Here is a 288,358-nt window from a genome sequence, read left to right on the forward strand (position 1 = left end):
CCGTCAAAGCGTGGAAGAACGCATTGTGACACCGTTGACCCAAACTGGAGGAGCGGGGAGAGGTTATTGGTGCAGAGAAATTAAATGCCACCAACTGTAAATATAATGACTTAACTGAAATGTGACTGGGTTTGAGTGACACTGACTCTGAGCTATGTTTTTTTGCTTAGGCTTACACTGGCCAATTAAAATGTCCTGATACAACTAATTGTTATGCTTTGCAGGTTTGGACCATCAGCTGGGGGCTAGGTGGACTTCGCACAGTAGTCCTCTTTAAATTAAATTCTGGGTCACTTGTTCAAGGACATAAAACTCAACAGAGGTAGTCTTATCTCTTTTGCTGCACTGTCCCATAGTTTATTTTTCTTTTAGTCAACTCCAAGTTTGAGAGACCCAACATGCTATGGTTAGCTGTTAGTTGCCCTGTAGCTCTTTTTGGTTTTGTTGTTTTCAAGCATAAGTTTAGGGGATTGTCTTGGTGATTTCCCTGGCGACTGCTCCTACTTTCTGTTCAAATGCAGGTGGCTCTGGAACTGGACAGTAAACAAGCAACGGACCTTTTTGAAGATGTGCCAATAACAGCCTTTAATTTGTAAAATGGGTCTCTCAAATATTCTTCTTCTACCATTCAGAATATAACATCTTTTATATTTTTATTTGTTACCTGCCATATTTGTTTTAACACAAATGGACATAGATTTCTCTAATTGGCTAAACCACCTGTCAGTCAGTTTCCTATCGGAAAGTGGGGTTACAGGTGGGTGTGTACATCCATGTGAGGTGTCTGCTGTTGAGTTGGGGAGCTATTCACCAATAATTTGAATCTCACTCGTAATAGATTATCAGCCATTTATCGGCTTCAGAGGCAAAGTACACTGTAAAAGTAATTTAACTTTAAGATGGTCAATGTAACTTTTCTGGTGGACGATCTGCCACCTGCTTGTCCCAATGGAGATTTTATTAAGTTGCCTAGAATGTTCCACAGCATGGCATTAAACTGATTTCCGTGGAACCAAGCAGATGATAGGTCAGATTTATAGATAGGTGAGCCCGCTCACAATAAGAGTGCATGTTTTTCAATGTGTTTTCTTTACAATAAAACACTTGTAATCTAATAAATGTGAGAAATAATTTAATACCACATGAAATATTGTGAAATATTCCAGGCAGAAGCAAGCATGTCACGAACCCTCCACCAGAGAAGTTACATAGTGCACTTTGAAGGTTTTGTAAGCATTGCTTGCATAAGGCTGTCAGTGTCTGTGTACTTTTTTTTTTTTTTTTTTTTATAAATGAAGATTGTCTTGTTAAGGGCATCTGGCATGAACAGCAATATGCTATAACTGCAAATCACAGAGAATACTAGAAGACAGAGCCATCTTGGACTGCAGGATTTATTGGACAACACTGTAAACAGTCTGAAATTAAGATGAAGAGTGGGGAGAGACATTTAGCAATTACCAGTCAGCATAGAACGTAGTGCATGCAGTGACTACATCCACTGTCCATAGTACAGCACAGGACATCTATCTTTCACCTTGATTTGTACTAATGTTATGTGTCAACTCACTTTTTTCTGTTCATCCTCATCTCTCGTGTTCAATCTAAGCTTGTCTTTCAGCCTCAGAGGGAAAAAGCACCAGCTCTATCTCATAATATTGTGGGTTTCTCCTTTTCTCCATGTTTGCTGTCATTCTTTGTTTCTCACAATTAGCCGCAGGCCTGAGCTCTTCTTTGGCACATCCTCCTGCTATTTCTCTCTCTTTTGCACCTTTTGGGAAATTAATTCATTTTTCGCTAAAGTGTCTTAATAATTACACTGACATAGAGGTTAATTGCCTAATCTCTATTGCCACAGAGGTGTACCGGCTCCAATCCCCACACAATCTGTTCCACATGCAGCAGCCAGAAGATCCCATGTTACCGGAGGGGACACTCTGACCCAAAAACGTGCCTCCTTCTTTTTCTTTTATTTATTTATTTTTATTTTTTTTACTAACATCCAGCAGCAGACTACTTTGATTTAAACTTGTTCTGGAGTGAAGGAAGTAGTAGTCTGCTAAGAATGCACTGCTAGTTAAAATATAGAGTGTTGTTATGTTAAATGATGTCAAAGATCCCATATTGTGCATTTACGGGCATGCAATTAAAGGACATATTCAATGGAGGAGTGTGGTAATCATATTTTTTGTGTAATTTGGTGTGCTGATCTTATGGGAGATGTGATTTTGTTCCACAGTATAGCATTAAACATATCCATCTTTAAGAACATATACTCTCATGTGCTGCTCCACAGACCTGGTCTATAACTAGGTCTGGAGTGCTTTTGTACATGCAAGTTTAATTCTATAAAATAAAACATTCCATTCAAAGCAATAGCATTTCTATGGAGATAAACAGGTGAGAGGCCGTTAAGTCCCTGACAATGTAATTTCTTTCAGTTATGTTTTTTTCGGACATGGTCTTTAGCAGTGCATCTATAGGCCTAGGAGAAAACTTATCCTATAGGCAAAATAACTAGAATATCGTGCCTATAGTTGACTTGCTCCTCCTCCCTTACCCCTATAGTTGGAGTTCAAAAGTTCTGTGTGAATTTTAATATCACAGAAATCCAGCGTAAGCTTTATGTGTGCTCATAATTAGCATTGGTTAAGTAGAGCTAGCCTCTCATTAGCACTGCAGCAGTTAATGAGCTGTGCTAATCACCCGCATAAACAAGGCCAGTCCTGCATGTGCTTTATGTAAACATGATTTATTTTACTGTGCCTGTTACATTTGGCAACAAGTAATACTAGCCAATATCTAACTTCCAGCTACAGTTTTGAAAGGATTTGTGGATTTGTGGTGCTTGATGAAATAAAACTGTCGAAGTGTTTTGGCCCACTATATTTCCTTATAGTCCAGGTGCATTAAAGTCCAGAACAGTAGTTTGCTCGATCTTTAGAGGCTTTTGAGTAAAATAAGACACCTTTTCACTTTTGTTATGTATCTCAAATAATGTAGAAATAACTATTCAGTGGGGAATTTAACAAATAGTAATGTTTAGCTACTATATATATATTTTTTTTTGCTTTATTTTGTAATTTTAGTTTTAAAATAGCACAGAAAGCTTCCAAAAAAAAAAAAAAAAGGAAAAATAAGCAAACTATACATGAATTTTGAATTTGTTGAAGTGTAATCGTAAGTAGCTAGAACCTTTAAATTTAATACACAATGTTTTTTGTCAGATTTGCTTGACCCCCGTCTTAAGATGAGATCTGCAGATGCTGAAAAAAAACTTTAACAAAAATGACAAGCTGCTTTTGTTTCGTATTGGTCTACAATGCCTGGATCATTGGTGACAGCTACCGCCAGTGTGAGGCAGAAACAGCTGTATGAGAAACCCTGGCCTCAACAACACCACCATCTCCTGGTTTGGTTGGGGCGGTCTGAAGTGGAGGAGATTGATGCCCTTTTTCCATCATGAAGAGCAGCCCCGGCTGGCCTCCTTGTGGGAGAGGAGAAAACACTCAACCTTGTTGATGCTATAAAGAAGTACCCGCATTGCCTCCACCAGCAGCATCCTACTCTAAAGATCATCTTCTCTGGATTGACATAGAGGTGCCTGTTGGCAGCTGGTGCAAATCCGGGGAAGTTGAACAGGGTCAGAAAATTTGTGAACGCTGTTATATTTACATTTATGAAGGACCACCATCCTCACATTCCTCACATTAGATATCTATGGTTGAATCGTACCATTTTTAAAATAAAATCAACTCCTAATGTGCAGATAGTGAAGTGGGTAGGCGCGCAGTCAGTTTAGCAATATGAAGTTGTGTCGGTCAAAGTATAAGGTGACTTTGAAAAGAAGAGTGAGATAGAAAGTATTTCTTATTTGAGAAACGTTAGCAAGTTAGAAGTATAGTGTTTTCATTGAATATAGTTGCATATCACATTTAATGTAGAATCAACTATTTGCATTTTAGAAGTTTAGCAGTGAGTTGTTTTCATTTCAGTTCAGTGTTTAATTTATTTATTGGTTATGACTCCTATAAAACCAAGCTGCCTTTTCACATTTTAACTATAGCTTAAGTTTTTGAGGAGTGAATGATTGAAAAACGAGCAAGTTTGTTGTTATAGAAAAAACAAAACAAAAAAAAAACCCCAATGGATTTATTTTTCCATTTTTGTCACTTGAGGGTGATTAAATGGAACAACAACAGGCAGGTGACAAGTAGTCTATGGAAATGAGGTAGCCTAGAAAAAATTGCCTTCCTGGTTGAATTTTCACTTCAGCCTAATTTATTTTACTGGGTTGCTAAAACCCAGTAAAATAAATTAAATTTAACAGGTTGCATTTGCATACACAAAATACAGAACATAACCAAAGTTTTATTTCTTTCTATACTATTTTGAAAAATACACACCCACAATAGTTAAATTAAGGACTTAACTGTACTGCTATTTTTTTTTTTTTAACCATCTCTCATATGTGAAAAATGGAACTACTCATTTATCTTGTCTTCCAAGTATCCTAATTATTCACCATGATGAGTTCACAAACATTTTTCACATCTCTTACGTCTCGCTCAGACTGCACCCGGTCCAACTGCAACTCCTGCGTCAGACTCACAGACTGTGTATAAAAATGGACATGGCATAACTGGCGTGTTCCAAACAGGAAGTGAGTATGAGCGCACTTCCGGCTCCAATTCACTTTCTATTGAAACACAGTCACCCTTCTCTCCATAATTGCTGCTGTCAGACTCGTCATTTTGATCCTATAATGTTTGGATTAACCTACTCTACATGATCCTGGTGTTTTATTTTGCTATTTTGTCTGTAAATCAAGATATGAATATTAATAACAGAAAAATCAGGCACTTTCTCTCCACGAGATCACTCCTGTTATCGTTAGCAACAGGTTTGATTGACAGTGTTGCTAAGTGGCTGCTAACAGTGAACTGCTCATGCTGGACTTCTGAAATTAAGAAAATAAGTTGTGAGCCCTTTCTTTGGTCACTTTTTCCCATTTGTGCAAAAATGCTGAGAGTTGCAGTGGCACAAGCAGAAATAGTTTTAAGTGCACTAAACTGTCCTCGTGTCGGAGAGCGTGCCCCAGAAAAGTCTCCCACTGCCTCTTGCAAAACCACTTGACCTTGTTCTTATTTAGAAACCTGCTTAGCTTAATGTAGCTTTGTGTCTTCTCCCAGCAAAAATTATTCTCTGTCTGGACAAGTACTTACTTCATCATGTGTTCCTGTTAGCGCCTCACCAAGCTGCTTTGCTTACAAAATCATTAATCTTTTCTTTTTCCCCGGAATTATTCCAGGACATGAGTACATTTGTTATGGTGGGGATATGGTTGTGTTTCCCAGAAGCCATTGCAGTGGGCAGGGCAAGTTCTTGGTGATGAATGCTGGCTAATAGCAAGTGCCAGTGTTGGCTCCCCTATCCATTTATCATCTGTTTATAGGACATCCCAACGGGAATATTAACCACACGCTCCACTCTTTAAGAAACTCTTTAGTAACATTACGGCGGCTCTGACTTCACCCCAGTTGAAGGGGCAGGGGGCATTTTACAACAGAAAATGTTTGGTCATGTAAACTGATGCAAATAGACAACTTTGCTGGTCAATCACAGCAATGGTATAGCAGTAAGATGCTTCAAAGTAATGTAAATACTTAAAGCCGGGGTTCCCAACTTTTTTCATAAAGGGGTTGTTCCAGCTTTTTCATGTAAGCCTAATAAAGTAAAAGCTGTTTAAAACATTCACAGCAACACCTTCAAGCTAACAGCTTTCATTATGGCACAAGGACAAACCCAGGTAAACCCACATAAAGCCATATGTGACTTTAGTCGTGCATCACCATAGTACATTTCACAATAGAGTATGTAAACATTGCAATCTACACAAATATATGAAGCTAAGACAGTCAGTGTATTTGCACGTTTTCTATGATGTGTGCCTACATTTTTGCAGTACATTATACTATAGTACAGTAGTCTGAAGTATCGGTAGCTGGTTCTATTAAATGGCTATCTAGTTTTAGCAACTTTTTCTGCATTTACTGTCATTTGGGTGCCTGTTACACCAGCTCACATTAATATTGCTTGTTTCAAGCTGTGTTGATTTAGCAATAAAAACACCTGTAATTAAATAAATGCAAGTTAGATAAGTTAAGTATTTTTTCTAGAGTGAAGCGAAAAGATCCAAGTCCAGTGTCTGGTCAAGATACAAGCTCAGAGAGAGGTCAGGAAGGTCCGGAAGAACCTCCAGGATAAAATCACTGAGCTCGTCATGGGCAATGTCCTGAGGGATTGCCATAAAAAGCTCCAGAACAATATCCAAACCATAAACCTAGAGAAATCCTGGACAAAGTTATGGTCCAGAACAAGGCCGACAACAACAATTCCAAGAGGAGAATCCTCGAGACAATCCTGCAAATACTCCTACTTCTTGACCAGCACGGAGTTTTGTCCAAGGACAAAACCAAAGACATGATCCACATCCATACATGTCCAACAGTCCAGCAACAGGTCCTGGGTCAAACCCGACAAGTCCATGATGAGGTCCGTGGCAGGTCCAAATGAATGTTCAGGAGAAAGCTCTGGACAAAGTTCCACTCAAAGTTCAGAACAGAGTCCAGTTCCAGGTCCAAGTTCAGGACAAGGTCAGGATGAAATCCCATAGCAAACCTCAGGAGAAAATATTCAGGACAAGATCTAAAGCAAAGTCCTGGAGAAAGTTGACATGGACAAAATTCAGGAGAAAATTGACCTCAAAGTCCAAAGTGCCACTTTGTCCTGGAGAAATCCCAGGATAAAGTGCCACATGTAAGCCATGGTCAGATCAAGCATCGACCCAAATGTTACTATCTCAAACTGCTTTACTCTGTAATGGCTGAAGGACTAGCTGCTTCTGGGTATGTGCTCATCAAATTTTGGTGTGATTGGGGATTGAGGAATCAGAGGGTTAAACCAGTAGCCTACTGGACTTTTACTGTCTTAAAATATGAAAAACAGAACTTGTTCATTTAAATGGTTTGCAGTGGTCACAGTTATTCCTCACTTAACTCAAGCATTCTGAGAATCCTATTTATTCACCACAATGACTTTATAAGCACTTTTCACAACTTTTAGAGGCTAGAGCAGAGTTTGCCATCATTGTAATGCTAAAAACAATTAGTATGCTTACAGTGCACTTCCTGATTCTCGAACAAGAACCGCTTTATAATTAGATGCTGACAGTGCACATCAGATATATTTTGACCTAAAGAGCTGCTGCTTGCTGAGGCAAGACAGATTTTGCCCAAATACATGGAAAAAATTGGGTACAGGCTTTTTAAAGTTACTTTTTCTTACCCTGACCTAGATAGTAAATATTGAATCAGGTGTTTGTTTATCCATTTCAAACCATTCTGTATATTGTTTTGAAGTTTCCACAAAGAGTAAACCTACAGCTGAGTTCAGACGTCTGCTCTAATGGTGACGACATCGAGCCATTTTCAACAAGGCCTTAAAGTCGCATTTGTTGGCGTTGCCAGATCACCACAAACTTTTCATCGGTTCATTTAATTATTTCTCTGGAGGACCAATTAACGCACCAATGGACACACATGAAGAAGATACTATAACGGTCATCTGCCACCCTGGACGAGGCATAAAAAAATTCCAAAAATATTGTGCTCATTAGAGAAGAATGCTGAGCGGAAAGTTGTACAGAAGTTGGTCCACTCTTATACTAGTGGGACATAGATGTAACAGCTTGCTTTTATGGACAAAAAACTGAGGAAAATTGGAAAAATGACTTGACATCTGTGTGCTCGGTGAGACACTTACATTGGATAAGCAAGAAATTCAATCCAGAAACTCCTGCTGGTTTGAACAAGTCTAATAATCTCAACTTTACCAAGAAAACAGTAAAAATATCTATTGCTTCAAAATGTTCATGTTGAAAAAGAAAATGAAAATGGCTTAAGCTATTTTGCTATTCAAAATGAAAAACAAAAACAAAAAACAAAAAACAAAAACAGAACGATATCACCAACTACAGACATCTTTTTTTTTTTTTGTAAAAGGAAGACAGAAGAACATAACTGCGAATTCCTCTGAAAAACCATCAGACTGTAATATTTTTGTTTCAGCCTTAATGAGAGATAACTAATGATAACAACTGGTAATACTATTTGTGCAGAATGTACTATTTATTTTCTTGAGGAACCAGGAGGTGTGCAGTCACTGTTTCATTTAGTGCCTCTTAAACCATCTGCCTCTTTTTTTGGCCCGAATAGATTCTGGGCCAAGAGCTTAATCCTGCTTTCTGAAGATCATGGTGGTGGTCAGTAGTGTCTTCTTGCTTCTAACCTTCACATTGCCATTTTGAAAATGAATATTTACAGCTTTGTTCTCCTTGTACTTTTTAAATTTCTTCCCCCTGATGTGATCTCTTGCTCTTTAATTGTATCATACACTGACTGGCTTCAACTGTTAAAACACATCCACATCATAGCAGTGGTGTTTTGCATTGAGAATCTCTACCTGGATTTTGGAGATGCTGTATGATCTTTTCTAACTCCTCCACCTCAGTCTGTTTAGTTACTGGAAAACATCTTGAGATTTTCATTCTCCTCTTATAGGTTTCCCACATAGTCATTGACCATTGACCACAGCAGATCTGCTCTAGCTACGTTCCCTGGAACCTCCTGGTTCTAAAAGTTAAACTGTTTACCTTTAAGGCTGTAATATTCTGAATCAAGTAGAACTCACACCACTTTGAACCTCATACATATTGTACAATGATAAATTACAGTAAACTCAACAGTTTTTTTTCTTCGCTCCTGATTTTGTCCCTACTTTAGTCTAAGCTTTTATTCTTGTCGTCCTTTTTTCAATGTAAAACACAAACCTGGATGTTTCCCTCCAGAGACCGTAGCCTCCCAATACGGCGGCCATGATGGATGTTGTAGGAGACGGAGAGGACACATTTCCCATGAGGCCAAGCGGCGCACTGCAGGTTAAACAGCACTCAATACAGAAGTAACAAACAGCAGAGGACAGATGGCTGATGGCGACATGCCTGGGGAAATACAGGAAAGTACTGTATGTCAAATAAAAACAGGAATATTACAGTAAATAATTCAGTTAAGTCAGTTAAGAGGGGGCATTTTACTTCTATGGGTATTAACTCCTAACACATAACATATTTAGATCATCATGTTACCTTTTATTGTTTTGAAAATGCTATATACCTAAAACAACATATTGTTGTGTACAGTTTTGTATCATGCATTTTTATATTTATGGACAATTGTCTTGTGGGAACATGGATGTGTGGGCTTGTGAGCTGAGCATTGGACAGAATCATACAGCTAACCATAATGAGGGTTTGTATAGGGCTCGGGAGAGATTCAGGCATATTTTTGATGAGGGAACAATGTTATAACATGGTAGAAAGCAAAAAAAAAAAAGAAAGATTTTGTGTAATACCCCTTTTTTAAAGACACAAACTGTATTTTGCTGTTTCATTGTGACATTTGATTTTGCATGATAAACCAAATCTCATTTACTGTACATTGATTATTTGATTTTGAGACATGCCATTAACAGTGTTACTCACATATTGTTTGATCTCTGCAGCACAATGAAATGGCCAAACACATTTTCCTGGCTGTTTTTTACAGGTGCAATTGAATGCCTCTCCTAGCCTGCACCTTGCATGATCCGACTACGTTAAATGGAGCAGGTTCCCAAGTATCTACAGACTTTTCCAGATGTGTAATTGGGATCTGAGTCGTTTTCAGTTGGACTAGACTGGTTAGCCTATCTAGTTTTTCTAGCTCACATAAACATTGTGATCGGGTGCAAAGGAATATCCATCTGAATTAGTGAGTGTTTGCCCACCAATCCTGGATCAGACCTCTTGTTGTGTCACAGTTCTGCCTGTTTCCCAGTCCAGCTTCGTTTCCCAACCTGTTCTGGTCCTTCTTTTGCTACCTCCCTGTTTTCCCTGCAGCTACCATTCATTTGCTAATCAGCCCATGGCAGCCTATATAAACTCCCTCTGTTCATTCAGTCCTTGCTAGATTGCGGATCAGTCAAGAGAGGCACTCAAGCTCTGTATTTGACCTCATCTGTTGTTTGTAATTCTGCAGTCTGAACCTGTATTAATACCTGTCTGAGCAACCTGTTCCTGACTTTATTTTCCCATATTGATTCCTCAAAATCGGAGAGATTTTAGTTGATATTAAATAAGACAATCATTCCTCAGTTGTTTATTGCCTGATTAGTCATATTAAGAATTACCTGTTTGAAGGACACTTTCTGTTGTATTTATTGAGACTAAGAAGTTTGAGTGTATTTGTGTTGCATTTGAGTCCAGTTTACCCGCATATTGGGAGCTTTGGCTAAAGTAAGTAAACTGTCTTTGAGTGTCCTAAATTGTATTAATTGAATTATTTTATTATTTATCATTGCCACCCGTATGATGAAACCTGTGCAGATTAATAGAATAAAGAACAAATTTATTATTGTGTTTAGAACAGTCTTTTCCTTTTTTGCGGACTGCTGCCTCCACAATCCAGATAAACAAAGATAGCTACCTCTTTTTGTATGCACACTTACATATTGTTTGTCAAATCTAAATCAGAAATGACAAAACATTCTCAATGAAGAACTCTATAAACAATCCTTAAAGTTCTCATTCCAAATTCAAACTGCTGCAGCAACAAAGGATGAATTGTAAATCCGACTTGGCTCTATTGGGTACACAGCTAAAATTAGGTCCAGTGTCCTGCAAAGCGCTGTCTCCCACCCTGTCCCGGCCCAGTGGGGACAGTGGGGGTGTGATGGTCGGGACAGCCCTCCTCAGCCCTGTGTCACTGGGCATTCATCATCTGCAGCGGCTCTGTCTGTTCCACTTCCAGACGCTCTCCTTGGGACTGGCCCCTGTCCCAAGCCGGTTCTCCTTTTGGGATGGTCCCCGTCATGCTGTCTGCACCACCTCCTCTGTACTGTCTTTAACTGTGTCACATGATATGCTTTCATTTACATATAAAATTATACTGGAAAATACTTTTAGAAGCTGTGGGCTTAGTAAAGATACCAAAAATAAAATAAAAAAAATGGACCTTTTTATGAACAATTGTAGAATGTCTTGATCTGTATCAGAACTAGTATAAGACACATAATATTCTAAAGAGACTATAATTATTTTGACTTAAACAATAACTTACTTAGCATATAAAATGTTTTATTATTATTGAGGTAGCCTATGAAAACTGGAGTCAATTTATAGTGTAGAAATTGAGTTTGAAATGTTACAACCAGTAGATAGATATGGTTGTTGTTCTCAATTCTCATTTAACACATAACAGTGGGTGATTGCATTTATTGATAGAGTTAAACCAGATTTGGAGTGCTGAATGGATTTCAGTATTTTTTTTTTTACATTTAATGACCTGATCTGTGTCAGTTTCACGCTACCATTTCAGATTTGATTGTATTGAAAAAAGGCCGTGCTCTGACTATGTTAGAGGCTGAGCTAATGAGTTTAGTTTTCTGTAGGTCTATGTATAGTCCTGATTTATGCATGGAGTACATATGCACAATTATCCTGGATTAAGCACAACACATAAACAACGTGAATCACATCCTCAGCTCTTGAATTATTCAGCCAGAAAATCGCTCTGCATACTGTAACATGTAGAGACACATGGCTGTACTGTACGTCTAATGTAGAGGAAAGATATCTCGGCTTATACTAATAAATGACTGATTAATATGTATTATTATTATTAATTACTACAGATGAATAACATTATACATTTTCTGTGGATAATAAAGTAAACCTGAAAGGCATCATTTAGCAAAAGCAACTTTTCAGGGCTTTTAAGTATGTTAATTGTATACTGTATAACTGTTTTCCCTGTTTGAGTAATCCTCCTGCATTCAAGACGTCTTTACTCCCAGTTTTTTTCACTGGAGGGGTCACTGTTGAGCTCCATACTTCACTGTGACGACGTTGACGTATAGTAAAGGGGCAGAGAGGAATCTGCTCCTAATAACTCATGGTGCATCGCAATTTTCCAACCTGGAAATCTGAAGACTTGTTTCTTTTAAGTTTTTTTTTATTTTTAAGTTGTCTAAGGTCTATATTGCCATTTATGGCAATGTCCAAAATATAACATAATGATCTTCCGGTCTCGCAGATTATAACTAGGCTATATAGCAGACCAAAGCACAATATGTCTTCTTCACAATTAACTGGTTCTGATCAATGTTGTAACATAGCTTAAATGAATATTTGATATTTACCATAAAGCAGGTACATTATAACAGTCGAAAGACAAATTTTAAACCATAGCTTCTTTTAAAGAAAATAAAGCCTCTTTAGAATATTATATCTTCTGAATGTCATCATAAATGAATGCCAATTTATACAGTCAGATGTTTGTTAAGAATATTTTCCTCACACCAGAAACTAAAGAGATATAGTGTTTCCAGTGATTGTGCTCAAGGAAGAAAACTGTTTTATATATAATTTTGTCAAATGAATCGATCAACTCCTTTTGTTGGATTTGTCAAATATTTTATTCTGTGAGTTTCATGTCATTACGTATCACTACTGCATATAAACCGTTCATTTACAATATTACATAAAAAAATACATCTCCACATTACTTTGTATAGCCTCTGATATTTTATCGCTGCAATTTAAGGTCTGTGATCCTTGTTCCCTCAGTTTTTTTTATTGAACATTTTAATGTTTAGAATAATTGTTAACTTTTCAGTTTTCCTCTTGATCTCATCTTTGGTCTGTAGGTCCATATAGTCTTATTGTAGTACTTATATCCCACTTCTTGGTTTGCTGCTGGTTGTTCTCTTGTATTTACTGTAGTCCACCACAGGGAGTGTTACAGCTGGTGTCTCACTGTCCATCACCACTGGTTTTAGATGCTCACAGTATTGAGTATTCCAGTATAGATGTGAATCCTTGCTTATAGCTGTCAGGAGACCTATAGAAGATGAAAAAGCAGATTTAGTCATACTGATAATTACTGCAAGTATCTTCTTCTGCTTATTGACATTATACATTATACCAACAACCATTATTTTTTCTTTTCTTCTTTTTCCTTGTTTTTTTTTTTTTGTTGGAAAGGTTATTGGTTAGATGGGTTGCATGGGAACTCACTCTTAATGAACAATTTCCATAGATGCACTTGTAGCCTGTTTTTGGAATGGACAGTAGAAATCCACCGGACAAGCACAAAAATAGAGATTGTTAGCAGTTTTGGAATAACATTTGCTTAATCAAAACATGCCTAATCCGGGCCATAGACTGTATAAAGAAGTGGACAAAGGGAGTGTGACATCACCCATAGCGTTTCGCTCCAGTCAAATGAAGCTCATTGAGGGTTGCAGTAATGGGGCAAATTTGTAAGTCAAGTTCCATATTTGGACCTGGCTCTGTGCACAGAAGCCAGTTCTAATCAGAGGGACAGTTGGCGCAACAATTTCCAGTGTAATCTAATATCTATGAAGTTTTTGCCGAGTCACATTAAAATCAATAAATCCTGACTGATCAAACAGTGGACAGGGAGCTGCGTGTGGATGTCCCTGATGTGTTAAACACAAATACGGGGAAAACTTCACCAAAGGACACTTCTGTGTTTACAAAGATTTGTCTTTGTGTGTCAGAGCTAATGCTAATGGTAACTTTGGAGCCTAATAAATATTTAATTCATGCCACTGACTGAAATAATGAACATCTAAAAATAATTTGGTCGTCCTTACAGCAAATTAAGTGTTGTTGTTACTTTACATTTAACATTTTAATAGAACTTAGCGCTAGCATTGGCACACAAAGATGTACCTTTCGAAAAGCAGAAGTGTCCTTCGGTGAAGTTTTCCTTGCATTTGTAAAGTGTTTAATACATCGTCAGTGACATCTACCCGCAGCTCCCCGTGCGCATATATAATTGAAAAAAAATACTGGGATGAATAATAATTTGCATCCTTTAATGATAGCAGTTTATAGTTACCTACAGCTGCGGCAAGAACACACTTTCTAAATCTACAAAGACATTGAATATCCAATTTGGTCTTATTGGTTTGACACAGCCCCAGCTCACTGTCAGTGGTGCATTTAGGGACACCTCAGAGAAATGTCCTGGTCTGACTCCTGTTTTGGGATTCCAGGTGTACTCGGACCTGAGTAAGCATGAATAATTCAGAGTTTAGACAGTTGAATGTGATGACTGCTACTTTCACCTGAAGACAATTGCACAGAGGCTGAAATGTCTACAAGGAGAAAGTTTGACCAGGAATCTCAAAGGAGGGGCCGGACCGCCATTCCAAAACTGGAGTCCGTGGCAGCATGAGGACAGAACAGAATATATGAAAAAATCTATTTAAGTGCCCCAAGTAGAGTTGTCCCATAAGTAGTAGTTGTGTCCTTGGGCAAGACATTTCACCAACATTGCCTGTTTGAATGGGGGAGTGTAGCTGGTCATTAGAGAAAGCTTTGATGCCCTTGGATGTCTGATTGATATGTGGCTACCAATCTGTACCAAAGTATGGTCAACCGATAGTGTGGGCAGGGAATGTAGTGCTTTAAAAAGCTTTAAAGGGGGGATATATTACACTTCTATGGGGAATTGATAACACATAATATGCTTAGTTGTTACCTTTTTATTGCTTTGAAAATGTTGTATTTGCCAAAATGAGCACATTCAAATGTTTAATTAGTTTCAGTTTAGTTTTTGACTCCACTTAGTCTCTGCACAGTCCCTCTTCAGAGTGCCATCACTACACAATCAGCGAGCACTCCACTAATGAAACTACTGCACACTGCATCAGGTTTGTGAAACTGTATCCTGCTTTTGTATATTTATGAAAAATGGCTAGTTGGAGCATTATGCTTGTGGGCTGAGTTTTGCACAGGCTTGGATTGCAAGCCGTGAGTTCCAATAGGGCCCAGAAGAGATTGCAATAATACTCAAACATGCATGGATGAAATGTACAACAACTTCAGGCACGTTTTGATGACGGACTACCATTATACTATAGTAGAAAGCTCCAAAAAGTCCATAACTATCAGTCTCCTCAGACATCCCTTCCTCTCTGGCATCTACCTGTAAAATATGATGGTTGAGGACATTCTCACTTTTGACTAGAATGCCATTGACGAATAGGTTTGTTAGGATGAAATATACATTTGCATAGCCACAAAATGCCCTGCAATTTGTCACAAGTGCAAGTAAAAAGTAACAATCATTTATCTACAAAGCAAAGTTCCAAAGTTAATATCAATTATGAGGAAGGCATGAATGTTCCTGGACTAATTGTTTCATATAGGTGACTCTTGATGTTATAAAGTTCCATATTTTTCTATGAATTTATATACTGCTTTAGTCGGCTCTGTCCTGAACACCTGTGCTGGGGTGTAAAACTGTCCCGTTGGGGAGTGGGCACAATGACAGGTTGTTCAGTATGCCCCTCTTTCTGTAATTGATCCCACTGGGCCGCAAGACTTTAGCGACAGCCAATCAAAGCACAGAAATAAAGGAACGCTGCACCTGCTTAAATTTGATTTTATTTATTTTTATATGTAGCCTGTCAAAGAAGTATGACAGATAAAATAAATAATAATCAATAGTGTTTGTTTTTTCCACACATTTTGGACTGGAAAAATAAGTAAAGACTGAAATGTAAGCTCTTAAACCAATACAAGAATTACATTTTCAGAACATGTTTGTTTGAGGTTTAAACTCTTTTTCTTCATTTTTTAAATTAAGCCAGAATATTTTGTGGTTTGCAGAAAACATTCTATTACCTAGAAAAATTGCAGGGTTGCAATTTGATGATTGGAACAATCTAAATTGCTATTTTGATTTGATTGTTATTCATTGTGGAAAAATTGCTCTATAAACATCACAACTACCTTTTTTATTTCTGTTATTGTTAAATTAAATAATTATGTTACAGAAATGTTTTGTACATGAAAATAATACATTGCAGTAGGGTTTTTCTCAATGTTGCTCAGACCAACTTGACAAAAAAAACAAAAACAAAAACTGCATTACATGGTAGAATTCATTTTAATTTAATTTGAAATATTGTGTATCGTGTTTTCAACTCACCCCAATTATGTATTCTATAACAGTTGTGTTATGTCTAATTTACAATATACAAAAACAACCAGGCTTTTGATTTCTATTTCTGTCATCTTAACCCCTGAAGTTTTTTCTCCCAATAACTATCCCTTCTTCTCTCTCTTTCTCTCAGTTCCTGCATTCTATCACTCGAGGCTGTTTTGCATGGCTTTACATTGACAAATAGGAAAACAAGGGAACAAATCACTGGTGGTTCAATTTCAGAGCGAGTTGCCGGCGTTGTCCTTGGAGACGGTCAGGGACAAACTCGTAGCTCTGAGGTAGAAGCTAGAGGACGTAAATACACAAGAACATTTGGGAAACAGGTTTAGAACGCTTCGACTGAAGCGCTTTGTTTTATGGTCAGGAGCTGATAGTCACAGTGATTTCAGACTTTCATTAACATCTGAGTAATATATACTTTGTTCTTAATATTTTAATCCCGAGTCACTGTGAGATACAACTTGTTTTGCTATTCTATTAGAGATGTGGGGATGAAGTGCTTTAAAGGTGGACTATAATTTTTTTGGTAGTGTGTCCCCCACCTGCTTGTCTCTGTGAACATGTTAATGCTTTGCCTTAACTATCTCTAAGGAGGACAAGTCTGATCTGTGGAGAGGCAACCCTACTCACAAAAATATATTTGTTATCAGAGAATGCCGGGGACGATGAAAACAGGAGTCGATAACCAACATGTGTTTTGGGGCGTATTTGCCTCTTACCGTGGTGGTCTTGACCCGTCCTCCAGGCTGAGTACAGGTCCAGCCCGAGTTGTTGACCAGGAGACCACAGCCCTCATGGTCCAAACAGGGAGACATGTCACACCACTGCCGAGTACGCACGATAAGCACTAAGGAGGGAAACATGGTAGAGATGCTAGTATCAGCTGATGGGACAAATCCTTACCCATTCTGCCCTCCTTGTTGACCTCATTTAAACTATAGAGGATAGATATGAGCTAAGTGATGTGAATATGAAATACAATTTATGCTTCACCAAGTTACATAAGTAGTTAAAGTTAGGTGAAATAAGGTCTTCTGGGTTGCAAGATTAATCTCAATGGAATCGAAATTGCAGTTTGAATGCATGCAATTAATTATTTAGGCTAGTGGTTCTAAAACATTTCACACCAACAACCATCTAAATAAAATATTTTGCCTCTTAATTTCTGAGTACCACAATAATTAGGATCTTAAAATGTAAAAAGTAATTATCATGATTATGTTAATGCATTCATTTTTTTGTCTAGCATGAGAAATGTCAATTTTAACACTGTTTTAGCACATTGTTACACTGGCCAATAAATCTCTTTCCTAACCTCCATTGTTGGGTTTAAGTCTTATTTTCAAGATGGTGGCACTACTGGAAAAACGTCAGTTGAGTAGCCCCACACTTTATTGTTCTTGTAGGAAAATTTGTCTCTGCATTTGACCCATTCTTCCATGACACAGTGGGGGCCCCTGCATCTGGGGACCCATCTCCAGATCTTGAGCTATAGCTTTAGTCAGGACTACATTAGCTGGAGGAGTTTCATTCTTAGTTTTTCCATCATTTTTGCCAACGGGATTTGAGGTTTCAAAATTCAGCTCTGGACCAATGTAGCACATGAAAATACAGGACTTTTCCCGCTTGATTTCAAAGTCTTTTTGTTTTTTATTTTAAACTTTTTAATGTCTTTTGTGCTTTGAGAATTTTCACGCTAGGGATGAAATTTGGACACAACTCTGCCTTATTGTTTCTTTCACTTTCATATTGCACATAACAACTAGAGGCAAGTTGAATAAAGACCAAGGCCAAGTTTAAAGTGGGATTAAACACCTAAGCACAGCCCACAACTGCATTTCAAATAGTGCTGCTAAACTGGGCAGTGCCAGTGGACTAAAGAGAGTGAGGGGGGAGGACATATGAGGAACAGCGTGATTAGTTTAATAGGTGTCCACACTTCAACTCCACCTCTGCAGCTCGGTGTTTGTAATCAGAAACACCTGGCTGTAATCAGGGCAGTCTTGCATGATGTCACCAACTATTGGAAATTGCAGAGGCCATTGGACGGACCACAAAATTTAATTCAAAAAAGACAAAATGACTGGGAACAGTAGATAATGCTATTAAAACACTATATACAGTTTAGTACCAAAAGAAGTGGATTTAGTGTTTAGTTCCACTTTAAGCATGATAAGATTATAAAGTTTGAATCTAAAATGTATAATTGTTCTTCCCTCTCCACATCTGTTTGTTTTGCCTGGTCTCGTCGGCTCTCTGGGGACTTGCTGCCTCTGGCTCTCGTCTCTGTGATGAATGCAGCGATTACAAGATGGCCGCCGTTGGTCGTGGATAAATGGGGCATGCTGAGCGGTCGATCTGTGGACGCAGCATGATGCATCAAAGCTCGCAGGTGTGCGCCGCTCCCGCTTCAGATTAATACAGTGACGATTTGTTAATGTGGACGACTCTTTTCTAAATTTAACGACTCGCAAAAAACTGAAAATGCCGCCATCCATCCTCACATCTGATTGGCCAATGAGGTGCAGGTGAACGGGTTTACATGAGACCAAAGAGAAACAGCTGTGCAAGATTTATGTAATGTTTTTTTAATAGCGAGAGAAAAATTTTATTCCGTCAGCTGGACAAATGTCCAAAAACTTCACTCTAAAACATTTGTCCAGTTGACAGAATCGACTTTTTCTGTGGCTATGGGTCATACCTGGACAGCTAAGGGATTACACAGAAGTTATGGAACAAGTTATAAGGAGATATGAAGCGTTTTATGAGGATGTATGAAACTTTTTAAAGTTCAGATTTATATGTATGATAAAGATTACAAAATTTTAAAAGGTTAACTTAAATATTTTTTATAAATATAATTTGGTTACACTTACACTTTAATAACTACAACTCAAGTAGCCATAATTGATAATTAACAAATAGTTTATTAAGAATGATTGTGGCTTAGTAACGTAACTGAGAAGTTAAGTGTTTGGGTAACAGCTACTAAACCTGAATAATTCTTAATAAACATTTTTTTATTATGCTTTATAAAGGCTAATTAGGTGTAGTTATTATAAAGTGTTATCTATACTTGTTTAGCCATCAATATCCTATCCCTGTCCCCTTGTATCCCCCTTGTTTAAAGTACATTTCACCAAGAAGCAACACTTGCATACTTTTACAGTTACATTGCATTTGTATTTTCTCATTATGTTTTGTGGGTCCCTTTGAATCAGCTTAGCCAAACATATTGTACTGACACCCCGTGCATCTCTCACCATCTACGCAGGCAGGTCGAGCTCTGGTTGTCCCAGCGATCTGCCCCCTTCTGCAGGCACAGCGGGCCGTCTGCCGGGCGATGGTGGTCCGGGGCTGACTGCTGTCCCGGTCAAGAGTCACCACTTCACAGGTACCTGCTGACAGCTGACCTATGGGACACATATGAAGGTACACTTAGACATATATACACCACATATATATATATTACTATACATAATAAAAGACTATAAGATAATAAGTCTAAATGTAATATACAAGCAAACAAAAAGTTATAAACTGACAAATAAAAGAAGAGTTGAAATTAGTCCTGGATGTTTAGTAGAACTTATATTGTAAAAGTATTTAGAGTCTAGGCCATTACACTTTGTCAATGCCCAATCTTGTCTGATCTCAGGAAACTGAGCAGGGTTGGGCCTACTGGGATGCAAGACCACTGGGTATACCAGGTGCCACAGTGGGACCTCAGTGGCTCAAGACTAGTGCCTACTGTTGACACTTACACACTACATTCATACTAGGCCAGGTGGGTTAAGTAATTGGTGGTGGTTGAAGGGGCCAACTGCACATATTATCACCTCATTCTCTCTGTCTGCAAGGGCAGCTGTGCCTACAGTGGATAAATTACCACCACCAGATGTGGAGTGAATGAATGATGCAATGTAAGTGCCTTTGAGTATCCATACGCCACTGTATACATTGAATGCATTATTATTACTATGGAGGCAAGATTAATTATGTAACAGTATGTTGTACCGAGAGCAATAATTTTCAAGCACAGATATAGAACAAGTTTATGTCCATCTCTGCACACAATAAAGCACACAGCTAGTCAAACAATAATAAATATAAAATAAACCCTTTTTACTCACTTCTTTCTTTAGATAGAACTGGTCAGTAAGGCGACCTTCAGAATGCCCAGTCTTGTCTGATTTCAGACGTTATGCAGCACTTTGAGTGTGAAACTGTTGGAAATATTAGGTACTGTAGTGGGGCAGCAGTGGCTCAGTGGTTGGACTGCATAGTGCAGTTCTGTCCTTGGGCAAGACACTTAACCCATTCTGCCCCCCTCATTGACGTATACGAGTAAATGAATGAGAGTGTGTTGCTGAGAGCAAAAATGGGACAACGAGGAAATGAGCCCATTGTCCCAACCAAATACACAAAAAATGGCATCAGAAGGATTAGAAGAAAAATTGGCCAAATGCAGAGGTCAAATTCATGAATTTCAAAATGATAAAATGTCAAATGAGCTGTCAGAACTGTTGTTACAGCAGTTAAAATATTATGTCCTTTTAATGATCAACCATCCTCAAAATGGCCCCACATAACAGGAAGTTGAAACTCATAGATCGGGAATCCCCACCCCCCACCCCCAAAAATGTATAATATTCAACAAGTGTGGATATGTTACTTTTGTTTCAAAAGCCAATCATCTAACATTCTAAAATCAAAGTGTAGAATCTTATTCATGCCATGTCACTTTGGTTTCCTGTTTATCTAAAGAGTTGATCTGAAGCTGGAGATAAAATTCAGGTCTGAGTTTGTCACCATGGAAACACAGGACACACCCCTCGAATACTGATGAGGTGCTTCAATGGAGCTTTGGAAATCCCGTCGCTCACACATCTGAGGTTTTTAAAAGACTTTGGAGAAACAAGAGAGGCCACTGGGGTCAAGGCCTGGTTCAAGATCTGTGCAGGATTTGGACAGCTTTCTCATACTGGAGAAACTAAAATGTTCATGTTCATAGTTCCCTGCAGAAGTTTCCCTAGACTCTACATGAGCACTGATAGTAGGCCTGTCAGTAGGCCCATATTAATATAGTGTATTGTCTGTTGGGTTAATTCTTAAATTCTGAATACATGAACAAATAAACGTTGCCCTACTGGCTCATGACTTGTCTCTCTAATGTTGCTTGAGTTTTAATTGTATAAGCTGCAGCAAAAGTAAATTATAAACAAGTGTAATTTCAGCCCATTGGGACTCAACCCTTAAATGCAGTAGAATACAAAATGTTAAAGACAATAAATTGGCCTTGATAACCAAATTTCAAATGTGGCTGAACCATAACCTCACACAGTACAGTATGCCCATGATGATGACAAAATATATGTGTGAGTCCAGTGCTACAGGAGGCTACAGGAGTACAATCAAATTCAAACTCATTGTATAGATTCATGTGTTGTGTATGAGTTGGTATTTTTGTTTGAGTTGTGTTTTGTATAAAATAAAGATGGATTGGAATATGTTATGAAGTTTAATAGCCTATGGTTAAGTGTAATAACCTAAATGATGTGTGACAACCTGTTTAGTTATAACCAGGCCAATTACAGCCTACTGTCTATATAGCGGTTTATGCAAAGGTGACCAACAATTGTCCTTTTATATCATTAACTTAAGCTTTATCAAACCCATTAAGCTTTATTAATCAAATCTTTAATGCAAAACTTAATATAATAATAAAAAGGCATCAAGAGCTAACAAATCTAATATAACTAATTTAAAATAGCAATTGTGGGCAAAGGGTTTTTTAAAAATCTAAAAATCTTGCTGTGCGTAAAAAGAGAGGTACAATACAATGACCACGTGTTTTCAACCCTAACATTAGCCTGTAGCCTACCTTCTCCGAGCATGTGGTTGTGCAGCAGCAGCAGGAGCAGCGCACAGACCGCCACGGCAGTCAGAGCCCACAGCGGCCGGACACACTGCATCAGGACCCGCCACGACCTGCGCGTTCCTCGGCTACAAGTCCCACTCACTGCGGCCGGGCTGGAGCTGGCGGGGAGCGATAAACATGCAACATCTCCCGATAAAACTCCCCCCAAAACTAAACTCAAACTAATGAAAATTCCCAAACTATCTTCTCCAGTTTTAAGTTTCCGTTTCGTGGTCACAGTTCTCTGCGTCTTGGATCCATCGCGACTCCACTGCTGCGCGTAAATCCGCTCAAACGAGGTGGAAGAAGAGACACCGGGCAGGGCTGGAGCTGCTGTCCAGGCATGGTGCAGTTTAGACCGGCTGGGTGGTCGCTCTGTGGCCCCTGACAGCCGCTGGAAGAGACGGAGGAGGAGGAGAAGAGAAAGATTCTGCCTCCTCGAGTGAAGCGCAGTGAATTTACACACTAGACTGGCTTTTCAGGCTGTCTCTCTTCTCTTGACGCGTTCTCTCTCTCTCTTCTTGCGTAAAACCAACGTGAGTTTAGAGGCTATACCATTGGGAGTGATTGGGCATAGGGATTATTTGATGGATTACATGTCAGTTCAACGATTTGATTTGTGAATAGCCAAGAGTTGTTCAAAATGTAACAGTAACATTTTGTGCCAAGTCTCAGTGCTGCTTAGTTAAAAACCTCCATAGACACACATCAAATAAGCTGTTTTTACAAAGTTGTTTAAATTCTTATCTTTTTCAGGCCCAAAAACAGGACATCTGAACTGTGATAGAGACATCTGGCAAAAGGTCTCAGTCAGGAAGCAAACCCACAATGCAGAGGTAGAGATAACCACATATGTGCAACACCTTAAAACGCTGTACCACCAGCAAGCACAATTCTATGTATGTGTCTTTTGTTATAGTGTATGTAAACTTAGGGTTTCAACTGTAGACTTCCAACCATCCATGTGGGGCAATGGGTTCAAAAGGTGGATGAGAAATAGCCTATGTGCTGTTAATCAGTTTTTGAGGGCAATAACCTCAAATTCTTTGGGGATAATGCAAACTGTTCTTGTATTTGAGCAAAGGACCACTTTTGTTATTTACAAATAAAGCACTGCATTTAGAGCCATGCTGAATGAAATTGGCATAGTGGTAGATCATTCACATATCCTCTGTGATTGTCCAGTCCTTTGTAACTTTTAGCAAGACATTAAGACAGAAGTAGAAAATATATTGTCTTTTAAATGACCTATGGATCCACTGATCTATGTATTAGGAACATTCTCAGATCATGTATGTGAAAACGTAAAAGTTTGTTCTCTGTATTCTTTTGATGATTGCGTGACAGATTATAACAAGGAAAATAATAAAGAAATACTCCCCACAGACAAGGACAGAATAGACACATAGACTAAAACCAGTCTACATCATGGAACAGTTGACAGCCAATTTTCAAATGAAAATGGGCTAGTTTCTTCATTGACAGAATAACTGTTAACATAATAACCCTCTGTCAAGGATTGTACTTAATGCTTAGTTTCACTGCTGAACTTAATAAACTAAAGTTCAAAGAAAAAGAGAATTAATGTAAAAGGAGAACTGTAGAGGCATCATTTTCCATTTTTCTATAGAAAACTAGTTTGTTAAAATGTTTGCAAACACTGTGATGCGTTGGAGGTGTAAGCATGCCCATGATCACTTCCTATTTGGAATGTGGTGGCTAGCAGGTTAGCTATGTCCATTTAGATATAGAGTCTCCTAGTGGGGAGAGTCACCCACCAGTTTACTCCTGCTTTCATGTTTGAAATAACAATACTCTTATTTGAGTAAAAGTATACGGTCTGAAAACTATACTCTATAATATCGCGTAATTACTCAAATAGATGTGACTGAATTAATGTAACTGAGTACTACCCACCTCTGACCATGTCCCTCACAAAAACCTGCTGTTTCCGTAACAGTCTGTAACTTTCTCAACTGGGACCAATAAAGCAGAGCTAAGCCATTGGTCAATTTTAATTAACCACAATAACACAAGATAAAGTGGCAGGTCTTCTTTTACAACCAGGAAACCAATGGTAATTTTAGTGGATAATCCTGGGATGTTCATTTTAGCTCAACTGTATTGGAAAGTGAATATATTTTAGTCAGAGCACCCTAAACTTTTATGGGACCACTGGTGAATCTCATTTCAGCTGTCCGCCTCTTCCTTACTGTCAATCCAATACTATTGACAAATGAATGTGTAGAGCACAAATTTAAGATAAACATGCCGTAAATTATGTCAGAAGTGTTCATTTAGCAAGTTTTGGACTTTTACAGAGCTCTCATATTGTCCACTGGCCTTAGATCAAATATGTCATTCACTTATAGAGCAAAACATTTAACTTATTAGACATTTCTTGGTTGTAAACGTTGGGGATAAAAATATGGATTAATGTATAATAGGGCAATGTATCAACTAACTAGTCTATACTATACTAACTAGTCAGCGGTAAAAAATAATCATACTTATATTTTGATAATTGCAGCTCTTATCTGGGCTATAGAGATTCTCGAGCATGTATGAAAAAAAATTTAATTCAAGATTCAATTCACAGTGCACATTATGATCCAGGACCAAACAATTGTGAGAGGACCAAAAATGAACTGCTGAACTAATATAAGAATCCCATGCATTTCAGAAGATTAAAGGGTTAACATTTTTCCCTTTAATGGATAGGACATTTTGTTATTTGCAGAGGACATTCTATTATCTTTTTGTAATTGCAACAGTACAAATTGAGATTTTCTTAATAATAATAATAATAATAATAATAATAATAATAACAACAACAACAATAATGCATTTGATTTATATAACATTTTTTGGGCCCTCATAGGTTTTTTACATGCCATCATTAATTCACTTCACACTCTGTTGGTAAGCTACTATTGCAGTCTCAACTGCCCTGGGACAGACTGGTGAAAAAGAGGCTCCCTTCAACCGCCACGAACACTCATACACACACCACTTTCATTGTAGGTGAAGTGCCTTGCCTAAGGACACAACAGTTTTTGCCCCACTATGGCAAGGAGGTTTGGCCATTTAAACCTGACCATTACTGTTCCCGCATCCCCTCCCCACATGGTCAGACATTGGTTATAGCTGTATATTTCTGTTATTGCTGCTAAACTGTGTGATTGTCCAAAACTCCTCTTAACCTGTCAAGCCTGAGTGTCCCTACTGCCTTTGTCCTGTTTAATGCTTGTGTCCATGTCTGTGCAACCTAGACTCTTGATGGAGGGAGATGGAAATATAATCAATAAGAAAGAACCACAGTAATAATAAGTTGTGTTTGGAGCAAAGAGAGGTGTCCAGGTTTAGTGTGATTTAAGGACAGCAGATAGACAAGAGGAGAGGGCTGGGGTATGTCTGGAGTGTCTGGATGTTATGGCCAACCTGAAGACTCTCCGATTCAAAATGATAGATAGACTTATTGTGAAAGGCTGTCACAGTGCCACAATAGATGTACAAGAATGGAGATTCTAAAATCCAGTCTACTAACCAACAAAGCAAGGAATTGATTATAACATAATATTTTTTTTTTATTTATATTTGTTGTATCCACAATGATGTTGTTTGCCTGGAATTTTTCACAGTATAACTTAAACTATCTGTTTGTTTTTTTTAAATCAAAATACCTTGAAAAACATGCAGTTTGACCTGTAACTTGCCTCAACAGGGATAAATAAATAAAAAATCTTCATGGTAACAAGCAATGATGACCCCTCCTCCAGAAAAGTTACATAGTGCACCTTTTAAGGAATGTATTTCAAAAGATTTTAGAAATATTAATCACATTGTGATTCCACTTTCAAAATGTAAGTTTAATTGATCCATCAACAATACTATTTCTGGTTTGTAAATATTTCTTGATTATGTAAATATATAAATTAAAGGGATGCACATGTGGCAGAATGGTTAACTTCTTGGCCTCTAAGCAAACTGTTCTGGAGTATAATATCAACCTAAAAATCTGGAAAGTTTTCCCTAATTTGTTTATGTAAAGTATGGCCTTCCACAGACCTCCTCTGTCATAAAAGACAGGCTTAGTTCACCTCACTTGACCTTCTGACCCCTGCGTAGATGAGATGCTTCGGTTCATTTGGTTTGTTTGTACAGTGCACTTCCTCTGAGGTCAAAGGTTAACAGAATGAGAGGTGGCTAATGATCAGCATCAGTTCATGGGACATTGGTCACTGATTGGGCAAGTGTCTCCAAAAGCCAATTAGCAACGACAGCAACTTTTTAATGACCTGCATTTTAACACTCAAGGGATCTCTGGATGCTTGGGAATTGTAATCAATGTGTGATCAGGGCAACTAACCAAACCATCTATCTATATATCTCTATCTCTCTATCTATATATAGCTACATGTATAAACAAATTATGTAAAATAAATAAATTACAATAATACTTTGAAAAATAATCAAAATCAGACTCATATAGGCCCTACATGAGTGGTCATTTGGCAAGGCAAGGCAAGTTTATTTGTATAGCACAATTCATACACAAAGTAATTCAAAGTGCTTTACAGAATAAGAAGAACATTAAAATCACACAAATCAAAACATAAATAATAGATAATCATCATAAAATTAACATTAAAAGAGAAAAGTGCAGAATAAAAACCTTTCAGTCATATGCACAGCTAAACAGAACCGTTTTGAGCCTGGATTTAAACATTGTCAAAGTAGAGGCCTGTCTCACATCTTCAGTAAGATTGTTCCAAGTTTTAGCTGCATAAAACATTTGCCAGTCCCTCTTGTTTTTTTCTTTTTATATTTTGTGATATTCTGTGGTTAATCCCAATATCTCAGTTCAAATTGCATTATGTCCTGCTCCAGTTACTGGCGTTTCGAAATTCGGAATGTTTTATGTACAAACTCTTAAACGGTCTGTATGATTAGGCTCTTTTATATTAATTTTAAATGATCAGATGATCCAAATATTGGCGTCCCTTAGTGCTACTGGGTAACATTTGTGTGGAAACAGCGCCCTCTGCTGATAACAGTGAGCTAGTGAACAATTTACCACGTTTACAATCCTAAATGTATTTTGGGGCCACCGTTCATATGGCCTTCTTTCTTGTCTAACTAAAAGCTGTCTTTGAAAGATGATTAAATCCTTACGAAAATGTTCAATAAGTAAAGACACCTTTGAAAAGCAGAGGATTATGTAGACTCATGCGTAAGAGCTTAGTGACGCATTCAAGTAAAGGGTAAAACGTAGGGTATTTGAACAACTGAACCCGAATCAAATTGTTTTGAAGAAACGCCTATATATATATATAAGTATATAAGTATATAAATATACTATCCATTGCTGAATTTCAGATTATATAGGTCAAACTAATCACACGACATGTCTGTTGATGAGGGCAGAGAACATCCAATATTTTTAATATGCATATTATCAAAATGCAGATGTTATGGATAAGCCTAAGCAGTATGAGGTAATACAATATACTGCTTATATTTATTTACATATAGAATCAACTAACAAAAAGCGAATGTAATATTGTCCATTTCATTTTCCATTCACAAAACCACGATGAGCCCTGTCTACTTCTCTAAACTGTAACTGTTTGATGGCTAATTCGGTAAAATGCAACATGATCATAAAATAATAACAAAGCGACTCCATGGTCCTTGTTATTGAGAAAATGCTAGACTTTTCTGTAGCCTAAGTTCATATTTCCCCACGGTCACTGCGGCACCACAATGCGCCTGTGGCTCCTCCTACTTCCGCCAGCAGTCCGCTATTTGTCAGTAAAAAGAAAACCTGAAATCCGCTACTCGCCGATCCACGCTTTACCTGGCTCTAATATCAATTATTCACGGTCTGGAGACGATCCGGACCCACAGAGCTATCATGTCCGCGCTCAGGTAACCTTCCGTCGGGCTGCCGCTGCTGCCGCCTCCTCCTCCGGGTGAAGGATGGAGAGGCCGGGCAGGCTGCTGCTGTTGTCCGAGCTCCGCGTCAGAAACACGGCTTACGAAGTGAGTCTGAGCCGATCCCTGCTCACCTGGAAAAAACGGGTTTCAAGTCCTTTGTATCATCCGTTTAAACCAAGTAAGATCCTTTTGATTATTGCAATAGATCTTTTATAGTTTGTTACAATCATAGTATTTTTTGTTGCTTGTCCGTTGCTCTGTTTTGCATATTGCTTTAAAGGTTTTAAGGCCACACTGCCACACAGAGGGCACTGAGGACAACATCCATTATTCACTATTTCAAACTCAATTTTAAATGTTATAAAACATGTCTACATGTAAACAGTGCATGGTAAGCCATAGTTTCACAACCCCTTACATAATCTGTTGTAGTAGGTCGTTTTATATAAGCAACAATAGGCTACAGATTAATCAATCTGCAGATGTTATTGGTATTGGATCCCAATTATATTCTGCTTCCTGGGGTCCAAATACAAACACTTTTTACAACATTACTTTGTATAATATAATGTTGTCCTCGTACATAAAAACAATACATTATAGCATACATTAAAAAAAACATCAAATATAAATTTGGCATGAAATGTGTTAAGAGCATTTTTGGACATCAATATGACAAAATCAACCAGTTTTAGCACTGATATATTGTCTATCCCTAGGTATTTGTAGTAAAATACATTAACATTTTCATGTACTACAAGGCAACATGTCTCTTTGGTGTCCTCTTACAATATTCATTATATGAGAAGACTGTTCCACAGCATTATCTCTGTACGGGACTATGAGATAATGGGACATTGTTTTTGTTCCAAGAAGGTCTATCAAATCTTTAGGGAGAGATAAGTCATTCACTGCTCTAGGTGTTGTGTTACGTGGCTGCTAAATGGGCCATCATAAACAATTTTTTAAAAGTGAATATTTTCTTATAAGCTTTCTACTGTATTACTCATACTAGACTTAGTTATTTACTAGGATATGAATTGATTTACATTATTTGTCTAATAGTATAACCAACATCTGTTTTTTCCTGTTAATTTTATTTCACTTTTGTTCTTCTTGACATCTTAACAGTTTCTAACTATGTTTTTTATCATTTAATCTCAGTGTGTATCTATTTATTTCAGTATTTTGACAGAAAATAATTTGTATGCGTACAAATGACGCCATAGTCAAATCATTATTTAATCTGTAGCATTACATGAATTATGACCCTTACCTGAATGTGTTCAAAACCAACGACATGATCATCAACTTCAGAAAGACCCTTAACACTTCTGAGGTGACACCCATCTAAGGGGAGACCGTGCAGTGGATGGAGTCCTACAAATACCTTTACAATTACAGACTCAAAACTGAACTTCGATGAGAACTGTGCAGCTGTGGTTAAGAGAAAACTGTCCTTTTTAAACATTGATAAATCTGTTTTAGTGTTTTGTTTGGGCTCATGCTTTGGCAGTCTCTCTCAAAAGCAAAAATCTGCTTTCCCAGATTGTCAAATGGTCCAGTAAGGTAATTGGAGACCCCCAGCTGCACCCTGAGTCCCTGTACTCCAGGCAGATTCAGCACTTAGCCATGGCCATTTTAAACAATGCATTGCATCCTTTGCTCAGTGACGTTCAGCTCCTTCTATCTGGACATTAAAAGTTTTGCATCCCAAGATGCAAAACTAAGTACTTGGCACAACAGCTTTATTCCAGCAGCTGTTTGTTTGCTAAATAAGCTGTACTCTATACCTTAATTATTTTATGACACTTTTTATTGACATGTTTTTAGTCTGTTTTGATCAGCACTGTGGGCACTTTCATATTGATTTTTGTTTGTTATTGGTGTGATTTGTATGCATGTACGGAAGAGTTACCTGAACCTGAATTGAAAATGGCGGTTTCCAATAGTTTCATACTGACTGCTTTTCCAGACTGCTTTTTCAAACATATCTTCTGACATAGTTGAAAAAAGTTAAATTATTTCTAGTTTTGTTGGTTATTGTTTTTCTAAAAAAAAAAAAAAAAAGTAGTTTATCTTCTGTTTTGGGAACTCAGTCTCTCACAGTAGGTGGTTGGATGGGAACAGAGTAGAATTATATTTTTCTCTAGAGGAGTCTTCCCAGTCTTTTGTTTGTTCTAGCCTCCACAGGGAAGAGAACAGCCAATCCGATCGGCACATTTCAACCTCAATGTATGATGTAGGTACTAATTATGGGTGTATTTTAAAGGCTTCTTGAAGTACAGATGAGATGCATAGTGAACCAAAAAGGCCTGTGCGATCATAATCATGCCATATTTCCCTCAGATATTGGTTGAAACTTTATACAATATTATTTTTAAAAAACAATTTATTTGAAGAGAAAATAAGACTCAGATTTTTTTGATATGCTCATGAAATATAGTCTTTGCATATTATAGTAAGTATTAGAACTGCAGTTTGACTGATGCAATTATCAAATAGGATATCTTGTTTTTATAGGGAAAAGTGTTAATCTGGTAAATTAGACCTAGACAAACATGTCCTGAAATATGTTTGATTCTTGCATATTCATATTTTAATCTCGTCTCAAGTTAATGCTCTTGGTTGTGTGTGCGTTATGAACTGAATGATAGTTTGTGAAATATTGAGGTTCTCATTTGTAATTCAAGATTTCATTTAGATTTTTCATGCATAGTTGAAGTGAAGATAATTCTAAGATTACTGAACATCTCCTTTGCTATAATTATCTCAAGCCTAATTTTTTCCCATGTTACAAAAGAGCCTTGTGTTTTGCCAATATTGTAACCAAAGAAGGCCATTTATTTTGGTTGATTTGTTTATTTTTAGCAGCATCTATTTATGACAGAAATACCCCTCGAGGTTTGTTCTTCCAGTTTTCTGCATCATGTTCCTCTTACAGGTTCGTTTTGGATAAATATGATTACCAATGAGGATGTCTGCATTATCAGTTAGGCAGTCACTGTAAACACATGTAAATAACCCATACTTCCTTTTTCTGCTGCTTTGTATATTCAAATAGTTGTTATGTAGCAAAGCATTCCCTATTGTAGCCCAGTGTTATGCATTAGGCTATCACAGTCCAAATGTCACCATGTCGATATGATTAAGACATTACAAGCACTTACTCACTGAATTGTCATAACTCACATATCTGATTTGGGATCTGGCAGCATTTCAACATGGTTTTGGCTATATTTTATTAAGTCTATACTAAAAGAAGTTAACAGAAATAAATGAGTTATTATCCACTTCAGTATTTATTTTCAAGTAATTTAGATTTCAAACTATTTTTAATTCACTATTTAAGTATTTTAATTGGTCAGCTTAATGTGTAAGCTTAATGTCCTTGTGGTGTCACCTTCCTGTCACCTTGTTGTCTCCATGGTGATAGATAAGTGTAATGTGATAATGAGGAATATTTCAGACATTGCAATAATACAAGCAGGTAGCAGACCCTCCATCAGAAAAGTTGGTGCTTCTTTAAAGAAATCCAAAAAATACACTACAATTATATTCATAGTTTATCCTTAAGTCTTATACTGTAGCTGTTATTTAGTGCAGATCACAGACATTACGCGCTCCTGTCGTCTTATCATGTTTCAAAGACTCTTCACTTCAAACTGAGTGAACATGATCCTAGACTTAAGTGTGCCTTTAGGCCCCAGATTCAATTACACAGAACATATACCACCTTGGTTCTTATCCAAAGCCCTGCTATTGTCTGCTCTCTTAGCTGTCTGTTTGACTTACACATCACTCATGTTATTAAAATATTATATATGGAGAGCTGTTGTGTGCGTAGTAACATTATAGTTAATATATAGGAATAAATGGAATTGCGTTTTTTCTAGCAAGTGCTATTTATTATAAAACAATTTTTTTTTAAAGCATTAACCCTTCACAGAAGACTGAAATAATGAAAATATTAAAAGAAGATTTTCTAGACATTTTACCGTCTTTGCGATATTAATGTCTTTCTTTAATTCCAAATGTATTTGGTAATAACAGTTTGTGCCCTGAGAGTGGAATTAAGAATTTATGTACGTGAAATACAGATTTTGCATTTGTTTACAACAATAAAAAAATTGCATTGAATATTGTGTTTTAAATATATTTCTCGATGTGTGTTGCAGGTCTATGTCGTAGCGTAGTGGTGTCTGAAATCATCTCGGTCCGTGAGGAAGAGGAGAACAGCAGCAAAGACAATGGCAGCTGGAGGAAGATCAGAGAGATGCAGGGGAGGGACTGCAGGCAGGCCTTCACTGGTAAATACCATATAATACAGTAGTTATTGCCTTTAAAATGTGTATTTAGTTTGAAGGAGTGACTTGGCATTTGCTCCCTAATCTTCAGGTTGATTGTTTGAAGCTTGCTCTTACATTGCTGTTATGTCCCTGGGCAAGACACTTTACATGCCTTGCGTCCGGTGTCTGTGGTTATGATGTTTAAATGCACTGTGGTTGTGTGTTCCAGTCTCATATGTGGAGCGAGGGAGGAATCACCGCTGGCGGTGTGCAGAGGTCACGTTTGTCTGTTCCGACGCAGCTCTGTGTCAGCGCTGGGTCCTCAGCATCAGGGAGCAGCTGGCTGCCCTCAGTACGAATTTAATCTATACATACTACTACTACTGTCTGTTACTACTGTACACATCAAATCAACCTGAGTGCTGTAGTGAGTGGTAGGAATTTAATTCAAAAATATTGTCAGATGACACCAGTGTGCTCATGTGTCTCGTTATTCTTACAGTAGTTTTAGTAGTAGTAATTAATTTAGAAATGCATACTACCAATACCCAGCCCTTTGTAATACACAATACTAGCTGTACTAACACAGCTGTGAGCAAGTCTGTGTGCTCTGTTGTTTGTCAAATACTGCTTAGTCTGACTGTATTGTGCTCCTGTCACAGGCTGCAGACCCAAACAGCTGCTTGTCTACATTAATCCTTATGGAGGGAAGAAACAGGGAAAACGCATCTATGAACAGAAGGTGGCGCCACTGTTCACTCAGGCTGGGATCACGACACAAGTCATTGGTAAAGCGTCACTAAGTGACTTTGATTAAAATGTATTGATAAATTGTAATACATGTGTTTTCTCATGCTGCAGTGACGGAGTATGCCAACCATGCGAGGGATCATCTAAGGGCTGATGCAGAACTAAAACAGTTTGATGGGTCAGTTTCAAACCTCCGTGGGGTCTATTTATCAAACTTGCTCTTTAGTTTAGACCTACGAGCTGAAATACATGAGATTTCTTTGTTAGTTTAGCAGTTCATATTGTAGTCAATGCTTCTGGATTTGTTCATAATTTGCACTTTGAACTGAAGCCTGATTTTAAAACCATAAGTCACAGTTATCATTAATAACTGTCAGTAAATACAATTTAATATTTTTTCTCAAATCTTTGTTCTGTGTTCATCAAAATATTGAAGTGTATAAAATAAAATTAAAACTATTGGCTAAAAAAAAAACCTTCTGTCTTTTCCAGGGTGGTGTGTGTGGGTGGAGATGGCATGTTCAGTGAGATCATTCATGGTTTGATCTGGAGGACACAGGTTGACAGTGGAGTGAACCCCAACAGCCCAGAGGAGGCGCTGCAGCCCTGTTCACTTCGGATCGGCATCATACCTGCAGGTTTGAACAACTTGGGCAAAGTCTAGCAAAAATGAAAGTACACTAATATCTGGAAGGATTGAGTGCTTATTTGTATTATTGATTATATGGAGAGTACAAATATATATTCTGGATATTGGACAAATTACAATTTTCAATAATTTGTATATTGTTATTATTATTATTATTATTATTTTTATCATGGAATATTATGTGATTTTATTATTATTATTATTATTATTATTATTATTATGTATTTTTTAGGGAATATTTATACACTTTCATTTACAATTACACAATTCAGCTTTTTGTTTATTCTTTTATATTTGTCATTGTCTTGAAATAATATAATCATGCATGTTTTCTTTTGCGTTGCAGGATCCACAGACTGTATCTGTTTTGCGACAGTGGGCACCAATGACCCAGTGACCTCTGCACTGCACATCATTGTTGGTTAGTAACAGTCTAAACAAATGGTATGCAAAAACTTGATATGGCTGTGCAATTATTCAAATTTTAATCATGCATTTTTATTTAATATGCCATAATTAACATGCACTTAATTTAATAAGTCAATAAAAAACAGTGTCCTTAAAAATGAATCCCAAAACCTGGCTAGTTTATGTTAATAAGGGATAACAATAATTCTATACTTTTTATCCTACTACTACTCCTTTCTCTGTGGCGTTGTATTGATCATGTTGTTTGTTTTTCCAGGGGACTCGCAGCCGATGGACGCGTGCTCTGTGCACCATAACGACACTTTCCTTAGATACTCCGTCTCGTTGCTTGGTTATGGTTTCTTTGGCGATGTGTTGAGTGACAGTGAGAGAAAGAGGTGGATGGGACCAGCCCGATATGACTTCTCAGGTGAGCAAGATCCATCAAACTATGTGTTAATAGGTTTTGCAGATATTTGTGAAGTTGCTTTAGTATTATTGTGTTTCTATGTATAATTAACCTTAGAACACTACATTTTGTTCACTACACCACAATTAAAAAGATTCTGTTTATTAATGTAATGTATTTCACAATCAGTCCTGACAATATATTTTGTTAGATGTATTCAGCAGTTGAAAAATAAATATTTTGGCTTTAGGACTGTCACAATATCAACTTATTGTTCAATAAATCATAAAAATACAATTATTTCCACTTTTGTTTGTGCTCTGAATATAGTTAAATGTTTGCATTTTTAATAATTATGAAAACTTTGACCTGGGAGAGTTAGATGTAGTATCTCATCACATTATATTAATTTGATCCTACAGGTCTAAAGATGTTTCTTACTCATCACTATTATGAAGGAACTGTGTCTTATCTACCAGCCAAAGGCATCATGGGAACTCCGCGTGATGAAGCCAGGTGTCGCTCCGGGTAAGGAATATTATCGTAGATTTGATTTTTTTTTTTGTGCTTATCTTGTTCACTTAAATGTTTATCTTAATTTTCAGCTGTGTGGTCTGTGAACACAATGGACATGTTTTTACACAGAAAGGTGAAAAGTACAAGTTGGATGAATGCTTTGACACTGGTAAGACATAACTCTTAAGTTTAGTTCTATCAATTACCCCTTTTAATATCTTAATTAAATTTGTTATGAGTTAAACATGACCCACATGTCCTTTGTGAGTGTTAAGCTTTGACTTGAAGACGAGTTTTAGGGCACCAGTCGACTTTACCAATCCAGTATAATCAATTATCTTAATTAATTATTAGTTAAACAATGCTCTGAAGGTTCATAAATTCTTGTATCACATCATTCCATATCTTGAAATAACATTACTATTCACCAAAGCAATTTGGGTTCATGAATATTTATTGACCAAGTTGAACAGACAACATTCAAATATGAAATATGCAAATGAGTGTGGCTCTAAACTGGGGTCTAAAGATTAAACATTAGATAAACTGCCTAAGAATTATCTAAGGTTATGTGTTAAGTCTGAATTAATTAATTAACTCAATCTGTGATGTGTGCACATACAACCAGGAGCAGGATGTTCATATAGCAATAACAACATGCACCTGATGTCTCGGTGCTGTTGCGCTGACGCCTTTAGAGGGTTGATTCTGGAGGTCAAGCTGCATGGGGTAGACACAGGCCAAGAGTCTAGTGGTCCGTGCTCGGAGGCTCTCTTTCAGTGTTGAGAAAGCAGGGAAGGGTGCTTTTCTGGTTGATATCCATAAGATCTCAGCCTTATTCTGTGAGCTATAAAGTCACATTGGCTGAATTTGAGTATTTAATCTCGTGCCATTTGTCCTTTTAAATGAAGTCTTTCAGTTATGGTAAATCACTCTGAATTACTTCAATTTGTCAATTGTTTCATTGTAAGAGAAACTTTGGAATGAACTCTTCTTAAAGAATTACAAAGTTCAATCCAACTTTCAAACAACTTTGCCTCTTTGAATGTGCATCCATAAATCTTACGATGGAATTTAGGTCTGGTGTGATAGGTGTTGAAAGGTGTCTTCCTATACCCAAACATTGGGTCCATTATCATGGCAACGGTGAAGAGGTGCTTCTCACAGTTTTAAGTCAATCAGTAATACTACATAACACCAAAAAAAAAAATATTGTGGCTAATGGCACTGCAGGTTTAAAAACAGATCACTACAGAACATGAGTATGCATTAGCTGTTACTGTACTGTACTGTACTGTGTTACTACTGTACTGTAAGACACATCACATCATAGATAGACTCTTGGGTTCATTTCAAACTGATTTGAACTGTAGAACCTGGCAACCTTAGCTTCTTCTGATTGGATAACCAAAACATAAATCACTTTAAAATCATGAATATTTGATTTGAATGTTTATTTCATATTTAAGAAAAATCCTATGTATTATTCACATCACTCTTCAAAATAATTCTGTAATGTGACAGCTAATCACCTTCACGCCGTTATCTTTCAGAGAGGGAGGATGAGTGGCGCACAGTGCGGGGTAAGTTTTTGGCTATAAACGCTGCGAGTATGAGCTGTGCTTGTCCCCGCACTCCCAAAGGCCTGTCTCCGGCCGCTCACCTGGCAGATGGCACCACAGACCTCATCCTGGTCCGCAAGTGCTCTCGCTTTGACTTCCTCCGACACCTCATTCGACACACCAGCAAGGACGACCAGGTGCCTCCACACAAATATCTAATTATCCACACAAAATCATATTTTTAAGGACAGGTTATGGTTATTTGGATTACTGTTTAAAATGTATTGTTATTCACTCTGATATAAATTGCAAGATGCATTATGTAACTTTTCGGGTGAGGTTTGACACCTGCTTATCTACACTGCTTTGCCTAGATAGAATATTTCATCGTATGGCACTAAACTTATTTGTCTCTATTGAGGCAAGTTAAAGGTCAGATGTGTGTGAAAGCAAGTAAGAGTGGTTTTCATTGTAATGTTATCAATAAACTTATAATTGAATAAATGTAAGCTAGAAGTTTGAAATTATCTTTCAAATGTTTATAAGTGAAATTTATAAATATTTTACAGCTAAAGAACAGGTACTTTCTTTACATATACCAATATTTGCCTCTTATCCTTCAGTTTGACCTGGCGTTTGTGGAGGTGCACCGCGTCAGTCGTTTCCGCTTCATGCCCCGTCACTGTCAGAGCGACTCAGACCTGAACCTTCAAGAGTTCCACAAGAGGCAGATCTTTGGGCCTCTGTGCAGGGACCACCCGGCCTGTGGCTGCAGCCCTCACTACAGCAGCTGGAACTGTGACGGAGAGGTGCTCAACCACACCGCCATAGACGTCCGGTCAGTCCACTATGCAGTGTCCTTCTTTGGTCTTTCTTTGATCTTTCTTTGGCCCACAATGTGGGCTGGTACTAGTTGTGACATAGATCAAGACCATACTAAAGTCAGATTTTGTCCAAGTCAATTATTAAGATTTTTTTTTTTTTTTTTTTTTTTAGTATCGATACTTGTTCAAATGAGAATCTAGGTTATATATATTAATTTTAGTATTGATTGGCATCTGGGTAGATTTTTTTGACAACTCTGAAGGTGGCCAGAAAATGTCCAGAAAGATGCCTCATACTGTCTGCATCTAATTATAAGGTGACTTATTGTGAAGAATCAGGAAGTGCTTGATTAGCATGCTAATTGTTAGCTTTAAAGCAGGGGCGAGAGGATATTTTGTGGCCCGCAGGACAATGAGAGTTTAATGTTAGTGTGGCTTTACCATGTGTCACTTGCGCTGTGTCCTCCCGTCGCAAAAGATTCAACAAATAACGATGTATATCCATAAAATCCACAAGAATTGGCATATTTCCTCATGTATGTTGAAAACAGCGATGACGTTTGAGAAAATTTTAAATACCTGATAAGCCCAACCTCACCCAGACTCTGCCCCTGCGGCCCCCAGCTAATTTGAGTTTGAGACCCCTGCTTTAAAGTGACAGCAAAACTCTGCTTTGGTCTGTTAAAGTTGTGAAAAGCATTTATAAAGTCATCGAGGTGAATAATTGGCATAGTCTGAACGCATAAGGTTAGAATAACTTTGGACCACTGCAAACAAGGCCATCTACTTTAACCCTATGTACATTGATTGGACGTATGATATGCACAAACTAACCCAATTTTTTCCCCCCAGCGTGCACTGCCAGTTGATCAAGCTCTTCGCTCGAGGGATAGAAGAGATGACCGTTTTTGAAGAAGTTACCAACCCCTGTGCAATATGAGACCCCCACAGCCACCCACTGTACGCACTTCCTGTTTCCTGTCCTGTCCGGCTCCTAGTTATGACATCACTGCCATCATTCGAGTCACCTCTAGCCTCGGCATATTATATTTTCATAGCAAATTTGATAAAAATTGAAAATGAGGAAAATCCAAACCAGCTTTAAATCTATAAACTAACTGGGCATAGAACCGACCATTTAATACAGTATTTTTTTTAAACAATATATAACCTTTGGCTACACTTACTTACAAAAGGTAAGCATGATTAAAGTAGACATACCTGAGAATCAAACATGAAATTTGGCATTTGAATAATCCATACATTTCATTAGTTTATTAACATTTGTCAGCATTAAATAAGTGTAGTAGCTCAAGTTCTAAAAATTGTACACCTCAATTTCTTTTATTTTTGTGTTTAACTGCTTTTAGTATTAAATATGAAGACCTATTCCTTAGATTTTGTTACGTAGATATTAACATTATTTGCACTTTTTCTATTTGAAATCCGCAATGTACCCATCACTTATTTTTCCCGTGCGTTGATTTCCATTATTGCCATGTTCATTTTTATACCAGTAGCCTTTCTTAGATCTTCTAATTCTCCACGCTTAATAACCCACAACACTAACAACTGCAGCATAACCAGCTCTTTAAGGGATTTGTTCATGTTATTATTTTTATATTATGTTTATTGTAGAATCCATCTTGGTCCTAGACTTTTGTCAAACTACTTTACTTTGAGCTTTAAATAGTCCTTTTTTTTTTTTTTTTACATCACTAGAGGCATTATAGTTGCCTGGCAAATGCAGAATGATATGTCTCTTTATTTTTATTGAGGGGAAAAAGATGACATATCTTGGCAGTCAGGCTAGTTAAGTTCTTCCATGATTTTCTGCTCTTTATGCAAAACACATCAAAGGTATAAGGGTGGCCTTTAATGAGTAAGCCGATGAGGTAATGTGGGGGGAGGATTGTTGGTAACAATGGAAATAAGATGAACAGAAACTTCCACTTACTTAAGGCCAACAAAGTGACATTTTATCCATTGAAAAATTAATGGTCATACTACATTTAAATACCTGGGTGATATTCAATCTGTCTTAGCAAAACATTGTTAAATCTGATTGTGGCATACGATCGTAAACATAACACATATTATACTTAATTGTAATATTAAGTTATAGTTTCCCTTCCTCAAATTGAAGTAAATGGCATTAAGTATATCATTTACTTCCTAACCTGAAAAACCTGCATTGCAAATAATTAATTTTAAAACTAATCCATTATGTTGTTTAGTTAGTGGAAGGTTAGTTGATACTTATTTTAGAAGGTTGCTGTTTTATTGAGTCTATGACCTGCTGTTTCTGTAGCACCTTTAAACCTACATTACATTTGTTTTCTCTCTGCTTATGTTAGAGCTGGCCTCTCATGTACATAGAGGGAGAACTGGTAGCTATTTTGCAAAAGGTGCTCCATTGAAACGTCCATTTTGCAAAACCAATGACTTTTAAACTCAATATGACCAAAAATACTATGTTGTGATGTAGCTGCATGTCTTTCTATTGGAGCTATTGGTTTCCTTTTACCATTATTACCCAGCAACTAGTAGAAGACAATGAAATAAAGCAAGTTATTGTTTCAATGAGTAGAAAAGGGACATGTAAAGAGAAGATTACAAGGTATATCCATGTAGCATCTGCCAACGCGCTGGTCCTAGATTGCAATGGTGCTCCAAAAAGCAGTTTATTTCAGAATGGATGGACATCATACATCAACATCTACTCCCTGGGTTAACTGCATTTGTCTCTCTAAAATATTTGCACAGTATTGTAAAGTTTTATCAAATGCTGAATGGCCGTACAATCAGTCAGAAAACAAATGTTACGTCTTTTTGCTGTAAAAAAAACAACAACAACAACAACCAAACTTTACCACAAATTTTATATTTTTGAACCAGGAGAATGACATGTTATTGTAATGTTGTGTTGATTATTGTACATCTAAGGCGGAACTGAAACTCGGTATTGCTAATACATTGTGATAAATATGACCACTCCTTACATTGTGTTTCAAAATGTAGGCTGTAGAAATAGTGGACCATGTTTGAAAAAGATATATATTTAGCATGTAAAATTATTATGTATTTTAACCAAATTCAAGCCCAGTTTTAGGTTTTAAGTTTTGGTCCTCTGAGGCAGCAGTAATATTTTTACAGTTATTTATACATTTTACTCCAAATGCCGAAAGTACCACAAAACCACTATACGCTTATTAAATAAACTCTATGGTCCACTGTTTTTTACAGAACAACCAACTCCAATTCATGTTTTCTTATGAAAAATGCCATGTGAAATATCTGCTGGAAAATGAGACCGATCCTATAGCTGAAGTTTTGCTGTTATGTCACAATATTGATAAAACATGAATATATTGTTATTGTTTAGAAATTGTACAATAAATGATTGTACATGTATCTTTATTTTAGTGCCGATGAATGCAGCTACTCCTAATTGTTTAGCAATGGTCATGAATTAAACCAAATGATTTCTTTCAATCCAAAATAGTTGTAATCTTCTGGCTGTAGCGAACTCTGAGCACTAGTCTAACTGATGCAGTCCACCTGATTATAATCTCCTGCTGTAGCTCTTTATGTGAAAATAAAAATATGTTTAAGTTGACTTTTCTGTGGTCTTTATTGTGCTAAAATATTAAATGACATTCAGAAAACGCAAAAATGAGCAATGGGCTAATAACATTCTTCAAATACAGATGGGCACCATCAGGCACTGCTCCTGGCAGGTTGCCCAAGCAGCCGTGATTGAAGAATAGGTCAAATGAAGAGGACGCATTTTTCTGCTGGGACAAAAGAGTAAATACAATATTGTATTTCTAAGAGCCAAGAAAATGTACTCAAGTAAGAGTAAAGTTACATTAAAATAATATTACTCATGTAGAAATACAAAGTATGATCCAAGATTACTCAAGTAACATTAAAAAAGTATTTGGGAAAACTACTTATCAAGTAAGTATCTTAAAGAGTAACTTGGGATGTGACATCTGAATTATAATTTAAAGTTAATGTAATTTGAAGGACAGAACATTGAATAATGCACAAAATCTGGTATTTTTAAAGGGTAGAATTTGGAAAACTGAATCATATCTGAAGGAGGTAGTGCAAGAAACACAAATGTTAAAAGTTTTACGTTGACGATATGAAATGATTTTGTCACTTGTAGACTTACAATGGGAAGGGTAACCAAAACTTTTATAAGTAAGAGTACAGGAAGAAGGAGTAAAAGTATGCTGCTAGAAAAAAATACTCTGAAAAGTACAATTTCTGTAAAAAGTTTCTCATGTAAATATAACTGAGTACTACACATCTCTGTGGATTGACTAGTTCTGGGGATCTTTAGTGATCATTGTCCGTATGAGCAATGGGTCTGAATAATGCTCAAAACTTCTGAAAACATCATACTTCAGAGTTTCCTGCAAATTTCTGCCAAAACAACTTAAGATAAAACAGTTTACGGTTTGTTTGGGGTTTTTTTTTTTTGTTTTTTGTTTTTTTACATGTAATAAAATCTGTAAAGTAAAATAAATGTGACTTAATACACATTTTTTCATAATTAATATTCATGAGTTTCAGTTTCCAGGTACATAGTGCCATTTTGAGGACTTTTGACCATTCGGATATTTCTGTTTGTTTGCTTGTTTGTTTTTTAATTGTAAAGTGCAACAATCCTAACTTTTCATCATTTGAAAACCCATGGATAGTAACTTATGTCTATGATAATATAAAAAAGAAAAAAGTAAAATTTATTCAACCAGTTTATCTTTCAGCTTATGTTTAGGCTGTATGAAAATGTGTCCCATCATAGTCAACATAGCATTTTAATTGAATAATATTTAAGTGTTAACATTGACAAAGTGCGTATCTCACTGACATTCAAGTTGTGTCATGGATCAGTGCATTGACGTACTCATTGCGTTAATTTAATCAAACATTCGGTGAAGATAAGGGCTCATTAGGGAAGTCATATTCTAACCAAGAACAAACTTTTACATGTGGGAAATTATTGGACAAACTTCCCTTTTGAATCTGTAAATATTCAAATCAATAAAATCATGGTGAGATAGTTGAGAGGGTCGATATTTGAAGCGGTACAAAAGTGGGACTGATTTAGCATTCATTCATTGAGGAGGTCTGGACACTGAACATCAAGAACAAGCAACAGGTCAGTTAATAATGTCAAGTGAAAATATAGAGATATGCTGCAGGTTAGGTTTAAATTTTGAGTACTGCAATGATTGTGTTGTGTGGATATGGTTACCAATATAGGCATAGTTCTAATACTGAAGAATAGTTTGCATTTTAGTCATGGTTTAACTCTGGTGGTTATGTTTTTTTCCTGTTATGTTATAATCTGTTCATTCCTTTTCCTGTCTGCAGCTGCTGGGTTGTTTTATATTTACTGTTTTATATTTTCAGAAACTTCTTCCGATTATGTCGCACCTGAGTGTAATGTGTGTGTTTGTTCTGCTGAGCCTTGTCCTCTCCGTCACACCAAATCCCATCAGGTAATGACCACAGTTTATGGTAATGAACAGAAAACACAATGAATAATGACAGTCAAGGTTATGTTTGTGATGAGGAAACAGCATTATAGCTTTGATCAGAAAATAGTGTAATATGAGGCCTTTATGTAAAATAGTAGTAGTAGACTAACTCACCGTCATCTGTGCATAATAGACACATTTGGTATTTTATTTAGGCCATGTATCCTTGTTATTTCAGGAATGAAGAAGAACAAGACAGTTTTCGGACTGAGCTAAGACGCCCGTGGTCAGGGGAGGATTTGGAGGACCTTGTGATAGAGGATCAACTGAGGTACCAGTACAATGCCGTTGTCTTGTAGCCTATGTTTATATACATAGATACATATGCAGGGTTTAAATAGGACAGACTGGAAAAAGAGGAGGTGTGGCAAGCAGTGGGGTGGAGTAATAGGAGGAGGTGATGATGGGTGAGGAGCAGGTAAAGTCTGAACTCTTTTAAATGTGATGAATTGTATTGTTTTGACTCATAAGGCATGTACAGAGTGTTGGATGTTGTTTGTATGTGCTCTGGTTTAGGGCTCTGGGAATGAAAAACATATTAGGCTAGTAGTTTTAGTCTAATTTTAGCCATAGTTTTAATTATTATATACAACACAATACATCCTAGAGTATACAATAGTATTACAAGCACTTTTTGCTCATTGTCTTGCCATGTTAGTGTGTGTACTGATCACAATTACTGCTAAAGGTTTACACAATGGACACTTATGCTTTTCAAATTGCAAAAATAAAAGCATTGCAATTGATGTTTTATTAATAGGATTCTGTTAAATGTTCATATTTTAAACAAGAATTGACAAAAAATAAATAAATGAAGTAAGAATTGACAAACTAATACAGATCTAAACTATGGGGTTAGCATTTTTTTATGCAGAATGAGAAGATATTATGTTGTTTGTGGAGAAGATTATGGTACTTCAAACATTTTTGCCTTTGCGATTTGCTTATTGCGACCATTTAAACTACAATTTCAATTTGATTGCGATTATTCGTGCAGCTCTAATAATTACCAGAAATAAGTAGTTAATAAATGATTTGTGCCACCATAGTCTCAACATGTATGGAAAATATTATATTATATTATATTACGATGACTTGTTTAGTTTTAGTCAGCAAAAATATGACATTGACAAAAACGATTACAGATCAAAACACACAATAATTAGTTTCTTTTCTTCAGGCAGTGGCTATCCTCTGGTCTGGACAGGAGGAGACAGCTTGGGGACATAGAGTTTTCAAACAGATACTCAGAGTTTCTGAGATCCAAGGCTAAACACACATCCATGTGCGCCTTCCTGCGACGCATGCAGGGTGTCAAGAAGAGGTAAGTATCCAACATGCCACAAAAGTACTACAGCTAACAATTTACTCAAAGCTCACAAGACTCCATTTTGTCCAATACAGGATCTTTAAAATGCATGGGGCAGGTTAGATTAATTGGTATCATTATAGTATTTAAAATTTCACAAAAAATCTTGGCTAGTTTATCATTTTACTGCCTGGTTGGACTCCAGCTGCAGATGTGACAGGTGATTCCAGCTGTTACCTAGCAACCATAACGTAAACAAGGGCCAAACTTGTCCATTGCACAATAGTTCTAGTTATGATAAGACTAATAAAAATAAATGACAGCACCTTCATTTCTGTACTGAATGTTTGAAAAATGCCTTCCTTTACATAAATTGTCCCACCATTTTGAATGTTTGGAGTTTTCCGTGTTGATGACATAGGCAGAGGTTTTCCGTTTTAAAACTCAGCTCTTCTCCTTATATTTTTGTGCTTTTCTTTTTTCCCCACTTAACTGATATAACACTGTAATAAATATTTACCACAGGTACTATCCTTAGAAACCAAGTAACAATTATCACATGCACTTTAATACTATGAATACTTGTAATCTTTCTCCTGTCTGTGTGTTCACAGTGGGATGGGAGCCGACACTGAGAGAGTGAACCTGCTGCTTAAACAGTACATGTGTCCCTCCATCCTGCCCTGGCCGGCAGACCTCTGACCAAAACAATCAACTCACTGTATTTGTGTTTATTAAAGGCTTTTTCATGAATTCACGCTGTGTTTGTCAGCTTTATCTTGGATGTGTGTGGATGACAATACAAATATAAAATAAACCATATAAAATAACATAACATTATCTGCCATTTTCTGTTAATGCATTAAATAGGTCTATATTATATCATAAATTTTCTAAGTTTCAGCTTAGTGTTATCTGCAACATTTTGAGGATTGCCATTTCGTTTTGAACTGTTGTCGCTATGGCATATATATATATATATATATATATATATATATATATATATATATATATATATATATATATATATATATATATATATATATATATATATATACATACATATTTGGAAAATGCTAGCACCTTTTAAATTATAAATATTTTAATAATGTGTAGATATGAAAAATGGCTCTGAGATAAAGAAAAAAAAAAAAAAAAGCCAAAAGTTAATATTTTACATTCACAGCTTTGAAAGTTATATGGCCTCCCATACATTTCTCAAAACACTTGTCCATTGTTCATTCAGCTGGTTTGTTACCAGCTGCTCCATAAGACTGAATGACAAGTGGGTGAAGTGCCTTGCCAAAGGGCACAATGATGCATTGCCAGTATCAAACCGACAACCCTTAGTAGTTTAGAGCCTCCACTGTTTCAGGCTAATCTTTGGTTTTAAATGTGATGCACCAATATAGTCACAATACCATAATACACAAATACAATAATTTTCCATCTAGATACGCTCTGTTAAATTGAAATGATTCATATTAAGTAGATTTCTTTTGCTTAATTCACAAACCTAATTAAATATTTTTCTCTATCGTGACTGGTTCAAAGAGTAGAACCCTTTGTAGGCCCGTCTCTCTGCCCTGCACACGCATACCCAAAATGCTAACCTTTGGTCTATAATCATATTGGAGATTAATGTATCTCCTAACCCCATTAATTCCAAAACTCATTATTTCCTCTTCTGCCGCTTGGCTAAAAACGAATCAGAACATATATATGGTTTTATAAGGCTTTCCAGCAAACAGGTAAGCATCCAGCGGTTTATGACAGGCAAAAGTCCAAACGCACCATAAAACAAACGCGATAAGGAATAACAGAGGCAAAGAGGAGTTTCAGAGTAGACTAATCCAGGACCAAACCAGGACCACATCGCCATGGGGACTGGCAGGGACCACCGAAATGTGATGAAAACTGGATTTGGGGTTTTGTTTCTGTTAGCCCTACTTCAGACTGGGACAGACGCACAGGGTAAGTACAACAATATTGTTTATGGAAAATAGAAAGTGGGAAAGCGTACTTGTAATCTAGGCCTATTGTAATAAATTAGGGCTTTACACATAAGGTGCTTTTTTTTAAATTATTAACATTAGAAAACAAATTAAATATATGGACATAACATATCCTATGCCTTAATTTTATTAAATAAGATTAAATAAGGATCAAAAAACAGATTTAATACCTGAACCAAACTGAATATCACATATAGAATAAGTGTAAAAAATGTCAATGTATTTACACATTTTAATTCGCTACCAAAAAGAAGTTTGTCAAACCCTCCTAAAATATCCTTCACATAAATGTAGTTATGAGTCATTTTGAACGGGCTGGTCCCACTTCAGAGAAACAGGAAGTATTTCGTTCTTACCTAAACCATTGGGGCGAGTGCACTCTGGATCCTAATTAAATATACTTTTAGTCTGAGATTGAACATTGTGTATTTTAACTGAGACAATGAAAGTACTAAGGATGATTAAGTACAGATTTTTCAAAGTTGATATTGTTTATGATTTAAAAAAAAAGATTGAAAGTCATATTGTTTTGTTTTGTAATAATAAAATAAAATCGCAAAAATTGGATCTAGGGCTGTCACGATAATTACTATAACAACCGATCGAACAATCACTTTTGGTGTATATGCATATATTTGCGGTATATGATAAGATTTTAACTGTAGAAGGTTGAATTAGGAACTTTTATGACTCATAGATACAAACTAACTGTGTGTGTGTGGTAACTTGATATAAAGCGATTTAAGTGCCCTGAAGGTCGAAAAATTATTTTTTAAGTAGGATTCTGTTCAGAGTGCACATTGTAAACTCCAGCAATGTTAACATTTGGGAGAAGACTGAAATATAAACAAATACAAGAACCCCTTGCATTTCAGAACAGGTTTATAGGGTCTAAACTGCAGGTACAAGGTTTTTTAAATAAAAAGTCAGGATATTCTTGTGTACTTTGCAGAGGACATTATCAAAGTCATTTCAGCATTTGAGGTTTGATAATTCAGATTTCAATCTGATTACGATATATATTGTGCAGCCCTAATTTGGATTAACCCTTCCTCAACCTTTTGTATGTAGGTTGTCCACCGACTATTGTGGCGCGCTTCAATGAGAACAATACAGTGGGGACAGTGGTCACAACCATCCCAGTCACTGAAAACGTCGATCTACAATATCAGAGTCCAGACAAGCCGTTCGCGCTTGATATGAACAGACTGCTGGTTACTGCGGTTCTGGATTACGAAGATGTGAGAGACACTGATCCTGGTTCAAATTTAAAGGGGCACTGTGTAACTTTGACGGTGGAGGATCTGCTACCTGCTTGTCTTAGTGTAGATAACAATAACAATACATTTATTTATATAACACTTTTTGTGCAAACATGCAGTTCAAAGTGATAAAAGAGACAAAAAGACACTACATAGTAAAAAACACCAAAATTGTTATAATAGATAAAATGTAAAATTGCACACCATAGTAATTTAATTAATTAAAAGCTTATGTTAAAAAAATTGACTTCCAACAAACAGGCAGGAGAGGACTGCATTGTGCTGTTTAGGTTGTTGTTGACCAGGGAATTGGAGATGTAGGCAAGGCTTTGGCCATTTAGAGCTTTATAAGTCAGCAAAAGCACTTTAAATCAATTCTAAAATTTAAGGGTAACTAGTGTAAGGATCCTGAAATGGGAGTTATATGGTCCCCCTTCTGGTTCAGATTAAGGTGAGCAGCAGGTTTTTGGATCAACTGTAGTCTGTTTTCTTTGGGAGGCCAGTAAGGACTGCATTATAATGATCAAGTCTACTTGTGACAAATGCATGGAAGAGCTTCTCAGCATCATGTCTGATTTGAATATTGAATATTTCTAAGGTGGAAAAATTTTGTTTTTGTCACCTTGGTTACATTTGCACTAAAAGTCAGGTCTGTGTCAAGGACTATGTCTGTTATGGATGAGATATTTTTAGCTTGGTCTGGCTCTGTTGAGATATACAGCTGAGTATCATCAGCACAACTACGGAATGAGACCTGGTGCTTTCTAATAATGTCGTCAAATGGCAGCATATACAATGAAAAAAGCAGAGAAATCAGGCAGCTGCCCAGTGGAAGGCCATAGAAAAAGATTCTCTCTGTGGACACATACTCTTGAAGAGAAACACAAAATATTCTGCCCTTTATGTAAGATGTCAGCCAGTTTAAAACATTACCAGAAAGAACATCAGTGTTTTGTAAATGACGGATAAGGATGTTGTGGTCTGTGTACTGAAGTCTAATAAAATAAGTACTAACACTGTATTACTATTACTACTTAGTCTGAGTTCACCTAGATATATATTTGCTCCAGAACTAATGTTTCCAAAACTTTGCTAAGAAAGGGCAGGTTTAAAAGACATGCCTAAGATCTTTGTCTCTGTTACAATATTTATTTTCACTCTGGTAACAAAGTACCTAAGAGTTTATTTGAACCAAACTTCATCTTTCAAAAAGCATATAAAAAAGTACACAACTCAATCCGATACAACATCTCCTCCCTACGACACATGAGGAACAGCTTGACAGTCGAGGTCACTTTCACATATTTCAATGCCATGATTATCCCACACATGACCTACTGTGTGTCCGGCTGCTCAAACCTCTCAGATCAATCTATAATCAGGCATTAAATGCACTCAATCAAAACAAAAAACACTTTGTTATCACCACTATCATATCCTAAATACATACAAATTGTTCAGTGTGGACAATTTAATTCTGTATTCAAATCTGCGAAACCTGTCCAAAAGGATTAATAATGCAGCTCCACATCCATTGAAAAAATGTATTAAACAAACTCCCCGATCCCCCCGTACAAATCATCTTTTCTTTTGTAAGATTAATTAATTTGACAATAAAGAATAATGAAAAAAGAAAAAAAAAAAACGGGTCTGTAGTTAGAAGGTCATGATTGTCTATATTGGGTTTCTTTAATCAGGGTTTTATCAATGCAGTTTTAAAATCATCAGGAAAATATTGAAATATTAATAATGCCTAAAAGATTACCTAAAAAGCAGTTATAAACACATTTAAGAAGATCTGGTATCGGGTTGGCCGTTGGTGTGTACAGGAAGAGAGAGTTTTTTTTTTCAATGTGATGCATTTAAAAATGATATAGAGTGTCTTTGAGGCATATTGATTTCACATTATTAATTCTCATTATAAGTTCGCATTCTACTTTCATTCAAATATCTTTGTGCACTATTCATCTGGGTGTACAGAAAGGCATCTCAACATAAAAAGACCCCATTAGTGATCAGTCAGTTACTACATTTCTGACAGTGCCTCTGTGCAGATTAACACATCCAGAGTGTTGCCAAATTGGTGAGTTGACTCCAATATGTGGTGTGTTAAACCGAAGTGATCTCTGTAGTTTTTGGGTCATGTTTATTATTAAAGTGAATATGGAGATCACCCCTGATGATAAACTTGTCATACGTCGTGATACTCAGTGAAATGATTTCAGATAAGTCTTTCACAAAGTCGGCTGATGATTTGGGAAACCTGTACACCATAATAAATGCAGCAGATTCAGATTTACCATCTAGTCTAGTCTCAAAGATTAAGTATTCAAAGGAACTAAATAAACCAAATTCACATGATTTTGGTCAAATTGTTGTGGTACATCGCAGCTATGCCTCCTCCTCTTTTACATTCCTTTAGGGCTTGGGGCAAACTTCAAGCAGAACAGCTACAGCTGTATCACTGCTGAACCAAGCTTCTCCTAACAGAAAGCAGTCCAGTTGTTTATGTTGAATGAGGTCATTCATTAAAAAACAGAAAATGTAAATGTGGAACATTCCAGGCAAACCAATAACATCTCCATGGCGACAAACAGGTGACAGATTCTCCATCAAAAAGCAGTGCACCTTTGATACATGTGTGAAATTGCAAAGGATATTCCTTTGTTAAATATTCTTCTTGCTCTATGTTATGTTGTTGTAAAATAATATCTGATTGAATGTGGTCATGTTCGGCTTGTTAACAGATAAAGAGGTATGAAGTCACGATTGGCTGCACGGTTCCAGGACAACCAACGGTAGGACTTTATTTATTCGTGTATTATTTTTACTATAATTATTCTATACATAATTGAGGAGTATTGAATGAGAAATGCTGCCAATTAGTCCTTCCGCCTTTTATTATTTTATTTACTATTCAAATTTAAAGAGGAGCTGTAAAGCTCATAAAAGTAGATTTTTAAATATAATGTCCCATTTAATGTTAGTGTATATCTAGGGATATATTAAAGTATATGAAGAATATGAATAAAAATTGTTCATTGATTTGTATTTTGTTCCTTAATTTACTCTTCTTTCTCCATGTAAAGCCCCATGTTCGGCCTTAGTTAGCCTTCTTAAAAATAAAAAATAAAAAACAATGCACAGTGTGTTTTTTTTTTCCCCAGGTACCTTTCAACATAATTGTTATAGTGGAAAATCTGAACGACAACCCTCCTCGTTTTGGTCAAAGACTTTACACTTTGGACGTCTCTGAGGTAGGAAATCCACACATTTATTCAAGACATAAACCAGAGGTGGTTTGATTGGATGAAAACTCACTCTGCCTTTCAATATACACATAATTACACCAATAATCAACTTCACAAAGCATTAGGCCTATGGCTTATCATTATGTCTGTTTTGAGCTGTGCTAACAATAGCTACAGCAATACTACATGTAATGCCTATATTTAAAGTTTTGCTGTAATTTATCCTGAAGTAAAAATACAAACTGTACCTTTTTGTCCCAGATGACACCTGTAGGTGATCTTCTGATGACAGACATCAGAGCAACTGACCCGGACAATTTGGGGCCACTCATCTACACTCTCACGTCATCATCTGTAAGAATAATGTTGATGTGTTTAATCTTTTAGTTTAACCACGAAAAGCAGACAGAAAACATTAATACCTTTAAATATTCAGCTGAAATTGTAAATAAATAGTATTCTTAAGTGTTTTATATTTATTATTCATTGTTCTACCTGTTTTTCTTTAGGATCTCTTCAGATTGAAATCTCCAAATGACCCTGGGATTGTTGTGAACAAACCACTAGATTTTGACAGTGTTAAAACAGTTCAACTGACACTGACTGTTCAGGTGAGAGCCTCACCTCCATCTAAACTAACCATTCCCATTTGAACCTGGAAAGACTGAGACAGACACCAAAGAAAAGTAGACTTTACTGAATGATGACATTCAGGAGATGTCTTTCCCCTGGGGCCTGGACACTAAAGGTGATAGAGGGGAGGCTGAGGCGAGTGAGGGGGACGATGAGAGGAAGCCGAGGTGGTGCTGGGGAGGAGGTGGGGCGTGGCACAAACTGAAATAGGTGTGCATTTGCTATAGGGCCTTAAATAGGACAGACTGGGCGCTGGTTGGACTAAGACGAGGCGCGACGAGCAGAGAGGAGGAGTAATAGGAGGAGATGATGAAGGGTGAGGAGCAGGTAAACTCTGGAGAGCGGTGAGTGGACAGGAGGGCAGTCAGGTGTTCCAGGCTCATTTCACATTAGTTCCATTACTTCAGTGATTTTACAACTACCTCAAATTGTTACAACAACTACTTTACTTTGGTGGTTTGTGTACCAATGTTCTTCAGTATTTATGTTCCTCATATTCCATAGACAGAGAACAAAGATGCTGGGGACCATAAGTACCTCACATTTTTTAAAGTATCCATGTTCTTCAATCCTGCTGCGTTCACTCTATAGAAAATGGGGACTATAGGTACCAGTAGAGCTGCATAACTAATCATAATGGAATTTGAGTTGCTGCAATTATCAAATCAAAACAAAATATCTTAGTCTTTTTTGTGGAAAAATGGGATTCCTGTGTTATTAGTTAGCAGTCTTATTCTGCATATAGAGGATGCATACAGGTTTTCTCATTCACAGTGTATGGACAGGCCATATTTCATGTGAAAGCTCAGAACCCCCAGAATTCATGTATCTAATCAATGATAGGCTTTAAAGTAGCAATTTTAAAATACAATTTTTACATATGGTTCATTAACAACAACCTCTATTACAGGACGAAGTCCCTGAAAAACCCGGTCACACAGACACCACTACCATAGACATCACCATCACAGACGGGGACAACAGGCCGCCCTGGTTTCAACCCTGCACTGAGATAGTGGTCCAGGGGATCAAAATCTGTCCCAACACAGGCTATCAAGGGTCAGTCAAACTGGGACAACTAGAGGTCAGTCTCTGAGGGTTAGTGGTGAAACCCACACTTAATAAAAGGAAGTATTATTTATGATGATACATGTTTTACAACAAAATTATGTAATCCCACATAGACAAGCCCAGTCCAGATCTGAAATCAAGCCCTGGTCCCATGGCTGCGAGACGAGAGTTTTAACCACTGCTTCTGTTTCGCTTTGTGAATTGTTAGTTTAGTTAAATTCAGATGCAGATTTATCCTTGTTCCAGCTATGTGTCAGTCAAACTACATATTTCATATCAATAATCTTTTATTTTATTAGATAGGCCTATTATAAAGCAGTTTCTGCTTTAGTCCTTGGCATGCCCTGATACAGACATGCAGGGGTTTTTAAAAAAAGTTTTTTTTAATCACGTATATGCTACATGTCTCTGTATGTGTCTTTTTGCAGCCTGAGCCAATACCTCTGAAGCCGAATAATATTTGGGCTAAGGATGGAGACAATGGAATAAATGAGCCAATCGCATACGTTATTGTCAGTGGTGAGTGAACTATACTTGAAGAGGGGGCATTACACTACTATGACATATTCACTGCTAAAACATAACATATTTAGATACCATGCTACCTACATTTAAAAAAGTTAAATTCCTTTGTTTTTTACATTTTTGACGCTCGCTGTTATGCTTTTGGGCTGAGCAGGGAGGGAGGTGGTGGGAGCATGGGGAGCGCTGCAGAGAACTTCCTGGTTGTGTATGAGTCTTAGTCAAGTGGCATGGTATCGTACAGCTAACTGGAGGGAGGGTTCGAATAGTGCCTGATGAGGAAGCAGCATTATAACATGATAGAAACCTTTAAAAAAAAGTTGATTTAGTATAATCCCCACTCTTTAAGTCTTTCTCTCCTCCAGTCATCTGTTAGGAATTACACAGAGTTAAATGGACAAATTCAGGGGACCACATAAGGCTGTCACCTTCAAGTGCAGCCTATTAACAATTTTATATTTGCAAATTCTTTACAGTCTGTAGACTACAACAGGAAGCCAAAAAGAAGCATTGTAAAATGGCACACAAATTAATTGAGTTAATATTTTAGACCTGTGTTTGGGTACTTCGGATGGGTTGTAATACTTACAAAATCTACTTGTGGGGTACAAAATTTGCACTAAATAATTACTCCCTAAATAGTTTGTATTCCTATTGTATTTCTATTTCCATATTTTGTATCCCAACAAAAAATACAATAAAAACAATAAAAACTACAGAAATTGTTTCACATCATTGAAATCACACCAGTGCACGTGCACTATATAAAGACACTGTCACTGTGACATGAAATCAGACTAAACTTTTCCTGCTTTAGCTCAATTAGAATTACCAAAATTATGTCTATTTACTAAATACCAGAATAATGAGAGAAGTAAGTAAGTAAGTAAGTAAGACAATTTTTCATCACTTTCTTTAAGTCAGAAGTTTACATACATTTTATTAGTATTTGGTGCCATTGCCTTTAAACTGAATGACTTGGGTCAAATGGATGTTTTTCCACAAGCTTCTCACCAGGACAGAACTGGTGTAATTGACCTAAGTTTTTAGGTCGCCATTCTCACACATGCCTCTTCAGGTCTGCCCGTAAATTTTAAATAGGATTAAGATCAGGATTTTGTGATGGCCGCTACAAAACATTGACTTTGTTATCCTCAAGCCACTTTGTAACCAGTTTGGCGGTATGCTTCGTTTCAGTGTCCATTTGGAAAACCCATTTGCGCCAAAGCTTTAACTTCCTGGCTGATGTCTTGAGATGTTGCTTCAGTATTTCCACATAACATTCATAGTAATCTTACCGTATGTAAACTTCTGACTCTGAAGAAAGTAATGAACAATTGTCTAAAAAAATCCTTTTCTTGTTATTTTGGCATTTAGCAAGTAAAAATAATTTTGGCAATCCTAACTTACCTAAAACAGGAAAGGTTTAGTCTTTTTTCATGTCAGATAGTAAGAAAAAAAAGCGTATGTGTCTATATTGTGTATGTAAACCTCTGGTTTCAACTGTAATGTTCTGATTTTGCAGTGAAACTCAGAAATACCCATTAGGACTTGCCTGTGGCAAAGGCTCCCCTCCAGAGATAAACATTATTATCTGTGACCAGAAGAGATTTTTTTTTTCCCTCAGGATCTCAAGATTTCTTTACAATTGACGCTGAAACTGGAAGCCTCACTATGGTGAAAGCTGTAAATGTGACGACAGTTATCCACATGACTGTGATGGTAAATGCCAACTTATTTATATAAACAATTATTTCTAAATCCAAAGCATATTTTTTATTTCTAAATAATCAACTTTTCTAGTGGAGAGTACACTTCTTGTCTCAAACAAGATGGTTGTGGAATATTCCACATTATAGCATTCAATTTATCATATATAAGACAAGTAAGTGATGATACAGGTCAGACCTGTGGATAACATTTTCAAGGTATTTTTTAGGAATTAAAAAAAACACAAGATTGATAGGATATAGTGGAGCACTCCAGGCAAACCAGTGTATGGAGAGTTACACCTTTAACCTTTAATATATTTTCTATGGATACAGATGATATAATAGATTTATTTAAAGTCATTATTTAATTTAATTACCATTATTTTAATAATTAATTTACTATTTAGATAATTTTGTTTTGTTTTCTCTGTCTCTGCTAGGCCACTCAAGCTGTAAATTCACACCAGTTTGCAACGACCAGCGTTATGATCAATGTGTTGGCCTCAAATCTCCATCCGCCCCAGTTTGAGAAGGAGCTGTATGACGCCGTGGTGACGGGAGTCGGGACCATAGCTATGGACGCTGCTGACACAAACAACGTGGTGAAAATACTTGCAAAAGATGAGGACTATACTCCAGCTGGGGTAATACCATATGAGACTATATATATAAGACTGTTTAAAGAAGTTTATATATAGCACATGGTTAAGACCTATACAGGGTAGTCAAAACCAGTATTTAGCTTTTAAAATCAATGGTAAAGCCCACAAATGTACTTTTCACTGTAAAAATAATAACTAAATGTATTTATCTGGAATATAAACTAAACTGTTGCATGATTGTGTAACTTGAGCCATATTTGAAAATGTCAAATCAGGAACATGTCATGGGCAAACAGAGACAGGGCCAAAATATCATAAATTAACCTAAATATAGCCTCGCCAGACATCTAAGCAACAGTAATGCAATGACAGCAAGAAATAACCAAAACAATGTATTTTTATGTCTGTTAAATGTTTTTTTATTGCACAGGGTATAAATCCTAATATTGTCTACACCATTACGGGAAGCAGTAGCTCTGCCTTTTCCCTCATCGAAGGATTCTTGTTCATGTCCACTGAGGTCCCAGGAGGAATTTACAACCTGCAGGTAAGGGCAATATTTCACAATGAGTTGTTTTTTTGTTTTTTTGCAGTTTGATAATACATTTTATTTTATTCAGGTCAATGCTGAAGACATGGAGAGCTTTGAAACAGTAACAACTCAGCTCAGAGTGGAAGTGGTTCCAGGTAGGAAGAAACATGCTTTGGCGAGCACAAATATGCAGCTTTATAAGAATGGAAATGCTTTTGAAAAAACGCTTGCCAATTAGCCATTTAATTTTGCTTCTGCAGCTAAACTAAGCAATGCTGGGAAGTTTATGAATCCATTATTATTAGCTATTATAAGCATTTGACATTATAATGGTGTCACTAGTCTACTGACTTCTAATCTAAGGCAGCGGATTAAATTTAAGTTTGCCAAAATGTAAAAATAAAGCTTTGTATCCTTACTGAGCTTTTGTCCTGGGTAGATAAACAAACCAAGAAATAATATATAGACATAGGATGGGGTTCACAAGACAAAACAGCCTTTGACATTTTTAATAAAAGATGAGGTGTGGTTGAGGTTACATTTTATTTAATTCAATATTTTTTTTGCCATAATTTTACTACATTTTGGAACTGTGGCAAAACTCACCAGCAATGACTCTCTTTTTTTTGGCCAAGCTCAATGTAAAAAAAAAAAAAGATCTTCCAAGATACGTGGCACAATCTTGTCCCATCACTAGTAATGATATTTAAAAGAAAATAAATTCTGGACCTGTATTATTTTTCTTTTCATTTTTAAAGGACCTCATCAATCCTTATCAACAGCATAGCCAGAGCTGTGTTTCATTCACAAATGTTTAACACAGAAATCCTACATATTTAGGCTGTGTTCTTCTCTCAAAATGAAAACACATATGAATAACACAAAACACAACTCTGGGTATATTTTTGATTAGGTAACAACATTCTACCATGGCTGAAAGCTCACAGGAGTCAGTTTTGTGCAATATAGGACCTTTACAAACAATTCTAAGCCTTCAAGATTGCGAAGCTCGCTCATTCAGAGTCTAAGCTTGATGTGTGCTCTCCTCGCAGAGCCCACCACCACTGTTCCTCCGACCACAATCTCCACAGCACCCACCGAACCAACCAGCGAGCCCACCACTCCTGCTCCCACAACTGGTCCCACCACTGTTGTTACGCCCGACCAAACATCTAACCCTAGCACAATAGTAACTAACCCCACTTCAAATCCTACCCCCACCCCCAATGAAAGCGGCAAGACGACCATCGGCACACCTGGAGTTAGCGATCAAACGTCCAACCCTGTTCCAACCACTGAAGGCACCACGGGCAGCACAGCGCACACAGGTGTCCACTTTTAAGTCTCAAACAACTTTCAGTGTAGTGAAGTTACAAACATGGAAAGAACTAGACATTTAAGGGTCACTTACAATCACAATGGTTCTATCATACGAAAATTTGGTCCTTGTTCAGTAACTGCTGGGGAAAATCTTGCTTCTGCTTGCATACACTGAAAACAGAGCATATTTTAAAGGTGCACAGAGTAACTTTTCTGGTGAATGGCTTACCACCTGCTTCTCTCCATGTATATGTTATTTATTTGTCTGGAATATTCAGGTGTCACCATTAGGCCAAGCTACAGGTCAGATCTGTGGAGAGGTGACCCTGCTCACAATAATCATGCATGTTTTTCTGAATTTTATTTTATTTTTTTAACAAACACCTTTAATTCAATAAATGCAAGATGTTTAAAGTCATACTGTGGAACATTTCAGCCAAGCAAAATCTCCACGGGGCGGGTCCTCACTCAGAAAAGTTACATAATGCACCTTTAATTAATACTGATATGCAAATGTAATAGAAATATGGAGAAATGTGAAATATAAAGGGACATATTTACTAATTATTGCCTTTAAGTGTGTCGTGGTGCTGTAAGTGACCCTCAAAGCTTCAGGATGCTTAAAGCTTATGCAAGTTATCCATTGTCTGCAACAACAATTTAAGATGATGGCATATTTAAAGCAACCAATCAGAGCCACCTGCTTCAAGCTACAGCTAATGATAAATCAAAACTGCTCCAGCAAATTATTATCTTTTGTGTAACATAGTAAACCTATCCAGATATTGTTATGACTGTTTTGTTTTTACTTTTGAACTATGAAGGCAGTGAGATCAAACCTCCTGGAAGCTTTAGGTCAGCAGACATGGCCGCGCTGGGAGCTACGCTGGGCTGTCTCCTGTTCATCTGCATCGTGGTGATCGCTGTTCTCGCTGTCAAGCTCAGAAAAGGTGGTGCGGCTTGGAAAAAGATCAACGAAGCCAGTGCCTTCAGGAGCTCTGTAAGAAGAGATTTACTTTAAAATAGTTCATACTTTTTCCTACTTTTATTACAAATTGTCATCACCCAGGTGGTAGAGTAGCTGTTTTATAACTAGAGTTGGCAGCTCAATCCAGACTCTGACACTCTGTTGTACCCTTGGACAAGACACTTCTCCCCAGTGAATAATTAGTTGTCAGTGCAGATTGTAAATTGCAATATAACTCCTGGTAAGTTTTTGGAATCAATAAAGGTATCCTGTTTCCCATTTATTACATTATTACCTGGACACCCAAAATGTAAAAAAATACAATCAGTGTTAAATTACTTAATCTAATATATAACTTCTGTTCCTAGCTGGGCCCATCCGGTCAAAAAGAGGGGGTCCAATTCACAAATGAAGCTTTCCAACATGACGATGGTGGCAAAGACAACAAAGGAGGTCCCTCTGGAGGTGGTCTGAAGAACGGCAGTGTTCACTCTGGTTTGGAGATGGACAAACCCAAGTCCAGATCTATCCCGAGACCCCCTTCACCAATTCAAGATGAGGAAAAAGAGGTGAAGCCGATTCTAACAAAGGACAAACTCAAAGAAGATGGGTACAAGGCAGTTTGGTTTAAGGAGGACATCGACCCTAATGCCAAAGAGGACGTGGTGATCATCCCAGACAACAGAGCAGAAGAGGAAGATGAGGATGAGATGAAGATCCCCAAAGTGAAGTTTAATGACACAGACAGGGACAGTGGACTTGGGGACAAAATTGAGGACTCAGAGGAGGATAAGGTTATGTCATCCAATCTGTGAGACATAGAAAACAATTGATTAGACAATTACTACAATCACGCCAGTATACTTCATTGATCTATATAAAAAACATGATTTTCTTTCCGCCTTGGTCAAAATTTCCATTTTAGATTGATTTTAAATGAACATAGTGACCTATAGGCTATAGCTTCTTCTGATGATGCACACTTCACTGTGATTAGCTAGATCATTCAGAGGAGTGGATGGAGAAAGTCCTTCAGCCGCGTAGCGTTGTATTAAACAAAAGGCATTATTCTTCATAAACCATTTATATTATGTTTCTGCTAAAACTGGCTCTAAACTTGCTGTGTAACATTTAATGTACATTTTATGAACTCTTCAAACTGTACCTAAACAGTGACATACTGAAATGTACAGTATAAACATGTGATATACCATCCCATCATAATTTCATATCTAAATCTAGCAACAGCAAAATGCGAATACGTGTTTCAACACGCTCTCCTTTATGCATGTGTAGAAGTCAAAATTTTTTTATTGTTTTACTAAATGCTTGATACTGAATATTTTTAATGTGTTGAGAAAATGTTGACAGCCATTATAGCACTATCATTCACATTTTCTGTACTTGAAAGTGTAAAAGAGCAAACACATAATGTGCTCTGGAGTTAATAATTATGTATGTCTGATGTTTGCTGTGGTTTTGTACCAAGGAAACCGAGGAGAGACTGAAGCCAAAAGATAAATCAGCCATAAAACTTGTCATCCCAGCTGTAAATGAGCCACACAAGATTAAATAAAACCACCACCTACAGAATAGCACATATCCACATGCTGCATTTGACTAGTTTAGGTGGAAAGACCCAATTCTATTACTTTACCGGAATAAAATCAACCCGCATTGTTACAGAGTATTATAGATGATCAATTTTATTATAACTAATTGTCGTTTAAAGAGTCACTTTTATTTTTTCAAACAGAAATGTAGCTGTACGTAACCGTGAAGCACAATTAATTTATTGACTAGACTCCACTGTGCAAATACAAATGATAAAAAAACCAACAGTTTAAAAGCATAAAAAAGTTTAATGAACTATACAATTTGAATTCAGTAATGAAAATATTTACAGGTGTACATTAAAATTAATGTCGTAGACAATTCTCCAGAGAAATGAAATGGCCAGTTAAGCAGTTAATCGTCATCTTCATCTTCTACTATGAGTGGTCTAGATCTGTGGACAGAGAGAAAAAGTTAATACTTTTATGTACAGAAGCATTATGGAGAAGTAATGGAAGCCATTTCCAAGACAGTCATGGTGGAAGCTCCTTTTACTGAATTTGAACCAAGTTGGATTATGATGCAATTCCTAGAAGTGCATGGTTTATCCAACAATTCAAAATACAATACTCTCAACTTTGCTGACATTTTTGTTAATTAAGCATTTATGATCTCCAATCATCATACTAGAATTATGGTCAATTATCTGATGGCAGGTCTTAAAACATCAACACTGAACGGAGACTAGTTAATGTACACCACTCATACTTTGAAATGTTCACCAAACAGCTGCTGACATAAATATTTTATCTACTGAACATACTTCCTGCTTCCTTTGGACATCCCGCTGCCTCCCGCCTCCTCCTCGTCCTCCACAGTGGGCTGCAGGTTCTCCTTCTCAGGTTTCCGAGGCGGTCCCCCAAAGAAGTCCCCAATGCCCTTCTGCCACACAGGAGTGGGCCGAGGACACACAGAGTTACCACCTGCATATTTGTTCTTTGCTGCAAACAAAATGATCACAAAATTTTACAAAGGTGCATTTCTTTGAATGCATTTTTAAGAAGTTCAAAATACTAAAGATCTAATTTAAATTAAAGTGTGAGCAAGTTCAGTATGTGTGTAAAAGCGCTGACCAGGCGTCGAGCACCCGCTGCTGGAAGAGGCGGAGTTGGAGGAACTGGCACCAAGGGATTTCCGGGGCGCAGACGCTGCCACAGCTGTAAAGTACAAGTACGTAGCTTGTTAAATAAATTGAATATTCACAAAACAATGATCATCATTGGTAAATATATTATTAATACAAGATATTCATTATAAGCCTTATATTTGTGGCATTCATTGTTGACTGAACAGTAAGAACAATGTGCCATGACCTGAAGATGTGGCAAACCTGAGGATTTAATTGATCTTTGCAAAATTCCACATCATTCTTTAACTATATTTGATTGAATTATAATATGTAGAAAGCATTTCTTCTTCTAAACCCAAAGATGTCAAGAACCAGCAACTGTACAATTTAGGACAATGTAACTGTATACAACTGGTGTTATCCGTGCAAATTTGTATAGTAATTGATACCCCTGGCATTGGTTTCCCTTTCATTGTTCCATGTATCAATTGCATGTGGAGTAATAAATATTTGGAAAAAGCAAACCTGAGGACCTTTAAAAATGACACGCCACAATGCGGCGCTATAATCTGGCGCCAGTTCAGAAAAGTAAAGCGTCAAAATGGCATTTTTCTCTACTTAAAACTACAGCAGCTCCAACATGCCTCACAATTCGCCTACGGTCCTTAACTATATGATCTTATATTTAAAACAATGCGGCCCATTTGTCGCTGGTACTGAAAACCCGCCAGCTCACACTCATTTGGCGGGAGACTGTTGTTGTAAAAAGAAAAACAGAGGAAATACTGTAATTTTGTCATGACTACATTGCTCTTCGAATCCACAAAGCACACGATCAAATTATTACAGACAAAACTGTACGGGGAAATATTATCCACATTACGCACAGGGTCTGCGCGCCACAATATACCCAAAATCCAAAACAACGTCAAGGCACAAGCAAAAACGACATTGAAGCAACACAACCACTCACTACACAAATACATTTCATCATTACCTTTTCTGTAAGTCCCTGGGACGCTGTCGGCTTTGGTTCGGACCATTTTATAGCGCGGAATGCAGGTGTAACGGTGCAGAATGTGATGAAGTGAGTAAGCAAAGAGAGGTCCCGCCTGCCTTTAAAAAGATCCGCGGGAACCTCTTCTTCTGCGCCAAAATGTGCGCTCACTCCCACTACTCAGCAGTACCCTCTGGTGGTAAAACGAGATACCACTACATTTAGGAGAAAACAGTTCAATTTCTTCTATGGATGGATATTTACACCAGTCCTGCAGAACTGATATAGTAAAACTTTTAGATCAACCAAAATGTGTGTTGTTTTTTTTTCATGACCTATACCAATTGTTTAGTATCTAGAGAAATTGGCATATATACAGTCTATGAGATCACTCTGGGATGGCACTGAAGTTTAAACCTTTATGTCTAAATTATAAATAGTTTAAATCAATATAATGTGATGCTTAAAATCTACAAAATTAACTACTTTGTGCGATAGTTTCTGTTTTTATCATTGTTCATTCATAATACAGCGTTACACCTCCTGCCCTGACGGTGGCGCCAAATCACACTATTGACCACTGGTTCCGTCGAAGAAGAGCAGTTAGAGCGCTGGATCCCTGAAGTAAAAACACAAAACAGTACAATCTGTGACTTTATTTATAGAGTTAAAGAGGTAAGACACATTTATAAACATGTTTTGCATACATGATCTACTTATTAATGACTTGTTCTATGTTTGTCCCTGCTTGCTGTTGTTTGCTGGTTCTTGTACGCGAACTATTTTCGGGAAGTAATCCTCAGTGTCTTTTGGTTAGCTTTAGTTCTATAGTTTGATTTCTTAACAGTTTTCTACGACAAATTTGATATATCAGCCATTTTACATGAGTTTGCATTGTGTTTTGAAACTATTGATCTTGTTCATTGCTGTAAATCTGCTTAAATAGTTGTAAAGCCGATGTAAAGTTGCTGTTCATATCTATATCAGCTAAAGTTATGTCAAAATTGCCCAAAAGCTTTAATTACTTTTTAAATTAGTATTTCAATCAGAAATTGCTAACCGTTTTCTTGATCAACAAATGATGAGTCCTTAGAAAAATTATTATATTTATATTTATTGGCATAATTGAAAAGTTATTTTGGTGCAGTTGAATGTAATTTTACTTTTATTTACCGTGTTTTGTTAAGGGGAAAAATATATATTGGACAGGTAAAATTGATTAACAAATTTTTCTTAGGTATTGGTTTAAAACTATGGTCTTACTAAATGCTTGCATTACTGTTTGTTTCATGTATACCTATTGGTTCCTAACTGTATTTTAGTAAATTGAAAATTCTGTTTAACTCATATCTATCTTCTTGGCCATATCCAGCTGTAAAGATGGAAGACGTGATGCGGTTGGTTTCGACAGGTGACTGTGTGAAAATATGGGATACGGTTTCTATGGCAACGCTGGAGCAGTTCAATCCCCACAGCAGCAGCCACCCCATTGCTCAGGCCTGCTGGAGCTCCAACAGTATCCTTATTGCTATAAACATTTAGTGTAGATGCTTTTTGTCATTATACCTTAGCTGGATTCAGGTGACATGTTAACAAAAACTCGTTGCTGTTGCTGTTAAATATCAAAATAAATCTATCATGATTTGAGTTAATATCTCTTGCTAATCGCTTGCACTATGACACATCAGTGAATTTATCAGATTAAAACTACTGCAGTGTAAGAACATGGTCTAAAATTACTTGTTGAATCCATAAAAGCCTTGACTGCGTTTTTTCAGATCAGTACTTAGTCAGTGCCAGCAGCATTGGAGACAAACTGGTCGTGTCCAGCCTCAAATTGTCTCCTGTCCCAGTGGTGGAGCTCGCTGAAGGGGTAGGGGGATACAATTAAGGCCAAAACAAAACACATCAGATTTGGCCTATAGGTGTTGCTGTAATGGATAAAATGGCAAGACTAACAGTACAATTGGACAGTCTCAAGTCATTTACAATGTACCTATGTTTTGTAGGCCATGCTAACATTTCCAAATCTAGATAAATCTTTATAACATTTTCCAATTTTATTGCAGAAAAAGCAGACTCGGGTATGTCTTAGCTCCTCCTCTCAGTTTGTGGTAAGTGGAGGTCTCGATCACTGCGTACACATCTGGGATCTGAAAACCAAACGTTTGCATCGCTCACTGGAGGTATGTGAAATTTGTTTATTGAGTAGATCAAGAACACATTTGGTCAAGCTAAAATAAAATAATAATACATTTTCCAATTAGGATCATAAGGAAGAAGTGACATGTGTGTCATTTAATGCCAATGACAGCCACGTCGCGTCTGGCTCGAGTAGTGGAGATTTAATCCTGCACAGCCTCATCACTAATGTCTCCAGCAAACCATTCGGCCATGGCAGCAACCAGGTATAACTCCTCCCCATGAACCTCGCTGAACATCTGGAAAACGGTCCCTGGTCCCCACTGTGGTCGTGTAATGCTACTCACAGTGTCAAACTGCATATGACAGATTTTCCTATAGGGACATTTGTACCTAAACCTTATTTGAGAAGATATGGAAAAAAAAAAGCAAAACTAGTACAAGAATCACACAAATTTACAACAATACAATACTAAGACACGCATACATTACATTATCGAAAGTAATTTAACATTTATTCAAATTGGGCTTATGATTTGATTTCACTTAAAGCTTAGATATCCAACTTTTTGTGTAACAGTCAGTGTTGTGTTTCCCCAAGTATATTATAAAAGAAGCAAAATGAGACAACTGTGCAGGGTCTGTAGCTAATGATAAAATATTTCTTTCTCATTAGCCTGGAAGTAAGCGCTGAAAGCAGCACTCTTATTGGCTGAGTTTGGGTTGTTCGCACCAGTTTCACTTTGTCGTATGAAAAAATCTATTCTTAGCTGTGCACCTGCCCAAAAAGCAATACATGTGTGTACTAACAATGCGCTAAAGAATTTGTGCACGCTACATACGAGTTAGATAGATTTAAATACCTACTTCCTCCTTCTGTCTGTGGTGTGAAAATTAGGTACCCCAGCTTTAAGCCACTGTATACCAGGGCTGCAAGATTAATCGTGATCAAATCGAAATTGCAGTTTGAATGGAAGCAATTATCAAATCACAAAGGCTTCAATTTTTTAGCGGTACTGTAATTTCTTTCTATTTTTGTCTTATTCTACATAAAAATGGCTAACCCTGTAGTTTAGATTTGTACAAACATTTTCTGTCTGTTATTTTTGTATTAGTTTGTCAGTTCTTTTATCAATCTTTTGTCAATTCGCTTGGATTCAAAATGTGAACCTTGAACAGAATGCTATTATTAAAACATACATGACAAATCTAATCTTAATGGTTGTCAGAAACAGGCAATTTGATATTTTACCCATATCATGCAGCCCTGTCATTCACTTTTTTATCTGTAGCCCATCCATGACCTGCGGCTGTCCATGCTGAGACGCTCGTTGCTGGGCAGTGTTTCTGACAGTGGCACGGTGGTTCTGTGGGACTCCAACACTCAGAAGGAGATCCACGTTTTCGAGAGCGCTCACAAGGCTCCAGGCTCAGGGCTGTCCTTCTCTCCAGCCTCTGAGCTGCTGGTGGTCAGTGTGGGCCTGGATAAGAAGATCGTCTGCTATGACACAGCCAGCAAAATGTACAACTTTTACTACAACACATAGTTTTATTAAAACATGCAGTATTTGTATATTTCTAAATTATTTAATTTTTATTTTGTTAATATACATTTATCAGAAATGAAGTTTCTCAGTATTGGTTGTATTGTAGCATAGAATGTTGGTCTATGGTCTATTGACCTTACTTTGGGCGGGTTTGCATCTCCATAAACCTTAGTTGGCCTGGAAGAGGGCTTGTTTTCATGGAAATATTGTTCCTTTGGCTCTAATATTCCATATATTCCAAAATGTATTTATCTCCATGAAGAATGTTCCTAAGTATGGTTTTAACTTTATTTCTATGGAACCATGCTGGCGACTTGCCACCGCCAGAAACTTCTGTAGTGTTGCTTTAACTTATTTTGCAGTGCTTTCATAATCCTCTGTCTGTCCTCAGTGTGGTGCGTTCCATTCGGGTGGACAGTCCCCTCACATCTGTGGACTTCACTCTGGATGGAACCGGTTTAGTCGTGGGGTCTACTCAAGGAAAGATCTACCAGTATGACCTGAGGAACTCTAGCGCCCCCACCAGGGTCACAGCAGCACACAAGACCTCCGTCACTAGCCTGCGATTTCAGAGTGGTGTCAGACAAAAGGTGGTCAACTATTATTTATATTTCTTATATCATATCCTGCAACAATATTAAAACTAGTCTTGTACGTGTGTTCTCAGTCGAGTAAGACCAGCTCATCTAAAGTGGGCAGCAGTAAAAAGTCCTCATCCAAACTGTTGAGTCATCCAGACCCCTCTCCACAGCGAGAGCTCACCGCAGGTAGGAACAACTCCTAATTCCATGATGCCGATGCATTTGATTTCTTTTAATAATATGTAATATCATCCGGGTCTTACAGTATTATGGGCTTCACCAGTATATGCCCTTGTTAGGCCCTCAGGAATAAAATGTATGTAAGATCTGTTACAACGGAGCAGAGGGAACTAGACGCTTCACTATTATTCTTTCTGTTTTAGATATTTGACATATTGTAATATAATAATAATTATAATGATTGTTTAAAAAAGGTATATTTGGGCATTGTTGGAAATAAGTAGCATTTCTACAATGTCATGGGCCTCCAAACTATGTTCAAATAAATATTTAACTCTAACCAATACTACCATAACAATTCTGTACTGTGATATTTGGATATTGTTTCATTCAATTTTTTTTTTTTATCATAAAAAGTTTATGCAAATAGAGCTGTGTTGTGTGTCCAGTAGGTGGCGCTGCACGGGACTCCATATCCAGAGAAGCAGAAGGACAGCAGACTCCACAGTCGCTGCCTGTTATAGAAAAGTTTAATAACATTGGAAGAAACAGTCTGGACATCTTCTCTCCAGCTCGAGACGGTCAGTAATGCATGATATGAGAAGTGGGCAGTATATCAAAATATTAATCGCAGTTGTTGTTTTGAACATATGCTAACAGCTAAAATAGAATTCTAAGTACATAATAAGAATACGTTAAAAGCCTGGAAAATTTGAAATAAAAAACTTGATGTGTTATGCGCCACATAAGGATATGTAGTCAGATCCCATTTCCCAACATAATACAACAATATTTTCAAAGACAATCCTCCCTTATCATGGTTGTTTGCAGACTCTCGGAGTTTGGGAGCAAATGGAGACACACCTCTTGGAAGGACCCATGGTAAAAACATTTAAAACTGAGACAGTATACAGACCTTTGTTTTTCAAACTGATTATATTATTGTCATTTGACAGTGAGCAGTTGTGAGATGATCAGGGAAGGCGAGGGGCAGAAGGTCACAGGACGGGCCAGTTTGGACATTTTCTCCCCTGTGCGAGAAGGTCAGTGGTGAATTGGTTTCTCTGAATAACTAAAGGTTTATTAATGTCATATATAGAATCCAAAATTAAAACGCTGACCCTATCTTGCAGGCAAAGGTTTAGATGTGTGTATTTTTCTAATATTAATAAAAACTTTGGTCAATGTTTTGAGAATTTTTTCCTAATATTCAGTACAACTTTATTCATAGAGAACTTTAAAAACAACACCAACAACTTGTGCTGTACACAGATTTAAAACAAACAGAATAAACCTTTAAAAATGACCTAAAATTAGAAATGCAGATTAGATTTCTCAGGGAGTTACGATGATGGAACTGCAACAAATACAGACTTGTTTTTTAGATCTGCATTCTGGCTCCAACTCATTTCGTAAAACTCCTTTGGGAACACCCGTGGGCTCATCGCTGGTTGGGACTCCTCTGATGGCATCGGCTGGTCGGTACAACCCTCTACACACAACCTTCATGACGCCTCCTCCCATAAAAGAAGAGGAACTTACCCATAATGCATCTGACCCCAAAGAGTCCAAGAAGGTGAGAGCTCAGGTTTGATTGTGACAGTTCATCAACTTACTTTTGTTTAGGTTACTACAATGTATTATCAAACATTAAAAGCTCTGTACCCATATTTTTCATGTAATTAAGCAAATTTTGTTGAGTGAAGATTTATTGTAAGAGTACTTCTTAGGGTCAAAATGAGACCGCTGTGTGCTTTGTGTTTTTATCATCTACGAACCAGGAAGTGCACTGTTAGCATGCTAGTTGCTGTGAATTGCTGTGATAATTCAGTGTTTCAGAATTAGTCCATATAAAAATTTAACAAGATCTGATGAATTATATTGTACATTTGGCACAAATTTTCATATTACATAAAAATCATGTCAAACAACCCTCACAATATCATAGAACTGAAGCACTAAATTATAATACATTTGGCAGAGACATCATTGTTTATTATGTTTTATGTCACAGTTTGACAAAGGCAGCACTTCAAGTTTAGAGGCAGAAGCTCAGACCACACCCACTTCCTCGTCCCAACCGACCAATCACAGCGATCAGCCAAAGACCACCTTTTTCACCCCGGAGCCCAACGGGTGGAGGGGGAACAGTGTTCAGACTCAGCTCACCTACGGCTCACCTGTCCAAACAGAAGCTCAAACCACAACCACAGCTGCTGCAGCAGGTAAATGACAGACTACAGACAACATGCATGCACAGGTTTAAATAAGGCAGCAAATTCAACATTGCATACAGATTTATTTTAATATGCTAGTTTTTTTTTTTTTCCATAATTATTACCGAATTGATCTTCTATCTAATCTATTTGTAGCCCAAACATAAATTGTTCAGTTACAAATATGAGGGATATGACACAAAACAAAACAATAATTTTATTTTGTCCTTTTAAAATAAATACATTTTATTTAGGTATATATAAATTTACTTGAGTTACAATACAGACTTTCAATCATTGTCATTTAAAGAAGATGTATTGTGTCTGCTATATAATTATAATCTTCAACATCTGGGAATCATTATGTTATAATTTGGACATTTAAATAGCAATTCATCTAAAACCACTTAAAAAAGTGACTTCTGTGTTAGAAAACTGCGGTGCCCAGTAGGAGCTGACATTGCTCTAAACGTCATCACAACAAAGAGCCATGTAGCTGTAAGCACCATTAGCGAGCAGTGCATTTTTCATTTGTACCAAAATGACTATGCGACGCTGGTGAATACTACACGTAGAAGATAAACCAAGAAAATAAAATTGGAGAATGAAGTACAGAGCAGTGGGTGTATGCCAGTGGCGGTAAAAACGAGGATTAATTGGCAATATGGCGTCTTGAAAAAAAAAACTAAAACGATTAAAGATTGCTCAAACATGCACAAATCACTTCAAAAACTAATTCGGGAGTGAAAATGGGGTAGGGGAAACAAATATAACATGGTTAAAAGCTCTAAAAAGTCGATTTGGCATAATAGGTCTGCTTTAACAGCCTGAATAAATAACAAAATTCTTCTTCCAAAGTGGGAATTCTGCACCAAACCACATCCTTTTAGTGCCACAGGATTGACTGTAGACTTGTATCATTGAAGATTAGAAATGACAGAATTTCAATCTTAATTAAAATTTGAGTTATTGCAAAGCCCTAGTTATAAATTCTTTTAATTGCAATTATTGTGTATTTCTATATTCTGTAATTGTCATCTGGTTTGTAGGCCCTGCTCTGTCTGCTGCCATGTCCTCAACTTTGACCCAAAATATAGCAGAAACAGCTAGTCAGAATGGTGCCCCGTTCACTTCACTTCAAATGCACTTTATTCAAAATATGATCCATGAGACACTGGAGGACTTCAGGTGTGTTTATTCATCATAAGTATACACTTTGACTATGCAATATTGTATAAAACTAGCCTTTGACTTTGTTTCATCTTTCAGAGACTCATGCCATAAAGATATCATCAACCTTCAAGTCGAGATGGTCCGGCAGTTTTGTATCCAACTGGTAAGTTTGTCACATTCTGATCATACTTGTAATTTTTAGCAAAATTATTAATTTCAGTGCTGAATCGATGTAGTAAGAAGCAGATTTTCTATTATTATGAGAACTTTCATACTTTAGCAGATGTCACTAATGGTAAAACATTTTTTTGCAGAATGAGATCCACAGTTTGATCGAGAACTACTCTGTGAATGAGGCTTTGGTTGAAGAAGTTCAGAAACTCAGGGAAGAAAACCAGAAACTGCGCGCCAATTACTGAGCAAGAATTACCGTACTGAACAATCCTGGACCATAAATCTGGAACAGTGGAGTCGCATAACACGAGGGCCTGCTCTAACAAAACTGTCTAATCTTTAACTATATGTTGACAGAAAAAACAACAACATTGAAAGTATTTTTAATGGGTCTCATATTTCATCATTTCAAGTGGTTATGCAACTGTTGTGTGCTGCCATATGCAGTCTGTGTGTGCTGCACCGGTGAGTAAGGGGCTGCACTGTTCCCTTATATACTGTACCTTCTTTATGGTTGCCATTGCCTTAAGTGCCTCCTGGTATTTTTACAGGGCTTTTAAACACAGTTGGCCTCATGAATTTATTGAAATGGGACTGAAAAGTTTGAGGAAATGGTTTGCACTTTTGTAGAAACACTGCGTGATTGTTGTTTTGAATAGCTGCATCATGTAATTATTTGTGTAATTAAAAAAAACAAATCACAAACAAGTGATTTCAGTGTTGTAATTAGGCTATTGGTACCAAATTAACAATATATCATCTTTATAAACTCATCAAATGCCCGGACATTTTAAAATAAACTATTTCAGTATTCTTCTTTTATCTTTAAATGTATTTTATATTTATATAATAAGGTTAATGGTTAATCTTAGTTACTTAGGGTACTAGCGTGCGTACTGCTGTATGAGTCGTGCGCTCGGAACTGAAGCTGAATGTAATTATCTCGACTTGCACACTCTTTGGCTGTTTACTTTTACAGCACTGCTGTGCTAATTCTTTATGGAGCACAAAAGCGAAGAGGACACACAAGCCAACGCCAAAATATACCATTACTAGCGTCTTCTTTGCATATATTTTTGCGATCTTTAATATTTACAATCTTAAATGTAGTTTGCTGTGTTTAGCATTTGTTGGCTAGCTAGCTAACAGCCGGTGACTGAATGCTCTTTGGGTCCTCGCCTAAAGTCCACTGAACAGGTAAGAACATGTTACCATAAATGCTGCATAATCATTACGCTTTAATTCTGCTTTTATTTTTATGCAAACGTCTATACTCGTAGTGTAATGTAATTTTATTTGCATGTCTAGTAGAAAATGTCACTTGTCAGTTGTGAGTAGCCGTGTTGATCAGTGCCCTTGGGTCTCCTGTAGGAGTTGTAATGGAAGCTTACTGTAATACACGTTTGTAGACATTGACCACAGCTAGATTATTATGTAGGCTCATTATGGCTGCTATATAATGTCAAAGTGAAATGAATTACAAAATTAGTTTAATTTTGCCCCTTTACATTTATCTTTTTGATCATAACTATTATTATTAATAATAATTTTGTCCGGGGTGAGGGAAGTCTGGGAGTCCCTGCTTAGACTGCTGCCCCCGCGACCCGGCCCCGGATAAGCGGAAGAAAATGGATGGATGGATGGATAATTTTGTTCATTTGTATTATTTTTTTTTATTTAAGAGTATTGTTGCTCCTTGAAAATGTCCGTATTTTCAGCCCTAAATTTCTTCTGGAACAATGGCAAACCCCCTAAGATCTGAAGTGGTTCGGCTTTATAAAAATGTGAGTTTGTATGTTGTAAATTGAATAAGGAGGATAAATAATACATTTCTTTTAATCAATGAATCAAAAATGAAAAATAATAACGCTTTTTCCACCTCTTTAAGCTGTTGTATCTTGGACGGGAGTATCCCAAAGGTGGAGACTACTTCAGAGACCGTCTAAGAGCAGCGTTTGCCAAAAACAAGTCAGTCCAGGACCCAGAGAAGATTAAGGAGATGATCGCAAGAGGAGAGTATGTGGCCCGTGAGCTGGAGGCACTGTACTATCTGAGGAAATACAGAGCCATGAAGCAAAGATATTATAAGGACAGTTAATTTGCCTAAACAAAGACTTGTGCAAATGAGCCACTTACTAACAAATACTGTGATAAATGTTAAATTAGGAATGAATCAACAATAGTGGGCAGCAAAAATACACTGAATTGTTATTTTGAGTCAAAGCATAATTAAGCATAATTAATAATTGCCCAAATTAACAATGTACCATGCTACAACTATTACTATTGAATGGCAACTTAGCTTTAACCAAACAAAAGCATCTTCAATATTAAAGGTTTACAGGAAAACATGACATGATCCATTACAAGGACCACTGAGCAAACAGTTTTGCCTTGGAAGAAGAGTGCCTTAACACTGAAGCAATACCATTATAATACCACTTAAATTTAGTCACATGATTTTACTTGGGGTTATCTGAGAATTCTTCCTCATAAAAGAAAGGTAACAACTAATACTGTCCAACTTAATACAGCAATAACCTCACATAGCAACTCCTATTTAACATTAGACCATATTTATAAATGCCTCAAAAGGAATTGTTAGAGAATAAGATACAGTCAGTGCTTTGGCATTCACAAAGATTACACAAACTAACTCTATAAAAACAATGTTTTATTTAACTTTTGTCTATAAAAGACAGGAAGGGGAATGCCTGCGAGCTCCTGAGATGAACAAATATATGGAAATAAAATAAAACTTATGAAAAACACTGAATTTTACAGAGGTCTTGGGATCTGAATGTGAAACTCATTTAAATATAGTCCTAAATTTGAATGGAGAGCAGAGGTCAATGGTTGTTCGGCTCCAGTGAAACACCATCCGCAAGATTGGCCCGACAGATGGGGCACGTCGTGTTGTCCTGCAGGAGAAAATCAAAGGTATTTATCTGTTAAAATGTGTTACATGTAAAAGATTTTTCAAATTATTGTTTAGTCACATAAGTATTATGCACTTGTAATAGAAGCATGAACACTTTACAAACAACAGTTGGCTTATCAAAACTGCATTAATACATACGAGTTTTATTGTCTGTGTTCAGAACAATTGTTAAAAAAAAAAAAAAAAGTCAGCACTGGTTAATTTTATAGTCTCTTCATGGTTGTGCTATACTTGAACATAAGCCAAGATATTTGTAGAGACATTTTAGCACATTTCCAACAGATAGAAGTATCATCACTATTTGAATAATTCTATTTTAATAATTCCACATCATTTTAATTTTTGCAAAAGTCATCCACCTGCTATCAATTATTTGGGGAAACCCTTATGTCTCGTGCTTGTTTTAATAAGCATTAGCCTTTTGAATAATATGAGGAAAAAATGCCTTTGTTTACCTTCAGCCACCTGTCGATGCATTGGACGTGGTAGTCGTGGAAACAGGGCAGCATCCTCAGCTTCTCTCCATCAGTGTAGTCGCAGAAACAAATCTGGCATCTACAGACCAAAAATAAGGAAAAATCTTAATATTGAATGCTAAAGTCTGCTAAAATACAAGCTGTAATTAAGCAGAGCTCACTGTGTGTTGCCAGCTGCACTTGTAGACTGGAATTTCTTGGTTGGAAACCTTTGGATTTCTCTTCGACTAAGTTTCTTCGACACAACTGCCCCCTGTCGTTCCTCAAATGCCAACAGAGCCTACAGAGAAACAGCAAATCATATTGATCTATATATATTTACCTTTTTAAATACACATGGAGACATTGGTGATTTTGTTGCTGGTTGAGTGACATTTGGCAGTAAAAAACAACCTGATTAGCAGGTCAACATTTCTACTGAACCTTTCTACTGAACCATGGTTAATTAGCCCTAACACATTTTTACAGCTTTAAAATTATAGTTAGTGTTACCCCCCCAGTAATGTTTTGTTAATTCCCATTTTTCCTGAATGAAAAAATGTAGTTTTTTTATCTTTAAACAAGCACATGGACAACATGTACAAGTCTTTCCACCTCTCACTACAAGAATATTTAAGACAACTATTATGTACAAAATAAACAAAAACATTCTGCACCTCACCTCATAATCATTTCCCATAAGGTCATCTGAAAAACTGGGCATTTCGTTTCTCCTCCGACCTCTCGATTGTCCACGTCTTGTGCCTGGACCGAGAAAATCTGTCACAACAATTTAGCCTTTTCAAATAATCAAACAAACATATTCGCACATGAAAGCATCTAAACTACTAACCTTCTTCAAACCCTGAAACAGCTGCCAGGATTCGAGGCATCCAGCTATGCTCCAGATACGGATTAAATGGATTCAGCTGAAGAGAAAATAAAGCTTGTCATTTATAAAGATGCACTGTGTGGATCTTCCACCAGAAAAGTTGCAATCTCCTCATATCCATTGAGACATTATTGCTTCACCATGGTCCACTGTATGACATGAAACCTCCATCTAATATTTGTTTCACAAAGGGTGATTGCCAAAAAATGTCTAGTAAATGCATGCATTGAGCTGGAAGCGCTCCTCCAAAAATGTGATCTGTGTAATATTCTAAGCAAAGGAATAAGATCACCATGGATACAGCTGGTGGCAGACCCTCTACCAGAAAATGTATGTAGTGCACTTCAAGCAAAAAGTAAAAATGTATTTATAATTTTATGAGAATATATTACATTGGACAGTGTTTAGTATTGTTAATAGGATTCATTACTGTGTACATTGTATGCATTGCAGAAAATCATAAAATCCATATTACATAAGGCAGAAAACAATGCAATGTTCCTATTGAACAAAATCAGTCCATAGTCTCACCATGTGGCTGTGAGGTGGTGGGGGTCTATGAAGGTGATGGTGGAGAGGATGATGACTCCTGTGTGTCTCGGCCTGTTCACTGTCAAACTGAGCCTGTCACAAAACAACCCCAGAGAGAACAGGTAGACTGACAAAACAATATATATTCAATGTGATCAACCTGGATGGTTACATCAATGAGATTCAGTTTTGTATGCTTTTTTTCCTACCTACTCTTCCCATTACCTCCCTAAAAGGCGATATGAAAACTAAACTAAAAGTGCACATACATTGGATCTGAAATTTCTTCTAAAAAAGTAGCAGTAGAGTAGTAGTAAATAGTATTTTTTAAATTAATATATAAAGGAATGTTTAGTTCAGAATGAATTTACCTTTAACACAAGATTGAAATAGAAACTGCTAAAGTAAAGCAGGAATGACACAGTGCGTGTTTGTAAAGGGTTTATATACACAAGACAAGACCCTATGAAGACAGAGGAACATTCAGTTCATTGTCAAATGTTTAGTTATCATAATGCAAGTTAGACTCTATGAAAATCATAATATTTGTTTTTGCCATATTGCCTATTAAAGTTGTGTATCTGAACTTGTATTTTATTGGTCACCGCTTTACCTGTAAACTTCGGGCTAAAGCCTCATCTTCCTCCATCTGCGCTGTACGAACCACAGCCTCATCGTCCTCATCACTGATCACAATCTCCTCTACTGCTGAGACAGAACATAAACATAAGCATTTCACAACAGCTACCTACAAGCTACCTATTCTATTACTCATGTGCTCTGCCTCCCACTGAAATTTTCTTCCCCCTCTGTAATAGTATAACTTCTTTAAGATTTATCCTTGTATTTTTGAGTCCGGCTTGAGTATTAGCATTAGTTTAGACTTCAAGCTCTTCAATTAAACATTTTATCATGATAAAATAATATTTCATCCATGTAAAAAATAATTTAACATAAAAAATATTAGCTTCATAGCATTAAAAAAATCACTATTACAATAAGACATCAGACCATATCAAATTAATTAGATAAACAATGACAGGCAGAAATATTTTTATTTTCATATGGCGTTCTCATTCCTCACCTGTCGCAGTCGGTGTCTGTTCTCCATTCAGCCATCTTCTCTCTTCGTCTGTGAGAAAGGACAGTGACCCAGGGCTGAGCGGTCTGTGGGTGGGAGGAGATGCCTGCGTAAAAGGGTAAACAGGAATAACGTCTTCTATGGATTCAGTCGAGGTCGAAGCCCCGTCTCGTTCGTAGGCAGGGCTTAAGTAAGACAAATAGGATGAGGAAGAAGAGGCTGAGGAAGAAGATGAAGAGGAGGAAGATGATGAAGAGGAGGAGGAGGAAGAAGAAGAAGATGAGGAGGAAGTGCTGGGATGAGGAGACTCCAGCCAACTGCCCAAAGGAAACTCTTCGACCGACGGAGCAGAGAAAAACCCATGACTTGAGTCTGCTTTGGAGTTGCTTAGTTTCCGTCGTTTGGGACGGCGAGATGAGCCCCGGGTGAGTTCAGAGAGTCTGGATGAGCCACTGACGGCAGCCTGGTTCATAGCAGGAACAATGGAAATACAGCATTAAAACCAGAAAGTGCACAACAAGTTACAATCAGGTTTTACGAACAAGTTTAATTTAGCCTTTATTTAGAAAATCCACACAAAGCTCTATTTTAACACTTTAATACGAAGTGACAACTGCACTAAATGTGATACACTGCTCTATATATCAGCCAAAAAATATCAGCAGAGCTCATTGGCCATTGGTTGCGTTGGATTCTAAACAATCTGTATCGACACCAGTCATGAAAAAACACATAATGGTCGATGAGTTGATTAAAGAGACAATGTATAGATTAAGTATGTAAAAAACAGATGTTCCGCACTAGATTATAGCTAAATATTAGCCATGTGCAGTCCCCTGATTTGCATTCACAAATTGTCAAGTACTACTAATTAACCCCATGCAAAGAGGTAAGTTGAATTGTAGAGTGACAACTAAAAAACTACTGACAACTAAACCTAGCTTAAAACAGGAAGAGAGGAAATGAAACATGAATGAAATTATTATGTATTCATTTGAAATTAAACTAAAATAACAGTTTATAAATATTATATAAACATTATAAATATGATATAAGAGTCAGTGTGGTTCAGTCAGATATGCATTTTAACAATGTGCTTTGAGATTTATATTTGGTCACAGATAATTTATTGAACTTACAGGACTAGAATGTTCATCCCGGTTGTTGCATGTCCTTCTCCGTTTTCCATGCTGAGGGCTAGAAAAAGTGGCAAATTATTAATATTTACAGTGTCTTTACTCGTGGTTTGCAAATGCATATCTAGAGGCATTGAATATGGCTTTGCAATCTTTGGGGGAAAAAACAAATTCCTTCTTCAGAGTAAATATCAGGCTAACTGCACGGGCCACTTGGAAAACCTGTTTAGATTCTAATTTACCAGGACAAACCTGACAATCCCACCACAGCTGATGAACATTTAGTAATACTATTCATAAATCATACCCCCTCAAGTCGTACCTGGGAGTCTCCGGGACGATAATGGACATATCGGAGCAGATCAGATCCTCGGGGTCCAGCAGCAGACAGCCTCGGTTCAACCCAGGACTATCCGAGTCAGAGCTGTCCCCATACGCCTCCGCCATGTCTTCTCCGTCTCAAAACAGGCTTTTAGAAGCCAGTATCCAGTCTCATCTCACCCGCCAACCTATAACAAAACAATCTATTAGCAGATCCAAAATATGCATTTTAAATAATGGAAGCTTTTGCGGCTTTGGTGTAGCTTTGCTGTTAATCAATCACCTCAAGACGTTAGTGGTGGTTTAGGTCTTTTTTCTTTTTCTTTTAAGATCTTAGCAAATAAATCACAAATCGAACCAACCAGGAGTTATTCATGTAGCCTAACAGCAGATATAGTACACAAAAAGCGAGTTAAGCGATAAATTTACCAATTGTAGAAGTCTGTTCTGGATACCTACCGCCACAGTGAACCGACCTACAGACGTGTGTTCCGGTTTGACAACAATGAGAAAAAAGTGCTTTTGAGGTATTGTTGGTCACAGATTTAAAAACTCAATATCAGTCAATTTACACTCTGTACCGAACAACTGGATGGGTTCATCTGAAGGATGAATGTTTACTTTAATTTTCACGATGAAAGACCGGAAAGACTGATTGCGTTGTTTCCAGACGAGCAGTCTTTTAGACGGACCAAAATACACATTTCTGATTGGATAATATATCTGAAACAAAGCATTTGATTGGCTGATTTGGTGTCTGTCGTTTGCCTGGAGGAGTTGATTTCGGAACATAGACAAAACACGCTTCAAAATGTGATGAATAAGACATCATTGACTTTTTCAGCTTTAAAAACTATTATTTGTTAAAAACCTAGGCCATAATGGCAACGTTGGTCCTCGATAATGGAGCCTACACTGCTAAAATAGGGTACAGCCAGGAAAAAGTGAGGTAAGTTTATCCCAGCTAGCTAACGTCAATAAATGAACTGTAGATTTATTATCCATGTGGTATGGTAAGTTAAAACACTGCTTGATTTGATTTCACAGAATTTATTTCGTATAAACCTAAACTACTATATTTTAGTATAATTTTGTCTTTCTAATTCTAATTTGTATTTCAATAATAATTTGAAATATTTACTTTGGGATTGCCTTATTTAAACCCATGTGTCATATTTTGTTTAACCATCCAAATGTTTATTTATTTTATTTTATTCATTTATTTCAGTGTGATACCTAACTGCCAATTTCGCTCCAAAACCTCAAGACTGAAGACATTTACTGCAAACCAACTCGATGAAATCAAGGATCCCTCTGGCCTCTTCTATATTCTTCCCTTTCAGAAAGTAAGTGTGCAATAAAAATAGGCAATTACTAATAATGTTAAGCTGCTGTACCACTCTCTCTCAACTGTGTCAGGGCTATCTGGTGAACTGGGATGTCCAGAGAAAAGTATGGGATCATCTTTTTGGGAAAGAAATGTTCAAGGTGAGTTTGGGGTTTTTACATTGTACGTACGATCTATACAATTATTCCATTATCTGAACATGAACATAGAAAAGTCACTATAATTTAGCTAGTATTTTATATTGTGAAGATTGGTTGAATTTGGAGCATATGTGTGTCTGCGTTCAGGTGGATTTTGCTGACACCAGTATCGTTATTACTGAGCCGTACTTTAACTTCACATCGATCCAAGAGTCGATGAATGAGATCCTTTTTGAGGAATATCAGTTTCAGTCAGTTCTGCGGACAAATGGTGAGTGTTTGGAGACATTGGATAAACTTACATGGACAGTAAAAATGAGATAACAAGAATAGTCAGATGACCCAATAATTACGGTAGATCTGATTTTTTATTTTTGCACAAAAGAAACATCTGATGACGTGTGTCAGTTAATGGATCTGTTGTATTAATAGGACAAAATTAATTCATTTTAAAATAAATCTTTTAATCTTTATTGTTTTATATTTCATTTTTGTCTTTGCCATATTAGTTTGCTAATGTTTGCATCTTTTACCTAGTCAGAAACTGCCTAGGTTTGAACAAGGAGTTGATTACTCACATCAGATTCAACTGTTTACATAACTCTAGAAATCAAATGATGATCCAATTTTTGATGTGCATGTAGCCATAGCCACTGTCAAGGTCAATTACTTCTATGCAAAATTCTACAGTCTTGAAACCCAATTAGTGACTCTTTACAATTTAAATAAATTATTACAAAGGACCACTGAGTGCAATAGAACAAATAGAATGAATATATCTTATCAATTGCTTTTGTAATTTAATTTTAATAATACAATAAAGTCGTAAAGAGACTTTATGGACACCCTGTATATAATGTTTCTTTCTTTCAGCTGGATCTCTGAGCGCCCACCATTACTTTCACACAAACCCCAAAGAGTTGTGTTGTTTGGTTATAGACACTGGTTTCTCCTTCACTCACATCGTTCCTTATTGTCGCAGCAGGAAAATGAAGGACGGCATTCGCAGGTAAGAGACAGATCCATAGCATATGAAAGGTTTGAGGACAATTTTAAGACTATTCTGCTTATTATTTATTTACTTAAAACTTAAACAGTTGTTTTGTTTAATAGAATCAATGTGGGAGGAAAACTTCTGACAAATCATCTAAAAGAAATTATTTCATATCGGTAAATTTATTATCTATGTGATTAATGATTACAGTCATTTCTGCTTCCAATTGTTTTCATATGGCCTTTTATGGAGTTTAAAATAGCATACCTTTCTTTTATTGCTATTTCAGACAACTGCATGTTATGGATGAGACACATGTGATAAACCAAGTGAAAGAGGATGTCTGCTACGTTTCACAACAGTTTTACAAAGACATGGAAATAGCACAGTAAGTTAATTTGAGCATTGTGTATATAATAATTAGTTGGTGTTCACTGTGAATTACATTATTGTTAATTTGCGCCTTACATTTTTAATAAGCAGAGATACGTTATCTTTGGGGGTACTGTAGTGTGTTTTTAAATATAAGGGCTGTGCGTATGCAAGTCTTAACATGTTGACATCATTATTTTTTTCACATGTTTCAGGCAAAAAGGAGAAGAGAACGCAGTGATGAGAGATTATGTTCTTCCAGATTTCAGTGCAATAAAAAAGGGTTTCTGCAAAGTAAGATATTAGCAACATTAACATTCATTCCCATGTAAACAAGACCATAGCTCCGTTATGATTCATGGTCCTTTTCCATGCTCTTACCCTCAGCCAAGAGAAGAAATGGTGTTCAGTGGGAAGTACAAAACTGGGGAGCAGATTTTGCGTCTGGTCAATGAGCGTTTTGCTGTTCCCGAGATGCTCTTTCACCCCTCGGACATTGGCATCCAGGAGATGGGGATTCCAGAGGCCATAGTTCACTCCATACAGTCCATGCCAGAAGGTAAGAACACAACAAGTAACATTTCATTCAGAATAGCAGATGATTCTAAATGTGTGATTATGTTATAACCTCCTTCTGCTTGTATGACATTAAAGATTTATTTATTTCATGTTATAGGTGTTTTTATTGCTTAAAAAATGCCTTGAAAAACATGCATGCTTAACGTGAATGGATTTGACTCACACACAAATCTGACCTGTATCTTGGCCTAGTGGTGTTACCTGCATGTCTCTGTGGACATAAGTCCACTGTCATACTATGGAACATTCCAAGCAAAGTAATGACATCTCCACTGAGACAAGCAGGTAGCGGACACTGTACCTGAAAAGCTACATAGTGCACCTTTAACCAGATTTTCTCACATATCGTCTGCTGCTTTCAATAAATAAATATATTAAATACAGTGTCAATCCTTGTGTTACTAATATTTTAGAATTACCTTGACTTAAAACTTTTTTTAAAACAAATATAGGTTTTAAACTTGTATTTGTTTTCCTCTAGAGATGCAGCCCCACTTCTACCGGAACATTGTGCTGACCGGAGGAAATACTCTGTTCCCAGGATTCCGAGAGCGACTAGAGGCTGAGCTGAGGTCCCTGGCTCCTGCTCACCTCCCTGTGTCCATCCTGTTGCCGGACAAGTGAGTCAGCAGAGAAATGGCTCTTTTAAAAATATATAGCCACACATAATACTAGGCCAAACTGTAGATTGTTTCTAATGGATCTTGCTTCTGTTTAATGCACTTATACAAAGTTGATATATGCTTTTATATAACTATAAATATTCAAAATTCAGTTAAAGGGAGAATATGTAGCATTTGGGTTGCCAGTTACAATGATTAAATCCAGTTGGTTTAAACATCTCTTATCTGAATCACCACTACTTAAATGCCAGAACCTGCAGCCAATCATTGACCAGTGCTAGTGCAGCCTGTGCATCTCAGTGGTTCTGAGTTTTCAGGCCTGGGCTGTCCATATACTGAGAATGAAAAAAAAACTTGTACATACTCTCTATATGCTGGTTTAGGCACTGGCGACCAAGGTTCAGTTGCGATTGTAGTACCTTTTTTAACTGAGTAAAAATACAGGCTACATACTTATTTACCATACCATACTTTTTAAATATAATTTGTACTGAACTCCGGATAGAATGTAGGGTTTTATATGTCTATGTATTTCCTAGCTCAAATTAGCTCATTTCCAAATTCAATACTCGTTTCACTACTCACAGATAAATTACTGAAAATTAAATTATGAAACTGTATCCTATTGTTTATAATTTTGTTTTGTGCAGTCCCATCACTTATTCTTGGGAAGGAGGTAAACTTTTGGCCCAGAATCCGGACTACGAGGAGATGGTGGTGACGAGGGACGACTTCGAGGAAAATGGACATTGTGTTTGTGAAGAGAAGTTTGATGTTTGAGCTGAATGACCTACAGAAAAGGACCAAAACACCAGAGGACTGAAACAATCAAGTCCCAATCTTTAAAAGCAGTTTATGTGTGTCTCTGTTAGATTGTAGGTTGGGAAATAAAGGCATACTAATGGGGACCTACTGTTACGTTAATTTTTATTAAATGTAGTAGTAGTCGTAGTTGTAGTCGTAGTAGTAGCAGTAGTAAAGCATGCTTAATACAAATTACTGTTGCTAAAAACATGAATACCTTCCGCACAGTTTTCATGCTGTGCTATGTGTTAGTTGCAATGTCACGTTTTACCACCAGATGTCGCCAAGACATACTAAACTCTTGGAGCTACAGAAGATAAGATGATTTGTGTTACTTGTGGTATTTGAAACAGATGATATACTGAGTTTGGTATGGCTGTGAATTCAAAGAAAAAGCCAAACAGTTTAAAACAATGTACATTATTTTAATTTGTTCATTTGTACAAGCTTCATCATGATCTAAAATTCAAAAATAGATTTATAGACGGCCTTTTCTAACCTTTGCACAGTTTGTACATGCCTCAAATTCTGCTACAAACGTTTTTAGATCCAGTGGAGAATATAACACTGGATTTAACATTATTCTATATTTTTTTTGTAAAAAAGTTTTTATGGTTAAAAAAGGCTATACGCTAAGGAACAGTTATTTACTTTTGCCTAACATAGGAAAATCAGGAAAGCTCTGCATTTTAATCAAAATCAACATAAAACCATCAGGAAACAAACATCTAAATAAATGTACTTTTGGAGGAGTCTGTGTTTTGCATTTTCATGAAGGAAGAAAGACACTTGGTCCAATACTTTCCCATTGTTTAGGTAGATTTCTTGTCTCCTGGAAGAAAAGAAAAAAATAGAAATAATTAAAAAACAATCCTGATATTAATGATTTGTGTACACTAAACTACTACTTTTTTCAAGCTGTACATGACTGCTTGTCTGTATTATGTGTAACCACTAGGTGGAGCGCAATTGCAATGTCACCAACTATTTGACCTTTTACCTAGACTCCCTCTCTCCTACCTGTAATGGGCCTGGATCAGTTTAGAGGTAGGTGATATACTGTATTGTTTACAAGGTACTATTGAAATTGTTTTGAGAATTAGAATATTGAGTATGACAATAATTAATTCAATAACTAATCTGTCAAAGAGTGATATAAAGTCAGTTGTTTGTGACAGTTAATTCCCCTTTTAAGAATCCACTCACCTACAGTTAAACACACAATTTCTAACAGACTGCAGAAATGTAGTATAATAGTTATGAGTAAAATTAAAGATGGACATTTGCACTGTCTTCAAAACCTTTTTTTGAATAATTTAGGCTTATATGTTCATAGTCCCGTCTGTCTGTAGTAGATAAGGGTGTGATTCTCACCTCTCGTCTTCTTGACTTTGGGAGAGCAGGGCTTGGACACAGTCACAGTGTCTCGGCACTCGGCGTTGAACAGGACCTTCTTCAGACTGCCCGACCGACTCTTTGTGTTGGTGGCAGCGTCACAGGGTCCCCAGGGGCCAAACTTGTACTTACAGTCACCTACAGTAGACCACTCAACAGTAAGTACTTACAAGTTACTACTTTTTACATAATTTTAGAATCGTTTGGCATTTATAGATGTAAGCGTGAATTGAAGTGAACTGTGGGAAGAGACATTCAGCAAATTGTTAATGTGCTGCAATCAAACACCTAGGCCTAGACTTTTGTACAGAATAATCTATGGCTGAAGGACAGGTCAGAATTCTATGGTGGAATTTGCTGTTTAACTGTCAAAATACAGACCACAATCCGCAATCTGTCCAACACTCACTGATGTCTTTCTTCCAGTTGCAGGGGATCTTGCAGTGGATCTTGTTTGTCTGACCCTTACAGGTAACCTCCCTCTGGCCCTCTCCACAGTCGCCCTGCTCCGGGATACACTTCCCATACTCTGTCTCCGCTGGGGTGCACTCGGAGGCTGCCTTGGCACGGTCCGGTTTACCTGTGAACACATGGAGAGGCTATGGTACTGATACAAGTAGAAATGTTTAAAAACTACAATGTTTGTGTTAGATTCATGACTGAATAGTAGTAGTAACAGTTGTAGCATCATCACTACTTCTATCTATATATTCATGAGGCATATTAAAATCCCCAACTAAAGCCGTTTAACACCAGCAGTTGAGCTATTTTATCCTTCATTTTAATTTCCAACTGAATTAAACCTGGAAAAATGGTTGGCTGGATACTTGATATAAGATTAGCTAGACAGAATGGTATTTTACAATAACTGTGATTAAATCTTGCATCAGACCAATAAAATTGACTAGCCTATAATTATTAGTTTGAATTGACTTAATAATAATGTCTGCACTGCCAAAATGGGAAAGAAAAAAAGAAAACTGTACCAGTCCTGTCTACCTTTCTACAACTTCAGCAATTTCAAGCCCTAACCAGTAAATCCTGCTTAGAAAACACTATAGGAGACAGAGATGTTTGAGCTTGCCAAGTACAGACAGTTTTTAGTACCTTATTTATTGTCATTTTTTGGCCAAGTATGTGTCAAAAGCCGCCATAACCAGGCCAACTTGTTTTCAAAGCATCAGGAAACCGAGATTTAAAAACAAACAACAGCTGCAGTGATTTGACTCAATGACACACATACTTTTTATTATGCAGAGCATTACATAATACAGTGAATGAGACAAGACAATATTGAATCATATGTTGAAGTTTACATATTTAGCTGAAGGGATTGCCTCTTATTGGATGGCACAGTGTTTTTAGAGTCCATTTTTGAGCTTATTTGGTCTTAATATCCATCCATTCATTAAGACCCATACATTCATTCATTTTGTTCCTGATATTACTTATTACTTATTCTTACTGATATTGTGATATAAAGAGCCAGATAAAATAAAAACATTTTGCATTGTTCCTTTGCACTTTTTACTTTCACTTTTTGTTTCTCACAATCGTTATGTTTAGTTATTTCTATTATATTGTGACCTGTATGCATTTCTATCTAGTCCCTATCCCAGATAAATTAAAAAGAGCAAAATACATTGTCAGTGCACTCCCAGTTTTTTTCAATTGTACATTGAGTAAAAGCCAAAAGAAAAATCTATCAACTGGACAAAAAGGTCCAGTTGACAGATTTTACTTTTGGTTTTTACGGTGGATCAGACCTGGACGGGATTACACAGACAATTGTACATTGACTTTTTGTACTATTGATACCCTGGTTTTTGAAATTGAAAAATTATTGTGACTGGATCCGAAAACATGAATAACTCTTGAGATAATAGTGAGTGATCTCTTTAAGCTTCTGTGCTACTGTGATCTCTACATGAAAATCAGCATTAGGGCTGCAACTAACATTTATTTTAGCACTTGACTTGTCAGTAATTATTTTTATCATATGTTAACATATGTAACATTTTTAACCAAACAAAGGTTGTAATATGGTGACTGAAGGCTTCTTGATAGAGAATATTTACATATAAAGTGTATTATGGATGAAAATTGTTGAAATTGAAATTGTTCATTCTTTTGACATTTTACCACTGTCTTTGTTATAAAAGGTCTTTTTGTATGTGTTTGAGTCTGTGCAATCCAGATTCCGTTTACAATTATCAAAATACGACAACATTTTTTTTTTACTGTCAGCTAGTCTCAATCAGTTGATTTAATTGTTGCAGCTCTAATCAGGATTATATGTATCAGGATTGCCACTATCAACTTGCATACATTGAATTACATTTGACATTTAGTCCTAGTTTTTGTCATTACATGATATACATGATTACAATATAATAAGTAGTATTCAATTTTAGATTTGTTTCTCACCTTTGTTTCCTTTGCCTTTCCCTCGCCCGGCCTCTGCGCTCAGGGACAGGGCCAGGAGCAGCAGAAGTGTCACTGAAACCAAGCCTCGCATCCTGGAAAAAAAAGCACTTTCAAGTCAATATGACGTCACAGGTTTGTATAACGAGGAGAGGCAAGAATATTCCTCTTTCTGTACATCTCAGCCAATAAAACAGAAGCCAAAGCTCCTCAGCAGAAGCTCCTCAAACCGACCAGTGCTGCTCAGTTTCTATCAGTTTACTGTCTTAAAAACTTGAAATGCATTCTGAGCATCCTAATTATTCACTGAAATGAGTTTATAAGGGCTTTTTACAACTTTCAGAGGCTAGAGCTCAATTTTGCTATCACAGTAATCCTAACAACTAGCCTGCTGAAAGTGCACTTCCTGATTACCGGACAATAAAACACTTTACAATTAGATGCAGATAGTACACAGCAAACTTAATTTGACATCAAGACATGGAAAACATCAGGTAATGGGCCTTTAAGTGACTATGACTGTATGTCTTGAAATATTAGTCATTACCATCTAGTATTTTGTCATGTAACTTCTCATTTTTGGAATTGGTTAAATAACAGTATAAAATTGTTAACTTTTTCCAATTCACTCCAGTTGGTCAACGTCTGTCATGCTCTGAGTGAGTGACAAGTGGATTTAACCAATCACAGTTAAGTGTGAACTCTCAGAGACGGCTTTAGTAGTTTAGTAGGCTGTACAAGAATAATGATACATTCTAAATTGTAATCTTGGTTTTAAGAAAATGGTAATAAGATTTTTTTTTGCCAACCTTTTATGTGTTTACACCATCTTGTCAAATTTTCTATAAATTGCCAAATCTCAGATCGTATCAAATTTCAATCCTGTTGTTAATAACAGTGTCCATTTAGTACACAATGCAATAGCTCGTTATTGTATCAGCCGTCCTGCTCCTGTCTCTTTCTAATCCTGTGTTTTATTATGTGATTCCTGCGTGATGTTTATGAAGATGGAGGGCAGATGGTTCAAAATTTGTTCAAATGAATCTGGTCCAATAATCCAGTAATCTGACTATTGTAGTCTGGGATTATAGAAGTGGGCTAATGTATTCACTGCCCTACAAAGAACACTCCGCATGTACAAGTAGTGCTCTACCAAATCTCTTACAAATGGCACCTTTGGATGTTTATCTAATCCTTTCTTAACACACTACCACTAATCTTGGCCACCAGTCATATTGCATTTTAATGAGGCAGGATTTTTGAAACATTTTTCTTTTTATCTTCATAGTATACAAGAAAATATTTTGGGATTATGTTCCATTGCTGTCAAAAATTCCAATGGTCTAACACTTTATTAGTGCCACGAATCTTATGGGTTCTTTTTATGTGTGTGTGATTTTGTTGCCCCTTTTCCTCCTTTCTATCCTATGTGTCTTTTAAATATATATTTTTTTTATTTTAATTTTGCCAGAGGCCTTTCCTTCAGTAACCCATGTGCGGAGTGTCTTCCTTAGTACCACAACAACAGAACATGTGCTCCAGCGAGATTAAGGTAAACACTGTGTCCACTATGCCACTTTGCTCTCCAAAGTGTAAGTGCGGGAGTTAATACAGACTTGCACAAGATTTCCAAGATATTAAAGATTTTGCCTCATTGGGAATGTTGTCCACATTAGGGCTGCAGCAATTAATCGGAATAAGCCTATTAAACTATTAAAATAATCGTAATTGTAAATTAATTCATTATATGTAGTCTACAAGCAACAAACAGACATTTTTTTTTATTTTTCTTATCATTAACACACTTTATTTGTAAATAAATCTCTCTCAAATGGCCTTCTGTAATCCTATTTTAACCTTTATAATAAAATAGAACCTATAAAAGCCCATAGCAATAGTTGTATTGAACAGAAACAAATCTAAAAAATACCAGTTGGCTATTCAACCACTAAAATAACCATTTGTTGTCACCCTACTCCAGTGGTTCTCAAAAGTTTCATGCAAACTACCACCTAAGATAATATTTGGTTTCCGAGTTCTACCAGATTTAAACCAGAAACAAAACCAAAACACACCTAAATTTGACTAAACCAGCGTACACGTACCACAGTTTGCGAATCACTACCCTAGTTTATATTGTTTTATAAAATCTAAGTCAGCGTAACTATGTCTCCTCCTCCTCTCCTTCCTCATATCTCTCTATTTGTTGACAAGTTCTCCAATCGTCCCCATTGGCTTCTGTGTGAATGCGCTCGGACAAACATATAGCCAGTGCCTTCTTTTGAGCGCCGCAGTGCATTTCCCATAGTGCCCCAGTCTCTCGCCCTTTCTCTCTATGGAGCCCGGAGCTGTTTTTGTACCCAGAGATGACAGAGCTCTCCTTTCAAAAAAAAAAAAAAAAAAAAAAAAAAACTCCCATTAAAAACCGTGGTGTCCATTGAAACGTCAGCTGGCAGCACAAATCTAGCACTTCGAAGCCTCTTTTATGGGACAGTCCCGGCTCTCAGCGGGATCCCGGGGCTCTTTCGGTGCATGGGGGCGGGGGGTGATGGTGGTGGTGGGGAGGGTCGAGGGGGGCCAAGCAAAACCCTCCTTTAAAAAAAAAAACCCTCTCAAAAGAATACTGATTCATTGGGCCGCGACAATGCCAGGCTCTAGTCGTGGTTGGGTCGAATCTAAAGTAGCGTAACACAGATTCCATGATTTGTCTAAGGAGATGGCTCTTGGTCGTCCAACTCACCCCCCTCCCCCTTGAAGCCCCCTCCTCTGCCTGCCCTGTCCTGGTCCTGAATGTGGTGGGATGAATAGAGAGCATTTCCATAGGAGCACAATGAGATCTGAGCGCGGAGAAAGCGGAGGAGATGATGCGGCCTTTGGTTGAAAACATGGACGACATTTAGAGGAAGTTCCCCCCAAGACCCTCAGTTCATTTTGGAATTACCCACTATCCTTTTATGACAAATGTAAACGAAATAACATGTGGACATAACACTTGACAACAAGTAGAAAATGGGTATGTAAAGTTGATAAATAAGTTTTTGAGTACTACCTTTGACTGAAACATTTGCTGTTGCTTGTAGTATAATAGCATATGTAGAAAAAAATCTTTATACTTCTATGCCTGATACAAAGGCTCCACCATTAACTTTGTTCACTGTACTTCCACGAGGGCAATATTGCTACATAGGCAAACACAAAACTTACTTCTGAAGAACAATTCCTTGGATCAATATTAGGAAAACTGTACCGTACCAAATTTCATAAGTGGTATTGCAGGGATGTCAGTTTTATAGATGAGATTTTGTTGATCCCACGACTCTGTGCTTAGTCAATCTCCATTTTCCAGCTGTCAAACTAGTGAACCATTAATTATTGTTAAGTTATATGCTTTGTCCATTAGGGAAACTCTTCTATATATTGATCCATCTGCTGCTGGGACAACCTGAACCATGTCTGATGTAGGTCCAGATTGCAAACATACAATGCCAAACTAAGATTTCTCATATTCGGCGAGAATGGAATCATGGATCTTGCTTTGTGGTAAGAGTGCTAACTACCATGTCTCTGTGAAGGAAAGGTTTACACTACAATACTAGTGCTGTTCTGGAGTTGGCTCTCTAAGTTTAACTAATCCAGCATTGTCTAGACTCCAAAAAGAATTGGAAAAAGATGTCTCCAATTGAACACTAATAGTCCCGACCACAACCCATGACCACATACAGTATCCTGAACAACCAAGGTTTAAAACTAGCACAAAATAACAACATAGGAACATTAGTCATCTTTACCAAAAAGAAACCATTAAACCAATTACTGAACAGACTTAGTTTTAGTCTGTGATAGAACTGGTCCAAAGGCTAAAGCACCCTGTCGATATCAAGGTCTTTAGAAAAGTTTCTGAGTTACAAGTAGATGCACTCTATACAGTTTGAAATAAAGTTGCCTAGCTCAACACACATACAATACATAGGCCTAAATGTGTACAATGTGTCCCCTATGTCATTTCAATGGAACCATTTTCTTTTCTGCTGAAGTAATCCTCACTGCTTCTCTATTTTACACCAACAAGTGATTACAGGCTAGAGAATAATGTCACAGACTAAAGGCAAATTGTGTTAGTTTTCAAGACAGAACAATTAAACCTTAAACAAAGTGCAAAGATTCGTGATATGAGGAAATACTGAGCTTGTTTTTTTTCAAGTTTCACTACAAGGAAGAGGTAGAAACTTTTAAATTCAGTAGACTGGAAAATACCACAACTGGAAAGAAACATTGGTGATCTCATTGTGAAAGAAAATAAATGAATCTACTCTATGTGGCTGCATTTCTTCTTTTTTTTTTATTGATTATACATTGCTTAGATGGGATTGGATACAGTTAATCTCAAATTTGACCTGTTGTAATCCTTTAAATTTATAATAAATGTTGCACTGAGGAAGAGTGAGAGTACTAGGGAATATTGAATGCAAATAAACAAAATCCTATTCCCAATCACACACTTTGAAGCTACATACTTTAGTGTAATTGCATTTAAAGTTTTGAATCCATCCAAGACAAGAATCAGATAATAAGTGTAGACTGACAACTTGATTCAAAAGAGTTCTAGTAAGACTAAACTAAAAATATAACTAAACCATCAAAAGAATTAGTCTAGATGAGACCTGTTAAACTTGAAAATATGCAAAATGATCTAACCAGGTATTTAACTGGGTAAGAACAAGCTCTCTGTCAAAACCTTTCTGTCTCATCCAAATTGCAAATGTATGTTCAAATATATATATATATAAATATAGAAAAATACTTGTTAATTTACAAATTTTCACTGTAAAAAGGTGAATAGTGTTTTATAGTGTATGAAGAATTGTTTGCTTCTCCCATAGATTTTTAATTTGACCCAACCAACCATGCATTGTAAATCTAATAATTGTAATTTGACTAATTTACAAATTTTTATATTCCATGTCCAGCACATTAAAGATATTTATTTTAAACTGAGAAATTATGCTATTTACAATTTGGCCTCCATACAAAAAGACATACAAGAGAATTTGAATCAAAAGTTTGCAAACTGGTCTTAAAATAAGTATGCAACTGTATGTCTTCAGCAAATCTTCTCAAAACTCACAATAGCAACTCAAAATAGTGCAAAGAATAAATTGTAAATCTATTTAAGTACCAAATTTTAGGTTTAGGAAAAACTACCCTTCAAGGTCAACTAACTAAACAATTCTAATGCTACTAAATACCCAATGTACATATAAAAAGTGAAACGTCTTACTTTGCAGGAGAGAAGCAGCCAGCTGAGAGGTGCAGAGCTGAGTGCTGTGTGTTTCTGCTGCTGCTCTTGTGTGGGTCCCTATGCACAGACCCCACCCCTCGATGACATCACAGTGACGTCACAGGTCCACCAGGAACAAAACAGACTGGGGCATTATCTCACAACACTTTGCACAATAAGCTTAGTGAAGTGATTGAAAAGTGAAGATATAATTAGAAGCAAATTAACTCAAATATTTAAACAGATTTTTTTCACCTAGCAATTTTCTAATGTTATCTCGATACTAAAATCTCACTTAATTTCACTCACTTAACTCAATTTTGACGTTAAAGAATAGATTCGATACTCAATACCGATTCTGATACCTTAATGATAATAAAAAATGTCTTGCTTCAGACAATAGAATCTTATTTTCAACATTAAAATGAAGCGCTTTCCTTTATATTACCATGTGGTGTTATATCTGTGTATAGTCCCTCAGTCGTCCAGCTAGGTTCCACAGTGGTCCATGGGCGTATACTAGTCTATGTGGTCTTATACTTGTTCTGATAAAGCTCAAGATCTTTCTAAAGCTATTCAGGAAAGGTTCATTTCTGTCTTCTGAATGTGACTTTTTTTATTTTTGATGCTACTTTTAGTATCAATTAGTGTCAAATTGCCCTTACTTTTGACAACCCTATATTAACTTAACAGGATCAATATGCAACCACAGTGTAGTTCAAGCAAAAGTTCCTAGCTGGAGCATGAGCCACACATTTTTTTTGCACATTTTAAGTGTACAGGGAAAAGACACAAATGAAAAATGACCTGGGAATCAAACCTTGTACCTCCTTGCGGTGTGGCATAAAGTCACTCAGCCACCATGCTGTCACTTAAATTGATAGTTGTGTACTACTAATTACATGCAGTGCAACCTCAGCTTCTCTTGTCCTGAGAGAAATTATGTGTATTTATTTATTTGAGCACAACATCAAGGGCTTGCAAATGTGCTGCAGATCTAACCACTCAGTCTCATATCAGTGGAAGGAAATTATTGGTTTGTTGCTGGCAAATGGACAAGTTACTCACAATAACGGCAATATTTAGTCACAACCACTCAGACATCTGACTGAGATTTGACTAGTTTTGGTTCTGTCTTGGTTGTCTGAGTAGGTCTCTTGGTGTTTTTTATTGGCACATGCTCGGTCTTGTAAGTTTTGTCTCATTTACGGTTGCTCAGATGCCTGACGGTAACTGCTTATAAAGGTGTTCAGACGTCACAAAGCTGCTGTTTGCTCAGGGCTGCCATCTCTTTAACAGGGTAGAGGTCGAATTGTGAGTCATGGTGATGTTAGAAGGACACGCCTGCTTCACCTGTAAAACTTAAATACAGGTCAGAAGGGCACAAGATAGAATTTTAGACATTTTCACATTTTTAGAAAGTGTGTAAAAGGATGAATTGTTACATCATAAGCTGAGTTTTTTGGGGTTTTTTTTGTAATTTAGTTGTAGTGATAAAAGTGTATTTTACATTGTAGAAAGTGTAAATTGTTTCCATGTTAGTGCTTGGTTTCTGATGACATCACAACTTTCAAATTGAGATCAGAGGCAGGGAAAAATAAAGCTTTATGATGCGGACTTTATTGTGGCTTATACAGTCTACGTCACCATTAAAGGGTTCAATATTGATCTTTTTTTTAATAATCTGATTTCTAGAAAATTACTTTAAATCATTTACAATACATCTTTTGATAACTAAATATAATATAATTTTAACATGTATACATATGTGTTACTGCCTAAATGCTCCCCTGTCACAACATTCCCTCAAAGGTGCTCTGTGTTCCAAGCATGTGATCTTTTTTCGGTCACATGTTGTGTCAATTTGCCTAGGATCTAGAATACACACTCCTTCAATACTTAATGAAGATCTGGTGAATCTCCTGGTTTTCAAATGGGCGTGATTGACAGGTGGAGCTATTTGGGGACACGCATGGACCATCTGCATTTGAAAAAATAAAGGACAAAAAGCATATCATAGGGAACTGAAAAACAATACATTTCTGCACAATCAATGAGCCAAGCACTAACTGTTAATCAGAGATGAGATATATTTGATTTTATTTGTAAATGATCTGTGACCAATGAGCTTCTTCGTTTCACATGCGTCACTCAAAAAAATAAAATAAAAATCTGATAATACGATCATGTATGACCAGGGGACCAGACCGATATCAATATGTATAAAAAATCCAGAGAAATATTATTCTGGATTTGCCAAGCAATGTGTCCATGTGTGCAATGTGTCCATGGATGTGTTGATTGATTGATTTGCCTTGAATATCCCACAGTATGGCATTATACATATTTATCTTGCATTCATTGAACTACTGGTGTTTTGATAAAACATACCATGGAAAAAATGTATTCTCAGATTCTTCTGACCAGTAACTTATCCTGGTCCCCAGGTTGTCCTCAGAGATTTATAAGTTTAATACCATCCTGTGGAACATTACAGGCAAAGCAAAAACATCTCCATGGAGACAAGCAGGTGGCGGACCCTCCACCAGAAAAGTTGCATAGTGCACATTTAAGGATTAATGAAAGTCTACATGTTCATATCATAGACAACTAATATGCTTAGTAATATATCTGACAGTGACAACAGTTAGGGTTAGAGTTCAACAAGTTTGAATTTGTCTGTGTGACAAAGTGTGTGTCAATACTTCAAGTATTGACACACACCTCCACACAGACACACAGTAACAACAGCAAGAACAAGGTCAGTGAGATGCAAGATTGTTTTTGTACTTAATCACTGGTATGCCAGTCAATATGTTTGTCTGTCTGTTTGGCCTAAGTTCACACAAAGGCACTTGGGAAAGTTTAGTGATCATCAGTGGGATTATTTTGGATGTGTTTGAAGTAACTGGGGTAAAAAGACCTGAACTATAGTAAATTTTGGCAAATGTTTGACAATATTATAATGAGAGATACGTCTATCAGAGAAATACTGTGATAACCTGATTTGATAAAGGCAAGTCCCACAAACCACCACTTATTATACCATACTACCATCCTTTGAAACACAAATTAGAAAAAAACTTATTTCAGTATGTTATGTTTACTTTGAACTTCAATTTGCACTTTAATTTGCTGTATAAATATTTGCAGGTACTATATCATTTCCTCTTAATAACTGTCTTATATATCTCCAAGTCCAAAGTCCATTTGAGGTCTGTCCTTACCTCCTATGTGTGTCAACATGTAAATATTTGCGTGTACTCTTTACATACACGTCACTCTTCGCAGTAGGCTTTTGTCTGGGGTCTACAGGGTTCTCCTTATTTCTGTCCATGTCTGAGCTACAAGAATGCAGTCGACTCCACCACTTCCCAATGGCTCAGTCATGCGAGAGGCCCATTGTCCCAACTGCAGCTGGGAAAACACACAAGAGCAGAACACAGCGGAGAGGAGCTGCTCGTCCTCCTTCAGGTCCACAGATTTACACTTCTGTTGTTGTGAAGAAGGCTATGATAAAAAATTTTTGGTCAACTGGTTATTCACTAAATCATGCATAGAAAATAATAAGGTTGAAGACATTTCTATCCCACCCACTGCTGCAATGGAGGCATGTTGGCATATATGCTAACTCTCGCCTCATAGCAAGGTTCAAGTTTCTTAATTTGTCATTCCAACATGTAAGAGAAACACGTGACAGAACAGAATCTGTTCCTCAAGGCCCAGTGATTTAAAGAAGGTAAGAACAATAATATATAATTAAATTAAATACTACTTTAAAAGCATTTAGGAAGTACAGTAAAGTGTAGCAGAGGTAGCAGCCTAAGCAAAAAAAAAATCTACGAGCACTGTTCAAAAGTCCAACAGCCTCAGGAAAGAAGCTGGACTTCAGCCGAGATGTTCTGGCTTTGATGCAACTCAGTCTCCTCCTAGATAGTAGAGAGATGCGAGAGAGCCTCCATGATCCAGGAGGCCCATCTCCTGCAGCGCTCCTGATAAATGGAGACACATCACTGATGTGTGTGAAGTCACATCCAGTGATCGTCTCTGCCACTCTGACCACATGCTGCAGTGCTCTCCTGTCCTGGACTGAGCAGTGGCCATACCACACTGTGTTGGGCTGTGTCAACACACACTCCACTCCACATCTGTAAAAAGAGATGAAGGCTTGGAGGCGTAGACCAGCAGTTTTGGGTCTCCTCAAAAAGAATGCTGGCTGCATTAGTGGACCGAGTTAGACTGTCCTTGATGTGCAGACCCAGGAATTTCCAATAAGAAACCACTTCAACTTCCATGCCCATGACGTATGGGGATGGGCATCTGCTCTTCCTAAAGTCCACTGTAACTCCATGAAGGTACTTGGTTTAATTTCTGAACTGTGTGAGGCCTTTCTGTGTGTTCTGTCAGTGTGTAGATAGGTGGGTTAATCCTCCAGGTCCAGCTAGTTACTCCTTAGTAGGATAATGCACAAAAAATCCCTTGAAGACAAAAAAGTACTTTATTTTTAGCTGTATGTCATCACTCAAACTGCTCTGTTGGGCAGCATTTTTAAGATTTTCTAATCATATGTGGCTCAAATTATTGAGAAAGTCAAGTTTGCCGAATATGAGGACACAGATAAGATTTGAAGTAGGTTTAAAATTATCAGGTAAGGATTGAACAGTACTTGGAAGAGTTTAATCTAAATCTTTTGTTGCTATAAGAATATTAAATAATTCCTCATTACAAGTGTTGTCAAAAGTATTCAAAATCAGATACTAATCAACACTAGTTTTAGTACTGATTAGAAATTAGATACTCATTTGTAGAAGTATCAATTCTAAAAAACTCACATCAACAGGACAGAAATGACCATTTCCTGAATAGCCTTAGAATGCCCTTGAGCTGTATCAGAACAAGTTAAGGCTGGGTAATTAATCCAATTAATTTGATAAATTTGTGTTTTTTGTTAAGTTGTGAAAGTTAGGATTATTATGAAACAATTACATTTAGATATCTCTAGAAATATAATGAATAGCATATTATAAGAAAGAAAATGTAAAGAGCCTCCCTTGTTTGAAAGACTAGCATTTGTAATCGTCCAGTGTGTGGTAAAAAAACAAAAAATCTAAACTAGATTTTATTTTTTAGCCATATCGCCCCATCCTAAAAGACCACATATACCTGGATGACAGATGAGGCCACATGGTAATATAAAATAAAGTATTATTATTTAATGTTGAATGACATTCTATAGAGAATGTTTTGAAACCCACTTTGGATCTGACGCAACACTTATTTTGATCAACTCATTTTGTACATTTGGCTCAGTGCATTTTAAAATGATCATGGACACGGCATCTTACTGACATGCTTTATTGCAGGTCACTCCGAAATGATAAAACCAAACATTCTTACTCCATATGATATTATACAACATTACATCTTATAGTTGCAGTCACTATTAATACAATCTCCACTGCTTTGGCAGAAAAACAGGCTTGGGGCCATTAAAACACTGAATATACACAGACTCTATACAACACAGTAAAAGCATCACCCTTTGCATTTTGGTATGTAACAGACAAAGTTACAAAAACATCTTATATAGAGTACATTTACTAATTCTGAACATAAATCCACAATATAAGGAAAAGTGAGAAGCAGGAGGCAGCTTGCTCCAATGTATTAATCCCAAGCAAGTGTTATCTATGTCTAAAAATATAAATAGCTCAATAAGAAGTGACTAAAAGTTAAATATGTGACATTTAATAGTAAACAAATACATCCAAACGGTCACTAAATGCTTAAAAAGACACGTTTTTGCAGTCATTCTAAAATATATGGCAATAAAAGCATCTAGAGGTAAAATGAATGGTGGCTGTAGGGATTAAAGATGTGACATATTTGTATGACAGAGGCACCAACTTGTTTCTAGTCAAGGTTTATCATTTTGCATTGTCCACACAAATATGGCTATGGTTTATTGCTTATAATATAATAATGGTTTACAGACACTACCTCTTGATCAGTGAACACATGGCTTGGACTAGTGTAATGTTCTTGGGCAAGACACTTCACCCACTTGATCTATATGATTGTGGGGTGTGAATGATTTGAAGTGGTTGGTACAGATTAGTGGCCATGTGCACTGTAAAGTGACACTGAGAGAGAGATTCAATATTGGTTAAAGAAATAGGGTTTTATAAGAAATGATAATATCTATGCCAACTTTATAAGCAAATGGGCCTATAAATCTGATGGAATGGAATGTGAAAGTAAATATAAAAAAAAAAAATACCCATGTTTGTGTGGACTTATTCTTTAAGTGATTTGAGTATAGTGAAATAGGGTCATACATGGCAGCTGTAACTGTGTTCCCAATGAAAATAAATAGAAACAACTAGAATTAATTTCTAAAAAATAAAACATCTTTTTTCCATTGATCCTTGTAATCATAAATAACAAGAGTATTGTACATTTAAAATAAATTTTAAATCTGAGTATTTCCTAAACAAACGGCAGTAACAAGAAGATAGTTAAGCCAGCATAGTTCTGATGTAGACTGATGTTGTAGTTTTGGTCCTTTTCTAATCCAGGATTAGCTATGGTCTAGTTCAAGTGTGAATGCAGCCTATAAACCATTATCTCTATATTTACATCACATTATATATATAGATGACAAAGTTACATTTCAGTTGTGGTTTTTTTTATATTTTTAACTTGTATTCTAGTTGTTCCTTTTCATTATTGGGACCACAATGACTTTTTACACCATACAGTACATATAAAAACATAGTTCTATAAACCCAAGTTTCACTCAAAATCTTAGCTACTCTCTCCTCATTAGCTCTGTTTGTATATGGTCTACATTCATTGTCAGTGGAGATGCAGTGTTCCTGGTTTAAAGACACTTATTATTGAACATTAACAGTATAGTACTAAAAAAACATGACTACAGTTTTTTCGGGTCAGACCTCTGTCTCCTGGTCCTCTCTCTGGATCATCTGATAATGTTGGCGGTTTTCCAAATATTCAGCTAAGTCGTGGTCTGCTGCTTTCTCTGCTCGCTGTTTAGGAGTCTCCCCCTGAAAAAAAAACAAAAAACAAACTACCTTTACTTTACAAAGCCACTCTACATAATTCTTGTAACTGAGATGGGAAGAACAGCTTGTTGCTTTAAAGAGTATATGACTGGTTAGACTACTCATTTCACTTAAACAAAAAATAAATAAAAAATTCTTGCCAATTTTTTTTCTATTTGTTGAATTTTGGTAAAGTTTCTAATTTTACTTACTGGTTGGATATGTAGAGATAGCAATTCCATAACCGTACCTTGCAAACATAATGTTAACGAGGGCCAAAACATGTCTAAATTGCACAATACTTAAAATTAGACCTATATTTCATTAAATGGAGGCTTAAACAACAAGAAAAATGCCTCTCTTGGGCATTAATTGTCCCTGCATTATCAATGGATTTTTTTGTGTTGATGGCATAGCTAGTATAGAGGCTTCCCTTAACAAACTTTGAAGCCGCAGTGAGAGCCAGAGTGGGTCCTGGGTTCGTAGCTTTGTGGCGCGCTGGCAGATTATTGAGATCCAACATGTGTTTTGTAATGATTTATTGACGAACACACACAGAGCTATCAGCAGCGCAGCAGAGAAAATGGACATGGATGGATAAAGCAAACTATGTTAAGATGAGTAAATGGAGGTAAAAGTGGAGGTAAAAGTGGAGGTAAAAGTGGAGGTAAAAGTGGAGGTAAAACTGGCAGTGAAAGTGGAGGTGGAACTGGCGGTCAACAAAAAATATTACGTCTATCCGGCCCTGACTCTCAACACCTGTGCCCGAGGTGAGTGCTCCCTTTACATACATACATGCATGTGCACCTGCCCATGTGAGTCCCGCCCCCTCAGCTCTCAGCCAACCAGACGCACACATACAGCAAACACACAGTGCACCTTTATCTGTCTCCTTCATCTAGAATGGTGCATATCAGTGACAACGTACGACTGGTGACGCACACATTTAAGTCTTCACAACAAATATATTGAAAGGTGCAATATGCAGCTTTTCTGGTGAAGATGACACCACCAAGCCGAGTTACGGGTCAGATTTCTGGAGAAGGGACCCCACTCAGTAAGAATGCACATTTCTAAGTTAGCTTTTTAATAATAAAACACTTGAAGTTGAATAAATGCAAGGAACTTGTATGTCATACTGTAGAACATTCTAATCAACGCAATACCATCTCTGTCAGGACAGCAGGTAGCAGATCCTCCACCCAAGTGCACTTTGACTGCCTTTAACTGATTGTCTGATATGTTTGGATGTACTGGTTTCCTCAACAGTTGGTGTCCATAGATGATCTGAAGAATGTTGTTGCTTAGCTGTGGCCCTGCTCTGACCCACACCATCCTATAGGGCAGAGAGTTCACTAAATCACCAAAACAAAGCTGCATCTATCTACTACCATTCATAGTCCAACTCCCACTAATGAATAGAAGCAAGAGCTGTTAGACCTGAGGCAGCGGTAGAGGCTTATCCATTCTAGTGCTCAGTTACAATTACTTGAGTAGTTTTAATGAAATTGCAGTCTGGGTAATTTTCAGACACCATACTTTTACTATCTTTGTACTTGTACTTAAGTAATACATATTTTGAAGTAACAGTACTCAAGTACAATTTTTGACTACTCTACCCACTCTCTAAATCAGCCCCCCCCACACCCAAAAAATGTAATAACTACAAAGTTATTTGTAATAAGACTTAACCCGTATAATTTTGGTTGCAACTATGATTTTGTACCTACCACTAAGCTCACTTTCAAACTATTACTTTCTCCATTTGTTTCTTCAAACTCAAACAAAACAAGTAAAATATCCATGTTTACAAAGTACTAAAGTAGTGAGTAGCTCCACTCCACACTCAGTATCACATGAAGTCTTTTCTTTTGGTGGAGGAGAGAGAGAAAGTGAGATTATGGGCTGCTTCCTGTTAGTGCTGACATCTCCATGGAAACACAGTGCTAAGGCCTTTGTCATGGCGAGTCCCGGTCCCAGATTGTGGCCAGATCCTGCAGAGTCCGGGCTCCTCATTGACACACAACATTAATCACTTTATACAAGTGGGTCACATGCTCCTGAGACACTCGCTGGTGGCACTCAGCAGCCTGAGAAACCACCAGGAAATGCGCCTCGGAAATATAACGCAATTAAACTGAAATGGCCTAGGTGAATTAAAGGGGATGCATTTAATTAAAGGGGATGCATTTAAGTAAGTAGGGTGGCAGGGAGTGTCTGTCTTCCCTAACGTTCTCCATACTTGTCTTAATGCTGCTGGTTTTGTCCAAACTAGTTAAACTGCATATGGCAAGTTTTCTAAAAAAATACCTGGTGGCAAGTATTTATAATAGTTTTACATCAGTTAAGTGGCAGTTTGTGGAAAACATGAAAAAAGTACAAAAATACAGGAAGTAGTGGTGAGTTCTAAAAGAGTATACCTCTACCTATGTCATCAACATGGAAAATTCCATCTAAAGTGCAGGGATGGTTTACGGGAAAGAAAGTTGTTGGGTTTTTTTTCTGGCAATTTAAACCTTCATTTAACAAAATAAAGGCTTTATCGTTTGTTTTTATTAGTCTAATCATAAGCACTGTGCAATTTAGACACATTTTGGCCTTTGTTAACATTACGTTTGCTAGGTATTACCTATTTGTACGTCACATGTGATGCCCATTTCCAATCAGGAAGTAAAATTATAAAGTTCACTAAAATGCTAAAATCAGGGAAAACTAGATCAAAATCCATACGTTTTGTTGAAATGTGTTGTCTAGTCTGTCATATGATAAACAAAGTTACCTGAAGGTCAGTTTTCATGAGTGAAGCTCCAGCCTCCACCAGGAAGTGACAGATGGTCCTCTGACATGAACTGGCCGCTTTGTGCAGTGCCGTCTCTCCTCTGCAACAAAATACACAATGTAATACATGCAATCAAGCTTATCAAAGTACATCAAATATTTACCCCCTTACTATTATGCATGCAATAAAGTTTTTAAAATCACTCACGTCTCCTTCTCTGTGATGTCCAGGTGAAAAGTGGGCACTGGAAGAAGGACACACACATTAGACAGATATAAAAACCATCAATCTAACTAAAATCACCAACAAGACAACTTAACTTTTTAGCTAACTTACTAAAAACTTATTAAGAAGTTTATTTAGTAGTTTACTGACAATTTACACCATTACCAGCCTGGCCTTGTGATGAGTGCCAGCTGTATGTTTTGGTATCCGATTACTTCATTTTAAAAAAATATTATTATTAAGAAACTTCATATTAACTTGTGTATTTCTTTCTTAGAAAACATGTTTTTTTGCTTCTGGCTTAACGTAAGTAATAATGGGTAAACAATTCCTTAAAGGGCACTGGAAAGATCCAAAACATACACCTACCGGCCCATACACTGAACATGTGCATACACATTTTAAATCGCTCCACTAGCTAACCCCAAACACTTTGTCCTGTAATGATGACATAGATTGCTTTGGTTTGGAGCAGTAAGCAGGTTCCTGTCACAGTCAAGAGTTCAGCCTCATCCATCAAACTGAGGGTGATTTATTGAAGGAGACGGGATTCAATGCACAGGCTGCGTTAACCTGCTGCTGGGAAAAAAACACGCTCCAGTTTACTATTAGCCTCAAGCAAACTAATAAAATTGGCTGTAATTCAGTTTAGGTTCATTCATTCGTAGCTGATACGGTTATAAATGAATGACTGCACTTGTTTCACACAGAGTACCACCTTAAAAATGTTACCTTTTCAATTGCCATCTTAAACGGAGTAATATAAAATGAATATACTACAGGAAAGACTAAACAAGCCTAAATCTAGACTAAACTGAGACCAAATAATGATGAATGTTTTAACACCAGATTAAAACTGGGTTAAATAGATTTTTAAAAATACAAACCAAAGTAGGACTTAAGGGAACCGTATGATTTTGATTTTAAATGTCAGAAACTAACTGAAACAGAAACTATCTGCATCCCGAGATAAGAGATAGACAAGTTTAAATCAGATATAACATTTAAGAATATATCTGTATTATAACTGTTATTAGTAATTAAACAGGATAGGATTAAACAGGGAGTAGTAAACAGGATAGCAGACGGCCAAGTTGTTTAGTCTCTCATTTCGTACGCCATTTCAGTGCTGAAAGCCAGTGGGTTTAAACCTAAAACGACTCTCTCTGATCTGAATTCCCACTACCTAAACCTCAACAATCATTAACCGGTGCTAGTGCAGCCTCTGCAGCTCAGTGAGAGACTTCTGGAGGTTCTGAGGTTTCACATGAGACATGACCTGTTCACATACTGAGAATGAGAAAAAGTTGTATGTGTCCTCTAACTGCAGGTTTAGGCACAGGCAATTGAGGTTCAGTTGTGATTGTAATACCTTTTGTAAAACTGTAAAAGCACGGGTTACACTGGAAACATTTAGAGAAGTCTTCAAAAATTTTCATTCCCATTGTCAACATATATTAAAAATGCATTTGGTGCATAACACATTTGAAGTTTTAAGCTGGCATACAAAAAAGGGATTTGAAGTTAAACAGATTTATGTCTTATAAATCTCTAATCCTAAAGCTAGTTTCACAATCAAAAACAATACACTGACAGATTGTTTTTATACATGTTCAGAAAGCGCAAACAAGTTTTTTTGTGGAAAATACAGTAAGTGAGCTAACCTGAAAATTGGAATGTCAACTTGCAAGACGTGTTACAGTCGCACGTTATCCATCAATCAAAATATTTCAAAGTCAAAAGACGGCAAACAATTTTTACACAGTCATGTAGTGAAAAGCACATTCTTCATTTCAAATCTAAACTAATCAGTGTATTTAAACATGTTTAAAGTGGTATATATCCTCACCATTGTCTATGAGGTACTTCATAATGTCTTTGCTGCCAACATCCACCGTGTGATGGAGCAGGGTACAGCCGTTCTGGTCCTGAAGCAGCAGGTCTGCCCCCTGCTGGTGCAGCAATATCAACTGCAACAAAAAAAAAGCAAGATTTATTTTGGTATCAAACTATTTACAGAAAAGGAAACGTGAGTTACTTACTCTGCTCAAGTTTTCAGTTTTTACACATTCTATTAACTCAGCATCTGTAAAAGAGAAGAGCGACTGTATCCAGAACATAAAGTAGCACATACATTTATTTTAGTAGAGATGATTGTGTTTCTCAGGTACAGTGTCAATATGATGTTTTGAGTTTCTGTCAGTACTCAATATCAGTTCATAGACATTCCATGAAAGATACAAAGTGTGTCAACAGTGGCCACCAAGTAAACTTAAATGTATTAGTTGATCACTGTAAGTTTTATATCACTTTTTTTTATCACTTTCCCAAACCAATATCCTGAATCGATATCTTGAACCAATACCTGATCCAGCCAGAATGAATACTGGAGAGTCTATAATCCTATGATTAAGTTTATTTATAGTCTGTCTATGTACTAGTTTACAGTATACTTTGCATTTAAGCTCTAGAATTTGATGTCATAATTTTAGATGGTGGACGGGGCTTATATAACTCTTAAAAGTCTCCACCTACAACAAGCACGTCATTAGGACTGAATAATGGCACCACTTTATTGGGGTTATGGGCGGGAAAATCTAAATCAATAAGTTTATCTATACTGATAAAAAATATGTTAAACTTTGTGCCAGTTTTTGTTTCATGTGAATAGGCCCAGTAACCGGAGATATTAACCAAACTTCTGCAATCTAACAATTGAAAGTCACCATAGATTTCGGATGTGCCTGTGGTGTCTTTTGTCATCTTGTCTGTTTAAATGTAAGCCAGATATTGTAATGAAGTTAAGTAAGTGTTTACCTTTTTCAGTGTTGCGTGGGACTGGAGTTGTTGAACTGCAAAGAAAACAGGACAAGCCAAAATATAATTTTTTACCATTTCTTCAAATATTTGAATGAGGCGGCAGACAGACATAAAGCACAACCAAAACCAAGCCACAGGATGTCAGCGAATCACAAGCAGGAAGTCGATGGATCAGATAAAGGAAGTGGAGGCTCACACACAGGAAATACTGGACTCCTACCTAATCATGGGCCTGAAATCGGCGAGGGTTGTATTGGAACGGTGCACATTGAGAATCTTTGCCCCTCTCCTTTAAATTAACACACAAGAGACAATGAGGACAACATGCACAGCTATAGCACCAGCAGTCTTGTTTTCTCTCTCTAAAATGTACTTTAGAAATTACTGACCCAATACTGTCCAAACAGATGTCTGAGGTTAGTGTAGAAAAAACAAGACAATGCCAAACTAGATAATGCTCAAGCCAACAATGTATTAAAGGTTCAAGCCATGATCATTTAGTCCAAATGACCATCAGTTGACTGTACATACACTTCACTTGGCCTACAATTAAAGCTGCACAATGTACATTTTGTTGGTGGAGGATGCACCAACTTCTTGTCACCATGGAGAGATTAATTGTTCTGCCAAAAATGCCCCACAGCATGGCATTATGCGTATCTCCATGGATACAAGTTGCTGATAACACCTGGTCAAAGTAAGATGCATATGCTGCATAACTGGCATATCTAAAAACATGTCTGTTTCTCAATCTTATTTCTATTATATAAAATATGAAATGACCCTGGACCTCATCTATTTTTCACAATTGAAAATGATATTGAAAACGGCTCCCAGATTTAATATCAAGTAAGCAGCAATTTCTTTGTTGGTCAAGTAGCCTACTGCAACCTTTAATCAACTGCTTAAACTATTAGAATATAAAATGCTGAGAGCTTCCTACACATCCAAGTTTCCTCTAGTTTCACCACAAATGCAAGACTAGTGTAATTTAACAGTGGAGACAGAAGGGAAAAACTATCCCATGTTTTAACCTATGATTAACAGATTATGGTTACATCATGAGCAAGCAGAAGCACTTAAATGGAAAGAGTAGGAATGAGTCATGAAGCAATGGAAAGGCTGAAACGTAACCTTTCTGTAACTTTTATAGCTCTTATTCCCCGTCTTAAAGCATTAGAAGCGGTTTTCAGCAAACCAGAGAAAATCTGTTGCCAGATTAATTTGTCATCGTTTTGATTTATGAGCAACCTGATAGTTTGGGTTATAGTCAGTGGTGGAGAGAGCACTGAAAATCTGTAAAAAGTAAAAGTACAATTACTAGGCACTCTCTAAGTACTGTTGCCAAATTTGGGCTTAAGTAAAAAGTATGCATGAAAAATACTACTCAGAGTACTAGTTAATTTGAACACAATTTTAGTAGCATTTTAGATATAACGTTTTATATTTTAAATGTTTTTTTTTCTTTACATGTACCATAATGTGTATGCATATATTGTTTGTATAAATTTAATGAATATCAAAATAAGAACAATACATAAAAGGGAGAAAAATATTATAATATAGCATATAAAAATATGATATGTTATGTCTATATCAGAGAAGGTGATATGGTGCTGTTTTATGTGTTTGTCAGTATAAGTGGTCAGACAGCTGTGGATTGAGACACTTAGGACATATGCTATAGTCAGTAACTAGGATTTAAAAAGTAGTTAATAAAAACGACATGGATAGAATAATACTCAAGTACAATGCTACTAAAAAGTGCAGTTACACAAAATATCTACTCTATTACAGTACCTTGAAGTAATTAGTTATCTTCTACCCTGGGTATAATATTAACTTAAAGCAGTCAACTGATTGATGCATCTAACAATATAACATACCGTATATAATAATATAGGGTATGCAATATTCAATTTTCACCCTGTTTGCACAGCTATCAAATAATTACCATTTTAAGATCATAAAATAGTTTGGAACAGTGCCATTAGCAAATGGCACTGGAGCAAATACTATAATATATGATAAAGCCCAGCACACTCTGCTACAACATAAAGGTATAAGACAGTTATTACATGATTCATGAGCTTAATTTATGTTTCAGTGAAGTAGAATTAAATATTCTACATCATGAATTCTAGTTAATTAGTTGGACTACTTAAATTCACATAACATGGTGGACTGTATATTTTCCAGGACATTAATCTAAGCTTCAATTCGTAAATAATTTAAATTGTAATTGCAGTTATTGCTAAAATGTTCACTTCTACAGTGTCTTTTAAAAGATAAATCACAAAACATTACTAATAAATGATGTGTATTCTTTCTGTAAGTAACTTTTGACACTACTTCGAGTATTTGATTGCTTCAAATAAGTATGATTTCAATTAAGGCCAAAATAATTATGACGTTTTGTCCATAATCAAGTGGCCTTAAAATTGATAAAACAAATATAACATGTACTACTTTGTCCAACTACTACTACTTATCTTTCTGCCTCCTGAATTTTCCTTTGTTCTTTATACTTTTTTACAGTAAACACACATTTTTACAATAAAAGTGAGTACAGCCAGAAGTTTTAAAAAAATCTACAACGGTTACCTGCAGAGCTGAGCCTTTGAGTTTTGAGACAAAGCATCAGTCACTGAGCTGTCACTAGAAATCCTCTTCCTCTGAAAATCTCGGACCCTAAAAAATAAAACAAGGCGCAACAATGAGACGCAAATATGAGGAAAAAATGCAAATCAAACCCTTTCCAGTGTGCTGTACATCGTGAAAATCAAACAGTTAACGTAATAATCAAATAAAACAGAATATTAAAACAATAATACAATTAATAAATAAAAACAAAACCCCACATGCAGTGTTAAGAGCCAGAGAATAAAGTAGATAAAACAAACTGTGATGTGGGATTATCAGTTACAAATGTGCTGAATAAAACCTTGTAACGTAGTTTATTTAATTGAATACCTCTATAAAAATGTTATGAGAGAAAATGTCATTTGAAAATATTCCAGAAGTTAACAGTTAAACCAAGTGTTACTCTGTCTGAACAGGCATCTCAACAGATTTTTTTTTTCTCTTGTTTTTGACCTCTCATATCATTTTATATTAGAAATTCATTCCTAACTTGAATTGCTGGGTAATGATGTTTAGTGATGGGCAGATCATTATATTGAAAATTATACATTCTTTTCTGTATTCTAAAAAACAAAAAAACAAAAAAAATCCATTACCTCTTTATAAATAAATACTAGCCCTAGTTATCTACTCATAATACTATAATAAAAGTGATGAAAAGAATGAATGGTGGGATGCATGTTTAGCTTCACTACAGTAGTAAGGTTAATATCTGATGCATTTTTGCTCTTCTCTAGTGTTTTAGTTAGATAGTATTCAGTAGTATTCAGTATTGATTGTCTCTATATGAAAACAATAGCTGCAGAGACTGGTCAGCGTTCCCCGCTCGTTGTCATGGAAACAGCACTTCAAAGATCGGCAGGAGTTCGTTTTGTTGGAGATGGTTTCAGATAAGGACCAGCTGCTGCCCGTTAACACCAGCTCAGTTCATTCACACATTCAGTCATTACAATAGAGACTGTAGTAAGCACAGAAGACACTAGGAGGCACTCAGCTCACACAGAACAGACCGCCACTATTGTGTATCTAGAGAGAATGACCAGGTACTTTATAATTTGATGCAAATTTTTTGATATGACAAACCTGTCAATGGTAAAAAAAAAAAAAAAAAAAAAAAAGAAGTCTTCAAAATTTGTACAAATCTATTTCTACTATAATGCACTACTTAATAGGAATTTACAGTATCATTGCTGTCGCTAACAATATTAATACAACTACTAGAGATTTAAAATTATGAAAGGTTCAGGACAGAAAACAAAAAATCCTTTCTATATTCATCAAAATGTTAAATTTTCCAACTTTTAATCTAAAAAAACAAAACAAAAACAAAACACTTTTCAAGTTTAAAGGTCGGATGTGTAGCCTACACTCACAAACTCACAAACTTACAAACTGAACCTGGGTTGCCAGCACCTTAACCTGCATATAGAGGATGCATACAAGTTTTTCTCATTCTCGTTATATGATCATGCCTCAGAACCCCCAGAATTCACTCACTGAGCTGAAGAGGCTGCACTAGCACTGATTAATGGTTGGCTGCAGGTGTTGGGGTTTCAGTAGTGAGGATTCAGATTGGATGTTACATTTAAGGTTTAAACCAATTGGAATAATTGTAGTTTTTGTAGTTCAGTGAATCAACATTACAACTGTTATCAGTAAAAGACAATATTCAATTTTAACATGACCCTGTATTGAGTCTTATAAATACAATGTTAAAAGAAAACTCAATACTTTATATGACCCAGCATGTCAGTATCTCACCTGTTGGCTCCAGAGTTGGTGGGTGTGGAGGGAGAGGTGGGGGTGGAGCCAAAGCTGAACTCTCTCTGTTCGTCTGAGTCCACGAGGTCTGGCATGGCAGGGGACGTCCCCACTGTCTCTGTCTGCACCAACTCTGGGTCCAGAATATACAGCTCCTCCTGAGAGATCTCGGTCACGTAGTTCAGATGTTCCTAAAACACACAGCACCAAGTTAGTGTGCTGATCAGGAGAGGAACAAGGAGGAGCACTATATAGTTCAGACACTGAATTCTGCTCATGAAAATACTTTAGTGTTTCACATTAATAGAAGAAACTATGATAAACAATACTTTTTGAGGACTTTTTTCCATTCAAAAGATAGGACATTTTGTTTTAAATTGTTATGTACATTGGTGGTGCAACTATCTCCAGTTTTCAGTTGATCTTAAAAGTAGTTCTTAAAGACAGCTCAAACTGTGTCCGCAGTGATTCTTGGGTCAATAAAAAGGGTTCATTTAACTACGGAGGTCACACTTCATAAATTCAAACTATATCAATTATAGGCTATTTCTTCAGTTGATTGAAAAATTACTGCAACTTTGTACCTGAGCTCTGTCAATCCTGTAGAAACGGTCAGCAGTAGTACCTAGTCATCAAGAACATAAATTAAGTTGTTATTAAATGTTTTATTTATTTATTCATTTTTTTAATTTTGTATTGTTATTTTGTACTTACTGTCAAGGAAACACCACTTCATGGACAGTTTCTGAGATGAAAAACACTCTCCTCTCATCGGATCACTGTCCTGTAAAATAAGAAATCTATAATGTACAGGTTTTGCAAACAATTCCTCAGCTTCTACTTTATATTACTTTCAAACATTTTTGCAATAAATCAGTCAGTTTTTGTGCAAAATAAACTTGTGTTTTTACCTGGTCAGTGTCATCCTGCAGTCTCTCTATATGCCGTCGACAGGTTTCCAGATCGCAGTCTCCAGGTACAGTGATAAGACCCAGGGGAGTGGCTATACAAAAGGACAGGATAAGAGGTATGCAAAAAACAAATAACAATAATAAAATAATTATTGGCCAAAATTGTCCAAAAAGTCAATTTTAAGTTTAATCTGTGCAGTTACTGACAGGCCTCTTTGAGCTGGTCTTTGTCATAGTGTAGAGCTTCATATGCTGCCATACTGATCCTGTTCACCCGAATCTGGAGCTTCTCTGGCACCGGCTGTTGACTGTCAGGCAAAAACAAGACATCTTTAAGATGCTTATATACTTTTAAAATTTATATTTTTCTACTTAAATGTCAGTGCAAAATAACTTTAGTTTTTACTTTACAGGCACTCTATTTCCTGATCTTATATAGCTTTGTCATGAACGTACAACCACAACTTCTACAGCTCTGGCTTTTGTCTTAACCATGAAACACTAATTTCTGCAGTCTTGGCATGAGATCATCAGAGCTGTGATACCCATCCAGAAATACAATTGACTCAGTATTTATTAGTCTTGTGTTAGATTTCTTGCATCAGAACTGAAGAAGAGGCTTGGATGAGCAGCAAAACATCTTCACGCAAAAGACTTTTTGTCCAGTTGACACAAGTGAATTTTTCTTTTGCCATTTCTTGCATTACTCATTCACTTCCGACACGTAGATAGTCAGAGCTTAGTAACAACCACCATCAATAACACAACATATTTACACAGAGGCAAGATTTGTGAAGTGTTTTGCTTGAGAACACAGTGACACTGGTAAGAGTTGGGATCAAACCACCAGTCTTGGATCTGAACACACTATTCAATGAGGCCTTGTCTTTACATGAAAATATTTGTAATATTTGTAAGTGCTCTGGTTCTCACTCGTTGAGGTGGGGCATGGAGATCCTCCTCTTGGCTTTCTGGACCATGTTGGCCTGGGAGCGCAGTCTGATCTGGATGATGGAGGGGGCGAGTTTACAGGGTTCTCCGTCCACCTGCATTGGGATGGACTTGAACGTGCTCAGAGTCACCTCTCGGCACTGATGCAGCCGCTCGCCGTGACCACCCACCTGCAGCGTTGCCTGAATGACAATAAAAGCAGAATGCTTCACTAAAATGTATTTGATCAATTTAGTAAAAATCATGTTTACTATATGCATTATAAAGTTACATTGTAGGGAATGTATTTGTTCATGTATAATTACAAGGCAAATGGAATGTATGTATAAAACCCATAGGGTCAACTATAATTTAGCAATTTTATTTTAATTGTAAAATAAAACCCAATATTAGTGACAGAGACCAACCAGTGACGTCATGGTGAAGCCGATGACCTCGATGTAGCCGTCATCGTGTCTCTGAGGCTCGAAGTCATGGTGCTCTCCCGGGTTTCCCCATGGCACTGTCCCAGCACAGTACCTATCAAAATGTTAATGTACACATTAAGGCAGGAGTATGACATTTTTATCTTATAGTGGAGTAACATCAGGTCAGGTGATGGTGTTGCAAGTTAGTTGAGCTTAAGGTTTAGCTCATATGGTGTCTGTTCCTAACATATGAATAATAAATACATAAATGGGGCTTTAAACTATTCATACTAAATTGTTTTTTAAAACACATGTATCTATTAGGCGAAAATATCAACCACATTTAGTTACAGAATTAAAGATTGACTTATTAACGATATACCAATAAGGAGTCCTAATGTTTCACCTGGGGATGTTGAGGAATAGGAGGCACTGAAGCTTCAGATCTTGGATTTTGGCTGTGAGGTCTGTTCCATCACACTGAGGAGAAAAGATAAACACACAAAAAACAGATCAACTTCAACTCATCAAAAGCATTTTAAGAATATCATGAGAGGCAACCCTTCTGTATTCAGTTTCACATTTTAAATAAATGTTCTTCAGCTGAAGACATAAGAGTAGAAAGTTGAACTAACCACGACTCGGATGTGCTTGGCGAGGTCTTTGGAACTCCCACTCAGGAAATCGGAGAAGGCCGTCTGAAAAGCACAAACAGAGGTGTGCCTCACATTAGATTCAATTACAAATCTCCTTTTTATTCTCATCTGAACAGAAGGACCCACTTACTCCTGCATAGAACATTTTATTCCTGAATCGACTGTTGAACTTCTCTGGATTAGCCTCTGAAATGACAAAATATTGTATTAAAAACAACAATAATTAATTGTTAGAAGCCTTTGGACACTGTAACTGCCAATATTGTATTTTTACATTTGAATTTTGCAGTTCACAACTTAAATACATATAAATTATGTCACATATTCTGTAAATGATATTCTTGGTCAACTTTCTCAGTTTGAAGAATAGACGGAGGCCATGATACAAACACATGCTTACATTAGTAAGCATGACTAACTATGTGGGGTATTCATTTTATGACTTTAACCAAAAACTTATTAATATACTTTCCATGTACAATTCATTCAAATATCCTGGCACCCTACAAACCCAAAGTTTATGTCATTGCAAGTTTAGTAGGAAAATTTTTTAAAAAGGGAAAAAAATGTGCTCACCTCTCGATTCATGGAAGCCCAGTGTGACGTGAGCATCGAAGCCCAGACTGAAGTAGTTATTGAAGACGTCAATGGGGAGCTTAAGGCAAAAAAAAGTTTTTTAGTAAAAAAAAAAAAAAAAAAAAAAAAAAAAAAAAAGTACAACCTTCCAGTCAATATGTCATATGCATAAAAGTGCTCGTTTAAACTTGACAAATAATTGTAATGACAATACAAGTTAGAGCATTAGGGATATCATATCAATCAACACTAAAACTTTTGAAATTAGATATTAGTTTTAATTTTAAAGAAACTACTTTTATTTTGTGTAGAAAATCTCATTCTATTGCTATACAAAAAGACTATTTTAATGTCAATTGTGGTATTGAAATCAAATTGGTATCAAGTATCAGGCCTTTTATTCAATTTTGTATTTGAAATTTAAGTATTAGGATAATACTGTATTGGCAAAACTCCACCTCTCAGAGACACTTTCTTACAGAATACAATGGGCAGGTTATCAAACATACCAAGGTACTTGATTACACTGACATTTTATTAACTACATGTAGTAATATTATTCAGCATATGATTATTGCTCATAATGTGAAGAACAGCACTTTATCAGTCTGATGTTCGTCTCTGTCCTCAGGCCGCGCCTCTGGGTTTGGCTCCACCTGGAGGTCCCATCGGTCTAACTGCACTATGTTCCCATCCTCCACATGGGACAGGATCTTCGTTATGGGCTCATCTGTGTAACCCTGAGCCGGAATGGAAGTCAAAATGATTCACTTTATTTAATGGAGTTAATAGTAGATAGTATGATTTGACCAAGAGACACTACTCACCCCACCCCAGTTGAGTGTGCGGGCCAAGTCGTTCCCTGTCCCAAGCGGTAGGATGGCGACTGGTGGTGGAGGCCGAATCTTCAACTGGTCAAGCACTGATAAAATCCAACCCACCTGCACAAATGAGAGGAATGTAATTTCAGGTTTGGTTTTGGATACACTAAACACTCAAAATGAATTATTCAACTAGAGTTCAAATTCAAATCTGGCAAGTTTTCATATGTGATAGTAAAACAACTGAATCCACTCACCGTTCCATCTCCTCCACAGGCCAGTATTCGTAAATTTGGCACTTTGGCATAGAGCTCTAACCTAAAGAAGAAATGAAATCAGAATAGAGGTGTCAAGATTATCAGTTTATCAATACTCATGATTATTTGGGTCACAATATAATTGGAACAACAAAAAAATTGTGGTTTATGCCAAATTAAACTTTACTTTACAATTCAGTTTGATTTCATAAAGCTGATCACATAACTGAGGAATGGTGATCAAAATCAAAATCACTCACTGTATTCACTTTATACAATTGATTTTTGTTAATGAAAAGGTTAATGGTATTTGTACCATGAAAAGTTTATAATTTGTGTTTTGGTCTTACCCGTCTTTGGGTCCAGACTTTGACAGATCAAACACCTGCCGAGGGTTTAGATACCACATGAAGGACTGGATGATTTTTGCTCCCTGAAAATAAAGATATTTAGAACATTCATTTAGACATTAACATGTTGTGTGAATGAGTGAGCCAGTACCTGATTTCCACCACTCTTTGGGTTCACAAACACTAAGAGAGGTTTCATTAACTGAGAGGGAAGAGGCTTCACTAAGAACGCCTTCCACCGACCATCCTGAAGCTGACAAGCGAGACAGTTTAGTGTGACCATACAATATGACTATACAAACATTCCTTCAATAAAATGTAAAGATACGGACAGAATATAGTTTTTCTGGTGTTGCTTTTACAAAATACAATCTGCAAAACTCCATGACCTTTTTTAAGTTCCAGGATTTAAGTCTTTCATTATCAGTGAATTTTCATTTTTGGCTGAAACAATCGATTATTGAAATAACTAATGTAGTAATCAAATAAACATTCATAACCTAACATGTATTGTGTGCTGAGAGAAGAGACAGAGCAGTTATTACCCCCAGAGATGTGTAAAATTAAGCATATTTAAGGAAAAAAAATGTATGTCTTAAAACTCTTCAATTTCTACATATTCATGCATTTACATAACACAGGGCAGTGTATCACAGAATTCTCACCTCTGCTCCCTTTTTGCTCGACTTATTGCTTTTCAGTGATGTCCTCTTCTTCTTTTTACTGGATTTTAAAGATGTCTGCAGAAAGAAAAAATGTTCATAGACATACGTAAGGTGGGTGCTGTGTCTTCTCCAAGGACACAACAACAGCCATTGTTTTAGTAATATAAGTAATGTGGCTACATTATCTCAATGATGCACTATGTAGGTTTTGTGGTGGAGGGCTGATTGTTTCCATGAAGGTCTGATTGCATTGCTAGGAATGTCCCATAGTATGGCATTTAGCTTAACTTGCATTTTCTTCCGTGCAATTTTTCTTACTGTGAGTGGGCTTGCCTCTTTACAGATCTGATCTGTAACTTGGCCTGGTTGGTTGTAACTTGCCTCCAGTGAGATAGATAATATGCAGATATAAGAGACCTTTCAAGCAAAGCAATAACATCTCCATGGAAACAAGCAGGCGATGAACCCTACACTAAAAAGATTACCGAGTCCCTTTAAATAATAACGTGTATTGGTAAAAAGTAATGAATAATAATAATAATGATAAGAAGAAGAATCAAATTTACATCAGACCTACAAGATATAATGAATTCACTTCATATTTAAAGAATTGTACATAGTCAATTTAACCTGTGGCTTTCGGACTCGAATTATCCATGTGGGCGGAACTATGACAGCGGCGTGAGCTCCTAAAGAACAGCACTCCTCGATCTGCTGCAGCATGAAGCACGTCACCTTATTGTGATACTGAAAAAGAGAAAAACGAATGACAAATACATTAAAGGACATACGCAGCTTTAATCTATTACAAACAAATTATTAAAATGAAACTTCAAAACCCTAAAATATTGTAATGTTTATCTTTAATGTATGTATGTAATGTTTAATGTATACAGTTGTCCCTCACTATATCACGGCCTCACTGTTTTGCTGATTTTTTTGTGTACAATTTTGCATGCTTTTTTACAGCGCATGAACGTGCATTGTGTTCTGCGTCCTGATTGGCTAAGGGATTGTAGACCATTGTCAAGCTCTCCTGTTCAATACAGAATGTGTTCAGCTTGTCAAATTTACATTAACGTTCGATCGCTTGCAGACTCTGAAGTGCTGTATGTTTGCAGGTTTTCTCCCCGACAAAACCCACAATGTCGATGAAACGTTCTGCACTGACAAAGGCACCTACGAAGGTTTGAATTTTGTGAGTGTTTAAACAAGAGAGAAATGTGAGAAAATGTTAATGCTTGTGTGAGAAAAGTGTATAAAGTGTGTGGTGAGGGGTTTTACAGCCTTAAAACATAAATAACAATTGTAAAAAAATAAACCTGACTACTTTGCGGATTATCGCCTATTCCAGGTTATTTTTAGAACTTAACCCCGCGATAAGCGAGGGACCACTGTAATTTAAATATGAAATCACAACCAGCTAAGACCACTGACTTTACAAGTTTAAATGAAAAGAGGAATATGACCAGTTTTATTTTGTTCGCCAATACTGTTTGAGACGAGACTTTTTATGTATTTATTCCTTAGTAAATGTTCATTGTTTAAAAAGTGGTGGTCCGGGGGCGATGTTGACAAAAGAATTTGAGTGTATTGTTACTCACAGCCTGTTTACACCATGAGCAGCTGATGGCCACAATCTCTTTACTGTGAAATGAAAACTTCTGCTGAAATCCCTGTTAAACATAAACATGGAGGTTAAAGATGAGACAACAATATAGATTTTGAATGCAGGTATCAGGTTTGATCCAGGAAAATGTACTGATCAGGTGCAGGTTCAGGGTCCTGTTTAGGGTTATGCCATTTAATGTATTTAAAAGACCATTTACTAGCCACTGTTTACACTAAACTAAACTAAAAAGTATTTCAGGGTGTACAATAATATGACACACTGAGAAAAAGCTTGAACAAGAGTACATTTGGTTATAAAAGTACTGTACTACTGGTACTGGTACGACATTGGTATCACATTTGAATGGGGATTGCAAAATAAATTACACTAATTGTGATAGAGAAAATCAAATTCTATTCTTTTAAATTATGTTCTGTCCTGTATGATACACGGGCTTGTTCCATAAAATTATAATAAATCTATTTTTCCTCTACAGATTACACTTTTACAGTACAGTATTATTTCAATTATGATGTAAATTATCGCAATAGTGATCAGAAATAGGGGCTGATCAATGCCTCTATAGTAAAAGCCAAAAAAGGAATAGAAAAGTTTTTCTAATTTTGTAGTTTTGACTAAATGCATAATGTGTAATCTCTGTATTGTTTAAAAGAGGCTAACCTTTCCACATTGGCGACATTTCCCCGCCTGCCGCCTCCTGTGCACCCAGTGATGCCTCACAACGCTCGGCTGAAACAGAAAACTATTTTTAATGGAGGTGTAGGCTTGGTTATTTCCAAATTCTTCACACCAAGTTTACAGACGCAAATACTAGAATTAGTTTCATAAGGACAATTTCACCAATTTAATTCAAACAGAGAAAAAGTAATCACCCGAGTGGCAACACAAACACACAATTAGTCTTATCATGGTAATAATGTAATAGGATTGAATGTAAACTTATTTAAAGGGGCACTATGTAACTTTTCTGGTGAAGGGTCTGGCAGCTGCTTGTTATTGCGTTGCCTAGAATGTTCCACACTATGGCATTAAGCTCATCTATCTCCATGGAGTGAAGCAGCACGAGAATGTACAGGTCAGATCTGTGGAGTGGCAACCCTGCTAACAGTAAGAATGCATGTTTTTCCAAAGTATTAAGAAAAAGGAGTCATGCAATAAATTCAAAATAGAAAAGTTTTATGCTGGGCAAAGGCAACGCAGTAACAAGCACCTATCAGACCCTACAACAGAAAAGCGTCTAAAGTGCTCCTTTAATTGCAAGACATATTTTCAACTGACTCAACCCTAGACTGCAGCTAATCTAAACCTGCACAAAGTCTAAACTCTATAATGAAGGCTGCACATAACCAGGACTATTTTGTACTTCTATTACTTGAGAATTTTAAACCGCGGAAAACACACATTTACAACCAAAGCAGTTTAAGTGATGCGATACTGAATGTAAACAACCGCTTGTGTCATGCAACTGACCTCTCTGACAGTCCGAGATCCTGGTTCCCTAAATGAAGGCTTGCACCTGAAGTTTATCTGAACAGAGAAGGAAAATACAAGAGTAAAATTAAATGTAAAGTATTAATATATAGTTATTAACCTGTGTTACCTTCTCCAGCTGCTCCATGCACATCGTATGGACTGAAATCTTACAACCAGCACACTTCTTTCGGGCCACTGACTTTTGCTGCAGAGAAAGAAAAATATTTAGAAAGATTTAATGTAGCATTAAAGGGGCACTATGTAACTTTCGGGTTGATAGTCAGTCCTGCACCTGCTTTTTATGTGTATTTCTTTGCCTGGAATATTCCACAAGATGGCATTAAACTTACCTATCTCCATGGAGACGAACAGCTCACAGTTTTATATATTAGCAATAAAACAGATGTTTAATGCCATACTGTGGAAAATTCCAGGCGAAACAATATTATCTCCATAGAGACCAGCAGGTAGCAGACACATAATGCACCTTTAAGATGGAGATTGATCGATATGTTTATTTATTTTTTCTTGGCTGATAACAATGACCAATATATTTAGACAGATATATAGGGCCATTGATAAGTTTCCTCAAATTATGTTATTTCAAATTTGCAACAAACTCACCCTCAGCCCTTTTTTACCACAAACTTATAAGAGGGTAGTGTAGTCAGTGTAGTTTTGAGCAGTTATCTTTGTGTCTTCATGTTGTGAAGATTTAAGTCTGATAGCAGATACACTATGCCATCCAACTGATATATTGGTCTTTCACAGTTTTAAAGTATATCTTTTTGTCTCCACTCACTCACCAGGGACTTTGCGACGCAGTACTGTTCCCCCACGTAACAGAAATCTCCAGAGCCACTCGTCTCAAACCAGATGTGGTCACCAAACTGTGCATTTTCCTGGAAAAACATCAAACAAAATGACTGATAATCTATACAAATAATGACAATTTCTAGGATGTGAAAACAACCCCATATTGACAAAGACATAATGACAGGAGGCGAGGGACACTCACGGTCCAGTCGATGGAGCTGCTAGGCTCTGGACGCGGTTCTGTGGAGGTGGGACCCATGTGCTGGAGACTGGACTTCGCAATGGCTTTTCTGCAATGACAGAAGCAGACAAAAACATTTTAAGTATTTTATTCATTATTTATTTGAATGTATATTTTATATTGTTTTGTTTTTTTTACTTTTATGTGAAGCACTTTGGTCAGCTGAAGTTATTTTAAATGTGCTATACAGATTAATTATTTCATAAATAGGGTTGTTAAAAGTATTAAAATATCAGATACTAATCGATACTAAAACTCGTATCACATCTAGATACTCATTTGAAGAAGTACTGATGCTAAAAATGTCATATCAAAAGGACAGAAATTGACCTTTTCTGAATAGCTTTTGAATGATCTGGAACTGTACTAAAACTAGTATAGCACCATATATGCCTGGACGACTGAGGGATTACACAGATATAAGGCCAATATAAAAGAAAGTACTATTATTTAATGCTGAAAATGACATTCTATTGTCTAAATAAAGAGTGGGGTTTTTTTAGTCATCATATTATCATCATGGTATCTGAATCGGTACTGAGTATCGAGTCTACTCCCAAGTTTGAAATCAAGTTTGAAATGTTAGTATCGTGACAACAGTACTTGGCAAGTGTTTAAAGCAGATGCCCTTCCAAAGACAGCATGCCATCTGGTGAATTTGGAGCCAGTCACTTCAATTTATATTTTTAGATGACACCTCATTACAACCTAGGCCACAGTGACATTGAATTAACTTAAAAACATCTGATGCTCAATATAGACAAATTTATCAGCACCAGAAAATTGGCATAAGTGCTTTTAGCAAGTACATACAGTTTCTATGTTGTTCTTAATGCTATCACAATTATGCATTTTACCAAGCACTCTGAATCACCTCATTAATGCAGCCTACAGACCAATCAGCTGACTTACATGTTGAAAGCACTAATACTAAAAATATGCTCAATGGTCAGGCACTGCCCCACATCATGCAGTTAACATCAGATGTCCTTCCTCCTGGGTTTGGGATCAGCACAGCTCATTACCCATATTTGCAAAGAAGTAATCCAATTTCCACACATATAGCATTGTAATTAGCCCATTTTTATATTTGCACAGCCTTATAATAATATTAAACCCCAATATATTTACTAAATTAAATATACAAACAGGTTTAGTAATATCCAAATGTTTTAAAATATTCTATTCAAAACTGCTAAATCAATATTAACCATTATCATTAATGTAACTGATCTACTTCATCAACTGTCATCAACAAGATTTATTTGATTTAAAAATGTTTTTGAATTATCGTGGTGCTATTGTATCAGGTACAGCTGTTGTGAATGAGGCTAGCACACAGAGGGATAAGAGATGTGTGTAAACAATAGACTTGGTACAAATGGGTTAAAATGGGAGTCAATTAGTGTCAGAGAAACACCATGACAAAGACAGGATGGACTGGGTCTTTGTAAAAGCGAGCCACTAACGAAGCTGCTCCAAGACGATGCATCACTCTGCTCCAGAATGTGACTACACACAATACGCCTTCACACAATTACTACCTACTGTTATTCTTTGTAATCAGGGACTTGATTTGATCCTGTTCTAGTCCTGGTCTGGTCCAGGTTTAGTTCCTGGTTTAGTCACAGCTCTGACGGTGTCTCGCTGAGAAAAACACAGAACCAAACTGCACTGACTCACTCTACATTGGCAGATTGTTCTTGGGTCATATAATGACTCCTGATGACTTGTTACAGATGGCATTTTGAGGATTTGCACGTGCAAAAAATAAAATACAAGTTTTAAATTGAATTAGCATATTACCCACTCCTACTTTTTATTCATAGCATATTGTTTTAACAATGTATAAGTTAAGACATTTTATTCATGGAAACCATTATCAGTCTTACAAAGTAAATTAGTCAACAAGCAGCAATGTATTTTGTGAAAAGTCAAAAGATGTTACAAATGTTTATCTTTAAAAATGTGTTCATATTAAATTATAACGAAAAAAAAGAACATTTTTGCTTGACATACATTGCTGGAACAAATATTTCTAAATAAAATAGTAATTTAAAGCTGTGGATGTTCTGCTTAAATTGCTTGTATTGTTATTTTTATTTTACTGTGTTCTATGCCTTGTAGTAGCTCTTTGGTCTTCTTTGTGCTGTTGCAAAGTACTCTATAGATAAACTTAGACTAATTGATATGAGGAACTACATACAGCAGGAAGGCACTCCAGCTCTCCAGGCGGGAGTCATAGGCCCCCATCGGGCTGAGGGCCCCGGGGCCTCGGTAAAAGGCTGGGTGGTGCATATGGTACACTGAGCTCCTGCGGTTTGGGGGCAGCGGCAGACCTCGTCCAGGCCATGGACTACCAGCTTTGGAGATGGTTGAAATCCTCCTTCTTTTACTTTGACTTGAACCACGATGCCGATAACACCACCCTGTCTCTCCTCCAAAAATCTGTGAAGAGTTCCTACGAAGGCAGCGTGGGGCACGTATTAGCGGGCGAGACGAAGAGGGAGGTGCTGGGTGAGGCGTGGGTGGTGGGTGTGCTGGAGTAGGATTGACTTCTCTGCATGTTTTAGTGTCCAATGAAAGTGGAGGAGAGAAAGACTGTGGTGAATCAGCACTTTGTACTTGATCGTCCTCTTCGGGAAGCACCTCCCCCTCCGAGATCTGGCTGTCGTCTGATTGGCTCTCGTAATCGCTGTTGCTGTCGTCGTCTCCGTCTGATTGGAGCCCTCGTACTTCTACCTGCTGCTCACCGTGAGGCCCCGCTCCCTCGTCTGCCATTTGCAAAAGACTGGCCAACAACATGGAAGGTCCCAAAAGGTGTGTATCTATCGTGCGCAATTTTCCAGCTTTCCGTCGCCGAACTGCGAATCGTGGGTTAAGATTTGGGGTAGTTGTGCTAGACCTCCTTCTTCCAGGACCCCCTCTCTGCTTGGACACAATCCGCCCACTGCCAATACACGGTGCCCCCTGGAGTTGGACACTGGATCTGCGACGTTGACAAAGAGTGGAAGAGGCTAATCCAGCGCTGGACCTGCGGCGTGCCTTGCTTGTGGGTACAGCAACACTTGGTCTCCTGTGTCTGGTAGAGTCTGTATCCCTCAGCGTTGCTCCATCTTTTCTCCTAAAGTGGCGTCGGAAAAACGTGTCCATGATGAAGTTTAAATGCTCCTCTCACTGTTGGAAGTAAACAGGAGTTAGCTTTAAGGAAGTTTAAGGAAAGTGAACCGAGTGAAATATGGTTACAGTAGTCAGAGTCTTGAAACTCAGATACAGTAAGTCTGATCATAAAAGCCAAACTATTCCACTGGTTTAAAAAAGCAGGCTGATGCAAAAACCAAATGCTTGAAATATGTTTTCAATAAACGCTGTAATACCATCATTATATTATTCTTGAGGTGTTAGGCTAGTTCTCATTCCAATCAGTGAAATCTTCTGAAACGTTAACAATTTATGTGTTTGTTTATTACTGTTTATAATTGTTTTTATGTATAATATAATGTATTCATTTATATATTTATAAATGTATTCATTGGAGTACACACACTTATCAATATACTGCTTGTCCAAACCGGGACTGTGCTGACAATGTTTTGCATTCTATTCAAAAGAACATTCTTTTTCCATTTTCCTAAAATTAAACAAATATAATTTAATAAAAATGTATTCCAACCATTTTCTATACATATTTTAAAATAAAATCTTAATACTATCATGGGCCATCACATCCTTCTTACTAATCTTTATGTCGATTGGCAATTTGCATTCAAGTGCACAAGAATTGCACACAATTACTTTTATAGCTAATGCGCTCACTCCAATAACCCAAGGGGAAACCAGTCCAACAATTCCACAATTTTCCAAGAACAGAGAAGAGCACTTAATCTAACATTCATTCCAATATTAGCCTGGAGAAAGAGCTAATTAATATAGCGTCACGATCATGTAAGAACCAACCACATCAGTCGACCTATCACCAAATTTCAAGTCCATTTTCCTCAGAGAAACAGGCAGACACGAATAATAAAGAGCTGGGGGGAAGCGCCTCACAATGGGGTACACAGCAGGACCAGGAAGCTGTCATCCCAGAGCGACAAACAACACCACCACTCAAATCAATACATGCTTCAACATAAACACATTAAAACATTAACCAATTGAAACCTGCTGTGGCCAATTAAATAGCAGCAATCAATCAGTATTTTAAAATCATGGTAATTTGTCTTGATAGTAAAAAAGAGACAACAATATTCTGGCAGTTACCCTTCTCTGTTGTATGCATGGTTACAATCAATTTTATTACACTACACTTAACAAAGTCATATGAGATTACAGTATTAATATATGGGGCTTTGTGGTTCTTCCTGCTGGGAAGTGGTGGTTTGTCATTTGATTATCAAGATCAGACTTGAGTTGCTGTTTGTTTGGATTTGCATGGCGACCTTTAGCCAGACTGAAAACAAACATAGTAAATCATTTTTTTTATTAAGATTATGCACTGGACGTTGATCCAAATTATATGGGAAATTACGGCCCGTGGTTTTAGCTTTTAGTAAATGTTATATTTTAAAATGTAAGCGATGCCAAGCTTGAGCGAAGCCAATGTTGAGGGAAATTACTTGCAGTGCTGGGAAAAATGCTTGGAAAGTATATTTAGTATAAAATACTAAATATTTCAAGTATTTCAAAATCCTTGAAATTCCATAGCCAATAGTGGAAATTTGTCTTTGGTTTATCATCACATGAGCAGTCCAACATTCCATCAAAGCTAACAATTGATAAGTAAGTTATAAAATGTACACTACATTGGGCTGAGCAAAAAAGTCAATTAAATTGATTAAATCAAATGTAAAGCTCAAATCTATAATCTTCTAGTTTGTAAGAAAGAAAAAATGGAAAATGGAATTTGCATTGAAAATGCAACAAAGGCTTCTCATTGCATAGAGACCAAAGTTTGACTACATTTGGCACAAATGGCTTCTTTGTCAGATAGAGGAGGCTCAACATCAGACATAGGAAGCTCAACACAAACTCAAAATAAAATACCTGTATTAAAATATATTTTGTGCATTGTACTTTATTACATAGCCCAATCAGAGTACTGTATTCTGAATACACTCTGAAACACTTTCATGTTTCGTTGCATTACATTATAGTGTAAAATGTGACACATAGGATTAAACCACTTCATAATTGTTTCACCTTTTATTAATCACTGATTGCGCATGCACCATAAGAGTGATGTTTTGTCTTTTTTATTATTAATATTACACACTTTGAAGGCTAAATTGTCAAATCAAGAATCACATTATTCTGAATACCACTAAATTAAACTGTATGGGAATACAATTACTCAAAAGTAGCATTCTGAATATGTATTTTTGGTATATGTATTCAGTTACTTCCCAAAGTTGTGATCTTGAAGAGTGTTAGCATGCTGACCTTTAGTTTAGCTGTAGTGTTAAGTTGTAGTTTCCTAATCAGTGATCGTAGCTCCTCCCACTGATTATCACTGTGATGACACAGCAGCTCAGATTAGTGACCAACTTTGCAAAAACACAAGGTCTATTTTTAGTTAGCCCTAAACTGCACACACAAAAATATAAAAACAAATATATTAATATTAACACAATTCTTTTACCAAATAGAATTAACCCTTTTTTCCATAATTGTCATCATTATTAGTTGTTGTTAGTTTTACTATGATAGCAAAATGCTGCTCTGGCCTCTGAAAGCTGTCAAAAGTGCTTATAAACAATAATAATAATAATAATAAGAAGAAGAAACAGAGGGAAGTGATGTATAACTTAGGACCATTGCAAATGTTTTAGAATGAACTAGTTCTGTTTTCAATGTTTTAAAACAGCAAACAGTAACAGTCAAAGTACAGAGCTGTTAAGTTTCATTTATCTCAATATTTCTCTCTAGCAATATATCGTGCTTTAGAATTTGTTATTGTGACAGGTTTAATCATTCATGAATAAAACATATGTGTCTATGTCTATCTCTAGGTAAGTTCATCCAAAAATATAAAATGGCATGTTAAGTAGCGTATTAAATCAGATCCACTTCCCATGCTAAAATGATCTGTAAACTGAAGTCAAGAGTGCATTAGTTTCAAGTCCTTTTGAATTCATTTGAACGTTCTCTGTGTGGTTGAGATGAAAAGCCTGTTTAAAGTCACTAGTGTGCAGCTGTGGTTTCCTGATAAACAACGATGATTGCCATTTATAAAGATCACCCCATCGAAAAAAGACATGTGTAAAAGTTCAAAAGAGTAAAAATACTGCATATCTTGTACTAAGATAAACAGCTTTGAGTGTCCACAAATACTATACAAGTCAGGTGTGATATTTTAACATGTGGAATAAAGTTACAGTTAAGTCAATGTACACTTTATTGTCCCCCTCTGCATTTGACCCATCCTTCAAATCCACTGGGGCAACCTGTCAGGAGTGGGCGTGCCTGGTGACCCATCTTCAGATCTTGAGCTGGGTTTGGTCAGGACTACCTTAGCTGGAGGATTTTACCTATTGTGTATGTTTTAGGTTGGGTTGATAGAGTAAGCCACTCTCCAGTGCAGTGTAGAAGAAAGTAAATAGTTTCATGAGAACTTTAAAGTTTTGTTATATAAAAATGCTATAGCAAAACATGGTACATTAAGGTACACTTATCAAAAACAAATTCAAAAGCAGCTCTTCAGACAATATCTCATTAGCGCTATTCAGTAACAGTGACACACAGAGGCCAGAGCTGTGGACCACAACTACAACTGGACTTTGGACAACAGGAAGTAATATACAGTAGCCTACAGTACACCATTATTTGAAGTTTTAACGCTGTAAAGTTTCTACTCATAATCCACTAACATAAAATACTGCTATTTAGCCTTGTTAGTTTAGAGTTCACTTTACATAGCACAGTCATTTGCTATCCATATCAGCATTATGTAGCTTATTTCCATACAGGTAAATGGCTAAATATGTGGGGTCAAGATTTGCATTGGCAGCATAGAGTTATTTTTGAGTACTGCTGTAACTCCCCTACACTTTCCCACCACAACAGCAGAACCCCCCGTCACCTCAACCACCAATCATACTCACATCACTACCTATCCACCAGGGTCTAAATGCCAAAGATTACTTATTTGTGGTGTTTAGGCATTTTCTTGTTGACATTTAGACTTCGGGGTCATACTTGCTGAATTGGCAGAATCAATAACGTGTGCTTGTGTGTCTTTGAATAATTAACATTCACGCTGCAAATTCAGCTATTAAATGGATCTCACCCAACCTCATCTCATCTCTGCAAGATCTCATGCATTTCATATTTGAGAAGTAATCTACCACCTGAGAAACGATTTAATTTAGGAATGAAAAAACATGATTTCCCTGCTTTAAATATCTAATCAAATTGTTCTCAAACTCCCAGTACTGATGATGCTGCCATCTAGTCTATAGAGTTGCATTATAAAAAACAATTTTGCTTTGGTCCTGCATTTAAAATCTACCTCTCCTAGTGGGGGGCGCTTGCCTAATTGAGATGTCACCATTTTGCCCCAAATCTTGCACAGTATGGCATTAAATTCAATTGATTTTTTTATTGCTCAAAAATACCTTGAAAAACATGCATCCTTACTGTCAGTGGATGCAACTCTCCACAGATTTGACCTGCAGCTTGGCCTAGTAGCATCATGTGCAAGTCTCAGTGGAGCCTGATACACTAGATGCCAGACTGTTGAGCATTCATGGCAAATAAATAGCATCTCCATGAAGACAAGCAGGTAACTGACTGTCGTGGTTTAGACGGTAGACCTGGTTACATACAACTGAACGATAGCTGCATGTTGTAATCAGCAAAACATGGAGTAAAGTTGGAAGTCTGAAAAGCACTGCACTTCTAATGCCTTAAAATGAAGATAGATGAGTTTCTAATACCAACACACAGACCAAGCTGCAGTTTACACAGACAGTCTATTTAAGGACAATTCAAAATACTCAAGAATACTCAATGATATAATAAACCATTTTACTTTAGTGAGTCAAATGGTTGCATTAATGCACTCTTATGTAACAGTATTTTCACACCTTTCATTGCTTTAAAACTGCAGGTGCTAGATATGTATATGTATTTTTTTCATTGTATCACTGTATTATTATTCAGTTCCTCATTCGTACAGGCTAAAAAACAAGCATCTCAAAGTGAGTGCATGCACTGATATCAAAGTAATATAAAATGAGTAGCATCTTCAATATAACTACATTTGTTTTCCTAATATAAAAAATCTGTTATCACAATGGTATTACAATTACAGTTATTAGAGTACTGTGCAAAACTGCTTTTCCATGTTGACAAAATTTGGCCTACACAAGATGCAATGTCCATATCCTTATCGCCCCAGTTATATAAATTACTATAATGTAATAGCCCTAATCTGGCATATAACCTGCTTTGTATCCTGATTTATAGTTTTTACTCAGTTTGGATAATTATATGCAAAATAGTATTTCATATTAGCTCCAAATACTTACAATGTCAAAAGTATAATTTATAATTTGCATTTGTATTACGTCTATTTTCTATTTATGTTACTATACCTTCTTATATGGCACAATCCTGCAGTCAATAGCCCCATCTCCCCATTACAATGCCAAGAAAATACTAAGAAAAGATTATATTGATAGAGACATTGATTGAGCACTGTGGCTCATTCAGAACTAATGAGAAACGATAAAGTGATTTGACAGCTAAAATATCTTGTACATGATCATATACCTAACAATTACACATTTAATTAAAGACATTTAACACATTTAATTAAATACATTGAAAAAATGCTGACTTGGAGGATTAATTCTAAACACTGATATAACTAGATATTAAGCAAAAATGTTGAAACAAAACAGTAACAGCTGCACTGCTGTCACATGCTTAGGTATTAGGTCTATATGGTAACATTTGAGCTATAGGTGGTTGAGTAATTAACACCTATGACAGGTTAGTCATTAGTTCCTGTATCTTTAATGTCTAATTACACTTTTTAATTATTGGTGACCACATTTTTACACTACAGTTCACTTAGAAAAAGGTTCACTGTATCATTCTGTATAGGGTTACTGTATCTGTATGTATCTGTATTATGTATTGTGATTTTTCTGTAGTAAAATATATCTCAGAAAGTGTATCAATCTATTTCCCTATAAGGCTAGCCAATAAATCTTTGGTCACTGGATTGACCTTAAAAATATTAAGCCATGTTAACCCCCAAAAGACAACATTCTTCTTGCCCTCACAGAAAAACACAAGTACCAGTTGCATTGCTGCGACATGCTTTAAAATAGATTATAAGAGTGAAATATTGAATAACTATTTTCAGACATTAGATTTAGCCAGAGTAAATATCATGTCAAGTTAAGATCCAAAAACCTACAGTACTTTTGCCTTCACAAAAAATGCCAAAGTTCAAACAAATTGCTTTTTGTTTTTCTAATATTTCAACAATCTGCAGAAAATACTGTACTATACCGAGTCTCTTTCGCACATTGACTGACTAAGAAACATGTAATGGCCCAGTTAAAATTAATAAGACAACACTATATTGACTTTACAGCTAAAATTTCACTCTGAAAAAATATAAAATGATCTGAATACAACCTGATATGGAGTCCGATATGGAGGAAGCGCTGAACCACAATGTACATTGGCAGGAAGAGGCAGAGAGAGAGAGAGAAAGAGAGAGAGAGGAGAAGGGGAGGAGGAGAAAGAGAGGGGCTAAGCTGCTGTTTTAAATAACTAAGGCTAATTCGGCTCCGTCAACACGCGTCTGTCCAGTCTCTACGCACCGGGCACGCACACACACACAGGAGGCAAGCCATCTTTTGTCCCACCGCACTTCAATGCCTCATATGAATGAACTGCTGCGGCCACTTCAGTCCGCCTCTGCCTCCTTCATTAACACTTCAAGGCCCTCCACGACGGCTGCATTATGGATGGGGGATACATATAAGGAAACAGGAAGTGGGATTTGAAAAAAAATATATGGTATAGATTTTTGCCTGAGCGGTCTAGACACTGCCAGGTGATGTAAGGTAACAAAATATGCTGTGACGATTTTTATTCAAACGAAGAAGTCATATGCGCCTGATTTTTGATATAATATGTCCCCGTTATCCAAGAAGCACAATAAAATGAATAGGACATTGATTAAAGGGTCAATTTTTACGCCATTGTGTGGTCTGGTCTATATTATAATGTTTCCTCCTCACAAACATATCTGGAGTTGGGTCTTGTTTCTTCACACATGTTAAACACACACATCCTGCATATTTAGGCTTTAGTTCTTCTCTCAAACAGAAAACACTCTATTACCAAAAAACATCACAAGGTGGAACAGAGGAAGTGCTCCCCTGTGTTTTTAAATTCTATGCACCTTCACTAGAATCATTTGGATAATTTCAGCCGTGGAATTTCTAATCTCTACTAAACAAAAGGTTAAAGGTGTTAACTTGAAAACGTCCACTTCATGACATCACGAGGTGCAACAGAGCATTTTGAACTTTGGAGATGCCGACAGACAGGATTAGTCAAATATGTGTGAATTCTTCTCTTTTAATGTTAATTTTATGATGATTATTTGTTTTGATTTGTTTGTATCATGATTTCAATGTCTTTCTTATTCTATTAAGCACTTTTAATTACTTTGTGTACAAATTGTGCTATACAAATAAACGTACCCTGCCATGATATAGAAAAACAAGTACATTGCTGTCACATCCTTGAAAATATTTATTCTAGATTTCTCCACAATGCTAAACAATCTTCTCAGACAGGTGATGTAAGATACCTAACCATTATGTCAAGTTGTCAGGATTCTCAGTTAAACAAAGTATACAAGAACTCATGCACTTGATTATTTTGGATAAAAATGTTCAATCTCACACCCCACTCCTGTCATGTTCAATCCATCTACGAAATAATCCCTTGGGCTGCAACTATGGTAAATGGTCACATTTTTATATAGCGCTTTTCCACCTTCAAGGCACCTTCAGAACTTCCATTCACACACACATTCATACACCAGTGTACACAGACACTGAGGGTGAGGTGGGTTAAATGTCTTGCCCAAGGGCACAATGACAGCATTCATCTGTGGGAGTTGGAATCGCACCGCCAACCAGTGGGTGAGTGGATCAGACCCCTCTACCAATGATGTTTAAGGCGGGAGAGCAGGATTTGAACCATCCAACCTTCGGATTAGTGAACAAGTGCTACCATCTGAGCTACCGTCACCTTCTAATGATTCATTTAGTTGGAAAAAAATAACCGCTACGTATAACTTTTCTGGAGTAGGGTGTGTCACCTGCTTGTATCCAGGGAGATGTTATTTCTTTGACTGGAATGTTCTAGTCTCACATTTAAACTAGTCTTACATTTTTCCAGAGCAGTTGTTTTCACGTTTAAAACACAAGCATTCTTTCTATGAGGAAGTGAAACTCTCTGCAGTTCTGAATTGTAACATGGTAGCATCAACCTTTTGTCTCCATGGAGATAAGCTAAATGCTCTACCGAGCAACATTCCAGGCAAAACAGTAATGTCTCCTTGAGGAAAAGCAGGTGGCTAACCCTCCACCAGAAAAATGACATAGTGCACCTTTAACTAGTCAATGTGGTTTGAATAATTTCCTGAAATAAAATGTATTAAGTTAAAGCCAAGATATGCAGGTGTATTTACTCTTCCTGAAACAACTGTATCTTGATTGGACAATGGACAGCCCATAAGTAAATTGGGTTATTTTCTAAAGTATGTAAATTACCCTTTATATTTACATACAATGTAATGTGTCTCAGTATGAGACCTGCATCCCTCAAATCCACTTCCAACCAGAGCTAGGCAATATAAAGGATAAAAATAATTGTAATCTGATCCCCCTGATAATACCAAAGCTATTTTCAGTTTATCGTCATATAATGCTTCAATTCTTCTCTGTTTAATGCAGCTCTATTTTCATTGGTCAGACCCTGTCATGCTTTGATTAAGTCACAGATAGATTTACCCAATCCCAGAGCTTTAGCTACACTTTATATAGGGTACAAAAATCGTAATTGAGCTCTCAAAAAAATAATTAAAAATGCACTATGCAACATTTCTGGTGGAAGCTCTGCCACTTGCTTGGCTCCAATGAAATGGAAAATGTTCCACAATCTAGCATTAAACACACCTATCTCCATGGAGACAAGCAGCTGACACCACTAGGCCTATTTACTGGTCAGATCTGTGGAGAGTTGGCCCCGCTGCAGAAATGTTTTTGAGCAAAAAACCCAAAACGATTTATATTTGAATAAATGGGGGATAGATACATTTAATGCCGCACTGAGGAACATTCTAAGAAAAGCAATAACATCTTACAATAGAAAAGATACATAGTGCTCTTTTAACTCTGAACTCACGCTGCAAAAATGTGTTTGTAATACGCAATGACAATTTTCCCAAGAAGAATAAGCAGCAGTCCTGAGTAGCATATTACTCATTATGAAAACACAGGCATTCAGAGCAGCCACTATAGTTCACACCACATAGATGCTCCAGCCCCGTGTGGCTGATCTGTACCAGCTGCATGACACAACACAAAAACATTACTTCTGTGTGAAATTCCACTCAGAGAAATGGTTAGTGGAAAACATGATTCATTCATAGAGTTCATGTGGCCTGTCAGTGACTATCATGACGCTGAAATCAAACTAAACATCAGGATGGATACAGTATTACAGGAGGTGATTCTTTTGCTAACTCTGTCATTTGCCGAAATAAAAAGGTTATCCAGATTCAATTCAATACTAAAACTAATACTGAAACTAGCATTTGAAGAAGTATCCATATTGACAAAAATCACATTACAGCAGTGGTCGTTGCCAAAATAGTTTTACAATGGGTGTCATCTATATTAGAACAAGTAAAAGACCACAGAGTAATATTAAAGAAACTGCTGTTGCTACTACTATTACTGGTACTATTATTTTGTGTTTAGAGTTTATATTATCACTGCAATATCAAAACCTGTATCAAGTTTGAAATTTTAATACTGTGAAAACTCAAGAATCAGGACTAAACGAGGGTATAACCCAGGTCTAAACTAGGGTATAACCCAGGTCTAACCTAGGGTATAAACCAGGTCTAATCAGGATATAAACTAGATTTAAACTAGAGTCTAAACCAGGATCTAAACCAGGTCTAAATTAAGGTATAAACCAGATATAAACCAGGCCTAATCAGGGTATAAATTAGATTTAAACTAGGGTATAAACTATGGTCTAAACCAGGTTTAAAGTAAGAGTTTACACCAGGTTTAAACTAGGGTATAAACTAGGACAAATCCAGGTATAAAACAGGTCTAGTGAAAGTCTAAATTAGACTCACTTTGATGTCCAAGAAAGAACCTAAAATTGATGGCTTATGAACAATATTATGTTAGAGGTTTGCCATTCACGTTTGTATTTCACTTTGCATTTGATAAAAGTAGCAATATATTTCCATATATTTCCATTTCTTTGTGACAAAACATTTGCATAAACCTGAATACAGCAGACCCTGGGCTCACACCTGTTTAAAGCCACAAACTGTAACTGTACCACTGACATAAACTAGGACAAACATGTGGAAGAAAGAGAAGGAAATCATTTAAAAAAAAAAAAAGATTATTTGTCAAATATATTTTCAGAAATTGTATGTCTGATGTGGGAAAATGAACTGATATGTAGAGACTTTTTTAAGCAGTGCTACTCTTTGTGTGGCCATGTGCCATTCCCAGTTATTCCTCGGTCAATGTGTCTTTTTGAAGTTAGATTAGAGGCCAAACTAGCCAATTCCAGTTTGTAGTACTTGCACCTCAGAGTACTGTCTGGATATTCACAGGCCTGCACAATATAAAAAAGATGTGATATTCCATAAATTGCGATGACAATATTACAATATTTTAATATACATTTTGTCACAATAAGTTCAGTTAAAACCAAAATGTACGTACCTTCATTTACTAGTCTGTGTCCAAATAAAACTGACAAAACAAAAAACAAAATATGGGTACATTTTTTAAATACCATAATTTCCATACATCAAAATAGCATGTCTTATTCTGCATACAAACAGCTAACCCGGTTTTTAGATCTGTAAAATTATGTTCTGAAATGTGATTTTTCTATTAGTTTTTCAGTTTTTTGTCAATTCTTCTAGATGTGCTTAAAATGTGAACTTTGGATAGTCCTATTGTTAAATCATAAATCGCAAACCTAATTGTAATCGTCAGGAAAAAAAAAATCGATATTTTCCCCAAAACATGTAGTTCTATTTCTTGCCATAATGATTATTGCATTAGCTAATATTTTAGATATTGATATTTTTTTCCAATATATGGCGCAGCTCTAATTCACTGCATTGCTGTTCGTTTAAGGAATGCTATACAAGTACACAATGTTGGCCTTTCCCACAACATATGTCACTAGTATGGACCAAAGCATCAGCAGGTGTGAGTAAGAGTCCATTACTGAGGCTCAGATTCCCGTTGCTGTTTGTGCCGTTTCCATGGAGCCCTGTGTCATTAGGGACCATTCTACCAAAGTTTAACATCAGCTGTGACTTTAATGTAAACTAAGCCAACCGCTGTGTGCAGGAAACAGGAAGTCTGCTATTTTAAACCTGAATTAATTTGACTAATTTGATGTATGAAGGGGTTCACATCTCTGATCACACACAATAGTCCCAGTGATTAAGTAGTAGTAATAAGTAATAGTAGAAGTAATAAATAGTAGAGTAGTAAGTAGCAGTGGTAGAAGTAGAAGTAGTGGCAGCAGTAATAGCAGTAGTATGTAGCAATAAGTAGTAGAGGAAGTAGCAGTAGTAGTAGTATCAGCAGCAGTAGTAGCAAAAAGTGAACGTCAAGAGTAAATGTATAAGTTCCATAGTCTTAACCTACTTTTTTGTATAATTACAAGTGCAACAATGTAAAGTATGATCCTATATGAATGTTTTTTATTGTACCAGTATTTAATTGAAAATACTTTCTTGTATGACCTAATCCTAATATTTATCTCTGAATTTATACAGATTTCCTTGCTATCTGCACTTTAATACATTCTTAAGCGCTGCCTTGACAAGTGACTTTCTTCAATTTGAGATTCAAGGTCAATGTTCAGTAAAGTGATGTGTACAGATCTGGATTATTCTGCTGTATACACCTGGTTTAGTGTTGTTCTATATAGGTCCTGCTCAGTTTGTTGTTGGTCTGAAAATAGTGGGAGATTACCTAATTCCCCCAAGAGGCTTAAAGGTGGCAGGCATTTTGGATTAAAGCCAAGAGGCTGGTCAGACTCTAACCCAGTGATCTAAGGACGCCTGCCCTAGAGACTGTACTGTTGACTCCAATAGTGACCCCTCACTATGCATCTTTTCTCATGGGAGGCCTGTGATCATCTAATCTCTGTGGAGATGTTATTGCTTTGCCTATAAACTGGAGTATGGCTTTAAACTCACCTATAGTATTTATTCAATTACAGGGGTTTCACTGGACATAATTCCCTAGAAAAACATGCATTCTTTACTTTGAATGGGGTAGCCTCTCCACAGATCTGATTTGACCTTGTGGCACCTCCTGTTTGTCTCCATGGAGATGAGTTTAATGCCATACTGTGGAACTTTCTTGACAAAGGAAAAACTAACTGCAGAATCAACAAGCAAAACTTGCATTTATCTCAGGTAAAAGACGTTATGCATTTTGTTGTGAATAATATGACAATTTTCGAGTGCACCGCAACTTTTACTACTCTCTCTATGATCTGTGAGTGATGCATGCTGGGAAACTAGAGCCCCTGCCTGATCCGTTTAATACTTAATTCACACAGATTGAGTTGCCCTTAAATAATGCCCGTGTTGCGTTTCAGGCAGAGGAAAGTGACGTATCGTGTTTCTCTCCCAAATAAAACCATCAACTCCATTCAGTGACTACAGCGGTTCACCCAGGAGTAGGCTAATTTAATCAGAGTTAATGCACCACTGCTGCTACTGGAAGTCCACAGTCACCTCAAATAAACCAAAGAGATGAGACTGGAGGGTTTTCTGTACAGGAGCCGTCACTGATGGGTTAGTCTTTGTTGTACTGACCCCTAGTGGTTCAAATGTGTATTACCTACCTGCAATGTAATTCAATTTTTCCATAGACTACAGAGTTACAGTAATCCTAACTTAACTATTTGATAGGTTACAGGGAAAAATATCTAGAATAGTTGTAAACCCTCAAGTTGTTACACAAAGCTTCTCCATTTGGAGAAGCTTTGTGTAACAACTTGGGGGAAAAAAAAGAAAGTAGACAAAAAAGTTTTTTTTTTGACAACAATGTGACAAATTCCAATTTCTCTTTATCTGAGTTGATGTTTTTCGGTTCTAGGTTCTTGGGGGCATGAGCCGCTTTTCCCTATTCATAACTTTGTACTTGTACTACAAATATCTAGAAGGTAAATTCACAATTTTGAACTTGATATTTTTGTGTGTGTGACAAGACCCCAGAACTCACTGTATTATAACAATATTAATTTTATCTGCCCCCATCTGTGTTAAATATTATTGACCTAGAACGTCATGGCATAATCTGAAAACCAGAAATATCCAACATGGCATTAACAAATCAGATGATTTATTGCAACTACTGAAGACACACAAAGACCAGGTAATGGGTTGAAAAAACACAATAAGAAAAAAATGTGAAGACCAGATACTAACTGAAATTAAAACCAGTATTGAAACTAGATACTCAATTGAAGTATCAATACTTCAAAAAATATATAAAACAACATTTTTGGCATTTCCAGCTTAGTACGGTCTTGACCTATATTCAAACTATTATACAAACAGAAGTAAAATAAAAATAAGAAATTACAGTACATTCTATTGTTTATATTCTATTGTTTGTTTTTATAATTAATGAATATCAGTATCAAGTATCAGTATTAATGAAAATCAGTATCGAGTATTGACCTTTTTCGTATCTGAAATGTTATTATCATAACAACACTATCATGTACCCTTATTTCTACCTATTTTATCTAGGTTACAATTTATTCACCAGAAGGGCATATCACCACTAGATGTTGCCAAAAATTCCCTCGACCTATTAACACTGATTACATCCTTGAAAGACCAAAGCCCCATGAACCCCATTTGAAACCTTAAACATCTTTTTATCCATCTTTTGTCCCCTCTCCTAATTGTCCCGTGTCCTTTCATCTCATTTGGTGGACACCTCTTGACTCTCCCCGGTTCCTCCTCCTTTTGGTCCAATCTTTATTTAGAAACAAGGCCAACCTTAGACAGAAACAGAACTGGGTCTCACAGATCCCTGGATGCAAGGGTACACCGGAAAATAAAGGAGGTCCTTAGAATGTCTCTCCTGGTATTGAGGTCTCCTTCCCATTCAACTCATTCACAATGGGCAATTTACAGCAACCAGTTTACCACTGTGCAGGTGTTTGCTTTGTGAGGAAAGTAGTTGGAAAAAACCCAAGCAAGATGGAGTCAATTTTATTTAGAAAAGAAAAGTACAAAAAAGTATACAGGTCAGGTACATACTACACACTGGGGACAATATAATCTTTATTTTAGAAAATTGTAATTTCATTATTATTATTAGTGTAATTTTTTTAAGCTTTTCAAATATGCAACACTATGATATGAAAGTCCAAAATATTTGTGTTTATTAGTGTTGTAACAATACTAAACTCCATCCATCTATCCATTTTCTTCCGCTTATCTGCTCTACTCCGAGCTCCTCCCGTGTGACTGAGCTCCTCACCCTATCTCTAAGGGAGTGACCAGCCACCCTGAGGAGGAAGCCCATTTCGGCCGCTTGTCCTTTCGGTCATTACCCAAAGCTCATGACCATAGGTGAGGGTAGGAACATAGATTGACCGGTAAACCGAGAGCTTTGCCTTTCGACTCAGCTCGTTCTTTACCACAACAGTCTGATACAGCGACCGTATCACTGCAGATGCTACACCGATCTGCCTGTCAATCTCACGCTCCATCTGTCCCTCACTCGTGAACAAGACCCCAAGATACTTAAACTCCTCCACTTTAAACAGAGACTCACCACCCACCCGAAGAGGGCACCGACCGGGGACTCCGTTGTTCTCCTGGGGGACTTCAGTGCCCCTGTGGGTAATGACAGTGACACAATACTAAACTTTTAACTCAACTTTGATACTTGATACTGATTACGATACCAGAATAAAAAACCCTACTTTTTTAGTAGAATGTAATTTTCAACACATAATAATTGTACTTTCTTTATGTTACTACGAGGTCTTAGATCCATTCTCATAAAGCTCAACTGCAACTGTTCAGTAAAGCTAAAAAATTGTCCTGTTAATGTGATTCTTTTGCAGTATCAATGCTCAAATGAGTATCTAGTTTTGATATTAGTTTTAGTATCAGTTAGTATCTCAGTCCTGATACTTTTGACAACCCACTTACGACAGTGTTATTTTCTACAGTTTAATACAATAAGTAATAAACTGTAGAAAATAACACTGTCATAACTGTAATGACTTAAAGCAAGGGCCAGAAATTTATAGAAATATTTGCCAGATATTGCAATTAGATTTGTAATTTAGAACTATAATTAAGTTTGCAGGGTTAATCGTTTATACAGAAGACCCCATCCATAGTGACTGGACTTTGTTCTCTGCATAGGACATTATATTATTGTGATTCCAACGTATTTTGCAATCATATTTAAAGCTAAATTTGTCTTAGTCTTACTGAAACATAAAACAGAGGAAGTCCTGAGAAATTATGCAAGCTTTTGTAACTTTACATGTACCTGCCTGCAACATATTGGCACATAATACCTCTGAAGAAGCATTAAACTGATTGTAGATGTGGTCACTTGGCTTTCCTTCCTTATAAATGACACAGCATTTCTAAGTCCATGAAGAACCAGATGTACTGATTTGAATGACGCCTCGTAAACAAAGCCTGGAATTTAAATATGAACTTGACACTTCAAACTTCCTACTTGGAACTACTCAGCTTAGACAAATAAGTGCAGGACAATTTTGCCTGAAAATAAAATTGTCGATTTTTTCTCAAAAAAGGTTCAATTTTCAATTTTTTTCTTCCCTCTCCACTAAAAATGAAAAGCGTGTATTCACTGATCATCTTTAACCCATTGACCATTGGGAAATCTTTTATGAATTAATGAATGCATAAAATAAACTATTGCATTAAACCTTTACCCCCAACATTTAATTTGACATCACTGATTTCATAGCAGTCAGCGCTGCATGGCTCTGTGCTAAACTTTAGTCCCTGTAATTGCAGTGAGCAGCCTTTCTTGCATTTTCAAAGTAATTTCTAATGCAAGAAAGTGAGGGAAAAGAAAATCCAAATTCCAAACAAATTGATTTAAACTTCAAATTTGATTTATCAATTTAATCGATTTTTTGCCCAGCTGTAAGGCAGATGACCTCAAACTTACCACACACACTCAACCCATACTTCATCCCTGAATGTAATACATAATACAATAATAGTCAGGATAATGATGTTAATAACAATGTACACTAGGCAAATGATGTACAAAAGCATACTGTTCTGCAGTATGACAACTGTACCTCTATTTATTTATGTTTTCTAATGCACTATGATAACTTGATTTCTTTAAAATTACATATGTCATTCTTTTTAGTTGTCATCAGAATGAAAACATATTTTTTTTATCCAAAGCACTTTCAATTTAAACCTGGGTAACAAGATATACCAGGAAAACGTAACCAGGTTCTATTTGCCTACTGAGCAAAAGTTCATTTACTATTATTATACTGTGTCATTTAAAGCCAGTGTAGTTAACTTTTTAGCCTAAAATAGATAAAAATCATGTTTTTTTTGTTTTGTTTTTTGTGTTTATGGCAGTGAAAACAGGGGTCCTTACTGTGAGGAGCATCTTCACAAACTTGACTATTGATTCTATGGAATCTGACTAACCTGGCTCACACCAGATTGATGTGTGTCACTCTGAATTGAATTCTACACATTATCAATCTGGGATGGCCCTTGCTGAAAGTGATCGGAAAACGTGGACTGTCATGACGATTGGTCAAAGCGCCATATCAGCAGAACCAAGACGAAAAATCTAACTTTTTGCTACATCCAGTTCAGAGAAAAGCAAACGTGGACAGGGAAGATACATGGTTTTCACAAAGAAAATAGTCTGTATTGATGCTAAAATAGGCTGAAGTCATGTTTATTTTGGTTTGCTTGAGCGCTTCGCCTTTGGCTTCTGCACAAACTACAATTCTGCTCAGTGACTGATCCACATGTCGGGCCCTATCATGCCAGCAGGAGGACATCAAGGTGGATTCTTGTGAGTTTGTGAACTCCATCTTGCTGTGCAAAGTTAGCAGGGGACATGCCCCCTACAGAAAGTTGTATGGTATACCTTAAAGTACAAATCAATATTACAGGGTCCACATACTGTTGCATACACATTGACTTCATCACAAACTGCATCAGAGACAGCGAGACCTGTGCTGACCCCAATGATGTTTATAACATCGGCTCTACGTCACATGACCTCACAAAGGGGCGGGTCCTGAGTCTGTGAAACCCAATAAGACCGGGGTCTATTTCACTGTGTTACATGTGATATAGTCTGCCAGTGACGCAATAGGATCACAGCACACTGCACTGATAAGGACCAACAATAAACCACTAAATGGGCTCAATTAAAATACCTGACCATATAAAATTAAAGAATACAATTGCAAAAACAATCCCTCAGTTGTTTTCATTTTGGTTTGTACAATTCCTACATCCCAGTGAAGTTTAACTGAGTGGATTTTATCAAGAAGGAATGACATAATATTTGTATTGAACAAAAAAGACATTTGGTAGTTTTGTTTCTCATCAAAGTGAGAAACAAATCTCAGTCTGTCAATTCTGAGGCCACAGATTTTTGGCATGAGTTAAATACTTCTCTGAGCTTGCTCTACTGTCCAAAATATTCACTGTAAGACATTTGACAAGCAAGATATTCTATTCCATGTTGTAGTTCATATGAAAGGACAATTTGGACAAACGTGCAATATCTTTGTATCCATTTTTACGAAGAGTCTAGGCTTGTAGAGTCAAACTTGAGTCTTGCCACAAAATCCTTCTAGTCCCAGTTCCTTCTACATTCTGTTTAAGTCTGCGAGTGTCTGCAAGAGGACCATAGAGACTGGAATGTATCCCGTCTCCCTGATTTTCTGGAATCAGGGAGACGGGATAGGTTCCATTGGTGGTTTTCAGAGTCTAGAGTGTGTTGATGTCATACTCTCAGATGGGAGCAAGTTTTCCCTATTGATTACATTGTACTTTGTCATGGAATATTCAAAATGTAAATGCACAAATGTTAATCCTGATAATTTCTATTATTGACTAGACACAAGAACTCACTGTTAGAACATTTGCATTTTAACAATATTCATTTTAGCTGCCCCCATATGTATTTAATATGATTGGACTATAGAATGCTGTGTCATCTGTAACACAGCAATACACACTCATCTTTCTAAAGTTTTGTAAAAAAAAACTGTACTTTTTATGTTTAGCTGTGCTCTTTGGATCTTGGATTTGAGGATAGGACAATTCAAAATGAGGTCAAAGTTGATCTATACAGAACACAACAGCTTATACTAGGACAATAAGAGACAGGCAAGGTACTGTATGCTACCATTTAAATGAACAGTGAAAAGCTACAGCTGTAACTACTAAGACATTTTGTAAAATGTGTTCTCCTGCTGTAGTGACACATTTCTCATTCTTATCAAAAACCAAAGTTATATAACTGACCTACTACTTGGCTATAACAACTTGGGGCACTGAATCCAACAGAAAACTGTAACATGTCAGTGGTATATTGTGGTATATATGAACATGATGCAGCTGAATTTAGAGATGCTTTGTTCACATGCGATCAGTAGTAGTATTGATCTATTATTTTGTTTATGATGTGGATTCAAATTGTCCTGTATTTAACGAATTTACATAATTATAAATATTTTGTTTTTCTTCTGTTGATGTGCAGCAAGCCTAATAGACAGTAGCTGATCAATACTAAATGATAATTGAAGGAGTAATTAAAATCATTTGACTTGTGAGTATTACCTCGAACCACCGAGAAGAAACATGAAAGTTAAGTTGTGCTACTCATTTTATGGCTTAGAGCATTGTTTGCTTATCATCGCTGGTAGCCTTTGCATGTAAATGTCAAATGCTGCCATCCAACATTACAAGACTAAATATACTTAGACAGAGAATGGGGCAATAATGACAAAAATGACTTGATATTGACTAAAATTTTCTTCTAACCCAATAAAAAAATAATCATATTACAGCGTTGATTGCTACTCAAGAAATTGTGACATTACATTCTTCATTTTTTTTTATTTATTTTTTTTTTTTCATTGCTGTTTTGTTAGTTTTTTTCTAATTTTTGTATTCAATTTGTTTGGGGCTTGAATTGTTTAACAGATCTTTTTGCAAGCCTATCATTTTGAATTCTTACAATTATAGTTTGATTTTAATCCTTAAATGGTCTAAATTTGCATATCTTCAAGACAACTATATTTCAACATTAGCTTAGATGATATATCACCCTCTATTTCGCCAGTAGCCACTTGTTGGTCAAGTTTTATCTGAAACGCTTTACATGACCTTTGCTACTGTGACAGTGTAGGGTGGTTTGAGTGAGAGAGTCCAGACCCTTCACTAACTCCTGTGTAATCTGGTTACACAGGGAGGCACCAGCAGAACATAATTTAGCATGCTCATTAGCGACATTGTGGCTTTCTCATAATTAGCCATTAGCGCAATCAATCAAACACAATGCAAGAGGAGATAGAGAAAGAGGTCAAACAGTAGTGAATGTACTCCAGGAAGTGATACAAGGAACTATTCTCAGAATAAGCTATTAATAAATGAACAAACACATAAGGATCAATAGAAATACTGTAAAATGTCTATCCAATGTTAGAGCAATGGCAACACTTCGTAAACAAAAGCCATGCTGTAAAGTGATGTGAAACCAGGTGACACAATCAATATATGCAAAGAGTACACTCAGATTTTCAGGGGTGGAAAATAACTAATTACAAATCCTCACATTACTGTAATCGAGTACCTTTTTAGGGTAACTACTTTTTCGAGTAGATTTTTAAAACTGTAGTTGCATTTGAGTGTAACTGTAGCCATAATTGGAATTAGCTTCATTTAAAAAACAGGATTTACTGAGTATAGCACAAATCCCAGTCTCCCCAATGCACCCCACTTTTCTAAACCTACAAATACAAATAACACCACAGCAATGCCTGCTCCAATTGGCCTGAGCTCATTTATCAAGTTTTGTACTTATTAATTTTAGTCGAATATACAAAATTGGCAACGGTACTTGTAATTGAGTACATTTTTAGTCATGTAATTGTTAGAAGCTAGAATATAGTTTACTTAATACTAAGTCAAAATGACTGCTAAAGCTGCATTCATAAGGTCTTGGCATTTTACCTACTTGTTAAGAGGCTAATGCTAAACTAGGTAGTGATTATCTGCCATTACAGAATAGTATTTTTTTGTTTAAAACACTGGTAAACATCTCCAGATATTTGTCACATTTTCAGGTGAGCAGACTGGTTTAGGCCAACAATGCTGATGAATTTATCTTGATAGTATTTTATATATTTCAGAATCCTAAACTTTCACAGCACTTACATTTGGTAGACTTTGAGAATTTAAACAACTGAGAATGCAGAATAATTACTACTAAATCCGAACATTTTGAAAGCTGTACGTGCCCTGTCAGCCCAATCCAGCAGGTTGATTTTACAAAAAAAAAAGTTGCACTCTATGGGAGAATTCTTAGTTGCAGTACCACTGACTTTTCACCTCTCAAAAGACATATTTTGTTGTTTGTTTGTTGTTTTGTTAATCACTATGGCAACACAAGCTCATTTTTCATCCCTCTGAAAGCCATGCATATCTGATCAGAATGGGAATTCTGGTGTAACATAAGTAAATGTCAAGTAGCTCTCATGAGTGTCAGATCAAATACATAATAAATCCGATGGGAGTATTATCCTTCAGACACATTGTTTACATCGCCATGACCTCCGTAGCGGTCACTAGGTCAAAGTGCACATGGATTATCTTTTACATGTATGCTTCTAACAGCCAAGCAAGCCAACCAATCAGTACAATACACCCTCACACTAATGTGACTCTTAATAATCATAATCTTTTGATGAATTCCCCACAAGTACAGCTGAACAATTTTAAAATAACTAATAACATTTTTTTTTTTTATAACAAACACTGGAATTGTATACATTTTAAAACTTTTAGGATGCTGTTCAAGTTCACATTTTCAACATGTTCAGAAGCATTAACATGTTCTGTTCGCTAGTTATTCATTATGGCAGGGTATTTAATGGTTTGCAGAGGATATAATATTGCTTAAAACTACCATCTGTAAGTGTATTTATTTTTCTTTTTACCAGTAGATAGGTGCTGTGAAGCCTGTTCTCCTCACCTGGCTTCTGCACAGCCTAACCTGTGGTCTCTGGTCTTTCTTCAGACAGCAGTAAAGTAGATAGTATCTAGTGGTAGCTATAAATTATGATGCTTTTAGTTTACAAAAGGCAGATTTGTCCTGGTATGCCATGCACGTGAAAAACAAAACAAAAAACATTGGTACAGTTCAATGACTTTTCTGCCAAAACAAACTTTAAGTTTCAACCACAAGGACATTGTTGTCAGTTGAATGGACTTTGAGTCATTAGTCAAATACGACAAGTTTGTGGAGTCAATCTCTAACAATAATCTGGTTTAAATTAGTGGGTTTACAGGCCTTTCTTTCAAAAACAGTAAATCTCCCATAGCGTGTTAAAGGCCCCTGCCCTCCAGCTGAAATTACGAGATCATCAACCTATTTCGTCAACTCTGTCTCATTACTTTCTTATTTCTAATATATTAATAATGCTGTTACTTACCGTATTTGAGCCATTTTCTGCTAAATCTGTCTTAAACATCTGCAGCAGTGATGGTCGCCCTAGTCCCCTTTACCTCTGTACCACTGAAGACTGAATCCCCCACAGCCCAACCGACCCACTAGACTCTGGAAATGGTCTATCGTAATTAATTTCTGCACCAATCCATTAAATGCAGCTATAATTAGACAGAGAGCGCTAGATTAGAGCTTCACCTGACTCCATATGAACTGCACTGTTACCTCGGTATTCCCAGAACCTCCAGGAACTGATGCTATATTAGACTTTGGATTAAAATAAACTATTTTTAAGTGTATTGGTATACTCGCGGTCACAATGGGATTCAAAAATCAAAGCCTGCTCACGCTCTAAAAGTACATTTCCCGTTAATTTTTTCCAGAGACTTTTTTGAAAAATTCCAAGAATTTGAAAAACACAATGGAGGCTAACCAGTCATTTGTTAATTTGATGTCCATGACACGATTGTTTTTAGTTCATAAAGCACTTAAATTTAGTAACTTCATTAGTTACAAGTTTTCCTGAACGTCTATGGGAAAAAATAATGGGAATTTGTTTACAGAACGTGGTGGGCGGTTATTGTAAGCAAATACAAAAATAATATTCACAAACTGCTCTTCACTGGTGATTTGGAATGATTGAAATATGTATTAAAAAATCTGTCAATTTACCAATAATTATTCATAAGTGTTTCCAGAACACAGTAAATCATTCAACTCTGTTTACAAAATAGGAACTGCTTGTGCCCAGTGAGAGGTAAATTGCCCTTCTCGTATTGAACGAGATGACAATGTACTGTCACCATGTTCTCATGTGCGAGTACCAGGAGGTACTTAGGGCAGTGCAATTAATCCAAGTTTAATAGAATCAAGAGCCAATCATTTTAAATCGTCAATGATCAGCGTGGGGCTTTTTAATTGCTAGGTCTAACAGTCAACCCTTTGTCAGTAAATGCTTGTATTGTTTAGGTTCATGAAATGAATGTGGAAAGCTGATTTCATGTGTAAAATTGATTGATTGATTGATTGATTGATTGATTGAACTGTGATTGATTAGCATGAGAGATTATTCTTTTTTTTTAGCCATATTACTCTGCCAAAGGAAACCTATTCAAAAAGAGTGAGAAATCGGTAACTCCACGGAAAGACCCCATGCCGCCTCGGAACCTAACTCGGGACATTTCGTTCTGAGGAGAGTTGGTACAATCTCCTCATCAACTGTTCTGTATAGACTTCAACAGAAACATACATAGTAGAAAAGTGACACTAACAATCAAAATCCAAGCTCTTACACTACAAAACAAATATGCTGGTGAAGTTAGTTGTGTAAGCAATTTTCAGGAAAACTGCAATATTGTTTTTCTTTTCTTCTTTTTTTGCAGATATGGTTCAGCTTAGCTCAATGACTAACACTCACAAAATGCTCACACAAAGATGACTTACTCAGTGGCTACTTCAGATCAACAGGGAAGTCAGGCTATATGTGGCCCACATCACTACAAATTTACACACAACACATGAGCAATTAGAGTTTACTGTAGTTCCTGTCTTTATTTCTGCATATTGTTTATATAAGATCATAAATTATAGTCTTCAAATGGAAAACACTGGCTTAGGCATTGACAGGCTGAGGGGACAATGTCTCTCAGCTGCTCTGGAAATGCCTTCAGGTCCCCCTGGAGAAGCTGGAGGAAGTATCTGGGGTGAGGGAAGTCTGGGAGTCCCTGCTTAGACTGCTGCCCCTGTGTCCCAGCCCAGGATAAGTGGAAGAAGAAAATAATAATAATAAAAATTAACTACATAACCTTTCGATTCCTTTTCTATTCCTCATGGCATCAAAATGATCTATTACCATGGAGACAAGCAAAGTTAGAGATTAGATCTGTGAAGGGAAAACCCCACTCACAATAAGTATGAAATAGAATAAATGCACTATACAAAATTTTAATGCCATACTTTGAAACGTTTTGGATGAAGCAATGACATCTCCATGGAGGCAAGGAGGTGTGCAGACCCTGTACCTGGAAATTTACATTGTGCACCTTTAATTATAGAACTCAAACCAGAGCTAAATGTTGCCAAATAAGATTTCACTCACCCCACTCTGAGCTGTAAGTGTCAAGATTTAAGGAGCCACCAAACAAGAAAAGTCTTCAGTCTGTTATTTTAACCAAAGCCCATATTGTTATTGCCACAGGTTGTTTGATTGTAATCTTGTATAAATCATTTAGCAGTGACTGGTTTAAAAGCTCCAAGTGTATTGTATTAATAGTCATGTAGTGAAATAGTTCTGGTGGCACACTCCATACCAGTAACAGCCAAAGACTTAGCTTATCAGTTGAATTGTAGCACTTAGCATTTAGGTTTTACTGAAATGGATCACCATTGGTTTGCCAGTGTTCCGTTTTTTGTCAACTTTTATAAAATAGGATGTTTTTTTTCTATTTTTTTTTTTTATTTGAGGAAAATGTTTCTTTCCCCAGCAGTTCTTGAGGTCTAAATAATCCTGCGTGTATGGTCTACGTCTAAATAGAGAGCGTTTTATTGTCCTAGAATAAGGAAGTGTGCTGTTATTATGTTGTTAGCATCACTGTAACAGCAAAACTCTGGCCTCTGAAAGTTGCTTATAAACTCATCATGAAATAACTTTGAACCGTTGCAAACTGGACCAAACTAGTTCTGTTTTTCTTGTTTTCCATGTAATAAAAATTGGGTACAGCACCTTTAACGAATGCTCTGTTTCAGTGGTCATGTATTTGTTAAACCTCACTTCCAGTTATACTCAACTTTCAGTTTCTTGCAGGTTCACTTAATATTCAGTATTATTTACACAATAAATTCACCTTGCTTGCTCTGCTGCAGGCTTAATTTTGACTAGACCTTTTATTTAGTTTTAGTTTCTTTTAAGTTAAAGGATTTTTAGTTTTAGACAAGATTTAATGATATAATTTGTTTTTGTTTTAGTCGACAAAAATGTCATGCAAATTTATTTATTATATTGCTTTATGGGACATGTGCAGATGTGTTCTTTGTGTGGTGAGTTTGTTGATGGCCTGGTTTGGGGCTGTGTGGTTGAAAAGTGGAATTTGGATCTAGTCTCGCTGTTCTTTTAATTCATTTATATTTGCTTTTTTATTTATTCATATCAGCACTTCTGGTCAACAAAAATATCTATAAAGGCTTTTAACATTTTAACACACTCAGCCCCTTTTCTGTCTTTTAGTTTTAGTCGACCAAATTGCATGTGATTTTAGTCATAGCTTTATTAGAATTTTTTTATTTAGTTTTAGTCAGCAAAAATATGACATTGACAAAAAGTATAACAAAGTATTTTAGTTGACAAAATGTACACTTCTGTGCTGCTGTGTGGTTCAGTAATCTGAAAGTCAAATCTAATTTCTACACTGCAGCCTCCAAAATATCCCTTACAAAAGCATGCTCTAGAAAAGAGATATGGGGAAGATCATACTTGTGTATATGAGTAAAGTAAAAGTCAAAAATAGCAACAACAGATTACTCAGATGTTTGGTGGTTCCCAATAGAGAAGAGCAGAGTCATGTTTAAATCAGAACAGTGACTGCGGAAATATAATCTCCAGCACAACCTTGTAATGTAGCGCAAAAGGTAACTAAATGGGACACTTCACAACAAGAATCATGTCATTTATACTTAAAATACTCAGTGATCAGTGGTCAGTATGGTGAGTGACACAATTTTGTATTTGTACTTGAATACACAATGGAACTTCTTTAGTGAGAGATATTATTGCCCTGCCTAGAATGTTCCAGATTATGGCATAACTGTATTCATCTCCATGGAGACAAGCAAGTGGCACTACCAGGCCAAGTTACAGGCCAGATGTGCAGAGAGGTGTTCCCGGTGACAAGGTAAGAATGCATGTTTGTCAAGATATTTTTTTAGGAATTAACAACAGCTGCAACTGAATAAATGCAAGATAAACTTAATGCCATACTGTGGAACATTCAAGGCAAAGTAATAATGCACTTATGGAGACAAGCTTTAATAATGTAATCCAATGTCATTGTAAAACATATTTTTGTGAATGGGGCTTCCAGAAAAGACAATCTCAAGTTCAAACATCAACAAGATATTTTGCCTTAAATGAAAGTGTTACAGTAAAGCAACAACTAAGTCAAATAAATTATCTGGTATAGGAAAGGCCTATGTTATACTGTATGTCACAAATCAAAAATAGTTTAAGTGTGGGTGTTTTCCCTTAAAGCGTAATAAAAACACTAGAAATGCCCCTATCAGAATACATTGACCCATTTTCACCTATAAAGCGTGGGATCGCGAAGTGGGCGTTTTGTGTTCGATGTGATGATGGTGTGTTCACTGACCTCCTACCGAAGATGCGTAGAGTGAATGGCTTGTTGTGGTGGTGGATTTGGGGGGCTGGTTCAGTGCAAGACACCTCAGCATTGGGTATGGCGCTCGGTGATGCATTCGAAGACGTGGTAGACGATGACCCCACTTCAACATCCGGATCCCCGAGATCCAGAGCTGGATTTTCTGCCAGATCTTGAACTGGCTTGTCCTCCTCCTGCTCCATAATGGGATGCTCAAATACGCAAAACTTTGGCCATTATGATTGTCCTCTTGTGGTCATAGGTGGTCTGAATGTCAATACATCTGCTGTATTAAGATGTTGATAGAGCAGTGTCCAAAATTCAAAAGGAGATGGTGTCAAATGTTAAACTTCTAAATAAAAAAATAAAAAAAAGATTGCCCTCACTGCATAAAAATAATAGCTCATTGGATAGCTGGATGCAAGAGTGACAGCGACAGTCAGAAAAAATCAAGCATCAAGATTTTGGTCAATTTTGAGAGATTTATCCCAAAAAAATATGCTCCATTGCATTGTGCAGGGGTTTTCTCAACACAATACAGTAAAATAAGCAAAGGCTATTCCGAAATTAGGGCTTCTAGAGAGGATATATTTACTTAATACAACTTGAAATCTCTCAAACATCAAAGTCATATATTAAAAGGCTATTCAGATCCTTAAGATTACGTAGGTTATTGCTATAAACTGCAGTACATTGAGAACTATTCATTGCTTAGTATATAAACACCAGTGTAATGTATTATAGAAATTTGATTTGACCAAGCCCTGTGGCTACAAATATATAGTTAATATTGCTTAAAAGAGTTTGTAAATGCCCTCATAGCTGCAATATTGGTTCAAATGAACAGTAATGATGTCCTGTGCTGAAGTAATCTTACAGGGACACGTTCAAATTGTCGTACCATTGCATAGTTTCAAACGACTGACAAATAATGTAATTAAAATATTATTTTAAATGATACAGTGGGGCACTGTCAAAGTTACAAAGGACAGTTCCTAAAATCAGCAACAAGTGAGACAATAAAACAAAAAAAAACAGTATAGCCAATAATCACAAGTTAAATCTGACAAAAGTAGAGGTTTTTTGGTTCAAATTTGAGATGTATTAATGTGTTATAAAGCTAAACAGGGAGACATGTGCCAGCAACTAAAGATTATATCTCATAGCATGTTTACAGCCTAAAAGAAAATGGTAATAACAGCTATAAAACTTTCAATGCTTGTGTTCAAAAGTAACGGATCAAACTCCATATGACAGGCTGACAAAAACGTAGATAAATGAATGTCTCAACTTCAAAATCTATTGTCCAAACGCAAACAAGTAGTGTCAGAGTACAGCAGTTTGAAAATAGCAGCGTGAAGAAGGGGCTATTGACACAGGAAGTAGCATTTGAGACCTTCCTTGTGCGCTTTTCTCACCAGCTTTGCCTCTTTCTGCTGTTTTAGCTTCAGCAGCGCTCTCCAGCCACCAGGAAGAAGCAACAAAACTACTCTTCTACTCCCCCAATGCCAAGGAAAAAAAACAAGACGCGCAAACGTAAAGGGCAATCCAACAAGTCCCCGTGCGTAATGAGCGTAATTTGGTACCCACGTCTCTTTGGATTGTCCTTTCTGGGTAGATTGAGAGCCGTATGCTTCTCCCCCTGTAAGTATTTCTTGTTAGTTTTTATTCCACTCCACCACGTCCTGTCTCCCTCTCTTTTGCCTACGTCCCGCCCCTTTGCGCGTTTCTCGTCGGTGATTGGACGAGACGGTGACAGGTGAGCGCACTGCCACCTGCTGGAGTTGGGCAGATGGTACTGGCTAAATAAAGGGAGGAAATGAACTAATTTTCTCCTTCAGTCAAGAGCCGAAGGACGTGACATACTTTTAAGACGTTACACAAGAATGGAGTGGAGCTGCCTGCTTGCCCGCCTTTTTACTCTCTTTTCATGAAAATAAAAGGCTAAAAGTTAACGATTTGCTTTAGTTAGGTCTATAATATTTAAAACTAAGGTTGTATGGTATTATGATAAATGACAACTATTTAGGTTGTAAAAAAGACTAATTACAGTTTAGTAAGAGGCCTGCAAATAGTTCGAATATTCGAATATATATATATATATATATATATATATATATATATATATATATATATATATATATATATATATATATATATATATATATATATATATATATATATATATATATATATATATATATATATATATATATATATATATATATATATATATAGATAGATAGATAGATAGATAGATAGATAGATAGATAGATATATATATAGATATATATATATATATATACACACACACACACACACACACACACACACATATACATATATATTTATTTATTATTATTATTACTACAATTGCCTAACATTTAGCCTCTGAACAACAAACCACAAAAGATATTAATATAATGCTAAATAATAAAATTATAAAAATAAAATATAATTATTGTATTTAAAGTGACAGTGTCGGTGGTACTTTTGCATTGCTCTGAGTCGTGCCTCTGAGTTCCTCCTACACCAGTGAGTTTATATAAAGATGTTGCTACAGCCCACACCACGGGGTACAGTAAAGTAAAATATAAGACACTTTTACACCCATTAAACATGTTTGAGATAAATAAACATTTAGAGAGTGATAACACTGCTGAAACTGACAAAAAAGAGTTAACCAACATTCAAACAAGCAACAAATTAATGTGGCAAAAATGTGAAAAAGTGGGACATTATCTAAATATGGGTCAAGAGTAGAAATGCCTGTGCAGACCATCCAAAAGAGGTACAGGCTAATTTCTGTTCAGTTATAAACAAGGTGTCCATTTCATTTGTCTGTTTCTTTATCTGTCCCTGTTATAAAGTGGCTATAAAACACCATGAATGTTAACTACCTAACTATACATGATGTGTCCAGTATTTATAACCAGTAAAGTGCATTTTGTTGCTCATTCGCAGTGATCAAATAATAATAATTTCTTTGATCCTGGTCCAAATAGCTCCATCAAAGTGTGGCGGTCGTCTGTGGTGTATCCAGTCCCTGCCCTCCTCTGCTCCTCTTTGTTCATAATAACTGTCCTGCAGAATATTAGGCCCATCAAACAGCACTGAGGTGGGACTGGCCTGTTACACATACAAACACGTATGGTGCATTTAATTTAATCTGATCAACTATGAAGACACTCATACTGATTGTCAGCTGGTGCTAGTTGGACATATAACAGGTCAGCAGCTAAATATAGGTTACAGATTATTAAACTTTGACATACATGCATCATTATTTTCGCAATATTGATCTAAGATGACTTCCTTCAAAACTGCAGAACGGATAGGCCCCACAAGACATTTTAACCCTATATGTATGACTTTAAGTCTGATTTTTTTAATAATCACAAGTAGTAAGTTAGGGTGTGGAGATGGGGTGTATGTGAAAACTTTTTTTTTTTTTTTTTAACTCAAGCCTCAAATGCAGGGCAATACAGGCTTGGTCAAACATGGATCAATGAATTCATCCAAATACATCTTTGAGGAACTTAATAGAAAAGAAAAAACATAATAACATGGTTAAAAGCTTATAGAAGACAATTTTACATAATATGTCCTTATGTTATATTTTATTCTTTTTGAGATTTTGAGATATGATGCTGTTTGGTCTAAATATATTGAACAAAATATACCTTCAAATGTGTTTTGACATGGTGATGCTAAATGTTTATATTTGGGCAAGACGTTAGCTGCAACTAATAATTATTTAGTAATCAACTAGTCAAACAATTATTTCTATTGTATATTAAGATTTTTTAAATACATTTTTTAATTAGATACAGGTGGAATATACAAACTTGTAAATAGAAACAATCTTTTGCAGATACACATATTAACAAATATTAACCCTTTAACCACCACCTTAATGTGGTGGAGGGGTCTGAGCACCCAAATGATCCTGGGAGCTATGTTGTCGGGGGCGCCATGCCTCTGGTAGGGACACCCATGGCAAACAGGTCCTAGGCAAGCGAGGCTTTGGAACCCAACTCCTCCAGAGGGGTTAGACTCTTGACTTCTCTGGCGTTGCCCACGGGGTGAGGCAGTGGGTTATTGCCCCACAGATCAGTTGCCACATGTTGGAGTTCGCTCCACTATTATGTAAGCCTATGGGCCAAACATCAGTGCAGAGTACCAGACCTTTTGGGAGGGGTTCTAGAGTACTAGAGTGCAACGACTGGAGACTTTGTTGTTCTACTGGGGGACTTCAACGCCCATGTGAGCAACGACAGTGACACCTGGACAGGGGTGATTGGGAAGAACGGCATCCCTGATCTGAACTCAAGCTGTGTGCTGTTATTGGACTTTTGTGTTAGTCACATTTTGTCCATAACAAACACCATGTTTAAGCACAAGAGTGTCCATCAGTGCTCAAGATTACCCTAGGCCGTAGGTTGATGATCTACTTTGTTCTCGTGCCATCTAACCTTTGGCCACATGTCTTGGACATCTGGGTGAAGAGAGGGGCAGAGATTTCAACTGATCAGCACCTGGTGGTGAGTTGCACCATCAGGTGACGGGGGAGGAAGCCGGACAGACCTGGCAGACCTAAGCATATCATGAGGGTCTGTTGGGTATGTCTTGTGGAGCCCTCTGTCAGCAGGGTCTCCTCCGGTAGAGCTTCTTCCAGATCCTAGGGGAGCTGGAGACATGGAGTCTGAGTGGACCAAAAACTTGAGATTGGGAAAAGTTCAGGGACCATGAAGCATTATCGGTCGGCCTTAAAGAAATTCTGGCATTCATCATTTGGGTTGAAGTCACTGATGTGGTTGGCAAGCTCCACAGTGGCAAGGCTCCAGGGATGGATGAGATCCATCCACAGTACCTTAAGTCTCTGGATGTTGTGGGGCTGTCTTGGCTGACATGCCTCTGTAACATTGTGTGGTGGATCGGGACAGTTCTGGATTAGCAGATCGGAGTGGTGGTCTCTCTTTTTAAGAAGGGGGACTGGAGGGTGTGTTCCAATTACAAGATAATCACATTGCCCTTTGTCACCAGTTCTGTTAATTGTTTTTATGGACAGAATCTCAAAGCACAGTCAGGGGCCGGAGGGAGTCCATTTCAGGGACCACAGAATCTCATCTCTGCTGTTTGCAGATGATGTTGTCCTGATAGCTTCATTGAGCCAGGATCTGCAACATGCACTGGGGTGGTGTTCTGCTGGAAAAAGGTCGCTTGCCCTCTCCAGATTGGTGGAGACTCCCTGCCTCAGGTGAAGTAGTTCAAGTATCTCGGGCACCTGGACATCTCCCTCTTCCAGCCATGTCCCACGACATCTCTAGGCTGGCCTGAGAAGGTCTCAGTGTCCCATCGGAGGAGGAAGTGTCTGAGGCTGCTTAGACTGATGCCCCCGCAATCCAGCCCCAGATAAGAGGAAGAAAATGGATGGATGGAACAATTTATTTAGTTGTCCATTAGTCATGATTATTCAAATTAATTGTTGTAGCCTTACAAGACACAATTCCCCTTGTCCACATCATTGACCTTCACCATACCATACAAGTTGGCTCAGATTGGAGACCACATCACAGTCTGCGAGGTTAAACATGTTACATACAAGGTTGCATATGTATAACCTTTTACTCTGTTCGGTCTTCTCCTGGTCAATATGGTAGGTGTAGAAGTGGGAGTAGTAGAGCTCTATAGAAGTGTGTATCTGTGTTACATAAAGACTATTATGAAATCCATCTCTTTTAGTTCATACAGCTTGTGTGACTCACTTTCCAAAGACTCGGAAAGTAGCGGGCACAGAGTGATTATGTCATCAGAGTCAAATGGTGTCAATAGACTTCACAAAAGAATCTTACTTGTATTGTTATAGAGGTATACTATAAAGGTACATTATGCAACTTTTCTGCTAAAGGGTCCCCCACATTCTTATTGTCATTGAGATGGTAATGATTTATTTGGGATGTTTCACACTATGGAATTTGACTTATATTTTGGAGGTGTTTTATGACTAAAAAGAAAAGAAAAATGAACAAGCCTTAGTACTGTGAGTGGGGTCACCTCCCCACACATTTCACCTGTGTGATCTGCTTTTCTCCATGGAGATAGATAAGTTAAATGCCATACTGAGGAACATTTCAGGCAAAGCAATAACAAGGGGACTTCTCTCACGCTGGTATAAATCACCTCTTTCTTTCTTTATTTTATTTTATTTTTATTCACAAAATTTCAACATAATGTAGTGCGAATATACATAGCCTCTTCTCTATCTATTCAGTGCAGCCCCATTAAGACAAACAATACATGTGTGCTACTGTCTTGTCTTTTCAGAGGCACCAGGCACACAGTATTAACTCCACTGGCTTTGTTCTCCAAGTGATTTAGTGACAATCAGTCCATCCCAGGCCCATACTAGCCTGGTTTAGCTCTGGTATAGCTCTGCTGCTGTAGGTTTATGGTGAGGCCTGGATCTCCATAAAAGACCAATGCGTTTATGCTGATCTGAGCCCACATCTGAAGAGGCCCCTTCAAACAGCAGCTGCAAAACTCATCAACACAAAGACACCAGAAACATTAATGCAGTTACCATGAGCTAACCAAGACAGGAAGGAATTATCTGTCACGAGAAGGGTGGTGGTCTTTGATTGGTTTAAAATAAGAAAAAAAAAAAAGCAAACAAGGAAAATTTTGATTCCAGATTATTCTAGATTTAACTCATTTAGTGGGCAGAGGCTATTGAACGAAACATAACATTAAGAGGATAGTTTTACCTAAAACCATTAACTCTTGCTGGGTTCAGATGAGATCACAACATTCTATAGGTTAATTATATCAAATACAGATGAGGAACAGCTACAATAAACATTGTTAAAATGCAGATTAATGTTGTAAAACACTGAGTTCATGGGTCTAGACACTACTAGAAATGATCAAGTGATTTGTGAATTTACCTTTTGAATATTTCATGGCAAAGTGCATTGTTATAGGAAAAACCTGCTCTTGTCGCTCATCTGGGAATATAACAGGGTGACAGTGGCTCAGTGGTTAGAGTGTTGGTCCCCCAACCCGAAGGTCAGAGGATCGAGTCCTGCTCTGTCCCAGTGTCCTTAGGCAAGACACTTCACCCACATATTGCCTATTATGAAAGTGGTGTGTGCGTGAATGATAGGTGGTGGTCGGAGGGGCCGATGGCACAGATTGGCAGCCTCGCTTCCGTCAGTCTGCCCCAGGGCAGCTGTGGCTACAATAGTAGCTTACCATCACCAAGTGTGGAAATGAATGAATAATGACTATAGTGTAGCGCTTTGAAAAAGTGCATTACAAGTGTAAGCCATTATAACATCATCACATTCTACAATCTGAAAATAACTAATTCTTTCATTCTATTGAAATCTGTTGTTGGTGATCTGGTATATAGAAGTAAAATCTACACACACCCCTTTAATGGAAATCAGTTTGCAAACCAATCACATCAGTAACACAATCTGGAAATCGAGATGACCTAAGCACATGCCTTTTAAACAGGTCACATGATCACACGCTAAGAACAAGCTTCCATACCAAATATGTCACAGGGTTTATTGCATACAATGTGGGTGGGTGTTATTGCATACAATAACACTGTTAGTGATCTTACCATGAATGGTTTGAACCAGATCATTTCTGTTTTTTTTCTAATTTTATACTGATGTTTGTTGAACTCACATAAATATCATCACAGAGTAACACGCAATGCAATGCAAGTGAAAGCACAAAAAACATATATGGCTTCATAATAATAGTCTAGTTTTTTTTTTTTATTATAGTGCACCGTCTTATTTACATTAAGCAGGTAGACATACCCCCACTCGGTTTGAACCAATTTAATCAAATCATATGTAATTTCTCTCTGTGATTAGTTTGTAGATAAAGTGAGTTATCACATTAGGTTCTCTCATATAAATTAAATGATTTGGAAACAAGCCGAGTCCCATCAACTTCTCTATGGACAATCAGACAATGAAAGGTGTATGACATTCTATTTTTCAGTGTGGTAGTTTAGAGCATGACAAAGCTTGTGACTGTGTTTTTCTTCTAAACTTGTATGAGGAGTTTTTCTTGTGACTTGCTGGAGAGGTTTAGACTACAATTTTATATCCTCCACTGACACTCATGGTTGATCTAAAATCCTATGCAGTTGGGCTGGAAAAAGTCTTGTTAATATTATTGTTTTGAACTATTTGTATAGGTCTAGCCAAGTCATATTCCCATTTGGATGATTTGGCTAACTACCAATAGTTTCAAATTCTACGACCCAATTAGACTCTATCATCAAATCACTTAAAAAATATTTAAAATAAGGCATTCTGATGCGACTGCACATGTTGGCAGAGCTGTAAGATGTAAATTGTGGGTAAAAAGGTTATTTTCTCCAAATCCCTACATAAACTTGACTAGATGAGTGATGACCTGAGTGAGCTAAAGCAGGCCAGGACTGTACCACCGCTCCCTCTAGTGGAGATTTTCTCGCATGACAATTATTTGCATCCAGGATCTTGATTCTCATCCATGGCCTCAGATGACAGGACATCTAAGACCTGCAAAAGATTTAAAAGTACAAATGCCATGTTTTCATTGTGATTCCAAAGAAGTTGAGTTTGGGGTGAAAAGCCTGGGACATGAGCCTACTTGGAATTTAGTAGCCTATGTCTGTTTGGGATTTGCCAGCATTCAGAATAACATAGTATTAGGTCTTTAAGTCAGGCTGAGGTGAAAGTATAAAGATGGGCCATACCCATTTACAGGTTAAGCTATATTTCTATATTATTTCTTAGGCTATATAAGCATACATAAACCAATAACTCATTTGAGACAGTGTATTATAGACTGTTTTGATGTATTATGGTTATAAACCATTAGTAAGACAAGGACAACAATTTAACCACAAAATTATGAAAAAAGCCATAGCCAAGGCATCGGTCTATAATTTAAAGTAGTATATTTGGGCAAACTTGCCCCTTTACTCCGTATAGTATATTGCAGATCCAGCTGCCTACTTTTATTTTGCACCTTAACATAGGCTACTACAGCCAGTAGGCCCTTTATGTTATGCCATTTGTTGAGGCGGTTCGTTCATGACTCCCTCTGGCGTCCGAATTAGTTATTTCTTTTAGTCCAACAGCCCCTGAACGTAGAGTAGGCTATAATAAAAAAAAAAGGCCGTATCCACCTGCCCCCTGCTTGTCCCCACCTCCCCCCTCTCCTCCTCGTCAGACAAAGTGTGCAGTGGTCCAGCGGCTTCAGCGACCAAACTAAACATGGAGTCCGACCGACGCTAGGCCGCCTCCATCCCACTGACCGCGCCGCGGAGGACGCCAAACAACCCAACAAACTGCTCCGTGTCTCCACTGAGTTTCATGGCGAGTGTGAGCCGACTTTCTCTCCATAGAGTTTCACTGAGTTTACATCCGGGTTTTTTCCCTAGGCAATGGGAGTCGCAACACTGCCGTTCCTTAGGCAAAGTGAAATAAATTCGCCGCACCAACACAAAAACTAGTCCGCTTCCCGAACACATTTTATTTGCCGATGTACCTTCTCATCGGCTCGATTTAACCAACTTTACCATCACCAAATGCAAATATCAATCGCTTTGTCGCTGATAAATGAGTAGAAATAGGATCTAGAAGTACTTTTTGTTCCCCTTCCTCCAGCTCCGAGGCGTAGTGATCTCCGCTGTGGTTAGGCTGAGCTGAATGAGATTGAAGAAGAGTTCTTCTTGTTTTGTAGCTTCAGTTTCTCTGTTTTTAGACAAAAATACCAAAAGTTAATATAAAATACAGGGACAAAATTAGGGCTGAGTGGGAAGGAGTCCATCGGAGCTGTTCGTATGCTCTTATTCCATCGTGGATCGGCTTCTTTTAGATATTTATTTAATTAATCTAGAGGAGGACTGCTGCTGAGTAAGTGCACATTGGGCTTTTTAATTTCATAACTTTAATTTTCTCTCTTTTCAAACTTTACCTGACGGCTACTATTGTCTTTTATCTGTGTGTTTTGAGTGTTTGTGGGCAGGTGTTGCAGCTGGCAGGCGGTTTGGGGCTGTATTAGCTGTATTCCGATGTGATTCTATCTATTTAGCTGGTGTGTTTCTTATTCTAGGAGTTGATATTCTGGAGGACAAGGGGCCGATAGAACTTCACCAATGGCAGCCAGCCTGGTGTCAGAAATTTTAAAAGATGGCGTCTGTTAGGAATGTTTGACTTCGGGTTTCTTGTATCACATTTTCTTTTTTCTTTCACGTAGCCCACAGACGTTATTATTTTTCTTTGACGTAAGTTACCAGCATGGCTCATAGCGTTAGCCAGCGCTGCTAACAGGACGGCTAGCGTTAGCGGCTAGTTATGGTTGACGGTAGAATGTATCGGCCGGAGGGACCGTGGGCTGTCATTGGTTAAAATGGACTGCTGACTGCAGTCGGTGTCCGCCCGGTGCCCACAGAAAGTTGACTGTGCCGTGTATGCTTTATTATTGCTTTAAACCTACATTCTCACTTTTACAACAAAGTGGTATTTATTCATAAACATCTTAATGCTATTTACAACGTTGTTTACTAGTTTGTTCCTGGGTACTACAACTGGAGTTTGTATGGAGCATGACAACTTGTTTCCAGGTTAAAAACGTGTTTGTGATTCATTTTCCATTTACTAGATGACAGTCATCCCACTGATCTGCGTAGGAATGGGAATGGAAATATTAATCAGAATTGATAAAGTTATCATAGAAACCAGCTTAAAACAAGGTTTGGTAAACTTCACTGGGAGTTGTTTAAGTTGTAACTACTTCTCCATATAGCTCACATTCTCTGCAGATGGTGTGTTTTTAACTTGTAGCTGCCCCGCTGAGCTCCTTTCAGGAGCCTGAGCGTCAGTCACAAGTTGACAGACAGCAGAACCTCCATTCACAGCAGCGTAGACCTTAGGCCCGCCTCTTGGGTCCGAAACAGCCAATCACAGCTCTGTGTCCCTTCGGCCGATCCACTCTTGGGCGTTCTACGTTATCCACTTGTTCTCTCAGTCGGAGCAATGTCGGTTATGTGAGAATCGCTTTGACTTGTTTTTTCTTAGCACCAACACTCTCTGCAAAACACTTAAATAATGGCTTTTAATGAAAGTTTAAACGCGGATGTGACACTTTGAATCAATCTGGGCTTTTGAAAACAGAGATTTTTTGGAGCGTTGAGACGGCCGGAGTAGTGTAATAAGGAGGTTATAAAACATTTATTTGACCGGGGAAACAAAAACAGTTCTTTTTGTACGTCAACTCTCGCAACGCCTTTCATCTGGAAACCCTCCATTTTCCCGGGTCGGGCCTTGTGCTCCAGCGGCATGTGATGCGCATGGAAGTTTATCCCAGAGACAACTTCATGTCCCACCCAGGGAGCAATTACTACAATTAAACGCATGGCATGTGTCAGTGTGGCCCTTTTACATACTTTTGCACTGCCTAATTATCGGGAATGCATAGTATATGTCAGCATGTTTCTAGATTTGAGAAGTAGACAGAAGCAAAGATTAGAAACTTGGCTACTACCAACAGGCCTATAAATAAGAGCAGTGTTATACGTGCCTCATTGTTAATGGTTTTCAGGGCTGTTGTGCAAAAGACGTCACATATTTTGAGACATGTATAAAGTTCAGTAGACTTACTTTTTATTTCACCTGTTGTATTTCCATATTTAAAAGGTTATATTTCTAGGAAAAAGAACATTTTAATTTTTAACTGCAATGCTATTGCATATTTTTTGACTAGAAAGATCTGTGCTGTACTTCAGGGTATTCGTACATTATTAAATATGTCACATACTAGATTTAATACTATTTAAAGGTGCACGGTGTAAAGTTTGTGGTGGGGTTGTCCAATCCAATGGAAATGTTTTGCTTTGTCTGGAATGTCCTCTGAAATGTACCACAGTATGGCATTACATTTTTCTATATTTCTATTCTATAATCTATAAAATACCCTGAAAAACGCAAACTTTTTTTTTTCTGAAGATGAATATTGCAATAGTCTATTTAAACAAAGGAAGCCACTTTGTAAAGCTGTTACCTTTGCTCTTTCAATATTTGTAGGTGACTTTTGTATTGACGCAGTAGGACTTCTCCTTTAGACAAAGATTTGTGTTCATTTTCAATTGTCAAAAATACAAATTCACTTGTTTTTGTAAAGAAATGAAGGTAAAATCTTGTTCAGTCCAGTGATCCGCAGCAACTGTTCATTAGAGACACATGGAGCTTGTTTGTAAAGGGCTGTATAACCACACATCTCATGAGTTTGAACAAGGCTGCTCCTTTCTCTACATAAAAAAGCTGGAACAAGTCGTCTTTCCAATACTCTTACTAGAATTCTGCTAAATATTTCATTCAGTCCCAACAGGCACTTTTGCCTGTTGGATTTTATGTATAGTCTTCCTTACCTTGACATAGTTTTTTGTTATTATCTTTTCTAATTTTTGACAAATATTTTAACACCATTTTATGGCTTAAAGTGTATTCCAAAAGTACACAAAAACATTACAATTACTGCAATTTTGGCTATAATTATTAAAAGTTAATTTCCTTGTAAATTTTGTGAAAGACTAGCCACAGGGAGCACTAAGCAAAAAGTCAAATCCTGTTTACTACCACTCCTAAATATAACTCAAATCTAATAATACTGATACTCTGCATGTAAGTTTAATCACAAAACACCAAGAAATAGGCTACTTATATGTATTTTTAGCAACCTCCTAGTTTTGTGAAGCAAATAGAAGCAATAGTACTCTTTTGTGTGTGCGAGAGTGCTAACTGGCTAATCCAAAACACATAACGGTTCACAAGGTTTCTATAATGATTTCTAATTGTAATTCCTTCAGTGTGCAAGTATGTGACACTAGTAATTGGTACAAACTCAAAATTTTGTATTCAGCTGTGCATACTGTCAACGTATCTTTACTTGGCTGATTATCACACTTTTAAAATATTAACTTCCTCAACCCTTTTTTCAACAAATAAGACTTTTATCTTAAACCACTGCTGGTTTCCTGGTTGTGATAGTATTGACTGTACTGCTCTCTAGTATTGTCACGATACTAAAATCTGTAGTGGTCCATGTATGTGTAGTGTATGTGCTCTTACACTGACACAGCTCAAGATCATTCTAAAGCTATTCAGGAAAGGTTCATTTCTGTCCTGTGAATATGACTTTTTAGTATCAATACCTACTCAAATGAGCACCTAGTTTTGATACCAGTTTTAGTATTGATTAGTATCTGATTTTTGATACTTTTGAAAACCCTAGATTGAATTGTTATTTTGTGTTTCAGGGCAGCACAGAGGGGTGGAGTTCAGTCCCACAGCAGGTGGTGAGTTTTTGCATATACTGTAAATATGCATGTTTCAGAAATGCAGTTATTACTACTTACTACTTATTATTATATACATTTCTGTATTGTGTGTTTTGTTTAAAGTTTTTGTGCTCTGTTCCTTGTGTGTTTCCCCAGCGGCACTTTAATGCTTCAGTTGGATGGTTTTCCTACTGGAGACGCTGTTAAGGTACGAACATGACACATGCAGTTATTAGCAAATCTCAAAAATTGCAAACACTGCAATTATTTAAGTAGCATAATTTCCTCTGCAAATTGATATTGCCTTATGTATAACTCTGCTAACCCTGTTGTTTAGGCCTCTACAAAGAAATCTTAAATGTATGGAATTTTTGTATTAATTTATTTGCTCAGTCTTCTTTCCAGTGTGTGTGTGTGTGTATATATATATATATATATATATATATATATATATATATATATATATATATATATATATATATATATATATATATATATATATATATATATATATATATATATATATATATATATATATATATATATATATAAGCTTGATATATTTGAACTAGAGCAGCAAGATTAATCATAGTTAAGTCGCAATCAAATTGAATCTAAAAAAAATCCTTTTTATTATGTAAAAAGCTGCTAACCCTATTGTTCAGACCTCTACAAACATGTTTGGAAATGGATATAATTCTTGTACTTATTTATCAGTTAAGATTCCAGTCTTCTCTCAAATGTTAAATGCTCCCAGATGCCTTTGAAATGTGACCTTAAAACCAGCTATCTAAAACTAAATAGCATATTGCATTGTATTTGGAAGGCTTGTGAGAAAAATCACAATTTGATATTTTTGCCAAATCGTACAGCCCTAGTTTGTGATGTGGACTGTGAACAAAATCCTATTGTGAAAACATAAGTCACAATCCAATATTTTTTCATTTTGATTTTAGTATACACCATATGAATAAACATAATGACAAGCAATGGTAGACATTAAAATCCTTTGTTATTTAGGCAGAAATTGTTGAATCGTTGTAGCATTGTTACTTTTTCAAAATAATTGAACAAAAAAAGAAAAGAAAAAAAGTAATAATATTGTTCACTAGCCCTGTAAAAGTTCAGGACTATTTTCCAGTACTTGGAATATTTACCAGTTTTAAGACTGAACAAGAAGTCATAAAAAACCTTTTAATAACAACTTCAATAGAATCTGTGTGGTTCACATCTGTTGTCATGGAAACGCCCAGGTAAAGGAAAAAAAAAAGAAATGCAAGGACTTCCTGTTTCAGAGGCAGTCTCCGTGCCTCAAGGTCAAATAAGGTCAAACGGGGCGCTCCCTACCAATCCTCCATGATGCTATCAGTAACATTGTACTGACTTTGAAACACTTCAAGTCATAATAACTTTAAAATAAAGTCATACAAGTCTGTAATATCAAAGTGTCAAAAGCTTTCTGCAAGAAACACTTAAACATGTTGGAAATAGCAACTTGTACGGAGCATGTTCATTTGACAGTCAAACTAAATTAGAAAGGGTTTTGACTCAGGTGTGCTACACTGCAGCGAACACAACAGGATAAGAATTCAATTATTTTGTAATTACTAAGAAAAAACATGAAAACCTGTTCTGCATACTTTAAATTACAATGTTGACAATTGATCCTTTGGTTTGATGCATAATTGGTGATGATACAAGTATTGTACTAAGCCAAACAATGTAAAAACATAAACATTAAAATGTATCTTATTTGTTGATAAAAGGTTTTAGCTGAACAGTTAAATACCAAAGTACATGGTAGCCAATAAAAAATATCCATGAGAATTAAGTCGTCATGGCAACTTACCAGTATTGCAGCCCAGTTGAAAAAGTTTGTGGTTGAAATGAAGTTTGACAATATTTTTCATTTTTCCCTCTTGTTGTTCAGGCTGATCGATCGGCTGGCAGACTGACTAGATCCATGATGGAATTACAGACGCTACAGGAGGCTCTGAAGGTAGAGATACAGATCCATCAGGTGAGACTTTCAAATCACTAAACGTGTCTTTAACTTATCTTTTATATCGTCCAAGTTGGACATTATAAAACATGACCAAAAGCATACTATGTCTTTGAATTAGTATGATCTAACTAATGTAATAACCTGTCTTACTACCACTTAAAAATGGCTATTAAAAACAAGAAAAAAAATGAACTAATGAAATTCTTACAATAGTATAGCAAATTGAAAATGTTACTGTGACTTACGTTTGTCTTGATCCATTATGCCTTTCTTTAGATGTTTTGGCTAGTGGTTAATTTTACTGGAGGACTTCTGTCAAGGTCACAGTAACCTTACTAACAATATTACAGGTTTTATTGCAATATTAACAAATTACACAAATGAAAAAGTCAATGTTATGTTCCCCCTATGGTACTAGCCAACTTACACATTTTCTAGGCCTAAATGTTAATAATAAAATAAAGTGAATGTAAAACTCCTAAACTTGAAACTACTATGATGTAAATGTAGTATACTGATATGCCAGCTTATTGTATTAACAAACTATCCATGGGTTTCAGCTTTCTGTTATATGCAAAGTTTTGGTGACTTTTTCCCAAAACATATAATATTTTGTTATTAATTGGTAATAACTATGGAAACTGTCTCAATTTATCAGCAATCTGAAACCCATGACACTACTCTCATACTACTAACTTTTTCTTTCAGTCAGATACACAGATTACTAGATGGAATTCTTTATTGTCGTATATCACTTTATATAGTCCAGTGGTTCCCAAACTGACGGAGTGTCATAGGGAGTATGCAAGGAGATTTTTGAAAAAAATAAAAATGACATGTGGGACCCAGTCTTCCGTGTGGTGCACAGCAGGCAGTGGCCATGCCGCTCTATGGCTGCACTTTTGTTTATATTATTTGTGAATTTTTTTCTCTATGTCCTGTGTTATAACCGCGAAACATCACATTCGAAACAAAAGGTGAGCCATATGAAAATGAGGCCCTGAGGACAAGCAGGTGCACATGACTCTAGGACTCGCTATGAAACCAATTACATTTATTATTACATGTATCACATTTCGTAGCATGCATTTCCACATACTTATTCGCTTCAAAACACTGCTATTAACTATAAAATAAGTGCAAGAAAAAATGTCAAACTTCTGCCTAAACAAATAACAAAATAAATGAAATTGTATGAATAAAAAACTTGTATTAGAAAGAAAAATCGTGGGCATGATAAGCAAGAGAGTCTTAAGAGTTCAAATAGAACTCACTCAGAGCACAGTCCTCCTTGTGTGTATAACTTGTACATATTGTATCCATCATCCAAATCTCTGCGTTCCTTTAAGCTTGTGCTTAAATCCAGAGTTCTATTTTCCAACGTGAAACAATCCTTGATGAGCTGCGAAGATAGTTATGTTTTATTTTTGACAAATAAAGCATAGTCCAGTAAACTCAACCCAACGGCGCCGGATGCGGAAAATGCGGTGTTCTCCCTCTGGAGATATACACTCCGAGGAGGGGAGGCAGAGCGCACCGAGCTGGGGAGATACGCTTCAAGCCGGGCAGGCAGATCGCTCCGTGCCAGGGAGATACGTCCTGGGGAGATTGCCGGGGAGGCAGAGCGCACAAGGCGGACAGGTGTGTGGCGAGGTCTGATGCAGGGGCACACTTGTGAAACCTCAAGCTTGAAGCAGAAAAGCCGCCGCTCCGATGTGGAGCATGTCTCTCGAGCTGCGACCCTCGCTCGGACTTCAGCTCACTTTGTGCGTCACAGAGCCAAGTCCACCGGACCAGGCTCTGATCGTGTGGACTGTTAAAGGCACAAACATGCCTTTACCTTACGAGTGTTTGCATTCAACGCAAAAGTGCTCTTGTGTTTAAGGGCACTGGTCACACAAGACAGTGCACTGTAAATGTACTCTGGTAGGGTCTAATGCGTGAGAAATGTGTTTTTTTTCAGATAATAATAATGTTATATTTAGTCTAGTTAAGAAATAATTATGACCCTATATTGCAATAACTTCATGGAGCAATGGGAGGAAGGAGCTAGCTCTGATTGGCAGAGCAGTAGAACCAGTTTTCGAGACCTCCATATTTGCAAAGACTGCCTAATGACTTGCGCTCCCTTAATATGCCAAGTCTATGACTAACATGTGCGTTTTGCATGTTGTGACTGCACGATTGGGCCTTTTGTAAGATTTTAGATTTTTTGGATCTCCTACAGGCCTGTCCAAGAGCTTTAAAAGTGGTACATGTTTTGATATAATTACAAATATTCCAACTATTATATAATGTGTTCAGTGTCAACAGAGATTATCTTCATGTGTAACACAGTAAGGTATGGGGCTAGTCATCAAAACGCTCAAGAAGTACATGACTGCAAAAAGTTTGGGAACCACAGGTCTAGTCTATATTAAATTGTAGTCAAAACGGTGGGAGCTTGTTGCCTAGGTGGTCACTTGAACTATAGAACACAGTATTATTTTTATCTAAGAGAACTCCAGTTGTGGATCAGGCCATTAAGTAACAGTTTACAGTAAATCTTTAGTCAGCAGCAGTGACACTAATGTGGTTGCGTTTGACTCACCACAATCACTCTTATTGAACCAAAGCTCAGTATTGATCATTCAGCGGATCAATTGACTCTGGGACCAACTTAAGACTACTCCAAAGCACAGTTTTCACCTGATTTTGGGGTTAAAGGATTTGTGAGGCCATGGTAAAATACCTTTCTTTTGTCAAATGCCCGTACGACAACACGGGTTTTACAAAACTAGCTGAGTGCTTTAGCTGTTCATCTTTTTAGAAGCAGTACACTATTTTTACAGCTACTTTTCCACCTATTGTTTGTGTCTACTGTATAACAATAAAAAAAAACAAAAACAATAACTTTGTTGCACCTGGTATTTCTGAATGCTGTTTTTCATCCTAAAACAAACATAGAACATGTTATGCTTTTATGTGCTACTGAGAATGCATTTGCCTGCAATTGGGTACTTGCTAAGTTTTTACACAATTGTTTTAGTTGCAGTACTGAAAGTGTAATTCAGTGTCCAACCAGTAGATGTCACTGTGCATTTTTAACTTCCCTTTGTTTTGTTTTACAGAAACTGGTGGCACAGATGAAGCAGGACCCACAGGTAAGACATTATTTTTCTCTTACACAAAAAGTTATTTCTCTAAAATCTTGTAAAAGTTTACTATAGTATTTATTTATGTTTCATTTTATGTATTTTTTAATTTATTGCTTTAAGCTTTAATGCTCCATTCATGTTAAAATATTCACTGTACTTTAGAAGCTTTCTCTTACACTTGAGTTCTTCTTTTTATAGAATGCGGATCTGAAGAAGCAGCTGCATGAACTCCAGGCCAAGATCACAGCGCTCAGTGAGAAGCAGGTATGTCATAAAAACATCATTTATTTATCCATTTAAAATGCATTTGATTTAAACAATGAAGCGATAAAACCAGGAAGTGTGTGTCTGTGTTTTTGTACTGACATAGAATCAGTCCAGACTGCACAACTGAACTCTCAGTTGCTGCCTCTTTGTGATCCATGATATTTTCAGCTTGTGAAGTTATTTTTAACATGTGTCCTATTTTTATCTTCATCCGGCACATTTTTACTGACTTGTTTACAAATGAAACGGTAAAATAAGGTCTAAAAAGAAGTGATCTGATAATTACATTTTTATAACTTCTCAACTCAATCTGTATTAAACATTTTATGCACTGTTATTTTATTACATTTTAAATAATCTTATTGTGGTATACTGCAGTTTTAAGCTCTGAAATTATTGAAATAATGGAACTCAGCTTTTTAGGAAAAAAAAGAAAAGTGTTTAATTGGGACTAAGCAACTATGTGGTAACTAATGACTACCTATACTTTTAATTAAAATCTGTTTCTGAAAATAAAATGAAAGTTACAAATGCAACTACAGTTCTATGAATCCCTACTGACTGTCAGAGGGTGGTGCTGAAACCAGTGAATGACTGAGGGAATCATGGATTACTTTCAGCACCACTCTCTGGCAATCAGTGATTTTATTTAATATTTCATCACTACAAAGTTATTGAAACATTGTGCAGAATAATACATTTTAAATATGTTTGGACTGAAGACAACCAGATATGTGATAACTACTAACTAATGTACATTACAGTTATTTTTGACATGTTTGTCTGTGGGGAAATTTACTTTTGGAACTACAGGCAGCTTTGAAAGTAGCCTTGAAACTGATTTATAATGTAGTGATAATAAACATTTTGACAAACTCTATTGAAAGCTGAACAGGGCCTTTCTTGAGGCGTTAAGATCCTGTGTTTACAAAAAACAACATTTAAAACATAAAAAGGGATGGGTTCAAACAGGCCAAAAAATTCCAGGTTTAATGTTACAAAAGCCCCTCAGCATAGGGGCCCACTGGAAACATGTCCCTCAGGATAGGTCACTGTTTAAGGCTGCTTTTACTGTTACTCCTGGCTCTATTCTATGTGTCTTATTTTAAGCTCGGCTGTAGCTCTTTTACATCTTTGAAGGTACTTTGGAGTTGGTCTAAGTTGAGGGTTGCTATAGTGACAGATGAGAGTTTTATCTTCAATTACAACGTCACTGTCATCTTTGTTTCTGTTCAGCCTCTGCCAAAGGAATTAATTTCATATCGCCACAGCACTCGAGAATATGTTTGAAAAAGTTATCATAGTCATCATATTGTCACTGAAAGATTGCTTTTATTTGCAGGACAAGAGACAAAAGACAAAGAGAGTAAAAGTTATAAGAGAGGAAAAAATCCTAGTAAAATTGCAGTGTTGAGAAATGTAGTAGAATCCACAGAGTGAATATAGGACTGTATGTAACATATAGTTGCTTTTGCATTTATATTAATAAAAATAAAATAAAAATAACAGTAAAGTAAATGCTGTTTTCAGAAAAAGGTGGTGGAGCAGCTGAGAAAGGAGCTGTTGGTGAAGCAGGAGCCAGAGCCGAAGCTGCAGGTTCAGAGTGGAACGATCACAGCAGAGGTCAAACCTGCAGGAATCCTCCAGGCAGCACAGGTCACTGCCGGGATCACACAGGTAATGCTCATGCACTGGCACAGTGCACAACAGCACAATGCTGTTTGTTATAAGGGTTCTATTGGGGGCAGTAGAAACTAGATTATAGATTCTGGTTTCACTGTCTGAAACTTGGAAGGGCGCTACACACCATACCAGGATACTTTATACCTGCCTTTGCACATTTTAAAAGTTGTGATTAATCTTGAAGATATGTCACAACTCCTTGTGTTTTGGTGTGCCCTCAGACATTGACAGTGACCCCTGTGCTCACTGCAAAGACTCTACCTCTGGTGTTGAAAGCAGCCACAGCACCGACTTTGACCGGGTCGGTCCTGTCCCAGCGGCCTGCCACTGTCGCCATGGTAACCACAGCGATCACCAAACCGGACCAGAACACCCCCATCAACCTGCAGGTGGCCAGCAAACTGACCAATCAGAGTGGAGAGCCAGTTCGGCTGGTGACCAAGAACGCCATGGTGGTAAGAGTTGGAGCGTCTCCTCCGTATGTCCATATTGAACAGTTTGTGTGGTCATCTGTTGAGCTGACGAGAGTTTAGACCAGATTATCATGTTTAATCTACAACAGTGATGCTGCTTGTTTAGGTGGTTGATCTGTCCGTGGTGAGTGGTGGCACTGAAGGGTTTGAGTTTAAAAGTGGCCTTTGATACATAAAAAATCACTGGAATAAACAATCCTGATGTCAAACATTATTACTTAATACATGAATATTTCATACAAACAAATAAATGTAACAATCGAATCCTATAAAATGTTATGGTCTGTGTTCCAAGACGTTTTTGTTTTTATGCAAGGTTTAACATAAAGACAAACATTTGCTGATAGACCCATGCACCAATCCAGTACAATACTAAATGATGGGTGCATGCTTGATGTGAGTGGTGCCACTGCTGTAGAAGTCAGAGGAGGCCCATTATGCTGTGGTTTTGTCCAGGTGCAGGCCACCACCACCAACGCGCAGCCAATCAAAGTTCCTCAGTTTGTCCCTCCTCCTAGACTGACGCCTCGACCCACCTATCAGCCACAGGTGCGTCATTTAGCCCCGCCTCCGACCTCTGCCCTGCCCCCTCTGCCCCTGTCTGTGGCCCACATGAGGTGACTTGCTCACTCTCTCCAGCAGAGGGCAGGAGTGCGCCAAAGCAAACCCTCATGCCTTGTTTTTGCGTGGCACTAAAACATTGTTGTGTGCTGCCATCTCTCCTCTCGTTGTGCTTTGATTTCTGGACTGACCTGTGACAGACTGAGCAGGGCCTCTGCCTGTGAATGGTTGTAACACAGTGCATTTGTGATGCAGCTTTTGGTATTTTGTGTTGGCTGTCCGTGTTTTAACCCTCCATGTGACTAAAGCAGTGATGTTTGGTGGGGCTGAGTAATGTCACTGGGAGCTCTGGTGTCTCACCTTTCACAATGAAGGGACATTTCAATTCTTTCATGTGTTTTAAATATATGCACTAGACTTGTAACGTGGAAGGCAGTTCTTTTATTTTTTATTTGGACCCATATTAGCTGCCACCCTGTGGTTGCTTATCGTCCCGGGGTTCATAAAATATAAAATGTTTGCTGCTTGAGAAGCCTTTTTCTATTTCAAGTCAAACTTGAGAGTTAAAACCTATCCTAAAAATAGTAAATAACTGCAAATAACCACACTTCATCATCATCACGAAATGTACATTATGAACATGTTTCTCACAAACTAATTGCACAAGGTATATGTTGCATGAGTTTAACAATTTTTTTGTGTTTTCTGATATTTCTTTGCTATTTGTTCTAAGGGAAACTTGAGTTTTTTGCAGGGTCAATAGAACTTGCATCAATCCAATCAATGTGTAGTAAAGTAGCCCGCCTCACTGCAGTGGCACCACAGTAGCATTACTCAGCAGTGTCATATTGCTCTTGAGCTGCTCTCTGATTGGCTGTTTGTCATCAGCAGGTCAGGCCCAAACCGGTCACACCCACAAACGTCCCGATTGCCCCAGCCCCACCTCCTCCCATGATGGCCGCCCCACAGCTGCTACAGCGGCCCGTGATGCTGGCCACAAAGTTGGCCACCTCGCTACCCTCTGCCGCCCCCATCCACCAGGTGCGCATTGTCAATGGCCAGCCCTGCGCCAAAGCGGGAAACGCGTCCCTCACAGGAATCGTGATCACAACACCTGTGTCTGCTGCCGCCACACGCCTCGCCAGCCCCACCCCCACCCACCCGCCCTCTGCTGTCCCAACCACCGCACAGCCCATTCAGATCAGCAGCATCACCGCTGAGCCCAAGGTACACATTCTATTCCAAATACTAATAAACACATTGTTAGAATAGATAAAGTTGGGCGTTATTGCGTATAAAATATAACTGAAATTAATAACTATGGTTAATCATTACACTGCCTTAATATTTTTGTGGCAAATCCAATTCCTCATAAAAATGATAACAATTCATATACTTGGCTAAGACATACCAAATAATATGCCATTGAGCAGAATTGTCAACATTTACACCAACACTAATAATAATGTGTGAAATGTTAATAAAAGAAATAGTGTATAAAGATTCAGATTTCAGACTTCACACTTGTCTATTACAATAATGTAAACTAAAGTAAAGTCTAAAGTCTAAACTAATTTAGGAAAAGTATGAAAATGCAGTGAGATATGCTGCCACTAGAATAGCAACAGGCTGTTTTATCTCAGCAGGACCATCCTAGCTAAATAATATAATAGCTCCTTTTACATTTACACATTCATGAAAAATTGTCATCAAAAAGGTTATGTAATACTATCTATGTTTTTGTTGCAGCAGACTGTTAAAGCCGTGAGTGCAGCCGAGCCAAAGGTCATCACTCCTGTCCCGCCCTCTGCGACCCCTCCTCCATCTCCTGCCCCCAGACCCAAAAGAGAAGAGAACCCTGAGGTACTGAGTGGGCAGGGTGCTTACATCTCTGTAGTGTTCAAGTTTAATTACAACCATCTTTTTTTCTACAGAAATTGGCTTTTATGGTGTCGCTAGGCCTTGTAACACATGACCACTTGGAAGGTAAGATGTGGGATATGATCCATTAATTCAGCATTTGTTTATTTATGACCAGACCTTTTAAAGAAACTGCATGTAAGATCTTGATTTTAAATTTCCAAAACATGACCTAGCCATGTCTTCAGGTGTAACGTAAACATGTTCTTACTTGTAACAATTTTAATGCTGATTTATTCTTGATCACAAAAACATTGGACATAATGTCCCATTTATTTATTATAATATGGTATTTTGGTTCTCAAGACGATTAGCCAATCAGAAAGCAGAATGAGCCCCACATAAAGCTTTCATTTGTGCTCCCAGTTTCAATGCTAAAATCCAGTTGGTTAAAACCTAAAAGGACTCTCTCTGATCTGAATCCTCACTACCTAATCCCCAGCATCTGCAGCCAATCAATAATCAGTGCTAGTGCAGCCTCTGCTGCTCAGTAAGTGAATTCTGGAGGTTCTGATTTTCTTTACTTTCACATAAGACATGGCCTGTCCATATACAGGGAATGAGGATGTATGTGTCCTCTATCTGCAAGTTAAGGTACTGGCAACTCAGTTGTGATTATAGTATCTTTTTAAAAATGGTTAGCGTGCAGGCTACATTGCGAATAAAGGCCTATGTGAAACATGTGAAAAATTAAACCAATACTTTTCTTTGGTATTACAGAAATCCAGAGCAAACGACAAGAGCGGAAACGACGAACAACAGCCAATCCAGTTTATAGTGGAGCCGTGTTTGAGCCTGAGGTTTGATCTTATTAAAACACTAAAAACATTCATTAAAACTTTTACTTGAACTTGTGTGTAAAATATCTCTGCTGATTTATGAGAACTGGTCTTGTGTTCTGTTTTTATAGAGGAAAAAGAGTGCAGTGAGTTACCTGAACAGCCCTTTGCACCAGGGAACAAGGAAGAGAGGTTTGTATGAACCACTCACATCTGGTAGAGTTGAATATATAGTTAATGAATGAATTAATATAATAATTATTAATATAAATAACTTGTACTTAATTTATTAAAAAATTACTAGATTATGAAATACTAATGACATGCATTTAAAAAGTCTTCGTTCCCTTTTCTGCTTTCTAATTCCCTCTGCACTAGATACTTGATTATCATTAGTACATATTTAACTATTTTAACCAGCTAAATTTCAATATTAACTTTTGGTCTTGGGTTTTAAAAGCACTTGTGACTTTGTTAAAACATTTGATTTAAAAGATGTATAAAGTTGTGGTGGAGTGTTGAAATTCAAAGTTGTATCTCTCCCTACAAACCTGTACTCATCCACTTGGAGTTAGTAGTTGCTCTCATTGTGCCTTACTGGACAATGATTTTGGTCCAGTGGTGCAGTCGTAAAAGCACAGTTTAAATACAAGTTTACATTATATGGGTATGTTGAAGGTCACAGGTGTTTCAAAGCCCTACTCTCCATATTCTTCATGGCTAAGTGCCTGTTAGCCTCCTGCTATAGTTAGCGCTGGGCTCATCCTATGACCCAGTCTGCTGCACTAACACTTTATCTGTGCTTCTGACCCTTTGTCGCTCCTGCTGCTCCCCACCCCATAGCCAACGAAGACTCCCTTTCGAAGGTATGTCCGATTGTTTACGGTTGTGCTCTCCCCCTCTCCATCTTTTTCTTTTTTTTCTGTTTTTCGTCTTTTGTCGTCTGTCATTTCACCCAGGTCGTCCACCCAAATACAGCAGCATCCCGGAGCGGGGCAGTCTCACCCCAACCTCCCCCTCCAGCCCTGTCCGCCCCCTCCCTCTGCCCAGCCCCAGCTCTGCGGATGTAAGTACCGCTGAGGGAGAGGACCGCACACAGAGGCCCACTGCTCACTGTCCCAGCCACACCATTGTCACCCACATACTGCACTCATCACTATGTTGTCTCCATGATGATCATTCACCATCACCTGCTTTTACTTTGAGACAGCCTTACAAAGTGAACAGTGTCCTGACTGTCCTGACCACTAATGATCTATTGGATTAGTCTGCAGGGTGGGACAATGCACACACACACAAATACAGCACTGGTCTTCATAAGTCATTCTAAACACATGGATTATATGCTCAATTGGGGGAAAGTTGATATAGGAGATAGTCAAAATACTTACTGTAACTGCCCTTGAGTTCTTAACTGTTCTTAACATTGTAAAGTCATGTCAAATGTTCATTAATACCACTCCTTTTTAATACTTCCAATAAACACCTAACCCTAAGAAGTAACCCTCTCGAAACAACAAGTACTTTAACACACCATCCCATTAGACAGAGGACAAACGTACTAAACCAGTGGGATGGTCGCTGCCCTGCCCCGGCCTCCTGTGGTCCGGAGCTCCGGTGGCGGGCGGCTGTGGCTGACACTGATGGTCCCTTCCTTCTCACAGGGAGACATCCATGAGGACTTCTGCACTGTGTGTAGACGCAGTGGACAGTTGCTCATGTGCGACACTTGCTCTCGTGTTTATCACCTCGACTGCCTGGATCCACCTTTGAAAACCATTCCTAAAGGCATGTGGATCTGTCCAAAATGCCAAGACCAGGTAAATGAGAAGCTGCAAACAGCCCCTTTATGCCTAGCAGTTTGGTCTGGTTCAGTTTGATTGGGGAAATTTGATCTGGCTTGTGTTTTTATTGTGGGGCATGTAGCTGAATTGAGATATAGGCGTAGATTGAAAGTTAGCAATACTGCTGTCTTCCTCAAATAACTCGCAATTAGAATAAAAGCCTGCTTAATAGCTGACTCTGTGAGACCAGTTGAAAACGACTGTCTGCAAAACAAAAAAACAAGTTTACTGTGAACTGAAACTGTCATGTTCACAAATGAGAGAGATAGAGGTGGTTACAAGACAAAAATGAGCATTTCATCCTCTTAATGTTTATGATGTTTACAATATAGACTCATTTGAAAACACAGTGTTCTCTACCATTTACACTGTATAGCCAATATGGCATTTTGATTCTATTTCACCATCCAAAAGATAGGATATTTTGTTTCTAATTATTAATTGCTATGACAGCCCTAATTTTTCATCACATTGGAAACGCAGCCAGTGCAGTGTGTTATACCAAACTGAACCATACTGTACAGCTTGGTGGAAAAGGAGGCTACTTATACTGACATTTTTGTTTCTTGAGTGCCTTGAAATGGATTTGGGTGCATTCTAGACAAAAGTAAAATAAAGCAGATTTAGGAGAAGCCTCACTCTAGGACTGTTCGAACCTTTGTAAGCAGATACACAGTGCACTGTTTTTTTTAGTTGTGCTTCTGTCTCATTCGCTGTGTAAATATGGGCATCTCACGTTCATCCACGTCATCCTCGTCCTTTTTTTGGCCTCACCGAGTGGAGGGGCTCGACATCTAAGTCCTGAAACATCTCCAAGTCTTAGCAGCTGTGACCATAACAAGCTTTTTTACAGATCTTGAAAAAAGAAGAAGCCATTCCCTGGCCCGGTACCCTGGCTATTGTTCATTCCTACATTGCGTACAAAGAAGGTAATTTCAACATAGTTACTATAGTTAACATAGTCACTGTAAAATGTAAATGCTCAGGTCTGTATTTTATGAATGCTAAAAAAAATATGTTATGTTTTTTGTGTAGCTAAAGAAGAGGAGAAGCAGAAGTTGATGAAGTGGAGTTCTGAACTAAAACTGGAGCGAGAACAACTGGAGCAAAAAGTCAAGCAGCTCAGCAACTCCATAACAGTAAGAAAGAGATTCAAGCTGATTCATATTTGATGCAAAATTATATCTTTACTCTTCCTTAGAAATGCATGGAGACCAAAAACAGCATCCTGGCTCGACAGAAAGAAATGCAGCATTCCTTGGACAAAGTCAAACACTTGATTCGCCTCATACAAGCCTTTAACTTCAATCAGGCGCAGAAAGAGCCCAAAGAGGCCCCCCCTAAGCTTCAGGAGAGTCCTGCTCCAACTGTCCCGACCCAACCCAAACCAGAAGTGAACCAGAACTCTGTGGCCCTGTCCACAGACTCCAATGTTGGTAACAGCGAAGAGAAACACAATGCTACATCCAATAGTGTTGTGTCTACAGAGGTAACCGAGGTAACAGAGACAGTAGTGGTGGCAGAGCAGGTGAACAATGTCCCGTCAGCAGATAGCGGTGGACAGGAGCAGCCCGCAGAGGTGAGTAACACTGGGACCACCACAGAAGTGTCGCCCACAGCAGACACGGGGGCACCACCAGGGGGCGATAGTAATACCCCCTCGGAACCTACAGCGCCCATCACAACTAATGGGACATCCGAGCCCGCCTGCCTCGAACACAGCCCAACGGGGAATTCCAACAACAACAACCCCTCCTCTGAAAACAAGATGGCCACCACCCTCATCTCCGCGGAAACCGATCAAGAGGCTCCCAACAACAACAGCAAAACCTCAGCACCCTCCCAGCACTGTTTGCCAGCGCTCGTCAGCAGTTCGGACACTGACAAGTAACATCTTTTGGAGTTGTGGGATTTGAAACATATATTTAAAAAAAATTAAGACATTTGCTTGCGCCGATCGGTGCCCTGAAGTTGCCAATCTGTATAAATGTTGTTCGTTTGCATCGTATTGTCAGACTGTGTCAATGGTAGATAATATAAACAGCCCAAGTCACGTGACTCTGGGGCGATGCAGGCTCCGCCCACTGAGTGTCGTCATGCCAACTAATGATAGACGTCGAGCAGTGGGAGAGAAGAAAACACTCAAAGGGAGTTTATCCAACATCAAACCAGTGTGTGCCTGTCTAGTGGCCCCTGTGTTCTGTCGGGACAAAGAAGCGGCGATAGCGACAGCATGCAACATGGATGTATTAGACCAAACAGTGTAGATGGATACACTAGTGGACAGGTGTGGTACTGCAGGAGCAAACAACTCAAACAATTTTTCATATTTTTTTATTATACATAAAATATTGATTATAATTTTAAACCATCATAAAATTTCCAGTACTTTAAACTGTGTATGTTTTCAAGTGAATTTGATTAATTTTGGATGCAATATAATTTTTACACAACTATGACAGAAATTATGAAACAGAATATACTAAAAAAGACCATTCACAATTTAGTGATATTTTTACTTTAAAAAATAATCTATAAAATAATAGTAATTACTTGCCACATTTTGTCCACTGTGGTTTGGTCACTTAATACAGCTCCATGACAAGCAACATCTGTGGAGGGGCTTACTGGTCTTAAAGCAGTGTTGTGATAGAGTAAGCCCACTGAAATGAAATGCCTGTTCGTCCCATTTGTCCAACTGAACCACCAATCAATATTACTACTCTATCTCAAAATTCTACAAGACAAAAAGTTAACCATAGGGTCTGCATTTGTGAGCCACAATTTGTACAAAAGAAATAGGGATTCAAAATTGTCAATTCACTTTGACAATAGTGCATCATGTTTTAATATAATTGTTCAACTTCTTGTCAAATTTACTATACGGTTTGTTAAGCTGTCAAATTAACTATACAATTTGTTAAGCATAAATGCCACTTCAAATCCGAAGATAACATAACTCTGGTAAATTGTTAGGCTTGCGATATTTCGATATAGAATTCTAGATGGTAAAATTAGGCTAGTTTATTAAACTTCTTTAACTCCAAAGGCCTTGTGGTTGCGGGATGGGGCGAACAGGCTGCGTAGCCGATCAGATGTTGTTGTTGGTGTCAAAGTAAAGTGTAGTGAGTTTCATTTGTGAGTCCAGTGTGTCAACTGTGAGCACTAAATGTGAAGTTGCAATATCGCAAAAGTTCAACAACAAACACACACCACCACAACTACAACACAACGACATACTATCTGGGCTGTGTTTCTTCTTCTTTTTTATAGGAAAAACATATTCAGGTCTTCCTAGTCTTCAGAAACAAGTGCTTTTTCTGTTTCCGACAAAACCTGCTGGACGAACGAAGTGGTGTGAACTTTGTGTACATTTATGTTTAAAAAAAATACCAGAACTGCCAAAATGATGTTGTATCCAAATTCAGCAGGGATAAAGTCCGCTTACTGTAGTGACAGATCAAAATCATTGGCGTCTTGTAGATATAGAAGGATGTCTCTGGGCTGACACAGGAGAGCTTATTTCAACAATAACAGTTTTAAGGATGGCGGTTTAGTCCTTAAAATGGCGGGATTTGACGTATAAACTCTAGATACACAAATCTCGAGACTAAAGCACAAGCTTGCTGCATTACAGACAAGTGCTGAGGAGCTTTTGTATGTTAATATGGATTTAAGCAGAGTATGCATCTCTTTGTCGTGATGTGACTTATCCCCACATTGCCAATATTTTCTAGGAGTAAACCCAAATTTCTTTCGAACTTAAAAAAAGAAAGAAAATCTAGGCTTGTTATTGTTTGTCGTTTTCATTTTTTCTCTCTAAGGAGCATGTCTAGGCTGAAATATGATGCTGGAAGTGGCTACTTGTTAAGTTTGGGGCATTAATGAAACTCTGGTCAGTCCATTAACGGTGCCTCAGATTGTGCTTTGAATTTTACGTTGGCAACATTAGACTGTTTTGCTTCAGTTTGGAGTTTTTGGAAGTGCTGCTTTATTTTTTGTGGGTTATTAGCAAGGCAGGGAAATTACAAAAAATATATTGACGTTAATATGTGACACTAATTGCCTTTAAAATATCTTGTGCTCTTGACTCTATTTAGACTAATTGCAATTCTACATCCCACACACTGGCCATTTTTAAATATGTTTACATGGGCACAATCTTACATAAATTGCTATTTGCAGGAATATACAAAGTAAACTGCCCCATATGAGTTCACTGCAAATTCTATACCGTACTTTAATATTATTAGTAGTAGCAATAGTAGTACTTTCTGTATACCTATTATTAACGTGCCTTTGCTGGCCTTATATGTTCTAATTTCATGAATTTATCTCCATTAATTTACTATTAAGCAATGCTTAAAATGTTATCCAAATACATACTGTATATGTATACAAATCTTAAGAAAAAAATACCTTCCCTGCTTTGCTATCAACCAAACAAAATACATACAAGCCTGCTTCAAAAACACAAACTCTATATGCGATTAATTAACAACCATTCAAAATGTGTTTACTATTGAAAATTATAGTTGTATATTTTTAAATATTTACCGTAGTTAAAAAAAACAACTCATCTAAGTGTGCCTATGTATTTGGATCCTCAATATCAAAACTGGTGAATACATTTTGAATGGGTTTTCCCATATCATTCTGTAATGCATATCTAAACTTTTCACTTTCCCATTCTAAAGCCAGAGATTGAAATAAATTGCCCCATGAATTTATTTTACAATTATTTTTTTGCAATGTTGTCCAATCTCGATCACTCAACAACTGTAGTTTCCAGTCCATCCATGTAGGACCTCCCTCCCTCTGTACAGTAGGTACCTTGAGTGCCTTTCTCTTCAAACAGCAGAAACTTATTTGTCTCTTTCGACTTGCACTGTGACTTGTTTAAAAACCTTACTAACCACACCGCCCCCTTCTGGTATGGTCCCGCCGTTGCTTCCCTTAAAAACGAGCACAAAATCTAACCTTATCTTTACAAAATATAACCCCATATCTATACACACACCTCAGGCTGCCAGTTAGTCGATGCAAGTTACAACTAGCATTTCATGACAGTTAGTTTGACCACATAGTGTTTCGTTGTTGTAATGATAATAGACGTTTAAATGCCTTAATGTGTTTTATTTTTGTTCCTTTTTTAGTTTTATACATAGGGAGGGGGGAAAGTGGTTGTCGTAATATAAAGACAGTATGCTCCAAAGATGGCGTATATGAGGAAAAAAAAAAATATTGGGGAAAGTTTGACAGCCAGTTCATTTAGTGATGTACTTTTATTTCATAACAGTATTATTGTCACGAGGTACATCAGCAATTTGCAAATATCCATTCAGAGAGTGTTTAAAGATATCTGTAAAAATGAACTTCGAGGAGCGCGGTCTACAAAATGGCAGATTGAAATATATCGCTTATTAATTTTTTTGGGTTATTTTCTGGTGTAGTTCCAAACTTGTCTTATTGTAGTTCCTTTCAAATTTCAACATATGAATTAATGTTTTGCAATATTTCATTTTTATTTAGTTTACTGCTTAGTCCTGCATGGTTCAAAACTGCGTAATCATAGTTTAATATTGGTTTACTTGAGAACTTATTCCTAGTTCCAAGTAGTTACCATATTGTGTTCTCGTAATCCACAGTCAGTCCACTTTATAATAATATACTGTTTATAGCCTTAATAAAACATGACACAGACTTAATTTGTAATGAACAAACTGGTTATTAATAATGATTCAGGCTTAGTAACTACTTAAAGGTGCACTATGTGACTTTCCTGAATGGGATCTGCCACCTGCTTATCTCCCTGGAGACGTTATTGCTTTGCCTGAAATGTTGCACAGTATGGTATTACTGCATTTATTAATTTACAGATGTTTTTATTGCTCAAATATACCTTAAAAAATGTGTTATTGCTGTGAGTGGGGTAGCCTCTCTATAGACCTGACCTGTAATTTGGCCTGGCGATGTTACCTGCTTGTTTCCTTTGATATAGACATGGTTAATTCCAGACTGTGGAAAATTCTAGGCAAAGCAAAAACATCTCCATGGTAGCAGATCCTCCACAAGGGTTGCAAGATTAATCGCAGTTTGAATGGAAATGCAAATCCTGCCATTTTTGAAGTACCATAATATTGTCCCCAAATAACAAAATGTTCTGTCTTATTCTCCATAAAAAACAGCTAACCCTGTAGTTTAGATCTGTACAGGCATGTTGTGAAATGCATGTCATTCTTTTATTGGCTTCATATCTCAGTTTTTTCGTCAGTTCTTCTGAATGCCTTTGCTTTAACAGCTAATTTAAGTGCAATGCTTGTCAGAAAATCACAATTAGATATTTTTCCCAAATTGTTGAGCCCTTTGCTTTACCAGTAAAGTTCCATAATGCAACTTTAATTAAATGGGTTGGGTATTAAGTAGTTACTAGGCCTGAATCATTCATAATAAACTATTTCCCTTTCTTTATGCTTTATTAAGGCTAATTAAGGTGTAGCCATTATTATAAAGTGTGAACTACAGTCCGACCATAACGTTGTCTTTCATTCTCAATATAAACCTATTGCTTGTCTGCCATATTGTAACCTGCTTCAATTGTCTTCATTTTTACAGCGTTGTCAATTGAGTGTGAGTGAGGTGAGGTGTCAGGACTTTTATTTAAAATCCTCCCCTTCATGTTGTTTGATTTTGGGTGAGTTTGCAAAATCAGGTCACGTGAGCCGGAGCCTGTGTGAATAAAAAAAAAAAAAAAAAGAACAAATTAAACTACAACATCTAGTGGGCAGAATTAGTCCAGTGGAAAAAGCATGCCTTTTCTTATGCAAATTTTATACAAGATTTGTCAAAACATTTTTAAGATATGCATTTGTTTTTTATTTTCATTTTTTATGTGGAATTAAAGTCACCTTTTCTTTGGCATCCTAAAGCCAAAAATTGTGCAGTTTTGGGATTTTAAAGACGTGCAGTAGCCATCTTTGTGTTTCCATCCTGATGCTTTACAGATGGGTTAGGAGAGAGTTACCTCCTTAAAGGGACAGTATGGCATTTTGTAAAAGTAAAATTCTTAACGTTAATTTATTACTTCCCTCTGTAAATTTGGGAAAGCAGACAGGAACAATGACGCATTATGTATAACTGAAAAACATGGGCCAGTCAAACCTAAACAGTACATTTGGTCATATTTATTACTCTAGCTAGCATCGCCATGTACACATTAACATAACATTATTGGACATATATAAAAGTGACTATTCTGTCCTTGGAAGTTGCTGTGTCTTATCAACTTTTCTATTCATTCCAACCCGAGAACATGCAAAATTCCAGCACCTTCTTTTAAAGCTAAATATTCTTTCTTGACAAATCCAGAATGACGTCTCTACATATATTACACAGAGGGATATCAGTCTGGACACCTCTCCCTCTGTCGCGTCTCAAGCCAGGACCAAACATGTCTGTGCAATCAGATTCATTTGAAATAAAGGAGCTGATTCACAAACAAATTCACATTTATCTCACCTCAGATTAGTTTAGTGTTTCGGTCATTGATTGAAATCCACAATGTTTTTCAGTCTCTTCAGTCTGATATTTGTTTCCTTTCTTTTTTCCTCATAAGCAGCTATATTTGTTTTTATACAGACGGACCACGCGTGTCCCTGATTGGCCAATCCACCTATCAATCACGCCCATCTGAACTCTGGGAGATTCACAGGTGACCAGACTCACATCTTCATAGAGTATTGGAGAAGTGTGTATTCTGGATTCTAGGCAATAAATGTTCAAAAGTTGTGATTTATTAACATTTTTTTTCTATGGACCACAAATTAAAATGGGCATTTCATGTAACTTTTATCATTCACATTTGAGGGTTACTGGCCTTATTGTAGGGTGTGCTCCTCCCATAGTTTCTGGGGTGTTAAGCGAATATTAAATTGCAAATGGGTTTAAATGCAAGATATGGATTACATACTGAATGCATAGACTGCTCTTATGCTCCTGTCTGCTGACTCAACCTGAGCCCATCAACCATAGCAACTAATAATCAACCCTTCATGTATCTACTAAATTTGTAAAATCTTTAACTTTTCATTTTAATTTGGCGTATGCACCATTCTGAATGTGTAAGGCGGGGCTAGATCAAGTTTTCTTGTAAAAAAAAAAATATGAAGAAAAAATACAACTGTACGTCATTGTAATAGTAAATTATAGGTTTCTTAACAGTCAGGCTCTAAAAGTGATCTATCCAAAGAAATCTGTGCATTTTGTGTTGTTTTTCCAACGCCTTTTTGTAGTTGATGCATATCATTTTGAGTTGGAGTTTGCGAGACAGAAACGGACCATTTTTTTGTTCAGTCTTATAATTATATGCATTCCAAACGGTTCATCTTTTTATGTGAAAATTCCAGTGTAAAGTATTTTATTTTTTATTTTGTTCAAAGTCATGATTGTGGCCTTCTAAGTATTGTAAACCATGACATTGTATGGCGTCTAGCAACTTTATTTTACCCATAATCCCAAGCTTCTTACCTCATCCACAGCTAAAATCCATTTTTGGGGGGTGTGTTGAGTGCAAAAAAAAATATTTAAAAAAAATAAACAAGAAGAAGAAGAAATCTTTTTTAATCTTCCATTTTTGGTGAGATGCATTGTAGCGATATGAATAAAAGAAACTACGTTCACCTGGTGTGCTGATGAATAATGTGTAATTTGGTACTTACACAATCTTAATATTTGTATAATTGTTTGTATTTTTTCATAATGATTTTGGAAAGGAATGTTGTTTATTTTTTTGACTTTTTTTGTTCAATACGTGTCTTCTGTTGGCCTGACATTGTGACTGGTCTGGTGGGATTCTTACCTCTCTGTATTGAGCCTATTCTGTGATGATGAATTCTTTGTATGCAGTGTTTAGGAAATACTGTAGGGAACACGGGGAGGCGTTGATATTAGGAGCATTTGATCAATTTGTATTTATTTATTTTATCATTTTGTTAATAAATTGTGAAAAGCAAACCTATTGTCTTTTTTACTAAGTACTTAATTTGAAATATGATTGCCAGCCTTTTCTAAATCTGTACAGAAAATATCATCAGTATGCGTCAGTGTGTTGACAGCAGACCCTCAGACCAAATGATAAATTAGTTCAAACTGCACAGCACTTTTTAGAAAACCTCCAGAACAATAATCTCAGTTCAAACATTTAGGTGAGAGACAGATGGAGAGTTCCAAGCTGCTTCAGTCAAACTTTAGTTAAATGCACATATTTGAATAGCAGGTAAAATTCATGTTGTTAAAATGCAGATAAATGATCAGGTTCAACATTTGTGAATTTACCTTGTGGATGGTGCTAATAGTGGCTATGTTTTCCCTCCATCTTAAAGACATCAATGGTTTTCAGATTCTATGATTTGGTCCTGTCGTCCTGCAGATGGGAGGCACGAGCAGTTCCTCATTGTTCCTGCAGGTTATAGGGCTCCGATCTGTGGGGCAGAGCAAAGGTAAACCATGAAGTAAAATTACTACTGGCCCAGCCTAGTCCCACTGCCAGTGTTCCATAATAATATCAATACTCGTGTGTTCCATAATAATATCAATACTCGTTTGAAACTTTCCCACTATTCACATACACGTTCTTCTGCTTGAAATACCAGTACTGTCTCATACAGAGCCCGTGCAGCAGAGTGGCGCAGCGGAAGCGTGCTGGGCCCATAACCCAGAGGTCGATGGATCGAAACCATCCTCTGCTAGCATGAAATTTTTGTTTTTACTTTGGTGAACTGTTTATGTTTTACTTAGTTATTAACTTAAGTAACTCCAGGACAGTGAAACGAGTAGTATTATTATTAAATCTCGTATGCTTTTGCGATGTCACGGTGCCTTTTTTAAGCACTCGACGACAGTAGATCGAGCCCTTTACCTCTGCTGCTTCAAAAATGCGATGGAATTTATGAAAACAACTCTCTCACTCCCATATTACATTGTTTGTTTGATATTTTTGTTTCTGTAAAACCGAGAGAATGATACATTACGTTATGCTTTCTTTTTCTTTTTTCTTTTTTTTTTTTTTTTTTTTTTACGTTATGCTGTTTTTATTTTGTGTAGGATTCCTCATTGACCTCTAGAGGGCAGCCTAACATAAAGTCTGATGTGCTTTTAAAGTTTTTTTTTTTTTTAGTTTTTTTTTTTTTACCCTCAATCGCTTTGACACCTTTCTTTTTTCACACAATGTTCTAAACTAACTTTTAGTTATCCAAAACAAAATTTCATCTCAACAAAATGCAGTTTTACATTCAAAACTGATCAATGATCTCTCAAAAGCAATTTTTACCATCCAATCTCTCAAATTTTGGTCACTGGAGCTCAGAAGTTTTAGTCGTCTTAATCCTCCTCTCCAGGACCACAGAGAATCACTGGTTTAGAGCAGTCTGCATTTGGAGTTCACACTTTACTCATATTTATTTTGGAAGGGGAAAGTTTTGCTTTTTTGTCAAAACCTGTCTGTATTGGATTACATAAAAATAATACAAAAACATATACACACCAAAGATTTTAGGTGCCCACATTTTGTTTTTGTTGGTATGTTTGAGTTTCTATATTGAAAGTGACAGAGTTTCGGCATGACCTTCTTGTACCAGGTGAGACCAGGTTTGTAGTATTGGCCAAATAAGTTGAATTCAATGATCATATATGTTGATCATATATATGTGAATGAGAGCTGTGTCCAGAGAAACAGCCTAAGAACTGTGTGAACTGATGAGAAATGTTCCAAATGATGTGGCCACCTGTGTCCTTGTTCACATACATGTTTGAATCAAATGATCAAACTATCAAAGGTTCAAAGATTGCGCTAAAACGATAAAAAAACAAAACAAAAAAAACCCAAACTGTATACTTATTTAGCATACTAGTGAAGTCCCCAGTGAAGGCAACACTTCCAGACCGGGGTGACATTTGATTTAATGCAAGTCAAACAAAACTCAGATTAGAGAAGCCAAATTGGATTTAAATGGTATTCGTTTTTATTTTGTTTTTGCTCTTGTTTTATTTGTGTTAGATGAGGTGACCCCTGCAGGACCCACTCAAACAACAGGGTTTTCAATACACATAAATTACCAACAGCTATTTAGGCATTTACCCTTAATAGGTCTATTTCTGAAGGTTGAAGTAAAATGTAAAATGCTAAAACACAAAGCATGTTAGAAGCAGTTTCTTGGGTAACATTTGATCACTATGGAAACCCTGTGTCTGCTGTGAAATGTGTGCGCAAACTCATTCGCTGTCAAGTGTTTCTTCACATGATTCCCTCTACAATAAACATCTTGACCTGTATATCACAATTTACTAGATGTACTGACCAGAATAACAAGGTGGAAACAAGAATCAATCGATAATAGGAATAAGCAGGGATAGGTGTGGTACAATCTCCAAATGCAGGATATGGACAGTATGATAAACTGATAAGCTATTGTGTATAAAAGAATATTTACATTGCAGATGCACATAACTTGTCTTGTCTCTATACTAGAAATGTTATTACTTTGATAAAAAATGTCCACAGTGTGCCATTTAACTTATCAGTCTCCATGGAAACAAGCACATGGGGCTACCAGGTCAAGTTACAGGTCAGTTCTGTGTGGAGGCAACCCCATTCACAGTAATATAGCATGTTTTTCAAACTATTTTTAAGGAATAAACACCCGTAATACACTTTTAAATCTTCAATAGCTCCTATAATTCTTAAGTTATACTCACCAAATTTTAGCAGTAGGTAAACTGAACCTTTCGAGATTTTTGGCAATATATATGGTTATAATTGTTCGCTTACACTTGAAGTAAAAATGACCTAATTTAAAAAAAAAAAAGTTTTTTAAGTGTCCACCATTTTCCGTTTCGCACTGAATAGCCCGATCCAACACTTTGCATAACATTTGAAAGCATTTTTGGGCTTATGGCTCTTACTTGATCCTCGATATTACGTTTTAAGTCGTTTATTGTCTGAGGTTTATTCACAAACACCTTTTATTTAAGATCGCCCCACAGGAATAAATCAGGACTAGTCAGGTCTCGGGAGATCACATACTGCTCCCTGTCTTTGAAAACGACTTATTATTCCTTTATTGGCATTTACGCTTGGGGCATCTTTGGTATTAAAATGTCGAGGGTAGCACCGCTGGGTTTCTGAATTTGACCCATTTGACCACTGTACGATGAGGGTTCGTTCCTCGGTGCTGTATTTGCCCAAATTAATGTCGGAAGAGTAGTTCTAAATGCATTGAAAAATAAAATAAAAATATTTAGAAACAAAAGTTATGATTTTTTCAACTGTCATTGACTTTTGGGCCACCCTGTACAATAAATGCTAAATAAGTTAAATGTTATACTGTGGAACATTCCAGGCAAAGCAATGAGATCTCCATGGAGACAAGCACGTGGCTGACCCTCCACCAGAAAATTTGCGCAGTGCAACTTTTATATCACACCTGAACCCATGTCATTCAAATATGTATGAGAGCTAACCACTCTGCCACTGCCCACCTCAAACACAGTACTTTTCATCTGGGTGAAATTAGCATAAACTCCATTACAAAAGATGATGTTTATAGGATGAAAGCTCGACAAAGCTGTTCTTGGTGTCCTGTGATCTTTTGTGCAGTGTGGCTCTGATCCTGTTTGTCACTCTGAGGTAAAAGGCCGTGTTGTAAAGACAGGAAGCAGACCTCCTTCAAACCACTCACATGTTTCTATTTCATAAAGTGCAGTTTAAAAGAGATGCTTTGGTTTGGGACCAAATATGGGCATCATTACATGTAAATCAATATTCTTTGTATATATAATGGCATTTTTTAGAATAAATAAATAAAAGAATGAATAAATAAATCTGCATTAAAGGTGCATTGTGTATTTTTTTGTTTGAGAATGCATCATCTGCTTGGATATAATATTGCTTTGCCTCATATGTTCAGTGTTATTTATTTACTTGATAAGGGACATTAAGTATGTACATTAGAGGTGTAAATACTACAACATTAATAGTCAAGGTTATTTTGCAATGTCAGTCCCTACAAGGGCTTTTATAAAAGGCCAAAAAAACAAAACAATTGAACAATGTACAAAGGCAAATGCAGGTCAGGTTTATCAGTGATTACATGACTGACTACTCTTTAAGACCTGTTTAAGTTCATGTTTAAAACCACCCCAGTCTAGGTCCAGTTTTAGCTCAGGGCTGAAGGAGTTCCACAGCTTAGCGCTCTGGACAGAGAATGCAGACTGCCCCAAGGATGTTTTTCTCAGGGGAACCTTCACATTCCCACTGTCGGCTCCTCGTGTGATGTAGCCTGTGGCTCTGAGTGGGACTATGAGCTTATGAGGACACCTGGAGCGCTACTGTGCAAACATTTATACATCCATTTTAAATTACAAAACCTAATAACATTTTCAAAGCTAAGAAAATGTAATTTCTGCAATATCTGGTATATTCTAACAGGTTTCTTGTCTAATATTTTGATGGCCCTATTGTAAATCTTTCTCAGTGGATTAACTGTAAATGCTGTTGCCTGTGACCAGCAAGTGATACAACTGCATGCATGAAAATATTTGCATCCTGGAATGGCAGACTCTGATCATTTTGAAGCTATACAAATTATTTTCTTGTTCTTACAACCTTTTTATCATGACTTTCAAATAATAAATGGGTGTCCAGGATAAAGCTTAGTGAGGAAACTGACACTGTTTTACTGACATTAAGAATAAGCCCAGAGTTTTGAACCCAGACTGCTACAGCTTCTACATGAAGTACGTTGAAGTGGAGCAGTAATGGCTTCCATAGATTTGCCACACACATACACAACTGCACCGTCTGCATACACATAGATACCAGCCCCAGGACAGTGTGTTTGGTAGGTCATTGGCAATGAGTCTCTTGTCTCTTACACGTGTAAAAAACAGTTATGAATTACCTTTATAATCAATAACGCATTTTTATATTTGTTAAAAGAAATTTTTAAAAATAAATAAATAAATGGATTTAATAAACAAAAACCAAAACAATGTCTTCACTCAGATCAGACTGGATTTATTAATGTGTGTTTTATTAACTCTCAATATGCCATCCAGTGCATATAAGCTGTTATCAGCAACCCAAATTTTGATGTGATGAAGGAAAAAAAACAACAACAAAAAAAACAAACAAAAAAACAACTGGCCCAGTGCTTATTTCTTGTTATCAGAGTCACTGTATGGATCAGTTTTGGGCCCCAAGCTAAACATCACAGGGGCCCTCCAAAAACATTGCAATGCAGTAAAGAAGAAAAAAAAAAAGCCTTACAGGTAATTACTGTACACATTTAAACCAACCTCCCTGAACCGCCACCTTAACGTGGTGGAGGGGTTTGAGTGCCCTAATGATCCTGGGAGCTATGTTGTCGGGGGCTTCATGCCCCTGGTAGGGTCACCCATGGCAAACAGGTCCAGGGGGACGGGTCAGACGAAGAGTGGTTCAGAAGCCCCTTATGGAGCCAGGCCTGGGCTGGGTCCTCGACAGCGAGCGCCTGGTGGCCGGGCTCAGCCCAAAGGAGTGACGTGGGGCCATCCTCATGTGGACCCACCACCCGCAAGAGGATCCGTAAGGGGCTGGTGCATGAAGATCTGGGCGGCAGTCGAAGGCGGGGGCCTCGATGACCGGATCTCTGAACATGGAGACTGGCTCTGGGGACATGGAATGTCACCTCGCTGGGGGGGAGAGGAGCCAGAGATTATGCGGGAGGTTGAGCGTTACCGACTAGATATAGTCGGCCTCGCCTCCACGCACAGTTTGGGCTCTGGAACCCAACTTCTTGAGAGGGGCTGGACTCTCCATTTCTCTGGCGTTGCCCGCGGGAAGAGGCGGCGAGCTGGTGTGGGCTTGCTCATTGCCCCACAGCTCAGCCGCTTTGTGTTGGGGTTCACTCCGGTGAACGAGAGGGTCGCGTCCCTGCGCCTTCGGGTCGGGGACAGGTCTCTCACTGTTGTGTTGGCCTACGGGCCAAACAGCAGTGCAGAGTACCCGGCCTTCTTGGAGTCCCTGGGAGGGGTACTAGACAGTGCACCAACCGGGGACTCCGTTGTTCTCCTGGGGGACTTCAATGCCCATGTGGGTAACAACAGTGACACCTGGAGGGGCGTGATTGGGAAGAACAGCCTCCCTGATCTGAACCCAAGTGGTGTTTTGTTATTGGACTTCTGTGCTAGTCACAGTTTTTCCATAACGAACACCATGTTCGAGCACAAGGGTGTCCATCGGTGCACGTGGCACCAGGACACTCTAGGTCGGAGGTCGATGATCGACTTTGTTGTCATGTCATCTGATCTCCGACCGCGTGTCTTGGACACTCGAGCGAAGAGAGGGGCTGAGCTGTCAACTGATCACCACCTGGTGGTGAGTTGGATACGCTGGCGGAGGGGGAAGCCGGACAGACCTGGCAGACCCAAGCGTATCGTAAGGGTCTGTTGGGAATGCCTGACAGAGCCTTCTGTCAGAGGGGTCTTCAACTCACACCTCCGGGAGAACTTCTCCCTGATCCCGGGGGAGGCTGGAGATGTGGACTCTGAGTGGGCCATGTTCTCCACCTCTATTGTTGATGTGGCCACTTGTAGCTGTGGTCGTAAGGTCTGAGGTGCTTGTCGCGGCGGCAATCCCGAAACCCGGTCGTGGACACCGGAAGTAAGGGATGCCATCAAGCTGAAGAAGGAGTCCTATCAAGCCTTGTTGGCTCGTGGGACTCCTGAGGCAGCCGATGAGTACAGGCGGGCCAAGCGTGCCGCGGCTCGTGCGGTTGCACAGGCAAAAACTCGGGGTTGGGAGGAGTTCAGGGAGGCCATGGAGGAGGACTCAAAATAAATTCTATTCAAATTCAAATAAATTCTGGCAAACCGTCAGACGCCTCAGGAGGGGGAAGCAGTGCTTCACCAACACTGTTTACAGTGTGGGTGGAGAGCTGCTGACCTTGACTGGGGATGTTGTCGGGCGGTGGAAGGAATACTTTGAGGATCTCCTCAATCTGCCCGTCATGTCTTCCGAGGAGGAAGCAGAGACTGGGGCCCGGAGGCGGACTCGTCCATCACCCTGGCTGAAGTCACCGAGGTGGTTAGCAAGCTCCTCGGTGGCAAGGCTCCAGTGGTGGATGAGATCTGTCCCGAGTACCTCAAGTCTCTGGATGTTGTGGGACTGTCTTGGCTGACACATCTCTGCAACATCGCGTGGCGGTCGGGGACAGTACCACTGGAATGGCAGACCGGGGTGGTGGTCCCTCTGTATAAGAAGGGGGACCGGAGGGTGTGTTCCAATTACAGGGGAATCACACTCCTCAGCCTTCCCGGTAAGATCTACTCCAGGGTACTGGAGAGGAGAATCCGACCGATAGTCGGACCTCGGATTCAGGAGGAGCAGTGTGGTTTTTGTCCCAGTCGTGGAACACTGGACCAGCTTTATACTCTCCATCGGGTCCTCGAGGGCTCATGGGAGTATGCCCAACCAGTCCACATGTGTTTTGTGGATTTGGAGAAGGCATTCGACCATGTGCCTCGTGGTGTCCTTTGGGGGGTGCTCCGGGAGTATGGGGTCTGGGACCCTTTGCTAAGGGCTGTCCGGTCCCTGTATGACCGGAGCAGGAGCTGTGTTCGCATTGCCGGCAGTAAGTCAGACCTGTTCCCGGTGCATGTTGGACTCCACCAGGGCTGCCCTTTGTCACCAGTTCTGTTCATTATATTTATGGACAGAATTTCTAGGCGCAGCCAGGGGTCAGAGGGGGTCTGGTTCGGGAACCACAGGATCTCATCTCTGCTGTTTGCGGATGATGATGTCCTGATGGCTTCATCGAGCCAGGACCTGCAGCAGGCACTGGGGCGGTTTGCAGCCGAGTGTGAAGCGGCTGGGATGAGAATCAGCTCCTCCAAATCCGAGGCCATGGTTCTCGACCGGAAAAAGGTGGTTTGCCTTCTCCGGGTGGGTGGCGAGTCTCTGCCCCAAGTGGAGGAGTTCAAGTATCTCGGGGTCTTGTTCACGAGTGAGGGAAGGATGGAGCGTGAGATTGACAGGCGGATTGGTGCAGCGTCTGCAGTGATACGGTCGCTGTATCTGTCCGTTGTGGTGAAGAAGGAGCTGAGCCGGAAGGCGAAGCTCTCGATTTACCGGTCAATCTACGTTCCTACCCTCACCTATGGTCATGAGCTCTGGGTAATGACCGAAAGGACAAGATCACGGATACAAGCGACTGAAATGGGTTTCCTCTGCAGAGTGGCTGGGCGCACCCTTAGGGATAGGGTGAGGAGCTCGGTCACACGGGAGGAGCTTGGAGTAGAGCCACTGCTCCTACACGTTGAGAGGAGCCAGCTGAGGTGGCTCGGGCATCTGCTCAGGATGCCTCCTGGACGCTTCCCTAGGGAGGTGTTCTGGGCATGTCCTACCGGGAGGAGGCCCCGGGGAAGACCCAGGACACGCTGGAGGGACTATGTCTCTCGGCTGGCCTGGGAATGCCTTGGGATCCCACCGGAGGAGCTGGAGGATGTGTCTGGGGTGAGGGAAGTTTGGGAGTCCCTGCTTAGACTGTTGACCCCGCAACCCGGCTCCGGACAAGCGGAAGAAAATGGATGGATGGATTTAAAAAGGTGAGGTTAGTAAGTAGTAAAAATCACCATTACAATGTGGCCAAAAGAGGAAACTGTTACTGTTTGGAAAGTCAACTGTTCATAAAACTTATTTCTGCTGTGAGTCAATATAGACTGTCCATGGGTTTCAGCTTCCTGGTCTATGTGACATTTTGAAAACTGTTTCCCATTGAAAAGGTAGAATATTTAGTTTTAAATGACAGTGCTTCTCATGTTTTATCATTCTGAAACGCATGGATAGGTCTGTCTTCTTTCTGCCCCCCATCCCCCAGTAGACAGGATAACCCAAGCACTTACCTGCCTTGCCTAATAACTAGCAACATCCGTGCCAAGTTTTTTTTTTTTCCTGCCCCTTTTAATAAAACAGGTTTTGGTTCTTTCTAGGAATGGCTTTGTTCCAGTCCTACATGCTGGGACATGAAGTATATCCTGTTTCACTTCACTTACATTGGACTTCTTGGCCCTGAATGCATTATGTAACACTGGGAGTGCTGGTACTGGTCTTTGCACATCATATAGAACAGATGGTGTATTTAAAAACAATGAGTATTTTGGCAGACACCTCAGCCACCATCAGGGAGTCTGTTCCACTCCCAATCCGTTCACCTCCGTCTTCCTTTCCCAATGTTTTTGTGGTTTTATATTTACTCCCAAAAAGTCTTAAAAATATGTGATTTTAAGGCAAATCTGTTGATGACTTCCTTCAGGGAATACAGATAAAAGGTATCTTATCAGAATAACAACATTCCTGTATTGCTCTTCATCCTGTCATTACTGGTTTCCTTTTGCCTGTCTAGCCAGACCCTCCTACATTATCTATGGATGCAGAAGCATCTGGATTGAGACCATAAAGAGCGCCAAACAACTGTCCTAACATGGGACGATCCAACCACAGTAGAAGTTGTCATACGTGACATCTTCTCTTGAAAATTGACGTATCATTCAGAACATGTATAACTTATTTTACCTCAGATACAGATTAGTACTTTGAAATAGTACTTGAAATCTATGCTGTTTCCCAGTTTTGTGTTTTTTTCCATCAAGTTATAAGAAGTTACCGTCGTCTTAGATCCAAAACTGTAGTAATTTGTATGTCCATAAAGACATTACAAAATGTGGAAAAGAGGGCAAAAAGTCCCTGGCACAATATGTGATTAATTACACTGGGTTACAAAAAAACATTTTTGAAAGTTGTCTGTGTGTTTTCAACTGAATTAGGACCATTTTGCACCGCTGAATCCAAAAATGATATCAATTTTTCTCAGTCAGGTCAGGTTTTTATGCTAATTTGATTTTGAAAAATCCGATCTTCTGACTAAATCGATTACAATTTTGTGACATTATCAGTTGATTTTCTTTAATATTTCTCATCCAAAAAATGTTTTAGGAGATAAAAAATAGTTTTCTAACAGAATGTATTAATTAAATGTTACGTTATGTTAATTGATAAAGGTAAGTACATGTAAATTGGAACGTTATGTTATCGTTGTGCAAAATTCAGGACATGAACTTCTGTTTTTATGAACCCCTTGAATGCTCAGCAGCAGGGATGTCTCTGTAGAGACCAACAGTAATCAGCCATCATGACTGCATCCCAGCGTCCCCGATACCTGGTCTCCATCTCTTTTATGTCCTGATGGAATCTCTCCACCTGCTCATCACTCAGTGATCCCAGATTCTCAGGAAACCTGAACATTTAGCTCCTTTTGGGAAAAAGGATGTGGAGCATCATCATTAAAACCACACTGGAGGAATCTTTGTCACTGATGTCAGGAACTTCTACAAAGACAGGTACTGGAATTTCATCACAGTGAGCTACAGGACGACGTGCTGATTCACGGTCAGGATACCTGAGGCTGCTTCGGTTCTTTCTGTTGATCCCAGTCACATCAATAGCCCAGAAGTAGCTTAGATGTCGGCTCCCTCCAAACCATGGGAATTCCAAACTTCAGACAACTCTTCTTGCCTTTAGTCCACTGACGCAGATACTCGGTGCATGACTTGCATGCCATGTGTGGCGCCCAAGCTTCATCTTGGTCACCAAGTTTAATACCAAAATAAGCATGGTAAGCACGCTTTATGAAACTTGTGACTTGATTCCTGTTAGGAACATTGGTGTATTCACTGCAGATGTAGCAGAATATGTCAGGCTTATTTTTGCAAGATCTTCTAGTCGAAGCCATTTCATTCACTTGTAATATAAAAAAAATAATTAGTCATAAGTTGGCACATGCAAAATCTTCAGAATTTTGTTTATAGCGAAAAATATATATATATATACCAACTATATACCATTATATACCATTATATATATATATATATATATATATATATATATATATATATATATATATATAATATATTATATATACTATATAAATAGATAATATATATTTATATATATATATATATATATATATATATATTATATATATATATATATATATATATATAATATATAATATATATATATATATATATATATATATATATATATATATATATATATATATATATATATATATATATATATATATAATGGTATATAGTTCTAGGTATTGGTATATAGGTATTGATATAGGTATTGGTATATGGGTATAGGGTATTTTTATTGGTATAGATATTGTTATATGGGTATAGGTATTGGTAATAGGTATCTAATAGGTAATAGGTATTGTTCTAATAGTAACACTTTCAGGGCTTGTTTCTTTTCTTCAGTTGGGTTCGTTTTAAATGTTTCATAGGAGTTGTTGGTGCTAGTAGTGCCTCAATTTTTTGTTTGTATGTTTCCGTGTCTCACATAACAATTGCCCTTTATCTGCAGGTAGGATAGTAATGGTTTTGTCTTTTTTCATATGATTAATGACTCTCCTTTGCTCCTTGGTCATACTGTTCCTCAGTAATTTGTCTGTTTTTAGAAGAATCTCCGTCACTGTGTTGCGTGATTCTGCTTTTTGTCCTTAGTTCTGTATTTTTTGACAAGCTAACTCCGTAGCTAAGATGCATTCTTGTATGAGGACTTTATCTGGGGTAGTGGCAAAATTGAATCCTCGTGCAAGTACGTTTGTTTCTGTGATATTTCGCTGTGCCAGACTGCATACCCATTTCTCTTTAGCTTGTGACTGTACGGTGCCAAGTTTACACTCTTTTTAACTTTTATACTCTGCCGTTTCAAATTCCCATTTACACGTTCTTTTAAGTATCAAGACGTTACTGAATCTCTTCTTCCATGGGGTGAATGCTGTCCATATTCCTCCATTTTCTTTAGTTCTTGTCAATATGTTTTTGCTTATTGATCTTAATGCAAATCCTTTGTTTTAAGAGTGCTTCCTTGTCCTTATTAATGATCTGTTTTTACTGGTGTGATGTTCTTGTCTCTGCATCAGAAATTGAAACGTAGGTGGTTGTTACAGTGGACATGCACCTTTTCCAGCCTCTCCAAGTGGCTGTGTAGCGCTTTGACACCTTTCTGTCCAAATATTCTTCTTACTAATCCAAAAAAACATTAATTTTGTCTTCTTTTAGCAATTATATTAAAGTTTATAATAGGTAAAAAAATAACTGCTGCTCTATGTAACTCTATTACCATCCAAAACATACACTGTAAAACAATTTGTACTGCACATAATGACCTTTTAACGTGTCATGTAGTATAGAATTTAATTTTCTTTTCACGTTTCTAAGCCTTTATATCAGTATGTATGTTAGCTATGAAAGAAATCCCATTTTGTCAGATCATTTCTGTACAGTCCCCCTTGTCCTTGTCACCCGCAGCTACAGTCTATCTCTTCTTTTTTTTTTTTCTTCAAAACTCTGATGTTTTTAATGGGATTGTAACATGTTTATGGGTCAAACTAACATGATGAACTGATAGAATAAAAAGTGTAACTGTGTACCAATGTAATAGCCTAACTTCAGCTGTAAATTTGAATGCAGCATCAATCATGGGTTGACAAATCTCTGCTACAGCTTCAAAAATATTGAAAATAATAATAGCATTTGAATTAAAGTGCCATGAAAAATGAGTGGACATCACTGATAAAACTAATTTCTTGTATCGCATTTGCACTTGTCACATTTTGATTTATGAGTTTTGCTATGAGGGCACAAAAGTGTAAGAAGAGACTTTATTTAAGAAGGTGATGAGTTCAGGTGCTCTTAGGTTTTATATGGGATCAAGTGAAGCTGAGGTTGTATGTAAATGTTGATTTAAATGACACAAAGAGTAAACATTTCTATGGAGACTGTGGCCACACAGGGAATGTTTATAAAAAAGTAACATCCATCTATTTAATATTTGACTCCATCAGTTATATTTACATTTATAAAACAAGAAAAAAAGCAAATAAATTTTTCGGGTTAAAGCTACATTGTGAACCTTTTCTGGTGGAGTTACAGTTCTTGTTTTTATTCACTTAAAGGTGTTTTTTAGGGGTTAAAGAATTTATTTTGTTTAATTTTATTATTAATTAATTAATTTATTTCAAGCACATGTATCGGGTACATTTAAAGCACATTTCACAAATGAATCCTTATATAAGCTCAAAAAGGAGTGGGAAGAAGAAAACTTATTAAATCCCACCCCGCCTTCATTTAAGACATGTCATATTTAAGAATACATATATTTAAGAATATATATATATATATATATATATATATATATATATATATATATATATATATATATATATATATATATATATATATATATATATATATATATATATATATATATATATATATATATTATATATATATATATATATATATATATATATATATATATATATATATATATATATATATATATATATATATATATATTCTTAAATATATGTATTCTTAAATATGACATATATATATATATAAAGACAACACTTTTTATATATGTTCAGGTTTGTGGAGATTGTCCGTTTGATCACAGTCTATCAGTGCATGCAGTTGTTGTGTCCTTGAGCAAGACACCTTACCTCTTCTTTATGCATGTGCTAGTATGTCTGTGTATTTCCTCAGTCGTTCAGGTCTGATCCACTGCAAAAGACGAAATTTAAATCTGCCAACTGGACAAATCGTTGAAGGAGTGAAGACATTTCTCTGCTCATCCAAGCCGCTTCTTCAGTTCTGGTCAGATTACTCATGGACATGTGCTGATATGACTCACCTCAATAAGAAAGTTGTACAAGTATAGCGTTATTTTAGCCGATGGGCCAGTGTGACGGCAGATGTGAAAGCCTTATTATAAACAGTAGTAGCTGAAGTATGTAGGACTCAGACGGTTGACTTTAACAAGCTCAGATGTGAACAGGTCAGGTGGGACAGACCAGTCTCCTCTGTGTGTCCCGCTCCTGTCTCTGCTTTAGACCAGGGCTAAAAATGACCTCCTCTTACACGATACACTTCACATATCTGGGGAAGTTTGGACTGAACAAAAGTCTGGAGAAATAGTATGACAAAAGAAGGGAACTTTAAAGGAGTTATGCAGAAAACTTTAACGGGATCATTAGGGTTAAAATGTTGCAGAGCCTTTAATATGTATATATAAAACACAAACTTATACAACACAAATTACTATGCTTGTATTGCTACTTGTATGCAGTCTACTACACCTTATACGAGTATTAATACTACTGCCGCCACTGTTGCAGCCATAGCATACTGCAGAGGTGAAAATTTTCTACTCTGTAAATCAAAACGTCCAGTAAAAGCTTAAAAAACCCCACACAAATTATTATTATATTATTTAGTACTATATTTTGAGTACCCAAACCACTTCATACTAATTTTAAAATAGTTATACGCTATTCTGAAAGTATTTGATATAAGATAAAGGTCTATCTGAGTATACCATGTTCATGAACACACAATCACTGAGTCCAGCAGCTTTTCACATTTCCTTTACAAGTATTTAAGTGTCAACAGCTTGAACCAGGAAGTGAATACATCGACCTGTGTAGTGTCTTGGCTGCAGGAACAAGAACTTGTGTCTGTTATTGGATAAGCTCGTGTAAGAGATGTTATTTCCTCTAGACCAGTCTGAGGAGCTGAACCGGCCCAGGACTTTGGGGTCATACACACATACACAAACATGACCGCTCTGGAGGGCAGGGGACTGATGGAGTGCTGGGACGTGGTCAGAGCGCATGATAAATGTGCTGTCAAAGTGGTTTATTCCACCTGAGAGACAGCCGAGCCGATGTATTAGAATGGGGTCATAGTTCAACATAAAGCCTAGGAGATAAAGTGGACTTGACATTGTGAGAATAACGCATATAAGAATCTGGTAGTGATACAAGAAACGGCTGGGGATGGTTAAAGTGCAGTGTTTTTGGAATCAATATCATTTTATTTATTATAGTAACCGTATTTTATCTTGAAGGTAAAGTAAAAGTGATGTATTTGTATATTATATTATCTATTCAGGGCTTCATTGATGTATTGGTCAATTTTATTTTTTTTAAAAAGACAACTTGTGCTCATGACTATCTAGTTAAAATCTATGACACTCACATTTTAAATCGCAATATTGATCTAAAATGACTTAATAAAAAAAAAAAACAAGTCTGCAAGTAATGCCCAACGGGTCTTAAGAGCCGATTCCCGTCTGCCCCTGCCACCGCCACCATCTTGTCTCCATGGAGATGTTATTGCTTTGTCTGGAAGGAAATATACATATTTTATTCAATCATTACTTATGTTTTAATTTGTTTAAAAAAAAAAAAAAGTATTCAATGTATTATCATGTATTTGAGCAGATATATTGTGTAGCTCTTGAGTTGAAACTAGTATATTTGCTGCATACTGTCTGCATCTAAAAATCATTTTATTGTTCGATAACCAGGAATTGTGGGTTAGCATGCTAGTTGTTATTTGCTTTACCATCATGGCAAAACTCCGCTCTTATAGTCAAACTCATCACAACCATCATTAGTTGCACCAAGCACCAAGGATAAATCTTTTCTAATAAATACAAGTCTAGTTGTAAAAATGTTTTAAATATTCTAACTAAGCGAACTAACTATGCCATAATCCTGTCCAAATATATTTTTCACTTTTTTTTTTTTGCAAATAAGAAGCTTTGTTAAGAGCGTCATGAGCAGCTTTGAGACACTAAGTGAAACCTGCTCATTGATGAAGACATTTAGTTTGCCAGTAACTAACAAAAAATTATTAGTACGTGTGTGAAGTTTTTTTTCAGCTGAGAATACTTGAACAAACAATTGCAAAAAGGCTTGGGGAGAGGAAATTGGTGGTGTCTTGCTCTCACCCGGATCAACAGCTGCTCAATTAACGGCTCATACAGATTGACTCAGTTTAAAGTGATTCATCGTTTGACTATTTTAAAGTCAAGCTCAGCAAGTTTTATGAGTCAGTGTCTTCAATATGTGACAAGTGCAAACCCAGTGAAGCTTACACTCTCTTATACTTGTTTTAGGACTGTCCCCTTATACAAATGTTCTGGTCAAGCTTTTTTTTGATATTTAATCAGTGACACAGAGACTTTGCGCTGTTTGTAGCTTCTGAATCTTAACTGGATCTCCCTGTTGAAATGCAATCAGCCATGTTATTGGCCCCCGTCACTGCCAAAAGACTAATATTAAAAGACAGAAAAGCACCAACAGGACCAATATTTGAAAAGTGGCTTAATAAACTGATTTCTGTCATACACTTGGAAAACTGAACAAGAAGAAAAGGAGGAAAAAAAGGAGAAAAAAATCTGGGAATCCGTATTGATCAAGTTGGATTCGATAAACCATGTAAACCATGGGCAAAACAAAAACAAAAAATGACTAGGGACATTTCCATGGTCATCAAGTACAGGTCTATTTGTTATTATTATTATTATTATTATTATTATTATTATTATTATTATTATTATATATTTTTTTATTCTAAATGAATAGCAAGGTGCACGTGTTCTTTGGATGTGTGAGGCGGGTGTGAATCGAAGGGCGTGTGGGTGTGTTCATGATGCCCGGTGCTTGAATAACTCAAAATGAAAAACTAAACTATAAAATCCATGATAATATTCATCACATTCAACGTAACAGCTCGCCCTTTATAGATCTCGGGTTGTGTTAGTAATTATTATGCAAAACAGTAAAGCACAAACTGTATTATAGTGTCAGCTCAATTCCCACCGTGATGTATCTAATTAACCAAACATTTCTAGGAAACAGAGCCGAGTGTTATTGGCGCAGAGAAGCTCTTAATTAAAGTAGCACAAATGAAACTCGAGTTAAGCAGTCTGCCATGGACTGAAGCTGCAGCACAGGTACAACAATGGGACACATTAAAACGGTTTACTGAAAAAGCCACATAAATTAAAGGTGTATGAGAAGAACGCAATATTTGTGACAGTGAAGGAGAGTCCAGCGCTGTCCTTGGACTGACTGGAGGTTATTCTATCATACTATAAACCACTCTGCTTCTGCTGTGGAGACGAGAAAAACAGGTAGCACTTTAAAATAAGGTCCTGGACTTACTAGGTACTTACAGGGGTACTTAGTAGATACTTGACTGGTAATTACGGTGGTAGTTACTGTAGTAGTTACTGTTAAATCTTTTATCTAACTGCAATAACACCACCACTAAACTCTAAATATCACCCTTCAATAGATACCACTGTAACTAATACTACATGACACTACACAACATATTACTGTAAGTACCAGTACTAGTACCAATAACTATTAGTGTAAGTAGCACTTCTTGTATCACAATAAATACTGCTCTAAGTACCACAAAGTCCCATTATTAGTTATACTGTATGAGTCCCAGCCAAAGTACAGGTAAGTATCAGTATAATTACCAGCTAAAGTACCACAAATACCACAAATACCACAATAACTACTATTGTAACTACCACCATAATTAACAGTCAAGTATCTGCTAACTACCACTGTACGTACCTAGTAAGTCCTGGACCCTATTTTAAAGTAGTGCCAGAAAACAGGAACAGTTTGTCAGTGAATGTTGCCATAGGCCCTGTGTCTGGTTAAGGTTAGACACAAATCTGTAATGGTTAAGGTTAGGAAAGTTAGCGGGCTTTTGGCGTTTACTTTTTGGGATGTGCGGATGGAGGTAAGTTACACGTGGGTTCTCCTGGTAAATGTCTGCAGCCAGATCCTTCTCCATTCTTTACCGAAAGGCCACAAAATGAACTTGCACCTGTGGAGTGAGTTCATATAATGCACCAATGTGTCCTTCCATGGGTTTCACAGTGATGGCAAATGTGCACTGTTGCCATAGCAATTAACAACTTATAAACAAAATATATCTTTTCAATGGTCAAATACGGTCTTAATGACGTGTTCAAAATGCGTTTCCGACAAGGTGATGAGGATGAAGCTTGACTGGATAAAATCAGATGAAGATTGTCAGTACATTTTATTAAATAATTTTCTGTCTGAGCTCTTGTGAGTGAGGTCCCTATCTTCCCTGTCTGACTCTATAAACAGGAAGTCACAGTGCTTCCTGTCGCCGATCAGATTCAGAAAACCAATTTATCTCCAGCAGGATGTCTATCTCTTTCTCTTCCTTTCTCTGTCTCTCTCTCTCTCCCTCTTCCCTCCACTTCTGTGTGAGTGCAAAATGGCCTAAATGTCAGAACAAGCCTGATTTCTCATGAAGCTACGAAGATAAGAAAGAGCGCGTGTGTGGTGTCCACCTGGCTCTGCTCTAATATCTCCATTGAGACAACAACCGGGATGAACATGTCACTGCCAATTGTCCAAACAGCACTTAATTGTAGAGGGAGTGAAAGAAAGAGAGTGAGAGAGAGAGCGAGAGAAAAAGAGAGAGGGGGGAGAGAGATAGAGCGAGAGAGACAGACAGAGAGAGGGGGAGAGAGGGAGAGAGAGGGGGGGGAGATAGAGCGAGAGAGACAGAGAGAAAGAGGGGCAGAGAGGGAGGGAGAGAGGGAGAGAGAGGGGAGAGAGATAGCGCGAGAGAGACAGAGAGAGGGGGGGAGAGGGAGGGAGAGAGAGAGAGGGAGGGGGGGAAGAGAAAGAGAGGGAGAGGGAGGGGGGAGAGAGTGAGAGAGAGAGGGGGACAGAGAAAGAGAGAGAGTGAGAGGGAGAGAGAGAGAAAGAGAGAGAGAGGGAGAGAGTGGGCGAGGGAAAGAAGGGAAAGAGTGAGAGAGGGAAAGAGAGCAAGAGAGAGATAGAGAGAGGGAGAGAGAATAAGAGAGGGAGAAAGCGTGAGAGGGAGCAAGAGAGAGGGAGAGAGAAAGAGAGGGAGTGAGAGTGAGAGAGAGAGGGAGAGAGAGAGAGAGAGGGAGGAAGAGAAGAGGGGTTCTGACAGTGACCACTGGCTAAGAGAACATTGCAATTACAATTATACTTATCAATGTACTAATTGCTATGGTAACAGGCTTAATTTTTCATCATTCTGAAACCCATACTTGTCTTTTGCATTTGACCCATTCTTCAATACCACTGAGGAAACCTTTCAGGTGCTAACCTTGGCCAGCATTACCTTAGCTGGAGAATTTTACCTTCTGTTCATGTTTTGGGTTGATTAGCAAAATCAAAGTTGTCATAGGAAACCCTCGCACACACAGGAAAAAGATGCAAATCCCACACAGGAGGTGAACATAGAACCTTCTCACTGACACCAAACCCATAGGCCATAATGCAATACACCTTAACCATCTATGCTACAGTGTAAGTAGTTCCACACTAAGTAGACAATATGAATATTATGGCCACGATGTAAAAATCCTCCAAAAAAGAAGACACTTGAACTTGTGAAAGAGCTTCTTAGTTACAAAGTTGTATTTAGGTCACTCCTCTGACTTCACGGCATTATTCCCTATGATGAATGTGATTTTATTGTGAAGAAAATGGCTTCTTGCGAAAAAGAGGATGTGCCAATCTCAGTTGCTAAGAAACCACTGAGGTGTTGGTGATAATTATACGACTGAGAGAGTAACATAGTGAATATTTCACCAGCGAGAAAAGACAAAGTAAACAAGAGAGGGGCACTTACACATGTTAAAGTACAGTTTACCAATGCACTTTTCACTTTTTAAGCGAACGGAATACCAAATGTCTGTATCCTAATTGCTTTTCTTTTTCCATTTTTCTCTGTAGTCTGTTCAAAAAGACACAGAGACTGAGGCAGCTTATAAAAAAAATATCTGTGCCAAATATCAGCTAAATGTTCAGTTTCAGACTGATGACGATATCTAGGAAATGCCTTCGATATCACCACTACCAATACTGGATCTGATATATCCTTAATGGAAATACATACATTTTACGACATACTGTGGAAACAGAGGGCACTTTTAAGTTATAAGACATGAAATACCAACACAAAGGTTCTCAAAAGCATGTTGTTAAATGTATTTGTTCTAGCAATAAACACTTGTTTAATGAACCAGGAAGATGCTTAATCCACAATAGTTAAGATCCTCCAGTTAAGGTCTCAACTAAGCCTGGACCGAAATCTGGAGATGGATCCCTGGGCGCTCTTAGACTGTACAGTATATATAAATGGGCATAGCTAACCTGCTAGCTGGCGGTGTGGGCGGGAAGGGGCGTTACAACAGTTACAACAGCCTCACTCCAGATTGGCTCTTTTGTTGCTATGATACTGGCGGTTGGAATTCCAAATATGGAACGCCAAATTCGCCTCTATGACCGCTGCCCTTAATGAGCTTCATTTGACTGGAGCCAAACGCTATGGGCAGCATCACAGTCCTCTTCTTTATACATACACATTGTGCCAGCGGCATTGAAGGACGGGTCAAATGCAGAGGGTTTTCCCTATAGGGACATTAAAATGGCTCATGTAAACTTGGTAGAGATGGCATCCACCCCTAGCACGAAAGTTTAAGTCCAATTTAACTTCACAATAGCAATATTACATCAATACTAGTCTCCAAAAAGTGATGAAAGGCAAACTTCTGCTGCATTATTCACACAGTTCTTATTTCCAAGATGAGAATTGATTGTGAAAAGCCGACACCTGCCTCTGTGTGTAGCTCTTGTCTGATTCTAGCTGAGGTTTTGTTGTGATTGAGAGGGAGGTGCTCAGTGACCCTGCATGTCCCTCCTGAAGATAGGAAAGAACTGACATTTGGATCTATACGTGTATGACCCTTCACCCCTTCAATATATCTGTGAATGTCAAGGAACTTAAGGAGACAGGACAGGAGGTGTGTAAGATTCAGAAAAATAAATGGCTTTGTATTTTTACTTTAGAAATATGTATATGTCTAAATTATATTAGTAATAGGGGAGAGGTGTTGTCATGCCTTATAAAGCATTTCAGGAAAGGTTCATCCTGAAACTTTTTTAGTATTGATACCTGCTCAAATGAGGAGCTAGTTTCAATACTATTTTTAGTATTGATTAGGATCAGATTTTTTGATACCTTTGACCACCCTAGTACCAAGTAGCAGTACTAGTTGCAATAGTAGTAGTTGTACCAGTGGTATGAGTAGTAATAATAGAAGTAGTAAATAGGCGGGTGATTTTGTTGTGAGCTTGCTCTTTGCTCAATAGGTTATTTTTACTTTTTTTTTTTTTTTTGTAAACTGAACTTTTAAAAAAGTTTCGCTACTGTATGACTGGATGTCAATGTTCCTTGGGGGTGAAGTAAAGCTAATTGGAGGCACTGCTCTGTCTGAAGCTTTGTTACCAAGTGAGACTGGATATAATACCATGTAAATACACACACCATGTAAAAACTTTGGGAGCTATATTTGGTAGCAATGTCACTGAAAACTGTCAGTACACATACTACGTAAATGGATGGTGTTTGTAGTAGTTTGGCTTTAAATTTCTATTTCCATTGAATCCTGCAGTTGACATGCCACTCCAGAGAGTTACATACTGTCCCTTTAATAAATAATTAGAGGTATTTGTGAGTATCATCATTTATTAAGGTGTAGTTATTATAAAGTGGTACTGAAAAATCATATTTAAAACAAGATGAAATTGTTTGAGTGCCAATAGAAAAGTGAAATATAAAAACCAAGGATTGTCAAAAGTTGAGAATCAGATATTAAAACTAGTATCGAAACTAGATGCTCAATTGAGGAAATATCAATACTAAAAAGTCACATTCATACCACAGAAATGAACCTTTCCTGAATAGCTTTAGGCTGATCTTGAGTATCTTGAGATCTAGTATCAGAAATATCAGAAGTGGGCCACTATGGAACCTACCTGGACGACTGAGGGAGGACACATGGTAATATAAAGGGAAGAACTATGATTTATGTTGAAAATTACATTATTTCAATGTGTTTTTTTATTATCAGAATCAGTATTGAGTACTGAGTCTATTCCTTTGTACCGAAATCCAGTTTGAAATGTTAGTATCATGACAACATTAGATTGTGCATTTTGCAATTTGTAGCTTGTCAGACTTTGTTAGAATAAATGTAAATAAATCTGATAACGATTGTCTTTGGGCAGCTAGACATTCAGTTTCTAGAAGCTTTCTAAGTTTCCTTCTAGACTTTTTACACAATAAGACCAAACAAGCTTTTCTCAGTGTGAAAGTGTAGAGTCCGTGCCCTGTGGTAAGATAGATAGATGTTCACTTTGCTCTTTCCCTGCTTAAAATGTAAGTGCAACTACAGAAGTATTCTTGGGTTTAAAACTCTGAATTTGAACTGCAATGCTGATTAGAAAAACTAGCTGTTAAATTATTAGTAAGTAGCCCAGAGCCCATGTTCAAAATGATATTACATTCTTTTCTTTTGATTTGTCCTTTCTGCAGCCACCATATAACACATATTTTTAACTCCAGCAAAGAAGTATTTAAAAAGAATAAATGAAATGCCTAGAAAGAGTAAGTGCTGGAAGTGATCTGAGGGGCTGCTGTGGCGATATAGTTTACCACCAAATAGTATGAAGCAACCTAGAAATGACTAAATTCACTATATACAGTATATAGCATGCATAGAGCAGCATAACCTAGTGGCATAGGGCATAGTGTACAGAAAACGTGTGCAGAGTACGAATTGGAGACCCCAACGCCAAGTTGGGAAACACCTCCAAAGTTAGTGGAGAATGACCAAGCCAAGATCCTGTGGGACTTCCAGATACAGACTGACAGAAAGGTGATGGAACCAAGTGGACGTTGTGGTGGTGGATAAACAACAGAGCAAAATGTTTTTGTTTTTTTGTAGTTTTTCTTTTTTTTTTTACCATAGTCTGTTTGAAATACTTCCTTTTATAAGTACATTTTAAAGGTAAATTATGTAACTTTTCTGATGGAGGATTTTTGAGCAATAGAAACGGTCGTGATTGATTCATGTAAGATAATGTTTAGTGCCATACTGTACAATATTCCAGGCAAGTTAATAACATCTGTCTGGAGTAGGTAGCTGACCTCCACCTGAAAAGTTACACACTGCACCTTTAAAACCACCATTTGATTTGAAATAAGATTTATTATTAATCACAAAAAACAATGGATGATGGCCATGGTGTTTATGTTTCTCAAAATGCTTGTCCACTTAGAAAGCAAAACTGGCCTCACAAGTCTCTCATTTAGGTCGCCATTTTCAGTGCTGAAATCCGGTTGGTTTAAACCTAAAAGCCCCTCTCTGATCTGAATCCTATTTCAACCCCAGCACTTGCAGCCAATCATTAATCAATGCTAGTGTAATTCTGGAGCCTCTGTGCTCTCACATGAAGCATGGTCTGTCCACATACTGAGAATAAGAAAAACCTTGTTTGTGTCCTGTGATGGAAATTGTGTGAGGACATTAACATGTCAGACATTAACATGTGTGAAGGCCTCGTCCCATCCTCCAGGAAAGCTTTTGTTGTCTTATCTGTGTAAGAGTCAGGTGTAAAAGTTCATTATGTCATGGGTGTGAAACAGAAGTCACTGGTATAAAACACTTAGAACTCAGATGCTCTGGGGGAGACTAAGGACCAGGGGGAGAGATGCTCTAGGGGAGAGACTTAAAGAGACTTGGGAGGGGAGGCCTGGGCCCTGTCCTGTCTGTATCTGCTGTAAGAAAGAACAAACCTTTTTTGTACTTCATAACTCACCGGGCTTCACAAATGGATCACTTTTCATCTAGCATTGTACTGTCTGCAGCTTGTCCTCTATGCAGCTTATAGGTTTTCATGTTTTCCTAATTATTACTTGGTTTGGTGGAATAGTACCTGTGGTAAATATAGTACAAGTAAAGGAAGTAGTGCAGGAATTGACAGTTGACCTATATACTATACACACTTTCAGGTACTGGCAACCCAGGTTTAGTTGTGATTTTAAAACTTTTTTTCAAAACTGTAAGAGTACAGGCTACATACAGTTCCTTTAAATAAAGACTTTAAGAAGCGTACAATAGCAAACAGGACCACAGAATAAAGGCAGATCACACTTGTTTTTTTACATTTTGGATTGCATGTATTGTATCCTGTTTTGTCTGCCCTCTTCTGATAATGGCTTGTCTCTCTTTGACTGATCTTAAGTTTGTTTCTGTTAATCTGTCTGAATTCAACTCTTAGGTCAGACAGCCTCCATTTAAACTGCAGCTCAGAGTCTGGGGAGAGTCACTCAGCACAGACGAGTACAGAGGTACAGGGGGAAATCAGCTCCAATACAGGGAACAGTGTAACGGTGCGTGAAAACTTAGAGGGCAGACAGAGCAAGAAAGCAGTCAATTATTAAATCGTACTTTCTGAAGAATATTTTGAAAAGGAAAAATGTAGTACTTAAAATAAAATATATAAAGTACAAAATGGGTTGCCATAGTAGTCAGAAGAAGCCCACAGAGTAACATTATAATAGAAGTAGCTGTAGCAGTAGTATTGATATATAGTACTTCTACCAGTGGTGGAATATAACAAAGTATAATAAGTACTGCACTTAAGTAGAATTTTTAGGTGTCTGTACTTTACTTACGTGCACTTTAAAGTGGATACTTTTTATTTTTACCTCACTACTTTTGAGAGCAGGTATCTGTTCTTTCTATTCCTATATTTTTTGAACAGGACTGAAAAACAAATAATTTGTTATTATTGATTGAGACCTGCTGAAAAGTCTGAGGGGTTATTTTTATAGCATTCATAGTTTGAGCAAACAAAATATACACCTTGAAGACCTCAAAATCTGCATGAAATACTTACTTTTTACTCCTTAAGTCAGGCATGACCAAACTGTGGCCCAGGGGCTAAATGCAGACCTCAGACCAATTTTTCATGGTCCTCAAGCTTCCAGGTGAATTGACCCATATTACTTTAAACAGTACTTTTTACTGTACATTTCTGATAATCTACTTTAACAAGCCCATATCAAATATTTTATGTGCCCCATTGAGGATGCAAGCATGAATAAAGATCTAGTGGTTCAGTCTAACTTGTAATAATGACGCAGATTTGGAGTAATCACTGTATTGGTGACCAGTCTATGGCCCTCAATTGGCCCTCAGCTTTGTTTGTGTTTTTATATGTGGCCCTTAATGAGAAAAGTTTGGACACCCCTGCCTTAAGTCCATTTTTAAACAGGTACTTTTACTTAAGTAGCTTTTTATACGTGATACTCTTATTTTCACCTGAGTAATTTTTTTGCCGCTGCATCTGTACTTTTACTTCAGTGCCAGTGACTCGTACAACATGCTTTTTATATTTAACTAATAGTATCAACAGTTACCATACTAGTACATTTAACTATTAATGGCGGCAGCAGTGGCACAGTTTGTAAGCATTTGTCCTCCATCTATAGGGTTCCTGGTTCAAATGCCACTTCACCATCAGTGCCCACTCAAATCAGAAGAATGTGGCTTGTTGCTTCAAGTAAGTCATCTGATGTAAACGTCAACAGTTACTGAAAACTATGATGAAACATTTACTGTTGTATATTAAAGGGACAGTACCTGATTTTTCATGTAGTACATTGTGTTTTGCCCCAGTACAGACACGTCGCTTTGTTAGCTTTACCATGCTACTAAACTCTGCTCTGATCTCTGAAGGTTCTGAAAAGTGCTTATAAACTCATTGAGGTGAATAATTAGGATACTCTGAATGCATAAGTTAAATGAGGAATAAGTTTGAACTACTGCAGAGAGTAAAAAGTGAACTAGATCTGTTTATTTTACATCAGGAACTGAACCTTTAAGCAATAATTTCGCTATATTATTTGTACTTGAGTATTCTGAGTAATCCCATTTGTTGTACTTTTCCCCACCTCTCACAATGACAGTGACGAATGTATTTAACAAACTTGAAACTGTCGGGGTCAGCAGCGGTTGACAGACACAAATTGGCCTCTCGTCCCCTCGCCCTTCGCTCTGCTCCGTGAAGCACAAGACTCATTTGGGAGTGGATTTTAAATTGAAAAATCACAGCCCTTACAATTACTCACTCCAAACTTCTCATTAGGATTTAGACTTTCTATGTGTTGTAAATGACTAAGTATTTCCCGTATTTGTGATGACTTTGCCCGAAAATGAACTGAATGGGTTTTTAATATTTTCATTTAGAAATCAACAATTTTAACTGCACCATATGTTGATTGCAAATTGATTTTTTGTAGCAAGTTTTCCTTAATTAACTGCTCTAATTATCCCCAGCTGTGTCTTTGTCTGCTATGGGTAACCGCTCGATATGGGTAAAGCAACACAAATGAATTAAAGAGCAAATGATTATTTAACCCCAATTATAGCTTCATTCATAATTATCCTTAGGTCTTACTGCAATAACTTAAGACATTCACAACCCAAAGTTTGACCAATGTAAATGAGAAATGGTAAATAGTGAAGTGCAGATACCAGGACAAAAAAAACCTTAAAGTATCACATGAAAAAAATGTACTTAAGTAAAAGTATTAAAGTACCCATTTAAATATGTACTGTAGAGTAAAAAGTAAAAGTATTTCAGCAGATTTTGAGGTTTAATAAAGCTTCACATGTAGTGTTTTTGTTAAAGATTTGTGCTGAATTTTGTTCAACAGACACAATTGAATCAATAGTTTTTCTAGCTGGTTTTATTTGTATATTTTTGCTCCAATTATGAACTTGTTAAAAAAAATAATCACCTCAGACTTTTCAGCAGGTCTCAAATGATAATACAAAATGCAAATACCTTCTCTCAGATGTAGTGAAGTAAAAGTAAAAAATGTACTCAAGTAAAAGTACTGATACCTAATGTGTTCTTAAGTACAGTACTTTACTAGTTTTACTTTGTTACATAACTTTCTGGGGGTCAAAAGTGCAAAATTCCATGGACATATAAACTTAAAACCATACTCCAGCACATTCTCCATGGATATAGATGTGTTTTATACCATACTGTGGAATATTATAGCAAAAGGAACATTTCCATGGAGACATGCATGAAGAAGTCCTCCTCCAGGCCAAGTAAGAGTCAGGTTTGAGGAGATACAAGCCTGCTGACAGTAAGGAAGCATGTTTCTTTTCTGTTTTTCAGTTCAATAAAAACATCAATAATGAAAAATCATGCATTTATTTTAGTACACGTATATCTTGGCCAAAAATTCCATACTGGGGCTTTATGCATTGTGTGGAGACTATGATTATTCTATATAATTGTGAGATTGAATCCACTGCGTAACTTTTCTGGATGATCAATGATTGTCATAGCTTTGCCTGGAATGCTCCACAGTATGGCATTAAACCTTTGTATCTTACATTCATTTGATTACACATGTTCAATGCTAAGAAGTACATTGAAAGACCTGCATTCTTACTGTGAGTGGGGTCACCTCTCCAGTGATTTGACCTGCAGCTTGACCTGGCAGAGTCCTGTGTGATGTCACCAACTACTGGAAATTGCAGAGGCCAATCGAGGCAGTACTCAAACTCAGATTTAGGCGATATTGACCAGAAAACTGAAATCTAGTTTGCACTAAAGTTACTAAAATTGACTAAGAACAGTAGACAAAGCTATTCAAACACCATATACAGTTTAGTAGCAAACAAAGTGCATTTAGTGTTTATTTCCACTTTAAGTATGGGTGCTTAGAGCTTTTGCAGTTGGTGTTTTGCGATTGGTTAGAACAGACTGTGTTTGTAAGGACCAGTCTGCAGCAGGGAGCCACTCCAAGACTCTTGTGTAATTGTCTTGTTAGCTCTGAGTCCCACTAAAGATAAACTCTCGTGCCTCTCATGTGTTCTCGTGTGAATTCTAGCATCACCTAATGTTCATTTGAGCGCAGTTAGTATTTACTTATCTTTCGAATCCCAGTTTATAAAGGTGCTGTACCTGATTTTTACTGTTATAAAAATGTGAAAAACAGAACTAGTTCACTTTAAAGGGTTCGCAGCGGTCCAAAGTTATTCCTGACTTACCTTATGCATTCTCTACATCATAATTATTTACCGTGATGAGTTTACAAGCGGTGGAGATAACAATAACTAGCAAGCTAATGTGCAACTCCTGACTAGCGAACAATAAAATGCTTTCTAATAAGATACAGCTATACAGTATACAGCTGACTTATTTTGATCTCAAGAGCTGCTTGTTCAACATATCAATACTGGGGCCAGACAAATTTTTACTCAGATTCATGGGAAAAAAATCAGGTATAGGTCATTCAACTTGTATTTAAATGATTTTGTGTACTATTTTACTTCGCTTTTAAAGTTGTAGCAGTACAGTATCATGTTTCCTTTTATTTTCCATGAATCAGATTATGGTCAAATACAGCTACTTTGACTCAGATAAAAGTAAAAGTATCATCTGAAAAAATCTACTTAGGTAAAAGTATTAAAGTACCGGTTTAAAAATGTACTTAAAGAGCAAAAAGTAAAAGTATTTCGTGCAGATTTTGAGAGCTAATAAAGCTTCAAATGTAGTGATTTTGTTAAAGATTTCTGCTGAATTTAGTTTTTTTTCTAGCTGTTTTCATTTGTATATTTTTGTTTGGTCATATTATAAACAGCCTTTTCAGAAGGTCTCAGACAATAATACAACATTTCAGATACCTTCTCTCAAATACAGTGAAGTAAAAGTAAAAAGGATCCACTTAAAAATGTACTCTAGTATAAAAGTGCACTCAAATACACCTACTTTGACTCAGAGGACAGGTTATGTACTGTCTGTGTCCTCTATGTTTACAGGAGGAGTTCACTGTATAATGATTTAAGAACTCATTTGTATGATATGATCCAACCGACTTGTTCTGACTCGTTTTGCCTTGTTCTGGCCGTCTGGAGGTGAAATGATGTATTGTTATTTGAAAATGAAATGTAAGGCCTGGACATTGAGACTAAACACTTCTGACCCTGAGAGAGTGTGTGTGACTGTGTCTTTTAAGCTGGCTATTTTTTGTTGTAATTAAGTTTATAAGTTTATTTTTCACCAGAGGATGGCAGATGTGAAACCTGCACCCTCCTCCCCTAACCTGTGCTCCCTGGTTTTCTTCTGTCCGGCTTAAGCTGTGGCCCATTTTCACAGCCACCGGTACATGCCCACTGTGCTCTTTAGCTACTTCGGTGATACTCTGGTGAAAAAAAACAAAAAAAAAAACGCTGCTTGCTAGTGTGATCCGCAGCTATCGCACATAAAGACGCAGGTGGGAATAGGCTACTTTTTAGGAGGAACATAATTGATATAATACATAATTGGCATTTATACACCAAATTTAGCTTATCTATTGAGAGTTTGGCTATTTTTAAATTTCTATTATAATTCACAGTGTTACTTGTCTTACTTTTAAAATATCTCTTTTACACTGTGGATCTTTCCTGAGAATCCACCGGGAGTATAACTTGCCTCTACCTCTTTATGTTAATTACACTGTCCATCTCCATAGAGAATCGCACTCTGGGGCTGTGTGGGAGGAAATAACTTTGCATGTTGTGGATGATGCAGATCCCATTAGCGCTGGGTAAAGGTCGGACAAGGTAGGACTGTTTTATACACACACAAACTCACACACACACATATATACAATCTCTCACAAGAATTATCGATGTGCACTTCATTCTCCACATCAAACAGTGAGGTGTATATTGAATCAAGATTGAAAACAGAACAACAAGATGTGAACGACAACAAATGCTGCCATCAGTTTTTAAGTTCTTTCTTCTGTTCTCTTGTTGGTGAGCGCGTATGATGAAGTGATGGTGTCAAATTTTGATGAAGTTGTCTAAGGAGAGGAGGCGTAACTCAGCCATAAGCGGTTGTGTTATTATTTTCATGCCAAAATTTGACAAGATTTGTAGGTTCATGGACTACAGATGCTATCATGTCTGACAGACTCACGCTTTTCTCAAGTCCAGACTGGTGCTGGTTTATTTAGTGGCGGAGGAGAAAGTGGGAAGGTTTTTTAAATTTCAAGATAACAAAAAATTATAAAGCAAATGACAAATATTTCAAAAACTGAAAAATATAGCTTTTACTATTGAAATCAGTCTGTAATTAAGGATTATTTCAAACGCAACAACTTTAAATTCTTAACATTTTCTTACATTTTGTCTTTGATACATCATTTTGTCTTTTTGCAGTATTTCCCTTGTTATCATGCACAGGTAAAAATCTGATAAAAAGCTGAATACTCATATCAGATTTAGCTGTTTACATCATCAACATCATCTGATAGCTCCAGAGTTCAGATCATGATCACAGTTTTGCACGTAAACATTGTCAGTTGTTGATGGACTTGACTTAATCTTACCTTCTCTGCAGTCACCATTCTTCTGCCACTTTGGTTCAATCATTGCTCTGTGTAACACTAAACTCTGTTAGAAGCACGACAATAAACTGCCTTATGAACTCCTATTTAATAACATTCCACAAATACAACGTTTATAAGGCCTGTCTTGATCTCCAAACATAGAAGCAGATAGTGGTCGGACATTGTGTAATTAAAAGTTTGTGGTTCACCCTTTGCTCAGCCAGTTTAAACTAACACATCAAAATATATAACCCTGCTCTCTCTAAAAGAAATCCACTCCACTATATTTAACTTTCTGACTCTAAACACCCATAGAAATGAATGGAAATTGACCTTTGAGTTTCCAGACATTGATTTTATGCAGGGGAGAGCAGGCTGTTGCTATTGTCAAAATGAAGCAGGCGGTTTAGTTTGAAAATGTCATTTGTTAGACCCGAGCACCAGAAGCGGCAAGGGGCCTAATAGAATCGTAAGGCCAGCCGCGCAAGTGCACAGATGGGAAGTGAAGTACCCGGGCGAGTGCACATAAACTGAGTACTTGTATCGCTCTAAACATTCAATAATCTTTTCACTAAGTCATGCCAGTTGCAACCATATAAATATTTAATGCAAAGATGTAACATTATTATTGTATAAAGCTAAAACGGGGCGGAGTCCATGTGAAAGTCACTGCCCATCAGTGACCTTCACCATGATGCTGGAATGTGCGAGTGCTTTCCGAAAATATATAGTTTTCTTCACGGAACATTCAGTGGGTGCTTCGCCCATTCACCACTCACCATAATAAAACGTTAAGAGGGCGCTAGAGAGCCATTCTGTTACATAGCGCCTTTATTTGCATATGATTACGTTCAGCTAAGACATTGATCACACCCAAATGTAAATGTATTTGATAATTCTTCATTGCACATGTGTTTACTGTATTTTGGCCAAATTTGAAGTGTTTGCGAGGAAACTGTGTGCGCTGTTGTCAATCCCGGGTTTGATCCAATATGGCCGACTTACTGTGGGGGTTAGGATAGGGCCATAGTATAATTTACTTGCACTATTGAGCTATTGAGTCATATGTCATAATTTTTCTCGGGGTCTTCACTCATCGAGTTCTAATTTTCAATATTGGTTACTGACACGTCGATTTAAGTTTACTGCGTGAATCTTGCAATTTTCGAGGCTCCGGACAGAGTTTTATGTAACAAAGTTTTGCATTTAAACATAATCAGTCATTTGCTCATTGTTTATCCTCTGGTGTGCAAACTACATCCAGCCACAGTTGCCTTGGGACACACTGATAGAAACCTGGCAGCCAACCTGTGAAAATGGTCTCTTAACTACGACCAGACACAAAAGCAAGTGTACACATTAACACAGGCGTAAAGTGTCTTATCCAGGGACACAACAGCTGGCAGGACCAAGATTTGAACCAACAACCCTCTGGTACAAGACAAGACCACATTAGCTGGAGGGTTTGATATTGTGGATGTTTTGGGTTATTCCACACAGTAAAACCCAGTCCGTCCAGGGAGATTATAAGAAATTTGTCTTCCAAATCTAACGTCATTTCGTCTATCATTCAGCTCATTAGTTACTTAATGAATAGGGATCGGTGTTATCCCTCATTTGCCCAGGATTGGTCCATGGTAGAAAATATATCAAAGTTTGTTATCTGGCCAAGACTAATCTAGCTCAGGGCAATATACATTTTAGCTTCTCTGGATTTCAAAAACAGTGTCCAGACAACTTAATGAATTGTAATCTATCGTCTTAGTCATACATTCACAGCCCTCTTACTGTTCTCTCCTGTCTGACACATTACATGATTATCTCAAAATTTTGATCCTCTTAGTAACAAAGAGCAATTACAGGCTAGATTAAATAACTTTCTTAAATTAGACCGGTTTGACTTTGCTGGGAGGTAGTCTCCAAAGGTCAGTGCTGCTCCCTCTTAAATGCGAGGCGGGAGGCATTGGCAGGTATTAACATATTAATAATGTGCTGTTCTACATATAAATGGGTTGTGTGGACGACTCAATTCTCCCGCCAGTTAAAAGGTCAACCTCCAAGCAGCTAATCTGAGCAGCGAGAATACAAAACGGGACGGAATCTGACAACCGTTTTAATACACAGTTTTATCACTGCACAAAGCGTCATATTCTTACTTTTACAAAATGTTGTTGGTGTTCTCCATTTGTGTGTGTGTTTTTCTTCCTTTTTTTTTCTACCAGATTTTCCCTTTGTATCTGAACAAAATGTGTCTTGCCTCACACCACATATATTGTATAGACAACACTTGGGGTCAAAATAAGCCCACTGTGTGCTGTCTACATCTAGTTATATAGTCATGAAGTGCGTGTTAGCATGCTAGTTATTGTTAGCTTTACTATGACGGCAAAACTCTGCTCTGGTCGGAAAGCATACATAAGGTAAAGAATAACTGTGGACTGTTTCAAACCACTCAAAATGATCTACTTCTGTTTTTCATGTTTTTTAACATAGGTACAGTGCCTCTGACTCAAATACTAAATGCAAAATCCAATTGCAATTTCAAATTCCCAATCTGAGTGTCATCTTTGTACTATAAGTGATGAAAATTAGCACCATTGACATAGCAATTAACAGCATCTTTTGAATGGTTAAAAAGTAGTTCTCAAAATATCACATATAAAAAATAAACTGAAACAGACTTCATGAACATATTTTTGCAATGCTTTGGCTTCTAAGATTTCTTTTACTCTATATTTGCTATTTTTGCTAGTATTTTTGCTCCTCTTGCCTCCTTCAATTTATTTACATGTCAGTTTCTCAGTGCTATGCCCCACTACATGAAAGCTACATACATTTTACATGAGCTGAGCTTAATGCAGAGCGTGTTGATTAGGAGCTAAGAACAGAGTAGCTCACCTTAAAATGAAAAGTGCTCAATAAAAATGTTTGGCAAATGTCAGCGATGACGTTTCCTCCCTCACTAACTGTCACAATCACTGCTCGCCCTTTTGGCTTTGTATGCTTGTTCCTGGAAAGGGCAAAAGTGTGTCTGTGTGTAAGATAAAACAAGTGTAAAAGAGGAGTATTTTCTCAAATGTTTTTTTTTTTAATGGGCTGTACATGATTTTTTAAGGTAAGTAAAAATTTGACTTGCCCCAGTTCAGATATGTTGTAAAATAGACTCTTGGGGTCAAAATGAGAGCGCTGAGTGTTGTCTTATATAAAGCATAGTTATTGTATCCGAACCAGGAAGTAAGAGTGGTAGGTAGTTTAGCCTGCTAGTTGTGATGGCAAAACCCTATTCTGGCTTCTAAAAGTTAAGAAAAGCGCTTATAAACTCAAGAATTGTCCACAGCAGCAGTGGCTCCAAGGAATGGGCATATCAATTTTGAAGCATCTATATATAAAAACCTACTCTGTGGGTAGCGGTTGCAAATAACAATATAGCATATGCAAATTTTAAGGCTGACATCAATTTTAGACATGTTAGTCCCTTCACTCTTAAGATCCAACTAGTAGTGAGTATCTCTACTGAAAAAGATAAGCCCCAAAAGTACTTGTTATTGTACTGATACCAAAAATTGTGGTATCATTCACCCCTAGCAGCTACGGGTGCGGCTGAGTTTCGTGACAATAGGGGGTGCTGTGCGTAATGCTCCATCTGCTCCACCACGTGCTTTTGCTTAATTTTTCCTGTAATATTTAAAGTGCATGTTAGAATGTCGACACGTGGTGAAAACTCAGCATGTCTGTTGCAGCTTTGAGTTAAAAGCCGCTGTGCTGATACGTCATCATCCCTGGCGCCCCTCACTCTGCCCACGGCACACCGACTCGCTCCTCTTGTGTTCAAATGCAGAATATAGAAGTACTGCAGACTTTGACATGTTTGTACTGCTCAGAGCAGGAGAAGAGCTGGGGACCGCACCCACAGATTACCCGGGTGAACTTTTTGTAAAGGGCTAATGAAGCTCCTCCCAGTCAGTAAACCTCCACCAGATTGTTTGATAATGCTAATTCTAAATAGCCTTCATTATCGACAATTACAATGTTTTTTTCCGCTTCTACTACTGCAACTTTATACTGTTTCTGCATTGCTGTTGTTGCTAATACTGCATTTTGTTTCTGGCTAACTGTAGCTTAGCCTATGCTACATTTTATAGCTCTTCCCTACTTCCTGTCACGTGTTTCTGCTAATCACAGTCTGTTATCTCTGCCACTCAATCACCTCTCAACTAATTTAAATAAATACTCTCCTCCTTCTAGTTTCAACTACATCATCTGTTTCCACTGCACCAGCAAAACCATTAACCACCTCAGTCTATCTTCACCACCTGTGCCTGGGTCCTGGAGAGAGTAATGGGCAGTACAGCTCTGTTCAAAGATTCAGTTTTTGTGGCTCCTATTGGAGAGAGACTCATATGGCTCCCAAGCAGCTCTCATAGCTCTACTTCCTTTCATATTGAGCATTTAATGAATGCACAATTTTGAATATAAAATTTTTTGTGCTGTATTTCCTAATAAACCTCACCAAGACGTGCAGTTTTAATTAATATTTTTGTTAATTTGTTTCCACAGTGACCTGTTCTACAATGGCTCTCAAGAGAATTGTCTTATTTAATCCACAACAAAAACTTAATTCTTAGAACTAGATTTGCACAGAACGATCCTTTATCACTACCAAGGCAACTGCTTCAATGAGCACTGTGTACTTTTACCATTTCCAGGAACAAAATTATGAAAGTTATATAAATGAACTTGTGAGGGACACTTGCTTTAAATGCTTCTAAATAATTCTCCTTGCTAGTCCACTCTCTTGTGTATAAAAAGCACAGTTTATACCCTGCATATTTAGCTACTATTGTCAGTGGAAGGCCCATTTATCATGCAACAAAACGCCTGTCCACCTGTGTTCCTGCAGCTACGGTCTGAAATCTGTCATTCATTTTATAATAGCGCACTCCTCCGTCCTGGAAATAACAAGACCAAGATGGATTTTTAGCATTTTAAAAGAAGCGGGAGGAGAGAGCCACAGCGGGGAGCCAGCTTACATTGTGTTATCTGCCACAGGACTCAGACACTTGAGAGCTGGCATCAGCGATCGGTGGAGATGTGGTGTGGTGTTATTGTGTGGGTTTAGTGGAAATATAGACTTTTAGAATAAGTAAAACGTATTTGACAAAAGTATGTATCAGTATTTATCCCTATATGCCCTTCAACTATGCTATCTGGTACTTTCAGCAGATCTATGGCTACTTCAACTGTTCAACTACACTACTTTTCTATACCAAAAATACTTCTTTATAGATTTGTTTTATAAAATGTAACCTCCAAAATATGAAAAAAGAACATATGAAATGTGCTTTACAACGAAGGAAATATCTGTCATTCTTGCTTTCATGGAGTTGCTATTGCTTTGCGTTGAATGTCCCCCAGTATAGCTAGGCCAAGTTACAAATGTAAAAAGTATGCAAGTTTTTTCGTAGGTTCTTATAGCAATGATAAGCAATATAATCATCAGTACAACATAACACTAATTCGGGGCATAGTATTTTAAAGTACTATAATCCTATGAACTGTTGTTGGCCCTTTATAAAGTGTGTGTTCCCGGTTCATTCTCTCTTTCTTCCTCTCTTCGGACCTCACAATAAAGAGGAACAAAGTGTTGTCCTGTCTTCCAAACGCTACCTGCCTCATCTCCTTGTACCTTACCCGTGTGGTATGCTACAGTACTTTTACTTCACTCCAAAAATACACACTAATAGAAAAACAATATTGCTAATTAATTTACTATTTATGGGTTTTAGCGTCCTGATATATGCAACATTTGGAGGGTTTTTTTATCATCCAAAAGATATAATATTTGGTTCGGGGAGACAGCACCTCAGTTGGTAGAATAATTATCCTTTGATCAAAAAGTTGGTGGTTCAAATCCTGCTCTCAACATAAAACTTCATTGGCAGAGCAGGCAAATTCACTGACCCACAGGTTGGAGGCGCGACTCTAGCTCCCACAGATGAATGCTTTGTGTGTACTGTTGTGTGAATGTGTGTGTGACGGGCTGAGTGGCTCCTTGAATGGCTCTTCAAGCTATTAGCTTGAAGAGCCATTTTTAAATGGTTGATTGCTACGGCATTCATCATTCTGAAACCATGAATAGAACCTCCGAGTCACCTTCATTCATGTCTTGGTCTTGGATGAAGGTAATAGTCTGTCACCATCACTGGCTACAAAAGGTGCATTTTGACGGTAGTTTTGCCCCAGTCTATAGCTCCAGTGTTGCTTTGTAGACCTGTCTTCTATGTGTCGTCCTGGGGCAGCTGTGACATTTACCACCCTCCCACCCTCCTCCTCCTCTCAGTGGACAGCAGAGGCCACACTGAGTCCACGTTGGACAGAAGCACCATGTGATCACCACGGCATGTCCCTCACAGTCCCTCACAGTCCCTCACAGTCTTTGACATTTGGGCTGCAGTATTTGCAGTGCCATTTATCACCATAGCACCAGGATGAATGCTCTCTGCCCTGCAAGTGGCCACTGTGCCTCGTTTGAGAAAGTAAGAATCGATATTGAAATGTCAACCTGTGCTTTGTGAGAGTTTCTGCTGGGTAATTCAATACGACCAGTGCTGGTTTTATCAGGACAGTAACATTAAAGATATAAAATATATTAAACTATTGGGGTATGTGTAAGAAACTAAAACATTCAGTATTTATTGGAGATATTGATAATTAGGCCAGATTGATATATGTAGCACATGGTTCTACACATTTATCAATCTGAAATCACTCTTGTTGAAAGTCAATGGGAAAAGGTGGAGCGCCATGATGAATATTTGAATCTGATTGGTCGAAGCATCACAACAGCCATTTTTCTTTTGGTTAGTTTGGGCACTTCATATTTGACTTCCATCCAAACCAGTGCTAACAAGCATGGTAAAATGTGTATCACACTGAAAAAGTGAATACTGTAAACTGTAGACTGTATAAATAAACAAAGTGCAGAATACAAATACAATATTCCATAGTTTTTTTTTTTATATATTTTTGCATATGTCTATGTTGATATCATCTTGTAGAGTAGATGATATAGTAATGCAGACTTGAGCCCAGATCTTGCTCAGGAGAATCTAAGTGGAAGAATGACCTTCTGAGCATGAATAACACAATGTTTTTGAATACACCACTTACTTGGTTTTATTTTCAATGATTTTACAAGGTTTACTGAATGTGGGCAATGGCAGTACAAGGCAGTTGCGTTGGCAACAGGGGTGGTAACGCCTCTAATGCACGTCATGGACACTATGGATGCATGTCGGAGAAAAATACTTGCAGTCTGCAAGTGCCTTTGGATGTTTTTTGTTTTTTTTGTGTGTCTTTGTGAACGATACAGACAGGTTGAGAGAGTGACTTATGTGCATTTATTACATAAAACCCATCAATAGAGGCGATCGACTCTGTGGCAGCTTGTCTGGGCTCATGACTAGCCTTCATGCTAGCCTGTGCGCCCAGCATAGTTAAGATGCCGCTAATTTGTAGCTGATGTCTTTCTACTTTTTCCGGATAATGACGTAGCTAAATCACTGCAGAGTAGTCTCTGATTGGTTGACGCTGTGCATCAAATGCCAAAAGTTCACGGCCTAGACGTGCGTCCACCATAGACTTTGTGTGTAAACTTGACACTCCTGACGCCCTGGTGTGAACACACCATAAGGCCCAGCTTCCCTCTCTTGCTTGGCCCACCTGACCACTCCCCCCTGACATCAGACGCCGGCAGGAAACGAGCCCTGGCTGCAACGAGCCCAGCACAAGCATCAAGCGTGTCAGTAAGCAGTACATTGGCGATTATTAAGACCCCTCCATACCCTCATGCTACACATGGGAATTGTAGGGGCCATTTTGACTGCCTTTCATTTGTGCACATCCAGCCTCTAAGGGGCGCTGTGGTTTAGATGTTTGGAATGGAACCCCCAGTTGTAACAGGGACAGGTAACAGGTTAGGAGGTACAGAGGCATATGATTTTTGACCGTCTGTATAGATGATCCACTGTGTTATTGTGGCAAAGGTGAGCATTTTTATATTATAGTAAAGAGAAATAGTAAAAATGTATTTCTTGCTTTTTTAGAAGCATTCTGACATGGTTTTGGAGAAATCATCTAACTCCTGTCATCACTGCTACTATTTCAGGCCTCCGTCTCATTCCTGAAACTACAAATCAACACTGAGCCATTAGTGAGTATACTCTGTGTACTGTTGTGTACTTCTGTAGGACAAACTGAGCTGCATCTTAATCAGAGCCTCATAATTAAACAGATGAACAAAGGAAGGTACTGCCGTCCTGGGAGGAGACTTTTCTCTAGAGACTTTCAGTACGGTTCATTTATGTGAAATGCAACAATAACATCAACCAACTATTCCAGTACTATACCACAGCTTCTTCCACTACTTGTAGTACTGTGGCTTACTTCTATGAGATATATCTACTACTACTAATAGTACTGCTATAACTACTACTTCTACCTTTGCCACTAATACTACTATCAGTATGTTGCAAGAAATACCAGGGCCGACTACAAATACTACAACCATCAATCCCTTTACAACAAATCAAGGAATGCTAACTAACTAATGCTACTACCACTACCTTCACTGCTACTACTACTACTACTAATAATAATACCAGTACAGCTACTATTATACTGCCATCACCCCCACTGCTATTAAGGTTAGTCTGTATTATCCCCACAGGGAAATTTGTTCTCTGCATTTGACCCATCTTTCAATGCCAGCAGATGGACAGTGGACCCATTCCCAGAGCTTGAGCTGGTCTTGGTCCTATTTTACCTACTGTGCATGTTTTAGGTTGACTACAATTATACTTCTACTGTTACTTCTACTGTTAACCTTTTTGTTTCGAGTACCCATGAGATCAGTGCTCTACGTATTTTTAACAAAGACATGGAGACTGACTCATTTGACACGTCAAAGGGGGGAGCAGCTTTTTGATGACACATTTGAGCACAACTGTTCATAAAGTTGTTCGGAGAAGGCTCACTGCAGACATTATTAGCACATCACAGACTCTGGTATAATTAAAGTCAAAATTCACTCATGTAATCGTCAGGGTAATTATGTTTTAATCACAAATGGAGCCAGAAAAGTGCAGAGATGTCACAGAGGGACTATTTTGGAGAGATAATTTGATAACGGCATTTTCAACAATATTATTCAAAAGGCAAGAGGTTTTTTCCTTTCATTAGAGCGTGTATTTTAGCAAAAGTGGCTGTGTGGCAGGATGCAAGCGTGACATTTTTATTTTCTTGTATGTATTTAAACTGTACGAATATTAAGTACATTAAATATTTGGGTGTATCCAAAAGAAATATTTATTTGTACTTAATTTTAATTTGTATGAGAAGCATTGCTGAAACAATTTGATACTTAAACGTTACTTTTTGTGTTGGTCCCTCATTTCCAATTTCAACAATTTTGGTTAAAGTACATTCTTAACTACTACTAGGCTTACTACTGTTGTTCTTTCTCCTTCTAATTGTACTGTAACCACTCCTACCTCTTACTTCTATTACTACTAATAAATCTGGGATTACTTCAACACACTACTATTGTTAGTACTTCAGTAGGTCAGTTGATGGAGTGCTTGTTTTCCGAACGTCACCAGTTCGAATCTTGCTCCAGATATAAACACTGCTGATGGTAGAGCGATCACATCCCCTGGCTCAGAGTTTGGCGGTGCGATTCCAGCTTGTACAAAGAAGTATAGTTAACACCGCTTGCCTCTTAAGTACTTTGAGTTCCTTGAAAGTAGAAACATGCTTTATTAATATAAATATTTAGTACACCTATGTCACTACGATAACGACTGCTACTACTGGACCTACTATTACTACTGCTGCTGCTATACTTGAGATTGTATAGTAAGTACCACTACTATTCCTACTACTGCTGCTACTATTACTATTATTCACCTTCACTACTGCTGCTGCTGCTGCTGCTGCTGCTACTGCTGCTGCTGCTGCTGCTCCTTCTATATGAGGGATTACATCAACACAATACTATCATTACTGCTGCTGCTATTACTATTATTTACCTTCTCTACTACTGCTAATCCTTCTATATGAAGGATTACATCAACACGATACTATCACTGCTGCTGCCTATAGTCCCACTACTACTATTACTACTACTTTGACTTTTACTAGCTGCTTTTACCCTTAACAGCACATTCTTAACATTGTGTTCTTTTAGCATTATTATAGGCCTAGTATAGACTATTCTTATGCACACTGCTTTTCACCTGGTTACATTACGGTTACGTGCCCCAGGAGCCCGTGCTCCTCGCCGTGTGCGATGGGTGGGCCGATAGCTCGCGGACAGCCTGAGTGAGACGAGACAAACCCCAGCTAACCTTTTGTCTCCACGGCTCGGCAGAGGGGAAGAGTCATGGGGTGGATTTGAATCACACTCAAGGAGTGATCAATGGAGGCCCGCGGTTCATTATTTTACCCAGTGCATATTAAAGCCGGATTAGACAGACAAAAGTGCACCCGACTTTTAAATCCTCTTCAACAGGTGCACGGAGCAGATACGGCAGGACCACTGGAGCTTCAATGACTGTTTCTCCCCTGCTGGAAACGATAAAAACATCTGTGTGATGTTTCATGTTTTAATTTGTTCTACTACATATCGGGAATTACACGATAGGCTAATAAGTCATGTTCTAACTTATTTGACTTAAAAGTTATAAATTAAATGTGTTATATTCTGGCGAGAATACGAAATCTTCAACAGTATGGAGTTAAACCGTTTGTATTATTCAATTATAGTTTTTTTGCTGAAGAAAAACTTTTTTGCAGATCTGACCTTTAACTTGCCGCATGGAGATGTAAAAGTGTTTAATGCCATACTGTGGAATATTCAAGGCAACGCAATACAATCTCAGTTGAATCATACCATTGAGAGCCCACTTTGCATTTATCGGCACCCAAAATTAGAAGCTCCTACTCCTTTTTTATTGAATTTGGAACCTAAACATAACGACTTAACCTCATATATTTTCGTTTTTTGTTATCGTTGTATGCCAGTGTGCAACATTACATTGCCATCATCAAAATCAAGATAGGTAACGGTTATGAAATATTTAAGTAAATCATTAAGAATTCTTATGTCTGGACAAGTAGGGCAGAGCAAATTGGAGCCCCCATTCAAGTTTACGACATAGCCTATCTACAATATTAATCAGTATGTTTCCTTTTTGGCTTTTCCCTTCTGGGGTAGCAATCCAAAATATGGCTAATATGAAGTGATCTGCACATCAATTTTGCATGGGTTTTTATCTCTGATGCCCTCCCTGACACAAAGATCTCTTTATAAACCATGTACTTGAACATTCAGACAATATCGCACTTTTCTTGGCTTGTAGGCTTTACTTGACAAAACTGTACATATTTACCTGACAAATCCAAAATTATATCCCCTATATTTTTGTACAGATATCAGTCTGATCTCAGCACCTTCTGTCGCATCTCGAGACTGAACCATAATGGTGCAATCAGATTAATTTTTTTCAGTGACTCATGAAACAAAGGAGTTCATTGGTCACCCATCTTTTTGAATAAAATCACATTTCTCTCAGCTCAAATTAACAGAGTTTCGTGATTTGCTCATTGATTAGGCAGAAATCTGGGATGTTTTTCAGTCCCCTGTGAAATGTCAAATGTTTTTCTTTCTTCTTTCATCGTAAGCAGCCATATTTGTTAAGATACAGATTGACCATGCGTGTCCCTGACTGGCTAATCCACCAGTTAATCACACCCATATGAACTCGGGTAGATTCACCAGTGACCAGACTCACATCTTCATAAAGTATTGGGGTGTTTTCTGGATCCCAAGCAAGTATGACATGGGGGTGAAGAGTGGGAAGGACGTTGAGCAAACCATTTGAACTGGGAATCAATCTTAGACCACTTCATTACTAGCGGCAGGTTTTGAATTTAGATGTAATTCAAATATGTTCAAGAATTGTACAAACAGTAAAAACTTGTAAACCTAAAGTCAGTATTTCCACATTTCCAGTCCATTTCTGGCATTGACTTGAGCCGTAACATGCCCCACGGCACAATGGCAGTGTCAGGCCACCATCTGGAGAGCCATGCCCGCTGCGCTCTATCAGAAGTGTCCTAGAACGGCACCATCCATAATAGAGAAACAGCTTGTGAGGGACCCAGACAGCTTATTTACATCCAGAGTCTCTCATGGAGAGAGATGATTGGAGAATAAGAAATCTATCTATACTAGGAATAAATCAGACATGCATGGTTAAATTTTAAAGTGGCTGTATCCAATTCTTCCCATTTTTTTCCCATGTCCTGGCCCAGTACAGATCAAGTATTAGCAGCTCTTGGGATAAAAATAAGACCACTGTGTACTGTCTGCATCTAATTATAGAGTTTTATTGTCCAATGATCAGTAAGTGGATGGTTAGCATGCTAGTTGTTGGCATTACTGTGACAGCAAAACTCTACTCTGAAAGTTGTGATATTCAATTCAGTTTATTTTTGTAAAGCCCAAAATCATAACATCAGTTGCCTCTTAGGGCTAAACATGACAAATGATTTAACCAACAGAAAGTTAGAAAATCAACAATGAAACAGACATTGGTCAATAACAGACAACAGAAAACAAGCAAATGGATAACTCTCCCAGAACATCCCCTGTCCTTAGACCCTCCTTCTCAACAAGGAAAAAAAACAAAACAAAAAAAAACTCAGTGGAAAAAAGAGAAACCTCGAAGAGAACCACAGTGAAGGAAAGATCCACTCCCATGGACTGTCAGGCAGAGGAATGCATGTTCATTTGCAGTTTAAGACTGTAGCTCCAGAGCACACTCAACTAAGGGAAATAGGGAGGCTTATTTACGGTAGGGTAGGGGTCACCTAGCCAGGTATTAGGTCATCCAGCCAGGTGAGGGAGGGGGAGGATCTGGGTCGAGGAAACAGGATCAGGGCATAGGAGGGGCACCAAGGGTCAAATCATCACCGGGTTTCAGATGCCTGGCTGGTGAGGCCAGGCATCTGAAACAGTTGCACTCCCCAGAGGGGAGTGGGACAGGGATCAACATGTGAATAGTCAATGTTGTTGACAGGAAAAGTAAGAAACAGGATAGTACCATACTTCCCCCAGCATAGCTGCTCCTAGGGCAGCTTAACTAAAACTGACAGTTTTATTTCTGCTCCTAACTGGCCGGGCCATGAGCTAATTCAAAGAGAAACGTTTTAAGCCTGGTCTTACATGTGGAGACTGTGGGGGCCTCTTTAACATGGGCCGAGAGCGGATTCCATAGGACAGGAGCTTATAAATGTGCTTATAAACTCATCATGGTAAATAATTAGGATGCTCAGAATGCATACAGTAAGTGAAGAATAACTTTGGACCTCTGCAAAACATTTAAAATTAACTGATTGTACAAATCAGGTACAGTGCTCCTAATCATAGACTGACATCAGTACAGCTTTATTCAGCAGTGGTTCAGCATTCTCACAACTTTCAATGCTGTTGCTTGAAAATGAGCAGACTGTGCGTCAGGTTACAAGTGCGAAACCACCAAAACATTGAAAACACTGAAATTGGAAAGCAGAACCAAAAAAAAAAAAAAAAAATCAATAAAAGTGTACTCTTTGTGCTAGTTTAAGCCTGAATGAAAAGATTCAAATACAATTGATGTAGAATTAACACAAACATCATCACACTAGAGCAGAGAATTTGAAATAAAAGTCAAAATTGAGAATTTGTCAATTTTATTTTAGTTTTTCAGAATTATGCAACATTGTAATGAATGAAAAATCTTTGAAAGCCCAGTACGCAGAATTTTTTAGATTGGAAAAGAAATAACTACAATTGTTATTAGTCATTCACATTTTTATCAAACAATATTGTTTTATGAATCATCAGTAACATCATCAGTAGTAGTAGTGTATCCAAATTTAAAAAAAAAGAAATCCACAAGTATACATCATATAGGCCTAAAAAACAGTATATTACATTTTGTTGCCCAATATAACCCAGCAAAATCAGTGTAAAAATGATAAGAATTCCTCAAACCTTTTTAAGATGACAGCCACATCTTTCCGTGCGTTGCCATGGCGACAGGAGCAGGAGGACAGCCCTGGTTCAGCTCCAGTGTCTCCATCCGTTACAAAGGTTTCCCCCTGTTTTTACATAACCCTCCCATAATACCACAGCACATTATCTGCATACAGCCAGTGCACTCCTGGGGACACAGATATGTGCCCTGCCAAGACACGGCGCTCGCTACAGCAAAATATAATTCATTACTACTATAGGAAGGACAATGTAATGCAGCAGCAGTGTTTACATCATCAGGTCTTAACCTTATATTAAGGTTTGTTTTGAAATGGTAAACTCCAAAGAATGCTAACATTCATTTTGTAAAAAAAAATGTTGCTACAATTTTTCACTACTACTACCACTAATATTACACCTACCACTTATACTATCAGCACTACTACTACTACCACTACAGACAATTTTGAATTTACTAAAATATGACTATAATTTTGAATTTATTAAAATATTACTATAATCTACTACTACTACTACTACTACTACTACTACTGCAATGATCCACTTATTATAACCACTTTTACTACTACTACTACTACATAATACCGCTACTACTACCACTGCTACAGTGACCACTTCCACCACCACTGCCACTACTACTATTATACCAATATGGGAGTTTCATCATTTTGACAACAAATAACTGAAATAACATTTTTAAAAAATATTTTTGTATTTTGTTATCACATTTGTTTTAAGAAAAATGCAAAAAAATAAAATAAAATAAAATAAAAATAAAACTTGATTAAAATGCTCTCACTCTAATCCAGCATTCATACTGTGACACATACATAAGACAGTACATTCTAATTAGCAGCAAGTGTCACATGTTACTTTGATGCAGTGTGGATTACTGACTATGTAACTGTGTACTCTGAGGCTGCTGTCATGTTTTCCTGTTGCTCATGAATTAGCCAAAAGATATTTATACACATTTAATGAGGAATCTTTCATAAAAAGGCCACGATCTTTACTCAGACTTCATTAAGACGAATGTGAGAAATAACAGGAGGTCTTATCATCCTGCCACATCATGTTTATTAGGAAAGTTGAGTAACTACAGATATGACATCCGCTTAACAGAGCTCTGCAGTGGACTTCAAAAACTCGACTGCAATTGGCCAAATCCGTTTGTTTGCAAGAATACAACAGAGACATGCATTAGCCAAAACAATATTAAAAGCAAACAAGAGCAGCGTGCAACAAACCGATAAGCTGCTCGGACATTTCTGGTAAATACATCTATCAAAACCAAGTGTTTGTTCAAAATAAGTTTATAATAAGTACTAAAAAGAACATGTATATTACTTTTAACATTCAAGGTCAAGATTCAAGGATTTATTGTCATTGTCACAAGTAATAACCAAATGAATGACATAGTTTCTCAGAGCTATTATTTTAAGTCTTTTAGATCAATATTGCAATTTAAACATTAATGTACGACATATAAAACATAACATTATGACCCATAGGTGTCATGGATTATAACTATATAGGAATAGCATAATATGTCCCAGTAGGTGTGACAACTCTTTCCGCTGTGGGGCACGTTATCACAGCCTTCCAACTCTATGCTTGCACTTACACTGTGTGAATGCAAGATAGAAAGATGGAAAAAGACCAAATAAAGGTGTTTCCATTTATCTGTATTTAAATGTATATTATGTGCTGTTCTAGATAAGGAATAATGTAAAAATGTCCCAGAAATCGCTTTGAATGTATGTTTTGTTATAGTGTCTTGCTTTGGACAGCAAGGTTGCCATGGAAACCTACTCAATTTGTGACAGCGAGGGGAAAAACAATCTTCTTTTTTTTTATATCGTAGTTGAAGTCTGAAAACATAAGTGAAGCTGCCATGGTGAAGGACAAAACTATATACATACCACTCTTGTCTGAAAATGCAAAACAGTATGTAAATTAAACTTGCAAGTGGCGATGATGGCCCTCATCTCAGTGCGGACATTCCTCCCATAGACCCTCCATGCACCTGCATCACGACCGCTCCTGAATCACGACTGCCCCTGTACCGCTGCGAATATCCTGCCTCTTGTCCCCGCATCGTAACTGCCCTTACAGATTTTACAATTCATCAAGAATGTAAACAATAGTCTTGGGTTGGGTTCAGGGTAGGGTCATACTTTTTAGTTGTTATGACATGGGCTATTTTGATGCCAAGTTTCATCTTTAAAAGAAGTTTGGACTTTTCTTCCATTGAATTGTGCTTTTTGATTAATCCCTTTTTGTTAGATAGTGTGTTGATTTTTTGTGGGTCAGGATCCCATTGGTCCCATGAAAACCAGACTTTGAGGTGGCGCTACTGAGTCATCGTTCATTATTTTTTCTTGGGGGCTTCTCTCTAAATGAGAGCTCATTGAGTTCTGATTTTCATGCTCATTCATGTTTACTGCTGGATTTTAATTTAATCCCTCTCTGGGATGTTATCTTGGGGTCGGGCCTAATAATAACAGAAATTTAAAATTTTTATTTTTCTCCTACAAGGCCAATGGCAAGAGTCATGTAACTTTCTCACATTGTGCCCCATCACAAATAAGCTCATGTAGATTTTTCACAATTCCACAACAAACAGATTGTCCAGGATGATTTAAAAAAAAATACAATTTAAAGAGGACACGCTCCAGAGATCCACGTGATTTGCATATAATTGTGTTGAACTCACACTTCTACACACTCTCGCTCTATGGGCTTTTTCCAATCAAAAATGTGTCCAAGAGAAATATTTTTTTGGAAATGTTCTAAAAATTTCTATTTTGTTGAAAATTCACCGTTACTACACCCTAAGTCAGAGGTCGGGAACCTATGGCTCGCGAGCCAGACATGGCTCTTTTGATGACTGCATCTGGCTCTCAGATAAATCTTAGCTGACATTTGTTAACACAATAAGTAATGAATAAATTATACATAAATACAGAAGTAATCAAATCAAGTAATTCTCAAAAATAAACAATACTACGGTAAGAAAACCATTTGGCTCTGTCTTTATGCGCTGCCTCAACTAACACGTTCTCACAGCGCGTGCTGTTTTTCCTCCCTTAAAGTGACAGTAACATATTTACGTAAAACTTCAATAATGACAATTATAAGATATTTTCCAAAATCAACATTACTGCAATAAAACAAGTGTAGCTTATACATACAAATCAAATATTAACATAAAACATAATTTATTAGCATTAAAATATTAACACTCTTAATTTGCATGCACTACCAAACGTAAACCAAAACTTGGCTCCCACAGATGTTATTAAAAAAAATATTAACAATACATTCAGAGACTTCTTATACTCTAAAATTGTTGGTCTTGTTTAAAAATTCACACATTTAGTTGTATTCAGAGTTAAAAAACATTGTATGGCTCTCACGGAAATACATTTTAAAATATGTGACTTTTTTGGCTCTTTTGACTAAAAAGGTTCCCGACCCCTGCCCTAAGTCATGTTGAGAATATAAATGATAATCTTTAATTGCACATGGGTTTAGTGTCTTACGGCCAAATCTGAAGTGTTACAATGTCCTAAGTACAACTGTGTACGCTTTTGTCATTCCCATGTTTGATCCAATATAGCCAACTTCCCGTACGGGTTAGGCCGGGGCCATAATATTGGTTCTATTCTTCGTTCCGGGTTTCAGGTCATTACGTTTGGGGTGGTGTTACTGAGCAATCTGAAGTTATTTTTTCTCGAGGCTTTCACTCAAAATTGGACCTCTTTGAGTTATAATTGATACCAGTAACTGGCATGTCCATTTTTGTTTACATTTTTGCTCCAGACGCATTTTTTATTAATAATTGTATTCAATTCAGTAATAATAATGAGGAGAGTAAGAAAAAGATAAAGAGCAATGTTATCTGACTAGCAGATATTATTATTAGCATGTTACCTTTTCCTGTGTAACGTGCTATCCATGAGCAGCACCGTTAGATTGACAAAGGCTTGTATATGTCTTTTGATTTGTTTCATCTGCATGCAAAATATGTGCAGCTAGTGTCACTTGTTTTCAGTGTGTAAACAAGACCAATGTATTTACCCCTGATGTCATATCTGGCTTTGGCGAACTTCATTCCCAACATCAAATGGGGTAACGCATTTGCGTGTGATCATACGGCTTGTCATGTTGGGGTTTGTTCTGACAGACTGATGTTTCATCTGTATGCTGTAATGTTATATGTTTTAGCATTGTTTTAGTGTTATGTGTTCTTTGCTGGCAATTAAGATTGTCAGTCTGTAAATGTAGCAACAAGCAGCTTTAGCGCCGATTTAAAGTCAGCCCGAGGCTAACAGTAACTCATTCATGTTATATCAACTCATTCTATACCAAGGAATGGAAGGAATTCCCACACCAATGAATGGAATGACCACACCACAGACCTCACAGAGCACATACACGATATATTTACAAAAGGCTTATAATAATAATGGCACTTGTAATGCACTTTTTCAAAGCGCTACACTATAGTCATTGTTCCTTCATTTCCACACTTGGTGATGGTAAGCTACTATTGTAGCCACAGCTGCCCTGGGAGAAGCAAGGCTGCCAATTTGCACCATCGGCTCCTCCGACCACCACCTATCATTCGCACACACAGCGCTTTCATACTAGGCAATGTGGGTGAAGTGTCTTACCTAAGGACACAACGACAGAACTTGGTCCAAGCAGGACTTGATCCTCCGACCTTCAGGTTGGCCATTGTCGCCCCCACTGTCTTATGTGTAAGATAAAGTAAAATAACATTACCCACCTGAGACATTCTGTTGCGTACACTGTTCACTTTCTTAAAATAAACATGAGCGCTCACTTGAGTGGTGGGGAAGGGGGGAGTGTGGAGTGTTTATGAAAGTGCATTCTCACAAGCGACCTGTAGACCACTACTAAAGTTACTTAGTTTTGCTTTAAAAGAACCTACATAGTCTCCCATGGGATAATTGCTGGTTTGTTTGGCTGAGACATAATGAACAAACAGCCACAAGGCAAGCTGCCCGCTTGTTAGAAATGAAGATATAGAAAAATATGTTGTTTTTCGCCTGCAAGAATTTAGAACTGTGCACAGATGATTCACATTTCCAGTTGCATTTGAACTTAACCTTTCTGTATTTTTCAACATTTCCAGCAGCAATTTACAGTTTATAAAGCAACTGTATGTAGCCTGCTCTCTAACAGTTTAAAAAAAAGGTACTACAATCACAACTGAACCTGGGTTGCCGGTGCCTAAACCTGCAGATAATTCTCATACAACTTTTCCGCATTCTCAGTATATGGACAGCAATGATTGGCTCAAGGTGCTTGGGTTTAGGTCGTGAGGATTCAGATCAGAGAGTGTCCTTTTTAAGTTTTAACCATCTGGATTTCAGCATTGAAACTGGCAACCCAAATGAGAATGTGATGGTTAGGTAAAACTCATTCTGCTTTCTGACTGGATAATCATCTTGAAAACCAAAACACGAAATTATAAAATAAACAACTTTGCCTCCTATTTTTTCATGATTAGGAATATATTAGCATTAACAGAATTGTTATCAGTAAAAGCTATATTTGATCTGAACATATTTATCTGAAGTTAACACACACTGCCAATTCTCGGTCTTCAAATTACAGTACACAGTCTGCAATTTGTAAACAAAACCAAATTAGTTTTAACATGTTCCATAACATGTGTGGGATACAAACAACTACTAAAATGCAACTCTGTTGTGCTAAATTAGTGTATATTAATTTACACACGCTTCTGAAAAGATGGTGCAGAAAACCTCCAGACTTTTACCTGTAATGTAACAATTCTCATAAGTATGTTTTTCATTAGGGAACAATGCCCTTTAACAGTGTCCTTTAAGTGAAATGAGTAGGTTAACCTGTTAAATACACTTAAGGGATTCTTTTGAGAAATGTTGAGGAACCTCAGGAATCAAACCTAGGACCCTGTTTATTTTCTGAAACCTTAACCCACTCAGAATAACATTTGGGACATTATTTGTTTTAAACATTCTCAAGTGTTTTATAAATTTGAAATATGAAATGAGAAAATTTCAGTTTTGGAGCAGCTCCCCGAACTGTAAACAAAAAGATTTGAATACATAGATCTCCACAGTATTTGAGCTGTCAGGGATGTTTTTATGCACACAATGATTCATAGAGGCAGGTACAGGAGGAACGCAGTGTAAAAGACTCCACACATCGTATCACACATCGTATCACACACTGTATCACAAACTGTAGCACAAACTGTATCTCACACACTGTATCACACACTGTATCACACACTGTATCACACACTGTATCACACACTGTATCACACACTGTATCACATACTGCATGGCTGTCAACTATATCGGGGGGACACTGGAAAAGCACTTGTGATGGAGGCTTCTACTGCTCTTCTGTCATTGTCCTTTCTCTGTGCACATAAACTATTCATGGGTTTCAACTTTCTAGGAAACATTTTAAGGACTATTCACCATACAAGAGATAATTATTATTATTATTATTATTTTTATTTTTTTTTGAGAAAGACGAAGAGAAGAACTGTGTGGTAATATGTTGGCAAGTATAGCTATTCTAGTCTCTGTGCGTTATAATGGTTAAAAAGTAGTGCATCTATGAGTTCAAATTCCCTGAATCTATTCTCTGAATACATTCAATAACTTGGTGCATCAAAACATGCACCATCAGTAAATCCTCCAGCTAAGGTAAATCTTCTATCTAGATCACATGAGCCTTCACTCCCACTGTTCCTACCTTGAACCACTTCTCTGCTCCAGTAGAAGCTCAGACTTATCTGTCGCTCATACATTTAGAAAACACTATCTCAAAAAAGCCCATTTTATAATATCTATGCCCTCCTTAAAGCTATAGATGCATTTTTATGACCTTATTTCTGAATCCAGTCTGTTCCTGTCCAGATGATGTGGTTGTGTTTCACAGCTGCCGGAGCTCCTCCATTCTCCCCAGTGCGGCGCAGGTGTCTGTGGGCTCTGATTCATCCTCCTAATAATCTCTTTGACTCGAGCCTGCTATTCTTGGACTAATTGATGTCTGAAAAGCAAAGCCGTCCAGGCCCCAGAATAGATCCGACTGCACCCACGCATCACACGAGTTCTCCACAGAGGCACTGGTCTAGTATAGTGCCCTAATCTGTCACTCCTTGTGGTGGGTATAGTCCAGGTTAGGTTATGCACTTAAACTAATGCTTGTTCATGTCAGATTTTTACAGAAGCTTAGAAAATGTCAGATATAATGAAAAAGATTGATGGGTCTTGGAGAGATGATATTGTGAGTCAGTTTACCTGCTGTTTCACTAGCAAGGACCACGCCACAACAATGGTATGTGATAATTGATCATATGAATAGATGTGGAGGTTGGGTAGAGAGAGGATGGGGAATGAGCTAGGAGAAATTGGTTGAGCTAATAACGAACAAAGGAAAGATGGACGTGAGAGGACGGTTGACGGTTGAAATTATGATCTAGAATGGCTGTCCAGGCCAGAATGAGGCAGCTCAGATGTGAAAGGTGGTTGGAGTAAGTGTACTGAGCAGAAAGTGGATTGTTACTGGAAGAGTTGATCGCAAACCAGGAGGAGAAAAGCAAAGAGGTAAAGGCTTTTATCAAGTTCCCTAACTGATCAGTCTTCCGAAGTGGATGAACAAATCAACTGAGATTTACAAATGAGAGAGATCGGACAACCTCAGGAAGATGGAGGAACTGAATTGACCAGAAGTAGTAGCAAATTTGGAGTGGAGGAGAAAACTGGAGCTGGGAGAACATGCATTTGCATAGTGTGAGAAAGTGTAAAAAAGGTAGGTTGTAATGAAGTTGAACAAACAGTGTAGGAACCAATGTGAAGGAATGCAAAACGATATCGAGCTTGACATGAGACGCTAAGTAAGGCTTTCTGCTAGTTGGATACAAGTTAAGAGAGTGGGATCGCCTAGCTGAAGATGGTAGCCATAATTGAGGGAGCAGAATGAGGCGGAAGATAGAGTTTGTGCCAAGCATCTTAATTTAGTAAAAGCAGGTGGGAGAGAGACAGCAATCAGGTTTCATTGACCTCAAGTTAGAGCAGGTCCAATGGCAAACTTGTTCGAGAATAGGTTAAAGAGAGTTGTGGGAACTGTGGGTTTACTGGAAAACAAGATATTCCCAAGTAGATGATGTTCCCTGTTGTAGTATTGTCAGTATGAGTGAGATTGCCCCTTCTGGAGTAGTCAGACTCCCAAAAAATGGCTGGGATAACAATGGGGTAGAGTTACAATAAAGCTGAAGACTGATCATCCAACTCGAGTCAGGAGCTCTGGAGGCTGACCTTTGTAAATGCTGCAGAAAACAGTACTGCGTTGTGAAAAGTGCAATGACTCGCTAGCTGCACTTTATTATGAAGCGAAGCAGCGGGTAAAGCGTTATTCAGGAGATAAGGGCATAAGAGCATAAGAGCCTGCAGTTGGAGGAAGCACAGCTGAAATCATTGAAATATTACAAGGGATGGGGGTCAAATGAGGGATGAATGAATGAAGGTAGGATGAGGGAGGCAGGGATGAGGATGAGATGAGGGATGAAGAGATAAGGATTGAATGAGGGTGGGATGAAGGTCAAATGAGGGATGGAAGTACTTTTCTCGAGAACCTGAAGAGGCACGCCGGGTTTTGTGGTCACCAGGTGAACAGGGAGGAGGAGGCGGGCGTGGAGGAGAGTGTGGATGCTCCCGGCAGGTATGTGGCACCCTCTGAAGGTAGAGACCTGTGATGGAGGTGTGTGCCGGGAACTTTTGGAGGACAGCTGCAGTCTAGAACACTGGCTCGACAGCTCATACCACTGAGCAAACATCCATTGGAAGTCCTCTGGCTCGAAAATAACGGGGAACTGTCATGAAGTGATGGAGGTAGAGGTCCGCGGTAGAGACATGTGCCGTGAGGGTTTGGAGGGCAGCTGCGGGTTGGAACACTGGCCAACTTGACAGCCGACGTAGAATAATGTAAGACAGCAATGGCATAGCATGAGCAAGCAGGAGTTAGACCAGAAGTAAGTATAAGACAATGATTCATTTCTTGATCTAGTGTGAGATAGTGAGCATAAATGGTGTAGTGAGCATAGATGGCGTATGGAGCAAGTAAGCCAGCATGAGGGCAAAACTGAAAAGACTGAATGAAATATAGCATGAACAAGGATGAATAGGATGAATAGGAATATCTTAAACTAGCATATGATTAAACTGGCATGTGTTGAAATAGCATCAGCATGAACAGGTATAGCATGAGCGGCACGAGTGACAATAGTGTGAGCAAACATGAGTCAGCAGGGGTTGAAATATTGAGATATCATAGTGAGCAGGTGTAGACACAGCTTGAGCTAGCATGTGTTGGAATAGCATGAGCAGCACAAGCTAGAATAGTGTGAGTGAGCATGACTAGAATTACGTACACTGTAAATGGGAGGAGCTGATACAAAAGAAGGTAACCAATGAAAGCTGTGTAAGCAACATGAGTAAAGGTGAGGGGAGAGAGGTTAGGGAGGGAAAAGGGGATACAGCAGAAGAAGGAAACGGATTAGAAGGCTCTGTGGCCTGGGAAGCTTGTATGGCTGTGGACGTTGAGCCGTAATTGAAACAGCAGCGGTGGCAGGCAGTGCACTAGAAACCATCTGGTTAATTATGGCAGAAGCAAGAGAAGGGATTGGATTATATAAATAGGGTTTTTGGGTAATCAGAGGTGTGGTTGAGGTGAGCTGTGGTTCGCTGGATAGGAGCAGAAGGAGGTTGAGGCGTGGTCCTGCTCCTGAATATCATTTAATCATATTAACTACATTTATTATGCCCATATGCTTTACAGATAACCATAGCCATGGTCACTTATTGTACGTAACAAAATTATAAAGTGACTTTAAGCAACTGGAAAAGCGCTATATGACTTGACTAGTACATTATTATTATTTTAAATACCAAAGATTAAAGGTACTGTAATAGTATCAGGTTTGTTGGTCACAAACCCTCCTATAAAAGAGTGCAATGCACTATACTCATCCCTCTCTCCTGAACTCCGACCTCGGACGTTACACACTGGTGGAACCAAGCTGTCATGGCCGCAAGATGCAAGGCCCCGAGTGGACCATGCTTAGGTGCAGATTAGGCGAGATTAATGGTGCAAGGTGTCAAGCCCAGTAATTGTGGAGAGTGTTCAGGCATCGTGGGGGTAAGAGGGAAATCATCTTGTTTGTTCAGTAAAGACCGGCGTGAGGACAATGTGGATTGCCCAGTGCTATGGCTCAGCACTAAGTCCTCGGTGTGTTTGGGTGGCGTACCTTGGTTTGTTACTATAGCTTATTTTGTGTAACCTTGTATTGTTTTGTATTATATGTTAAATGTAACCAATTGTAGGCTCATGTTGGTGAGAAGCCTCCTCCTTTTCTCTGTGTACCTCGTCCTGACAGTTCCCTGGCCAAGTCCCATGGGGAAAGGACCCTTGCTCTTTGGAATCTTTGCGATCTTGTGGAAAGTGCTAAAAGCATGATGTTGACTGTCTCAGCTGTCTTATGGCAATCTCAAATAAACTGGGCCATGTGTCACAGACAATATAAATACTCTCACTAAACAGGACGGGTCAAGGATAGTTTTTTATTCTTGTTTTACGGTGCATATGTGACGATGGCTTAAATGGATAATAAATTTAATGTTACATTTAATTTATATTCATGTCTAATATCATATTTAGTCAGTACACCTGTGTACCTGTAGTGTGTGGGGACAGTACTGTGCTGATTACTGTACTAAATTAATCTGATATAGAAAACAATCCACTAAAATACACCACTCTTACCACAGTATATTATGTAACTTTTCTTGTACAGAGTCCACCACCTGCTTAACTACACAGAGATAATATTGCTCACAATAAGAATGCATGCTTTTTTTTTTAGGTATTTTGTTGAACTTGGTGGAAGCAAAACAAAAACATCTCCATGGAGACAAGTAGCCAAAGTTGCATAGTGCACTTTTAAGTCTTTTAGTCCGTTGATATGTTGTGTAGTATGACGACTTAAAGTAATGTCTTAGTACTACTTTAAGATAGGTATGAAATTTATTATTGCAAAGCACCAGCAGAGGGCACTAAAACAACATCTGCTGATGCATTGAAAAGCTGAGAATTATACAAAAGAAAATCTTGTTAATAAAACGCACACAAGACCTCAGAACTCACAGTCATTTTGACTATATGTGTCTGCAATGTATTTTTTTCTGCTACAAAGCTAGTAATTTCTACAATTTTTTAGCTTATTTTTGACTTTTCACACCTAACCAGTTCTATAAAAACATTTCGGGGAAAGTATAGTTTTGGCTTTGTAACAAGTGCATGTTGTGGACAACCAAGAGAACAAAAAGAAAACAAAATTGCTCACAGCCAGACCAGTTCAAAACTACTATTTCTGACACTTATATTTGATTGCAAAAGAACCACAATTTCACACAATAAAGTTTCCTCCCCGCTGAGAAAACTATTGGCAGATTACAGAGCCCTTGGACAGTCCTGTAGAGTGCTCCTCTGTTGACGTTACAGTTTTCTTTGACAGCAGATGAAAAACTGTTCAAAGTTCAAAGGTTTTTGCGATAACAAGTGCACTCTACAACCTTTTTGGACTATTCCCTCTCCCCTCCATGACCTCCGCACCTTGCCATCCACACTTGTCACACCTCTGCCCCTGTCTGCCCCTCTGATGTGCACCCCAGGCCCCTCTACTCACAATGAAAGCACTTAAATTAAATTGTGTCCGAGCCTAAAATAGCCCAATGTTGGTTCTTTGGGCTCTGCGTCATTTCTGCCATGGCAACTGGGGCCTTTGCTGGTTTACTCACCCGCTTTCCAACAGCTTTATTAGAGATAATATAATTTTATTTTTTCATAATCTAATTCATTGGCGTGTGCCTAAGAATATCCATGGTGATTGCTGAGACTTGCCAGATGGGGTTAATATTGTTGTTGTCTTGCAAAAGGTAATGAATCTTGTCAATTGGAAATGATACTGAAATGATTTCAAATGAATGAAATTTTTTTTCTCATAAATGTAATAGTCGATTATTGTTAGAAGGTTAATATTATATCAGTGTTTTTACCAGTACTAACCCAGAGATACGTTTATAAGTGCCAAACAAGACTCCATTTTGTAGCAAAAATAATTATATTTACTGAACAATGGCAAGTAGAAACCAGTAAACTTTATGAGTAGTCAATTATTCAATTTATTGGTATGTGTATTGGGAATTATCATAGGGGAATGATAATCTTTAATATCTTTAGTGTTTAACGTATGTCTAGAATGGTTAAAATATTCAAATGTGACCTAAACTATTTTAAAATCAGGGAAGCTGAGGCTGCAAGTGGGAGAACTAATGTCAAGAGAGGGAGGTTGTTTAACAAAATACAAAGAAATAAGAGTGACCTGCACCAAACACAAGACAACCACCGGGGATCACCGATACACCCACGCTGAACCTCAGGTCCTGAAACGATAACAAAATTTAATAAAATGCAACCAAAATAGAGATATTTTTAATAATGCACATATTAAAATAGGAACAGTATTCCCAATTTTGATCTTTTACAAACGGTCCATAGAATTTAATTTATTGGCCGCACTGTCGTGTGTAGCTGTTGTTGTATGAAAGAGCGGCCTCTACCTGCTTATGAGAAGTTTGACCCTAGGAGTGGGCACAAATGTCGATGTGACAGGCTCTTGTAGCTTCAAAAATTCATGTAACGTTTAGATAGACAGCAGTAACACAGAGAGGTTTAATTAAGCCTACTGCTTACTGATCAGTGGACTTTGGGGACTGATAAATCTGAGCTAATCCGACCTGGAAGGCAGAAAGGCAGAGGGGTCACAGGCTCTAGAAGAAAGTGTGGGATTATTGTTTATTTGCCCAGAACTACAAACACTTTAATGCTTAACTGTAACTGCTGTAATTTTTTCCAATTGTATATGTTGTTACGTTTTTACTATTATCAGGGTCATCTCTCCACAGATATGATCTGTAATTTGGCTTTGTGGCATCAACTATAGTGATAAATAATAACACAAAAAAAAAAAAAAAACTAAAGGAAGGTTGTGGGAACGTCTGGCCTTCTGTTGTTGTCTAGTGAACTAGTGTCAGGTAGGGCATCTGGTGTAAAAATCTGACAAATCACTTTTGAGCTTGTTTAGAGACCATAAAGCTAAAGGTGCACTGTGTAACTTTTTTGGTAAAAAGTCTGCCACCTGCTAGTTTCCATGGATGTTTTTGGTCTACCTAATTTAGAATGTTCTACAGTATGGAATTTAACATATACAACTGGCATTTTATTCAACTGAATTGCATGCATTCAGTGTTGTGTTCTTACTGTTACTGTTGGGTCGTATCTCCACAGATATGATCTGTAGCTTGGCCTTGTGGCATCAACTATGGTGACAAATATGTTTAATGCCATACTGTGGAACATTCCAAGCATTGCAATTAGACATTGAAGAAAAGCAGATGGCTGACTCCCCACCAGATAAGATCAATTTATAACTCCAGTTTAGTAAAATGTTGTCCCTATTCCTAAAACATCCAAAATAAGTAACTTTTAACAGTCAAGAGTTTTTGTTTTAATCCAGCAAATTTTCACCAATAGTTCAAAATCGTTGAATGTTGAATGTGTGTGATCCATAAAAAAACCCTTTTGTCCACAACATTTAATGTTATTGTAATACGAGACAAAACAACCAACCAACATAACCAACAATGGCGATTACCAAACCTTTTTAGATGACGAAATTAACGTTAGCATTAGGGGGGAATTGTCTACACCAGGGGGAATTGTCCACATCACTTTGGTTAATTGCATTCTGCATGTGGTAACACACGAGTCCTAACATGGGGATTTGAACATGCTTGGACAAAGGGGAGATGGTACAGTGACAGGGGAATACACTGTGAGCTGGTTTATGCTTTCTCTCCCCTCCCCCGTCTCTCTCACTCGCCCACTTCATTGCATTGTTTACCGAGCCCTGGGTGGCCTGTACGCTGATGAGGTCTGATTAAGGTGGTGTAAAATTGAAATTGTCTGGTGAAACGATGAAGCCAAGGTATGAGCTGGTTTGTTAAATAATGATTGAATAAAACAGATTACAATTACTTACACCTTTCTGTTGAGAAGATGTTAAGCCCTTAGAGACTACCCCTCCCTCTGGCATTGTTGCAAAATTGAAATAGCTTAGGTTCATGGATATCATCCAAGAGTGTTCCTTAATAGAGATTTTATTTTTTACTTATGAAATGTTAACACACCAACACATACATTCATACACATGTTAGTTTTCCATGCTTTCACGTGGCATACGTTGATTTTCTGGAGACTGATCCTAACTTAAAAAATAATTGCAACCTGCCCAACATTAACCTAAACCGTAATTTTAAACCATGTCATTGATCTAATAATGAACAAGACAACGATTCCCATTAAGGGATATTGTGTACTTTGCTTTGATATTTAGAAAAAGAAGAGCAAAACAAGAAGCTGCTTAAATTACTGACAAAAAGTATGAACTTCATCCAGTTGACAGAATTTTACCATTTTTTGCCTTCTTCCTGAAAATCTAAAACTGAATTCTGATCCAAAAGTCTCTCACACGAGACTCCACCGCTCCTGCTCCAAAGGTCTAGTTGATGGATGTTTGACATTAGCCGTGGTTTGTTTCACAGGACACAAACACTAGCACGGGGCCTGCTGAATCCCTCCCCTCATTCTCAATCTGACATCCCTGTTTATTTAAATGAGAGTGCGTTGGTTTCACTGTCCTCGCCTTACCCAAGCGCATCTCACTGGGGAGGATCTCACTTTAATACTTCCTGCATAAATAGCTGTGATTTGCAGGTGAGGGCACAGTAGAAGTAATGGAGGTGTATGTACTAAAGCAGGCAGCTCTCGGACCGCTCACTCCCCCGGGAAAGGGGTGGAGGGGGGGGGGACGTCCCACATCTGTGCCCCCGCAGACTTCTCATTAGGGCGTTTGAGTCTTTGCCCAAATTGAGTCGTGACAACTTGCTGTTCCCTCCGGATAAAATGAATTACGGAATTTACATGCATCTTTTTCTCGTTCATTAACAACAAACCAGGTTAATTTAATTCAGAAAGAGGATGAAGTTTAAGTAGAATTTCAACCAGGAAGATGTACGCGTTTTGGAATTTCAGCGACATTCCATAACTCCTCTCAACATATGGTCCCTTCAGCCATCATCTCTTCTTCACCTCATCTGCCTGTTCATGCCGTCTGCAGTATTGTCCAGAAGAGCAGAGTGACGTAGCATAAAGGAGCAGGTAGTTTAGGTTTGAACCAGAAGTCAGTGAACATATTATTAAGTTCTAGATCAGTATTAAGGTACACAATGAACAAAATGTAAAATAATAATCTATGTGTGTCATAGTTGTCACGAAATATCAGAAAAAAGCATTATGTTGTGTAAGGCAGCACTACATCAAATGCAGAGCAGCGTGGGAGACAATAAGATAACAGCTATGTTCTGGTCATTTTGGTTAAAGCTACTTCTTATCTGTAGCCCCTCTCTCACTAAGGAATGTGGTTTATAAAACAATCACCTTGTTCGACTTTGCCTAAAGTTTCTTAATGTGTAATGCCATGCAGACCAGAAGGAAACCCGCCTCACCAACACATACATATAAAAGCTGTCAACATGCACATCTCAGGACTCTCTGCCTATCCTTACCTGAGAGTTGTTCACTTTACCTGTGTGGAACTCATTAAGCCTTTCTGACTTTCTGTTTCAGTCTCTTGGTCCTCTTTGATGCTTACACCAGAAATGAACATTCTTAGTGGCGTCGGGTTTACATGCAAAGTTTATGGAGGACGCACATCTACACTAGTCCACCGTTTCCATTGCTTGTTTGCCACTGTTGCCGTTTAAGTCAGAGTAAAAAAATCTGAACTTTTGTTGAAATTCGTCGCACGTCAGTGAGTTTCAAACGTCTGCCTTCAAACTAGAAGCTTTTGGCTCAAATTTGTTGCCACTATCTAAATGTAGTCTCTCATGGTGAAATATAAAAAAAATACTCCTAAATACCTTGCGCATGTGCTCTTAGCCACAATAAATACCTTACCTTATCCTGCCTGTTGTCACCACCTGCCTGTCAGGAGACCCTCAGTGAGTGATCAAACGCACCTGTATCCACTCTTCCATTCACTGACTGTGCACATTTGTGGAGAGGTGCGTTTAGCTTCCAGCGCATTAGCTGAGGAGCAGCCGCCAGTCGTCCTCTGCTCCACTGGGCTGTGCAAGACGCTGTCATCGGGAGAGAAGGAATATCATATAAAGAAAAGTGTGTTAAGACAGGAGCATATGTTACTGTGGCAGCCTCAAAATAAATAGAGTAAATGATTAGAAATGTTAGATTATTTTTAGTTTGATTGACATAAGATTAAGACTGGCGTTTGGCAAAGATCCATGGCCAATTCTATACAAAAGATTTAAGAAGACTGAGCAAGATAATTCAAAATTACTTGGAAAAAAAAGTAAAAGACAAAGTTAATTCTTTCAGCTGGACAAAAAGTTGTAGTGAAGATGTTTTCCTGCTCATCCAAGTCACTTCTTCAGTTCTGGTCAGATTGCTGGTGGACACTGCCTTATATCTAACTGAAGGGGAGAAGCTAACTACACTGAAACTGTAAACAGCTATTGTTTACAGTTTCAGCCTAATGGGCCTACATTCAGCCTTAATGGCCCCGGCTAGGTCTATTGTTCTCTTTGTTTCCTTTGTTTCCTTTGTTTGATTTATAATACTCCCTATAACAAATAGATTTACCCATAAATGAGTATAAATTGAATAATTTCAGTTTCAGATATATCCCAAAAGCAGCTCTTTGGGTCAAAATGAAACTACTGTGTACCGTCTACATTTAAATATAAAGCCTTTTAATTGTTTGAGAAGTGGGAGGTTGTCAGCATTACCGTGAGAAGAAAACTCACCTCTGGCCTCTGAAAGTTGTGGTAAGTGCTTATAAACTGATCACGGTGAATAATTAGAACGTTCAGAATGCATAAGATAAGTGAGGAGTAACTACTGCAATGTACAGCTCTTTTAGGTAAAACTAATATTCCCCATGATTTACTGTCACTATCCTGCTAAATTAAGTCTCAAGCACAGCATTTTTTTTAAACTTTGTTTATCCTGAAGGGGCTATTTAAGCACATTGATTTGATAGAATACAAGAACAAGAAGAATCGCGCAAACAAAGGTCTCAGCGCAGCATAACAGGCGATCAGTCCCCTAGACAAAAGTGCTCCTCTTCTTCTGTTTTCAGGCATCAAAGTTAGTGTCCAGGGGGAGTCAGCTGAACTCTGCACATAATTACTTGCAGTTACCAATGACCTCTGTAGCAGATAAGCAATGAAGGATTTTGGAGTCGGTAATCAACCTAAAATGTTTACGAGAAAATAAACGTCAAAGTATCAATGTGGGCTCAGCCATTGTTTCCTTAGGCAAGACGAGGTGAGAAAAGTGGGCGTAACTGTCTGCAAACACACACATTATTAGGTGTCACTGTCAAAATAATCATGATATTGAAAAAAACCCTTTAGTTGACATAATTTAGTCACTTATACTCAATGATAAGTTGATTTATATGGATATTTCCGCTACAGTTCAATGTGACTTGTATTGTCAGTTCTTGTGTGTGACCTTGACGATTGAAAACATCTTGCATAAATATGTTGCTGTCCTACGATAGCGTAAATTTCCTTTGGGATCAATACAGTGTCTACATAATCAAATTTTACTATGATATATTATATAATCTGCTCATCAATTTTCTGACGTCTTGAGAGATATAAAAAAGGAAAACATAGAAAAACAAAGTGCATAAAGCTGTCCAGAATCATCTGTCATCCACACAGTGAGCTACCTCCTCCTGGGACCTGCCTCAGTCTCCTCCTGTTTGCTCCTGTCTGTGCACCTGTCTTTGCTACGGTTTCTGTCTCATGTCTTTGCTCCTGTCGTTGCTCCTGTCGTTGCTCCTGTCTCTGTCTTTTGCCTTTGCTCCCTTCTTTGCTCCCGCCTTCGTCTTCTGTCTTTGTCTCCTGTCTCTGCACCTATATTTGATCCTGTCTTTGCCCCTGACTGTGGTCCTGTCTCCATCTGATGTCTTTGCTCCTGTCTTTACCTCTGTCTCTCATATTTTCACACCTGACTTTCCTCCTGTCTTTGTTCCTGTCTCTGTCTTTGCTCCTGTCTCTGTCTCCTGTCGAGTTAATGCGCTGCACAGATTCACCACAAATCAAATTCAGATCACCTTGTCTGCTTTTCCAGCCGCAGGATGTCTCCCTCTCTCTCTTTCTCCACCCGATCTCTGACCCTCTCCGTCTCTCACGCTCTTTCTCATCTGACCTATTATGTTTCTCTGCCTCTCTTTGTCTCTCTCCTTTCTCTGTTCATCTCTCTTCCCCCGTCTCTTTTCCAATCCCACCCTCACTCTCTTCTCTCTTTCTTTATTTGATCCCATCTCCTCTCTCTTTCTCACCCTCACTCCCTACTACCACCATTCTCTTTCATCCCCCTCGCTCTCCCTGTATTTCTTCCTCTTCCTGTCTCTCTCCTCTTCCAACACCCTCTCTCTACCTCTTTCCCCATTCCCTTTCTCTATCTATCTCTGTCTCCCTATCTCTTCCTTCCTCTCTGCATCTTCTTCTCTCTCTCTCTACTCCGTTCTTCCTCCTACCAGTTTCCTCTCGGGGATAAAGACGCAACAAAAACTCAAAAGTGCATAAAGTAGGAAGAAGTGACAGATGAAATCCAATAAATGAAAGACAACACCCAATAGGTCTTTTTTCCTGAACTAGCGAGCTGCATTCAAAACCGTACCTCCAGGCAATCCCAAAAACCTTATGTCACTGTAACAGAATAGATTATAATGAGTATGAGAATATTTTTCTGATCTTTGTCAAAACAGAACTTAAGGCGCTGTACCTGATTTTTACAGTATTAAAAACGTGAAAAACAGAACTAGTTCATTTTAAACGCTTTGCAGTGGTTCAAAGTTATTCTTCAATGACCTCATGCATTTCTGGCACCTTAATGATTCATCGCAATGAGTTTATAAGCAAGAAAGTCAAGATGCTACCACCGTGTACCAGCAGACATCTACCTGCTCTGCTTAAACTGTTACTTGCTGTGGAATTGCTTTGTAGTTTGTGCCAAGATTTCTCTGGACTGCTCGTCTATGATCGCCAACCACTTATTAAGCTAAAGCGAAGCTAAAGAGGATTGTTTCTTAATCACAATTTTGAGGATCAAGCATCCAAATTCCCTCCTCACTTGGCATCAGTCCCGGCCTACCTGCTGCCCCCATCTTTCTTTTCACAGAAGAAGTGGTCCAGATAGTGCAGAAAACACGGAGGCGTCTTAGTGAAAGGAAAGGCTTATTGGAGGGCCAATTCTGGAATTATTCCTCTTCTTACCACTCCTGGAGACACAACACCAAAGATGACACGGACATGGCTCCAAACCGGTGAGTCTTCCCCATTCTCAGAACTTTAACCACCTGACTAACCACCTGTTTCTATCTGAACTCTCCACAGATTACTGGCAGAGGAGGGGGCCTAGCAGCAGTGTGTAAATACAGCTACATATGTCGGCAGGTTCTGATTGAGCTTCAGACTTTCCCAGTAAACCCTGACACCCCAGTCCTGTGCACCTCCAAAGTTCAATAAAGATTTTATTCAGGACTCAACTGATCTCCTGACAGGCCCTTTACTGCGCTACGACCAGTTTTTAATTGTCAGGGACTTTAATATTCATGTCTGATATGAATCCAGACCACTGGCAAAAAACTTTTTATACTTGATTGAGTCATTTAACTTAACCCAGTCGGTGTCGGGCTCACCACACAAGAAAGTACACACTCTGGATTTGGTGTTGTCCTTTGGTCCTGATATAAATCTTATAAAGTGGTCTGAAAAGTGCGTTTTGTAAATCTCCATAACACTGCATCAAAATGTGGTTATTGCATGCATCCCAACATGTCGAGTGTGCAAAATGAACACAATGACTGTCTCTTTGTTTTCAGGCACATTCAGTGCATCAGAAACGATGAATGGAGATGATTGGCAAAACACCAGGCCACATGACTTGCTCTCTCATTTCAATGACACTTGAGGTGTATGTAATAACTATCATGCTAACTCTGCACGTCCTGAGTATAGGACAATAAAACACTTAGATGCAGCACACATTTTACTCAGGTACATTGAAAAAAATTGGCCTTAAAAAGTAAAAATTTATTAAAAGGATAGAGAGAGCGCATATGTTGATTTGAAGACTGTAGATGTTATAAGCATTTTGAAGAGACTTGATTAGAAGAAAATAGCAGAGGCGTTGGTGTTGAAAATATTAGCATTTTTGTAGCTTCAATCATGCTAGCTGTTCTGATAGTATGCTAATTCAAGTTTTCATTTCCCTCTCATGTGCAAATAAACAGCCTTCTGGTGAGTAGAGAACAGGCTTTGTAGACTGCATTTCATAAGAATGACTGTACAATTTATAAGACTGAAGTTGTAGATTTTGCCTTTGTTTTTTGTTTTTTTCACTAATTCAAAATCTGAAATGATTTCAGAATTGCTATTTCAAAGAATATAGAAAATAATTAAGTTGAAAATAGATCTTGTTCATTTTAACTTAATTTCGGAAGAGCCACGGATGACTCCAAATGCAGCCTGATGAAATAGAAAGTAAGATTTGAGCAGCCATTAAGATGTTTTATTTTTCTCCTACAGTGATTCATAATTACCGGTAATTTATAATATGATTTCATTAAGATTTCATAAATAAATAAACAACAGCAGCAGTTACAGAGAGAGGGGTGGCAGTTTTTCAATAAAAAGTGAATTGGAACCAGTATCGATAAAGCTGGAAGTGTGCCCATGCTCACTTCCTATTTAGAGCAGTTAGCTCTGTGCACTTATATATACAGTCTACGACAACAACATGTCATTGGGGACAACCAGGTGGTGGATCCTCAGTGTACCTTTAAATCAAAAGAAACCAAACAAAAAAGGTCTAACCAGTTTAATAATCCTGGGCAAATCCAATTTTTACTCTTTCAAAACTGTGTTATCTCTTCACCTCATTCAAACATGTCCAGAACTCAGCAAGAAGTAGATGTTTGATATTTGACAAGACTTTATCCAGGTAGAAGTCATGTCTCCATTTTGGACATGTCTCTGTAAGTGAAGCCTGCAGCGCTGTCTAGCTCCTCAGTAATCTGCTAATAGGTCTGAACCATCTGCTGTCTTCATTGGGGGTTGGTTGCCTGGACACAATTTCAACCATGTCCCTGGTAGTTAATTATGAAAGCAGAGAAGGGTATGTGTGACGTGCATGAAAATGTGATCACCATATTGTCTGAATGAACTTAAATTATGTAAAGTAGTGTTCATTTTAAATATACATATTTTTAAGGGCACATATTATGCAAAACTTCAACAGTGGTCCCTCCTTATTATTTTACTTAAAGTTGTATTTTGATTGAATCATGCCTGTTTGAGTAATATTGTTTTGTTCTGCCTTTGAGGCTAGAAGACTCTGAGAATGTTTGTTTGCAACCACCCCCCATCGTGACACACTTTTCTGTACTTAAAAAGAGTCTGAGTAATACTTTTAAACTGTTTACATGGTATTTTAAAAGTACAGTCTACTGTTTTCATGTTTGTTTGGGGTTTTTTTTGACAGTTTTCGTGCAAACTATAGTCAAAAACTGAGCCTGTGCTGTCTCTGATGGCCAAGTGACTGTACTGGTCTAATTAAAATATAATAATATGATATAATAATTAAAAGGACAAACACCTGGCTGTAGGGGCAGAGTTTGAAGTGTGGATAACTGACCAATCAGACCTTCAGTTGAACTGGCCCAATTGATCATAATCAGTACTTTTTACGGCAAATTTGAGTAGTCCTGCCAATATAACCTAGATAACATCACATTGCATTGTCATACAGACCTAATATTAATATTTCAAGCCTTATTTAAACTATATTAAATTATGATTATTTATGTTTTGATAGGTTTGTATTGCAATTTTAATGTCTTTCTTATTCTGTAAAGCACTGTGAATTACTTTGTGTACGAGTCGTGCTATACAAATTAACTTGCCTCGTCTTGCCTTTAGTCCTCCAGATCCCATCTCCTCACTCCTTTTCCTCCTCCCCCTCACTCCCCACCTTCCAGTCACTTTAATATAGACCCTGCTTTACTCCTGTAGGCATTTTCTGTTCTTGAACTGATTGTGGAACTACATCATCACCGTTATGACATTTAAAAAGCTATTTGTTCAGTAATCAGTGATCTCAGTGATTTATGCAGCCATTGAAATGCCAGTCACTGCTTTCAAATGCCTTAAGTGATGTGGTTCAGGAATGATTAACAATAAGGTAGTGCAGACTTGTAGAGGAATTAAAAAATGTGTGATTTTATGAGGGGGCAGACTTTTAATTAGAAGTTCAGCGAGTAAAAAATGAACTCACTTACGAAAACAATGAAAGCTAAAATTGATCAAAATGATAAATATGCAAAATATAAATTGTAACTTGTCACTGCCAAAAAAACAATCCACGGTGAATAATGTGCCTGGTTGGATGAAAAAGAGCTTTCTGTATTAGTTATTACCAGAAAAATGACACTGTAAAATGAAAGGATTATATTTTAGTGTCATTTATTTCTTATGTAGCAGTTTTGGCCATACTATGCATAATGTAAAGAGCATTTACTTGTTGAGAATAAATTGAAATAATGAATTAATTACATTTTGAACAATATAAAGAGTGAAATATTATGTTTATTATTGTGTGTAGAGAATATTATTTTTATTATTGTAAGTGTATATTCATTAAAAGCTGAAATTGTTCACTATTTTTGATATTCTAATGTTTTCTTTTCACACTTATTACAATTGTGATTAAAGTTCCTATATTACGCAAAATTCTTGTGAGCTTTTAGCCATGTTATAATGTTGCCTCATCAAAAACATACCTCGAGTTGTGTTTTGTAGGGTGCAGGGTGTGTGTAAATGAAACAAAACACAACTCCAGGTATGATTCTGATGAGGAAACAACATTGCAACATAGATCAGAAACTAATATAACATAAGACCATTAATTGTTGTTTTAATTAGTTAAGATAATTTGACAAACACAACTCAATACCCTCATTGTCCTGTCTGTTTGATGACAGTATATAAAATGGTCTATTGTGGTCCACTGCTCATCCATCACTAAAGACTATACTGTGAGGGACTGGTTTAATTACACTGACCAGGATCAATTATTTGTGTTTGGGGCAGCTCATTTTAATCATCAGAAGACCTTGTGTTTCATTCAAGGTTGTGTGTCCATAATCACCTGAGAGACCTCCAGTCAGCCATCCGGCCAAAGGGAAGTTTAAAATGTAACCTGTGTCATTCTTAGTTTATTTGAGGTAATCAGAGAAAATAACTGCAAATTATAATTGTGCAAGACATTTAAATCAACTACAATAATTAAACTTTTCTCTTCGGTCACTTACATTGCAGTACATTGAATCATGACTAATAAACATTCAGTGGTGGAACGTTTCAAAGTAAACGTAATAAAGTGCTGTACATTTTTTTTTACATTTGAGAGCAGGTATCTGTACTTTCTATTCACTACATTTCTGAACAGGACTGAAAAGTTTGAGACCTACAGAAAAGGGAGCAGAAGGCTTATTTTTTAAAATGGTCAAAATTCGAGCAAACAAAAATAAATCTGTCTATAATCTTTTGTTTCTGTTCAGCACAAAAAATCAGCACAAATCTTTATCAAAATCACTACACTTGAAGCTTTATTAGATCTCAAAATGAGCCATAAATACTTTTACTTTTTACCCTTTATGTACATTTTAAAACAGAGACTTTCTAATGCTTTTACTTAAGTAGATTTTTTCATGTGATACTTTTACTTTCACTTATCTTTTTTTGCTCCAGTATCTGTACTTTTACTTAAGTAACAGAATTGAGTACTTACTCCGCTGCTACAAACATTAAAATCCAGTGATGTAAACTAAACGGGCAATTTTTAATATCGCAACAATGTTCAGTTATTAGAGTCTATGTAATAGCTGTTAGAGGGGCTTATGTAGAAAAAGCCAAACTAAAACTGATAGACCTGCATCTGCATAATGTCAGCAAGACAGATGACTGAAAAACTCAAATGTCCTCTGTCTAACCCATGGAGGGCGGGGGAGGGCTGACATAATACACGTCCTGTTTAGCGGGAAAGTGACAAATCACGCTGTCCTACTAATATCATTATCAGCCAGACACTGCGGTACCACGAGGAAGAGGAAACCTTAGGAAGCTGTCATCTAAACTTCCTTTGGATCCAAAATGTTTAATAAGTGTTTTTATTTTGCTAAAGACTCTGCAAGAAACAATCTGAGAACTGCCCTAAAACTGAAGTAACTCCGCTATTAAAAGCACACAAACACTGCCTATCCAACTCGCTCATTACAGCTACTGGGACCCCCTGGGAGGCCTCATCTGTGACCCCGACTGAGGAGCTCTCGAGATCCGGTCTGGTGAGGAGAGATTCTGTGAGTATACTCCTTCGGGACCCTTGACCCTCCGTTATTGGCTCGACCAGAGGAATTGATCACTCCTTTGGACGAGACAACCTACGCATCTGCCAAAACGAGATCTGATCCAAGCACTGGCCTTAATTTGCAGACGTTGGCACATTAAGGACAAATTGCGTTCCCTGTTCCCAGCCGAATGTGGGCCGTTTAATAGCTATAGTTACATCACGAGGCTGATTCAAGTTGAACCCCTGTGCTTAACTTCCTCAACGTTGTTATACTTTGGTTACATAGCTGTTTGGTTGAATGTCATGATTTGAACTTCTAATGTGTAAATGTTTAACCTTTGTTTGGATAAATAAACCATAGCACCGAATTCTGATATCAGTGATTTTTAAAGTTGCTTAAGGAGTTCCTAACCGCACACTTTGCCCTTTTACATTGGGAGAATTGATAACTTTTGATTCTTATGGTTTTCATTTTGGATTTTTAGAATTCTGGTCCCCCACATTTATTAAGATCATTATATTGCTAAGCTATCCAACACATACTGCATCTCAACCTTATATTGCTAAACTATCCGACACATACTCTATCTCAACCTAACACATAACTCCTGTATAGAGGCATTCTACATTTTTCTAAGAACAGGACTGGATGGTTGGATAGATATATTAGTTTGCCTGGAATCCTGGAAACACTTGTCTGTTACGACCCAGCTCAGCTACGGAAAGGGGAACAAAACAAGATGGAAAATGGGAAAACTAAAGTTATAATTTATTTAAAAGGAATGTTAAAGTAAAAACTAACATAAAAAGGCTCTTAACAGAGTAGGTTTCAATGAGTAATTTAAACACAGCTAACAAAGCAAAAATACCAAAAGTTACAATATCACAAAACAAACAGGTCTCCAAATTAACCAAAGATCTTGGAGAGTCACAGTTTCAAAGTCCAATTTACAAGAATCACAAAGGACAAAAGTAACGTGACGTTACTGCCTGAACCCAGCAGCCAGGAGTGGCAGGGGGCGGGTCCTTTTAAAGGGGGTGCTGCCACAGGTGGAAGGTCGAGATTGGCCAGGCTCTTGATTGTTGCTCCAATCAGACGCAGGGCTCTGCTGTCAATCAGCTGCTGGCGGGAGGAGCACATCAGGAGAGGTCCAGAGAGAGAGACAGTAGGGACAACACACACAACTGTAGGAGGAGTTTAAGGCCTAGGGCCGTTACAACGTTTCCAAAATATTATGATGATGTGAGTCTGGTCACTGCTGAATCTTCCCATTTTCACATGCGGGTGATTGACAGGTTGATTAGCAAATGGGTGACATGCATATTCTGCAAATATGGCTGCTTACGAGGAAAAAAGAGAGGAAAGAAGTCTCAGGGAACAAAAAAACGTTGCGGATTTCTGCAGAATAAATGAGTGAAAAACTAAACTGTTAATCTGAGGTGAGAGATTTTATTTTGTTCAAAATCATGAGTGACCAATCATGAGTCACTGATGAATAATAAATGAATAATAACAATGAAAAATGAATCGTAACAGGACTGAATAAAAAACAGAGATTTGGACTGGTCATACAATGTTCTAGTTGTTAAAATGCAAATTCACCCAATCAAGTGCATATGATGAATTTCTAACAATATGCTTACATGCACACTTTGTAAATCCTCTTAAATATTTAGTTTTCGTATTATTTTTGTAATTTTGTACTATTATTTTTGTAATTTTGTACTACATACAGAGGTTGTCAATAGGGCAGTGGGGCTCTTTTTGAACCTTGTGTCTAAATTATTCTGCTAATCGCAACACAAGCTATTGAGCCGCTCTCACCTTCCCTGTAAACATAACACAAAATTCTTTCAAACTCTACCTTATTTTTAAGTTATAACATGAAATCAAACTTTTATCTGCCTGTTTTCCAAAGCTATATTTATTTTTCTAGTCTCAGTCTCACCAAGCAGTCTCAGAAATCTTCTAATCACTAATCAATGCTCTCAGCACAGATCCACGCCTCACCTGATTTCCCCACTGCAGCGTTGAACACTCGAATGCATCATTGTTTTCTGAATGAACCTGAATACATGTGTAATGAGCAGCTGCAATCAGGGGCACATGGAGACATCCAGACTGCTGCTGATCATCATTTGCTTAGTTTTTTATAGCGTTGGAGATGACGAACTTTGTCAGCGTTTGTAAAAATAATCTTTAGTCTTTATCTCGCATTGTGATTTTAAAGGGACAGTATGTAAGATATTATTGATTTAAAACAATTGTAATGCTGATTTATTCTTAAATACTAAAACACTGGTTCTATATATCCTCTACATGCTGGTTTGGCACTGGCAACACAGCTTCAGTTGTGATTTTAAAACCTATTTTTAAACAGTAAGAGCACAGGCTACATATACCGTTCCATTTATCAGTCTTAAGATGCTTGTTTTTTTTAACTTAAAATTTTTTTTTTATACCTAACCAAACTTTATCCTCCGCTAAACACAATCGAACACCATCACTCCTTTTTCTAATTTGCTGTTTGTTAGTTAAATGTTATTATTGTTTGTTACTGTGTCCTTGGGCAACACACTACACCCACTACACCTGCTTGTCTCCATGCAGCTGGAATGTTCCACAGCATGGTATTAAACTTATCTATCTCCATGGACACAAGCAGACGAAGCACTGAGCCGAGTTACAGGTCAGATCTGTAGAGAGCTGACCCCAATTTTGTATGTATTTTTGGCGACAAACACCTGTAATTGAATAAACGTAATAAAGGTATGTTTAATGCCATACTGTGGGAAAGCAATAGCGTCTCCATGGTGGCAGACTCAAGACAGGAAAAGTTATATAATGAAGCTTTAAACTGAATTAAAATAGTTCAATGTTTTTTGGTTGTTTTTTTTCTCAGATGACCACGTGCAGTTAGAAAGAGAAATATGCACTCTTTTCTACAGTAAATGAATAAATAAAGACTTTTCTAGTGCGTTATGTAATGCTATGGTCACTGTGTTTTTCTTGTTCATAAATGTGTTATAGTTACACAAGTGTTTGGGTCTGTGGGTCGTCCCTCTCACAGTAGCCTCAGTAGGACAAGAGTCTCCTAAAAGCTCTTCATATAAACAGAATATAAATAGTGTAGGGAGCTTTATGTGTCCCCGCTGTTGTGGAGGAGACTGCGCTTTAACACTTTCTGAATGTTTGTGTGACTAGAATAAACATAGACTCAACATCTCAACTGCACCTCTGCATTTAGACTTCAGGATTCAGAACTGTTATAGGCAGATGTATTCAAATAGCCTGGGATCCAGAATACACACTTCTTCAATATTTTACTAAGGTGTGAGTCATCGGTGAATCTCCCTCTGGTCAGAGTGTGAGTGGGTGTGATTGACAGGTGGATTAGCCAATCAGGGGCATGTATGGTCTGTCTCTCTTAAAAATATGCAGGGGGGATGAAAAAAAAAAAGATTTCTTCAGAGTCAATGAGCAAAGCACTAAACTCTGTTTATCTGAGGTGAGAGAAATGTGATTTTGTTTGTAAATGATAGAAGACCAATGAGCTCCTTTGTTTCACATGTGTCACTGAAATAAACAGATCTGACTGCATGATCGTGTTTGGTTCTGCTCCCAAGATCCCAATATGGCAGATTCTTTGCTGCTGCTGCACTGTCTGCTGCTGCGCCTTTACTTTTATCAGTTAATTACCAAGTAGGAAAAACGCTCTTTATAAATGATAAAATTGTAACCATTAATTTCATTCATTTCCCTTAGTGGTCCTGTTCTGTGCTGCTGTTGGTCTGTGGGAGTCAAACCCTGGGTAGATCTGCTACAGAGGTCAACACAGGTCAAAATTATAACAAAATATTTTAGCAAATTGTAAAGTAAAATTAATTTCTTTAAACAGGGCTGGTCGTTTAGTTCCTGGTTATTATTAAAGGGTGATAAGTTTGGTTGGCCTAAAAGTATAACAAGTAAAGGTGAGCCTTTTTAACAGATTGATTCTGTTCTTGCAGGATAAACCTGCTGTTGTTTTGTTTTGCTATTTTATTTTTGTTTGTGAGCAGGTTTTAACCCACTGGGTAGTATAATTAATCTTTTTGTCGCCGCGATGCTGGGTGCCTCCTGGTGGTTGGGCTAGGCGCGTTGGTGAGGTTCCCGCACCTTTGCGTGTGATTTAGTGCACTAGGATCACAAGTTTAGTTTTTGCACTTTTCACTTGCTGTGCCGTCTGCTGTGTCCACTGAGGTGAGTATGACACCCCTGGGCACACCCTCGATAGTCTGCTCACCACAGGTGGCCCCAGCTAGTTTATTTTGTTTGTTTTGTAATTTTAAACTGTGCTATTTTTTAAGTCTACCTGTGTCTTTAATTTGTAAATTTGATTGTGACCCCTGGGTTTTAAACCCTCAAAATTGCTCTCGGTGCCACAAAAAAAACTAAATGGAATTCATTTTAGTCAGTCATCCTATTCATCTATTTTCAATTAAAACAATGGATTATTCTGATCTGTTTAATAAAGAGACTAAAGGAAAATACATATGATGAAATATGCCTTGGATTAAAGTTGTTTTCAAACTACTACTTTACATAATAATGCCTTACAGTTGTAATGTGCTTTAGAGGATTGTTGAAGCCTCTCAAAACGCTACACTGAAGTGAATTATAATTCATTCCACGCTGTGGTGGTAAGCTGTTATTGTAGTCACAGCTGACATGCCATTGTAGACAGGGATTACAAAATACTGCTTAAAAACACATTTAAATACCAAGGCACTTTAGGGTATATTTACTAAGTACGTACATACTAAATGCACTGGACACTAGGGATGGGACAATATTAAAATTTAGACTCATGATTATTGTTACCAAAATAATCGCAATAAACAATATTATCACGATAATTATTAAACAAAGGCAGTATAATGTCCTCATATGTGGACACCAGGACCTTGTAGAGAAAAAATTTGTATTGTGACCTAGACACCACAAAATGTGTTGTCCACATATGTGGACGCCAGATCCTAGGAGGTTATAGGTATTCAAATTAAGTCATGATTGTTGTAAAACCATGCACCACTACTTGCAAGCTGTGCAATCAGCTGTGCAAAATGCTCTTCAGATAGCGCTAACCTAGCAATAGCAAAGTCGACACAAACACGGATTCATACAAATCCAAACCAACAAAAACTACATTCAATAATTATTTCACATGGTACAATGGATATTTTCGGCTCAAGTTTGTCAAACAATGCAAGATGGCTGTCTCATAAATTTGCATGTAAGTTGCTCGTGTTTGCCCTCAGAGCCTTTTTCAGCAGGCTCTGCAGATCGGTGGCTCATCTTGTTGGTCCTTTTTTTCAATTCCATAATAAATCCACACATCAGACTTCACCTTCTTGAGTGGAGGATATAAATGTGTGCCGTCACTGGGCTTCAGCTCCACTGCCCATGAGCCATGATGGTAACTCAGGTGAAGAACCATCCCCAATTCAGAATAGGCACAAAAGCTAACGGGTTTAATTACTATGATAGAGGGCCCCCTTGTGGACAAACACCAGAACTAATATCTAAACATTGTATTGAAACCAGAAACATGAGGCAGTCTGGTGCCGTAAAGGCGATTATAATCGTGCGCTATGATCACGATTATTAAAAAATGCCACAAATTAATTGCAGACCTTTTTTATCATGATTTTTATCATTCCATCCCTACTAGACGCGCTAAAAGGTGGATGCCGTTAAGGTTAGTGTCTCATAAACTGTCTATGGACAGAGCACAGATTTTGCCCCTGGGGCCAAAGGAATACGTAAAACAGGGTGTTTTGGCCAGAATATGCAAAAAACGACATGACTGATCATATGTGGCGATAAGACTAAAATGAGTTGCCCAGTCTGCTCCCATGGCCCTCCAGCTGGCACTAATCACTCCCACACTACACCTTCGGGTGACCAGATGTCCCCAAAAATTTGAGACAGTCCTGAATGAAACTAAAGTTGTTTTATATCTTACATTTCCTAAATCCATCCTTTGCTTTGATCACTGCTTTGAACATTAGGCATTACTTGACTCTGACAAGGCACACCTGTGAAGTGAAAACCAATTCAAGAGACCTCATCAAACTCATTGAGAGAAGGCCAAGGGTTTGCAGCACTGTCAAAAAAGCAAATAGGATTTGAATATAAAATATAAAAATATATATAATTCCATATATCTTGCATAACCAATGTTTTCCCTATGTATCTAAAATGTAGAAAGTAAAGAAAAAACCTTTTGACTGATAGTGTAGATGAGGTGAACTTACTATACAAAGATATAGCCAACCTATGTTGTTGTTTGTGATTTTATTTATTGAAGCCTGCCTGAAGAAAATGCCTAAATCCTTACCACTGGCACATCTCTTGCACCACGGGACATGGTGCGTTTGTTCTGTCAGATGTTGCGTTTAGAAGCTGCTCTTTGTGAAGGATTTCCAGAGGGAGCTGTCGTCATGGTGAGAGAAAAAAAAAATTCAAAGGAGAGTCTCACGAGGGATTTGAAAGAACGGGAAACACCAGGCACCCAGAGGAAATAAGTAAGTAAGACTTCAGGTAGCTATATAAGGAGATATTACATAAGCGTTTTGTGGTTTGATACACTTACTATACTTACAAAATTACTGGCTCAGATGTAAAAAAAAAAGTGTATTTGAGCAAAATTTGTCTTGATATATTGTATAAGAATAAGAAGCCCTAAATGTTAAAATAAGGTTGCTGTGTACTGTTTGCATTGCTATGTCTGACAATCAGCATGCTAGTTGATGGCAAAACTCTGCTCTGGTCTGTGAAAGTTGTGAAAAGCACTTATAAAAACTCATCTTGGTGATTAATTAGGATGCTCAGAATGCATAAGGTAAGTGAGGAATAACTTTGGAGCACTGCAAACCTAGAAAACTTGTTCTGTTTTTCACATTTTTAAGACAGAAAAAAATACAATAGAGCTGCCTTAAATTAGGTTTTCTGAAGATTTAGTCTATAATTCTTTTCTTTCCATTCAAAATATATAATGTTTTAAATTGTCCTGTTTTTCATCATTCTGAAACCCATGGATAGTTTTTGCTGAAGAATATTTTAAAGTCTGTAATGGCACCTTTTAAAATTTTTTTAAACAAACAGAATTCATGACCTCACACAGGTCGTGGATCATCTCCTTATGTGTGGTGCCATAAATGGTCGTGTGCGCTTGATCGTGTCCTTTATTTTCCAGCTAATTCAACTCCTCGATAATGTCTCAGACTGGGCATTATCTGCAGCACTATAGCAGGCTGCGGTTTGGCCTAGGTTTTCAGACATGTCTCTCGTGCACATGCATCACAGGTTTCATAACATAATAACAACATAAAATACTTGTAGAAGTGAGCATATATTGTATACGTATATACTGGTTCCAACCTGAAAAAAGACGAAAAGTTTCAATTTATTTTAAAAAGTATTTATTTTGACTTTTGATATATCTAAAATGTTTTCTTGCCCAGTCTAGTACAATGTGTTCTCTTCAACACTCTCAGTATCTAATATTTACTGTACCTCCCATTCGTAAAGAGGTGAGTCAGAGGTCCTTTTGCTTTAAGGCCCCCTCAGACTGGAACAATCTGCCTCCATCACTGAGGTTTTAGTTCTCTTAGCTCCTTTAGAATGACTCTGTTAACTTACCTGAAAACTGACTGCCACTGTTGTTGATTCTATTTAGACTGTGTTTATGTTAATGTATGTCAGAGATGGACAGATTGGGGTTCAGGTGGGATGTGAGCAAAATTGTCCTGTTACTTGTATTGTTATGTATTGTCTTGTTGAATTGTGTGTTTTTAAACTGTTTATATATTGTATGTTCCTGGTCCCCCTTGAAAACGAGATGCTGCATCCCAAGGTGCTTTCCATGAGTAAATTCAAATATTAAATTTGCAGTAGGAATAAGAGGTGCCATTAATAGTTAATTGTGTGCAACATGCCCACAAAAAGCACAAGCAATTCTTCAGTTTGCACTCTTAATATTGCACATGGCTTAGTAAATATGCCCTTTTATGTCACTGTGTTTACTGCAACATAAACAGAAATCTATTTATTGCTAAATCAAAAGGATAGTATAATAAATCATGTGAACTTGGGTTTATTTGTTAACCCAAAACTAATCAAAACATAATAATTTTTAATCAGCACATTATGAGTTTTGATTAAATTGCATTATGTCAATTTTTGTATTGTTATGTTGTTATTTCTTCACCTTCAAACAATGGAGAAAAAAGATTGACTTGCAAAGTGGCAGGGTAGTGTTATCCTACAGTGTAAATCACCTAGGACGGTTTGATTCCCAGACTGTGTGCAGACCTTGATGGATTTGAAATTTGAAGTTTAAATTGGACTGGCGCGCATGTAACCGTAGTACATCTCCCTTCTTACTCCACCGCAGGCCCCAAGTAGCACAGTAAAGCCTAACAACTACTTTGAACTTAAATACCGCTAACTATACTATTGTAATGTATTAAAACATTTCCTTGTACCTCCGTCCCACCAACACAAAAGCACCATCCTGCCAGGTTAGTTTGACACTGGCAGACGTAACAAAAGCCTCTTGACATTATGATTCTGTTATTGCTGTTAAACATTATTGCACGGTTGCCAGATTGTGTTGAATTTCAGCTTCTTATCTTCCTGGAAGCTCTTTCAGCCCACGCTCCTCTGGTTTTAATTTGCTGCTGAAGCTATCACTGGGCCTGGCATGACACAGATTGTAAAATACTTATTGGAGGTAAAAGTTCTTGAATGCATGAGTTTGATAGCCTGGTTTTCTTTCATAATGAGTACGAGACGTTGAATCATGTAAATATTTAGTAACCTTTTACAGGGTTGGTTGGAAAAGCACTGAGTAATAACTTGTGAAATGCAGTTGCTTAAAGACTTTCTATCATGTTGTAACATTTTTCCCTCATCAAAAACATGCCTGAAGAGGTTTTATGTGTCATTTATGCATGTTTGAGGAATCTAGTGATCTTTCCAGGGCCCTAATCAAACCCTTGTTAAGGTTAGCTGTACGATTCTGTCCAAGGCTTTGCCCACAAGCCTTTGTCACTTTTCTCCATATATACACAAAAGCAAGATGCAAATCAATACACTACAACTTCACAAACTGGATGCGATGTGCAGTAGTTCACATTCACAGTTTTGTTATAGATGCACACTGATTCTGTTGTGACAGAATTCTGAGGGGGGAGTGCCTTAGCGCAGAGAGTAAAGGGAGGAGAAACTCAGCACATCAAAAACAAAACTTATCAAACATGTCAATACACAGGCTCCAGCAAATGTAGCATTTTCAAAACAAAAGGTAAGATGGTGATCTAAATAGTGTAGTGTATTAGCTTTCTTGTTCTTAATCCTGACATTTGACACAATGATCTTTTGGTTCAGGGCTAAAAGTTTTGTTTGCTTGCCATTAGCACATATGATATTCAGTAATAGTTAACAATACGCAACAAATCATGTGTACAGTGAAGTAATATATGTTAAGAGTACTGATGAGTTTTAAACTGGATGCACTTCTAGATTAGCATGAAGTAGCCTACACCTATACAGGGCCATACAATGTCTATTAACTTTGCTCAAACTAAGACAAAACAAACATATTTCTGTGTTCCTTCATTGTTTAGTCTGTGTCTAGTGTGAAACTGCCAGTCCAAAGCTGATGTCTGACCTCTCGCTGTTCATAATTAATATTACAATCACAGCCATCATTATTACAGCAGTTCTCAACTATTCTATGCCATACAAAATATAATGTTTTAGACTTTTCATGCCAAATATAACCTCAGATTTTTTAAATGTATTTAGGTTCCCAATTTGTGGTTTTGTAAAATTATCTTTAATGAACCAAAATGAGTATATAAGTTATTAAGGATTAAAAAAGGAACTAATAACACCACATCGAAATCAGACAAAACTAGGATTAAACCCCAGAATATACTGAGGACCACCATTTGCAACCAAATTTCCCTTTGGGCCAATAAAGCTGTTGAGATGAGAACTGAATCTGCACTTAACCAGAACTAAAGACTAGAACAGGACCAAACCAGACTTGACTGGGCTCAAACCAGGACCAAACTAGGACGAGTGTGCACACAAACTAAACCAGGTCACCTATTCAGGACCGCTACTGAAGTTCTAAACTACCAGAAAACAGGAACTGTAATCTCTAAATTAAGGATGCACTGTGTATTTTTTCTCATCTCCATGAAGATGTCATCGCTTTGCCTGGAATGTTTCAGAGTAAGGCATTAAACTTACCAAACGAGCATGTGTTTTTATTGCTGAAAATTACTTGAGTGGGGTTAGTTGTCCACTGATCCGACATCTACCTTGAACATTCCAGGAAACTAAATAGCATCTACAAATACACCAGCACTTAATGGACCCTCCTGAAAAGTTGAGCAGTGGCCCTTTTAGAAAAATATGTGCGCACCATCAATGGGACCTGTACCACATACTGAGAAGCTCTGTCTAATTACATAAAACCTTGTCCTGTCCAGTGAGGCTGTAGAAAACCGCATTGATCGCAGTGCTCTGAATAGACTACTTATTTTTGCAGTGTCACTAATTGTCTCACTCCAAAATCAACAGTGAAGTCATCCGTCACCACAAGGTACAAGGGAGGGAGGAGGGAGGGCTGAAACGAGATTAAACGGAGAACAAAAAATACTTATCTTCTACCACTGACAATTTTATTCACAGACAAAATGGCAATCAAGGTGGTTTATGACCATAATAAACTGTGTCTTTGAAAACAATGTTGATCAGGAACTGCAAAACTCATTCTAGGTTGTAGACCAAGTAGTGGTATAAGCCTATTAAAATGATAATCTATAGTAGCACTAAACAGTGAAAGGGAAATTGGACAATAATGTGTAAAACTCTTCTTTATCAATGTAAACAGTGAATGCAAATAAAAGTAAATGTAGTACACAGTTTGTTTTCAAGTGTTAATGTAACACTCTAGCTTCAGAGTAAAAATATTCAGTGTCAGCTTTACTCGTTAACACAGACTGTATAAAGAAGTGAACTAAGGGAGTGCGGCGTAACCCATAGCGTTCAGCTCCAGTCAAATGAAGTTCGTCGAGGCTAGCGGTTATAGCGACGACCTTGGAGCCAAGTTGCATATCAGGAATTCCGACGGCGAGTATCATAGCAACCAAAGAGCCAATCTGGAGTGAGGCTGTTGAAGGCAATGTCCCTTCCCATCCAGCACCAGTAGTTTAGCAGGGTGCGGGCGCTTAGCAACCCTGTCAATCAAAGCTGTTGCTAACGCTAGAGGGAGCGACCTTGAGGAAAAAAGGCGCCTGATTTGTCTGTTATTAATGTTCAAACACTGAGTTACGGATATGATAGTGATGTAAAAATACCAGGATCATGTAGAGCGGGTTTATACGAACATTTTAAAACCAAAATGACAAGTTTGACAGCAGCAGTTACAGAGAGAGGGGCGATAATTTTCCAATGTAAAGGGAATTGGAGCCAGAGTGAATGAAGCTATTTTGAACACAGCAGCTAGGCAGGTTAGCATATATATATATATATATATATATATATATATATATATATATATATATATATATATATATATATATATATATATATATATATATATATATATATATATATATATATATATATATATATATATATATATATATATATATATATATATATATATATATATATGTGTGTGTGTGTGTGTGTGTGTGTGTGTATATGTGTGTGTGTATATATATATATATATATATATATATATATGTATATTATATACTGTATATATATATATATATATATATACAGTCTATGCTCTGTAATTAAATGATCTCAGTATAATATATGGTAAATAGTAGTAATGGTAGTAGTATGTAAGAGTTTAGGAGTGCTCGTTAATGGTATAGTTTATGTAGCCTCTTACTGATTTAAATAAAGTACTACAAACCTGCAGACAGAGGACGCAACATCAGAGAGAGTCCTTTTAGGTTTAAACCAACTGGATTTCAGCATTGAAACTGGCAACCCAAAAGAGAGACTTATGTGCGGCTCATTTTTCTGTCAGATATCCAATGTTTTTTTCTAATTAATAATAAATCAGCATTACAATTCCAATCAACAATCAGCTGAATTTAATTTGGACATGTCTACCTTGTATCTGAGGACACAGAAAGGTCATGATTATGACATTTAAAACAAAATCACTTACATACTGTCTCTTTAAGATAAATATTTTCCCTTCGCTATCAATTTTTACATCAATCTTTTTATCTTTTCAACAGTGCCTAATTTGCATGACACATGCACACATCAAGGACCATAAACAAATCCTTCATTAAATCTATTGCAACATGCCATGGCAGTCATTCACATGAAAATCAACAGTTTCTGAAAAGTCCTCTCTTGTTCCCCTGTGACCCCCGGTTACATCAGCTGCTCCTAGTGCCTGCACATCGGCTCTCATCGGGGGATTATGGAGTCTTATGACACCTGACAGGACTTTGTTGTTTACTACAGGTGGAACTGACAGGCTACTGAATATTTTATCATTCTGGTTTTTATTTTGGAACACTTTGAGTGACCTTGTCTTCAACTATTTGTGTGTATTACAGATGGCTGAAACAATACCCAGCCCAATACCCTATACCCGGCTTGTCCATGTAAGCTACATAAGGTAAGATAATCCTTTGTTGTCTCTCATGGGGCAAATTTGTCTAAGGACAAGAGGTGCTTTAACACAGAGAAAAGACATCACAGCAACATAAGCCCAAACAAACTACATCCACCATTAAACATAAATAGATAAGAGACCAAGTATAACTACGAGTAATACACCATCAGGGACCTTTAAGTCACTCTTATACTCACCATTCACAGTCCTTTGCTCTATTAGTAATAGCAGATTCCCTTGATTGCATATTCGTTTGACCTGTGTGCATGTTATTATAGAATAGTTTTTGTGGATTATTAATTGCACTTTGTAGAGTAAAAGTTATCTTCACCTATGTGTCAGAGTGGTTTAGTGTGGTTACTTTGTGTTAACAATATGAAATGATTTGAACATTTGCATTTCTTGCACAGCTCCATCAAATATGATTTAGTTTTTGTCATTTTTGTGGTCATCCTTACCAGATTTTGTTTATTATTTAATGTTTTGTCCTTCAAATTACATTCACATCAGATGTTACGTCTCAAAGTTACTCTTACTTGAGTCATTTCATGGACCACTGCTTTGTAGCCTACTTCTACATGAGTAATATTATTTAAGTAACATTAGATTTTCTTGAATGCAATTTTTGGCTACTCTACCCTACCCAGTTGTGGACCCACGGTCTCTCAGTCATGCTTAGTGTGTTTTTAGCTTTAGTCTGCAAGCAATGCAGGTTGAGTTCTATACATTGTTTTTTTGCAACCATTGAGGTATTTCTACCTCTGTTACCAACAAAATCACAGTGGTGCATGGGGTTTGTATGCTAGTTGCCAAGGCAGCGTGCATTGTTTGCCTGGTTAGTTTATTCCCTTCTGTCACTACAGTGAATAGTAAGTACGGTTAAAATACACTAATTATAGGCAGTGCATTTTTATTGACCAACTTTCTACAAACAGTTCTAAAATGGTGTGAATGCAGTGCATTGTTACTATTCCCATGGCAGTCCATTGTCCAACACAAGACGGTTGTTAATGCTTCAGCAAGAAGAGAGACAAGTGGAAATAAAACTAGTACTTCTACTCCTTGTACGATGCAGATAACACATTCAAACTTATCAATAGACAACATTTCTAACAGAAAAAAGCCCAATAAAATGTCTGTTAAAAACAAGAACAGAAAACTCCAGAGTCCCTGATCCAGGCCCTGCTCGAGTTTGCTGAGAAGCACCAGTTGGAGGTACAGGTGGAGACCTCAGTGGTGTTTGGTCAGAGTGAAAGTGGGAGATATGAAGTCAACAAAGAAGAGGCTTTACAGAGCGCTAATGACGTTGGCAGTCCACAGGAGCTGTAAAGAGCTGCTCTTTCCACTAAAGACTTTAGCTTTTAAAACGTCCTGGACCATCACATGAGGGACAGTTACCAAGCAACAAGGCTGAAGATTTCAAGACCTCCAATGATGTTGTTCTGGGCTGTCCTCACTGCTGCAGAAGATGAAAAGGTGGAGAACCACGAAAACAGGACTCATGAAGACAAAAGGAAAGAACTTGCTCCAGTGCAGCAGATGAAAATGATGGAGGATAAAGATAAATCCAAACCTGGAGAGCTGCCTCCACCCCCACACCTGCCTCTGCTATTTCCTCACACATCTGAAGCAAAATGGACTACCTTTAGACCATCTATGCTCTGTCCATACTTACTTAGTCCTGGGTTAGACCTAGTCTAGTCTTGGGTTCAACTTGATCTGCCCTCCCTGCCTCCCCAGTGTATGTTTGATTGTAACTCAGGTAGGATATTTTACATATAACGTTACATTTTTTGTCTGGGTTTATTTTGTCTTCGTGGTGGCTGTTGTCACCTTAAAGATATAGACCAGGACAAAACGTAAGGTCATATAGTAGGAAACACATACTAGTACTGGTGTACTTCGCAGTACAGACTTGTGGGTGCAGACTCGGACAATGGACTTGAGTAGTACAGCACACACTTGGCTCTGTCAGCTTTTAGGACAGGTGGACTTAATGAAATCACAGGAAATAAAGCTCATGTGGTCACACACTGTCAGTTATCAGAAAATTAATATGGAAACTTTCTGGATTTATTCAGTGCAAACTTGGCAAACAGAAAAACTTGCAGTGTTACTTCACTTTTGTGTAAAATTTTATGGTCTATTCGCTTTTTGTGCAATATTTGAACCGCAACCAAGATATTTACAGGCACATTTTACCACATTTCTGGTGAATTGCTAAATTGTGATCCAAAATATAAATTCACAATATGCTGAAATATTAATTTCATTTTTCATGTATTTGGTCAGTGTATAACAAACTGCACTGTACAGACTATCCTAAACCCCATAAAAGCAGCTGCCATAGCAGACCAGCGTCACTGTGAAGGGCCTGGGCTATTTCTGTGCACTGCCAACTCCAATCATCACTACACATGTACCAGGACACAGACATGAATCACACCAAACAACATCCAGAATGACTCAAGAACACCTGTCAGAAAGCCTTTGCTCTGTAGATGTGGTAAAGTGAACCAAACGAGAAGAAAGTTTTTCAAAAAGACAAATTTCTTAGTTTAAAGAGTTTTTTTTGTTTTTTTTGTTTACTTCAGTGGGATATTAACTGCTAACACATAACATATTTAGATCACCTTGTTACCTTTTTTTTGTTTTGAAAATGCTATAATCGGCGAAAAGTACATATTGACATGTTTTGCTCCCTTTGCTAAGTCACTCCCCCTACAGAGCATTATCACAACACAATCAGCGTGCGTCCCATAAATGAAACTATTCCACATTGCATCAGCTTTGACAAGTTATAGTGTTTTGTATCATGCTGTTGTATATTTATGGAGAATTGACCTGTGGGATCATGAATGACATAGACTTGTGGGTTGAGCATTGCACAGAATCTTACAGTGAACCAACAGGAGGGTTTGAATAGGGCCTGGGAGAGATCACTAAAATGCTCAAAAATGCATTGATGGCATCTAAAACCTCTTCAGGCATGTTTTTGATGAGGGAACAATAATAACATTGTAGAAATCTCCAAAAATCCATTTTACATAATATCCCTCTTTAAAATTCCTTAGATGTTTAATTCACTGCATGGGAGGATTGTTCAAAGCAAGTGGACACTAAAAACAAAAACACTTCAGATTAGTAGCTCCAGGCATGTTTGTTTAGTTGGGGATTGTATTGTTATAATGTCTTGAGATGGTGTAGTAGTTATGATTAAATGGTGTAATAACAGCTGATGTGATGTCCCACCCTGCTGATTTCAATATGAGCTTTGGGGAGTTTATTAAATGGGACAATGCTACTTCCAAGAGACAAAGACAGGACTATAGGAACCCTGCAAGGACATTTACTATTTGAGCAAAGTGAGTAAATCTGTATCAAATATTGTTACTTACAAACAACTACTTTAAAGTCCTCTATTACATTAAATGGATTCTTGTGCATTTTAAGCGATGTTAAAATGTTGTTACCTCCTCAAAAATATACCCGTTTCAGTCACAGATGCTTGAGTAACCATTTATTATTAGTCTATCTACATCTCCAAAGCTCAAACTGCTCTGTTCCTCTGTGTGATGTCATGTAGTGATAGTTTTCAAGTTAACAGCTACATTTTACCTTTAGTTCAACAGAGATTGGCAAATCCAGAGCTGAAATCATCTAGTGTTTTCTGTTTGAGAGAAGAACTGTGCAGGATTTGCATGTTAAACATGTGTGAATGAAACAAAAGAACCTCTGGTATGTTTTTGATGAGGAAGCAACATTATAGCACAGATTAGAAAATAGCGTACGGGCCCTTTAAAGCTGGCATAGTTGATTTTAAACACAGCAATACACTCTCTGTAAGATATCCATGTATCAGGCTCCTTTTTCCAGGTTTCAGATGGACAAAATGCAATGCAAAATATTCTGAGGGGAAAAAACAAGCAGCTTTAACAAGTCTTATACAATATTGCTCTTGCTAGGTTTCAGGAGACATCACAATATTATATAGGCCAATAGTATGAACTGTGTGATATAGTGAGGTCTAGGGTTTAGACATGAAATAGAAATTGTCAGGTTCAGCATTTGTGAATTTACCTTTAGTATATTTCATCACAAAGTACATTGTGACCGAGAAAGAAATCTGGCTCTTGCCCCTAGTAGTTGTACACAAAACACAGGTACACAACTACACACAAAGTATGTTTCTGAGGGAATGAACATTATAGATAAGAAACAAATCCTACATAAACAACTCAATTAGTTTCAAATGAGACCTTAAGACCTCCTTTATTCTCCCTCCAGACAAAACCTGCACTAAAATCTCCTCATTTGTGAACCTCTTCTTTAAATGAGTAATCACCTGACCTTCTAGTCCACAAAAGCACTCACCAAGCTGACCCTAAATGTAGAAAAGTGCTCATTAGTGACTGGTACATTAGTGAAGCGGGATCGTGTTCATTTGCAGACTGGAGGACAGATAGGGCTTTGTAGTATTCCCTTAAGTCTCTTCTGACCTCTGTGCTGTGAGGAGCTTAAGAAGAGCCCCATAGAGATGCCCCTGACAACAGCATTCACTCATGTGCGCACTGGGACCTCTGTTGCAGGATCCTCTATGTAGATCACAACCATGCACTTAATACAAGAGAAAAGACAGATTAAGAAGGTAGGGGAAAGACGAGGGTAATTTCATAAAATTATTTTAAAGAAGACATGCTTTTTTCCTTCCCTACCACTGTCATACACAGACATTTTTTTTAATTTAAAATTACTTAGAAACAGATCCTGTTAAAAACTGGATCACCCACCAGAAGCTCCACCTTTAGTGTCAATTCATTTGTTAAAAAATGGCTTTGTAACATTATACATGTATGACCCAGAGTCTGCATTTTCAAATAATCTGTCGTAGCCAGCAAGATGGAGGGACCAAAAGTGCGCGACATAATCACAAATACAGAGATGTTAGCACAGATAAGTGGTAGGTAATCACCAGCCTCAAAAAAAACAACAACAAAAAAAACAAGATTGCTCAAACATGTATGAATCAATTAAACCACAACTTTTAAGAAGGGCAGTGTTATAACATGGTTAAAAGCTAATAAAAGTCAATTGTTCATAATATGTCCCCTTTTAGTCAATATTTTGAACATTCAAAGTGAGTTCTGTGGGATAATTAGAAAGGAAATGTGGATGCAGGAGCATGTGTATGCATGTATATGTATACATATACTAATATGAAAGTAATCATGTTTGTTTAACTATGGGTGTATATGTGTAACTGTGCTTCTATAAGTACATACAAGAGCATCTGTGCAAATGTACAAGTGATATTAATTTATATCTTAAGGGCATTGTACAAAAATAATAAAATACCACAAAGTGAGTTTGATATTTGGCACTAGAGGGTTGGACAGTTTTGGGAACCATAGAAAACAATACAATATTAACTAAAGAGATGCAGTGAATTTGAAGTTTTAGTCAAACAGTATTTTGGTCTAGGTAGCCCCTGGTTATTTAGTTTGAATAATAGAAGTACTAGTAAATAAATAAATTAGCATCTGCACTAACATAAACAGCTTTTAAAGTAGTTTACAAATGAGTGAATCCAAACTTTGGCCATATTGTATACTTTTATCTCTACTGGAAATTTAACATTCATTAGTCTTTGTGCTTATTATTAGGGTAAAAATGTGTAGCTATGTAGACTAAGATAAACCCTGAACCAAACACTCATCACATCTTTTATCAATGCAATGCATATTCAATGCCTTGATGTGGGTCCAAGCTCTGTTTAATCCATGTTGAGATGTGTAGATAACCAAAGACTAAAACAAATGGTTTGTCAGCTTCAGAGGCCTGGGCAACAAAAGGAAAATCAAAGAATGACAGAGAACAATACGTGACCATTTCAAAGCCTTTTCACAGCGAGGCACATCGTAAAAGTAGAGCTGGAGTGACATTTGAAGACGTCACATCTGCATCAAATACTGTGAAAGCCAATGCTCCACAGTCATACAAGATGTGAAGAAGCAAGATGGTCGCCAAAACGGCTGCTGTTTGTTTGAGAGCGCGTACAACTGCTGCAAAGCCAATGTTTGAATTCAAGTTTAAGTGGTGTTAATGGAGATATATTATACAAAATGTTATCATGATTTTCCTCAGTTGGCTTATTCCATATTCCAGACAGCATTAAAAAAAAAAAATCATTGTCTGTAATTTTGAATAGGAAGTCAAAAAACAATCAGAGAGACGCATGATCCATTCAGGTAAATACAAACATGGCGACTTAGGTTTAAAAATGGAAAAAAAATAACACAGAAGATTTAGAAACAGCACATATTTCTGCAGAATGAACCATTAAAGCACTAAAGTACGGTATTATTTATCTCAGCTAAAAGAGGTTAGGTATTATATACTATTTACAAGTATTTATTATTGTTGGCAATATTGTATACTTTTATCTTTACTATTCTGGAAATGTATAAAATGACAATCCCATTGTTGTTGCATTTAGTTGAATTCAGTTTAACTTGTTGATTTAAATGTTACTTTGTCACTTTGACTATTTACAATTATTGAGTCCTGTGTGTTAGAGGTATGATTAATATCCAAAGACCCTTTAAACAGTCTGTGAAGTATTTGTTCAAATGATAGGCGACAAAAGAATGCAATTTTCAACGTCCTGTCTATTGTAGGTATATGCAATACTAAAAAATATTTAAAAATCTAATTATCAGTGCTCATTAATACAGACTTTACTCCTCCATCTCTCCCACCGCTTCCATGCTTGCCCAAATACCTTTTTCAACACTTTCACGTAGCTAACATTAACCTGTTCCTGTCTGATCTAAACTAATTCAACGGCATTATGATGTGACTAAATGATGCCAGCTATAACTCACTCTCTGCATGGCGTTGGATCATTCGTCATGACCTCATTTTCCCGAGTACATTTCAAACCACTCCATTTTTCATACGAGTTGTAGGAAACGTGTTATATTTACTATCTGGCGCAGTGGGAGAGAGCTGCGTATAAAACTGCAGAACTGGCACGGCTTCTCTGTGTGACAAATGAAATGATCTTTTATGGTTTTGAGATGGTTTCAAGTCCATTTTCACACATGGGAAGCATATGCTGCGTAGTCGACAAAGTGGTTCATTTTGGCCATTACAGTTGTTAAGTGTGCGTAAATGTGGCAGTTCTCTCGGTGCTGTACAACTACGGAGACTGACTGAAGCAATGAAGCTATAGCACTTCAGCGAATGGACACTCACAGCAAGAGGGTCCCTGGTTCATGTTCTCTTTGTGTCTGGATGAGCACTCCATCAAACCACATCAGTAACCGTAAAAGTAGTACAAATTTGAGGTATCTGTAATTTCATTAAGTACATTTTAATGTGGATACCATTTATTTCACTACATTTGAGACCAGGTATCTGTACTTTCTACTCCACTACATTTTTAACTGAACTGAAAAGTAAAAGTATTTTTTCTGATTGTTTGAGACTTTAATACATTCCTGCAAACTATAATATACAAATAAAAACAGCTAGGAAAAAACAACTGATTTAGTTGTTGTCTAGTATTCAGTAAAGATTCAGCAATCTTTATCAAAATCAATACATTTGAAGCCTTATAAGAGCTAAAAATCTGTGCAAAATGCTTTAACTTTTTACTTTACAATAATTTTAAAAACGGGTATTTTAATACTTTTACTTAAGTCGATTTTTACATGTGAGACTTTTACTTAAGTAATAAAATTTGAGTATTTCAACCACAACTGGTAACCAAGTTTCAGGCTGAAGATAGGTTAAATGCAGAGGTTAAATTTGTCTATGGAGACGATAGGGATGAGACGATAGGGATGAGACGATAGGGATGAGACGATAGGGATGAGACGATAGGGATGAGACAATAGGGATGAGACAAGATCTTGTGAAATAAAATTGCCGCAAGATTTGGAAATTTGTGGAAAATTATCTAGTGATATTTTTTCCCATTTTCTTTTATATATTCGCCTTGGACGTAAACAAACTTTGCAAAGCTGCACCTCTTGAGAAGCAGTAGTTCCACAAAAGCAATGCTAAATAAACAAATACAATTTTGGCCTTCAAAATTGTGAACTGAACGGCAGAAAGGATTTGTTATGACTCATACCAAAATCTTGTCGTGTCTTGTTCTTGTGGAAATTGTGTCTTGTCCCATCCCTAGGAGACAACAAATTCTACAAATACAATATAAAAGCAAATTTCACTCAGTATGTCATTTTTGGCTGCATAGGGCTCAGTTGCAAACATTCTCTCTCCCACCAGGGTTGACTCACAGTAGGCACGGGGCCTTTCTGCTTTCTGTGCCGATTTTTGTATGTTGCACATCGTGTTTGGGTGGGTTCTTAGACTGTATATATAAATGGACATAGCTAACCTGCTAACCACTGCGTTTCATATAGAAAGTAAGCATGGCTACACTTCCGGCTCATCGGCTCTATTCTATTGAAAAACTGTCATCCCTCTCTCTGTAACTGCTGCCATCTGGCTCGTCATTTTGGCTTTAAAATGTCCATATTAACCCGCTCCACATGTTCCTGGTATTTTTATTTGGCGATTGTGTCTGTAAATCAAGATATGAACTTTAATAATAGACAAATCAGAAATCAGACACCTTCTTTTCCTGAGGTCGCTCCTGTTAGTGTTAATATAATGTTTGACAGGCACCCACTCCCTGCTAAACCAGCGATGTGAGAGGGAAGGGGCTTTACCTCCAACAGCATCGCTCCGGATTGGCTCTTTGGTGCCTATGATACCTGCCAGCCTCGATGAGCTTCATTTGACCAAATGCTATGGGTGACATTACACTCCATTAGTCCACTTCTTTATACAGTCTATGGGTGGGTTCAACAAAACCAACACAACAGAAGAAATCTCATACATTTCCTTATGGTGACAAAAAGTACTGTCAAGATAAGCTACAACTTACCCCATGAAAGTAGATGAAAATATTACAATGTATTGCAGTTTAATTTTATGCTGTGGAATTGAGTTGATGTTAATAAAAATGTTGTGATTTAATGTATAAACCTCATGGATTGGAGGAAACATAGTTGGTGTAATCCCTCATTCATATACTGAGCAGAGCAGGGCTTTTGTAGCTCAGGGCAGTGTCCTCAGAACAGTAACGTCAGATTGAAAATGACTTCTGGATAGCAGTCAAAATGTCCCAGATGACTTCCTTTTTTCTACCAAGATAAGTGGATCCTGTGACCAGCATTACATACTGTTGTTGTGTCCTTGGGCAAGACACTTCATCCACCCATTTGTTTCTAGTTTAAATATATGTACACATTTAAGCGACAACTGAAATACACTGCCCTTTTTACATACAACATTCAAAAGTTGATAGCAATAAATACATTGACTGTTAAATTATCGTTGTTTTGAAGCAACTGTTACTTTAAGGCGACCGAGTTAAATGAGGAGACTTGATTTTGATCACACAATGTATACAGTGCATGTACTATCAGCACAAAGTATTCACAGTATTGTACACACACGTCAGTTCACACTCAGGTCACACTATGTTCCACAGGGTTCATGTATAAAATATTTCTGTGAGTCATTTATACTGTATGTTTGAAGTAGTCCATGTCCTTTCATGGTTATAACCTACTGCTGCATAGGAGGAAAAAATGAAAACTGCATCACTGTTATCTCACCTCAGCATTTTGAATTAAAGTCAGACATGCACGACCGAAGTATAGAGCAAAAATAAAAAATATGTCAAACGTTATTGAAATTTTATCCTAGAAGGTTCCACGGTGTAGCACAGGAACAACAAATCCATGGAATCAAACGGGAGGTCAGTTTTCAGAGCAATAAACAGAACCAAAATGACAAAAACACACTTTTACTTTAAAAAGTTACATCATGGGGCTTTAACAACACAGAAAATGACTCTCTCTTGGACATAAAGAGGGGGTATTTTACTTCTCTGCGGTATTAACTGCAAACACATCATTTACATCACCGTGTTACCTTTTTTTTGTGTGTGTGCTCTGTGTCTCCCCTCCCTTTTGCTCCCTGTACTAAGTCACTCCCCCTTCAGAACGCTATTACAATACAGTAAGTATGCATCCTGCTAATGAAACTACCACGCATCACATCAGGTTTGTAAAGTTGTTGTGTATTGTTTTGCATGTCCTCCCTGTGTTACTGTAGGTTGCTATGGTTACCAGTATTTGTGAAAGCCTAGACTTTTTCCTTATTTTACGAGCAGAGGCCTCATCACATCACTGCTGGCTGCTCATCAGTCACCTCCGCCTCGGGTCGCTGTCTCACTTTGGTCTCATGGCCAAGTGTGTCCCCCTCTGAGCTTCAAACCCTCACCCTCCTCCTGCCGCTGTGGCTCCGAGCATACTCAGGCCCCAGATGACATAAAACCTACAGCTATATCCCATTTGGTTGTCTTTATCCGTTTTGTCTTTCTCTCTCTCTTTCCTTTTCTCTCACACCACTCTCTTTCTCTTCCTAAACTTCTTTCCTCGCTTCCCTGCTACCTCCCCTTTTCTCCTTTTTCCTTTCTATCTCTCTTTTCCCTCGCTTCTTTGTCATCCATCATCTCTTTTTGGTTTTCATCATTCCTCTACTCTCTCTCTCTTCCCCTTTCTGTCCTTTTCCCTTCCTTTCTTCTTTTCTGTCAAATCCTCTGTCCCTCTATCAATCCCTTCTATAGCCTTACTTACCTTTTCTACAAATCTCCCTCCACTCTCTTCACACCCATGTCTCAACTATGTCCCTTTTCTCCCATCTTTCTTTTCTCTCTCCTGTCTTTCTCCCCTCTATCTATCACCTAACTCTCCCTCTCTTTCCTCTTACTCATATTCCCTGCCCTTTTTCCTTTCTCCTTTTTTATTCTCTCTTTTCCTCCAGCTCTCACTCATCACCCTTTTCCACCCATTTCTCTCTTTTCTTTTCTTTTCTGTCTCTTTTTTCTGTTACCCACCTATCTCCTCCCATTTTCTATCTCTCTCCCTCTCCTATCTCTCTCCCGCCACCTCTCTCTCTTTCCTGTCCTCTCTCTTTCACTGTCTCCCTCCCTTTCTTTCATTCTTCCCTGTCTCTTCCTCAACCTCTCATCTCTTTCTTCCCTTCCATCTTTACCCTCTTTCTTTTCTGTCTCTTTCTGCCCCATCCTTCATCCAACTCTCACTCATCACCTTTTTCCACCCATCTCTCTTTTCTTTCCTCTCTCTCTTTCTTCTGTTACCCACCTATCTCGTCCCATCCTGTCGTCCTCTTTTCTTCCATTTCTATCTCTGTCCCTCTCCTATCTCTCCCGCCAACTCTCTCTCTTTCCTGTCCTCTTTCCTTTCATCTCTTTCTCTCTTTCTCTGTCTCTCTCCCTTTCTTTCATTCTTCCCTGTCTCTTCCTCAACCTCTCATCTCTTTCTTTCGTCCCATTTTTACCCTCTTTCTCTTCTGTCTCTTTCTGCCCCCTTGGCTCTCTCTCCTCTTTTTCTTTTCTCTTCCCCTCTCTATCCCTCCCTCTTCCCTGTCCAACTGTAGACACCTGTCACTCTCTCCTTCTGTCAGTCCCTGCACATTTTATTCACATTCTCTGCCATTTTTTTTTTTCCATAATCGAACAAGACGCCACCGTAGCACGGCCTCAGAATCACCTTCTACTAATTGTAATATTGCGTGTGCGACCCCATTGATCCGAGCCTTGGCGGGGGTATTGACGGATGCGTTCAGAGCACCCATGGGAGACACTTAGGCTCCGAAGCTGCCATGTCACATCAGGTTTGAACAGAGCAAGGGCGAGCCAGGATCACACATCCCTACATAAAGACGACGCCGCGCTCAAGAAGGCCCCCCCCCCCCCCCCGGGATGTAAAGCTATGGATCGTCGAGCTGTTGTGGTGGAGGGAAGGACTGCTGGTGTTTTCTAACAACTTGTATCAAAGAATGTTTGGAGTTGGCTTCGTAGGTAAATAGTGAAACAAGTAAAAATATGATAGGACGAAACACGAGATTAGGTCCAAGAATGAAACAAGTAGGTGCACTGGACTGGACTGGAAGGGGGGTTGGGGGGGGTACTGTTTACCCAGGGCCCAGTGCAGGGAGGGGTCCCTCACAAAGTAAAATGCATGTAGTGTGGGCCCCCCCAAGATGATTTTTACCTAGGGCCCAGAATTTGGTGCCACACCCCTGGAGACAAGACAGTATTTTGCAGGGATGCACCGATTCCACTTAAAAAAAAAAATAATTCAAGTTGTTTCGTTTGAGCACTTGTCAATACTGAGTACCAATACCAATAATGACTGTTCTTAAAATGCCATTAAATTCAAATACATTCAATTTTTATCTTTATTTTTTCTTTAATTTTTCACAGTAAGCAAACAATAACAAATACTTCCATTTGAAGAGTCACTTTAAAGTGGCACTAAGGCAAACTGAAGTAGCAGAAAAATTAAAGTAGCCCTGCATGTGTCACTGCCTAATTGGAAAATGTGAAAGGCAGGTTTCTCTTCATGAAAATGTGACCGGTTGGATAGCGTGGTAACATAAAAATAAGGATAAATTAGAAAGAGTCTAAACAGAACCAGCAACACCACTGGGACATAGCCCAGAAACTAAGATAAAGCTAAACTAAGGACACAGGAAAGTAAAATTGATTGGACTAGGCGGTGGTTTACAAAAGAGTTTTATAAAGATTTATTGCTAATAAGTTTTAAAAGAGTTCAGAACCATTCCATGCTAAATGTGCAAGTTTAAACCAGGCCAGCTGGCTATTGACGTTCCAAACAGTCTCTTATGACAGTAGACCCACAACTACATGGGGGCAGCAAGCAGCACATGACGGAGTTAACAGCATAAAACAAGTCGTAGAGAAGGGAAGGCAGGCTATGCCCCCAGACTCTGTAAACACTTACACATGTTAACCCAGATAGGCCAAAAGGGACACTACAGGAACAGCCCGTGACAGCGCACACATACCAGGGAAAGCCCTGCGGTTCGCTCTCTGAAGCAGCCTCTCTGAGTATTGTGACTGTATCAAGCTATGTGGTAGCCTTTGGGCCAGCGATAGCATGCTAAAAACAACAACATTAAAATTAACTTACAATTAACTTAACAATTAGTCTATCTCAAGTACAAGCACATATATAGTATAGAGTCAATACCTGATACCTGTATCTGTGCATCCTTAGCCACCGTGTTAAATTATGTCAAAATACTGAGTGGCTAGCAGTGACCAATCATACCAAGAAGGTTCTGGGTTCTACTTCCAGATCACTCGGGCCTTTCTGTGCAGAGTTAGCATGTTTCTCCCTGTGTCTGGGTGGGTTTCCTCATCACTCTGGTTTCCCCCATCAACCCAAAACCTGCATCATAGATGCAATTCTCCATCTGAGGTAGCCTATTTGAATCCACTACAATCAACTAAAACATAGCCAATAGGTGTATAATAAAACTCATTCTTTGCACAGGTATTTGAGATGGTTTGATCACAGCAGGGGAAAACTTGTAAGTTATGAAGAAACTAACATAGCACAAGTTAATACGCAATACCAAACATGTAGTGCACAGTAAATTATTGAAAGTAAATGATAACTTGAAACCAAACAGACTGCTTTGAATGATCAGACCAAGGCTTCAGCTGTCATAGCAGGTGTAAAAACATAAGAGTTTCATGACATATGAAAACAGAGTGGCAGGACAACAATGCCCCCTGTTGTTTGACTTCTAAAGGACGGCACAGATGTCCTTATGTAATGTAGCACTGATTTACGATCCCCTGTCTGCTAGTCCCTGCTCCAACTGTGCTTTTGCTCTTCCAAACACATGTGATTAATGAGCTTAAAATGTACATACAACCTTAAATATTTGACAAGTGTCAGATTATGCCAGAAAAACTATAACTGTATTACCACGGTAAAAGGTCACATTTTTATATAGCACTTTTCCACCGTCTAGGTGCTCAAAGCACCTTACATCAAGGAACCAATCACCCATTCACACACACATTCACACACACATTCACACACACATTCACACACGAGTGTACATAGACACTGGGGGCGAGGTGGGTTAAGTGTCTTCCCCAAGGACACAACAACAGTATTCATTTGTGGAAGCTGAAATCACACAGCCAAACTGTGGGTCAGTGGATCTGACTGCTCTACCAATGATGTTTATATCGAGAGCGGGATTCACCTTGTCAAGCACAAAAATTACTGAAGTGCTAAAATATGTCTAAAATGTATTCTAAAGTGGAATAAATCAAGACTAATCAAACGTTAGAAACAATCTAGTGCTAATTAACAAACCAACCATACCAATTATATCAGTCATACTGACAATCAACAGAACCACTCTTGTCTTGGTTCAGTCCTGGTTCTGTGGTTCTATCCTTGTTCAGTCCCAGTTGAGTCTTGGTTAGCCCTGGTTTAATCCTAGTTCAGTCCTGATTTAGTTCAGTTACTCCTGCATTAATCTTGGTTTAGTTTGGATTCTGTCCTGGCATGGACTTTATAATCTTAGTTTAGTCCTGATTTAGCCATAATATAAAATTGGTTAAATTCTGGTTCAGTTAGTCCCATGGTTTAGCACTTATATAATCTTGGTTTAGTTCTGGTTTAGACCTGCTTTAGACCTGTTTAGTCCCTGTTTAGTCCCGCTTTAGTCCCGCTTTAGTCCCTCTTTAGTCCCTCTTTAGTCCCGCTTTAGTCCCGCTTTAGTCACAATTTAATCTTGGTTAAATCCTGGTTCAATTAATCCCATGGTTTAATCCTTATATAGTTGGCTTAATCCTTATATAGTCTTCAAGAGAAAGATCCAGGAGTCTTGGTTTACTCCTAGATTAGTCCTGATAGTAAGAGACTTGAACTATAAAAGTTTAAGCACCAATCAAAGAAGTCATGTGCCACCAGAAGATCATGAACCACACTTTGAGAACCACTTGAACAGCTCATTTGCATTAGACTTGACACAGCTCTTCAGCCTTCTCTTCTGGCCCTTTTAATTGCACTCCCAGTCTTCAGCGCTCGCTCCTGGAAGCAGTGCCCCCTGAGTATTTGTGTTATTTGCATAGAAGCTAAAATTAAATTGTGACGGTACATTCCTGACAGTCGGATCACCTCTGGCCAGCTGTGCAGCATCGGTCCATTCATTCTATTAACTCTTCCCAGGATATAAATACATTGGAGGGCATGGTCTGTGTTTATACTTTTATGTGTGTTTGTGACGGAGAGAAAGAGAGACGGAGAGAAAGAGAGGAGAGAGGGAGAGAGAGAAGGACAGGGGTGAGAGAGAAAGAGAGAGATGCAAAGGGTGAGAGAGACATACAGCGAGAAAAATACAGAGACAGTAAGGGAGGGAGAGACAAAAACAGAGGAAGAGAGAAAGAAAGAAAGAAAGACATACAAAGAGAAGGAGAGAGAGACAAATAGAGACATGAAGGGTGAGAGACATACAGAGAGGGAGGCAGAGGGAGAGAGAGAAATAAGAGATATGGTAGAAAGAGTGAGGAAGAGAGACTCAAAAACAGAGGAACAGAGAAAGAAAGACAGACAGTAGGAGAGAGACAGGAAGAGAGACTGAAAGATAGAAAGGGAGTGAGAAAGTGAGAGAGAAAGAGGAACATACAGAAAGAGCGAGAGACAGAGAGACATGAAGAGTGAAGAGAAATACAAAGAGAGGAAAAGAGAGAGAAGGAGAGAAAGAAAGACAGAGAGAGAGAGGGCAATAGAGAGAGAAAGAGAGGCATGCATACAGACAGAGAGAGATGGATGGAGAGAGAGAGATGCAGAGAGACACAGAGAGTGAGAGAAATAAAGAGAAAGAGAGAGGGAGAGAAAGAAAGAAAGAGACATACTGAGAGACAGTGGGAGAGAGAGAGAAACAGACATAAAGAGAAATACAGAGGGAGAGGAAGGGAGAGAAAAAAACAGAGGAAAGGAGAAAGAAAGAAAGACATGCAGAGAGTCATGGAATGAAAGAGATATAAAGACAGAAGGAGAAAGAGAGAGAGTGTCTTGAGAGAGAGACTGGGGGAGAGAGCAAGAGAAAGATAGAAAGAAAGAGAAATACAGAGAGAGAAAGGGAGACAGAAGAGAAAGACAGAGGCATGGAGAGAGGAAAATGGAGAGAAAAAGAGAGCTAGGGAGACAGGGAGAGAGAATTAAATTGAATAAAACTATGGGATATGTTTCTCAATGTAAGTCAACAGGAAGTCCTTTGCCACAAGAGGAAACAGACCAATTATATCCACTAACTGGTTTTTATTGTTGGGCAGCCTGAACTCACGCTAAGTGCCTTATGTTCTTGCTTTGACTTCACTCAATAAACAAAATGAAATGAAATTATAATAAAAGTAAAAAGTTAAATTTAGTTGACTGGATATGACATATGACTAAAACTGAATATAGCCCTTTGATATCAGTGGGGTGAGTATTAAAAGAGCACTATGTAACTTTTCTGATGCTGCTGGTCTGGATGGAGGTATTGTTCATTATTTTAAAAATCTGTTTTATTTAATTTCATGTCAGTTTTATGAATCTATATAACTTAATATATAACGTAATTTAAACTATTCAGGTAAACCCTGCTCTATTAAATCAACTTTTTTTTAGGGACTGTGTATTCACCTCATTCCAGAAGCCGTGATAAGCGCCGCCATCGTTGTATAGGACTGTGTCGTTTCTGGTTGAGATACTTTGAATGGTGCTCCTGCTGACTCGGTTTGTTACAAGTGAGCAGATTTACAGCTATTTAAGCACTCTTAGCATCATGTGTTCATTCTGGGGAAACTACAACGGCTGGAGAAAAAGTAATTTTTGTCATTATAGCAACATTATTTTGAGCACCAACTGAAGAGAGCCAGTGTCATAAGCCTGTGTACTCCACTGAGGAGATCAGCTGTGCATGACACAGGTACATCCTTTTAATACAAGCACGCAAAGTACTTTTACTGCAAACATGCACTGGCTCAAAGATCAATTATGAGTTTCAGAGAGACCAAATTATTTGGTTTAAAGTTGAAAATCTGAAAAATAACGTAAAAAGAACCTGCACCTAATGCTAGTTAGTTCAACGTCAACATTCAAGGTAACACAGTAAAGCTGAATATGAGATGTGCCTTTGTCCTACAGAATTCATAAGACAATTAATTTGCTCATAAGATTAATGTAAATGGCCTCACTCACTGGTATATATCAGAAAAAATATATAGGCTTCATCAGCACCAGCTACACCCTCAAGTTAGTGTTTTGCTACCAGATCTGTTTACTTCGGTTTACCCTTAAGATTTACAATGTAAACATCCTGAAATGTTTTACCAAATTAAATGTGTAAAAATATTAAATATGCCGACTAAAATTATTTAGTTGACAAAAACGAGTGGGCTAATAGATTTGGAGAATTACTTTTAGTCAATGAAAATTTGTATGTATTTTTAGTAATTTTGAACACTTTTTATTTTGCTTTAGCCATCAAAGATATTAATAAAAACTATGATGTGAGTATTTTATTTGACAAAATGAATATTGGTTGAAATAGCATAGTTGCACATATTTGTTTTACCTTCCAATAAAACTGAAAGGCCAGGACACTGCTTAAATTTCAATTCTATAGCATCTCTTCAAATACAACAGAGCTGTGGATACTGATGATATGTCTGTATGTACACAGTACTGTAATAGTCTTCAGAACTCACCAAACGACAGGAGGCTGTGTGCACTGACCACCTCAGCCTGCCCTGCTGCTGCCTCTGGGGTCACTCCTTGTCTGATGCACTGATGACGGACCCTACGTACACCGTGGAGATGCTTGTGATGGTGATGCTTCTCCATGAAAGGACAGTGAAGGTGCCAACATTCACAACACATGGCTGTACTGACACCAGCATGTTGTTGCTGTTTCATCATTGTGGGATAGATAATGGTTTTGTCGTTCATTCGGTTTTCAAAATGTACAGACAAAAAGATTTTCACAGAGAATGTTTGCAGCTGTGTGTAATGTGTGTGGGCAGGTGAACCAATTGTTTAGTTAATGACTGTAAACATTTTGTATTGTGTTTATATAAAAATATAAAATTTAAAATGTCAGTGCACCATCTAGTGGTGTGGACAGCAACAACATTTACATCAATGTTACGAAACTATTGTATTGAAGCTTATGAAAGTGATCATGTGTGTGAACAGATGTATGGCAGTAATAAAGGTATTTACAAAAAAAATATGAAACAAAACAGACTGTCAAAGAAATAACAAACCAGAATTTAAATATAATTTCTTTAATTTACTTAGTTTTGAATGGTATTTGAAACTTACATTTACAGTGTCATTCACAAAACACCAGATAAAATGTGAGGCTCTGCTGCAAAAAAGATGCCATAGATGCTCATCAGGTGAGCTGCTATAACAGTCTGTAAGAAAAACATAAAATTTGATCCAATAGTCTAATGGTGTGAGAGAAAGTCTGCCAGAAAGTATATATTTATATTAGATATTAGTGCAGTGGCCACTGGGGGCAGCACTATGTGACATCACGCAGGACTACCTTGATACCTGTTAGACTGATCATACTGTTCCTAAACTCCTTTAAACTCACTCTCCCCTATCCAGTTCAGCACCTCTGTCTGAAATGTGTTTATGACCGGAGTTTAAGTGTTTAATCCCACTTTAATATCAAAATGAGTCTATATTCTAAAATTGATATTGAAAATCTGGTTTCCAAAAACAGTTTCTGGGTTGATAATTCAAATTAATTTTAAGTTTGATTGATTGATAAAAAAAAAAAAAAAAGATCTTAATAGTACCACTTGAAATGTGTGTGTACCATTTCTGGTCCATACACCACATTTTGAGAACTACAGCTCTGGAACAAACACACTCAAAATAGGCAGAGACACATAAACACAGTAGCATATATACAACACCATCCCTCTCCCGCCCCTCCTCTTCTCTTCTCCTCTCCTCCCTCTCTCTCTCTCCCTCCTCTCACTCGCCCTGTCGCTCTATCCTTTCATCTCCCTCTCTCACACACACTCTCTCAGTAGCTGCGCTCAGACAGCAGAAGCACAGCCAGGGAAAGACCTAGGAGCGTCTTTTTATACTCTACAATCGCGTGTCTCTATATCAATTTTTACGCCTGGTTTCCGCTACGAATATTTAAGTTTCCATAACAACTGGAAGTGGATTTTGTTTTGATAAAATAAAAAGATACCAAAAGAAGACGAAGCAGATAGGAGCAACAGGGTGGTGGACTGGACAAGCGGAGCGATCAAGAGATTTCCTTACCACATTTCAAACCAGAAAGTAAGAAAATCCAATTATTATTTTGTTATGGTTATGTCAGTGTATTTCATATGTAAGGATGAGGCATTACGCATCGTCAGCTTGATGTCTGCTTGTTTTGAAGTGCTTCAGTTTCAAATAAGTTGTGAAAGTATATTTTTGATCAATATTTTTACCTACACATTCAAACCATTTAGGCTGTACCTTTTATTTATCTTGTAGCAGGTGCCATCTCTTCAGATTTATTATCGCTGAAGGAAATGATCTGCCCTACAGTGAAATAAGGTTTATACATCAATTTGGCGTGTACATTTTCATGCCAGATGACCCTCCAAAATGTTACTCTGATATTTAAATGTTACTACTGCTCACGTTCTGGCCACGTCTCAGTGATATAGCTACTACAATGATATATTACTCATGATTTAAGTATTTGTTCATGTTTTATTAAAGCTGCTTCTCAAATCTGTACTACAACTGATACCTTTTTTATCGTAACTACACCTTAATAAGCCTTAATAAAGCATAAACAAGGATCTAATTCATAAAGACCAAATTGTTAAGATTAAGAATGATTCAGACTTAGTAAATACTTAGAAGTTAGTGTTAGAGTATTAGTAAAGTATTTGTAAGTCTAAAACTAGTTGTGAATTAAGTCTTTGTTCATTTTGTTACTGTAGTTGTTACTAAGAGTTACTGTTTAACCTTCAATGATGTACTACAACTACCATTTTACAATAACTATACCTTGATTACTGTAAATAAAGGATGAATTATTGTTAAATACTACTTAATTAAAGGGTTAGGGTATTAATTACCATTAGTACTTACTAAGCCTGAATCATTTTTAAAGGTCTTATATTACGCAAATGTGACTATAATGTTGCATCCTCATAAACATACCTTCAGTTGTGTTTGGTTTCATTCACACATGTTTGAGTAACTCTTTATTATTAGTTTTTATCAGCTATGATTTATCTTTTGTTCAGTAGAGATTGGCAGATCCAGTGCTGAAATTATACCAAAAAAAAAAAAACACAGTGGAGGACTTCACGTACTACCACATGACATCACAAGGTGGAACAGAGTGTTTTCTGTTTGAGAGAAGATCTCAGCCTAAATATGCCGGGTTTGTGTGTTAAACATGTGTGAATGAAAGAAAAAAACACAACTCTAGGTCTGTTTGTGATGAGGAAACAACATTATAACGTAGATCAGACAATAACATAATGTGGGCCCTTTAAAAACTATGTGTTCATGATGAGTTGAGTCTCTGTTCATGCTTTACTAGGCTAATAAAAAGCACTCAACTCATAGCAGGTCAAACACACTTGAAATATCCTAGCCCGGCCCCTATAGTGTAGTATAGCTCCTGCCTGTCCCTCCAAACCTTCACTCTAGCATAGGAGGCAATTAGGCGTGGATTGGCAGCCACACACACATGGTAACTTAGGAACAGGCGTGTAGGAGATGCTTGGCAGCACATGATCGGGTTTAGGTAGAGAGAGACAGAAGGAAGGAGGGAGGAGAGGGAGAGGGAGAGAAAGGAGGAGATTCCCTTTGTTCATTCAAGACAAAAGCTAAAGAAATCGTGCGCTCAAATATGGCCCGGAGCTAGCACAGGATAGTGTTTTATCATTGTAGTATTAGGTTGTGTCTACATACTGTACTGAAAACGCTTTGAAGAAATTAGTACTGGAAGAAATAAAGATGGTTGCCAAGGCGTTGGTGCTGTCTCGCAATCATAGACCTGGATTTCAACTCATAAATTGTCAAGTTTTTGTCCAATAATCATAACACTCACATTTATCATATTAATAGCTAACCCGTAATAACTGTCATACTTATAGTTAGTAGTAAGTAGTACTAATACGATCTTTGTTGGCGTTTATGAAGTACTTGTTAATTTAACATTTAGCCATGAACTATTTTCCCCATTAATAATTACATGTTTTAGCATCATATGGTATTGGAGATTATTATTTTGTTAATATGTCTCAATAGGTCCGTCCATCCATTTTCTTATACTCATGGGCCGGGTCGCGGGGACTCCTAAACTTCCCTCACCCCAGACACTTTCTCCAGGTGTCTAATGACAGAATAACCTCTCACTGGCATGTCAGTTGTTAATCAATAAAAAAATTGTCCAAATGTGGTCTCCAAACTAAAATGTGACATGATTATATCTCAAAATGGTGAAATACAATTAGACAAAGTATACTTTACTGTAAATAGGAATATCTATGGAATTAAACTAACTTTTTTTTAAATGCTTTTTTACTTGGTTACATGATATTTTTTTGTTCAAGATATGTAAGTCTAATGTTTTGAAAAAAATTTGCAAGTTTAGAACAAATATTCAGAGGGCTGTTTTGTCACTATCGTCGAATATCAGAAATACTACACAAAACACACAAATTCTCAACATTTTGTAATCATATTATATAACATGTACATGGTCCAGTAAATAGGTCAGAAATCATTTTGAATGTTTTGCTTTTTTTCACATTTCCACCTTAAAACCATAACGTCTGTTTCTTTCTTTTTTCAAACTAAGTAACTATTTCAACAAACATTGTAGACACTTTTTTAGTTAGTTAAATCAAACACATACATAATAAATGTACCCCGCTCCAGTTTTAGATGGCTTTAAATAAACACAGTAAATATTGTCATAAAAAAAAAAAAAAAAAACTTCATCAAGAATCTTAATTAGACCATGCAAGGCCATTTTCACTTTGATTTTTGTCATGAGAGTAACCCAAAAAACACAAAAATCCCACAAAATCCCAAATACAGATCAATTTCACAAAACCATGTTGACACTATGCCGTCAGAAATATATGTGAAAACTCGATTAATTTCATATTTAGTGTTATGATATTTTCTGAGTATTAATATGCAAATACATTGTGGTAGTTATGTGCTGGATAAGCCTCACTGTTAATCGGCTCAAGTATACTCACACTTCACAGACAAAAAGACAATGGAACAATTTATCTGAACAGTCTGGCATCTCCAAACACTACACATTTTGACTTTAACGCTTTCGCAATTTCTGAAATGAATGCTTGAGCGGTTTTCTAATCCTCACAATAAACTCAATCCCCGCGACTCCTGTTCTTGTTCCAATGGCAGTTATTTAAACTAAGTGATCTGGAATTACCTTTCGAAACCCGTCAACTCTTTTCAGCATTTGTAATTTGTCACTGACTGTTTGCCAAGTAATTTTTCACCTTGGTGAGAAGAAATGTGCTGTACAATGTTGTTTTGTCACCTCGTCTCTGTAAATGCGATTAAATAAGCAGTTTCTACGCTGTAAATAGCACCTTTAAAATAGTGCAAACACAGGTGTAGTCTTATAGCGCTTTGATAATGGATGGTTGCATTGAAAGACGTTGAGTGAGACAGGACTCCTCTTTGCATCATTAGTGGCAGTGGAAGTGTGAAGAGACTTGTATTGAAAGGCGTTTATACTCGTACAAGAGCTGCCTCTGAAAAAAGTATATTCATTTGGACTTGTGTTTAGTCTGTATGCATTTTTGTTGGACTGAGGAGGTGTGATTTACATACTGTTGTTTGTCCTTGAGCAAGACCATGTTTGTGCACCATACATGCTAGTGCGTATGTTTTTATCTTTAACAGCAGTTTTTTTTTATTTTACCCAGCATGCAACGGCTGAAAATGGCTATTTCCACGCTTACATGAGTGTTTGGCCGTTTGTGATTGGTTTAATGGAGGAGGTCAGAGGCACATGTTGGTCATTTAGTCTCTGTCAGTCAAACACGGGGCAGCTGCAGCTATAAGTGTGCTGCATGTCCAAACAAGTGCTGGGTGATCCATCGATTTGAATTATTATTGCTATATTTATCAAACTAAACCAACCAATGTTCAAAAGTACATTTTACCTCCAGATCCCAGAGAGCTCTTTTAAGTTTAAACCAATGGGATTTCAGCGTTGAAACTGGCAACCCAAATGAGAGCCTAAAGTCTCATTCTGCTTTCGGTTTGGATAACTGTCTTAAGAACCAAAACATCTAATTACAGGAGACATCATGTCCAGTGTTTTTTGTAATTAAGAATAAATAAACATTAAAATTGTTCTCAGTAAAAGCTATATTTGCTTGGAACATGACTACCTCATATCTGGGGACACAGATGAGTCATGTTTATGGAATTTAAATCAAAATCTTACAGTTCCTGATGTTCAAACAGTGAATTAAGGACTTTAATATTATCACTAGTGCAGAGACTCAGACCGTTTTTACTCCTTCACAGTAAATTTTACACTACAAGTATGGTCATCTTCACTGTTAGCCTTTGAGCCTTGTCCTTGAGGAGCACCTTTTCTTGATTTCTAAAACCCTCTGAAGCTCTCTGTTCCTGTGTTTGGAGAGGAGGAAGGAAATAGTAGTTTGAAGAGTTATTCACAACACAATCTAGTTCCTGTAAAGTTGTATGATGTCGCTTTCGGGCTCAAGAGCTGATTGCAAAGACAGAATAGGTATGTTTACAATTTAGTGCGATATACACACTAGTAACTATGTTATGCTAGACTATTAGAACATTATTTACATATAGAACACAATTTGTGGTTAAACATATGCTTTGGAAAGGTAATCGTCTCTTTTTTGATTAATAAGGAATAAAAACAAAGTTAGAATTCG

General features: G+C 37.6%; 12 protein-coding genes across 25 annotated transcripts in view; 7 read left to right on the forward strand and 5 right to left on the reverse strand.

Annotated features, from left to right (window-relative positions):
• Positions 1 to 12,556: 12,556 nt before the first annotated feature.
• On the reverse strand, positions 12,557 to 22,573 carry LOC117371846 (chemokine-like protein TAFA-5). Its single transcript, XM_055222351.1, has 4 exons — positions 22,024 to 22,573; positions 19,403 to 19,552; positions 16,859 to 16,986; positions 12,557 to 12,998 (listed from the first exon to the last, which is right to left on the reverse strand). Exons 1-4 carry the CDS (start codon positions 22,112 to 22,114, stop codon positions 12,990 to 12,992), a joined length of 378 nt encoding a protein of 125 aa, XP_055078326.1. The 5' UTR covers positions 22,115 to 22,573; the 3' UTR covers positions 12,557 to 12,989.
• Positions 22,574 to 27,858: 5,285 nt separating this feature from the next.
• LOC117372602 (ceramide kinase-like) lies at positions 27,859 to 41,025 on the forward strand. The gene is made up of 13 exons (XM_033968425.2): positions 27,859 to 28,177; positions 32,178 to 32,309; positions 32,518 to 32,640; positions 32,951 to 33,076; positions 33,150 to 33,216; positions 33,531 to 33,676; positions 34,034 to 34,108; positions 34,373 to 34,525; positions 34,927 to 35,032; positions 35,110 to 35,189; positions 36,574 to 36,779; positions 37,206 to 37,420; positions 38,259 to 41,025. The coding sequence occupies exons 1-13, from the start codon at positions 28,042 to 28,044 to the stop codon at positions 38,344 to 38,346; spliced, it is 1,653 nt and encodes a 550-aa protein (XP_033824316.1). The 5' UTR covers positions 27,859 to 28,041; the 3' UTR covers positions 38,347 to 41,025.
• Positions 41,026 to 46,093: 5,068 nt separating this feature from the next.
• On the forward strand, positions 46,094 to 59,332 carry LOC117372742 (cadherin-related family member 5-like). Of its 2 annotated transcripts, XM_033968582.2 has the most exons (15): positions 46,094 to 46,247; positions 47,360 to 47,529; positions 50,298 to 50,348; positions 50,718 to 50,807; positions 51,063 to 51,155; positions 51,311 to 51,412; positions 52,345 to 52,518; positions 52,934 to 53,024; positions 54,655 to 54,749; positions 55,180 to 55,383; positions 55,772 to 55,888; positions 55,962 to 56,028; positions 56,926 to 57,201; positions 58,018 to 58,193; positions 58,529 to 59,332. In XM_033968582.2, exons 1-15 carry the CDS (start codon positions 46,154 to 46,156, stop codon positions 58,973 to 58,975), a joined length of 2,247 nt encoding a protein of 748 aa, XP_033824473.1. In that variant the 5' UTR covers positions 46,094 to 46,153; the 3' UTR covers positions 58,976 to 59,332. The 2 variants fall into 2 exon arrangements, with proteins under 2 accessions (XP_033824473.1, XP_033824474.1); XM_033968583.2 differs by lacking the exon at positions 56,926 to 57,201.
• A 302-nt stretch (positions 59,333 to 59,634) lies between these two features.
• Positions 59,635 to 61,961, reverse strand: pclaf (PCNA clamp associated factor). The gene is made up of 4 exons (XM_033968584.2): positions 61,841 to 61,961; positions 60,848 to 60,931; positions 60,538 to 60,715; positions 59,635 to 60,168 (listed from the first exon to the last, which is right to left on the reverse strand). Exons 1-4 carry the CDS (start codon positions 61,884 to 61,886, stop codon positions 60,129 to 60,131), a joined length of 348 nt encoding a protein of 115 aa, XP_033824475.1. The 5' UTR covers positions 61,887 to 61,961; the 3' UTR covers positions 59,635 to 60,128.
• Positions 61,962 to 62,426: 465 nt separating this feature from the next.
• nedd1 (NEDD1 gamma-tubulin ring complex targeting factor) lies at positions 62,427 to 70,679 on the forward strand. Of its 2 annotated transcripts, none has more exons than XM_033968402.2 (16): positions 62,427 to 62,515; positions 63,213 to 63,356; positions 63,619 to 63,713; positions 63,910 to 64,026; positions 64,108 to 64,248; positions 65,275 to 65,504; positions 65,921 to 66,119; positions 66,197 to 66,296; positions 66,740 to 66,871; positions 67,122 to 67,172; positions 67,247 to 67,333; positions 67,676 to 67,866; positions 68,305 to 68,515; positions 69,556 to 69,694; positions 69,776 to 69,842; positions 69,994 to 70,679. In XM_033968402.2, the coding sequence occupies exons 2-16, from the start codon at positions 63,221 to 63,223 to the stop codon at positions 70,096 to 70,098; spliced, it is 2,001 nt and encodes a 666-aa protein (XP_033824293.1). In that variant the 5' UTR covers positions 62,427 to 62,515; positions 63,213 to 63,220; the 3' UTR covers positions 70,099 to 70,679. The 2 variants fall into 2 exon arrangements, with proteins under 2 accessions (XP_033824293.1, XP_033824294.1); XM_033968403.2 differs by having other exon boundaries at positions 66,743 to 66,871; positions 69,994 to 70,632.
• A 146-nt stretch (positions 70,680 to 70,825) lies between these two features.
• Positions 70,826 to 72,467, forward strand: lyrm5b (LYR motif containing 5b). Of its 2 annotated transcripts, none has more exons than XM_055222352.1 (3): positions 70,826 to 71,050; positions 71,536 to 71,637; positions 71,742 to 72,467. In XM_055222352.1, exons 2-3 carry the CDS (start codon positions 71,593 to 71,595, stop codon positions 71,949 to 71,951), a joined length of 255 nt encoding a protein of 84 aa, XP_055078327.1. In that variant the 5' UTR covers positions 70,826 to 71,050; positions 71,536 to 71,592; the 3' UTR covers positions 71,952 to 72,467. The 2 variants fall into 2 exon arrangements, with proteins under 2 accessions (XP_055078327.1, XP_033824299.1); XM_033968408.2 differs by having other exon boundaries at positions 70,827 to 71,050; positions 71,572 to 71,637.
• A 43-nt stretch (positions 72,468 to 72,510) lies between these two features.
• Positions 72,511 to 77,700, reverse strand: si:ch211-59o9.10 (uncharacterized protein LOC561841 homolog). Of its 6 annotated transcripts, none has more exons than XM_055222345.1 (11): positions 77,670 to 77,700; positions 77,212 to 77,398; positions 76,893 to 76,950; positions 75,757 to 76,216; positions 75,286 to 75,380; positions 74,673 to 74,765; positions 74,103 to 74,178; positions 73,932 to 74,029; positions 73,432 to 73,550; positions 73,250 to 73,349; positions 72,511 to 72,774 (listed from the first exon to the last, which is right to left on the reverse strand). In XM_055222345.1, exons 2-11 carry the CDS (start codon positions 77,334 to 77,336, stop codon positions 72,703 to 72,705), a joined length of 1,296 nt encoding a protein of 431 aa, XP_055078320.1. In that variant the 5' UTR covers positions 77,337 to 77,398; positions 77,670 to 77,700; the 3' UTR covers positions 72,511 to 72,702. The 6 variants fall into 6 exon arrangements, with proteins under 6 accessions (XP_055078320.1, XP_055078321.1, XP_055078322.1 ...); XM_055222346.1 differs by having other exon boundaries at positions 75,286 to 75,377; positions 77,670 to 77,698; XM_055222347.1 differs by having other exon boundaries at positions 73,932 to 74,014; positions 77,670 to 77,697.
• A 253-nt stretch (positions 77,701 to 77,953) lies between these two features.
• Positions 77,954 to 82,399, forward strand: actr6 (actin related protein 6). Its single transcript, XM_033968404.2, has 11 exons — positions 77,954 to 78,159; positions 78,439 to 78,556; positions 78,630 to 78,698; positions 78,846 to 78,969; positions 79,572 to 79,707; positions 79,812 to 79,868; positions 79,982 to 80,080; positions 80,280 to 80,358; positions 80,452 to 80,623; positions 81,125 to 81,263; positions 81,917 to 82,399. Exons 1-11 carry the CDS (start codon positions 78,092 to 78,094, stop codon positions 82,044 to 82,046), a joined length of 1,191 nt encoding a protein of 396 aa, XP_033824295.1. The 5' UTR covers positions 77,954 to 78,091; the 3' UTR covers positions 82,047 to 82,399.
• A 75-nt stretch (positions 82,400 to 82,474) lies between these two features.
• On the reverse strand, positions 82,475 to 91,300 carry LOC117372584 (midkine-B-like). The gene is made up of 5 exons (XM_033968405.2): positions 91,168 to 91,300; positions 85,893 to 85,984; positions 83,875 to 84,045; positions 83,445 to 83,603; positions 82,475 to 82,902 (listed from the first exon to the last, which is right to left on the reverse strand). Exons 2-5 carry the CDS (start codon positions 85,981 to 85,983, stop codon positions 82,883 to 82,885), a joined length of 441 nt encoding a protein of 146 aa, XP_033824296.1. The 5' UTR covers position 85,984; positions 91,168 to 91,300; the 3' UTR covers positions 82,475 to 82,882.
• A 5,208-nt stretch (positions 91,301 to 96,508) lies between these two features.
• LOC117372581 (diacylglycerol kinase zeta-like) lies at positions 96,509 to 149,371 on the reverse strand. 3 transcript variants are annotated; one of them, XM_033968401.2, is made up of 34 exons: positions 127,871 to 127,960; positions 120,423 to 121,393; positions 118,178 to 118,265; positions 117,966 to 118,061; positions 117,287 to 117,364; positions 117,157 to 117,213; positions 116,347 to 116,415; positions 115,658 to 115,729; positions 114,684 to 114,800; positions 114,054 to 114,128; positions 113,540 to 113,641; positions 113,389 to 113,471; positions 113,039 to 113,099; positions 112,788 to 112,901; positions 112,560 to 112,700; positions 111,961 to 112,039; positions 111,515 to 111,570; positions 111,364 to 111,426; positions 111,135 to 111,208; positions 110,729 to 110,840; positions 110,304 to 110,503; positions 109,578 to 109,678; positions 109,371 to 109,462; positions 109,174 to 109,243; positions 109,044 to 109,084; positions 108,460 to 108,650; positions 106,660 to 106,746; positions 104,276 to 104,344; positions 104,053 to 104,087; positions 103,278 to 103,321; positions 103,085 to 103,205; positions 101,218 to 101,254; positions 101,011 to 101,110; positions 96,509 to 98,234 (listed from the first exon to the last, which is right to left on the reverse strand). In XM_033968401.2, exons 2-34 carry the CDS (start codon positions 121,367 to 121,369, stop codon positions 98,118 to 98,120), a joined length of 3,789 nt encoding a protein of 1,262 aa, XP_033824292.1. In that variant the 5' UTR covers positions 121,370 to 121,393; positions 127,871 to 127,960; the 3' UTR covers positions 96,509 to 98,117. The 3 variants fall into 3 exon arrangements, with proteins under 3 accessions (XP_033824292.1, XP_055078310.1, XP_055078311.1); XM_055222335.1 differs by lacking the exons at positions 120,423 to 121,393; positions 127,871 to 127,960 and adding an exon at positions 147,657 to 149,371; XM_055222336.1 differs by lacking the exons at positions 104,276 to 104,344; positions 120,423 to 121,393; positions 127,871 to 127,960 and adding an exon at positions 147,657 to 149,364.
• An 8,018-nt stretch (positions 149,372 to 157,389) lies between these two features.
• phf21ab (PHD finger protein 21Ab) lies at positions 157,390 to 182,272 on the forward strand. Of its 4 annotated transcripts, none has more exons than XM_033967721.2 (19): positions 157,390 to 157,600; positions 161,002 to 161,040; positions 161,179 to 161,230; positions 162,953 to 163,042; positions 166,138 to 166,170; positions 166,363 to 166,428; positions 167,962 to 168,108; positions 168,336 to 168,569; positions 169,044 to 169,136; positions 170,040 to 170,375; positions 170,898 to 171,011; positions 171,083 to 171,134; positions 171,789 to 171,868; positions 171,979 to 172,039; positions 172,807 to 172,913; positions 173,512 to 173,667; positions 174,545 to 174,620; positions 174,727 to 174,830; positions 174,893 to 182,272. In XM_033967721.2, the coding sequence occupies exons 3-19, from the start codon at positions 161,189 to 161,191 to the stop codon at positions 175,580 to 175,582; spliced, it is 2,481 nt and encodes an 826-aa protein (XP_033823612.1). In that variant the 5' UTR covers positions 157,390 to 157,600; positions 161,002 to 161,040; positions 161,179 to 161,188; the 3' UTR covers positions 175,583 to 182,272. The 4 variants fall into 4 exon arrangements, with proteins under 4 accessions (XP_033823612.1, XP_033823613.1, XP_055078313.1 ...); XM_033967722.2 differs by having other exon boundaries at positions 170,901 to 171,011; XM_055222338.1 differs by lacking the exon at positions 169,044 to 169,136 and having other exon boundaries at positions 170,037 to 170,375.
• A 101,189-nt stretch (positions 182,273 to 283,461) lies between these two features.
• Positions 283,462 to 288,358, forward strand: part of shisal1b (shisa like 1b) — a 62,077-nt gene continuing 57,180 nt past the window's right edge. Inside the window, exon 1 of the mRNA XM_055222349.1 lies at positions 283,462 to 283,712. The gene's annotated coding sequence lies outside the window, so the exon portion shown is untranslated. The remainder of the gene's footprint in view (positions 283,713 to 288,358) is intronic.

The sequence above is a fragment of the Periophthalmus magnuspinnatus genome, chromosome 6 (genome assembly GCF_009829125.3).
Source record: "Periophthalmus magnuspinnatus isolate fPerMag1 chromosome 6, fPerMag1.2.pri, whole genome shotgun sequence".
Lineage (NCBI taxonomy): Eukaryota > Metazoa > Chordata > Actinopteri > Gobiiformes > Gobiidae > Periophthalmus > Periophthalmus magnuspinnatus.

Coding starts and splice junctions, on each gene's coding strand:
- lyrm5b (XM_055222352.1), top strand. CDS start 71,593: ATGGCAAACCCCCTAAGATCTGAAGTGGTTCGGCTTTATAAAAAT. Junction 71,638..71,741: donor TGGTTCGGCTTTATAAAAAT/GTGAGTTTGTAT, acceptor CACCTCTTTAAG/CTGTTGTATCTTGGACGGGA.
- actr6 (XM_033968404.2), top strand. CDS start 78,092: ATGGCAACGTTGGTCCTCGATAATGGAGCCTACACTGCTAAAATAGGG. Junction 80,081..80,279: donor AAAGACATGGAAATAGCACA/GTAAGTTAATTT, acceptor CACATGTTTCAG/GCAAAAAGGAGAAGAGAACG. Junction 81,264..81,916: donor TCCATCCTGTTGCCGGACAA/GTGAGTCAGCAG, acceptor TGTTTTGTGCAG/TCCCATCACTTATTCTTGGG.
- LOC117372602 (XM_033968425.2), top strand. CDS start 28,042: ATGGAGAGGCCGGGCAGGCTGCTGCTGTTGTCCGAGCTCCGCGTCAGA. Junction 32,310..32,517: donor CTGCAGGCAGGCCTTCACTG/GTAAATACCATA, acceptor TGTGTGTTCCAG/TCTCATATGTGGAGCGAGGG. Junction 36,780..37,205: donor ACACCAGCAAGGACGACCAG/GTGCCTCCACAC, acceptor CTTATCCTTCAG/TTTGACCTGGCGTTTGTGGA.
- nedd1 (XM_033968402.2), top strand. CDS start 63,221: ATGGAAGACGTGATGCGGTTGGTTTCGACAGGTGACTGTGTGAAAATA. Junction 63,714..63,909: donor TGGTGGAGCTCGCTGAAGGG/GTAGGGGGATAC, acceptor ATTTTATTGCAG/AAAAAGCAGACTCGGGTATG. Junction 66,872..67,121: donor CTTCTCTCCAGCTCGAGACG/GTCAGTAATGCA, acceptor GGTTGTTTGCAG/ACTCTCGGAGTTTGGGAGCA.
- si:ch211-59o9.10 (XM_055222345.1), bottom strand. CDS start 77,336: ATGGCGGAGGCGTATGGGGACAGCTCTGACTCGGATAGTCCTGGGTTG. Junction 76,951..77,211: donor ATCGTCCCGGAGACTCCCAG/GTACGACTTGAG, acceptor CACTTTTTCTAG/CCCTCAGCATGGAAAACGGA. Junction 74,030..74,102: donor TGTTTCAGGGTTTGAAGAAG/GTTAGTAGTTTA, acceptor TTGTTGTGACAG/ATTTTCTCGGTCCAGGCACA.
- LOC117371846 (XM_055222351.1), bottom strand. CDS start 22,114: ATGCAGTGTGTCCGGCCGCTGTGGGCTCTGACTGCCGTGGCGGTCTGT. Junction 19,553..22,023: donor CAACCACATGCTCGGAGAAG/GTAGGCTACAGG, acceptor TGTGTCCCATAG/GTCAGCTGTCAGCAGGTACC. Junction 16,987..19,402: donor TCGACCTGCCTGCGTAGATG/GTGAGAGATGCA, acceptor TTCCCTCCTTAG/TGCTTATCGTGCGTACTCGG.
- pclaf (XM_033968584.2), bottom strand. CDS start 61,886: ATGGTCCGAACCAAAGCCGACAGCGTCCCAGGGACTTACAGAAAAG. Junction 60,716..60,847: donor CAGCGGGTGCTCGACGCCTG/GTCAGCGCTTTT, acceptor TTTTGTTTGCAG/CAAAGAACAAATATGCAGGT. Junction 60,169..60,537: donor ATGTCCAAAGGAAGCAGGAA/GTATGTTCAGTA, acceptor CTCTGTCCACAG/ATCTAGACCACTCATAGTAG.
- LOC117372584 (XM_033968405.2), bottom strand. CDS start 85,983: ATGCGAGGCTTGGTTTCAGTGACACTTCTGCTGCTCCTGGCCCTGTCC. Junction 84,046..85,892: donor GAAAGGCAAAGGAAACAAAG/GTGAGAAACAAA, acceptor ATGTGTTCACAG/GTAAACCGGACCGTGCCAAG. Junction 83,604..83,874: donor CAACTGGAAGAAAGACATCA/GTGAGTGTTGGA, acceptor GGTCTACTGTAG/GTGACTGTAAGTACAAGTTT.
- LOC117372742 (XM_033968582.2), top strand. CDS start 46,154: ATGGGGACTGGCAGGGACCACCGAAATGTGATGAAAACTGGATTTGGG. Junction 46,248..47,359: donor GACTGGGACAGACGCACAGG/GTAAGTACAACA, acceptor TTTTGTATGTAG/GTTGTCCACCGACTATTGTG. Junction 47,530..50,297: donor CGGTTCTGGATTACGAAGAT/GTGAGAGACACT, acceptor GCTTGTTAACAG/ATAAAGAGGTATGAAGTCAC.
- LOC117372581 (XM_033968401.2), bottom strand. CDS start 121,369: ATGGACACGTTTTTCCGACGCCACTTTAGGAGAAAAGATGGAGCAACG. Junction 115,730..116,346: donor AATGTCGCCAATGTGGAAAG/GTTAGCCTCTTT, acceptor TATGTTTAACAG/GGATTTCAGCAGAAGTTTTC. Junction 111,209..111,363: donor CCAAGCACATCCGAGTCGTG/GTTAGTTCAACT, acceptor TTTTCTCCTCAG/TGTGATGGAACAGACCTCAC.
- phf21ab (XM_033967721.2), top strand. CDS start 161,189: ATGCTTCAGTTGGATGGTTTTCCTACTGGAGACGCTGTTAAG. Junction 166,429..167,961: donor CAGCGCTCAGTGAGAAGCAG/GTATGTCATAAA, acceptor TGCTGTTTTCAG/AAAAAGGTGGTGGAGCAGCT. Junction 168,109..168,335: donor TCACTGCCGGGATCACACAG/GTAATGCTCATG, acceptor GTGTGCCCTCAG/ACATTGACAGTGACCCCTGT.